General features: G+C 41.3%; 1 protein-coding gene across 1 annotated transcript; it reads left to right on the top strand.

Annotated features, from left to right (window-relative positions):
* The first annotated feature begins 49,338 nt into the window (after window positions 1-49,338).
* On the top strand, window positions 49,339-272,232 carry SUCLG2 (succinate-CoA ligase GDP-forming subunit beta). The gene is made up of 11 exons (XM_054034186.1): window positions 49,339-49,435; window positions 91,565-91,706; window positions 151,237-151,336; window positions 151,469-151,559; window positions 162,850-163,002; window positions 164,018-164,107; window positions 167,636-167,732; window positions 183,549-183,710; window positions 185,729-185,871; window positions 258,392-258,512; window positions 270,802-272,232. The coding sequence occupies exons 1-11, from the start codon at window positions 49,352-49,354 to the stop codon at window positions 270,915-270,917; spliced, it is 1,299 nt and encodes a 432-aa protein (XP_053890161.1). The 5' UTR covers window positions 49,339-49,351; the 3' UTR covers window positions 270,918-272,232.
* Window positions 272,233-288,358: the final 16,126 nt, after the last annotated feature.

The raw sequence follows: 288,358 nt of genomic DNA, 5'->3' as shown, positions 1-288,358 counted from the left end.
GCTTACAAACTTACTATGCTGGATGAAAAGCAGTATGGGATACAACAATAAGATGGCTGAGCTGTGATATTGTGCATTAGTCACATTACTTCTGTTTTGCATATTTTGTTAACACTCCCTTAAAGGAGGAGATATTAAAAGAAGCAAGTTTTAAGTAGGGACTTGATGGAGAGGGTGGAGGAGATGCAGATGGAGTCAGGAAGGAGATTGCAGGCATGTTATTATTAATATTTGTATTGTAATAGCACCAACTGAGATCAGGGCCCCATTGTGCTAGGCACTGCAGAAACCCAGTAAGACAGGGTCTCTGCTCCAAAGAGCTTACAATCTAAATAGATAAAGTATTACTACCCCCATTTTACAGCTGGGGAATTGAGGCACAGAAAAACTAAATGACTTTCCTCAAGCCTGTGACAGACCAGGAAATTAAACCCAGTTATTCCAAAGCCTGGTCTACACCTACAACTTAGGTTGACCTTGCTACATCGCTCAGGGCTGTGAAAAATTTTGCTCCTCATGCAACTTAATTAAGTTGACCTAGCCACCACCGTAGACACAGCTGGGTTGATGGCAAAATTCTCCTCTTGAACTACCTACTGCCTCTTGGAGAACTGGATTAAATACATTGATGGAAAACCCCCTTCCGTTGATTGTAGGAAGCATCTGCACCATAATGCTACAGCTGCAGTGCTGTAGTTGTGCTGCTGTAGTGTAGGCAAGTCCTAGTCCAGTGCTTTAACCACAAGACCATCCTCCTCCTTGTACGAAGGTCTGCATGGAGAGACCAGAATGAGATAAACCTGCAAAGGGAGCAATTAGCTATACAGCTTAGGCAGCAAAAAAGGCTGTGAATTGACATCTTATTGAGGGTCTCAGCATGGAGGCCAAGGAGCTAACGGACCATAGGGACTTTACCCCTAGAGGTGGTTCTTTCAGATCAGGATTGAAACATATTGCCAGGTTAGCTGTGGGAGGAAGTTGCATAGCCACTGTCCACTCTGTTCTCATGTTGTGGGTAAACAGAGGACTTGCATCTCCATGGCTGTCCTTCAGTTAGGGCCAGATGTAAAAAGGTATTTAAGAGCCTACAGATCCAGATAAGCACCTAGTGGGTCTTTCAAAGGTGCTTAAGCAGGTCATGCACCTAAGTAATGAGTGTTGGGCCCCTAACCTGTTTAGGTGCTTTGTAACTCTCATTGAGTGCCTATCTGCATATTTAGGCTCCTAACTATCTTTGTATCTAGTAGAGTATAATCTAGTTTAACTCGTCTTTAGCCATTTGGTTAGTCAAAGGTCTTTAGCCAAAGGTCAGACATGACAGCCGATATAAGTGCACATCATCCATTGCTCGCTCTCTTATCCAAATCTCCCATGTTGCTAAATGCTTCAGATATGTCCTAACTTCCTGAGATAAGTAGGATTGTTCTATATTATGAATAATGACAGATAAAGCAGCCATGTATAACATTACAAAGCTGCCCCCGCATCCATCTCCAGAATTGGGTGAACTTTTGCTGATGTCAGTAGAACCACTTAATGGAATAAGAGCCTTTTTTTCCATCCAGGTCTCTATCTATTACCTCTTTTAGCGGAGAAAAATGCATCTCTAACATCAGATGAAAGGTTTTGTGATACAAAGGTTACAAGACAGAGATAAATGAGTCGTAATTTAAAAAGTTAGTTAATAGTATTGCACGCAATTGACCAAATCACCAGGCGCTAGTGAGTGGGGCACATGATACTGTATGAAATTACACCCGCTGCTCTGGGGCACCTATGCTTGAGTCATTCTGACAACATTTACAACACTCTAATTGAACTGCCTGGACATAGGGGAATTGCTTCTTGCTGAAGGAAAATAGCTAGCAGAATTACAAAAATGGCGTATCAGAAAAATGCATTGTACTTTCTAGCTTTTGAAATGTCATACTCCTGGGCACCAATTTATCTGACTTACATTACAATGCTACAAATAGCCAGTAAGTGTTACAGGGTCGTTTTTCACAATAAAAATACTTTCCTAACTGCTATTTTAGTTCAGTAATGATTGTATAGCTCTATTTATTATGCATTTGTGTTTTTTCCCTAAGTAATATCTTGCCTTTGGCAATGTACTGCAGCAGAGGAATGTGTGTGATATTAATCAGGGTGGACCACTTGGCTTCACTATAAGAACATAATTTGACTTCAGAAAGAGAAAAAGAAAAAAGCTCAGAAGAAATCCATAAAGCAAATTAAGAAATCTTTCAGTCCTTTTTCTAATTTGATATTTTCACTCTTTGCTGCTGTTTTCAGTGTAATGGCCATTATGATGACAGTGAAAAAAATGGCATTGATTGCAGAGTACAAGGAAAGTCTATATTAAAGGTCAATAAGGAAAAGTGGTTGCGTCTTTCTGCTGGAGTTCTAATTCACCCTCTTGAGGCCACTTCTTATAAGACATTTCCATTGTTTTCTGTTGCACTCAGTGGCACACCTGGGGCTGCCCATTTTTGAACAGCTCACATAAAAACATAGGGCATCCAGCTTGTAAATTCTGTTCTGCACCTGTGACTGACATGTTATAAAACACCAGCTAAGCACCAGGCAAGGAAGTCCCAATCCTCGGAGTCAGTGCTTTCCCCCTTCCTTTGGTTGTCCCAACAGTCAATTATTCGTACTGATCTAAACATCATGCCCCTAGACAGGTTGTTGGCAGTGGGGATTGAAACTGAGACCTCTAAATCTGAATGCAAATCCTCTGCTGCTTAAGATAAGAGAGCCAACTCTGTTAGTCACAAGCTGCAGTAGGCTCATCAACCTCTATCTGTGGGCCAGCCACCACTAGAGGGGGACAAAGCACCCCACTGAGTGGGTGTGGGTTACAGTGAGCATAAACAACCACTGCGTATATTACTGTGGTAGCAGGCACTGTGATAGTTAGCTAAATCTTATTAAGATGCACATCTGTAAAAGACAGAATGCAGTTGCCGAAGTCCATTTCCCCATGAGTCTGCCTTGAGTCAGTGGGATATTATTAATAACAGTGTGTTTTATAGCACTTTGCAAACCTTAACTAATTAATCCTCACAAAAGAACTTCCTCCTTATGCTCACCTTACGAACAGGCAAGCTGCAGCTTTGAAAGTTAAGGGCTTGATGTGTAATGGGACCTCATAAGAACGGCCATACTGGGTCAGACCAATGGTCCATCCAGCCCAGTATCCTGTCTACCGCCAGTGACCAATGGCAGGTGCTTCAGAGAGAATGAACAGAACAGGTAATCATCAAGGGATCCATCCCGTCACCCATTCCCAGCATCTAGCAAATAGAGGATATGGACACTTCAGAGCATGGTTTTGCATCCCTGCCCATCCTGGCTAATAGTCACTGATAGACCTATCCTTCATGAATTTATCTAGTTCTTTTTTGAACCCTGTTATAGTCTTGGCCTTCACAACATCCTCCGGCAAATAGTTCTACAGGTTGACTCAACCTCAACCAAATCTCTATTGTTGTATAGGTGTGTGTGCCTGCTGGGTACTTTTCCAGCATTAACACCTGTGCGTGCAGTTGATAGAGTCTAAAACTTAAGCAGACAGGTGGTAGATTTCCATGTACAAATGGACTGAGTGTGAAAGTTACCATTACTTACACAAGCTGCACAAGTGTGCATGGAGGTGTGTGTGTGTGTGTGTGTGTGTGCAATGGCCCTGTTCCTGAGGAACAAAAGCATGAACTGAACCACAGTCGCTTTCAATTTACAAATATCTGACCCTTCAAAATTAGTAGGGATAACTTCTCGGCTTGGGGCTGCACAAGGAGTCAGATCTTACTGCAGTCTGAAAAAAGAGTGGGCCAGGTTGGCTTGATATGGGATTAGTCCTGGGATATGGTACCTCTTATTTCTAGGATAATAGCTCATGTTCCAATAAAGCTGGTCGCTGCTGAGAATTGCTGCTAACTGCAGGCAGTTTGGCTTCTGCAGATTTGGTTAGGGTGCTCAGCTCAATTCCCACTGGGCAGGAAAAAAGCCCACAGGTGATACTAATGGACTAGTCCGTCTCAGGAAACAGGGGAAGGAGTGAATGAGCTTGGGGGATGACCTAACCTCTCACCTGCAGAGCTCACCCCTCCAGATCAGAGTTGAGGCACATTGGCAGGGCAGTACAGGGAAGTTTGCACTGCTTCCCAGGCTGTGGGTGAACAAGCTGACTTGAGCATGCAGGGATATTAAGCCACCACCTTTCCAGAGCACTGATTGAAATCAAGGAGGCTTGATGTATTGGGGACTGGGCCGTTAGGGACTGAGCTTCTGTAATGTTCTGGGGGTTCAACCTAGACCAGTAAAGGGTTGTGTCACCGCCTGCCCTGTAATCCGATACCGCTGTGACACACAGCCCTGACCCCAACAGCCAGAAGATGGAGCATGCAGGTCCCACTCTGCCCATGTTACAATCTGCTGGACTTCCCAGAACTGTGAGTGACCCCTCTCAGCAAGTGAGAGTTTTGCCACTGCTAAGCGATGTGACAACTCCCTAATACACCAGCTCCTCTGCCCTACCAGCAAACTCTTCAGCACTCTGCCAATCCAAACCTTGCCTAGCAGGGAAGAAACAGTGGACCTCAACTCCCGAATGCCACAGAAGAGTCCCCCTGCAGTTTCCAGCCCTCTCACTGAAAACTCACAGAAGTAAAGTTCATTGCTCCTCTAATGAGACAATACACTCGTTAATTTAACTGGGGTGTGACAAACACTCTGATTTCATTCACAGCACTGAACTGGTTTATAGTAAAAGGACCACTTTATTTAACAAAAGGACTGTAACAGGTTTCACTCAGAAGCTAACAGACCTTGTGGGCAGCCCAGGGCTCAACAATCTCCCCACCCCAAAGACCTAGGAGGGGTTTGCCTGACAGTCCGTAGGCCTAGCGATCAAACAGCAGTCCATCATTCCCCAGATGACTGGGGAAGGGAAGTAGGGGACCCAGGGCCTCCCGCCCCATCTCCACCACGTCCCAGCCCAGGCGACCAAGGGAGAAAGGCGTGGAGTCACCTCTTCCTGGCACACCTGAACAACCATCCCTGGGCCACTTCCTACCTCCCCGCTCTGTCTTTGGCTTGGGGCATGGTCCTAACCCCTGCAGCAGGGAGTTCCCAATCAGTCCCAGCAGCTCAGCTGGTCAAATATGTAATTCCCCAGCTCTCCTCCCAAATGTTCAGTTAACCTCCTTCATCAGGGAGTGGGGAAGGGGAAAGACCCTCTCCAGATGGGGTCTTGCTTACCCACAGTCCAGACCTCCATTAGATCACTCTGTCTCCAGATGTGCAAACTGGCTTCCTCTTTTCAGGCTCTTCTTCACTCTCCCGCCAGCTGACTGTCAGAGTCCCCCTTTAAGAAAATCCTCCATTTGGCTCATACTCCACAGCTGTGGAGGGGCCGGGGTCTCTTGGCCCATTGCTGCTCCTTCACTCCTTTAGTTTCTATGTGGAGTTTGAAACTCTATCACAAGGACAGAGGACTAAGTGATACCCAGTATAAGGAATAAAGATAGAAATGGTTACAAACAAAAGTAAAAAAAAAGCTTCCAAGACTAACACGTCCCTTCAGCATGTTACAATTTTTGCCTCAGCAGGTTTCTCACCTATAGCCAGTTCCCAGAGACTTCAGCCACCTGGGATAAAGGATCCAACATTCTGTGATGTCAACAGCTCTGGGCCCCATCCCCCAAGTGACGGATACCTCAACTCTCTTTTTTGCCCCCTCTTATATCATCCTAATGTTCAGTGTGTCTGTTCCAAGAGGCAGGAAGGCCTCCTGCTGGTCTTCCCTTCCTCTGGGTCTCCCAGCCCCCTGCTGATTCATATGTAAATGGGGCTTCCATTGATGTGATTCCACACTGCTGAATTCACCTTGGAGACTGGTAGGTAACTGCCTTCCCACCTGTCTGGGAAAATCTCTGTTTGGTCACAGCCTTTAAAGCATAGTATCAGTGAGTGTCCATAACTCCTCATACACTGTTAATACATTTCACAATTATATTAGTCACCAGTGTGTCACAGGCTTTCATAAAAGACCTTACTCAAAATACTTTTATACTACAGTAATAGTGTGTGCAATCAGTTGACTCAATTGCTTATCATTTCAGGTTCAGACCCCCTGTCTTTATAGCCCAGTAAACAAGACTGTGTTCTTTGAAAAGTAAATCCAGCCCCAGCTTCTTTCTTCTGCTAGGGGGTAAATGACATGCCGTCTTCCCTCAGTTCACTCTCTGCTTCAACCGGCAGGAAGGCTCTTTGTTGTCTTTGTCTTTGGTCACACCTTGCCTAATTTACAGTGGAGACACATTCAGGCAGGTGGCACTGCTTGCCAAATACACTTCAAGAACACAATTCTAGCACATATTTCTAGCTTTATACACACCCCACACAAGAACATTAAGTTCAGCGAGTTGCCAGTTTTCCAGTGATATATTACACGCCACCTCTTGCTTATATATCATGACAACAGCATGTGAGGTGTAGCGATGAGGTCAGGCCTGACAAGAAGCTGTCTCAGCTTCTCAGGCAGATTCCAAGGCCAGACAGGACCACTGCGGTCATTTAGTCTGACCTCCTGCAAAACCCGGGCCAGAGATTTAAAAATTGTCAGGGATGGAGAGTCCACCCAGACAGGGCAGAGTGCTGTGAAGCTCTTGTTATGCACAGCCAGATGGAACAAGATCATAATAAAGCAGAGCTCTTGCAAACACTGAGGGATAACAAAACACCACAGGACTGAGCATGGTCTAGGGCACTACTCAACATGCATAAGGATGCTAGAATCTGGTCCTAAATTTGGTGACCGTGTTTTCCTTATTTTAGTTTTCCCTCAGGAAGGTAGGTGATAGTGTCACATCAGCTAATCTCCAGAAGCAGCAGTGGAGGATCTGTATGGATTCGCCAACAAAAGTTCATTTTCCTTCATAAGAAATTATTTCAATACCAGAACTAGCTCTTATCTAGGAAAAGAGACATCAAGAATCCATCTCAGCGTTCACCACTTTGGACCTAATCCAAAGCTCATTAAAGTCAATGGAAACTCTCCCATTTTGCAAAAAGAACAGGAGTACTTGTGGCACCTTAGAGACTAACAAATTTATTTGAGCATAAGTTTTCGTGGGCTACAGCCCACTTCTTCGGATGAATAGACTGGAACATACAGAAAAAAGATATTTATACATACAGAGATCATGAAAAGGTGGAAGTCGCCATACCAACTGTAAGAGGCCAATCAATTGAGATGAGCTATTATCAGCAGGAGAAAAAAAAAACTTTTGAAGTGATAATCGAGATGATCCATAGAAGGTGTGACGATACTTAACATGAGGAAATATATTCAATTAGTGTAATGACTAGTAGTAGGTCCTAATCACATCAGCCACGCCATCAGGGCTCGTTCACCTGCACATCTACCAATGTGATATATGCCATCATGTGCCAGCAATGCCCCTCTGCCATGTACATTGGCCAAACCGGACAGTCTCTATGCAAAAGAATAAATGGACACAAATCTGACGTCAGGAATCATAACATTCAAAAACCAGTAGGAGAGCACTTCAACCTCTCTAACCAATCAGTGACAGACTTGAAGGTGGCAATTTTGCAACAAAAATACTTCAAAAACAGACTCCAAAGAGAGACTGCTGAACTTGAATTAATATGCAAATTAGTTACAATTAACTTAGGTTCGAACAGAGACTGGGAATGGTTGGGTCATTACACTAATTGAATCTATTTCCCCATGTGCCACAAGTACTCCTGTTCTTTTTGCGGATACAGACTAACACGGCTGCTACTCTGAAATCTCCCATTTTGGTGATTATGATGGGAGTTTAGCAAAAATCCCAGCCATATCCCTATAGAATTTCTTGTTCTCAACCTTATCCAAGTTGGAAATTGGTGCCTGGCTGCTCTAGAATGCCTGGGAAGCCGTGGAGCACGTATATTCTCAACAATGGGTCAAAGTGCAGATCAGCAAAGCATTTGCTAAAATGGACTGAAATTCACCTTTGCCCCAGCCATGCACTCTTCTCCCTGCTATACCCGCAGCAGGGAAGGCAAGAGTACAAGATCTATGCCATGGATGCATCCACTCATTGGGCTGATTCTCCCCAATCCAGCTATCCTGGTTTTAGGGCCTGTTTATATCTGTGTGTGGATTGATGTGTTGATGCCACAGCACCTCCTCTGGCCAGGCAGAGCATTGCATCAGAGTGCACAGTCTGGCAGGGCAGTCAGTCCCTCTTGCCTGAGTCCCACTGGGTGCAGGGTTATTTTTTCTTATTCCTGGCAGGGTCAGCTGGTCCCGGTGCCCAAGGGGTCTGAAAACCCCTCAGTTCTTAAGTCTCTCAGAGGGTTGGTTGGAGAACCCAGGCCCACCCACTCCACTGGTTTTCCGCTCAAGGCCCTTAAGTCAGACAGGCAGAATCCGGACTCAAGGACTCTGGCTGTGCCCTGAGCCCCTTCCTACGTTCCCTGGTTTCTGTAGGCTTTTCAGCCTGTTGGTCTGGTCATCCCTTCTCAGTGTGCTGTCTCTGAGTAGCTTGCTAGCAGGTGTTCCCTTCTCCAGCCTACTTGCTCCTCTGGTTGCCACACTACCCTGCTGGTTCCCAGCTCTTTTCTTCTCCCAGCTGTTGTGAGGCTGCCAGTCAGCACTGGCTGGCAGTATTTGCATTAACCCATTGGTTGCCAGGCCCACCTGGGGTATATACACCGCATGACATGGTGGTGTGGAGCTCAGGGAGTGCATTGCATTAGAGGATCTAGCACATTGTATTTGAAATGTATGTTCAGATTGGTATTCATCCTACATCTCTATGTATAGATCTCTCTCTCTCTCTCTCTCTCTCTCTCTCTCTGTGTGTGTGTGTGTGTGTGTATTTGAATTTATTCAGCTACGTGATTCATGAACAGCTTGAAAAAGTTCAATAAGTGGTTCATGAATCACTCTCAAGCTGGTTGATTAAATATTAAGGAGTCTGTTGACTCATTATCTTGCATTTTCCAACGGCAGCTTGCCCTGCTCACCTGTAGGGTTACTTTAGAAGTGTTATTGTATTAAAATGTTTCAACATAAAAATGCTATTTATTTTGATTTACTCAACATGTGTTCTCTCTCTGTCAGGAAAATATTCCCTATCAGGCATGCTGGAGAGGAAAATTCAGTGCATAAATTGGATAGCGTAAGATAGGTGGTACTACATTAAAATTCTGGAGTGGAAAATCTGTCAATGCTTGGAACTGGAACTTCTAATGTATCGTTTATAAGATATACAAACATACTGAATGCAGGTGGAATCATATGTGCTATACATAATTATTTTCACTACTGGTTAGTCCTTAAGTATATTAGTTATGTTCACACATCTAACAGTGAAAAATATGGGGTTAAAGAGTTGTGATGATTTGGGGAATCTGTACATCTTACAAATTTGATATGTATCAGTGTCAGACTGTAGACTCCATTGTGGAAGGAGGGGTTCTTTACTTTCTCTGCTGTCTCTTTTCAGTCCTGCATAGTTGTAAATCCAACAGGGTAGTTGTACACGGCTAACTAAAAACTAGAGGGTCATTAAATTTGGATGGTCCTCCACTGAAATGTAGTTGCTCCAGAGGAGTCCGCGCTGGTTCCAGGGGCTTGGCAGCTGAAGAGAGGGTCTACACCCCTAGAGTGTGCCTTTGGATCCCAAGCTGGGACAGTACAAGGGCTCTGTTCAGATCTCAGAGGCTTAAAATACTGAGGACCCAGAGGCTGCATTCCCCTCACAGCAGTCTGGTAGGCCAGCAGCAAAGGGAGCCCAGACAGATCAGTGATTAGAACCTAGGTGTTCAGTGAAACGACACCAATAGGCCAAATTCATCCCTGGTTTAACTCTGCTGACATCAACAGGTAGGGTAACTTTGGTCTAACATGTGTATTGTGACTAGTTTGTTGCCAGGATTCCAGCACAAAACCCTCCGTCTTCAGTTTTTTAGACACATGATATTGTATCCTGGAGAAAACCACATGCCTATATTCTAGACCTATGCCTTTCCACACATGTCACTCTGCTGTGCATGTGTCTATAAAATGGGCTGTTTAAAATAAACTCTAGGAAGCTCCCACAGATGAATTAGCAAATACAAAACTACTTTTTACGAGTTTTATGTGAATAACACCCTTATTGTGGTGTTGTGTTGCATGTGCTCTTAAAAAAACAATTTAGGGATAACCAGAGGACTCAGCTGTTAGGTGGTAGCCACAAGGAAGCAGTAGGTTAAAGAGGAGTCTTGGGATCTCTGTTCCAATAGAGGCTGGAAGCAGCAGAGGAGAGATGCTGGCTACTTCTGAGAGAGGTGCGCATATGGGTCATAGCATAAAAAGAGCTCCTAGCAGCAGCACTCAGGCTGACATCTAATGCATTCTCCATCTGGGGTTATTCATCCTGCACTTGCAGAGGCAGGGACTGAATGATCCAAGACACCTTTTTCCAGCTCTAGCTCCTGTGGCTTTATGAATTGGGATATACTGCTACAGATTAGGGACCAAATGGCTAGGTAGCAGTTCTGCAGAAAAGGACCTGGGGGTTATAGTGGATGAGAAGCTGGATATGAGTCGACAGTGTGCCCTTGTTGCCAAGAAGGCTAACGGCATTTTGGGCTGTATAAGTAGGGGCATTGCCAGCAGATCGAGGGATGCAATCATTCCCCTCTATTCGACATGGGTGAGGCCTCATCTGGAGTACTGCGTCCAGTTTTGGGCCCCACACTACAAGAAGGATGTGGAAAAATTGGAAAGAGTCCAGCGGAGGGCAACAAAAATGATTAGAGGGCTGGAGCACATGACGTATGAGGAGAGGCTGAGGGAACTGAGATTGCTTAGTCTGCAGAAGAGAAGAATGAGGGGGGATTTGATAGCTGCTTTCAACTACCTGAAAGGGGGTTCCAAAGAGGATGGATCTAGACTATTCTCAGTGGTACCAGATGACAGAACAAGGATTAATGCTCTTAAGTTGCAGTGGGGGAAGTTTAGGTTGGATATTAGGAAAAACTTTTTCACTAGGAGGGTGGTGAAGCACTGGAATGGGTTACCTAGGGACGTGGTGGAATCTCCTTCCTTATGCTGGGTAAGGAGAGGCTGTGCAACACAGAGTGAGGCCCTCGAGAGAAGCAGTACCAAGTTGCACCAATACATCAGGAGTCTCAGGTGACATTGTACCTTGGCGAGGATGGTGCAGGTTGTTCAGAGGGGGTATTGTGGCTGATATATAGGTGCTGAGTACGCTTAGGATGGTGAAACATGTTCCATTCTCTGTGCCTACCCATCTCTGTTGGCAAGTGTCAGGGTTGGGGGCTAAATATGCTCCCACTTGCTCTTGGGATGCTCTGTGCCCCCATGAGTGCTAGGAGACAGAACTCCCGGCACTACTGAAATTGGGTCTGCCTTTATGCTGGGGACTGGATGTGGGGTGGAGGTTGCTAGCTCCCACTCTCCACACATCCCATGCAAAGGCCAATAACAATCTCACTCAAAAGGTGGTAGCTGAGACACGAACATAGCCATACGCCAATAGAGAGACAAGGTGGATGAGGTAATATCCTTTATTGGACCGGCTTCTGTTGGGGAGAGACAAGTTTTCCAGCTACACAGAGCTTTTCTTCAGGACTGGGAAAGGTACTTTAAATACAAGATCAAACAGATAGTTTAGCATAGGTAGTTAGCACATATTCCAAGGGACCATTCAAGGTGAATGGTCTAACTACTTATGACCAACTATCTGTTCGATCTGGTATTTAGCGGTGGCACTATTGGTACTTTTCCCAGCAAAAATTGTTCACCTATTATAGGTTGGTCTTTAGCTAGATTGAATGAAAGTGTACTGGAAAGCTAAGGGAAACCTCCAACGGATTGCTTAGCTCCTCCAGTCCTGATAGCAATTGGAGGTTTCATGTATGTCTACAGTTTGCAGAAACTTAGGGTATGTCTTCACTTCCTGCCGGATAGGCGGGCAGCGATCGATCCAGTGGGGATTGATGTATCGCTTCTAGTCTTGACACGATAAATCAACCCTCGAGCGCTCTCCCATAGACTCCTGTACTCCAGCGCCGCGAGAGGTGCAAGCAGAGTCGACGGGGGAGCGGCAGCAGACAACTCACCTCGGTGAAGACACCACGATAAGTCAATCTAAGTACGTTGACTTCAGCTAAGTTATTCATGTAGCTGAAGTTGCATAACTTAGATTGATTCCCCGCCTCCCCGCCCCCAGTGTAGACCAGGGCTTAATCACATGAGCGGGGTATTCAAAGGGACCTAGTTCCCATTGAATTTCACCCCTTTGTCATCTCAATGGAAATAAAAGGTGAGCAAGAGCCCTTAACATCACTACTACAAAAACAGAACCTAAGCACCGTGGCTCAGATCCTCAGCATAGGTCTACTGAGTTAGATGGCGCTACGCCAGTTTATACAGGTCCAGGATCTGACCCATTTTATTTTAGGGCCAAAAAGCATTTCTAACCAATCATCTGGAGTCTATAAAGGTTCTTTTCAGAATAAACATCATAGCCTGTGTAGCACTAAATTCTTTTCAATGCAAACTGCAACTTTTGCATTTTTAGGCAACTCACCAAGTTATTAAAGAGGATGATCTAATAAAGTAAGTCACAACAGAGACTGTTTGCTTTAACTATCACTTGATGGGAAAGACATCCCTATTTGTTTTGTTAAACAGTACATAATTAAAAGTCAATATGCAAGATCATAATAAAATCTGTATAAGTAGTCAAACTCTGTCTGAATGCAGGGCGGGAAATCCATTAAAACACAGCTACGTGTAAATTACAAGAAATTGGTAATAAAATGTTTGCTTTCAACATTATCTGCAAAATGATTTGTATGTTACCAAAATAAATCCATATTACTTTGTGGCTGTACACAAGCATCCATAGGCAAAGTTCACAGGGAGGTTATCTGGCTTACGCACTGACCTGAGGAGTGCTATTCAGAGGAGATAAATTGTAGTTTGCTTCTTCAGGTCTCTAGTACATTGTGCAGAAATGAGTTTAGTTCCTTTGAGAATATCTGTCATACCCAAACAGGAAAGAATACCTTAATAGGTTGTGCCCATTTCATAATGAATCCAGGCTAGATATCTCCCAGGGGGAGAGAGGAGGACGCTTGAAGTTAAAAATTCTGAGCATAGGATTTGTTGGGAAAGTAGGCACTCAATTTTAAAAGCTAATTTGTTAGATGAATTACTGTTGTTTGTTAGCAAGCACCCACTGTGTAAAATAATTTCATTAGCTAGAAAGCAGTATAAATGCCACAGAATACCCTGTTCTTTTTCACAGTCTCTAGTGATAATTACATCTAAAGTTTGAGAGCCTGACGTCTGTCACTGGGTGGCAACAGCACCAGTTCAAAGCTAAGTAAGACAAAACCCCCATTGTTAAGATTGCACTTCAAACTCTTGCATTCAACTGCTTTGGGCCATTTGTTGTAATATGTTACACAAACACATAGAGGGATAAAAAGGAAGCTGTAGATTACAAAGTGATGTTTCAGTGTTTCAGAAAGGTCTTGTCTATACTAGGAAAACTGCAACATCTTTTACAACACTGGAACAGCTGCTCGGAGTGCTAACAATAGTGACACCTCAAGTGTAGTGAGGGAACTGGTATTTTATTACCAGGCCAATCTAACCAAAGATTCCACTGATGCACAAAAACGTCTACAGAATGTGCTACTGATGGGCCTGCAAGGTAGCATTTGAATTGGAAACTGGATCTGAATATCCCTGTGTTTCAGTGAGTTTGGATCCAGATTTCCACAACTTTCATATTTCTTGCTTGCATTACACCATTTTACTCTGACTTCTGAGCAGGAATGAAGTATGGATGCATGTCACGTTCTGGGGTGCAATCCAGACTGGCGAAGAGTTTTACTGTGTAACCCTGAGTGCCTCTCAATGCCTTGCTACTGTAGCTCTCTGTCTGGGACGCCCACAGTCAGCAACAAGCATGATCTCTAAGCCTATGTATTGGGCAGCCCTGGTCCAAGGCCTTCGATCCTGGATCCTGCTTACAATTACATGGTCTCCATGACCCCGGTGAACAACTGGTAAGGTGAGGCCACACCCTTCCCAGCCCCAAATTGCCCCCCACAATGTGTGTTCTGAAATGTCCAGCCCTGTCTTGGAACAATCAGAGGAATGATAAGGATTGTTGCTCTTTTAAAGAGTCAGTATCCAACAGTTTGTTACTTTAACTGGAGTTACTGGACAGGTCAGTTCAACCACAGCACTGGATTGGTTTAGATTAAAAATAAACCAAGTGTAGTTCATTCCAAAGAAAGATTTTAAGTGAGTACAACTATATGGATTAAAGTCAGAAATGGTTACAAGAGAAAGAAAGATAAAACACTTTCTAGTAACTAAAACTAAACATGCTAGACTTCATTCAAGATCAAGTCCTCAACATGTTTCGTCAGCCATCTTGATGGAAAACTCTTGGGTCAGGATCTATCCACCAACGTCAAAGGCCTGGTACCTTTGTCTTCTTAGGTGAAAGATAACGTGGGGTTTCTTGGCCACATTCGTTTATAGTCCAATGAATCTTTGAAATGGATTCTTTTGGAGGACACCTCCAGACAAAAGTTTATTTCAAGCTGTGAGGAAGGCAACATGGAGTCGGTCTTGAAGGAAGTTTCCTGCTGCTGCTTCCCCTGCTGGAATTGTGTCCGCTAAAATGCAAATTATTTTAGTTCCTGTCCCCTCCAGTGCAACCGAATGAACATTAGACATGTGATAGTCAATCTCCTCCCCCGCCATGATAGTGTGAGGTTTGCCTCCGTCCCTTGTTAGCTGGATGGGTCGCTTCATGTGATATGCAAATACATTTTCATTGTCTTTCAAAGTACTTTGGAAGTAACTCCCAGGTGGGGAGACTACATTCAAGGGCAATTGGTCTTGAACATATGTTAGTGACATCCTAAAAGGGGAATTCATAACTTTACAAATAATGCTACACACATTTTATCATGTTTCAGAGTAGCAGCCGTGTTAGTCTGTATCCGCAAAAAGAACAGGAGTACTTGTGGCACCTTAGAGACTAACAAATTTATTAGAGCATAAGCTTTCGTGGGCTACAGCCCACTTCTTCGGATGCAAGTTATCATGAAGTTCTTGGCCAGCAAGATATTAGTTTTCAAATGATACCACTCAAGGCATACTTTGTACAAAGATTATTACGACAGAGTGCAGCATGTGAATACAGGGATGCTTAGGGTCACAATGTGAGACACAGAACGCACAGCTGTGCAGCAGAAAGCATGCGTTAGGTAAAAGGCATGCTCTTATAAGGCAGGGGCCATAATTTATCTACATTTGGGGCTATTGTAACAGTGCTGTACTAATAACCATGTATAGTGAAACTTAGTACCTGGAACACTTTCCGTCTCTATATGATTTACAAACTGCATTACGGATTCACTCCCACTGGCTCAGAGGGATATCAGTTGCACTCTTGTGCACCAATGGATTCAAGACAGGCAGTTTTTGCATCACCAGCCTGCCTGACTTGCATTACACACCTTAGTTCCACCAGGGGTCGTATTCATACCATACGTCATCAGATTTCACCCAGAGACCCTCTCCTAAATTAAGCCCAATGACTTTAGTTGGACTAAAGTCCTCAGGAGACTAAACTGTTGTGAGAGAACAGGAGGGACTGAGGTGCCACTAACACCTGAACCCTCTGCAATGGCAGGAAATTGAATGAGAGACGCCAGTTGATCTGAGGAGGCGACTCACACCCCATGCTGTAGAGGAAGGCAGTCCCTTGGCTTTAGATCCTTCTGAGTGTATTGTTCACTCTCAGTACTTCTTTCAATAGCTCAGTAAAGTTTGTATCTCAATAAAGTTTGCAGCCCCTTTGGCTAACTGTTTACAATTCCATGTGTTTCTGTGGCACCCCATAGATTTTAAAACATAGGGAATGTAGTAAATTTTTATGGAATCATCTTATCTTTGAGCATTAAACTATTTAAAAGGAAAATATAGTTTTGAGTGTGAACAGCAATTATTTGGCATCTTTATTGTAAAATGAACTAAGTTTATGGTGCTACCTTCTGGCTGCTGTTTATGACAATTTAGAGTCGGCAGTTATAGTATGTCACTAAAGGAAAAGGGCTGTGTTAACAGCCTACTTAGGATATAAAGCACCATACTGTACACAGATTTAAATTCAGGTGCAGTATAAGGTCAGCCTTGAATTGTAGGTATAATATGTTTGTCAGGCACCCCATGTGTAAAACTGACAGTTCTAACCCAATTGCCACAGGCTGTTTTATACAGTTGGGAATGTTATGTCTTTTTGACTTGGGTGATGTACACATGAAAAGAAAATGGTTTTATAATGGAGACAACTAGGGAAGGCAGAACGTAGACAGTGATGGTTGACAATACAAACTTTCTGGCTGAAAGGATTGCTGGAATTAATTAATATGGCCCTGATTATGAAAACACCCTGCATGCCACAGTCACATGCAGCACATATGGCTGATAATCATAAGGCTCACAGCTCATGCTCCTCTTTTGACATAAGTGTGTTCTGTACAGACACCAGCTCCATGTTACATACATTTTAAATGTGAGCAGGGTGACCAGACAGTAAATGTGAAAAACCAGGACAGGGGGTGGGGGATAATAGGAGCCTATATAAGACAAAGACCCAAAATCGAGACGGTCCCTGTAAAATCGGGACATCTGGTCATCCTAAATGTGAGCTGAATTCTTTGAACACTTAGGAGTTGCCTACACTGCATCCTCTTTCTAACACGAACTAGGTACCTTTCAGTTTGTGCCAGTGGTGTCCACATGTGGCAGTTAAACCACATCACTTCAGTGCACTCTGCAATTTGCACCCCTATCGTCCGCACGGCAGCACAGCGTAGGCCCAGCCTCAGGGTTTGTCTACATGGGAAGTTAGTGTGTGGCAAGCTAGGGTATGAATCGACAGCATACTAGCTTGCTGTGCACTAAATGGCCACGCAGTCCCTACTACGGCACACAAAGTTCCAGTGTGCACTTTGCCGTACCTCAAAACACGCGATGCAACTTTTCATGCACTGTAGCAGGGCCCAGGTGGCCAGTTAGCCCACAGCAGGCTAGTGCGCTATAGAATCACACCCTGGCTTGCCATACAGTGACTCAGCATAAAGGGCTAGATTGGACATTTCATGCACGGCAGCAAGTAACCACTCGAGGTGGCACAATGTCTCCTGGAGCATTCGGTTGCACTAAAGTTGGGGATAATTTGCTATTGCCAGTTTTAAGGTGTAGTCTCCCACTCTCACCTACAACCATCCAGAACTATTGTCCAGTGCACTGAGCGTGCAGCCATGGCTCTGCCCATTTTTCACCCACTAGTGTGCAGCCCCTCTACTCCCCCTGGCATCCAGAGCTAAGATCTGGCTATAAGGACATCTTACTCCTCGGGGTACAGCATCAGAGCTAGTCACGGCCTAGCCCACAAGAATGAATAATGCAATCTAAAGATCTAAAAGCACTGATTTATGAATATTAATTAATTAAGCTGCCCAAGGTTCATCTCCAGTTCAGATAGCAAACTGAGGCATGGATGAATGGAGCAAGTCATTCAGTGACACAAGGATGTCTGGAGCAGAACCAGGAATATGACCCAGATCACCGGCGTTGAACTACCCTTTTTCTCACAACACTCCTGCCTTTGATACATTACAGACCAAGGGTGGATGAAAGGAAGGGCTAGTAGGACTTACAAATGGATGATCTAGGCCAGTGGTTCTCAAACTAGGGCCGCTGCTTGTTCAGGGAAAGCCCCTGGCAGGCCGGGCCAGTTTGTTTACCTGCCATGTCCGCAGGTTTGGCCGATCGCGGCTCCCACTGGCCGCGGTTTGCCGCTCCAGGCCAATGGGGGCTGCAGGAAGGGTGGCCAATATGTTCCTCGGCCCGCGCCGCTTCCTGCAGTCCCCATTGGCCTGGAGCAGCAAACCGCGGCCAGTGGGAGCCGCAATCGGCCAAACCTGCGGACGCGGCAGGTAAACAAACCGGCCCGGCCCGCCAGGGGCTTTCCCTGCACAAGCGGCGGAACAAGTTTGAGAACCACTGATCTAGGCACAGAGAGCTGCAGTGACTTGCCCAATTAAACCCAGACCTGAGTCCGGGACCTTAAACACACAACCATCCTTCCCTAATTGTATTGTAAATGCACTAGACCAAATGGAGGAGGGAATATTGTACACTCACTTCAGCAATGGCAAAGTTGGGTGCTGACCAATGGAAACAGCAATACAGTATTATGGCCCTGTCCTCCCTCTGTGCCCTAAGGCTTTCTTCCAGAGGACAAAGCTGTCAATGAAATTTCCAATCACTTCCTCAAAGAAATTGACTAAGGGTTTATCAGTCAACTCTACATAGATAGAAACAGTCCAGCTCTTTGAAATATCAAGTTCTTTGTAAGTGCTGTTGGTGTAAACCAGTGTACCTCCAATTAAGCCATAGAGCTTTGCCAGTTTATACCAGCTGAGGAGCTGGTGGGATGTATCCTTATTTCTGTTATTAGCATTCTCCGTATCTTCCATTCACCGCCTTAAAAAAGCAGAATCTGTTCAGACTGAATACGTATCACCCTGTGTATTCCTTAACTTCACTTTAAATGGAATAGAAAATATCAAGCTGTCTTTAGAGTAATCAACTTGTACAGTAAACGTTTCTTCAGCATACAGCGCAGCACTTATCTCGGGTCTCTTTAATTACATCCATGGTATGTTTTGCCATTCATCTATGCAGAATTAATATTCCCCTCACCAACAAGAACGTTAACTACATTGATCCTTAACACACTGATTTTAGTAACAATTTTTTTTTAAAGTAAAGTAGCCTGATTTCCTGCAGGCGATCTTCTTGTTCACTAGATTACTGCAGAATATTCATCGTTATTCAACAGTAGCTCTGTGTATAGTCTGCTTCCTTGCGCCAAACCAGCAAACTTCAGCACTCATTGGTAATGATGGAGGAAATATTAATAATATGTAAGGAAGCCATCCTTATATGCCCTATTTCTCTTCTAATGGTGATAAATGCTGCAAACCTGATGTTTAACTGAATTTATGAATGTGTAAGTTTGCTGGGTACTTGAAATGTTTTAGCGAGCATTGCGGTGCAAGAAAATTTGTACCAGTGGAAAGGGTACAGCTGTGAACATGATGCTTGCAAAGACACAACTGAGAACAATACATTGCAAACGTTGACTTGAATGCATATATAGATGTGAATTATATTGGCAATATAGGTTTAGAAATTATGGGTCACATCCTCCACTGGTATAAATCAGAGCAGCTCTTTTGATTTCACTGGAGCTATGCCAATTTCCACAGCAGCGGATCTTGTCCTATTGTCTGAAGAACGAGAAGGTCTGTTGCTTTTTGGGACAGCACTCTCAAAAACAAGTTATTAAGCAGCAGCATTTCAGCCCTGCTAACAGGGAGTTGTCTTTTCCTTCAGAATAAAGGCTATTCAAACTCTGGGATGCTCAGAAGACAGACATTTAGGGAAGGAGTGCTTAATGACCTCCTTTGCCTGAAATTCCTCTGCGTTAGTCCAGTAAAGTATTAGAAGTAATGTAATACCATGATTAGTATGGAGGCCAAATCCTGCTCCCGCTGGAACCAAAGGGAAAAATCTCTGTTTCAAAAGGAGTGCAGCTGGGCAGGTGACAGATGTTTAAACAATTCATTTTTCATGTTGATATTTTTAACAGTGTAAATTGAGATATACACTACTCTTTAATTAGTATGACAATAGGGGCACATTCTGCTGCCTTCGGATATTGGGCATGTATCAGCGGCGTTAGTCCCTTAGGCACAATCCCTTTCTGAGCTCTCCTGGACCCCTTGGCTCCATAATGCCCCCCAACACAAGGCTAGGTCTTAAATAATGTAGCCCTTTAATATCAAGGACGTAACAGCACACCAGTGATGGCAAATATTGCAGATTCTTCTTTGTGCATATTGCAGACATGGGGTTTTGGGCTCATGTAACATTTACAATGCCACAGTCATTCATTCAGCAAAGTTAATGTATATCCTTGATACAAAGAAATGGCAAACCTATTCCTGTTGTCTGAAAGTTCTGAACCGAGTATCTAGGCACTGGTTTCATTTCACTGCATCACAACAACGCATCTGAACTAAGGTAGCATAACATTCAACTGACATGAACTTAACAACCGCGCTACCAATACAACCTTGCCAGTTCAATTTTTCTCACATTTTTGCCAGCACAGTCTCATCACCATGGCCCGTTAGCATCAGCTCATAGCCAGGAACAACAGGCTCAATAATATACCATATAATGAAAATGAGAGGGGAAGAATCAGAATAATCACCCTTGGAAGTTCTCCGGGGTCTTCTAATTTCTTATTCAGAAGTCAGTAAGAAAGATATATTGTGTACCCATCACGGTGAGGTCATTTAAGAACAACATCAAAAGGAGACAAATTTTAGGGTAGTGAAGGAACAATCCCCCCTACTCCATGCATGGGAATAGAGAGCCAAATTCCCTGCTGGTGTAAAAGGGCAGAGGTTCACTGGCAAGACTCTTGGCAATGAAGTTTTGGGTTTTCAATTTTTCATTTTTGACAAAACCTGAAATTTTCTATGGAAAGCAGTTACCTGTGATAAACTTACTTTAGTTGAAAGACCATTTTTCCATTGAAATACAGTTTTGATAAGAAATTTTAAATCAGCTCTAATATAAAGGGGCCTTAGAGTAAATGAGAATTAGACCCAATGCGTTCAATGGGATGCTATATGTTTAAAGTTGGCAAAGTCACATCCTATGTTGAGAGTTTCTGTGTCTAAGCTCCCCGTTAACAGGTTCCATTGTACTCTTATTAGCATCAAGCTATCAAATGTCACTGAGATAGTGTCCATGAAAAAAGATGGGTGATGGATCAGCACAAGGGGCAATACAGTGGAACCTGCTTTTACGGCATCCAGCACTAGCAAAACTCTTTTTATTGAACATCTCTCTGGCCCATCTTCTCTTTGCTCTTCCTCTACTAACTGGAGATTGAAGAAACACGAACAAGGTCAAAAGCTGTTGAGAGCCAACCAGAAATAAAGAACCTGCAGTAAGTAGTGCCACCTGTGCACATCTAATTGCAGCTCCAAACAATCTGTTACCCAATAATGGAATACTGTGGGGAATAATAATGCTCTGGCACCTGTTTTTCAAGGATCTCAAAGTGGTCTAGTAGCATAAATAATCAAGCCTCACAGCACCTATAGGAAGCAGGTAAAGATTATGGGATTTCTTTACCTGTCTTTCAACAGCAGCGACCTCGGTTTTCCAGAGCCCAACAATGTTACATAGCTGCATAGGAAAGAAAGTGGAGAAGAAAACATATGCAGAGAGAGGGAAGCTGCACTTCATCGCCTGAGTGAAAACATGACCAGCATGTCAGGTTTTCCCCCTTATTCTTACAAAAAGTGTCTCAAGATACCTATTGCACACATACTTAGGGTCTACAAAAACAACAAGGAGCCTGGTGGCACCTTAAAGACTAACAGATTTATTTGGGCATAAGCTTTCGTGGGTAAAAACCTCACTTCTTTAGATGCATAGAGTGAAAGTTACAGATGCAGGCATTATATACTGACACATGGAGAGCAGGGAGTTACTTTGCAAGTGGAGAACCAGTGTTGACAGGGCCAATTCAATCAGGGTGGATGTAGTCCACTCCCAATAATAGATGAGGAGAGTATCAGAGGGGTAGCCGTGTTAGTCTGAATCTGTAAAAAGCAACAGAGGGTCCTGTGGCACCTTTAAGACGAACAGAAGTATTGGGAGCATAAGCTTTCATGGGTAAGAACTTCTTGCATCTGAAGAAGTGAGGTTCTTACCCACAAAAGCTTATGCTCCCAATACTTCTGTTAGTCTTAAAGGTGCCACAGGACCCTCTGTTGCTTATTCCAGGAGAAGAAAAGCTGCTTCTGTAATGAGCCAGCCACTCCCAGTCCCTATTCAAGCCCAGATTAATGGTGTTGAATTTGCAAACGAATTTTAGTTCTGCTGTTTCTCTTTGAAGTCTGTTTCTGAAGTTTTTTTCTTCAATGATAGTGACTTTTAAATCTGTAAACCAGGGAGATTGAAGTGTTCACTTACTGGCTTATGTATGTTACCATTCCTGATGTCTGATTTGTGTCCATTTACTCTTTTGTGGAGGAACTGTCTGGTTTGGCCAATGTACATGGCAGAGGGGCATTGCTGGCACATGATGGCATATATAACATTAGTGGATGTGCAGGTGAATGAGCCCTTGATGGTGTGGCTGATGTGGTTGGGTCCTCTGATGGTGTCGCCAGAGTAGATATGGGGACAGAGTAGGCAACGAGGTTTGCTACAGGGATTGGTTCCTGGGTTGGTGTTTCTGTAGTGTGGTGTGTAGTTGTTGTTGAGTATTTGCTTCAGGTTGGGGGGTTGTCTGTAAGCGAGGACTGGCCTGCCTCCCAAGGTCTGTGAGAGTGAGGGATCATTTTCCAGGATAGGTCTCAGTTTTACATCCAATCTGAAAGGCAGCACTTCCAGCAGCACAGTACCATCCCCCACCCTACTGGGGCATTGTTTCAGCAGTGATTCAGTGGGGAGGGGGCCATTTGCTGGAACTCCAGCTGCTTCCTGCAGAAATTCATTGTTCTTTCAAATTTTTCCCCTCCATTTCTGAAGCTGGAGGGAGCTTGTTCCGTCAGATCACAGTTGGTGAGGTTGTGATCCAATGCTGCAACCATCCCAATCTTTTGCAGACTCAGTGGTAGCTCTTCCAGGGGGACGCCTTTGGGTTTCACTCCGTGGAGTGGGAAAAGGTTGGGTAGGGAAGGCCAAGCTCTGGAAGATTGTTCCTGATCCTATTGCTTTTACATGGAACAATGCCTTACTTCATCTGCAATCCCATCAGTTTTAATGGGATAGACTCATGGAGTAAGGTGCTGCTCAGCATAAGAGTGGCAGACTTGGAGCTTACATTGCAGCATAAGAGAGATTTAAGGGAAGCTGGTGGCCACGGAATCCCTAGATGAGAATCAGACCCAGGGAGCAAGGGGTAGGCAGCAGTGCAGAAGCCTCCTTGAAATCCATAATTTTTTAGTAGGACTCATCCAAACTTTCATCAGAAGGACACAGCAAACCCGCCTATAGAAACATTCCTATGTAGAAGAGAAAGGGGTCCCAAAGGGTTGGCTAGGACTGACACAGCTTAGCTGGTCATGCTGCAAGGTTAGCATGGCCACAGGGAGCCCAAAGAGGCAGAAATCAGGTGAGTAGTGGCTCGGGAGGCAGTGGCACTAGAGTACTTAGACTCTTTAGGAAGGATTATCATTACTAATTAAGGTAATTACTAACACAAAGCCAGTGAGTGCTCTCCATCTCACCTTCTCCTTTAAAACACCATGTGCGAACCCCTAAATACTAAATTGCCATGTGACTAGCTAGCAAATACCAGCTGAAACATACACATAGGTCAGCTTTGACAGTGTTCAGCAACCACAACTGGAGCCGTTTTCCAAAAGGGTTCATCTCCCATTAAGGCACTGAAAACAAAGGCCAGCGCTCTTCTATTGGCACCCAGTGTAAGGATAAAAACATTCTCCAAAACAGGACTCTTGGAAAGAATGCATTGTGTGTGTGCGATGCATGTGTATCACTCGATGATTGCCTGTTCTGTTCATTCCCTCTGAAGCACCTGGCATTGGCCACTGTCAGAAGACAGGATGGACCATTGGTCTGACCCAGTATGGCTGTTCTTATGTTCTTATGACTCAGTCCCTGGCCTGTTATCAAACCCTACATTTCCCCTGATTTTAACTGAATGATCTACATATACTTTTTGAAAATTGCAAGCAGCTGGCCGCTCAGGGTATGTAGGATTTTTTTCCATGGCATCTTTGTAGGTGAAGGGAAAGCCCTCACTTGATCTCCTGATCAAAACACCAGGAGTCCAGACTGCTGCATCAAGTACTCTTGGGACAGCCTTGTTATCAGAGAAGTTTGTTATTCAGTCTGAAACTCCACATGAAACAGCATCACATCATGTACAGAAGAGGCAAATAGCTTTCTCACTTCCTTATTGCTGGAAAAACAGTTAGCTGCAGTTGTTAGCAAGATCATAGTAGAAGAAGGTTTCTGAAAAATAGATTGAAAGGGATAAAAAAGAAACCTGTGGCCATTTTGTGGGCGGGGCGGGGGACTATTTTAATTTTCAAATAAAAATCTCAGATGAGCATGAAAAAATATGCAGGGAAAGTGAAACAACCTTCTTCATTGATAATCTCATTTGAATTTAGCCGGTCTTACAGCTTCCCTGACTGTATTTACTTGGAGTCGCCTTAGCTTAAACAGAAAATCTGTTTAAGAGTAAACTGGAAATAATTCTCTTTGCTACCACAAGGTGCATGAGGAAGGAGCAGTGGCCTTTAACGGAGCTTTAGCATCGCATCACTGGAAATGCTGCTGTATCGTCAGATTTGGAGCTCATTGTATGTGCCACTCCCTGCAAGTCATTGTACACCTTGGCATATGCCATCTTTGTAAACTCTTAGGGAGCAGACACCCACCTCCCCCGCACCCCTAACACAGCAAGGCAGTGAGGCCCAGAGACATTCTGATCCTTCCCCCTGGAAGTTCCATTCCTGCTCCATGCTCCTGCTGGCTATGCCTGGCTGTGCCCTCCAAACTGCCTCCACACCCCCCAACAGCCATCCCAGCATGTGGCTAGAAATGAGAAAATGCCTCTCAGCAAGGTTACCACTTTCTAATAGCCTAGGGCCTCACCTGAAAGGCACTCAAAGCTCCCAGTCCTTCTCCCCCCAGCACATCCATACAATCAATACACGCACAAGCCACACTCGCTCAAGCAGCCTGTGCCCCGACACACTGATTATTCCAGCATGTTTTTACATCAGCGTCACCCTGCAAGTTCTCTAGACGAAAGGATGGCACTTCTCTGTGGCCAAAAAAACCCCATAAAAAAATTGCCTTCTTTCACCTTCTGCATGGTCCCATTGAAAGTCAGCAGGACTTAGGCTCCTAAATCACTTAGGTGCCTTTGAAATGTTTATCCTAAGGGTCAGATACTGCACATGCAACCTTAACTTGGGCATTTCCTCCCTGTTGAGTGTTTAGCTAATGTTTCTTTGCATTAGGGTTATTTTTAATGGAATACCGATAAATGATTTAAGCTTTGTCCCTTTCTCCTGGTGCTGGGTGAGTGTCTATCTTTGGTGAGCCATGTGTTCAAATCACTGTTTCCACACTGGTTCATTGCATCTGGGGCAGAAGGTGGACGCAATATGGTGACCTCAGGGCCGGTGCAACCCATTAGGCGACCTAGGTGGTCGCCTAGGGCACTACAATTTGGGGGGCAGCGACCACGGCCGTATTTCGGTGGCGGGACCTTACAGTGCCTCTGTGGGGGGCGGCATTTCAGGGAGGGACCTTCCGCTGCCTAGGGTGGCAGAAAAGCTGGTGGCGCTCCTGAGTGACCTCAGTTTGCAGTCACCCAACTCCTTGTTGCATGAGATGATCACTCTGCCCCTTGTTCTGCTTCTGCTGCCAGATCAAGGCCTTGGTCTGATTGCCAAAGCCATCAGCAAGTCAGGACACAACCAAATAGTCATCTTTGACCTGCCATAATGCAGCTTTCCAAGGCCAGGATGGTGTGAAGGACAGCCAGAGGTAAAGCATTCTTGGTGGAGGGAATTCAGTGGTAGAAGCTTCCAGATGAAATTAGGTTAAACTAGGGTCTGGCCCCCTTCAAGACCATCCACTTTGATAAAGCTTTCTCTAATAACAGGAATGACAAAGGGAGAGGAATAAAACTGTACTTGGCAGAGACTCCTATTAGCACAGAAAGGAGAAAACTCCATGACGTCTACTGGAGTCCTCACTAGGCAGATCTAATTGACCTGGAAGTGCTTAGCTACAAAAACAATGGGTGCTATACAACACTCTTAAACAAGTAGACTGCCCTAGGGATTGTGAAACATTTTAGAGGGAGTGTGAAGGGGCTGAACAGCAACACAAGTCTTTAGGAGGCCTTGGCTCACATACTATACTTCTTGTATATAAATGACTAACGTGGACACTGTCTGGCATACACAAATTAGTATATGGTCATAGATGTTGTTATACAGGGGCATCTAAAGTTATGGAACGCAAACTGCATGATACTACAGTATATTGTATTATGTGATGAACAGTTTGTGGTTATCACTGTTTATAGACTAGTGGTAACATTTTTCAAAAGCACCTAAATGATATAGGAGTCCAAGTCCCATTGAAACTCAGTTGGAAACCCTAATGTTTCCTTCCCATAGAGTTATTTTTAATGGAATATAGTTAAGCGGTTCTCTTACGTAGTTTGTGTCTTTTACACTGAGTTGTTGATTGCTTTTTGTGCGAATGGAGGCCTGATTCTATTTATTCTCCATGTGTTTCAGCCTACAGGCTCAGCGAGTTCCCGCTCAGCTAAAAGAACTTGTACCACTGCTGGAATCTAATGTAAAGGATTCTGTGCAGGCTCATTATAAATTATTCTGTGAAGGCTAGAGGTTGTGAAACTGACTAAATCAGCAAAGCTGGCCTCGGATTCCTTTCTATCTTCCGTCAGCACCCATCACCGAATGCCCAATCCATACGTTTTCGGTCCCCTTTGGCTACAGAAGCAAAGAGGAGCTGGGGTCCTCAGTCTCTACCATTCACAAGCAGAAGAATGCCATATACTGGCTTCTACACTTCCTTCGATATATGACATGTGTTTGCCTTGAGAATGAAGACACTATCCACAAAGACACTATCCACAATGTGAAGCTTCAGACAAACTGGATACCATCAGATTAGGCCTGAATAAAGACTGGGAGTAGTTGATCATTACAAAAATCTAAACCTAATTTCCCCAATACTAATTTCTCCCTACTGTTACTCACACCTTCTTGTCAACTGTCTGTAATGGGCCACTTTCTTGCCACTTCAATAGTTATTTTTCCTCCCTTGGTATCCTGTTGTTAATTGATTTATCTCGTTAGACTGACCTCACACTTGGTAAAACACCCCCGGCCTTTCATGAATTTATACCTGTTCCTGTATTTTTCACTCCATGTATCTGATGAAGTGGGTTCTAGCCCACAAAAACTTATGCCTAAATAAATTTGTTAGTCTCTAAGGTGCCACAAGGACTCCTCGTTGTTTTTATCCACAAAGATTGTGATTTATTACCAACAGTGGCAATGTATCATTAATGAAATGGAAACTGTCACACAACCACAACATCTAGAGCTATAGCAGAGGCAGCAACAAGGAGGCCGCGGTGTTGTGGCTTTTCCCTGCAGGAATTGTGCCTTTTCATCCACCCTCCTCTCTCACTGAAGATGGGGGAATCAGAATTCACATAGACTTCAGCTGGAAGGCCATATTCTTGTATCAGTTTCTCATCACTGCTCTTTGTAGCTTGGTGCAGTGTATTATTTGCAACAGTCCTTTCCTGGGAATGGATACAAAGCATGCCCAGACTTAACTGTACTTAGTAGTTTTATTTTCATTGTGTCTATGCAGAACTATGTTCTGTAAATGTATCTCTGTGTATTCCTAAGCCTCGAATAACTCTTGAAAACTAGTGTGCCATACTCTCCCACCGTCTCTTGAAGATGGACAGCAGACTTGCTTTCTCCTCCTGGATCTTCAGAAAATATCTAGTTTGGCCTCTCATGGCTTTAAGAGGCAACCCAGTAGACCCGATCCTACTAAACTGCACTGAAGCATCTCCTGGGGGCAGGAGACCAAATGAATCTCCCTGGTCCTTCAGCATTGGGCCCGGAAATGTTTTACATGATCTCACTGCAGCTATTTCTCCCGTCCTTTTAATTTTAGAATGCTCCAGTCCACCAGCAGCCCAGCGTGTTTTAAAGGGACAGACACTGTAGGATCTGGCAGAATGTTTTGCAGTTCCAATGTTAGGTTAGGTGGTGGTACCCTAAGAAAATTCTTTGACAGGTATTTGTGAGGGGAATAGACGTACTGATCACTCAGTAAGTCTGACTTGGCTCCCAGTCCTCTGCTCTGACCACTAGACAACAGTGGCACATGTAAGTTCAGACCCATTGCAGGGACATCAACAAGCTTTCTCCCAGGCTCCTGCAGCATGAATAAGACTGGGAAAAAAGAGTATGATTTGTATAACTCTCTCCACAAACAAACTAAACTTTCTACAGCCTTTATTGCTACAAGACTACTTCTTTTTAATCTTCACTTTTAAAAATATACTTTGCAAGGTGGGTTGGTTTTTTGTTTTTGTTTTAATTTTGGGTTTTTTTGGTCAAATGCAGGGTCCTGGCAATCCGACAATCCTACCCCCTGATCCTACAGCATGAATTAACTGAGGAAACTATGAGGGATTTCTTTCAATTTATTTCATTCTTATTATTAAATGTAGCCTGTCCCCATAAACTGCTCAGAACTAAAACTGTTGTGTTTGGACGGCAAGATGGGAAGGCACAGTGAACGGCCTCAGTCCCATTCCTGTGTCTAAGTATGCAATCCACATGTTCATCATCTGACACGGTCATTGTCTCTCTAAGACAACTTATTTTCTTCTGTCACTTCCTTTTTTGTCTCATCTTCATTTTGAGCACGAGATAGAATTGTGGTCCAAAGTAAATGGTGTCCGTTTACCTGGATTGCTAAGTATGTGTATACCGTTTTCTTGGTAAAGTCCACCAAAACAGTCCGCACAAAATAGCATATACATTAAAAAAAATTAGTATTTGTGATTTATATTATAGAATCAACCAGAGGCACCAGTCAGGATTGAGGCCTCATTATGCTGGGTGCTGGGGTTTTGGACAAAAGCATGAAGAGACAAATCCTTCCCTGGATGCTTTGTTTTACTGCCACTTTCACCTCAGATAATTTATTGTCATCAGTATTTGAATGCGTAAGAATTATTTTAGGCGAACTAAGCAAAATTCAGTGGTTTCAGTAAAAAAGAAACGGAAGTGTTTAAAGTAGAACTATAGAACAATATGTCTTTAACTGACTAGATTGTTGCACAACAAAATATGCCTATTGTGTATTATTTAAAATAAGGTTGAATGGCTGAAACATTGTAATAGTCCTACTCCTGGAACAGAAATATATTTTTGCTATTGCTCCAATTATAGGAGTAGAAGACTTACTAATCATGTAGCATTCTTGATGAGCATTACCTAGGTTACATTATGCTTGATGCTGTCATTGGTGGAATATTATTTTGATTTCTACAAGGTTTCCAGCTCTGCTTTTGTAATGCTCTAGAAAGCTATCTTATGATAGCAAATTCTTCTGTAACTCATGGTATAATTGAGTTGATCATACTGTCATGATTTCCCATAGAAGCATATTCAAACTGGATTTAAATTGAGAGATCTTGAGAAAGAATGTGAAATTACATGCGGAATGCAATATCGCCAATGAAAATTGAATCCCCCAGGCATTCAACCATGAAATCCCAGATGTGGGAGTAAAGATGAAGTGAGTAAAATCAAGATCAAGCTCAACAGCAAAACACAAGCATATCTGTACAGATGGGACCGTTATTGCAAAAGTGACAGACTAGATGTGCTCAGGTCAGATGGAAACCAGATGAAAATAAATCAAGAGATGAAGTAGAATAGGCTGGTGCACATTTGGGAAGAGCAATCACTCTACTCAGTCAGAACAGAAGGTTTACAACCAGTGCATCTTTATGACAATGAGATATGACTCCAACACATGGTCGGTCCCTCACAAAGAAAATGGATCAAAAATGTGTCCCACTCACTGAGTGAAATAGGGAGTGAGAAATGATGTTGAGCTATCTATTAAACAGTCCTGGGATGGTGCTGTAAGTCACATCGTAAGTAGACAGGAAATGGAACCATGGGCTGTGACAGACTAAAGTAACTGACAATATTTGTTAGATAAATAGATGCAGGTGACAATGGGCAACAAAACAGCCTGTCTAGGCAAAGACCTTGTATTTCTGAGACTAAAGGTGGGGAAATAAATGCTATTATTATTACTTTCTTCCAGAACCACCCATAATACACTAACTACAGTAATAACACAGAAGGTACAGTCCCTGCTCCAAAGAGCTTACATTCTAAAAAATATAAATAATGTGAACAGATATTTCCATGAATATTAATTCATATTTTTAAATACAGTGTTTCTGACAAGTTTGCCCCTTTCTCAATTTCCACTAGCATTTGGGGAATCCAGTTTTCTGGCACAAATTCATAGGAAGCAGATTTTACAGAGAATGTCAGTATTAGTGCCAGAAGTACTGTAAATCTGGGACTGGAAACAGTGCCATAGGACCTATCTGACCAGTGACAACTGGGCTACACTTCTCAAATGCAGAATATTCCTGAAGAATTCATAGAATTAAAAAAAAAGTTGAAAAGTGATTCTTTGAATAACAAATACATTGAAGGAAATCATGTCTGCTTACAGATATTCCATGAGCAGAAAAATAAAACCCTCCATTCATCAAATATATTGTTCGGTGCAAATTATTTGTTCAATTCTTGTTGAAACATATACATTCTCCGCAGTTTCTCTCTACATTTAAAACACAAATAAATCTGAATAAATGTAAGGATTCAGATTGATTCTAGTGTAGTGGAATGTCCGAGTGCTTTTGAATACAACATCCTGAATGGAGCTGGGAGGCTTCTAGGTCTATTGGTCTGCTTGCAGTTTGGTTATTCAATTGGAAATTCGATAGGCATGTGCTTCCTCTAGCAGAAGACTTTGTGTGCATAGGGTTGCCAGGGCTTTTTTGATAAAACAAACTAAAGAAATCCTAGCAAAGGGGTAGAAGAACCACCACAGAAGCAGACGAGATGGACCAAGAAAGCCTCAAGATAGTTTCCATAGACTGGAAACTGACAGGGGAAAAGAGGCAAACATTCATGGAGAATAGTTGCTGTTTTGTGAGGTCAGCACACTGTGCAGCCTCAGGCATACTGTGATGTGCCCCTCTGCCCCCAATAACTCTGCTTCTCCCATGATGTGGTGGTGGTAAGGGGGGCTCCCTTGGCCTCCTGGAGAGGGTCTTACCAACTCTAGAAGCAGAGTCTCGTTCCACTTGGGAGGAGCAGGGAAATTCCCCCCAGCATACAGGGGCGAGAGAGGGGTCTGTCACTGAGCTCATGTCTCCAAGCTTTTCTTTGCAACCACAAGGGCTAGAGAACTTCAGAGTCTGATGAAGTCACATGACTCCAGGAAATTAGATTGTAGGTTCAGGCCTATAGTGCCTATGTCTTAATCCAGCCCTGTCTAGATCAGCTTGGGTACAAATGGCCTGAAAATAGATAACTCTCTCGGCAGCTCTCTGACAGCTTTTGAGAGTGCTTTAAAATATATATATTCTATAGGATGCTGAAAGCAATACTGTGTGACATATGTATAAGTTAGACCAAGAATGGGGTTGGGGGGAAGCCCAGAAGCATGAACTGTTTTGAAAAACAGTAAGCCAGAGACTTCGCAGGGGTAACTCTACAGACCTCAATGGTGCTATGCTGATTTACCACAGTGGTGGATCTGGCCCATTGCTTTTAAGAGGAAATTCCACTCTTCATCCTTCCTTCCAAAACAGAAAAGTCTCTGCAGGATCATGATTCCATTTTATGACCCCAGGTCATGATCCCAATGTGGGACTTTAGCCTATAAGGTATTGCTGATGCTGAAGTCAAGGTCCACAACTGGAAAGTCAATGGGAGTACAGAGTAAGGACTGCACACGTGGGCCCAGAATTAGTCATTTCCGTTCAGCAATGCATGATGGAAGTAATATCAACTATGCTAAAAACAGGATCTTGCAGTGTATTGATCTCAAGCTTTAGAAAGCACTCTTAAGACAGTCAGCGATCTGAACACCAAACAGTAGTAAACTGCAATATATGTTCATTGGTTCCTACTGTACACTGCTATTGAATTTTCTCCATCATAGGCAATTTTTTACTGAATTTATGTCGTTTATTGAAGGAGTAATATAACCAGTGAATAAAATAAAAGTAGTCTCTCCAACATGTCACCCCAATGGAATCAGATTTAGTCAAAGAAAAAATATAGCTCCAATCCTCACTCACAGTGTTAACATTCAGGCCTTTCTCCTAGGATTGCTTATCTGATAAAGAGCCTCTCCATCTGGTGCCTAATATTAACACATAAATCCTGAAGAGGTATCTAAAAAAGTTCATACTATTCAGTTGAAAAAAAATGAAATAGAAAACAAAGGTAGAATAAAATCCTTTCAGGATAAAATGTGAGTTCTATGCTTCATTTGGAAGAAGTGACAACAGATATTTTCAAAGGGCAATTGTCAACTCTCAAAGAAACAACAAAGCTGGAAACTTTAGATTTAAATGAGTTTGTTGAAATATATTGATTGAAAACAAGTTACTCAACATATATTAGCCTATAAAATAGTTGCAACTAATTGTTTTCACTTATTTACTTATCCAATATTTACTCAATACTGGAATTTATTTATTTAGGCCCCAATCCTGTACATGTTTTAGATATGCAAGGAATGAACTGGGGACCTCCAGACCCAAAAAGCATTAGCTTCTTTAGCTTAACCTAAAGTGCCAGCCCTGGAGCTAAAAGCTGTAAAGGGATATTGTTACCTTTTTGACTTGAGCAGTTAGTCATACTCCTAGATGGTAAATTTTGGCTAAGAGGTAGGAGTCAGGTATTTCTTTGATGCAATCCTGTTTATTTTCAAAAAATGTACTAAGTCCTGTTTCCCTGAATACAGCAGGAATCAAACAACAGGAGATGGGTTATTTGCTCACTGTTCCAAGCCTCTTTCAGCCAACACTTAGCCCCAAAAATGCTCTCTCTGGCTTGTCTTAGGGCCACGTTCCCTGCGCTTGTTCTGGGGGTGTTCTTGGATTTCTGCCGCTTTTCTCAGGTTCGCTGTTGTCTCTTCTGCTTCTCTCACTGACAGGCACACACCCCTCCATCAAACAATACCCAGTGAAACCCCTTCACCCACACGCACCTTGATTTAGGGGGGGGACACACGCCTGGGTTTTGGGTGGAGGCTATTATTATTTCAGTTGTCTGGTTCCATAAAGGAGTTTAATTGTTTCTTACATTTCTCAGTAATGAAGGGTAATTGTTACACACACAAGTTTCAATTAGATTTAACCCAACCAATAACAATATCAACTGTGGATGGGGTACAGAGGGACTATCGAAAGGCACTAACTAGTGGATAACATAAACTATCTATTTTAGGGGTTTACACAGCCATCCATCACCGTGGTATCTGAGTGGCTTCCATGTAATCAATAGCAAAGTCCCTAGCACACTTCATGGAGACTTCTGGCACTTCTCTCTTTTAGGGTCAAAACTTTGCATGTGTTTAACTTACAGCGCAAAAGTCACATGCTTGACTTTATGCTCATGAATAGTTTCATTGATTTTTTTTTTAAAGGGGCAACTCGTGTGTGTAAAGTTATGGGGGGCTTTCTACACTACTTTTATCCTGGAAGCTAGACGTTGTGATTATAAATGTATTACAGTTCTTACTTGTATATTAGTTGAATATTCTTTCCGTTATTTGGATAATTGAGAGCTGACCTATTGTCTTCAAGAGTTGGGTTCAAAAGAGTGATCACATTAAACCTTTTGTTAAGTTTTGTATATCTCCTATGTATAATACATTTGAACCTATGCACTAATGGGCTGAAGTCCCATCCCACAGAAATCAATGTTAAAGCTCCTACCGACTTCAGAGGCGGGCGGCAGAAGGGGAGGATATTGCCCTGGTATGCATAACCCATATCTATATATATGGACTCCCACATGTTATGGATCCAAACTTGCTGTTCATCCAAAGCTCCCCATAAAATAATTTCACCAGAGAGCAACATTAATGACCAAGTCTTAATTGTGTGGTCTCATCAGTAGTTTATATGTTATCCTTTAAATCTCAGCTTCAATGCCATTCTAGTCCTCATGGATCAGAGTAATAAAGAAGGAAACATTGAAATATAGCAATAAAATTTTTAACAACAACAAAAAGTTTGAGCCAGGAAATAGGGTAAACATTAGGGGATACTTGCCTTTTTAGAGGTAGTAGTAAAATTTTAAGGAGAGGGGATGAACAGTGACTAGCTGGATGCTGGATATTTTCACTAACACTAGACCAATTGTTAAAAAGAGTATAAAATTTCAGTGGATAGTCAATGAATGCCAACATTTCTTCGGTGCACATTTTCAATTGATGGTTGAGCTGATTTCCTGTTCTGTAATGTTAGTGTGTAACATTATGGCCCTTTTGTTGGCCCTATTCAATGTGTTTGTAGTGACATAGCTCCAAAAACCTTCATCTTCACAACTGGGGAAATTCTATTAAGAGCAACGAAACTGCAATGTTCCCTAATTTAAAAACAAATGTGCAAAAATATAATTTACAACTTGTGGCTCTGAGGCTCTGATGACTTCCTAATCCTCAGCGCACATGGATTTAATTGTGCTAGATCACTGATGTTAGTTTGCTTCAAATGGTCTGCACTACTTAGGTTTAATTGTTTCTGTTTCCCTTACATTCTCTCCTAGCCCTTTTCTGTTCTTCCCCAGGTCCTTGCAAAGGTATCTGTCAGAACATAAATTCCTTGCTAAGTTCCCGCTGTAAATCCAGATATTTCATCGAAGTCTCTGTCCGGGTCTCTGACTTAGCTCTCCATATACTTAACTCTATGTGTATGTGTGTGTGTGTGTGTGTGTCTCAATTTCTGCCACCCACCTTCAACATACACAACCAGCCCTATTTGAGTCTAGCCAATTTTCATTTTTCCCAATTTCATCTAAATCTCTGCAAATAAAGTCTAAAATTAAGTTTACAGACAGTGAATTAAGAGCAGAATATTCACCAGTGAGACGCGGATAGATTTCAATTATAGATAGGTTGAAGAGATGTTGTTTGGATCTGAATCTAGATTAGGTTTGGACTAGGATTTGGGGACCCAGTTTGAGAGTAAGGTTCTGAAAAGAGGCTATGAATATTGAAAATGAAGGAGAAAGAAGCTTCACATGCCTACATTTTCTCATAACGGCCTTTTATGAATAATATTTGCTGTTGTGTTATAGCTGGGTTGGTCCCAGTATATTAGAGAGACAAGGTGGGTGAGGTAATGTCTTTTTATTGGACCAACTTCAGTTGGAGAAAGAGACACGCTTTTGAGCTACACAGAGCTGTTCTAAGAAGGCCTTTCTCAGTTTCCATTCTAAGAGCTCTGTGTAGCTTGAAAGCTTGTCTCTTTCTCCAACTGAAGTTAGTACAATAAAAGATACATACCTCGTCCACCCATCTTTTATGAATAATGTGTTTTTCAAACATCCAGTTGCTTCATTTTAAATATTGTTAAATACCATGAGCCTGACTGTGATCTCACAGTGATGTAAATCAGGGGTAACTCCACTGAAGTCAATGGAATAACACAGGAGTAAAAGTGGTGTAAACAAGATCAGAATCAGGCCCAGTGGCCACAGATATTATGCAGCCAATCTTTCATTGGCATCCTATCTTTACATGATTATACATGGGAGAATTAAACGTTTGAAATAGGATGTATTCCTTTATATGGCTTTCTTTTTACAAAAAATGTCTTGAATAGGTTGTTTTTTCCTGCAATGAAATACCCAATATAAAAATAAACTAGACACCATTTCCAAGTAGTCCATGAAAGGAATACAGTATCTTGATGAAAGCATATTGCCATGAATCTTAGATTTTCATTAACCATCAAGTTAAATTGTAATGTGTTCCTGACCACTGGTGTGGAAAGTTAACATTTGGAAGAGTTCAAGCTGGAGTGTGTACTGGGTGTAGCTAAGATGTAGTAATAGCTACAATCATACACATTATCTCAAAAGCAATCCAAGAAAGCCTAAGAGCATGCACAAACTGTTCACAAATAGACATGGGCTGAAGAGTCAGTGTTCAGAACTGGATCTGGATTAGGGTTACTTTAGGATTTAGGTTCAAGAATAAGCTACGTGATCTTGGGAAACGCACTTAAATGCTCTGTACTGCAGTTTTCTTAGCTGTAAAATGGAAATGGTGATGGTGATACAGTACCCACCTTTGTAAAGTGCTTTGAACTCTAATGACAAGTGCTATTTATATGTAAATTCCAGAGACAAAGGCTTAGAGGGATAGAATTCTGTGTTTCCCCCACAGGAGAAAGCTAGCTCTGGAAGGCTTAATTTACATATGATGATTTCACTCCAGTGCATTTCTTCCCAGTGTTTTATGTTGTGTTGTTTGGAATTTGGTTCTGTTCTTCTTTTGGAAATTATATTAAATGGTGCATGTAAGTGTGTCATGTAAGGGGGAAAAGAAATTATGAGATAATTTAGATAAAGTGGATCACCCTGCGCTAAAGGTAATGAACTTTTGGTACAGAGCTCAAAATTTAAGGTGGGAAGGAGAGCTGAAGGACTGGTGAAAGACTAGGGATTCTGTTCAGGTGTCTTGCAGTGCTCTAGGTTTTACCATCTAGGGTTTTAGTCCCTGTTCAAAATAGACTGTAGCACTTGACCAGCAGTAGTAGAACAGATTCTGTAGCAGTGGCCCAGATTTAATCATCAATAAGGTGAACTTGACTCTGTGGGTCCAGACTAGTAGCAGTAGAGCACACTTGACTCTATAGGACAGACCCCTGATAGTAAAGAGGGGACCAGAGTGGCGGTGGTGAAGCAGAGGGAGGGGAGAGCCTCCTCCTAGCAACTACTTGGCCACCACTGGATCCAATGGGGTTCCTGAGTGATGTTTAGGTGAGTGGAGGCTGGCCCTTAACCAGTGGGGAAATTAACTAAGAGTGTAGGGTTGGCCATACTCCATGTAAACTATTTGGGTTTTGCCAATTTAATTTTTTATAAATATATGGAGGTACTGTTTTTCCAAATAACCTATTTTATAATTTCATATTAAAATGACCCCGGTGGTCTTGAGAGTGGGGAAAAAAGCACCAGGAAAGGTGACCAGGGAGGTTAAATTTTAATTTCTCAGAGTCAGACATGGGAGTGAGGATCTAGGTGGGGGTTTGAGAGGTATGTGTTGTTTATTTTAGAAAGGGTTCACTAAACTTTTTGAATTTAAACCTAGCTGCTGACACTGACACATGGCAGAAAGGTAACATACGTGCGATTATTTCCCATCCCTACAAGTCAGCAAGAATCTTCTTCCCAGAGAAATGGTGGTGAATTTTTGTTTACAATATCTGAAGTAGAAGGTAGGGTTAGAAAATAGTAACTATAACTACAAAAGAATGGAATTAATTTTTTTCTCAAACTTTCCAGAATAATTTACCTTTAATAGTAATTTATATGCTTGGAAATTTTCAGCTGAAACACTGAAATAAAAATGTTCTACTGAAAGTTAAATTGCACCCTTAACTATAGCATTTGCTACCATGAAGGTTATAGTTAAAATGTCTGCCTGTTTATACTGCACCATCTGCTTGGCTTGCTTACACTCACTTTATTTTTTATTGCGTGCTCTCGTTAATGAGACTTTATATGTTATTATTTTAGTGGCTGATTTTTCACTTTATAACTGGAAGAAATTGCTCCCAGGCGAAAATTTCATTTTATTTTAACAAATGAGTGAAACCTCCTCAAGACAGGTCCTCTTTATCTGGCTATCACCCTGATATCTGAGTACATGAGTTAGGAGACTTTGTGATTCAGCAGATTCATAGATTAGTCTTTCATTTTCAGAGACCTGAGACAGCAATTAGATTAGGTTAGGATGGCAACCTCACTAGACAAGGTTTTGTCCATATTATGCAACCATTGTATAGTTTAGCATATAATGGCAAGAACCAGTTAAAATAGGTTGTTACCTGACCTCACTGCCAGCTCTTATCGATTCCTACTGCTGGTACCAGAGCCTTTGCAGCACAGCTCATGGGAAATGGGCTCCTTTGCTACGATGCTACAGCAGCAGTGCCATCGCTGTGTCGCCGTGGATACTGTAGTATCAACATGGCCTCGGGAGCAAAGTGGCCTTAGTTCACTATAATTTAAGGATGACTAGGTTATAGTGAAATAAGGCCATTTTATTTCTGAATGAGCACATCCACAGGATGTGTTTGTTTAGCTGAAGCCTAATGCCTTGTCTACATTAGAAAGGGTTTGCATGTGTAGATATACCAGCAAACCCTCCTAGTGGAGACACAGCTTACAGTGTCAAGAGAGTGCTTTTACTTCTACAGCTTATACCAGATGCCGGAATAACATAAGCTACAACAGCAAAAGGACTTTTTAGCAGGTATAACTGGAGTTTTTCCCAGAATTGTTATGTTGGTTAGGGGGTGTGTGATTTTTTTTTTCACATTCCTAACCTGGACAGCTATGCCATCAAACTTTAAGTATAGACTAGGTCTAAGAGGTGGTCAGTTGAGGATACAATGACCTTGGATAGCTGCCTTTCAAATCTTAACAACTCATCTTATAAACTGTATTTCAGTGTCTATTGAGTAAAGTGGTTTCTGATAGGCCATACCCAATGTTCACTGATGAAGGTAGTTTTTTGCTGGGCTGGGTAGAGTTTTCTAAAGCTGACTCTCACCCCCTCATATCTCTCTTGGTTATTAAATATTACTTTATTTATTCAGTCGATCACATTGGTACAGCACTGACATTACAGGTCAGGAATGGGGTACACTGGTGGATCTGTTCAATCTACATAATATTATCTGCAAGTAATCTCGACATTTGCTGCTAATCTAAATCATATTACGTGAACTAAAATTTATTCACAATCTTGGAGGAATAGGAGGAAGAAATGGGAGAATTGAAGAAGGAAAAGATTACAGATATCCTAATGTCACAGAAGTCAGTACAACAAAGATCTTCCTTATCCCATATTTAATATAAATCTTGATACAAACCTAAGGCCTCCCTCTTCTGTCAATAAATATCTCTGTGTGTGTATATTGTGTGTATGTATATATAATATATAGTGTACATACATACACACTAGTTTTATACTGTGTTAAAAAGATCCTTGACATGTCACTTTCATTGGGCTGAAAAAGAATGAAAGACTTTTGTAGGATTAAATAAATTAAATTAAATTAAATTAATGGAGATATCCCATCTCCTAGAACTGGAAGGGACCTTGAAAGGTCATCGAGTCCAGCCCCCTACCTTCACTAGCAGGACCAAGTACTGATTTTGCCCCAGATCCCCAAGTGGCCCCCTCAAGGATTGAACTCACAACCCTGGGTTTAGCAGGCCAATGCTCAAACCACTGAGCTATCCCTCCCCCCCCCCCTGCTGAAAGGAGTGGTTATAAGGAGCTAGTCCAGCTGCATAGTTGTTTTTGATGTAAGGCAGCTTGCACCTAACCACTTCCTAAATCCAGAGGGGGATATTAAAGGAAGAACTCCTTGCTAGTCTCAAGTCACCTCTATAGCTGTTCCTACTGTTCAGTCACTAGGTTTACCAGTTGTAGCTCCTATGTATCTGCTGTATTTGTAGATGATACTCGGCACTAGAGCTGAGCGAATAATACACAATGAATAATGTATTCAACAAAGTTAGCATCTTTTTTTGCTTGCAGAATGTCTATGCATAGATTGTAGATTCCGCTAAGCTATTTGTTTATCCCAAAATATTAGACTAATTGTACACATTTTTAACGATAGGGTGATTATGAATGGTTCTCTATTTGCTATTTGAAATGTGATAGTTGTGATTGGTCAAATAATCATATGGTTTTGCTGCTGTTCTATGATGGATAAGCATGCATGTGATTCTGAAATTCACTTTTTATGAACGTTTGTGTTAGTAAAAGTCAACTACACAGAAGTAAATTCTAAAGCAAATTCACTTAAAAATTAAGACAGTATTTTTCTTATCACGTACTGCCATAATACCTATCATATCTGAGTACTCCACATTCATCTCTATAAGGCACTACACTAGTAAGTTTTATGTTTTGTTTGTAATCACCACCATGGACCGCAGTTATCCTAGCAAAGTCATTCATGTTAAGTACAGTAGTAGTGAAAAGTAAGGTTTCTTCAGCATTCATCCCTTCAAACTTTGTCACTTGTTGGGAAACCTACTCTGAATTCCATCATAGAAACCACATGAGTAATAAATTGATTCATTTCAGACTGTAGCTCAAAGCTCAATAAAAATAAATAGAAAGTCTACAAGAAAGAACATTTAAAATAAGCAAATAAAAGTGGATAATTTCCTTGACTTTCTGTACTTTAGATGCACTTTCTCTTAATTTATATATACAATCACAGCCTCTTAAATGACTATTGTTCTCCCTGAATTTTTAGTACATTTTGAGTCACACACAAACAATTCGCAAAACAAATCACATACCTCCCATGGCAGCTAGTTGCTTTTAATGAATTGGACTTCACTGGTTTCCCACTGCTGAAAACGAAAATCAGCCTTTCCTCAAGCACAGACTGATAATATAAAAATACACTGGGGAGGATTCTGAGCATAGACTTCCCTTTATACATTAAAAAATTACAGACTTTCCTAGGGAAAGAGAACAAATACATAAAACCTCGCTTTATAAAGGAAAAACAATTGGTCTGGCACAGACTACCACGGATAGAATGAAGATGACTTTTTAACAAGTTAAACTCTCAAAAGGTTTGAACCTTTACTAAATCAGGCAGCTAGCAGAACCATTAAATGCTTGGAGAAATTTTAACTCAAATTTGCTATTTCATGCAGAATGCTAGAATGGAATTTTCAGTGCTTGCTGCAGTCGGACTAATAGCATGAGCAGTCCCATTTTAATTTGTTTAATAACTGCACAGTGACTTAAAACTTGTTACTTCCTACCTGATTTCATATATTTAACACATTAAAAATGTAGGCCATATGAAAGTTATTACTGTTCCTTCCTAGATCTAAGTTTTAAAAGTAGGAAATAACCCTTCCATTGCTATTTCTTGGCAGAAATGTATAACTGTATGTATGCACATATGCATCACTAAGCATCTGTATATGTATGTGTGTAGATTATGTGCATGTATGAATTGTGTGTGTAGATGTATGTGAATGCATTGGAGAGGGAAGTATAACTAGATTATCAGTAGTGGGCCTGTCTTGTACTCTAATAATTGTACTAGTGAAAACATTAATTTCTCCCTACACAGTGAGCATCTAGTTATTTCCAATGTTTTGAAACACTCTAAAGGTGTGATCCCGCAGGCTTTACTCAGGCAAATCTCTCACTAATGTCAATGAGAATTTTGCCTAAGTAAGGATAGTGAAACTGGGCCTACGATGTGCAAGGACTGTGCAACTCACAGCATGGTTGAATTGTGAGGTTACATTTCCTCCCAAGGAAATTTCCCTTATAGGAGGTTAGTGCTTGCTCAGGGCCAGGCTGATGGTCTACTGATGGCTTTAAATGCTACTACTTAGGGGAATGACGTTCAAATTAAACACAGTCCCTCACTCCTTGACTGGCAGGAATAAAAAGCACTGTAGAGGAAGCCGAATTGATAATCCTCTCTCTGACACCAGAACAAATCAACTCCACTGAAGCTAGTGGAGTTACACAGAACACATAAAACCTGTGAGCAGAAATCCAAATCCAGGAAACTCAGACCAAGGGCAGTGAGGAACAACTCTTTATGCTCTTTACACTTTGGCTTTGTGTACGCTAGCTTTTTTGCAAGAGTTTCCCACTTTTGCTAACATTGGTGCAGCTCCCATAGTGGTTCCCTCAGGTGCTTGCATTTTTAACCTCATACTGTCTTACTGTGCTTAAAGCATATTGAAACAATGTGGTAATGAATATCCTGGTAGCAGCAGAAGCCTCGACTACACTAGCACTCCCAACATTGCTACCATTGGGGAATCAGAGGCAATAATAAAAAAAGTATGAGATTTTTTGCAAACCCCTAGAGTGGACAAGCCCTTGGGGCAGATCCATTGTGTGTACCTCTGCATGAACCACTATTCATAAAAGGTTCTGAGATGGTCATTAGGCTTTGCCCAGCTACTGCCTCTTAACTTGGACACACGTGCTCCCTGCCCAGCATCTCAGACCTCTCCTCATCCAAAATTGTTTTTCAGTGTTGGATCGTTAGATATTAAAATACAACATACATGACCATATCATGTATTGTCCTATCCATCACGCGGCATATCTGACAAATTACTATGTCCCTTTATACAATGTTTGGCCAAATACTAAACTGAGACTCAGTAGATATACTACAGAAACTGCCTCTTCATGCAGCACTATTTGCTGCTATTCTAATCTCCGTGCGCTTTCCCAAAGTAACTTTCTACCTTAGTTTTTCTTTATCCCATTACATATTTCTTTCCTGAATTTAGATTGTCTATACTTTTGTAATGGCTTCTTGCAAGTCTTTGAGGGGGAAGATAGTCACATCTTATCAAAGAGCTCCAGCATCTGAGAAGTCATTTTCCTCCACCAGATCCCACAACTTAGATCTTAACACCTTTTCTGTTGTCAGAGTCCTCTATTGTCTCTGACAGAAGTTCAATAAAATTGTCTCTCTACCCACAATATCGAGAGTGCTCAACATTGTTGGAACAGAGTGTTTTACACCTACAGCTTATCTCGACTGAAAATCCTGATCTCTCCTTCCTGCCTTATTATATGCTAGACCCTTTGCAAAAGAGAATAGTACATTTTTTGTAAATTGATGGACCGCTTCCACTCTTTTCAGCCAATTAATTTCTTTGATAATTACTGTACATTTCCTCTTTATATAAATGTATACAGTCGGACACCAAAAGGCTGAGGAACTATTACTACTCCCTCTGGTATATCCACTTTTGCTGTAAATCTAAAAAAAAGACTGGTTCCTTTCAATCCTTTTTCTCCTTCTTAGCCAAGTATTTTCTTACTGAAAAAGGCTTCTCATGTTGTTAAACACCTCATCACATCTCTGTTCATAATTACCAAAATCAAAGCTATTATGCAGCCTAACAATGTAAACTTCTCTGTAGCCCCAATGTGGCAAACTGGATGATGATGGCAAGGGTAACAAAGATTGTTGTTGCACTCTTCCTTTGTTGAATTGCTCCATTTCATACAGTTCTTTCAACAAATGCAGGGGAGGCTGGTGAAATCGGAAAGAGGGAAAGCAAAAAAGGGATCTAAATGCATGCTGGTGATCTATCTGCAGCAGGAAGTAAAAATTATACTGTAATTGACTCAAGACAGTGCAGGCAAGACTCCTACCTACCCAAGGCATCCTGCAGTAAAAGAACATTTCTTTCCAAGTACCACTTCTCTATTAAATCCAGATCCTTCTTTCTTCCTCCACCTTCAGTTTTCACGCTCCTTTTCCTTTCCAAAATGTTATGTCCTTACTTTAGTACTGTTTAAGCTAATATTTCCCTTCATCCACTCAGTCACCACCTGACCATATACCATACTCTTTCTTATTTAGGGCCAGCTTGTGCTTAGACTCATGCAGGAATGCTAGGGAAGGAGGGGTGAGAGGGAGAGAATGCAGGAACCAGCCACAACTCAAATCTTGAGCTACTAGCACACTAGGACCCAGGTACTCTAGTGACAATGGTACTATAAACCATTAGGACTATGGCCTTGTTCTCCTGCCCGTCTGCACCAGACACCCAAGCTGGGCCAAAGTGAAGGGAAGTACATGTTGCATCTTGCTGCTACTGTGTATTCTCCCTGAAACAGTGCCAGCTTCTGATACAAACTGTTTTCTACCTTCATCCTCTTCAACTGCCCTTATTTACCAGCTGTTTCTTACTTATGTTAACGATGTTCTCTGCTCATTTTGTCATTCTGGCTTTGATGCTATGTGCCATTAACGCTCTGTTCTTGCCTCCCCTTTTGCGTTGATATAGTGAGTAGTTTGACAGGACTTACTATAAAGTCCTACCAGAACATGGCTTATTATCTCCTTTTCATATATACCTACAATGACTATTCAGAAAATATTATGGAAATAAATTGCTTTCAATGTTTTGCTGTGGACACAGATATAATCACAGGGTAATGGGTACGCAGAAATATTTTTGCATGCTATTATCTAAAATACCTTGAAGAACGGGTTAAAATTAGTCATAGGCGACAGCCGTCATATTATCAGTGATCAAAATGAAAGCATGAGGGTCATATCCTGCTCACTTTACTCACAACAGTAGTCCCACTGAAACCAATGGGACTAATAATGTGAATAAGGAAAGCAGGATTTGGCTTAAATATGCTTCATTACAAAATAGAAAACGATGTTATCCATAAAAATATAAATGCTTTGTGCTTCATTGCGATAATACTGATTTTATTCCTGACATGTATCACCATGAGCTCAGATACGTTATTTAGGAAAATATTTTTTTTTTAACAAATTGCCATTCAGCTTTGCTGGCTACAATGAGTTTATATTTGTCAAATGGTTTTATGCTTAAATGAAAAGTTCATGATAAACAACCTTTCTGAACTGCAGGATACACCATCCATGGGCTGGCATGACATTCATCTTTAGCAAATAGTTTGGGAGGTAATCTATGTGGATATGAAAATGAGTACATTATTTCACTATTAACAAGTACTGCCAAGTTGAAGAAGAGGAAATCTGAGAACACCCAAGATTGTGTTTTTCCTAACTAGTTATGATTCAAGGAAACTTTAAAAAAAATGTTTTAGCATTAAAACTGTCCACCATTTGGACTGAATGATGAGTTGTGCAGTGATGCCTTGCAGCATGTTTCTTTAGACCTTGTTTAATTGCAAAAACATTTATTGATTGTTCCATACTAAAGAAAATACAAGTGCAAAAGCTTTGGACTAAAGTCTGGCTTTTGTTGTTTTGTTTTTTTCTGGTGGAGATACAAGAAGCCAAGAACAGTTTCCCTAAATACTGTGTACACTGGACTGTGTGACAAGGTGGGTGAGGTAATATCTTTTATTGGACTAACTTCTGTAGGTGAAAGAGACAAAGCTTTTGAGCTTAGACAGAGCTCATCTTCAGGTCTTCTTCTGTGTAAGCTCAAAAGCTTGTCTCTTTCACCTACAGAAGTTAGTCCAATAAAAGTTATTATTATGACACTCTACCTCAGAATAACACCCTGGAACCTCCATATTCAATGCTATCATATAATTATATGTTTTGTACGAAGTATGCCTTGTGAGGTATCATTGGAAAAGTCTTGATCTTTTGAACATTAATATCTTGTTGGATTGTATGTGCTCTCATTATATGTGAGGCTATGAAGTATTGCTGTATATGTTACCGAAATATGTTGTGAGAACACACACAACCAGCCTTTCAGTTACAACAGTGGAGTGGCCAGACATCAGTTAACCGCTCATCAATACCCATCAAAGAAAGAATTCATAATCCCACAGTCTATGCAATGGAGACTTTTCAAAGAGAGCACGTATGCAATGGAGACTGCTTGACCAATGGGTACCAACTGACTCACAAGTCACAGCATAGATATTTCCAGCAAGCTGGAAAAGGGGAAGTGACATCAATTGGCCTCTCTCCCTCCCCTCAACACCTGGAGGAATATCTGGAGGACAAAGACTTTGAATGGGGAGGGTGGTCCCAGGGTGGAAAACTCTCACACTGTGTATTGAGGATCTGTAACTTGCTTGTACCAGGGTGAGACACTGCTTGATTCAAATCCTGTTTAATTTGTAGAACTTAGACTGCAAATTTATTTTTATTTCTTAAGTAACCAACTTTGATCTCTACACTTGCTCCTTATAATCGCCTAAAAATCTATCGCTGTGTAGTTAATAAATCTGTTTTATATTTTAGCTAAAAGTGTGTTTTGGTTGAATGGCTTGGGGATCTCAGCTAAGTTTACAAGGCTACTGTGTGTCCACTCCATACTGAGGGAGTGGCAAACTCGATAACGAACTAACACTGGCCACGCTTCTGATCAGAGCAAGACTGTACAGTTCTGAGGTGCAAGGCCAGGGAGCTGGGGGGGATTGGGTGGAGTCTCTTTATTGATGGTTCATGAATAGCTGGGAGAGCATTCATGTAACTCAGTTGGGTTTGTCCCTGCCTGACATCAGCATCACAGTGAGAGGCAACCCAGGCTGGTGGGTTTGGGAGGGCTCAGCAGTACCCCAGCCCAGGTTGCACCCTGGGGACCCTGTCCCAATTATCTCACCCACCTTGTCTCTCTAATATCCTGGAACCAACATGGCTACAACAACACTGCAAACTACATAAGACAGATGCAGACAGAGCCTTAGATGCATTGCAGATAAGTTTGTACACAAACCTACAACTCTAACTCACATGAGTAATTCCACTGACTACTCACCGGAGTAAAGACTACAGGATCTCACTGTTTGAAAGCTGCAGCATGTGCTCCCCAGAGCAAATATGAGGCAACTGGGAGTGTAGGAGCCCAGACATGGCCCCAACCTGTGACTGTGCTCTGTTGGCACCAAGCAGGACTTCTGGGTGCATTACACGGATATAAAGCCTACTGCTTTGGAGAGAGTTAGGCCTAATCTTGCCTGGCTTTTGTATAGGTGCATGGGGTTAAGCGTGAAAAATGAAGATCTCTACATCTTCTCCTCCTTCCTTATATCCTGCACAGGGGCATCTAGAAATCAGCCCTTTGAACGAGACAGGATTTTTCCACTCCCTTTTTTGGTTTGGTAAATCTAAGCAATTTAAAATGTGCAATGCAGACACTTCTTAACTATTTATATTACTGTGTGAAAGTGTTCTTCAGACTATCAAATGTTATTGGTATATGCAACCCACACACATTGTCTGAAAGTTTATATATCTGCTATATATACACATAATGCAGAGAGCCATAATAATTTGGGCGGCTCGATAATGGTGTGTTTACTGATTCATACTCAAGAAACTAAAAATTAAATTATATTTTTTCTGTCAGAGTACTGAATACTATACACAATACTCTGCAAGAACAGGCACATGCTAGTTTCTATGTTAATTCTAAGGACTGCACATTATAATACAGTCAAAAGCAGCATCTTCAGAAGCTTTATTTAAGTATATTACAGTATTTCACTTAAATATGGGTAGTAGCTGTTGAATTCCAGACTTGCCAGCAGTTGGGTTATTATGCAATTGTAGAATTTTTGTAAAGGAAGTGCAATGTTGTTGGTGTTAATAAGAATCCACTGATACACACTTTCAACCCTAACTCTTTCTTAAAGTTTTTGTTGAAGAATATGCCTTTTTTGTCAATAAGCCTTAGGCATTCACAGCAGGGTTCTCCTTTGTCTCTTATCACATCCTAGTCTTGAGAAAAAGGGATTTCAAGTCGTTTCTTCATCCCACAATTTACAAAGATTGTAACATAAAACGGGGATAATAATATTTACTTACCTACCTCTCAGGGTAACTAATGTTTATATATCATTTTGAAATCCTCAGAAGGAAGAATCAGTTTAAGTGACATGCATCATAAAATATTAAATTGTTATGAAAGGAGCTACTGAGATCACAAATGTGTTTTTTGCTATACACAGTAAGGGCTCTAGGTTCAACACATTTCTGTATACGGCACATTCCTGTCACATGTGCAGTGGAAAGATTTGCAACTTTCAACTGTTTCCCCAACTGGGGAAAATTATTCTTAGATAAAGATGGTGGATCTGACTCTTAGCTCTGATAGTCTTCCTCTCCCTGAAGTCTAGGGGCCAAGATTTTCAGAAGTGACTAGTGCTTCCAAGTATATAAATTTTTAGGTACCCATCTGAGACACTTTAAAGGGGCCTGATTTTCAGAACTCAGGTGCTCAGGACTTGCAGACAATCGAGTTTGGGTCTCAACAATGGAGGTACCCCAAATCAGTAGTCACTTTTGAAATTTTAGCCCCCAGTTTTTACTTTGTAACAAGTATAAGGTGGGGGCTAGGCTGCACTTTGAACTTAATGGATGATCTCTCATGCAGCAGCAGAGCACATCATGAATTCTTTCTGTAAAGCCAGAGACTGCAGGGTTAGGGTGAGAAGAGCGGATTCTGACTGGGACCCCCAAACACATCGTCCTCCGCCCCACCTAGGGTGACCAGAGAGCAAGTGTGAAAAATTGGGACAGGAGGTGGAGGGTAATAGGAGCCTATATAAGAAAAAAAAAAAAAAATCGGGACTGTCCCTAATAAAAATTGGGACATCTGGTCACCCTAGTCTCACCCCAAACCACACACCCCTTCCTTGCACATGATACCCCTAAACATCCCCCTCCCCACCCAGAGTGACATCTCTAACCCCCCACCTATACTAACTCCAAACACTCTCCCCTTGCTCACCCACACTGACACCCTCAAACAACCCTCTCCCACGCACAGACATCTACCCTGTAGTGACACCCCCAAGACCCTTCCCCCCACAGTGACACCCCAATACACAACCCCTCCCAGGACACCCCAAAACCCATACAACCCCTCCCCCATAGACACCCCAAAGACCTCTCCCTGTACACAACCCCGCCCCCACAGACACCCCAAATCCCCTCCCCCACAGACGCCCCAAAGCCCCCTCCTGCTACACAACCCCTCCCCCCACAGACACCCCAATACACAATCCCTCCCATAACACCCCAAAACCCCGCACAGCCCCTCCCCCCCGATACCCCAAAACCCCTCCCTCACACAGACACCCCAAAGCTCCCTCCCACTACACAACCCCTCCCCCCCACAGACATCCCAAAGCCCTCTCTCAGTACACAAACCCCTCCCCCCACAGACACCCCAAATCCCCCTCCCGCTACACAACCCCTCCCCCACAGACACCCCAAAGCCCCCTCCCGCTACACAACCCCTCCCCCACCGACACCCCAAAGCCCCCTCCTGCTACACAACCCCTCCCCCACAGACACCCCAATACACAACCCCTCCCATAACACCCCAAAACCCCGCACAGCCCCTCCCCCCAGATACCCCAAAACCCCTTCCTCACAGACACCCCAAAGCTCCCTCCCACTACACAACCCCCCCCACAGACACCCCAAAGCTCCCTCCCACTACACAACCCCTCCCCCCCACAGACACCCCAAAGCCCCCTCCTGCTACACAACCCCTCCCCCACAGACACCCCAATACACAACCCCTCCCATAACACCCCAAAACCCCGCACAGCCCCTCCCCCCAGATACTCCCAAACCCCTCCCCCACAGACACCCCCAAACCCTACTTCCCTCCACACACCCGCCCGCGGGCGGCGGCGGCGTTGGCTCCTCCCCCGGCTCGGGGCAGCCCACGTGGCCCGGCTAAGATGGCGTCTCCCTGGGCAGCTCAGGCTGGGACCGCGCTGCGGGGGCTGGCCCGCCGCTCCGCCCTGCTGAGGGGCCGTTTCCCGGTGAGTGCGCCCGGCTCCCTCCGCCCGCCTCACTGCGGGACCCCCGCCCCCTCTCCTGGGGGGGCTGATCAACGAATGCCCCCCCCCCTCATGTCTCCTTTCTCTGGGGGGGGGGGTCGGTCAGTGGGGGCTCCCCACACTGCCCCCACTGCCCCCACTCCTGGCCCCTTGCCATGGTGGGTGTTTAACGCGTGCCCATCAGAACACCCTACCTGGGCAACGCTACAAAGTGCTGCCTATTTATACCTGCATCCGATGAAGTGGGTTTTAGCCCACGAAAGCTTATGCCCAAATAAACGTGTTAGTCTCTAAGGTGCCACAAGGACGCCTCCTTGTTTTTGCTGATACACACGAGAGGCTGCCCCTCTGAAATCTGCAAAGTTCACAACCCTCCTGTTTCAGGCCGCGCTCCTGAAGTTTTCTTCTTTTTCCACTCTCCCCTGCTGTGCTGTGGGAGGCAGCCCTTGTCCTAAAGTCGAGGACAGCCCCCTGCAGATGTGCTAGTAAGTAATGATGGCACGGAGGTTATCTGATGTTTAGGGTTACAGCTTTACAGCAAATGAGGTATGTGCAGGATTTGTCAAAAATATGCAAAAACCGGGCACCTCCAGTGAACACGGACGTGTCTTCCTGTTTAGTTTATGGAACTTGGCTTTCTTCTGACTTCAAGAGTGTCATTTATTTGGGAGTGTATTGAAATCTTTACTTAGGTGGTATTATATTTGCAGAAAGAAAACAACAAGAGGATTCTGATCCTGCATCCTTTTGCCCATGTAAACCCTTATGCTCGTGGGTAACAAGTTGCAGGATCGCATCCTAAGGCATAATCTACACTTAAAAGTTAGGTCCGAAGTAAGAACTGTGCTCGGGGTGGGAAAATTCCCACTCCTGAGTGCTGTAGTTAAGCTGACCAGGCCCCCCCGGCTAGTTTAGTGAAATAATTCTTCTGTCGACCTAGCTACTGCCTCTCATGGCACATTTCAGGAAGGAGGATTACGTTAATGGAAAAATCCCTTTGGTTGCTGTAGGAAGTGTCCACACTATCGCAGTAAAGCAGCATAACCATACTGTTGACATGGCCAAAATCCGCAAATGGAAAATGGTCTGCCTAGTTTTATTGTGTTTGACAACTGCTAAGTTTCACTTCTGCTCTATGTGCAAGGCTTATATGACCTTTTTCAAAATGTGAACCTACTGCTTGTTCGGATTTCCCATTTGGGCTAATTTATGTAGAAATCTGGTAAACTGAGGAGAGTTCCTTTTTTTGGGAGCCTGTTTAATTACAAAAGGCCATCTGAGCAATGTTGTTATCCATTTTCTTGGTGTTGCTTAATGAGACCAAAATTAACATTTGTGTAATTTTAACCAGGATGTGAATATTATGGTTTATATCAAATTAAAAACTACCTTCTGATAACTATTTCCAGATGGTTTCTAGAGTAGCCTTTTAGATTTGGTTAATTATTTCATCTGCAAGTCTTCCCTCCTAGGCACCCACTCCTAGTTTTCTTAATGCAAATGTAAAGTGTATCATGGCTGCTTATTATTATCTTGTTAATAGCTATTTGACAGTGGTGCAGAATGCAAAGAAATAATATTTTAATTAAATCTATTGTTAATTGTTTTTAACTGTGGAAAAACTCAGCATAATACATTATTTAAACAATGCAGTAGGAAAGACACTATATTTCTAGTAATGTTATCATGCCTGGGATGGTGGAATAAAAATAAAATGGGAAGACTACCAGATTTGCCCTTGGTGCTCTTTGTTCTAGGAGTACAAATCCTGTAGGCTTCTGTGGGAACTGCACTTGTATAACTAAGGGAACAGTTGGGTCTGTGATGTCCAGGGCACACTAGTTTACCCAAGAAGGTCAATAATTGATCTACATGCCATAGTTTTGTGATCTTAGTGGCATTATGAAACATTTAATGACCCACTTCCTATAGTCTTTAAATTAGGCAAAACTTCCCTGTAAGTTAATGGGAGTTTGGTGTTCACCAGGACTGCAGGCTCAGGGTGTACAGTAATAATCATAGGGATAAAATTAGACATGCATTGTAGACACGGTATCGTTGGCAGCCAACCGCTTTATTTTTCCTTTTTTATCAGGTCAGTAGCTGCACAGCTGTTTGCTTTGGTCCATGCTTCAGAGTATAAGTATTTTCCCAGCAGCAATGCCCTCTAGAGCTAACGGAGCCTGTTTCCAGTCCTGTTCTGCTCTGCAGGTGTCATTCCCGGTAGTACAGTATTCCGTGAGTTTTATTTCAGATAAAGTACGTGGTTGATCCTGAACGTCACTTAGTGGAAAACAAATAGTACTTCTATGTCTGCCTGGACCATCTGTAACCAGAGGCAGATTACATAATTGTTCACTCCTAGTTCAGTTTTAAATCTAGAACTACCTGTACCAACTATATCCACCTTCCTTTTATATAAAGTAGTTAAATGCTAAATGATCATGGGTGTAGTATTTGACAGTTAGATTGAACTGATATCCAAGGACACACTTTCATCCAAATGTAAGTACTATCAGTCTTATATGTTAGCTCCAAGAGCATTGTTGGTGCTAACGATGTGATCCTGGCTGGCACAAGATGCTTACAATGTATAATCCTGATTCTGCAATACAAATTGCACAGGCAGATGCCTGCACCTGTTTGAAGCTGTATTGACTTCAGTAGGGCTTAGTGGTGGGTGCAGAGATCTGTCCATGTGGATTGGTTTGAACAATAAGACCCAGATCCATAAACGTATTTGAACTTCTAACTTTCGTTAATTTCAATGGAAGTTGGAAGCCTAAATATCTTCTGAGGATCTGGGCCTTTATGAAGATCTGGGCCTTGTAAACACTTACCAAAGGTGATAGGCTCAGTTCTGTGAATAGTCCCACAGAAGTTAATAGAATTATTTACAGTAGTAAGCACTAGGTCCAATAATGTTGGCAAGAATGGGCCAAAATGGGGTACAGTGCCTTCAGATGTGTATGTTTGGTGTCTTGCACAATATTGATCAGGGCCTCTGCGTATTATTGTAATAGAAATAAAGAACAGTGATTATAAAGGTTTTTATTGCATTTCTTCCATGATTCCCCCCCATTTAGCTTCTAATTCATTAAAAAATGTCTGTGGGCCCCAGTCCTTCAACCAATGTGTGTAACCTTTAACTACTGGGAGTAATTTCACTCATTTTGATGACACTATACAGGTATTAAAGTTAAATGTATGCTAAAGTGTTTGCTGGATTGGGGCCTTAATTTGGACACTTTGTATATAGAAGCAAGGACTGCGTTGGCCCTTCTTGCTGTCTGAGGTAGAGCTCTTTATTGTCATAGTATCCTTTTGTGAGTATATTTGTGCTGGAATTTAGCCCACTACCCTGTAATCTTGGTGATTTATTTGCAGGAATGATTTTTGTCTAGAATGCGTGTTGTGCACTATACAAAAATCATGGATCTTTTTCTTGTTGCCAAAACTGACTGCGCTGGTCATTACTGTATTGAAACAGAGAAGTCATTTGAATGAATGTGGGTGGTACTGCCTTTGAAATCTTCAGGAACAAACACATTCCTCTATAAAACTTAATTTTAAAGGAGCAGTATATAGTACTTAGCCTTGTCTTTTGTCATAGTTCCTGGTTTCAGAAATGATACGACATTTCTTATACTTTAACTTTCTGTTGGTTGTTACATTTTTACAGTTGCTAGAGTAAATTTCATAGCCTGATTCCTAACTTCCTTTCTCTTATATTTTTAATAAATTATGCAATGGTTCCTGCTTACAGAGATTATATTTTATCAAGTCCTTCAGGAAAAATAAGACATGGATCTCAGTTGTCCGCAGTGTCCCTGTACAAGAGAATGCAGGCCCACTCTTCTTGGAGCAATATTTATAAAGAGCTCTGAAAAACACTCTAGAGACCATTCTGTGACAGAATTCAATGGAACCCACTGCACTGCCAGCCTACAAGATTGAAGTCTCCTCTTTTCTTGAGTGGGAGTTGGGTCCTATGGGAGTATAGAGTGTTTTCAAAATAGTCTCAGAAACAGTAAACTAAATTTCAGCAATGAATATAAACAAGGGTAATTGAGACTGGATTATTATTTAGTGACAGGAGTCCCCTGTAAAAACTTGCCAATTGCCTTAGCAAAATTAGCAGGTTTTTAAGGGTAACCACTGAAAATCCATAAAAAGTCTTCCATTGTTTCTGCGAATGGAGAAAACTTTCCAACCAGCATAGTAGTATCTGAAGAAAGTAGTGATCCAAATAAAATTCATACTCTGCCATACCACAAATGGATATATTGAAAATAAATTATAGTCCAAAACCAGAATTCTCACACTTTTCCTCTTGGGTCTTTAGCTTCATGTAAATAATTTAAACCTTTCTTGGAGATTCAGACTATACTTCAGTTTGATTCTTTGTGGATGACAGATTTGCCCTTGAGCTCTAGTTGTATTATGTCCAGAGGGCCTTGAACCCTGCAGGCATACAGTGCATGAAAAGCTTGCAGATTTTCATGGATTTCCTTGCAAAAAACCAAAATGTGGAGCAAACCTTTGGCCCATTCCTCCTGTGCTAATTTACAGAGCCATGACAGTTCCATTGGACATTATGATAAATCTGTTATGGTATGGGGAAGCAGTGGTTATTACTGCAAACATAATATTTTTGCTCTGGTCAGATAATGTACGTTGGAAAATCTAACCTTAGGTAGACCCTGATCTTGCAAGTAATTCCATGCAGATAGACCCTTGTGCCTTTAAGACGGTGAGACTCTGTGCTGGTGACCACAGCTTTATATAAAGGCAAAAAACCTTTGCCATGCATCTACTTTCTATTCTGCTTCTATTGAGCACTTTTCAGACTGACTTTTAGGTATCTAGTAGAGCATGTGTGAGTGAGAGACAAAGCCAGGTGGACAGAGCACTGCAGTGGGAGCTGAGAGGGACTTTTTGGATACTCATTCTGATTGTGACACTCTGAGGATAAGGACACTCATCCTCCCTGCCTTAATTTCCACCCAGTTCACCTAAACAAATGGCACCTCACATGGGTATAGTTTGGATTAATTAGCAGTTTGTAAAACCTAGTATAAGAATAACTAGTGGTACGGAATCTACTTTCTAATGCACTATTTATAGCTGTGGGTAGACACTGTCTCTGGAGAATCAGTATTCATTTGTAAGAACAACTTGGTGCTCTTTGAAAGAGTTCTTGTATTGTATAGGTATCAAAGTCACTTTCCTCCTATCACCTTGTTTTTTCCCCTTCCTCTGGCACGGTAACATGTTTGGTAATATTATGCCATATCCTTGCAAAACATTGGGTCAACAGAAAATTTTGTTTAACCTCTATTTGATTCTGTTGTCTACCAAATGACCTGCAGAACAGATGTCATGAAGAATGCTTAGGAGTTTGAGCCTGGGTCTTTAATAACCACAGTTTCCTTATATACTTATTCCTCTCCCACCCTGTGTCAGGCTGGGGTAACTATTCCCTGTATATTTTCTTTATACCCTTCTCCTTTCCTTTTTTTTTTTTTTTTTTTAAAGGGGTTGACTGTCATTGTGAACTGTTGATTTCTTTGCTTTTTAGGGATGTCATTTTGTTAAATCCAGCTCATTGTTTAGTACAGTTTTGTGGTTACTTAACCAAACTCTTGCCGAGTGTCTGACCATGCCTTCAGTTGAGTATCTGAGTGTATTGTTCCCTCAGGCAACCCAATCTCTTTTTTGTAGCTTCAAGCATATACTTCGCAGCTTTGAGCATATACCCCCAAGGAACTACTCCAGCAAATCCACTTCTTTAACATGCTCTGCTGAAGAAGCAAGCTTCTAGCCATCTGCTGAGCCAGTGTATCTGTACTGTCATCTTTTTTACACTAAGTTCTTTAATAAAATGTGGGGCTTCATGATATAAGCATGACTGGTTATGACAGTAACTTAGAAACTGGTAATTATGCACTGATCCATAATTAATATTTATTCAATTAAAAATCAGATCAATAGTTTAGAGACTTGGAGTTCTGGGATGAAATTAAGTAGAGGAAAACTTTAGACTGAATATTGAAGTATTTTCTAACAGTGGAGTTTGCTGGACTGTTGTTTGGAAGGGGTTGGTACTCCAATTGCTTGTGCCATTTAAAAAAAGAGATTGGACAAAGCTCTGAACACATACTGTAGGCAGAAATCCTTCCTTGGCGTGACAATGTACATGATGACCTGAAGCCTTCTCTATCTATTTTCTGATTTATCCTGCTGCTGCTGACATAGTCTCACATAGCAGCCAAATATTGTTGGTTGTCTAAAGGGAGAATTCAGAAAAGTTACAGATGGTAACGATAACATCTTTATACACACAAACATTTATTTGTAAGGACAGATTTATTTTACATTGTTAATCCCATTGTATGCTGATTCAGAGAACAAAAGATATTCAGTAAATATAGGCTTATGAATATCACCTTTATCCACAGGGGAATTACCAGCTTTCTATTTGGTTAATTTTCTCTCTCTCTCTCTCTCTGCTTGCCCATAGACTTCTCAAACAGCAACAGTGCTCCATCTTCCAACATATTGAATTAGCTTTTGTTTCTTTTTGTCTGTCTTTTGGTGACCTGACAACATATAAGTCACTATCTGCAGAAATCATAATATTGTAGTTAGACATGTCCTCAGTGTTGGGTGGATGCATAGTAGACTTTGTCTTAAAACAACTCTTTTAATTTATTTAAATTTCCCTTTTTAATATCTTGGGGTCCATAGATCATATGGTGTATTTAATGATTTTGTGACAAATTCTTACAGAAATATAAAGTCCCTGATAGTAAGTCAGCATTCAAAATTAGGCCTGTTCTGTGACTATGAAGTGTTAAATTGTTGCTCTGAAAGTCATAGATTCATTTGTGTATATTGCATGAAACACACTCTCTTTAGGTTTTACTTAATTCGAGTAGTACTGATTATTGATTGGCACTGGAAAACACAGTAATTTAAACATTCACTTCTACCCTCTCTATCCTGCATAATTAATGGTTCAGGTTTAGTTTTCTTCTTTTCATAATATAAAGGTATGGATTCTTGCTGTCTACCAGTGAAGGACCAAAGGTTATATACAAGTTCTTATCAGTTAAATGAGGTTGTACAAGCTGCATTGTAAATGTTGCAACTTTCCTGTGTGCTTTCTTGCTCTGCAGAATGAATGTGACTTTTTATATAGTGCCCATGCAATTTAAGTTAATAAAGCTGAGATTCATCTTAAAGATGGTGTAGTAGATGGAATGCTGACCTGCAGGATTCAGTGGACCTTAATTTATGTCCTTGTCCCAAACTGAATTAGGTTTTTAAGATTAAACTGTACATGGAAGAGTTGCATTTGTCTGAAAATGAATAAATACTTCGAAGTCTCAGTAACATCAATTTTAAAAATACCAAGTCATATGTGGTGTATTCAGAATACTTTAGGAACATAAGGAAGCTCTTAGGAATAGAAACTGGCCAAGATGAAAAATGGGAAGGTATTACAAGAACAGGTAAACTCTAGAGCATAGATAATGAGCAATAGTCTCAATTTGTGTTGCTGAAAAAAGAGAAATGTTCTTACTGTTGTTTACTTTAGCTATGGTACCTAACTCTTGTCCACTTAAATACTCTGAGATGTCAGAGACTTAGATGAATTCTGGCAGGGAAGTAGGGGTAAGGGAGATTTTTGAGCATATTTGTTAGCTCTCCCTGATTGTCAAAGATTTTTGGCTAAAAAATGAAGCAGGACACTAAACACTGGGCACAAATTACCAATGGAACACTTCATTATTCTTTTAGATCTTCCTCTAAGGAGTCCATAGACTAAAGAACAATTAAATGGCAGCCAGGAACGCAGTTACTGCTTAACAAAAAAAATAATAAAAAAGCTCCTGATACACAATATTGGCATGGAAGAGTCTGGTAAAGGAAAAATGTACACGTGCAAGGCAGAGGTAAAAGTACCGTGAGAGTGACTTTGGAATTCACATTAACAATCACTTGCTATAATTTTTAGATACCTGTAATAGCTGTAAGCAGAGCTATATATAAAAGCCATTTGCAGTGCACAACAATAAATTGTATTGGTCTCACAAAACCCAGGAACTGTGATTTATGTTCTTGAGTGCCATCTAAGTGTGGGGACCCTGTTTAATCATTTACATATATATATATATATGTAGACATCTCTTTTATAGACCACTCCTATAAAAATGAGCAAACTAAGACAGAGGTTAAGTGACTTGCTTGGTGCCACAGATGTAGTTGGGGCCAGAGCCGGGTTGAGTGTTGAGGGGTTCCTGACTCCCACTTCAGTCCTCAAATACAGAACGTGAGCTGCTTCCCCTCTCCTTCCTTACTTCCATTTTTCAAATGTCCAATATGAAACTGGTTTGAAGACGATTGGCCAGTTACTGATTGGCTCATCTCCCAACAGCTGAGTGTTCTCGCTCCTCTATTCATTCTGTACTGTCTCTTATGTGAAGTTGGTGTGGGTTGGCATTGGGCTTGCAGGTGACCTGTCACTTAGTGCCTCATTAATGTTGTCAGCTGACTGGTAGGTAGTGTTTTTAGCTACTGGAAGAACACACTTCTGATGAAGGACTGCTCTCTCTTACTCCCTCAGCTCACTGATTAGCTTTTATTGTACAATGAACTTCCCTAGGTCTAAGTGTCTGTCATTTCAAATGGCTGAGCATATGCAGTGAATGTACCTGCATTTCCAGGAAGCAAGACTGCTTTGTTTTAAAGATGACTTAAAAATAGACTTTTATTTTTCTGAGGTGTTTGATCAGTGATGTTGGAAATGTAGAAATCCACTTTAAGGTCAAAGTCTCTGATGATGAAGAGATAACACTGTTTGCCAGAAGCTGGAAATGAGCGATAGGGGATGGATCACTTGATGCTTACCTGTTCTGTTCATTCCCTCTGGGGCACCTGGCATTGGCCACTGTCGGAAGACAGGATACTACTGGGCTAGATGGACCTTTGGTTTGACCCAGTATGGCCGTTCTTATGTTCTTAACACTGCTTATAGTGTTCCAGACCCTTGCTTTGGGATTTGATGATGACAGGAGTGTAAATTTCCGTCATGTGGTTTTCCAATACCCAACATGACTAATGGAGAAATACTGGTAAAAAGTGATAGGTGGAAAATGCTTGTAACATTTGGTCCCCTATTCCAGCCACACCAGTATCTGTGTGGCACTTATTTAGGGGCTTGCCTCAATTGAATAATTTTTGACTTTTCAGTTTCACTCCAACTGAATAACCCAGGAAATCGGAAGGTTGTATTCCTTCATGGATGTACCATGGTGACTTGAGCTCATTTCAGTCTAGTCTGTGGAAACAATCTAGTCTGATACTTCACAAAAGGGAGCTATGTAAACCCACCTGGATTTAGTAAACTGACTTGCACGTCAAGGTACACTTTGGACAGTTCTGTTTATGTATTATATTTTCCTCTATTTCTCCTGTTCCCTTTCTATTACAATGGATATTTGCATCTTTATTGTTTAAAAATGTTGTGCTGCTAGCTGCTCAAAATCATAGTCTACTGTGGTGATGTGATTAGATACCATAAAGATTATTATAGTATGTGACTTCAAGTAATACAGAACAGGAGCAGAAAATTTCTTAAAACAGTGATCCCATTTTATGCTTGATTCCGTAGTAAACACAAGAGAATACAGGAAAATATTGGCCAGACTGTTTCTAAATTGAGTGTTTATCTAAGTTTTCCATAAAGTGTGAATGACTCCTGTCACCATGTCTTTGTGGGTCACAACTGAGAATATCAAATTCAGGACACACTGTTGAGAAATAGGGAAGACATACCCCAAAAGTGGTGGTTATTCTCCTTTTAAGATATACCAAACCAGCAACAAAAGTAAACTTCTGTTTGACCACACTGGCTAACAAGAAGTCAGAAAAGGAGTTTCTGTAGGCAATCCAGTCCTGGATTCAATACCCAGGCACTAGACTTAAAGATGAGTGGTTATTAAAACCAGTTTCATCAAATCAAAAGGTGGTTCTGCTCCTAAAGGACCAGCCACACACCCAGGTCAATATACAACTCAGATCTTACCCAATAATCATGCTGTTGCCAATCCTTTAGTATCTAAAATCTAAAGGTTTATTTATAGAAAGAAAGAAAGGTGAGAGTTAAAATTGGTTAACGGAATCAAATATATACAATAAATGCAAAGTTCTTGGTTCAGGCTTGTAGCAGTGATGGAATAAACTGCTGGCTTAAGTCAAGTCTCTGGTTGCTTCCAAATAATTGGAAGATCCTCAGTCCCTTGGTTAGAATGCTCCCATTAGTATCCGTTCATAGTCCAGAGACTTGAGCAGGAAAGAGGCAAAATGGAGATGTTTCCAGGGCCTTTTATAGCTTCTGCCATGTGGAGGGAAATCCATTGTTTCAAACAAAGCCCTCAGCACAGCTAGTGGAAAATTATAGGTAGCAAGATGGTGTTTGGAGTCACATGGTCAAATCACATGTTCATGCATGATTGCACTAACAGCAGAGGGCATTACCGATACTCTAGTTGTTCACATGAAAGTCCATCGGGCATGGATGGGTGTCTTCCATGGTCCATTGTGAGTTAAGCCACTTAATTTGAATAGTCCCTTTAAGATGTGCAGGCTAAATACCTTGTGGGTGTTACCCCAGGAGCAAACATATTTGAAATACAGGTATAGAGCCAATGCTCATAACTTCAAATACAAAAATGCTACATGCATATAAATAGCATAATCATATTCAGCAAATCATAACCTTTCCATAGACACCTTACTTGACAACCTTTGTACAAGATTTGTTGCAATTATATAACCTCATATTTTAATCAGATAACGTCACAACTCCTTAACAGACTTTTTAAAAAAATATATTCTCTAATGTACAGCAGTATTGAAAAGCTTTGTTGATAAAATGATTACTTGAGTTAGGAATTCAGAAGCACTTGTGACCAACTCATTGGTCGTGGCTTGGGTTTCTTAAGAATTCAGAAAGTTTAAATTAGGTTGAAGTAAGTATACTGAAAATTCATAGGAAAGCATAGTCTGAACATCATAAATGTTTTATCTTTTTGTAGGTGGTAGAACAGCCTTAGATTTTCTTTTTCTGCTGGCTGTATTAAATATGCAACGCATTTCTTCAATGTTATATTTTGCATAAAAGTGTAATTTTTACCTTGTAGAAAAATTATGAAGTTAAACATTTTATAAGATGAGAGCAAAAATATTAAATTTCCCCTTAAGATATTTAAAATAAAAGGAACATTTCTAATTTATGTGGAGAAGATATTTCATTTCACTCTTTCAGTTAGTAATGCATATCACCAACAATCATTTCTTTGTAAAGGCAGGAAACGTATTACAGTATTTTCTGCAACTGATTACACAGTTGTATATTGCAGTCTATTTTCAATAGATACTTCAAAGCCCTTATTTTTAGGTCCAGGAAAGCTGCCTTTCCTAAAGCTTTGAAGTTGAAATAAGCAAAATGGCCATAATTTGACTAAAAATAATTACTAATGGAAAACAGTGCTATTGATAGCTAGTCCATTGACAAAATAGAATTGAATCTGTGAATTTTTATTACGCTTACATTTTATCCAAAAAATAGGTTTATTTAAAAGCTATGAAAATTGGGTCCAGAAATGTGAAGGTGCTCCGAGCGCCTTTGAGTTATAAGCATATGGATGCTCAATAAACATCCCGAGTACTGATTTATTATGTTGAAGTTTTGTAAATCCTGAAGTTTGTTTAAAAACTGTCATAACTATTTATTTTGCAAATGTTTTCTGATTTAATCTGGTTATGTGACATTAAGCAACACAAGGTGGGTGTGGTAATATCTTTTACTGTACCTGCTTCTGTTGGAGAGAGAGACAGGTTTACACAGAGCACTTCTTCAGATCTGGGAAACTTGCCCATGCTTGGTCTACACTAGGAACTTATGTTGGTGTAACTATGTTGCTCAGGAGTGTGGAAAATCCATCCCCCCGAGCAACATAGTTATGCCGACCTAACCCCCGGTGTAGACAGTGCTGTGTTGAAGGGAGGGCTTCTCCCATTGACTTAGGTACCATCTCTCTGGGAGGTGGAGTATGGGAGAAGTTTTCCTGTCAGGTAGCATCTTCATTAAGTGCTATAGCAGGACAACTGCACCACTGTAAGTGTAGACAAGCCCTCAGAGCTAAATACAAGATAAATAAACAGATTGTTTAGCAAAAGTAGTTAACACACATTTCAAGGGACCATTCAAGGTGAAGTGGCCTGTTAACACCCCTCCAGTCATAGGGAGGAAAGGAAGGGGTCGGGGAGGCAGCTGGCTGAGGGGGGGTTATTAGATTGTTGCAATAAGCCATAATTCCAGTGTCTCTATTCAGTCCATTGTTTTTAGTGGCTAGCAATGTTATGCTTTTAAGCTCCCAGACTCATCTTTTGAAAGTATTGTGTAGGTTTCCTTTGAGAATGAGGACTCGTAGGTAGGGTGACCATATTTCCCAAAGTGAAAATGGGACGCCGTGCGAGGCTGGCCTGAGCCACTTGGTGTCGCCAATGGCCTGAGGTGCACCCCTCCCCCCTGTGCAGGGCTGGCATTGCTGCTGGCTCCGCTCCCCCCTGAATCTTCCTCTGCACCCAACTTTTTTGTCCAGACTGGCCATTTGTCCCGTTTTGCTCTTGCCATCTGATCATACAAACTTACATTGGTATTACTACATTGCTCAGTGGTGTGAAGAATCCACACCCTTGAGAGACACGGTTATTCTGACCAAACCCCTGGTATAGACGGTGCTATGTTGATGGGAGGGCTTTTCCTGTCGATAAAGCTACTGCCTGTCGCCGAGGTGGATTAACTATGCTGATGGGAGAAGCTCTCCTGTCAACATAGTTGCGTCTTCACTGAAGCACTGCAGGTTTTTTATTCCTGGAAGAATTCTGCGCCACTGCGCACACGCAAAATTCGTATCCGGCACAGAATTTTTTTCTGCAGAAAAGACATTATGCCCGAAAAGTGCTGCAGTTCTGCCTTTTATCCACCGAAGGCCACTGTGGTGACAGAACAGCCAGCTGCGTTCATCACCCCACCCTGCCCCCGGATCCAGGTTAGGACAGACAGAGTGGGGAACACAGGGCTGCTGTGGGGGGAGATGTCACAGAAGGTTCAGAAGGGCTAGTGGGGGAACAGACTGAGATGTGGGCTCAGGAGCTAGTGAGTGACAGCATTGAGCCAGGGCCTGAATGGGAGGGGGGCTGCAGGCCCCAGGGGGATGGGAGAGGGGGGCTGCATAGCCACATGGGGACAGGGACGGATGTGCCTGATTGAATGGGAGAGGCTTGGGGTCAGCCAGGGTCGACTTCCCAACTCCCTAACAATCCCTCCCTCCTCTCCCCCCAAAAAACCTATTTCATACTTCTCCCACCTTCACCTGTCAACCCTCCAGGTCCACTCCCAGGCTCCTTCTCTCTCCCTCAGCTCATCTATTACCCCTGACTCCCCCAAACCTTTGCACTGCTTCTGAGGGATGCGGGAAGTACATTTCTGTATTGTAGTTTAAATGAATTACTCAACGTTCTCTATTAACTTGCATGGTAAGGAATCTATTTGTCAAAAAAAAAAAAAAAAAATTACCTGGATCTTTTTTTTTTTTGGGGTCTGTATTGTTACAGTCATACATGCTGACAGGTTTTTTGAAATAAATTACCAAAATAATTGAAACTGGCGTGATTAAATTGTTATTTTGACAGATAAAATATGCAGAATTTTAAAATATTGTGCACAGAGTTTTTAATTTTTTGATGCAGAATTTTTAGGTTTTTGGCACAGAATTCCCCCAGGAGTAGTTTTTAAGTGTAGCCTTACTCAGGGCAGATCTGTGCCTACACAAGCACTTTTGTTGGTAAAACTTTTGTTGGTATGAAAAAAAAACATCCCTCTAATGGACATTTTTTGTTTCACTAACAAAAGCGCTGGTATGAACAGTGCTATGTCAGTGGGAGATGCGCTTCTGATGACATAGCTGCTGCTGCTGCTTGTTGGGGTGGTTTAAATATGCTGATGGGCAAGCTCTCTCTCATCAGCATAGAGCGGCTACAGGGAGACCTTACAGCGGTGCAGCTGCAGCGGTACACCTGTGCTGCGGTAACATCTGTAGAGTAGACATAGCCTAAGTTTCCTAGGTCTGAAGAACAGCTCTGTGTAAGATAGAAATCTTGTCTCTCTCACCAAGAGAAGTTGGTCCAATAAAAATATCTTACCTCACCCACCTCTTCTCTCTAATGTTCTGGGACTGACGTGGCTACAACAATACTGCATATGACACTTAGCAAGTCAGAGGGGTAGCCGTGTTAGTCTGGATCTGTAAAAAGCAACAGCGAGTCCTGTGGCACCTTTAAGACTAACAGATGTATTGGAGCATAAGCTTTCGTGGGTGAATACGTGCGTCTGACGAAGTGGGCATTCACCCACGAAAGCTTATGCTCCAATACATCTGTTAGGTGCCACAGGACTCTGTTGCTTTTTAGTTTTGTTGACATCCTCATTGCAGTAAAGGAGATTTGCTTACTATGTGAAAAGCACTATATGAGAGCTAAGTAGTGGTGGTAGTATATTTTATTTATTTATTTATAATGTGGTTTTAGGCAAGTCATTTAGGCCAAAATATTTCAAACAGGAGTGCATAAGATAAGGCGAGCACATTTCTATTTAGGTTAGCTTTTCAGAGTTGCTAAGTACCCACAAATTCCAATGAATTCATTGGGCATTGTGGGTGCTCATTTCTTCTCAGAATTATACTTTAAATGCTAGGTATTATTAGTGTTTCGTATGACTTGCCAGCCTTTACAGTGTGCCATCCCGAGGGATTTTTTTGCAGTTTCTCTGTTAACGTGTAAATAGAGAGTTTGATGCTCTCCTGCATCCAAAAATCTACTTGGTATGGAAGCGGGGGAGCTGTGGAGGATCCAGCTATGGCTCCTTAAGTCTGTGGGCTGATATGCACGGCCAAGCCCCAGCAGCTGCTCAAATTTATGCTAGTTGAGTATTGGCAGCGTGGAGCCTGCCTCTCGTTGCCCACGACAGGTCCCCTCTACCAGCGTGGGAGTGGGCAGATAATGCAGGAACTGGTTCTGCCAACTTTATTTCAGCTGAAAGCTCACCCCCACTCCCATGGAGGAATTGTCAACCAGCTAGTAACAAACTGGATCAGAAATGGGAACCTGACAGGGTTTCTCTCAAGGCGTGGCTCAAGTCTGAGCCTGTGAAATACCATTGGGTAGTTTTTTTTATTGACTGTAATGGAAGACTAAGGTCTAGAGGAATAATCATAAAATACCTCTGTATACACATGGGTGTGTGTGGACTTATAGTATGAGTATTCCATGAAATTTGAAGTAGTGAAGGATTTAACAACATGCATTATAGACTCATAGACTTTAAGGTCAGAAGGGACCATTACGATCATCTAGTCTGACCTCCTGCACAACACAGGCCACAGAATCTCACCCACCCACTCCTGTAACAAACCCCTAACCTATGCCTGAGTTATTGAAGGCCTCTAATCGTGGTTTAAAGACCTCGAGGTGCAGAGAATCCTCCAGCAAGTGACCCATGCCCCACACTGCAGAGGAAGGCGAAAAACCTCCAGGGCCTCTACCAATCTGCCCTGGAGGAAAATTCCTTCCCGACCCCAAATATGGGGATCAGCTAAATCCTGAGCATGTGGGCAAGACTCACCAGCCAGCACCCAGGAAAGAATTCTCTGTAGTAACTCAGATCCCACCCCATTTAACATCCAATCACAGACCATTGGGCATACAGGCGAGTCTCATCTTACGCGGGGTTAACGTGTAAAGCGAAATCTCTATACTCAATGTATAGTCAAAATTACATTGAGTGCTTTCTTACCCCACCTTCCTGACCATGTTGGGTAAATCCAAAGGCTGTTTTAAAATGTTATTTGAAGGCATCACTAGAAAAGAACAGCATGTTTTTCTTGAGGTGTAACCCAAATGATTTCTGTAATCTAGGGACATAACACCAAACTACATTATTGCCAAGAGTGAAAAGGTCAGACTAGGGAACAATCAATTTGCAATCAGACTGTTTATTAAAGACCAAGGAGCACAAGGCAAAATCAGTTCTGGGGCTTATAGCAAGACAGAAAGACAATGAAAAATAGTCCTGAAACCTTGAAGTTAAAATATTTCTTGTAGTAGGTAACTGTCAAAGGTCAGCTAAAAGTGGTAAGTGTGGTGTTTATATTTTTGTATAAGTAAGGATTGTCAGTCCTCCCCTTGCTGGCACAAGCTTAATTTCCTTTAGATATTTGCAAAGTTTAAATAATTTTCCTGCATTTCTAATGGCAGCAGCTTGGAATATTCAAGTTATAAAGGGTATTAATGTTTCTGAAACATTTTGGATAACTGGGGAGTTGCACTATGTGTGATGCTATGGCTTAGGATTTGAGAAATGCTCTCTCTAGTGGCTAATAGGAAGTTTTGCTGGGCAAGAACTGGCCCCTTCTGAAAATCCTAAATTTCCTTTATCTTTGCAACCATAAAGGATTTTTTTAAAATCTTCAAAGTGTGAACAGAGCGCAAACCAATTCAGTGCTGTCTTCCAGACCCTCCTCTGCTGCCCTGGTTGCCTCTACTTATGCCAAGATGCAGTGTGGCTCTGCTCTTTCAAATCCAGTATTACTCTGCTGCTGCTGCTGCTTGGGAAAGCTTTGAGAAATGTTAAAAGGTGGACTTCAGGGAACAAGAGAGAAAAACCCACAGAAGTCTCTACTAGTCCCCAGCGTCTCCCATCCCCTAGGAAGTAAGAGGCTCTGGGGTAGGGGGAGGGAACAGAGAGAATGCTGCTGCTTTTTCCCCTCAGCACCGGGGGGGGGGGGAGGCATGGGCATGTGTATATGAGGCCTATTCATAGAAGGCGTAGCCCTCCAGAGTAGGAATCCTAGTACCTAGCTTATTTCAGTAGGAGATGTAGGCATGCCTTCCCACCTGGGCAGATGGGATGCTTAACTTTCATATCAGTCTTTGGCTAGTAGGTTAGTGCTCTGTTTACCAGTTGTCTAGTATGTCCTGTATTTGAGAGGATGGATTATGGGACTTGTGTAAATGGGTAGAAGGCGTGCAAGCAGACACTTGGATATGTATGTTGGAGAGCGACTGGGATACATTTTTAAAAAGCATAGGTGGGGAGGAGAAATTATTGGGGAGAAGGAAGAGTGGAAAATAGTGGAATGGTAGAGAACACAATAAAGGAAGACACATCTAGTAGAGGGAGGCAAACAAGAACCAACGGCTGAAATCTGAAGCCAGACAAATTCAAGTGAGAAATAAGGCACAGATTTTTAAGAGGATTAACAAAAGAAACAGAGTAGCAAGGGAAGTGGTGGATTCTCTGTTTCTTGATGTCTTCAGATCAAGAATGAATGCCTTGCAGGAAGTTATGCTGTGGTCAAACACAAGTTATGGGGCTCAATTCAGTGGTACCTGGGTGAAATTTAATGGCCTGCAACATACAGAAGGTCAGACAAGATGATCTAATGGTTCCTTTAGGCCTTTATTTCTGTGAATCTATAAGAAGTAAAGGAATAGAGGGAAAGAGGAACAGACTGAAAACAATGCAAGAAAAAAATACACCATGTTCCACTGTAAGGAAAATGAAAGGGGGTGGGGAGGGGGACCATGGAGTGAAGCCAGGAGGGCAAAGAAGCAATCACAAAAACGAGAGAGATGTAGTAATTTCCATCATTACATGTTTGTAATTAGCATATTGATCAGCATCTGACAATTAACTACTCGTCTTAACTGTTTTATTTCTTTAAATTGCACGGAACGTGGCCTGTGGTGAGAGGAGATATGAGGTCACAGGCGTTTAACACACTGGGAAGTAGGCTTAGTCCTTTGGCTAGCGGGTGTTTGGATAAAAATGGGTCTTTAAGTGTGTTTTGGGGAAAAAAAAGTTTATACGGCAAAAACCTTATAGTGATCACAAAATTGGCATAATTAAATAGTTTTTGCCGTGCTAGTATAAGTATGGAACACTTTAGCAGCTAGGTGTTTCACAGAATCATAGGACTGGAAGGGACCTCGAGAGGTCATCTAATACAGTTCCCTGCACTCATGGCAGGACTAAGTATTATCTAGACCATCCCTGACAGGTGTTTGTCTAACCTGCTCTTAAAAATATCCAATGATGGAGATTCCAGAACCTCCCTAACCAATTTATTCTAGTGCTTAACCACCCCGGCAGTTAAGAAGTTTTTCCTAATGTCCAACCTACACCTCCCTTGCTGCAATTTAGCCCATTGCTTCTTTGTCCTATCCTCAGAGGTTAAGAAGAACAATTTTTCTCCCTCCTCCTCGTAACAACCTTTTATGTACTTGAAAACTGTTATCATGTCACCTCTCAGTCTTCTCTTTTCCAGAGTAAACAAACCCAATTTTTTCAATCTGCCTTCAAAGGTCATGTTTTCTAGACCTTTAATCATTGTTTATGTATAGATAGATATAAAATGTAGTAACTCTTTTTTAAAATGGAAATTACCACATGATCCAGTCCATTCATTTTTTTTGTTGGGGGGAGAGGAAGGATACAATGGAAAGGAAGTAACAAGATTTGGTCAGGGAAATAACAAGTGCACTTATGGGGAAGAAGGAACGATGGGAGGAGGACTGGGGAGAAGTATGTCAACAGAATGCATATAATGTGATGCAGAATGACTTTAAGGTTTCGTAACTCTTACTAAGCTTAATTTGTGTTTAAATTCTGTGTATGCTAATGGGAGGATAGATATCTTAAGTCAAAATGTTTTGGTGACCTAATACTGAAGACCTAACAAATGAAGATAGATTAAGGGCTTGTGTACCTTACGAAGTTAAATCAACATAAGGCAGCTTATGTTGACCTGACTATGGAGGTGTACATACTACAATGCTCCTCCTGCCGGTTTAATTATTCCGCTACCCTGACATCATAAAACCACCTCGACGAGCGGTGTAGAGCTTAGGGTGTGTAGTTAGAGCGACTCAGCGTCCGTATAGACACTGCATTGCTTAGGTCACCCTAAGTGGCCTCCGGGGGTATCCCACAATGCCCACTGTGACCATTCTGGTCACCGTTTTGAACTCTGCTCTCCTGCAGCCAGATACACACCCATGGGCCCCTCCTCTTTTAAGACCCCAAGAAGTTTTGAAATTGCTCTTCCTGTTTGCTTGGCATGGACAGCTCACATTGTATCTTCCCAGCTGAGTATGCCGCTCCACGCAGCAAACGCACTTCTGTGGGGGGTGAGGAGGCGGTGGGTCTGTGGCTGGATCTGTGGGGAGAAATCACTGTAGGGACGCCGGGGGAGAGAATCACAAGGACCTCACTACATTCCCTCCCCCCATTCCATGCATCTTCCAGGGTTGCCGCAGTACCTGAGGCACTCCCCCCCCGCACTCCCCCCCCCGGGAGATTAAACACGACAGCTGCACAGGCACCCAACTGTGAGAGCCTTGTTGGTGTATGTGTTTGTGAATTCCTTGTTCCATTCCCTTTAAAAATACTTTCCCCTGCATGTCTGAAGTTTACCTCAGCATTACATAGGTACGTTTGCATGGGTGTGGAATAAAAATCTACTTATGGAAACAGATTTTATCTCTATTATTCTCCAGGCTGCTGCTAACATTCAAGACAATAGCAATAGGTGCACGTGCATTTTTAGTGTCGGGCCGCACAGCAAGCATTACAAGGTTCATAGCACACTGCAAACAATGCCAGGCTCAGCACACTACAGCAACACACATTACTGTGGCTCAGTGTTAAAATGCTCCTTCAAGGCCTCCCTCAGCTGAACGATGCCCCCTCCCGTTGAGCTCCTCTTACAGTCTTATGTTCATAACGTACTGCACAGTACTGAAGAGCAGTGCAGGGATCCATGCTTTCTGACAGAGATGGCTGGCTCGTAGGTTACCAGGGCAGTTGAAAAGCATCTAGAAACCTAGAAAACTACTCTGTTCCTGTCACTGTTTCTCTTCCCCTCCTCCTCTCCACCCCCTACTCTTTACCGTTGGTAGACAGCCAGCTCAGAGGACTATTATGTTGGACTTTGCTTAAGTGATTCATTGTTTGCCTTTCTACCAAGCTGGCTTATTTTTTTCCTAATCACTTGTCTGTGAACAGCAAAGACTTCAAGTGTTGTTGCTGGTTCTTTATTTCTCTTTACTTGAACTTCTGGTTCATGAAGATGTACAGTATTGTTCTTTTACTCTACACAGTGTATTCAGCTTTATCTTTTAGAGTCTCTTCTGTTTTTTGGTGCCTTTATTATTATTATTATTATTATTTTAAACTGTCAGCCATAGGCTTTGTGAAGGTCATATGTCACATGAACTTGAAATACTGGATGTTCTCCTGCATAACTCTTGCTTCCACTAACAAGGAGGCTTTGAGTCAAAGTCACCCATCTCCATCATGGAGCCAACTTGAGTCGTGTTTTTGTTTTGGTATCCACACCTGACTCCTCATATTTATTTAGTTATGTCACTTTTCCAGCTTCATTCTGTCCATTCAGATGAGCAGTAACTGCTGTTGCCATCGTTGCTGTCCTGGTGCACCATTTTATTTTCTCTCTGCTGAATCTTACCTCTCTGCCCCTTCTTTTCTTGTTACTAGCAGAGTGCAAATGTTCAGGTTTGATGCTGTGAATGCAAATGTAGCCTTGTTGCTGTTTGTGGGATGCTAGTTTTTTTGTCTTTTGGAAGAGAAGTAGTCAGCATGGCTAATCTGGCCATATTTTTGTCCACAGTATTAATATAGATATTTATTGGGTATTAGTTTAAATACTTGTTGGTTTTATAATATTACAGAAGTCAAAACCAGTATTTGCTTTTCTAGTATGCTGAAATTAGAAGGAAAGAATAATGTTATTTCCCACTTTAAGTGCCTGTGAATACGTGATAAAAATTTAATTGAGAGAATAATGCAGATATTGCTTCTAGTCATCTTCCCTCCACATATGAAAAACCAGTTACCTCATCCTTCTGACCTTAGGAGCTGTTTAAGTCAGTCAGATTCTGAAGAGATTAATACAGAGAAACCACACTCACAATCCAAGAGGAATTGTGAGTTGAAAGTTTAATACCTGCTTTTGTTTTTAGGGCCATGTAACACTGCAGTACATTTATAGGTCACCTGTTTATTACACTTTTTTAAATTTTTTAATTAACATTCCACTAGGTAGGTTAGAATTTAATAGTAGCATGCACCAAAACTGAAAATATTCAGACACAATAGATGGTTGAGTGGGAAACAAGTTGGTCATATTCTTTAGTGTGTGACTGCAACTCTTTTAGGACCAATTCCCATTGACTTCAGTGGTACAGGTCAGGTCGGTGGGTCTTGATTTTCAGAATCTAGCCTCCAGCTGTGGATATAAATACTTGTGGGCACTAAGATTTGCATGCTAAAGTGATGCATTCTAACACCTGTGTTCACAGGTAATAGAATGTTCACACTCACACACCATCCTATGTGTGCGCCCAGGTGTTCTTCTCTTTTGGCTTCATGTGCAGGTTTTCATGCTGATGTATGCATGTGCAAAACCGGGCATGCACAATTGGAGACTGGGTGCCGGTTCCACTGAATATCCTTTAATATCATTTAAAAAAATAACTGGTCATATTTTAACTTTATTTGTGTAACTGAACTGTTTAAAACCAGTATAGTAATATTTTATAACCTTTATGATCAACACAGCTGCCTTTCCATTGTTCATATGTAGGAGGTGATGAATTAGTGATGCAGGAACCTTGCTATAATAATCCTCTAAAAGTGTGGTTCTGTTGATAATGTGTGGCTGCCTACTTCTCATGAGGCTGCTAAAGTCAACTGGCAACAAATTAGCTATTTAAACTTTTTGAATTTAATGATGACTTGGGGTTTTCAGTCCTTGGCTTATGTCCTTGCTTTCTTAGATTGTGCTGGAATGATCATTTCTCCCATTGTCCCTTTTTAAAGCAGACTGGGAAAAAGAGCAGCTTCTTTTAACTAATGGGAAAACGGAAAAGAGTAAAAAATGTCTTTCCTTTTCGAACTCTTTTCAGCTAAAATAATTTCACTTTGTGGAACTGAAATATCACTATTTCAGGTAAGCACTTCCCTTGATTTCTGTTAGATTGTCACTTTCTTGATGTTTCATACTGGAATGTGCTGTTTCTTGACTTTCTATCTGTAGTCTGCTGAGGCTTCTGTTAAACTACTTCAAAACAGCTTGCTTTGTAATGACAAGAGGAAATTGGCTTTCCATTGAGTCTCAAAGTCTGTGAAAGGCTTTAGGCCAAGATCTGTAAAGTCCGATAGAAGACTAAGCTCTAGTTTGAGTGCATGAGATAATACTAAATTAGTGACATAAGCCACCATTGATGTATGTGAAAATCTCTTTGAATCATATTAAATGTAGCCCTTCTGAAGTCTTGCTGCTCCAAAGGATGAACTCCCCAGTGAGTTTGGGTGATTGTTCCAGAGAGGAAGGACTGTTGTCCATTAATTAGGACACTAGACAGACTTGGGTTCAAGTCTCTTCTCCGCTACATACTTTTGTGTCTTGAGGCATGTCCCTTAGCCTCTCTGTGCCTTAGTTCCCCATATGTAAAATGGGGATGTTAATACTTCCCTACCTCATAGAAGTGTTATGAAGGTAAATATATTAATGAATGTGAAGAGCTCACACACTGAAATAATGGGGGCCATATAACTACATCTCTACCCCGATATAACGTGACCTGATATAACACGAATTCGGATATAACGCGGTAAAGCAGCGCTCTGGGGGGTGGGGCTGTGCACTCTGGCGGATCAAAGCAAGTCTGATATAACGCGATTTCACCTATAACGCGGTAAGATTCTTTGGCTCTCGAGGACAGCGTTATATTGGGGTAGCGGTGTACCTAAGATACATAGATCATTAAGGTCCGCCAGTTCCTCACAAGAAAGTTTCAAGACTGCAAATATGGTCAGCTTTGACTATTTCCAGTGTGTACTTGATATAAATCTGGGGTAAAGCCACATTTAAACACACAAATGGAGATTTTCAGCAGCCCTGAGTGCACAGCAGATCCCACTGAGGTTAGCGGGCATTTGCAAGCACTCGGTACTTGTGAAAATCCAGCCACTTGTTTAGGTGCTTAAGTCTTGGCATCTAGCTTTGAAAATCTTGGTTCTGCTCTCAAATGTTTGATTGAGTATAATTTTTTAAAACCAGTTTTTAGCTATTTAAAATTGGAAACATTCATTAAAACGTAGCTACAAACCGAACCCTCAGTTTTTCTGCTTTTTCTGTGTGGTGAGATTAACTTAGTTATTTGACTTTAACATCTTGTTTCTAGAAGGTACATATCTATTAGGAATGCTAATAATTATCCAAATGAATAGGCTGTCTAGCTTTCAGAATGCAGTCTGTTTAGGGGGCATATTTCACAATCTTATTACTTGTGTAATTTGAAGTTGAGATGGTTACATAAACCTTAACAATTGTAGTGACAGGTCTCACTCATTCCGAAGAGTGAGTATATGGTTCAGCAGTATAAAACAGTAAATTGTCCTTGCAGTTTATTGATCAAAATGTTCTAGCCCTTGAAGAACTTGCAAGTGTGACTTTTTTTTTCCCCCTTTATGAGGCAGACTATATTTACTGTGCAACAATGTTCATGGTGTACTTTAAAAGGGAAAGTGGAACCAAAAGGCTTATAATTATTAATTGGAGTCTGCTGTCTGTATCTGTCATCTTCAGTTCATTTCAAAATAAGTCCTATTCAAAAGTCCTTTTAAAAAATGTCACAACATCGGGACTTTAATATGAAAAGTTTCCCCTGCTGAACCTATAGGAGACTGAATGAAAAGATGACTTCATGTAAAATAGGATTGTTCACAAAGTAATGGATTTTTTTAAGTTAACCATAACTCTTGTCATATTTTCATACTATTTTAGATCAGAGGAGGGCAACCTCCATTTCCACCAGGAGGAGATTTAGGTGTGGTTTTTACAGGCTAAGACTGTGCCCTCTTTCTTCTCTGTGCAGTAGTACAGGGCTGTGTCCTGGTCAAGGCCATACTAATGAAGGCAGTATGGTTTAAACTGGTAATTCCAAATGCAGTTGTTTAACATTGTTTTACCTCTGGGAGGGGTAAGAAGTCTCATCAATGTGGTGCACATGGTGTACCCATGTTACGTTTTGAAATATGGAGATTTATTAGATTTGCTGCAGAATCATCCTAGTTAGTTCTCCTACGAAAGAGACAATGCAGGCCAGAATTTCATCCAGTGATTTCTGCATCAAGCCAAATAATTTGGGGCTAAACTGAAGGACATCTTTCAGAAAGACATCCCATGTTGATTTAAAGATTTCAAATGAGTGGTGCCCTGCCACATTCCTTGGTTCCATTGGCTAGTTACCCTTACTGTTAAAAATTTGCAACTTATTTCTAGTTTGAAATGTTTGTGTGTTGGCTACTACCATACCAGGAAGCAAACAAGAAAGTACATTTAACTAAAAAATATATGTATACATAAACACACATTTATTTAATTAAATGTCTGATAGCTTAACTACTGTAGATAAACTTTTTTCTTAAATGAACATTGTCTGATACAAACATCTTCTGTTTATTTTCAAAGTTTTCATTCGGTATCAATCCAGCTCTTGTTAGTTTTCTGACAGCAGAGCGTAAGTGTCAAAAAATCAATCAATCAGAGAGTGTTTTTTAAATGGATTCTTCGGCCACACATTTGTATAAGTATACAAAATAAAGCCTCCATATTTTAACACTGGTTCATTTGAAAGCTTCCCCAGTTATCTTTCCTGCTGTTCCTTTTGATATGAACTTCTACTACAATATTGTAATTACATGTATTGAACAGCTCACAGTGTAATAGAAATCTTTTCTTCTATTATTGATGACTTTTTCATTATCCTCTTTGTATGTTTGTTTCCTTCCACATACACTTGGAACTGTAAAGATTTCTTTGTATTACCCACCATAGCACATAAACTAGTGAAATAAGTTGTGAAACAGTAGAGAATCTGATGGATAAGCACATACGTTTTTGGTTAGATACTTTTGCTTTAGATAACATATACTAAAGATAGATGCTGTTGTCTATTAAGACACATTTCCTAAGGATTTTTCCCCTCATATTTTTCTTCCCAGATGACTTGTATCCAATATAACCCATTACAAGATGTTCCATATTTATAAACCTGGACACTATATATATATGGCAGATCATTTGCATTGGGAGAGCTGCTTCACACAGAATCTATGAGCACAGGTTATAGCTATATTTGGTTCAAGGAAGCAGAATTGCGCGGGTAGGTGTTAGATATTAGTCTGTATTTCATTTGACCAGCCTTAAAATCAGATCTTTCTAACATGGCCATCTTCACTTCATGATATGAATACTGGTTTTCTATCTTGAATAAAGAAGGGATACTGCAAGTCATGAAATTGAGTGTTGTTTTTCCTTTTACATTTGTCCAAATAAAGTGGCACAAACAAGCTTTGTTTACTATAACTCATAAAATAATCCCCATAAATGCATTTTCTTCTTTTACGGATTGTGAGAGTACAGACTATGGATTTGCCCTGAAAAACTCTTGCTAGGGGAAAATAAGTCCTTCAAGTTACCTTACTTTTCTGGTGGAGCTATCAAAAATCTCATCACTAACCCAGGCAAGGCAAAATCCTGCATAATATTTATATTTAAATATCATTTTGTCTTACAAGAACTGTACAAACATTAATTGAGTAGTCAGTTAAACTTGTCTAATGTAATTCTTAACTGGGACAAATACTGTTTTTGTCTTACGTTGTTTGTACGTATGAATTCTGTTTGGGTATTTTATATAGTTGAAAAGCAGCGTGGAAGCGTATTTCTTCATTGTCCATTACTACTTAGACTCAGGCTTGGGACACTGGCTGTCCAACATTCTGATTGACTTTTCTGATGACTTCAGAGTCCCAGCAAAGCATGGTTGAGATCTCCTATTTGAAATCATCAAAAAATATCTTGTGCATCTGCTAAGTTAAATGTGGAGAGGGGAGTTAGTTTGTGGGGAGTGAGTAGGTTGAACAGGCACCTGGAATGGGAGAAGGTGGGTCTGAATTGCTAAAGATGACTATTTTAAATTGTTCCTTCCCCTCAAAGCTGCCTTTTCATTAGCAGATTGTGGCCCTCCAGTCACTTTCAAGCCACTTTGTAGCGTAAAGCTGAATTGGAAACTCTTCGGTCTCCTGAAACTGGCAGACTAATGGCAGAGTAAGCTACCACAGTAAGAGAATTTTGAAAGCTTTAAAACGGACAATTTGGGATTTTGGAGAACTATGAAATTTTATTTTCCCTTCCTGTCTTCTCAGTGTTAGCTATGTGTAGGGCCCTACCAAATTCATGGCCGTGAAAAACGAGTCACGGACTGTGAAATCTGGTCTCCCCCCGGGAAATCTGGTCTTTTGTGTATTTTTACCCTATACTATACAGATTTCACAGGGGAGACCAGCGTTTCTCAAACTGGGGCAACCCTCAAGAGGATTGTGGGGGGAGTTGCAAGGTTACTGTAGGGGGGTTGCGGTATTGCCACCCTTACTTCAGCCACTCACCTCTGAAGGCAGCGCAGGAGAGGGGTCAGGTGCCCAGCTCTGAAGGCAGAGCCCTACCAGCAGCAGCGCAGAAGTAAGGATTGCAGTACCCTACCATGCCACCCTTACTTCTGCACTGCTGCCTTCAGAGTTGGGTCAGGACCCCTACAGTTACACCACCGTGAAATTTCAGATTTAAGTATCTGAAATCATGAAATTTATGATTTTTAAAAATCCTACGACTGTGAAATTTACCAATATGGACCGTTAATTTGGTAGGGCCCTAGCTATGTAGAAGCATGAACAACCAGAATAGACCGGTTTGGCAGTCTTTTGTTGGATCTTTATTTTGAAATGCCTGTTGATTGTCAGTAAAATACTCTGAAAGTGAGGAAATGCATGTTGTGAAAGAGCTTAAAATAAATCTCTTTTCATTAAGAATTCCATGTTGTAAGCCAATGGCTCTCAAACTTTTTTACTGATGACCCCTTTCACATATCAAACCTCTGAGTGTGACCCCTCTTTATAAATTAAAAACATTTAAAAATATATTTAACATCGTTATAAATGCTGGAGGCAAAGCGGGGTTTGGGGTGGAGGTTGACAGCTCGTAGCCCCTCATGTAATAACCTCATGACCCTCAGGGGTCTCAACCCCCAGTTTGAGAACCCCTTTTGTAAGCAGTCATTATTTGAAATTAGTAATATTAATGGATGCATTTTTTTAATTACTTCTGCATCACCTCTTGGCGAATGCAGTTTTATTGATGGATTCCTTTTGTCTGTCTGTGTATGCATTACTCCAAAAAAAAAAAATTGTCTGTTAATCTGGTTACATGCCATTTGTAAGATTTGAACATTTATGGATGCCATAGAACTTGGTGTATCTTCCTTAATTTGTGTTTGTTCTCAAACTTCACATTATTATTATTATTTATTACACAGATGAAACAATTATTTCAACCCCATTTGGCTCTATGCTGTAGGAAGTACATAGTAAGAGACAGTCCTTGCTTTAAAGAGTTTGTCTGGTTATTTTATAAAATTATGTTTTAGTAACCTTGTACACGTAGATTAACCATTCATATTTTGGTAAGTGCACTTTGTTTTAAACCGAACACTAGTAAATTGCAGGTTGAAGTCCAGAAGCAGAGCCTCTTTAATAGATTATCCAAAAAAGTGCCTGATTTCCAGAAGTGCTTATGCAAACTGGCAATTTATGCATGCAAATGGATACTGGGACGTATAACTTGCCATTTATATCCACCGGTATTCAGTGTGTATGCTCAGTTGATGTAACTGTATGTTCAGTTACGCAGGAAATGACACAATAATTTTTGAAATTCTTATTCTTAAACAAAATTCCAAAGTAGAGTTGAAAATCTGAATCTTTGAATGTTTATCTGAATCCATCCTATTAAGATTTCCCCGTCACTATTTATACAATGCTTTAATATTCAAGAAAAAACACACCAGCCCATTAATATTTAGAGAGAATATGTGGTGTTTAAAGATTACAGATCTATGGCATTTAAAGCAGGATGGTAACTGGCTGAAAGTCTTACGTGATCCTCTCCAGTTCTTGCTACGATTTTCACAAACGATGACACTTTTCAGCAAGATATTGCCTGCCAGCAGCCACCAGCTGATTGAGCGAAAGGCTATACAGTTGCGTATTTGGCTGATGTTTATCTGTCATGGACAGGCAGGGATCTGGAAACTGGTTTATCAGCCCAGGACAATCAATTGCTTTACCAATCCAAAACTTGTTCAACATTTGCGGGTCGAAAACTGCCATTTCTGAACATCAAAGCACATTTGAATAGGTTGTATGAAGTCAGCTTTTAGTTTCACACAAAAACATTTATTCTTTGGGGTAAGATAAGGCCATGTAGAAATTAACCTACTGAAAGTAAGTGAAAAACAATGCAACGTGACTGGCACAATGGATTGGATAATGAATTACATACCCTCTTTTCTAAGTCATAAGTTCAGATCCTATCCAGGTTACTGCTAGCTGGATATCTAATAGTTGTGTCTCTACGGTATGTGAGATGAATTGGGGTACTCTTTAGTCTGTTTCATGGTGAGTTAGCATCTGAAATTTGAGCATGTTATGCCAGCTTACTTGGAGTCATTGCTAGTAGTTTCAGCAGAGAGGCCAAAGATTGAATGAACATGAAACTGAACTAGCTTCTCAGGGATAGTGGTGGGGCAGCGTGGTGGAGCTTGCACTACCTGTGTATCCGTTTTGTGGCTAAATGGAAGATTTCATTCTGTGGAGAACTAAGGTAGTATCTTTTCCCAAGCAGCCAATTACCCTACAATTTGAAAACTTTTTTTTTGTTTTGACTATATTAAGGCAGTTTTTCCTGTTCAAATGCACAAAAAATAAGGGGTTTTATTTTTTGGTTTGCTTTTTTAAGCAGACACTTGGAAGAAACCTTGTGGGTCAGATGAAAGATCCTGAGAGTCTGACGGTAATTAATGCTGCATACGTATAAGAACTAAAATATCTTCGTTAACTGCTATTTCCAAATGTCTTTTTATATATGAAAACTGTTTCCTTCTGTAAGATATAGATTCATAGATTCATAGATTATAGGACTGGAAGGGACCTCGAGAGGTCATCGAGTCCAGTCCCCTGCCCGCATGGCAGGACCAAATACTGTCTAGACCATCCCTGATAGACATTTATCTAACCTACTCTTAAATATCTCCAGAGACGGAGATTCCACAACCTCCCTAGGCAATTTGTTCCAGTGTTTAACCACCCTGACAGTTAGGAACTTTTTCCTAATGTCCTACCTAGACCTCCCTTGCTGCAGTTTAAACCCATTGTTTCTGGTTCTATCCTTAGAGGCTAAGGTGAACAAGTTCTCTCCCTCCTCCTTATGACACCCTATTAGATACCTGAAAACTTCTATCATGTCCCCTCTCAGTCTTCTCTTTTCCAAACTAAACAAACCCAGTTCTTTCAGCCTTCCTTCATAGGTCATGTTCTCAAGACCTTTAATCATTCTTGTTGCTCTTCTTTGGACCCTTTCCAATTTCTCCACATCTTTTTTAAAATGCGGCGCCCAGAACTGGACACAATACTCCAGCTGAGCCCTAACCAGAGCAGAGTAGAGCGGAAGAATGACTTCTCGTGTCTTGCTCACAACACACCTGTTAATGCATCCCAGAATCATGTTTGCTTTTTTTGCAACAGCATCACACTGTTGACTCATATTTAGCTTGTGGTCCACTATAACCCCTAGATCCCTTTCTGCCGTACTCCTTCCTAGACAGTCTTTTCCCATTCTGTATGTGTGAAATTGATTTTTCCTTCCTAAGTGGAGCACTTTGCATTTGTCTTTGTTAAACTTCATCCTGTTTACCTCAGCCCATTTCTCCAATTTGTCCAGATCATTTTGAATTATGACCCTGTCCTCCAAAGTAGTTGCAATCCCTCCCAGTTTGGTATCATCCGCAAACTTAATAAGCGTACTTTCTATGCCAATATCTAAGTTGTTGATGAAGATATTGAACAGAGCCGGTCCCAAAACAGACCCCTGCGGAACCCCACTCGTTACGCCTTTCCAGCAGGATTGGGAACCATTAATAACAACTCTCTGAGTACAGTTATCCAGCCAGTTATGCACCCACCTTATAGTAGCCCCATCTAATTTGTATTTGCCTAGTTTATCGATAAGAATATCATGCGAGACCGTATCAAATGCCTTACTAAAGTCTAGGTATACCACATCCACCGCTTCACCCTTATCCACAAGGCTCGTTATCCTATCAAAGAAAGCTATCAGATTGGTTTGACATGATTTGTTCTTCACAAATCCATGCTGGCTGTTCCCTATCACCTTACCACCTTCCAAGTGTTTGCAGATGATTTCCTTAATTACTTGCTCCATTATCTTCCCTGGCACAGAAGTTAAACTAACTGGTCTGTAGTTACCTGGGTTGTTTTTATTTCCCTTTTTATAGATGGGCACTATATTTGCCCTTTTCCAGTCTTCTGGAATCTCTCCCGTCTCCCATGACTTTCCAAAGATAATAGCTAGAGGCTCAGATACCTCCTCTATTAGCTCCTTGAGTATTCTAGGATGCATTTCATCAGGCCCGGGTGACTTGCAGGCATCTAACTTTTCTAAGTGATTTTTAACTTGTTCTTTTTTTATTTTATCCGCTAAACCTACCCCCTTCCCATTAGCATTCACTATGTTAGGCATTCCTTCAGACTTCTCGGTGAAGACCGAAACAAAGAAGTCATTAAGCATCTCTGCCATTTCCAAGTTTCCTGTTACTGTTTCTCCCTCTTCACTAAGCAGTGGGCCTACCCTGTCTTTGGTCTTCCTCTTGCTTCTAATGTATTGATAAAAAGTCTTCTTGTTTCCTTTTATTCCCGTAGCTAGTTTGAGCTCATTTTGTGCCTTTGCCTTTCTAATCTTGCCCCTGCATTCCTGTGTTGTTTGCCTATATTCATCCTTTGTAATCTGTCCTAGTTTCCATTTTTTATATGACTCCTTTTTATTTTTTAGATCGTGCAAGATCTCGTGGTTAAGCCAAGGTGGTCTTTTGCCACATTTTCTATCTTTCCTAACCAGCGGAATAGCTTGCTTTTGGGCCCTTAATAGCGTCCCTTTGAAAAACTGCCAACTCTCCTCAGTTGTTTTTCCCCTCAGTCTTGATTCCCATGGGACCTTACCCATCAGCTCTCTGAGCTTCCCAAAATCTGCCTTCCTGAAATCCATTGTCTCTATTTTGCTGTTCTCCCTTCTACCCTTCCTTAGAATTGCAAACTCTATGATTTCATGATCACTTTCACCCAGGCTGCCTTCTACTTTCACATTCTCAACGAGTTCCTCCCTATTTGTTAAAATCAAGTCTAGAACAGCTTCCCCCCTAGTAGCTTTTTCAACCTTCTGAAATAAAAAGTTGTCTCCAATGCAGTCCAAGAATTTGTTGGATAGTCTGTGCCCGGTTGTGTTATTTTCCCAACATATATCCGGATAGTTGAAGTCCCCCATCACCACCAAATCTTGGGCTTTGGATGATTTTGTTAGTTGCTTGAAAAAAGCCTCATCCACCTCTTCCACCTGGTTAGGTGGCCTGTAGTAGACTCCTAGCATGACATCTCCCTTGTTTTTTGCCCCTTTAAGCCTAACCCAGAGACTCTCAACACTTCCGTCTCCTATGTCCATCTCTACCTCAGTCCAAGTGTGTACATTTTTAATATATAAGGCAACACCTCCTCCCTTTTTCCCCTGTCTATCCTTCCTGAGCAAGCTGTACCCATCCACACCAACATTCCAATCATGTGTATTATCCCACCAAGTTTCAGTGATGCCAACAATGTCATAGTTGTATTTATTTATTAGCACTTCCAGTTCTTCCTGCTTATTCCCCATACTTCTCGCATTTGTATATAGGCATCTAAGATACTGGTTTGATCTTTCCTCCCAGTTTTGTCCTGACTCTCCTTTCTCTCTGCCAATATAGCCCACACTCCCTCTCGTTTCCGACCCATCTCCCCGGTCTCCATGTTCCCCACTTACCTGTGGGCTTTGCTCACCTGTCCCCGTCGAACCTAGTTTAAAGCCCTCCTCACTAGGTTAGCCAGTCTGTGTCCGAATAGGGTCTTTCCTCTCCTCGAAAGGTGAACGCCATCTCTGCCTAGCAGTCCTTCCTCGAATAGCATCCCGTGGTCTAGGAAGCCAAAGCCCTCCTGGCGACACCATCTTCGCAGCCAGGCATTCACCTCCATGATGCATCTGTCTCTGCCTGGGCCCCTACCTTTGACAGGAAGAATTGAAGAGAATACCATCTGTGCTCCAAACTCCTTCACCCGTACTCCCAGAGCCCTGTAGTCACTCTTGATCCGCTCAATGTCACACCGCGCAGTATCATTTGTGCCCACATGGATGAGTAGCATGGGGTAGTAGTCAGAGGGCTGGATAATCCTCGACAATGCCTCCGTAACGTCTCGGATACGGGCCCCCGGCTGGCAGCATACCTCCCGAGATGAGATGTCAGGGCGACAGATGGGCGCCTCCGTCCCCCTCAGCAGAGAGTCTCCGACCACCACTACCCTACGTTTCCTATTCGCAGTGGTGGCAGCAGACTTTCCAGCCTTAGGGGTACGAGGCTTCTCCTCCTTTACTGTAGGGAGTGATTCCTTCTTTCCTGTGTCAAGAACAGCATAACGGTTACCTATAACCACGGCAGGAGGGTTCGGAGCAAGGGTGGAGCACTGCCTGCTGCCAGAAGTAACCAGCTGCCAGTGTCCACCCTGAGCCATCTCCTCCTCCACCAGTGGTGTATCAGCAGTCCTGCGTACTGGGACAGCTACCTCAGCTGTCTCCACATGGACACTGTCGAGGAATTGCTCATGGATACGGATGCTCCTCAACCTAGCCACCTCCTCCTGTAGCTCTCCCACCTGCTGCCTGAGAGATTCCACCAGCAGGCACCTCTCACATTGGATGGTCCCCCCAGCCTGGATATCAGTAAGTGGAAATTGCAAGTTACAGTCTTTGCAAAACCACACCAGGATCTGGGTAGAGGCATCCATGCTTAGGCACTCTGTCTGGCTACAGGCACAGGTGGAGGAGACAGTAGCAGTGCTGGCACAGGTGTTGCGGGTCTTCCTAACCATCGTAAGGATCCCTCTGTCAAACTCCCGTCTGCAGCCCCCTGTCAGCTGAAAGGGTTGTTTAAGCGAAAAGTTATGAATGTAGTTGCTTTATAGGTATTAAGGGGAATCAAGGGAAAACAGATGGAACCAGCAAGGGACCCTCGCCCCCTTCCTGCTCCCCTTCCAAACTCCCTTGCGAAACTCCCTGTTAGCAGCCCCTGTTCGCAAAGCATGCTGTTTGTTACACTCCTGTTTAATTATTGTGGTGTTCTTATTCATTTTCTAATTGTTTTTTAATTTTTATCACCTTGTGACATCTCAAGCAACAGGAAACTGGGTAGGGAACGAACTTAATTTGACATCCCTGAGATAACATGCTACTATTACAGAGAGATGAGGGAGCAACCTTTAGCCCTGAGCATTTTATACAAACAAAACAGCAGGAAATAGAGATGATTGTGGCAGTGTAAAGAGTCAACTTTACTCTCTAGAAATAGCCAATAAATGTCTGGTATATTTAGGTTTTGTGGGGGGGGGGTCAAGAAAAGATACCTGGCTTTTCCTTTTATTGTACCTTTGTAACTCATCTGAATGACAAACGTGGGTGAGGTAATAATATCTTTTATTGGACCTACTTCTGTTGGTGAGATAAGCTTTCAGAAGAAGAGCTTTGTGTAGCTCGAAAGTTTCTCTTTCACTAACAGAAGTTGGCCCAACAAAAGATATTACCTCACTCGCCTTGTGTCTCTAATATCTTGGGACCAACACAGCTATTACCACCTGCAAACAACAATGGAAGATCTCTCATTTGAATGGTAGTTTTTGTACAGTGTACATGCCCACAAGCAAAATATACAGAACTTGTATATGTATAGGCATAACTCACAGCAGGTTTGTTAAGAAGGGGAAATTCAGTTACCTCTAATAGTGTTTCTATGAAAACCTGGCTTGGCCCCACAATTTAAAAAAAAATCTCTGAACTCTTTGAATACCTATGGATTAACACTAAGGAATACTAACCCAAGAGTGAGAATCGTGAGTCTATGGTGCCTTTAGAGGAAGTGTTTCCTCTTTATCTCTATTTTTTCCTTACTTTTGCAGGTGCATATCAGTCTTAATCTTTGATTCTATTTGTTTAATTTTTCTCTTTTTATATTAGCTTCTAAGACCAGGGAAAGAAAAGAGAGGCAGGAAATCACCCTGGAACACTTTTTACAGTGGAGATACATTAAGTTTTCAATCACAACTTTCAAATGTGTCACAAACTGAGTATACTAATGCTCGTAGTGGTTACCTATGACGCTTTGACCAACCCCTTTTAAAAAATCCTGTCTATGCAGTTTGATTTAAATGACCCCCTGCCTTGCCCTAAAAAACACTGCTCTACTTTTAACAGTATCTGGGTTCTAAATAATGGCTCTTGTAAAAATTTGTTAGTAGTAACATTGATTCCATTAGAAGCCTGCAGTAAAGATGTGAATGACAGTTATCTTACATGCTAGTAAAAATGTCCTTTGCTGGGATTAATTCTTGTAGCTTGAGTTTCACTTTATCCAACTATCTGGGTTTTTAGTTTCTGTGGGTTAGAAACACAGATAAGTCCCAGAACAAATTGCCTAGGGAGGTTGTAGAATCTCCATCATTGTAGGTTTTTAAGAACAGGTTAGACAAACACCTGTCAGGAATGGTCAAGTTATTGCATAGTCCTGCCTTGAGTAAGGGGTTCTGGACTAGATGACCTACACTTCTATGATTCTGTAAAGGGAGCCTTGTGCTTATTTCCCCTTGGATAAATGAACTTGAATTTAAATATACAAAAAAGGGGTTGGGTGCAGAAAAAGGAAAGAAAATTAGAAATAATTCTTTGTTTTCTTTAACCATGAAGCCTTCTTTGGACTGTTGGGAAAACAACAGAAAAAGTGAAGTTCTAAGATTAAAATACTTTTACAGTGATGAGGATTTTGAATTTGAGGGTTTAAAAAAGAAAAAGTGTGCTTTAAGAAATTGCCATTTTCCAAAAGAAAACAATCTTCTGAAGCAATATCAGCCAGCAGAAAATGTTTCACACCAACAGATACTGAGGCTCAAGTTCTCCCAGTTCTTGACTGTCAGACTACAAATGCAAAATTCAAGATGTCACACACAATCTCAGGGGCTTTTACAGCAAGGTCCACTTATTGACTTTTTCCAGTGCTTCCTTGATAGGTTGGAGTGACAGAAATACCTATGAAACGGATTACACTTCTCATGTTGCGATACAACCCAGCAGTGAAGAAATAGATTGCTAAGAAGTAAATGGCATAAAACCCAAATCTATCTTCAGCTATTAAAACATGTTGCTTTCCACCCAAATGCAGCCCTGTGTGAAAGAGTGTGAAATATATATGGCATACTCCCAGGGATTTTCCTTTGATTTTTTTCTGACAGAAATGTGGGGGGGGGGGGGGGAGAGAGGAAGGGCTATGGGGGAAAGGGGAGTTAAGAGGGAGAACAGAAATAAGAAAATAGTCCGTGCTTTTCCTTGTTTTACTCTTCCCCTTTTCAGCCTTTTAGATTTTCTTTAAAGAGACTTTCAAATGACTTCCACTGATCCTTGCTCACAGCCTGGTTCCCCTATGGTTTGTTTTTTATGGATGGACAAGTGTGCATTGGTGCCTCTGGGAGTGCAACTTAATACTGCTGTGGGCAACTAGATTGTCCACAGCAGTAGAGCTGTGGCATAAAGGGGAGCGGGAGAATAAATAATAGAACTGGCAGGTTGGAGATGCTAGTTGCATTTCATGCCACATTAAAACATCCTGCTAATAAGTCTCAAGGGGAAGAATTGGCCTGGAAAATGTAAGGTTTCTTTAAAAACCTGTTACCATAAAGCCCTTTGTGGTGTTTGTCTTAAGGCTGTACAGTTGTGCAATAGCACTGGTAATGTCAGTCAGTGCTGTATCTTATTTTTACCTATAAGATGCATCATGGTATGGAGTGTATGATCCCTAGGATGTTTTTCCTGTCTACAATATGTTGATGAGGTTTTGAGAATACTTGGAGGAAGTGCAAGTGAGGGGACTTGTATCATAGTGTCTTCTGAGCCCTGGGTAAAAGTGAGGAGTAAAGACTTGGAGGCTTTCATTCATTCTATTCACCGTAGTCCCACCCATCCAAAGGTCTTTGTTTCCATTCTGATTAAGATGACTTTTTCTGTGTTATCTTCAAGCATGTATTTAGTATAACTGAGAACTACTTAGAGCTGGGTGTTAATTCTAAGATTAGTGTCTTTTCTGCTGTTGGTTCATCACAGTGTTTTTTTCTTTAGCCTATAATCCATCACAAATGAATCCAAGTCATCACTTTTAAGATGTTCTTGAAAGAGAAAAGATCTTTTAGAGAGGGGCATGTCTTTTTCCTTCACTCAATCTCTTGTAATTACGGTCTTTTGCCTGCCCTTATCAAGGCAAAAGATCTGTTTTTCAAGAGCTTTAATGTAACTTTTTCATGTCCCTTTGCTCTGCAGAGTTTTTAATATGGAGTCAATTTCCACTGATTTCTAAAGTGTATAGATAAGCAACAAATGTATATAATAGTAGGCTGTTTTCATTCATCATCTTCACTAGTTCATTCATCACATGGAGTTTGTTGTGAAAAATCCTGACTGAAAGCCCATCTTGGTTGAAATTCAGGGTTAAAGTAAGATGGTTGCGCAGTACTTTATGTATCGGGGGTAGCCGTGTTAGTCTGTATCTACAAAAACAACAAGGAGTCTGGTGGCACCTTAAAGACTAACAGATTTATTTGGGCATAAGCTTTCGTGAGTAAAAACCTCACTTCTTCGGATGCATAGAGTGAAAGTTACAGATGCAGGCATTATATACTGACACATAGAGAGCAGGGAGTTACTTCGCAAGTGGAGAACCAGTGTTGACAGGGCCAATTCAATCAGGGTGGATGTAGTCCACTCCCAATAACAGATGAGGAGGTGTCAATTCCAGGAGAGGAAAAGCTGCTTCTGTAATGAGCCAGCCACTCCCAGTCCCTATTCAAGCCCAGATTAATGGTGTTGAATTTGCAAATGAATTTTAGTTCTGCTGTTTCTCTTTGAAGTCTAGTATCAGGGGGTAGCCGTGTTAGTCTGTATCTACAAAAACAACAAAGAGTCTGGTGGCACCTTAAAGACTAACAGATTTATTTGGGCATAAGCTTTCGTGAGAAGAAGTGAGGTTTTTACTCACGAAAGCTTATGCCCAAATAAATCTGTTAGTCTTTAAGGTGCCACCAGACTCTTTGTTGTCTTTGAAGTCTGTTTCTGAAGTTTTTTTCTTCAATGATAGTGACTTTTAAATCTGTAATAGAATGACCAGGGAGATTGAAGTGTTCACTTACTGGCTTATGTATGTTACCATTCCTGATGTCCGATTTGTGTCCATTTATTCTTTTGCGGAGGGACTGTCCGGTTTGGCCAATGTACATGGCAGAGGGGCATTGCTGGCACATGATGGCATATAGAACATTAGTGGATGTGCAGGTGAATGAGCCCTTGATGGTGTGGCTGATGTGGTTGGGTCCTCTGATGCTGTTGCCAGAGTAGATATGGGGACAGAGTAGGCAACGAGGTTTGCTACAGGGATAGGTTCCTGGGTTGGTGTTTCTGTGGTGTGGTGTGTAGTTGCTGGTGAGTATTTGCTTCAGGTTGGGGGGTTGTCTGTAAGCGAGGACTGGCCTGCCTCCCAAGGTCTGTGAGAGTGAGGGATCATTTTCCAGGATAGGTTGTAGATCGTGGATAATGCGCTGGAGAGGTTTTAGCTGACATCTAGTGGACAGTAGTTCCCGCAACTTGTGACGTATAGTACTGTAGACCCCTGTTTCATCGCTTTTAAATTCCTGGGGATATACATTTCACTCTGTAATCCTTCACTCCAATCTACATGTGTGTATGTATATATATGATATGTATATTTACCCGTCATAAAAAATTGAGCTGTATACTGGTGGCAGTTCATTTGTAGCAGATTGCATTAACCTTTTGTTGAATGAATTCAGCATAGGAATATTTTGAAGACCAAAGAATCCAAATGAAGAGTGTAAAGTTAAGCTCCCAGGATTTTAATGTTATAACTGTGCTTGAACACACACACAGAGGAAAAGAGGCGGGGCGGCTTTTTAATGTCCTGGATATATCTAAGGGTATGTCTATACCACCCACCAGATTGGCAGGCAGCGATCAATCTAGCAGGGGTCGATTTATCGTGTCTAGTCTAGACGTGATAAATTGACCCCCCCCCCCGAGCGCTCTCTCGTTGACTCCAGTACTGCACGAGGGCGAGAGGCGCAGGCGGAGTCGATGGGAGAGCATCAGCAGTCGACTCACTGCAGTGAAGACACCGCGGTGCGTAGATCTAAGTATGTCGATTTCAGCTATGTTATTCAAGTAGCTGAAGTTGCGTAACTTAGATTGATCCTCCCCCCAGTGTAGACCTGGCCTAAGAAACCTTCTCCACCCTTGCTAAAATATATGCTATAATTCAAATAGAAATTAGGGGCTTGATGCAGGAATTATTGGGTATGGTGTATAAATCAAAAAGTAAATGTATTGACTCTGAAGATCATAGAGAAATAGAAAACAAGTTGAGACACTTGCATGGTGGAATTATTACCTAAAACTAGTATCAGAGGGGTAGCCGTGTTAGTCTGAATCTGTAAAAAGCAGCAGAGGGTCCTGTGACACCCTTAAGACTAACAGAAGTATTGGAGCATAAGCTTTCGTGGGTGAATGCCCACTTCATCAGACCCATCAGTCTTGCGTCTGATGAAGTGGGCATTCACCCACGAAAGCTTATGCTCCAATACTTCTGTTAGTCTTAAAGGTGCCACAGGACCCACTGTTGCTTTTTACCTAAAACCAGGTTATTGTAGGTATTCACTGTAAGCATTTTATTCTTCTAAAATACTTCTCACATTATTTAAAATGTGAGTTCTGAGCCATTTGTAATTATTTATGTTCTGCAGGAATCACTTTGTAATATGCAAAACCTCACATTTCCTGTATAAAAGTACATGGCTTTTACGTGTCTTTAATATCAGTCTTTTGTGTCCTGTGTTCAAACAGATGGATGTTTCTGTTTGATTTAATGTAATATCTAAAACTCCAGTATTGCATAAAAGCCATATATTGTTGAAAGGTGGACATATTAACACTTTTTGTTATTAGTATAAAACTATATAAGGATAATCAATGTTTTATGTCCTGATTTTAGAGATCCAAATATTAATATAATAAATAATCCTTTCTGTTATGTCCAGCTGGGAGGTGCCAGCATGCCTTCAGTGCATTTTATTTTATCAGCAGCTGAGAAATTATGGTGGTTTATCTGCCACCAGGGCAGCAGTTCATCTCTCCATAAGGAGAAGAGTGTCTTCTTCATGACACAGATTGTAATTAAACCACTTCCAGGTAGCACTGCTGTCATTCAGGCTGATGTCCCTTTTCAGTTAACTCTTCCCGTTTTCTATTTGACCATTTTAATATGGATCCCAAGAAGAAATGTTAGCCAGCCTGCAGATATTTCTAAAAATATGGCAGTGCTTGGTTAAATGTGAGAGGGGAGCATGAGTTGGTTTGTCATGGAACATGTAAAATCTCTTCCCCCCCCCCCCCCCCATCTTCCCCTTGTAAATGTTAACTAAAGTTAATTTTTTAAAGAAATTGTGTTGACAATGAAGGTTGTTCCATATTCACTGTAAATTGTAACACTCTGATCTGGGAACATATAAAACCTCAATTCTGTAAAGATTTACCCATATGTTTAATATCAGTGGGATTACTGATGTGTTTGAAGTTAAACATGTACAAATGTTTTGCAGAATCAGGGCCTAAATGACATTACATTTATTTTTTACTTTAGATCATGGAATATATAAAGAAAAAAATATAGTAATAATGGAAGTGTAACATGTACAAAAGCAAGGAAATTTGGATCTAGAGTAACTTATCCAGATAAGTGGTATGGCTTATGGGATAGAGGAAAAATGTCCAGAGGGTTGCACAGCTTTGATGGCAAAGCTATCTAGTCATGTGGTTTTCCCGAAGCAGGTTTTATTACTAAATTGTTGTAATTATTTGTTTCTTCTACAACCCAATGGGTGCTAGGTGCTTTCAGACACTAAATGGCTGATATTGTTAGCAGTGGACATGGAGACTTTATTCTCTCCTGGTAGTGGTGCCTCTAAGGGCTTGTCTATGCTACCTGCCGTATCGGCAGGCAGCGATCGATCCAGTGGGGGTCGATTTATCGTGTCTAGTCTAGGCGCGATAAATGGACCGCCGAGTGCTCTCCTGTCGACTCCGGTACTCCACCGGAGCGAGAGGCGCAGGCGGAGTCGAGGGGAGAGCGTCAGCAGTCGACTCACCGCAGTGAAGACACCGCAGTGAGTAGATGGAAGTACATTGACTTCAGCTGTGTTATTCATGTAGCTGAAGTTGCATAACTTAGATTGATTTCCCCCCACCCCCCAGTGTAGACCAGGCCTAAGTCAGTGTTGAGGCTCCTTAGGGGGGAGAGGTGTGGGGGGGAAGGGGATGGTGCATGCTTACATTTTGTCTGTGCAGTATCCGTTATGTGGATAAATAGGACTTCAGTCTCCAGGAGGCTGTCACTCTGGCACCTTTCACCACCACTAAATTCGCTTAGCCTAAAAACAAAATCCAATTATATTTGGAGAGTGTAAAGTGGAGCCAGGCAGGCAGCCACCTGATGTGACTGACATCAGAATACTTCACCACGTTTCTAACTTTGTTCATCAAAGCTGTTCATGTTGGACGAGGAAGCTAGAGAAGATTGTTCACAATGCTCAGCAATAGTCCGGCAAGGTCTTTAATAGTATTTGAAGCTTTAAAGAAAGAGCTGAGGCATCCCAGCTAAAAAGTGTGAAGCTGGAACAGCTGACCATGTAACAGTACAGTATAGAAAGGAGTAGACTTCAGGCCCGCTCCTTTGAGCTCACAACTCTGAAATGCCCTTTTCTGCACTTTTCAGTGGTGGACCTGTGGCACTTTTCAGATCTTTTGTTTTGTTGGCCTTTGGTTTTATGTGCATAAGTCTCTATCTCTCTCCCAGCCCCCTGCCCACCGATGGTGTATATATAATGCATACACATATGTATAATTTGTAAACCTTGTATGGTGAGGTTGGGAAGTTGTTTCTTCTGCTGCTATTCCTGGACTCCTATGGCCACACTGGTCATTTGCTAGTTCCTTTAACAAAAGGTCATTAAACCAGAGCCAATCGGGAATAGATACCAAACCTTTTAAAATGTGTTGGGATTTATTATTACTTTGAAAATTTAACCCTTAATTAAAATAATTTTTTTTCCTACTCAGATATACAGTGTGTGTATATAGTGTCTGAGAAACTTATTGTATGTAAGACAACTATTTAATATTTAGTATGTTGTGGAATTTAAAATAAAGCAAAGAATATTTTTATTAATGTAACAATTTTATAATAGTATTTTTAGGTAGCACAGAAATGCATAAAACCATAAATATACTGTAGAAATCAAACCCAGTAAATTTGCAAACCTGTGTTGATTTAAATAAGACATACACATCAAGCCAAGATCACCCTGTGAGCCTTGTGCAGCATTTTAGTATCTTTGATAGGTTTCAGAATGTTTTAGCCACACATTTGAAATGGCATTTCCCTAAAATGATGCCTAAATAATTTCCATTTCTCCTAAATAATTTTGTTTATTGTTAGTTTGAGGTGACCATGAGGCTTAATAGTGCAGTTGACTGTTGCATGAACTGTTCATAATGAGCATTTTGTTATTTCTCTTTCTTTCTGTAGGCTGTTCAATTAACCTCGAGACGATGGCTGAACCTGCAGGAATACCAGAGTAAAAAACTGATGGCAGACCATGGGGTTACAGTTCAGAGATTCTTCGTGGCTGACTCTGTGAATGATGCCTTGGCGGCTGCTAAGAGACTAAGTAAGTTGACTAGTAATGGGTGATATCTCCTTTGCTAGATACCACCCTGGAAAATAAATTGCCTTGTAATAAGTTATATTAGTTGCACACGATCTTAAATTTGATGTTTATTGTAGAAGTTTGAAATATCATCCAGTCAATAAGTGCTTGTTTCATTGCACATGTGAAGCAAGCTTTATAACAGCAATATTTTTCAGAGCGTGGTTTTATTTCCACCATAATGTTATTTTGTAAACAGCATATAACATGGAGTCTTTAACATTGCTTATGTCAGTTTTAATACATTCAGAATCAAGACTGCAACATTATGAGGGTCTGCTATAGAAATCATTGTGATGTCATGAGCAGGGTCATGACTTCGGGAGCAAGGGACAGAAACAGATGAACGTCTTTTAAAAAACAACAACCTTGTTTTCAAACAAAACTCTGTTCTAACAAAGGAAGAAAACAAGTATAAATAAAATTACTTTTAAACAGATTTATATTTGTGTATAGTGGGTTTATTCATATGAAGAATTTGAGCCACATAAAGGTGAGTGACAAAAAGTGTGTGACAAAAGCCAGGAAAGGAACCCAGATGTGCTAAATCCAAATTCTATGCTTTGTTCATGTTCCGTATCAACATTGTGGTGTACCTGCAGGAAGAATTTGGCACAGAGTATTGAAATACACAGTGTTCCTGTGTCACGGGGACTTTGGTTCAAACATGACAGAGTAGCTGTGCTATTCAAAGAGAATGTGGTTTGGTAAATCACCCTGCTTTTAAGCATTTAAAAAAAAATCTGATTAGTAGATATTTCTATTTGATAGCAGCTTGCCCTTTTTTCCCCACTCACCGTTCTTAATCAGAACAGGTTGGCACTACAGCCATCATATTACTCGTGGATAGTCTATCTTCCAGCAATTGTCTGTTTAACAATAAAAAAGCTGTTTTTTGTCTGATGTTTCTTATCTTTATAAGCTATTTAAATATACCGTTTAGTTAAATATTCTCAAATCTTGCACACAAGAAAGTAAATTAACATGGTTATATCAGAGACCTGAACTGACCTCCAGGAGCTAAAGGGTATTAATATAATGGTGTGGTGAATCACTTAACATCATTAGAATTGTGGACTTTTCAGTAATTGAAACTAATTTAAACCTTTTGATGTTGACAGAAGTATTAAACCCTATTTTTCAAAATCATTTCAAACGAACATTAAATGTTTCCATTTTGGTCATTATGTAACTTAAAATGACAATGATGTGACCTATTAGGTGTCTGATATATATATATGATTTGTAAAAAATTGTCTGAATAAGAAGCCCTTTTGTAATACCCGTATATGTTTGTTGTTGAAACCAGTTTAAAACATGGCTTGTCTCAAAGTGCAGATATTATCGTGATTTGTTGTGCAGTATTTTAGCTTGCTGATTATGTGCTTGAGATTCTTACTGTCAGCAATCTCTGTACAAAAAGTGCACCTTAATATTAGAAAAGCATGGAACATGACAATGCAAATGTTAAGGCAGAATACTTCTGTATGCATTCATTTTAAGAATTTTTCAGTGTATTTCAATACAGTAGTCTCATATTAACATGTTAGGGAAAGAAATGCCAGTGGGAAGTACCTAAAATATTAATCTGCCCAATGAAATACTGGAATAATCGAAATAACTTTTTTCAAGATTTGTTCATTGAAATGACCATGCATCCTTTTAGTTTGAATGGACCTCTGGATAGTAAAAATAACTTTGTATATTAAAAGAAAAACTTAAACTATCGTGAGACCAGATTCTGCCTTGAGTTATTTGTATACAGCTTCACTGGGTGCATTGGAATTGGGTCTCAAGTTTGTAATCCAAGTCAATGTCAGTAAATGTGAAGTTTACCTTCCTTGAATTTGTGGAATTCTGATCATAGATTCTTCTCTGGAGTCTCTTACTATTGACTATTCTGAGTCAGAATTAGACTGACCGCAGTGGAGTGAGAAGTATTCCTTTTTGGACACTTTCTCAGATCATTGTCTCCATGACATATGGGAATGAGGATATGGAGGTAGCTATTACCACATCCGAGGTAGAAGCCAAACTCGAACAGCTTAATGGGACTAAATCGGGGGGCCTAGATAATCTTCATCCAAGAATATTAAAGGAACTGGCACATGAAATTGCAAGCCCATTAGCAAGAATTTTTAATGAATCTGTAAACTCGGGTTGTACCTTATGACTGGTGAATTGCTAACATAGTTCCTATTTTTAAGAAAGGAAAAAAAGGTGATCCGGGTAACTACAGGCTTGTTAGTTTGACATCTGTAGTATGCAAGGTCTTGGGAAAATTTTTGAAGGAGAAAGTAGTTATTACTATTGACCTCAATGTCCTTTGGGACAAAATACAACATGGTTTTACAAAAGGTAGATTGTGCCAAACCAACCTGATCTCCTCCTCTGAGAAGGTAACCGATTTTTTTAGACAAAGGAAATGCTGCGGAGCTAATTTATCTCGATTTCAGTAAGGCATTTGATATGGTTCCACATGGAAAAGATGGGGATCAATATGAAAATTGAAAGGTGCATAAAGAACTGGTTACAGGGGAGACTACAACAGGTCGTACTGAAAGGTGAACTGTCAGGCTGGAGGAAGATTACTAGTGGAGTTCCTCAGGGATCGGTTTTGGGACCAATCTTATTTAATCTTTTTATTACTGACCTTGGCACAAAAAGTGGGAATGTGCTAATAAAGTTTGTGGATGACACAAAGCTGGGAGGTATTGCCAATACAGAGAAGGACTGGGGTATCATACAGGAAGATCTGGATGACCTTGTAAACTGGAGTAATAGTTATAGGATGAAATTTAATAGTGAAAAGTGCAAGGTCATGCATTTAGGGATTAATAACAAACATTTTTGTTCTAAGCTGGGGACGCATCAGTTGGAAGTAACAAAGGAGAAGGACCTCAGAGTATTGGTTGATCACAGGATGACTATGAGCCATCAATGTGATATGGCCATGAGAAAAGCTAATGCAGTCTTGGGATGCATCAGGCAAGGTATTTCGGGTAGAGATAAGGAGGTGTTAATAGCATTATACAAGGCATGGGTGAGACCTCATCTGGAATCTGTGTGCAGTTCTGGTCTCCCATGTTTAAGAAGGATTAATTCAAACTGGAACAGGTACAGAGAAGGGCTACTAGGATGATCCGAGGAATGGAAAACCTGTCTTATGAAAGGAGACTCAAAGAGCTTGGCATGTTTAGCCTAACCAAAAGAAGGCTGAGGGGGGAGATATGATTGCTCTCTCTAAATATATCAGAGGAATAAATACCGCCCTCCCCGGCCGGGAGACAGCGGCGAGCCCAGCTGCGGCCCCGCTCTCCCCGGGTGAGCGCCGCCCCCCTCCAGGTGCCGCTCCAAGCATATGCTTGGAGGGCTGGTGCCTGGAGCCGGCCCCAGGAACAGCCTTCCTGAGTGTTTGGCTGGTGAGTCTTGCCCACATGCTCAGGATTTAGCTGATCCCCATATTTGGGGTCGGGAAGGAATTTTCCTCCAGGGCAGATTGGCAGAGGCCCTGGGGGTTTTTCGTCTTCCTCTGCAGCGTGGGGCACGGGTCACCTGCTGGAGGATTCTCTGCACCTTGAAGTCTTTAAACCACGATTTGAGGACTTCAGTAACTCAGATATAGGTTAGGGGTTTGATACAGGAGTGGGTGGGTGAGATTCTGTGGCCTGTGTTGTGCAGGAGGTCAGACTAGACGATCATAATGGTTCCTTCTGACCTTAGTCTATGATTCTATGATTTCCCCAATTAATCCTTCTGAAGGCTGCTTTATATTTCATGCTTATTTTGAAAAACACGACTGAAGCTTTATAAATGGATAGTCAAGGCCAGCAAGTTGTTTGGTATCCTAATTGCAGTCATTTTCATAGAGATTACCCATACTCCTTTTGTTTAATAAGGTAGCAGTGCAAATGCATACAAACATTCTATCCCATACTGCTTCTGCCCTTCTTGTTCTAGGCAGCTGGATAGAGATATTTAACCCCTAATGGAAATTTTAATTTTTTTTTGCTCTGGAGTTCTAGGGATTTTTGTTCTAAATGCAAATCTAGGATACTGTTTTGTAATCCCAAATCCATCCATCCTTTTTACCTCTCCTCAACTAACAGTCATGATAGTGACAGGTTCCCCAGGTAACACAGGCAAAAATCTGTGCTGTGGTAGTTTTATCAGATAAGACAGAAATTCAGCATCCCTGAGACACTCTGTCTGCTATTTCTTAAACTCTTTCTCTCTCACAAGTTCACTTTCTATAGTATTGGTTCCAGTGGAGCTATTATAATATAGCCACCTTCCTGCATTTAACTTGAGAAGAGGTGCTATGTGGGTGAAAATCAGGAAAGAGAAAATGGGGGAAAAGAAAAGGATTTATAATAGAGACAAAAATAAAAGCTTGTCTAAGTAAGACAACTCCCACCTGTTCATGCTCTCTGTATGTGTGTATATATATCTCCTCATTATATGTTCCATTCTATATGCATCCGAAGAAGTGGGCTGTAGTCCACGAAAGCTTATGCTCTAATAAATTTGTTAGTCTCTAAGGTGCCACAAGTACTCCTGTTCTTCTTTTTGTCTAAGCTTACTTGCTTATAAAAATAGATAGGAGTTCATTTGAATAACAGTCTTATTTTTTGGCATATTCACAATATATTAATGATGTCATTGACGGTGGCATGTAAATCACAGGAATATTGATCTAGGGAGAAAACTGTATTGAAAATATTTTTTATCATGGAAAGAAAAATAAAATATAAAAGCAGAAACTAATTCTCTGCCACCTGCAGAATGTGAACTGTATGCAGTGCTTTTACTGAACTTGGCTAGCTTGTCAACACTTTCAGCTACCTAAATGTTTCCATCAGTCAGTGATAATTTACTCTTTTGTCATTTTGCATCAGAAGAATAGACAGTTACTGTGCAGTAAGGGAATTGTGCTTTATAATATGAAGAACAGTTGCATGTTGAAATGATTGACATACTCATCGATCCATTAAGTAATTAACAATATCCTCCTCATCATTCTGCATGTTGTGCTGTCATTTTGTCATAAGGTGTGGTTTGAAAATCCAGCAGCAAGAACATAAGTTCTGATGATGGTATATTGATCATTACATTACAGTTGCAGATCAGTTTCACATTTATCTGTTTTATGTTTAGTCACTTCACTAGCATCACTTGGGGTCATTCCACAAAGGGCACAATAAAAAAGATTTACCTAACTGAAAAAGAATGGGCCAAATGGTCCGCCAAAAACTGCCTGCAAATCAAAAAGGAAGAATCTACAAGAGACACCAAAAAGTTCAAAAATGAAGTGACCTGATTAGAAAGGTATCACATTGAAAGCTTGAATGCAGCTTTGGAAGGTCTTTGATAGAGATATACAGGGAGGTATTCCATAGATGGAATTTCTGAACTGAGTAGCTCCTAACCCCAAACCTGGTCCTTGTTCAGACTTCTGGCTAGAGAACAAAGGCATTGTACTCTGATAACCAACTTTTTATGATTACTACACAGGTATATGAAGAGTAATGATAAGTATTATATCATAATGTGACATATGGTAACTACCCTCAACTTAATGTGCTGGGTCTTTTATCAAAAATTGGATTATTTTCAGTTTTTCAAACAAAATACACAGTCAACACTTACTCACACATTTCCAGGTGAAAAATAAAAGCTAATTGCCATAGCACAAAATATCCATTTACAGACTCTTTAACCTCTGTTGAAGTGGAAGGACGACAGATCAATAGCATGAACCCAGGAGAAGCATGTTCTCTTAGATGCTCTGACAGGATTAATAGTATATGAGTAAGGAAGGGTTCGAATCTGATCCTGTATTAACAATTAGTAGGAGACTATTGCACTTTATTCAAAGAAAAATGACATGACTTGACCAAATACTGTGTGCTGGAAAGACTGCAATTCCCCCATGCCATACTGCTGCAGCTACTGCCAACAAGCAAACTCCAGCTGGATTCCTCTGTTTATTATAGGGGGCTGGCAACAGAGCCCCTTGTGGAACAGGCTTTCACCCTTGTTTCAAAAATAGTCAGGGACTGTTGACCTTCAGAGATTGTGGCCATGCTCACCTTTTCTCTTGGGCAGCTGAAGAGAGTGGGTCCTGATGAGGGTGATGTTTAAGGGAGATGGAGGCTTGATGGGGGTTTTCATAATATGGCTTTATTTTTGTCACAATGTTTAAAAAAAAAAGTCAATGTAGCAATTGGGCCACGGATGTATGTATTACAAAATTGTAGGAAATAAATGAAAAACTGAAATCGTGTAATATTACACCACTGGCTTACAAGTCCCACAAAAGAATGGCATAAGAAATACCTTTGTCAGGTAACATCTCTAGATCCTATGTCATGTTTTTTTTTTTTTTTTTTTCATGTGTTTTGAACTGGACAGTAAAGACAGTTATTTCAATCGAATATCCATGTTAATACTTAGTGAATGTGTAAGAACTATAGTAATTACTGGAGCTGTTTTTTTCCTCCTTTACTGGCCATGAGGACACTTAGGTTTGTTCGTAGATGTCTGTTATTGCTGACATGTTGCATCTCCTTTTCATTTAACCTAGAAACTGCTTTAGTTTAATAAGAAAAACTGACAAGGTAATGTGACGTCTTCTTTTTTAATGATATATCTTATGAAACAAGAGAAGATAGGTGAAGTAACTTAAAATTTAGTTCACTCCAAGTCCTAGTCTACACTTAAAGTTTTACTTGTACAGCAGTGTCGGTTAGGAGTGTGACTTTTTTGGGGGGTGGGGGGGCGCAAAATTTCTGTAGTGGCGAAAGATCTAGTGACAAATAATTATACTGGCAAAAAAAGTCATTCTTTCACTCAGAGAACGGTTTGTAAGCTATACTGACAAGTGGACTTCTTTGCTGGTATAAGCTTGTCTACACTGGATTTTGCTGGCCTACCTGCATGGCAAACTCTTAAGTGTAGACAAGGCCTCAGTTCTCAATGAAATTGAAGTAGTGTGACCAAATTCCTCTGATATACAGGATAATTCTGTAAGGCACTGAGCCATGAAACTTTAATCTTTCAGCTTCCTCTTTTGTTTTATGGCTGTATTTCAAACCCTAATAAAGCACTTAGACAAAGGCATTATACACACATACGTAAAAAGATAAGTCTTTATACAATAATTGGGTATCAGCAGTTCTATTGTAAAATGTTTAGTACCTCTGTTATGGTAAACACTCTCTAACATGAACAGTGAATAGTAATTTCCTTGGAAAGATTTTGAAAACATATTAATAATACAGAAGGCAATCTAGAAGGGATTTTTAAATAAGTTAAAAGATCGGTAGTTTTTTCCAGCAAGATAAGTGTGACAGATGTCAAGAAAATTTAAGTGACTTCCATTAAGTGACTATCATTCATATTGACTTCCAAGGGAGTTTTGCATGGTAAGGAACACAGAACTGGGCTCAAAAGATTTCGTTGCTTTTTCATACTATACAATTCTCAGGTGTAACTGTTGTAGAGGCACTATTTGCAGAATGCCAGAAAGTTCAGCATTATGTAATTTTATGTTTCAAGTCAAGATTTCTAAGTTTCCAAAGGAAACAGATTGTAGTATTTTCACATATACCACAGTCTTGCTTGGTCTGCCTTGTAAAGAAACTCAATGGATAAACAAACTATCTCAATTAAGCACCTCTCTTCAACACAGAACAAGCTGAGGGATTTCAGAGTCTGTTGTTTGTCTGAAATACTATATATGATCCAAATATTAAAATACAGACTTTGTGTTTTCATGCTTTTCTATATATTGGGGACAAGTCTCTGCTTCTGAAAAGGAAGGAGGAGATGGATGTGCTGTGGATGATAAGCTAAAAATAGCATTATTAAAAATATTTGATATGTAAAAATCAAACCGTTTCCAAGGATCTTCAGGAATTAGATGCTGCAGTCATAATAAGAAACTTGTAAGAAACATAATAAGATCCATTGTAAGAAACTTTACTTAATGGTAGATTCTGCATTTGATTTTACTGGGTGTAAGCTGTCATTGCTTCATGAACACCAACTTGCCACTTGCAGAACAAGATAAAAGTCCTCTGTACTGGTTCAGCATGCTCAATCTAAGTGTCCCAGGAGTGGACTGTCTTTATTATTCCTTTGAGCGATAGTAACGTATTGATGTCATGTAATGCTTGCTGACCAATAGTATTCAATACTGCAAATTCAGAATGGTGCACCATCTATGCTATGTATGGATTAGAGCAGTGATACTCAGACTTCAGTGGTTCAGGAGCCAAATTAGCTATCAACATTACCCTAAAGAGCAACACTACTGTGAATTCATTTTTTCATTTATTCTCTTTATATATACACACACTATAATATATAATATATATAATATTATTCTCACAGCAAAATGACTGATCAAGTATTATTTTCTCAACTACAGTTGGTTAATAGCATGGTAAAAGCATCCTTACCGGTGGTTAATTAAATCACAGTATTTTGAAATCATGTGCAGCAAAGAGCCGCAGGAGACGGATTAAAAGAACCAATTCCGGCTTATGAGTCTGTCTGAGCATTGCTGGATTAGACTATCTAAAATATAAATATATAGAAGCATCATTTTAAATCACTAAAAATCTATTGCTTTTGTGCCATGTGTTAGGTAGAGTGTATGTCTGAGATGTTTGTGCAGAAGATATGTTATAGGGTACAGGAGGAAATTTCACAGGAGTTGTGCCACCCAGTATTTGTAGTGCATATAGAGTGAAAAACATAGGTAATACTTATCGGAGAAAATGCTGTGCTGAAGTGACTCTGAATACCACATGATAACTGGCTGATCCGAAGGTGTCCCATTCTTAGTATTAAAAGGATGGAGTTGTTAAGGCACAAGATTGTGAAGCTTGGAAACTGGATTCCGTTCTGTACTGAACCATAGACTTTCCTCTGACGATGATGACAATATTAAGTTGTCCTAAGGCATAAAATTCATCTTTGTGCAAAAGGCATCACTTAAATCCTTCAAACGGGGCTCAGGTGGGCTGTATGTGGTGCATAGGCCAGCGTGGAGTTGATTTAAATCATCACTGATTTTAATCATGGTTTAAATCAGCGAGCAGGGAAACTTCGTTTTGCATATGTATATTTTAGCTATATTCCTGTAGAAAGGTTGATTCTCCTTAGTTGGTAAACATTAAAAAGATTGATTTGCAACTAAATGCAGTCTTTATACTAGAGTAAATTTGGGTTTTCGATTTTGCTAATAAGGCTATACTATATTTCTACGTATTTTAAGTTATTACCTAAATTACTATACATTTATTCAGATTCTTAATTTTTGTATTTTTTGATGTTGGAAAATGGTGAAAAAGGCATTTCTTCTTTACTTATGATTTGTGTCAAACAGCATTTGGATGGAGATTCGACTTCTGTTAAAAATGCACAAAATATTTTATTAGTTAAACAATACCGAACAGTTGGTGGATAAATAAGGGGGGGGGAAGTAAGTTAATCAAAATGTGTTTTGCATTTAAACCTTTCTGATTTATTAAATAAAGGAAGTACCTGTAGTTAGTGAATTGAACTGATTGCTTCTGTTATCATGTCCTTCAAGATTTTAGAACTAGTAGAGCTCATCCTTTCACATCTCATTTTTGTTTATATATTGGGAGACAGAAACAAGCTTTCCTGCTTTTTTCAACTCCCAGTCATTGTCTTAGCTATTGAACTAAGCTAGTTGTGGAAACTGAAATGAAGAAAATATTCTCTCTGCATCTACTGCTGTCAGAAACTGCTTTAGCATTTCAGAGAGGTGAATTTTGCCCATCGTGAGCTATTCCTACATTCTCTCAAGTCTTTTTGTCTGGATCTCAGTTTAGTATAACAATACTTCTGGTACTTCTATACCAAGAGAAGATATTCTTTATCTCCATTTCATTATACATGTTCTTCCATGTATTTATGATTCAAGATAACAAAACAAAACAAAAAACCCCCCCAAACAAACCCCATCTCTGTTTATATAACTCTCTCTCTCTTTCTCTCTCTCTCTCACATGCATATATGCACACATGTTCTTTGTAGCTTCTGTAGGCCAGCCATATTGCAGGCACCAGAGGCTCCTTACATTCCTCCATTGCGGCCTTCCCCCCAGCTCCCCGTAGTCTGCTACCATCTCATCCCATTTTATTTCAGGGATGCCTGCAATCCTCCGCATCCTTCCTCATACTAGGGTTATGTTCTATGCCCCCATTTCGTCCTTTCCCCCATGCCCGGGTCTCTTTGTGCCCCCTTATTCACACCTTCAGTATATGCCAGGGATTCTGTGCGACCTTCATATCCTGTTCCCTCTGCATTCTAGGATCCCCAATTTCCGCCCCTCTCCCCCCCACAACCACCACCACCAGGAGTTCTGTGTGCTCTTCATTCTCCCCTTTCCCTCATCCCTCCTTCTGCACCATGGCAGGGTCTTTGTGGCCCCCCTTCCCCCACACACACTTTCCCTCTCTGCTATATGACAGGGTCTGAGAGTCCCTGCATCTGAAGATTTATCCTCTTGGAGACCAAGGAACCACTAGCCAATATCTTAAACAAAATTTCTCTCTTCAAGGAGTGTTTCAGAAATCCATATTTTAGGTCAAATATTGAGAGGAACTCTATGAAAGATTGTTTTCCCCTCAACTGGGATTGGTCCTTTTCTGATAGGGCCATAGAAAATTATTTTAAGTATTTATTATCTGTATTTCCTGACACCTCCAGAGCAACGCAACCGTGAAACCCCAGCGGCTTTTACTATATATAAATAATAGTAATTTTTACTGTAGAGTACATAACTTACTTTTCTTTGGGGACTGTTCACTATACAAGGAAAGAAGAAAGTTCTGTTTAAAGTTTATTGAATCATGAAGGAAGTGGAAGGTAATTTCTATCAAGAAGCAGGGGGGGGGGGGAAGGGGAAGCACAGTCTCCTGCCATATTTTAATTCTTCTCCAACACTTCCTTTCCTTCTTTAGCACGATATTGGCAGACCTGACACAGTAGTTCAGGTTAAAAAGAGAAAAGAAAAAGGAATGAAGTTGTACAGGGAAGGCAGACTACAACATGTAAAACAGATCAAACTGTACAGCCAGCTGAGTAGATGACAGAACAGTGGAAGAGAACAAGCTGTTTAAAGAGAACTTTAATGACATATGGATAGTCTCTATTGTAGGATACTCACAAAGGAGCTCTTCATAATATAACACAGCTTTCACCTGAAATTAATCTGAAACCAAATGATCACATTCTTTCAGATAGCTGAATAGAAACAACGCTCTTGATTGCCTCAGAAATTTCAAATTACATTATCTGTTTCCTTTGCATTAATAGATTAGAAGAAATGTTTGGAGTAAATGCAGATACTTTATTTACCATATTTCTTCAGAAGTCACCCAAGATGACACATGACCAAACTGAAGGCCAACTTCTGACTTCATATGCACACACAGCACCCACTGACTTCAAATGGATTTGCCCACTTGTATCAGAGAGATGCATTTTGTCTTTAGGGCACTAGGGATCTAAAAGATCATTTAAAGAATTTTCAGCCCTCTAGCTACATTTTTGTAACCCCAAATTCAGATATTAAAGAAAACAGTGCAGGATCATTGAGATTAGTCATCTGATACTAGACTAACTTTAAATATTGTTTCACATAGAATGTGGTTCAAACATCATCTTCAAAAATGTGGACTGAATACTCTTGTGGAAAGAAAAAGTTATACTAAGAGCCTCAGTTCTGTTCTTTGAGAGGTATATCCTTTTATCTTGACATGAGTACAGAAAGCATGCCTTGGGTCTACAGCTGAAAGATTTGCTGAGTTCTAACTCATGCAAAAGCTTCAGAGATGGAATACAGCGGAGACTGTATTTTCTAATAGATTTGTGGCCAAACAAAATGAGGCCTTATGCTCAACTCAATGGCATTTCTTAGTCTGTCTGTCTAATGCAATTACCCAAGGTGGATAAAAATTGATGATTAAAAAAATTGTTTTTTATTTAAATCGGTTGTTTTGATTTTAATCAGATTTTTATTTGAATTAGTTTAAAGAAAACAAACATTAGTACTTATTTGCTGCCACCTTTAAAAAAGTCAGACCACTAAACTGCTGGAAGTCACTGGCTAAGGACCGGGAATGAGGGTGTGTGGAAGTGCTAAATAATTTTCTGACAGCAAAAGCCTCTTCTGCAGGTGCAGAGAGAATATTTTCTTCATTTCCGTTTATTCAAGTAATTCATTTTAATGACCAGTTCATTCAAAGTTAAGAAACCAGTTGGAAGCTGAAAATGTAGGAAAACTTATTTTCCTTTTAAAAAGCAACAAAAAGTCCTGTGGCACCTTATAGACTAACAGACGTATTGGACCATAAGCTTTCGTGGGTGACTATCCACTTCCCACAGAGGCATGTGTCTGATGTATTCACCCACGAAAGCTTATGCTCCAATACGTCTGTTAGTCTATAAGGTGCCACAGGACTCTTAGTCTGGATCTGTAAAAAGCAAACAAACACGGCTACCCCTCTGATACTTGTTTTCCTTTTGTAATCTATGAATGAAAACAAGATCATGAGAGGATGAGATCTACTAATTCTAACATCTTGAAGGGCATGGTATAACCAGAAACAATCAGTTCCATTTGCTAGCAGAGAATACTTCCTTTGTTTAATAAATCAGTTTTAAATGCAAAACATGTTTAGATAAACTTTTTATAAATGTATCAAGCACATTTAAGGTAGTTTTATTTATTAAAAAATTAAAATGCTATTTTTGCGTATTTTAATTGAATTCAAATGTCAGCCAAACAGAGTTTGACACAAATTTACTCCTGAGGGAATTCTGCACCAAAAAAATTAAAATTATGTGCACAATATTTTAAAATTCTGCAAATTTTGTCAAATAAATGTGGCTCCAGTATGGCACACTCTCCTGGCTGCATTGAGGTGGGAGATCACCCCGAAGCTTTCCCCCCAACCCCCAGTACAGGGACTCAGCAGTGAGACTGCACCTGGCTGTGACACAGTGCAAGGGGTTGGGCCTGCCCCAGAAACACCCCGGGGCCCTGCCCCCCTGTGCCAGACCCTCAAGGTGTGGGTGGGCAAGCTCAGCCCAGCAGGGTCCAAGTGTGGAGGGGCTTAGTGTGTGGGGGATCCCAAGTGTGGGGTGAGAGGTTTCTGTGTGGGGCAGTCTGGGCTGCAGGTGGCTCAGTGGGAGATCTGGATGCACAAGGGCTCGTTGGGGGGTTCCGGGTGCAGGGACAATGGGACTCTGCAGGGGGTGCAGGTGGTTGGCGTTCGTCACGGTGAGGGGATGCTGCATGCTGGGCTCCCGCTTCTCCCCACGATTCCCCTATCCCCTTTTCTTCCCCATCTCATTCCCCTCCCCCCCCACCTTAAAAACATGGAAATCAGAAATGAAAGGGGAAGTCTTCAATATTCATTGCTATTTTCACATTGCCATTAATGCAGTTGGGTAACACTCCATAAAGCATTCATTTTAATTTCCAACGAATACTGAAAAGCAATACACCCTTCAGTTTCAAATACAAAAGAATCAGATTATATATATATAAAAAAAAAACATTGCAGTACATTTTAATGTACACAGGCCTTCCAATCTGGGTTTTTACTTCCATGGGCCAAATTGGGGGGGGGGAGGAGGGAGGAGTTGTACTCTTTCAAACATGATCAACTAATTGTATCAAAATGAGATGCTACTCTTTTTTTAAATACATCCCTTGATATTCGTGGAATAGTTAAATGTTGAAAATTAACTTATTGCCATTGGACATCTGAGTTGCCTACCATCAGGCATTGATAGGAGTGGGTCATTTTTAACCTCTCAGATCTGTTGTTTCAGGCTCACTACATACTGAGACAGAAATTACTTGCATTGATTTTGTTTCATGGTTGTATGGTTTTCTTCCAAACTAGCGTTTGAGGCGTGGGCTACACTTAAAACTTAGATCAACATAGCTAGTGTGCTCAGGGGTGTGAAAAATCCACACACCTGAGTGCCATAGCTATGTTGATCTAACTCCTGGAGTAGACTCAGCTAGGTTGATGGAAGAATGCTTCCATCATCGACTTAGTCTAGGTCCACACTACCCGCCTGATTCGGCAGGTAGAGATCGATTTTCTGGGATCTATTTATCGCGTCTCATCTGGACGTGATAAATCGATCCCAGAAGCGCTCCCCCATCGACTGCGGAACTCCTGCTCGCCAAGGGGAGCTTGCCTGCACCGTGTAGACCCGCAGTAAGTAAACTTAATTCGATCTAGGAAACGTCGACTTCAGCTACGCTATTCTCGTAGCTGAAGTTGCGTTTCCTAGAGCGATCCCCCGCCCAAGTGTGGACCAAGCCCTAGTTACCAACACTTGGGGCAGTGGAGTATCAGAAACCCTTTCTGTCATTGTAGTCTGCGTCTATGCATAATGGGGTCACAAGTGTGGCTACAGTGCCGTAGCTATGCTGCTGTAGCACCTCTAGTGTAGATATGACCTTTTTCTTCAAATGAAAGCTGAGTTTCTGCAGAAAAAGATGGGACCCAGGAAAAAAGAAGTGCTGGGTCATTGACCTTCTGTGGTCTGGTCCATTTTGAGCCCTGTATCTAATCCTTCCATTACCGTGCTGCTTTGCCATTTAATTTAAACATGGATGAAAGCAGCTTCCAGAAGCTTCATTGAACGATTGAGTGATTTAATTAAGAGAAAGTAGGTAGCTGAAGAGTTCAAAGCAGGTAAGTCCAATACTAATTCAAAGCATGTCTGCTCAGTCAGTGGTCATCTTATCCCTAATAGAATACACTATTCTGACCAATCTTGAATATTGTTGAATTAGTTTTGTTTGGAAAAGACACTGGTATGTGTGTAGGTATTCCTAATGCTTTGAATTCTCATTAACCTTTTGGTTAACAGTATTGATAATATCCAATAGCTACACTTCGTACAAGAAGAGAAGCGTTTCCACAAATGTGGGGCCTACTTCTCAATAAAGAACATTGCTGTTATGATTCATTGCTTCTTAACTGCAGTCTTTAATATAAGATCCCTTTTAAACTCAAAATACTGTGAAGTTCCCAAAGAATCTGGATAGCTAGAATTTTCCGCATGGCTGAGAACATCTCCCTGTAACGAATTATATAGAATGATTGCTCCACTGTTGCTATTTAACCCGTGTAACAAACTGCATACAACTCACATAAGGTTGGACAATTCTTGTTTGATTCAATGTTCAAATTCTTGCAGTTTGGTGTGAAACAGTTAGGCATGAAATAACCTGGGACTGTTCTTCCTGTGAAATGTGATCAGTTTTGATAATATTGAGAGTACTGCTGGAGCATCTGGTTTTCCAGTTAAAATATTCACCACCACACATTTAGCAGGTATTTTGGGCATTTCTGTGTAGTAACCTTTTTCATGGGCAAAACTTTTTGAATAAATAGTTTATTTGGCAAAAAATGAAGTTTTGGCCAACCTAAAACTCTTCCCGAATTTGACATGAGAAATTTCAGCCATTCACAAAACAGCCAGGTGCCCAGAAGGGGATGATGGTGCTGTTGCTGCCACATTATAACCTTTAGCCATTCATCTGGGATGTGAGAGATCCAGATTCAAATCCTTGTGCTGGAACAAACCCCAAATGGACTTTCCAGTTCATGAAGAATTCCAAAAGTGTTTTAGATTTGGTTTGATCTGAACCAATTTTTTTGCTGATTCTTCCCCCATGCCCTCCAGAACTGCCACGGAACTGGAAAAATCGGCTATTTTCCCCAGCTATAATTCCATTAAATAAAAAAACAAAATATTAAATATATGGAGATATACCTATGTCATAGAACTGGAAAGGACCCTGAAAGGTCATTGAGTTCAGCCCCCTGCCTTCACTAGCAGGACCAAATACTGATTTTTGCCCCAGATCCCTAAGTGGCCCCCTCAAGTATTGAACTCAGAACCCTGGGTTTAGTAGGCCAATGCTCAAACCACTGAGCTATCCTTCCCCCCCCTCCAATTTATTTTATAGTTCATTTTTAAAACCAAGTATTTGTTTTCCCCACAACTCTGGATTTCATGTTCTGTGGGTGGTGAAACCAGGGAGCAACTCAAGTGGTTCTATAGTTCTCCTGCCCCTCCTCAGTAATCTAATCCTCTTCCTTTGCAGTCACTCTGTTACCTCAACTCTTCCTTTGAATACTAGCTCTCCCTGCATCTCGTTCAGGTGATTCATCCTCTGTTTCTGGGCTCCACAGTTTGCCTCTGCCTGTATCTCTGTTCTCATTTCCTCTTGCTCCCTTCCGCATTCCCTTTGCTTGGTCCAAGCCCGCTCCATTACACCCCTTTTGTAGTCTTCTCACCTCTGGTGTTTGTTGCTTTCTTCATCACCCCTATACTTGGGAAAGTCTCGTCCCTTTTTAGTGCTAAACGACTTACCCCTGCCCCTTCATATCCTTCTTCTTACTGATCCTGCAATAATTCTACACCATCTCCAGATCATGCTGCCACCAAACAGTCTGTCTGTCTGACTGAGCTGCTTCCTACACGTTTGAGCTACACTACACGTTGCTCGAGGCAGAGGTGTAAAGTTTCATGCCCGCTGCTGGCACTTGATTACCAGTAGTTGTTGTTACTAAGGAAAATAGTCTTCTCTTTACATGTTCTCCTTACAATAGCTTGCTGTTGGGCAGCTTTTCCAGAATAAGAAAGTGTTTTGCTACCCGTGATACATGGAGCAGAAAAAGGATTAACATGTCCCCTGTCTCCCTACTACTTTCATCATTTAGTGCCACTTTTAAACTGGAATAAGAGTAATGAAAGTAACAACCTGCATGATACTGTTATTTACTCTAATGTAATTTTTCGAGGGCGGCTGAGTAATCAATATGTCTGTGATCCAATTTATTTACCCCATCTACTGGGAAAACCTCAATCATGGAGATTCAAAGGAATTACGAAAGGTGTTTAAAGGTTGTTTTTACTGAAGTCTGCTTTACTGAAATGTTGCCACTCCCCCCTTCCCTTTTACAGACTGTGACGGGGTTTTCTGTGTTGGTGTCGCTTCTGTCAACTTTTTGGAATGTTGCGTTTCTGCTGCCCCTATTTTCCCCCTTTTTTCCTCCACGTCCTCCTTTTGCCTCCTTCAGCTGACCATTTTATGCTGTTGGGCATTGTTTCACAGAGGTAGAGCTGATTAATACGGGACATTGGTCACGAGCGAATTAAGGCATTGTGGTGTCCTTGGCGCATGCTGCACAGAGCCTCCCTTTGCTTTTCTTTATGCAGTGGCTCCACTCCTGCTGCTGCTTGAGGTGGCTAGATAGATCTTCGGATATCTGAGCATGAAAAAATGCTTGTACGTGTGTGTGCAAAATTTCTGTGGGCTCGGGCCGTTGCTCTAACTGCACATGAAAATGACCAATTGAAAGTTGAAATGGCCACTTCTGAGCACAAAAGTGGATGCATTTGCACAGCTAAATTCTGAAAATCTGCCCCTGAACTTTGTTACTTAATTGCAATGTGTTTATTTTAAAAGGAGTACAAAAAAACCCACAAGTGTTTAGAAGGATTCAGTCTACATTTTGTTGCCAGGCTTTACATCTGTCTTTCTTTTAACTTTAAAGTTAAATATTTTAGCATTTAATATTTTAAATATAAGATTCTTCAAAGGCTGATAGAAATGGAGTTAATTTTTAAATGCTTGATTAAAAGTAAAACAGAACAACCATTTGTACTTTTTGTTAGAAAATGACATGCGAGGCAACAGTAAGCAAAGTTCAAGTATGCTTTTGGTGTTTGGTGTTTTATAACTATTTTTAGTCATCAAATGTCTTCATATTCAATAGATTTATAGTAATATGAGTTATAGGTAGGGGGCTAACAAATCAAAATCTCATTTCAGATGTTTGACACTAATGTTGTGCTGACTTATTGTTTTCTGTGTTGGATTTCTGATCAAATTATCAAAACTGCTTGGAAGTAACAAAACAAAGAAAAAAAATCAGTTAGAAATGGGATACTCAATTTCATATTTTATGTGTCATAGAAAGGATTCTTAGCTGTTAAACACAACTCCTTTAAATATATTTATTAAAAAAACAAAAAACAAAGTTACCGAAAGCATAGTTCTCAACATAAAAGTTTAAAAAGGCATGTAAGAAATGCAACATGTTACTAAAAGAAGTCAGGTACAAAATGATTTTATTCCTAACTTGTCCTGCCATATTTTACTGTTCAGGATAGTCCTGCAGCTGCAACAATAACCAGATGCAGAATTGAGAAGCAGCTGCATAAAATTTTCATTTTTTTATGCATAAAATTAGAAGCATTAAACAAGCTTTATGTATAATATGGAAAACTAAAACCATTGTTTTCTGTGCACTCTTAGCAGCTGTTTAGGAGAGAGAAATTGCACCTTCTACATTTCTCAGTAGCCATCTGTTTTAAATTAATAATAATCAGCCCCCAAATCAAAGTAAGAAAATGCCTATTTTTGGCAGGGAGGGGTTTTATTTTGGCTTAATTTGGAAAATGTACAGGTATTAGTTTTGTTTTCTTTGTAGTTTGTAAAGTCTTATTGTAATACCTGTTTGTCACATTGGGGAAAATTTCTGAACCCTCTCCCAGCTTCCCACCCACCCAGACTCATAGGGTACGTCTATACTTACCCGCTAGTTCGGCGGCAAGCAATCGATCTTCTGGGATCGATTTATCACGTCTTGTCTAGACGCGATAAATTGATCCCGGAAGTGCTCGCCGTCGACGCTGGTAATCCTGCTCCGTGAGAGGAGTAGGCGGAGTCGATGGTGGAGCCTGCCTGCTGCGTGTGGACCCACGGTAAGTACCTTTAAGTTCGAACTAAGATACTTCGACTTCAGCTACATTATTCACGTAGCTGAAGTTGCGTATCTTAGTTTGAACTGGGGGCTTAGTGTGGTCCAGCCCATAGTGACCACATTTTAGCAGTGTACTTTAAGCAGAGTACTCTCTCTCAAGCTGTGTGGTTCCTCAAAGTTGTGACATAAATGAGTCTTGGTCTGTTTTTTTAAAACTCGGTGTTCTTTATCTCCTAGCTGACTGTGTACGTTCCCAGGTGTACATGGATAAGAAGTTTCCTAATGGCATGAACTACAACAGTACTGAGAGAGATGTCAGATTGTTTTGACATTCATTTCATTGACACTTTTATTTTACTGAATGATATAGACAAGATGTAAAGTAACGGTTATTGTCCAGAAGCCAGCCTTTAACTTTTGAGTGCTCTCTCCTTTAAGACAGCTCTATTTATTTCATGTTAAGCCTGATCTTTGTATTTGTACCTTTTTTCCCCCAAATAAAAATATTTTTGGCAGCATGCCTCAGTTTTTTTAAAGCAGTTCACTACTGAACAGTGTCAGAAAAATGCATCTCCAACCCCCAATCACATCAGTCAAATGGTAAAGGTTAGATCCGTCAAAACGTTACTCATGGGCCTGATTCTGTGCCAATGTAACTCCTATGATGGCAAGGGAGTTGCACTGCTATAAAATCAGAGAATAGTTGCATTGAATGTATTGGGACTGCTTGTAGAAGGTAGGCCTCTAGGGTCGATGAGTCTTACACCACCCCATGAAGGTCACCAGAGTTCTTTTGAACTCAGGTACTGTGATGTAAAAACGGATTAATTGAAATGAGAATCTGGAGTGAAAATTTTGATTAATTGAAGTCAATGACGGATATCTCAGTGACTTCGCTGGGGCAAGGATTTCACTCTTAGCCCTCAAGGGGTGTTGAACCAGTGGGGTTAATTCCAGAGGCACGGGTCCTCCAATAACAACTCCCTGCCACCAGGGTGTGTGTGTGTGAGAGAGAGAGTGAGTAACTTTGCTAGTTTGATACCGCTTGGCCTCCTTTTGTTATTTCTAGCACAAGTACAGTAGACTGGTTGCTTTGGAGGGGCTGGTGTTAGAGTATTATCTTGAGCGCTGGACTAGGAATGAAGAGATCTCAAAGTTTTTCCAGCTCTGCCATATGTTCACTTTGTGACCTTGAGCAAATCACTTAGGCCAAAACTTTGATCTCATGGGGTTTAACACAGCCATTATTTTACAGATAATGAAATTTCAGCACAAAGAGGCTGAAGGCCAGATTATCAGAAGCGTCAGCTAACTTTGAGTACCTCAATGTTTGGATCCCCAACTTGAAACACGTATGACCTGATTTTTCAGTGGTTACTAAGCACCCACAGCTCCCAGTGACTACAATTGAGTGTCTGAAATTAGTGGACACTTCTGAAAATTTGGCTTTTGGTCTCTTTGTGCTTCAGCTTCTTCCTCTGCAAAATATCTGTGTTTAAACCCCATCTGAACAAAACTTTAACACTCAGTGCTTCATTACTAAGAACAGTCTTGTGGTGAGGATGGATGCATTCTGTTGTTCAGTATCTAGTCACTAACCTACTGCATTTTAGTGGTTTCCTGTGGTCTTAATTTATACACCATGTAAGCTCTGGAATTCCATATCCTTGAACTTTGAAAAACCCCCAGCAAACTCTGGACCTAATTTCTCCCTTCCCGGGGAAAATATCCATTGCAGGGCTCCTAAGGCCAGAAACTGAGCTGGGGCCCTCTTTTTAAAGCCCTGATTCAGAAAAGAACTTAAGCACATACTTGCGTCTATCCCTATTCAGGACATCATTTAAGCACATGCTTAACTTTCATTAAAATTGGACTTAAGCATGTTCTTTAGATAAAGTCCATGCTTAAGTGCTGTCTTGAATAGGGATGTTTTCCTGAGTTGGGGCCTAAAGTAGTAGATCCCAGTTGGAGAGATAAATAGGAAATACAGTACCTGCTGAAACTGTATTATCTTCCTGCCCTGGTCATCAAGACCAGTGGAAAATGAGACGCATCCCCTTATCCTTGGCACAAACCCTCTTTGCCACACCGATCTGGGACCCACAGAGTGCTGTCTGTGGGAATGCTGCTATAGAAACAGCTGATTCTCCTGCTGTGACATGTAGAGATGCTCACGCTAAAGTGTCCCTTCTCTGTACACCTAAGGCAATGGTCTCCAAAGTGGGGTGCGCGGCAGGAAGAGCACCTTTTTTTTTTTTTTTTTTTTGCTTCAGCAAAAATGGTAGAGCCCGCGTGGCAGGGGGTGCATGCTCAAAATTTTTTTACTGATAGGGGTGTGCGATCAAAAAAGTTTGGAGACCGCTGATCTAGGGGATGCATTCAGAAAATTCGGCAGAAAGGTAACATACTTAGCATTGGCTCTGAATGATGAAGTGCGGACGGTGCATGCAAAAAATTGGCTTCTACGTGTTTTCCCCATTTGCAGTAAAGGTATCAATTTTTTTGATGAAACAGTGTATAATAGTTAATTCTGTGTCCTGACAGATACAGGCTGTCCTTTTCAAAAGCTTGCAAATAATTTCGGAGCCCAGTCTCCCTGAAAAGCAATTGGACTTGAGCAGTTTTGGAAATGTTACTTATATTTAATTAAAGATGTAGGAAGGTATTCGGCCAACATGCACAACTCCTCGACGGTCACACACCTTTCTTTAAAAAAGGAAAAAATAAAACTTCAGCTCTCTTTTAAACAATTTTGGATGGCTAAGAGTTTGGAGAAAGTAATTGATCAGTGACAGATACTCTATTCTTTTTGACAAGCAAGTGTTGCAGAAGACACTACTCAACACTGAATATAGGTCAGGGTGAGCTGTATCTGGTGGCTGTTATTTGTTTGTCATGAGGCAGATAGAATCTGTCTTTGCTGCCCTTGAAGCTGTATTTTGTGCCCTTTTACTCTCATGATTTATCTGAATGTGGCTTCTTTTGGAGTTCTTGGGTGGGGGGACCCTGGAAAAGAACAAACTTTTGTGATTAATATGTGGGGAAAGTTCTCCCAGCTTAAGGGTCTGTTTCAGCACCCATTGAAATCAGTTGGAGGCTTTCCATTGACTTCGGTGGACTTTGGAACAGACTCCTAATGCATTCTGTCATGACTGCTTGTATTCAGATTCTATGTCTTAGAACTTCTGTTTAGGGAAGAAAAGTGGTTATTACTGCCACATATTTACTGCATTATGGAGTAAATATCCAGTCGAGAGGAGCCTGTGATTCTGTTTCCGAAGGTAAATTGGTCCTGGATAGGTGGCAGTTGTGTTCTGGTACTGGTAAAGAATTTCAGGTAAAAATCAAAGTGCCTGTAAGTACCTGATTTTTATTTGTATTCAGGTAGTTAGAGATGCAATGAACGAGGTTTGTGCCTGCAGTTCCGTCTATCCTTATGTATATTTAAATTTTCCATTGCTTGAGCAAAGTGCACTGTGGAATAAAAATGTAGTGCACAACTAAACATTTTATATAATTGTAGAACAAACACTGGCATTACTGCTTTTTAGTTAGCAGCCTTAAACATGTGGTGGGAAGACCTGACACCCCAGGAAGCAGAATTCTCTTTGTAGTTCTCTACAGGAGCGTCGTTACTATGGTTGTGTTGATTCAGTCGCTGAGCTGACTTGGCATCACAGTAATCAGAAAATCTATCTACTTACAAGTGCCATAATATAGTCCCTCAATAGAAGATGTATATCTGATATTGAACTTCGAATACACTTTATCGAGCAGATTTCTGAGTAACATAAGTAAAACTTGCAATAAGCTGAATAAACCAAGTTATTCAGGTAGCTAGGTCCACAATGATAATTGAATATGGCATCTCCCAGTTGTCCTTTCTCTATATGTCATCTGCACATTTGACCTTGTATTAGGTGGCCTGTAAAAGATGCTGTATATGAGAATGCCAGTAGTAAGAATTATGTTGAGTTGGCTCGGTAGAAACACACAGAGATTTTTTTCAAGTGTGGCTTGGTGGAAGTGAGGAAAGTTTCTGTTCTGCACTGTAGCAGTGTCTACGAAGTCTCTTCCAGCAGAACTCTTCCAGATGGTTAACAGCTTGGTGAATCCAGGCTGCCTCTCTTGGAAACTGTTTTCTTTTTCTTGTGAAATTTTCTATTTTTGTGGATAAGACTGCCTGTCTTCATAGTAATATAACCTACTGGTGTTGTATTACAGGTCCCCTCTGTGCTGATCTACTTACGGTATGAGTTGCTGTAGCTTCCAGATGCAGAACTTTGTCTCTTTAGCTCAAGCGGTAGCAGCTCATGCTTTTAGCTCTGGAGGTCTCCTATTCAATCCCCGGCATGTTGGCCAGAATGGTGGCCAATGCAGTAGTAAGTTCATCTGTGGAGAAGACAAATGCAACCTCCACATCCACTCTGATTTTGATGCCGTTTTTCTCATTGGGGCTCTAGGGGAGTTTTGAGTTGGAGCCTCGTATGGCTAGCACGAGGTGGGGAGAGCTTGAATACCTACAAACAGCATGGTATGACTACTAGATTCCTTCATCAAATAGTTAAAACCCATGGTGCAGAAACCACCATATGACTGGAGGCTAGCTAACATTGGATCTATATTTAAGAAAGGCAAAAAAGTGATTTGGGCAATTATAGATCAGTTTAGTCTAACCTCTGTGGCATGCAAGATTTTAGCACAAATTGTGAAGGAAAGAATAATTCAATTCATGAAAGTAAATGGTAAAGAGGATGCAATGCAACTTGGGTTTACCAAAGTAGATCATGTCAGACTAACCTGATTTCCTTCACTGAAAAAATAATGGATCTTTGGTAGATAAGGGAAGTGCAGTAGATTTATACACTTAAACTTCAGTAAAGCATTTAACATGGAAAGTTCTTAGTTAAATCAGGGAGGATGGGGGATCAGTACAAGAATTGTAAGGTGATTAAGGAATTGGCTAAAGGCAAGATGGTGACTGGTTGGGCTGAAAGGTGGATTTTAGGACTGCAGAGAGTTTACTAGTGGAGTTCCTCAAGGGTCAGTTTTGGGATCACCCTTAGTCAATATTTTTATTCATGACCTTGGCATAAAAAGTAGGAGTGTGCTAATAAATACGAAGTTTGGAGGCATTGTCAATACAGAGAAGGACCGTAATATTATACAGGAAGATCTGGGTGGCCTTGAAGACGGGAGTGATAGAAATAGGATGAAATTCAGTAGTACAAAGGTCAAGATCATGTACTTCAGGTCTAATAATAATTTCTGCTACTACATGGGGTCTCATCCGTTGAAAGTGACAGAGTGGGGAGAGATCTAATATGTGGGTTAATCACAGAATGACTATAAGCCACTAATGCGGTGATGCTCTGAAAAAGGCAAATGTGATCCTAGGGCCAGACTGTTTTAGGCAAGGTATTGCCATAGAGAGAGAGAAGTATTAATGCCATTATACAAGGCACCTCATTTGGAATACTGTGTATAATTCTGGTCACACCTGTTCAAGAAAAATGAATTTAAACTGGAATAGGTTCAGAGAAGTACAACTAGGATGATCAGAGGACAGGAGGACCTGTTTATCAGAGGAGACTGGAAGAGCTTGGCATGTGTGCCCAGCTCTGTCTGTCTCCCCCCCCATCCAGTGCCTCCTCACCTGGTCCTGCAAGCAAGATGCTGTGAGGAAGACAGCCTCTTCTCTTCCCTCTCCTTGGCTGGCTGCCCTGTCCTCTGGTGCCACAGCTGTCCCTGGTGGGTGAAAGGTGTAATTACAGTGCTTTCACATTGAAATGTATTTTCTGCGGGGGGAGAGGAGGGAGGAAATCTGCGGAGGAAATGAATTCTGTGCGTGTGCACTGGTGCAGAATTCCCCCCTTTGAGTAACTGGTGCACCTTGGTCCTGCTTATTCTCTGCATGTGGTACATATCTAGTCTACCCCTGAGCTGTAATATTTTGGTCTAATTTTGGTTGTTGGGTTTAGTGTGTGGGTGCTGGGCAGTTTCAGACTAGATGAACCTGGTGGTCTCTTCTAACCTTAGATTTTGTGACTCTGACTCTGTCACTTGATTTTTGGCAATTTCAGTCTATTATCACCCTTTCTGTAGTCTTCCTTTTCTTTTGGTGATTGTTAATGGTGACAACTTTGGTGTTATCTGGAGTTCTCCGGTTTTCTTGGTCTTGATCTGTCTGCCATTTGGACTGATTGTGTCAGGAAGACAGCACTGGTGTCATTGGTTGATGACCACCTCCTAGGAGTAGATAAAGTTCAACTGTCTAAGTTGAGTTTTTCAGATTTGTCAGCAGCTTTTGGTAAGGTTGATCTGGCCTGCAGACTCCATCTGGGATAGATGATGTTGGGTGGTTCTGTTTGTTGTTCTCTAAGACGTTTAAGAGGGTAGCGTTGGCCAATTTCTCGTCTGCGTTGCCACTAGGTGGGTGGAGATTCTGCAGAATTTGGTTCTGTTGCCCTTTTTGCTCAACACGTGGATGAATTTTCTGTAGAAGATACTGAGAGGTTTTGAGTCGTGACACCATCAGTATGCAAATGGCATGCAGATCTATTTCTCTTTTCTTTTTATTGAACACAGATGTGTGTTTTGTCTGCATTCCCAGTGCCTGGATTGAGAGCAAGTCGTCAGAAACCCAGTGAAGACAATAAGAAAGAAGTGATAGAAGGTTGGGAAGGTGGTGCCTACCATCTCTCTGAAGAATATTCAATCACCCTTTGTTCGAAGGCTTTGGAATTTGAGAGTGATTTTGGGCAAGTCCCAACACCACTTGAAAAACACTTCTTATAGTATATCATCTTTGCATTTGATTAGTAAGATAATGGTGAGATCAATATTTTACAGAAAAGCTGCGGTCAGTCTTTCTTCCCCCACAACCAAGTATAGAACAGACTCTGTCCCTGATCTTGCAATCGGATCCATGCCATGGACCCTTTTTTCTTGTGTGGACCCCCATTAACTTCAGTGGGGCTTTGCATGGATACAAGGGTCCACCCACATGGTTCCGATTGTATGATTGGGGCCTTGAACAGCAGCCTAAGCATTGCGCTTGATACTGTAAATTGCTAGTATTTTTGCTACTCTCTGTGACAGCGCATGCAGAAAGAGTGTTGTTACTATTTTTTTTACCTTTGTGTCCATTTTTATGAAACTTGGGCACTATCAATGGAAGAATAAAATGTAAATAAGAACCAATGCTAGGGCTGTCCGGAAGGTTGGTGAGTTCATGTGCAGAATGTTATCTGCAATTCTGGATGCCACGTAACTGTTGGAAACCGTACAGGATGGGTCAGCTGGAATGAAGGTATTTTAGTTCTGTGAGGAGGTTAGGAAAATTAGGTTAATTATTCATCAGACAAGAGGAGATCAAGAAGAGCCATGATTGACATGCAAGACTCTTGGCTGTTGTGTTTGGGATTGTCATTTACTTGCTGTAAAAACCTATGGTTTCAAACCAGGCAAGATGTGCCTTTCTGAGTGCTGACCTTCTGGTTCTTATGCAGCTGAGAAAACTTCCGTGCTTCGTGTGGGATCACTACCTCCTTGTCACCCACACTGTAAAGTAATCTTAACTGGTATTTTACAAAGGTTGGTATGACTTAGGAAGGCTGCTTTAGCTCTAAAGATAGGAGCAATTGGAGTTGATATTCTGAAAACATCAGCAGTTGAGAAATGTGATCAGCCATAAGAAGCTGTGATTTTATTTTATTTATTTTTTTTAGCTAAACTCTACCTAAAATGCTAAAGCAGTTTTTAAAGTTAAGGATGTTCTGACATTTCCTTAATCTGCTGCTTCATATTTGAGAAGGCGCTGTGAATTTAAAATGTTTATCTATATTACTTCAAATATTTACAGTTGAAAAAAAGTAAAACATTTCAACACTTTGAATATAAAATGTCTCTTCATAACCCCGGTGGATTCAATTGGGAGGTTCTTGGCTCTCTGTGAGCTGAGGGGTGAAAACATTATCTAACTGCCTCCATTACAGTGTATTTTAAATGAGACTATAACCCTCAAGAATATCTTCATGCAATGTCCAGCAAAATATTTTTTGAAAAATATATCCAGAATAGTTTACAAAATTTGATTTTTTTTTAAATAAATGTAAATAGATTTTGTATTGTTACAACAAATATGGTGGTGAAAATGTTACATAGCTTTGTTCTGTATCCTGTACATTCTGCTACAGCTTAGGTCAACCATTGTTTCTGGTGTCATTGTTAAGGGGTGAAAACTTTTTCATAATTTCTGAACGTAGTCAGAATTTTTTTTCCTTGTGGAAAATTTTGATTTTTTTTTGCCAAAAATTCAAAATCACAAAAAAAAAGTGATGCGGAAATGCTGCTTGTGCTTCATGGGAGTTGTACTTTGGGTCCCTCGTGCCCTATTCTCCTCTATAGGTAAGCCTCCCTGGTTGGACTACATCTCCCACCATGGTCTCCCCTCATGGCAGTGCACCATGGGAGATTGTGGGTGTGGTGCATCATGGAGGATGTAATATGGTCAGGGAGCCTGACCCATAAAGAGGAATGGGGACATGAGAAGACTGAACTACTGCATCCCTGAGGCACTGTAGCATAATCCAAATAAAAATATTTTGGTTTTAGGAGTTTTGGATTTTCAATTAAAAATTCAGACTTTCTATGGAAAGCGGACACATTTTGAGAAAAACTTCGTTAATTTGAAAACCTAACCGAAATTTTTTGATAAGCCTTAATGGTTACTCATAATAGGCATGTGCACTTCATGGTGGGACCTTTAAAGTTTTTGACATATGTTATAAAATGAGGGGAAGAGTGAGTGATTTGATTCATTTAGAGCAGGGGTTCTCTCAACAAATGTTTTGGTGGCCTCAAAGTGCAGGCAGTACCTCTTGCTCATGGTCGCTCTGACAATTTTTTCTAAAATACTTAATTATTAACGTTAGGAAAAACAAACAAATATGCACATACACATGTCCAAGACGTAATTTATTTATATAGATGTTTGGTTTTTTGGCAGACTCAGTAATAAAAATAACGTACAATTGTCTTTATTCTTTACTGGACCTAAACAGAATAGAAACACAAATAAGGTGCTTTGCCCATTGTAGTTTTTGTTTCTTTTGCTTTTTTTTTGGTTGCGTTTTTTTTTTTTTAAAAGGACTTGCTAGCTGGTAAGTCTGCTGCTATGAAAAGTGATACTTGTATGTTAATATCACTTTTCACAGCCATCCAGCTAGCTACTAAGTCTGCTGTGAAAAGTGATATTAACAAACATACAACTATCACTTTTCACAGCAAGACCAGGGACAAATTAAGCCCTGAACGGGGAGATGGGTAGGAAGGCCAGAAGTGATGGAGGGGATGAGCCCCAGGGCTGGAGCCTGAAGCCCTGTGTCTCGGGGCGGGAGCTTGCCACCGTGCATCTGGAGCCCAAAGTCTGGTGGCCTGAGCCTGATGCCCACCACCCCAGGGTTGAAGTTTGACCCCACCGTCTCCGGGAACTCTGCCTGCTCCTCCAGTGTTTGTGTCTCGAGAAGGTGCTGGTGGCCCCGGGGCTAGAGGCCACTGGTTTGCCCTCCCGCCCTCCCCCAATCACCACCCAGGAGGCTATGGCTGCAAGAAAAGCCTCTGGCGGCTGCATGAGAAACGCTGATTTTGAGAGCTTAACTCTTATCCATTGAAGTCACTGGAAAGATTCCCATTGACTTTAATGGGCTTTGGGTCAGACCCATAGTGACCATTTTCCCCCTCCATCCCTCTTTATCTACTTTATTTTCCTAGTAATTGTTTTCCTACATTTCATGTGTATTAGGTTTGTGTGATATGCTACACTAGAGATTAATGGACAGACAAGCAGAAATATCATCTAAATTAGGATTGTTGTGACAACATCCAGCATCTTGTTACCATAGATAAAGATTTTCCAAAGGCTTTTATTTTGGGTCACTTTAAGATGAAATACAGTCAGTTTTCTTTTGATTGGTTGCATTTCCACTATTTGTCTCTAGTACATTGTTGCATTTGTTTTGTATTTGTTGGAGTAAAATAGCCAGAGGAATATGAGATTGACTAGTACAAATGTAACTGTCTTAGAAAATGTTATTCCTCCTTGTCAAATTCTGTTTGTTTTTTCTTCTATGCTGTCAGGTTCATCACTGCTTCCAGTTTCATTTGTCTTTCTTTCAAAGTATCACCTGGTTTCAATATTTATAAATATGTAAAAAAAAAAAAATCTGATTTTTGTCTTTTTATTTTTTCTGATGACTTTTCCCATTTGAGGCCCAAGTTCTGGTAGTTAGGTACATATCTAACTTTAAGCATATAAATAGTCCCATTGCCAGCAAAGGGACTACTCATGTACTTAGACATGCTTAAGTTACTTGCTGAGTTGTAGCCTAACTCTATATATACCATAGTACTTTTCAGTATGTTTCCTTGTGTCTGTCTCTGTAATGTGAATTTTTTGAACATCTTAGAGAGGAAATAAAGTTTAACTTACACTTACTGTATGTCTCTCACTCCTGTATCCTTCCAGTTTTAGTTTTGTGCAGCTTTTTCATCTGGTTGGAAGTTTTAGACACTTCCAGAAAGATATGAATAAAGATTTATCACTAGCCTATCTCTTTTCAGTCTGTGTTCTTGCAGTTTACTATCCAGCATATAATCTTAAGTACATAGCATCATACAGAACTTTAAATGGTCCTTTAAAATACCATAGTCGAATGAAAAAAGAAAAGCTAAAATCAGCAATGTTGAATATAAAGGTAGAAACTTTCAGGACTAAGTTCTTAGATAATGTGTAAGCAGGGAGTGAGTGCTGCACTTTAGAAGTACACCTCTACCTCGATATAACGCTGTCCTCGGGAGCCAAAAATCTTACCGCGTTATAGGTGAAACCGCATTATATCGAACTTGCTTTGATCCGCCGGAGTGTGCAGCCCCGCCTCCCAGGAGAGCTGCTTTACCGTGTTATATCCAATTTTGTGTTCTATCGGGTCGCGTTATATCGGGGTAGAGGTATACTGTAAGATGCCATTCCGGCTCCTCCAAAAAAGTTCTGGCAGGATTTGAGCACTGTGTGTAAGGTGCAGTATGTTATGTATCATTGTAAATTGCTGTGACACACGAGTTAATGGTCTAGAAAAGGATTTAATCAGATGTAGGTTAAAGAATGTATGGTGCAGTGTTAATTTACATGATTTGTCTTCCTGTGAGTTGTTTTACTTATAATCGTCTCTTGGGACATCTCATTAGCTAGATACCACCACCACTTTAATTCCTTTACGGTCACTTGCAGCCACTTACCAAGAAGTAATGAATTCCACCTCTCACACAACTTTTGAACTTGACCTCAAAAATGGGAAAGTTAGAGTGGAAGAGAAGGCAGCAAAATGAACAAAACATCGTGCAAAAATGTTGCCTGTTAGAGAAAAATGGGCCTATGCTATACCTGACACTTCAACAAAATCTGAAACTGTTTCTTGCTCAAGAGAAAAGTAATAATAAACTAACTGTAGCATTCTTTTCAGCAGTTACCCCTTCCAATTTATAAACCCCAGGCAGACACAGTTAAACGACTCAGGACAGGACTTGAGAAGTGGTTGTTTTTTTTTTCCCTAGTGTGCTAAAATAACTTGCTGACCTATAGCTAATAAAATATTAACTACTTTTGTAATTTTTGTTGGAATGTCAGGGAGGGCATAAGCTTTTGAGGATTAATAACAGCTGACTTTAGGGTTACATTCAGTTCACATGTCACTTAAGCAGTAGCATATCTGAACCTAGAAATGTGTTACTGGACCACAGTCATAAAACTGGTGTATAGCTCTCTGCTGCTGACAAATGTAACATCCATTTGATTGGGTCTTGCTTTCTTTCAGCTGATTGGTATTCTAACCACTCTACACATAATAAAAATGGACATTTGGGACATAACAGATGGGTGAATGCAAGACCTGTAATGTGCCTAAGCACCCTTCCACTTTACTGATCCAGAAACATCTGAATTGACTCTCTGCTCTTTCTGTATCCACAGTTGTTGTTTATTCCCTGTTTTCAAATTTCTCTTGAGCAAGGAAGTGAAATTTCCTTCACATATCGTCCCTTGCAGAAAGCTGGAAGTTCTATGCTTACATTGTGGATGGATGGTCAGTAAATGACTCTCTATCTCTGCAGTTTGGAGTGGGTATTTTAAAAACCCTCAGGGATATTGATTCCCAGTGTAGTGGCTAGTACTGCAAAGATAAGCAAAAACAGAGCTGTATTTCCTGAGCTAGACCTGAATAAAACTGACCTTTGCTGATCTTCACTTTATTTCCAGCCATCATAGCTGCTCATGCTATCTCAGCTGCCAAGTTGAAGGGTAGTGGGGCACATATTTAATGCTGGCTTTTCATTTCTTTGACTTTCACCATCACTGTTATTTAGAAACGGTTGGACCTGTCTATCCTCCTTCCAGTAGCAAAATAGCATCTACAGCTTCTGCCACCAACAGCAAAGGAGCTGTTTGAATTTTATTGCTGCCTAGGATTCACCAGAGCATTGCCAGCAATATTAAAGGAACCACTTCATCAGTGAGAAAAGCACAAGTCTTCCTTCTCTAATACCAGGATGAATGGCCCCAGTATCTCCTACTTGATTCAGTGTCGAAAGGTCAGCTACTGTCACTATGATGCCAAGAGCAGCTCTGTTGTATTAACTTAGATGAATAAATGTGCCCAAAGAGTTAAAGATGTTAACATAGCCCAGTCAGTGTCCAACATTAAACAATTTTAAACAAGGTTTAGTGTTTGATATCCAGAGACTTCAGCCTGCATAGCATGATGGTGCAAACACCTATACAAAAAAGAAGGAAAAAAGCTTTTGAAATATTAAGAATTAAGTAAGGCTTTAATTTTAACAACATTCCTCATTCACGTTCCTTTTCTGAAGGGAAAAAAACCCTTTTATGGCAGTCTCTTAGATGGGGTTAAAGATGCTAATAAGTGTTCTTTTGGGGAAAAGAGAAGTGAGCTGAGAAGGGCTGAACTTGTCATTTTTGTTCAAGTCAATCCCATTTCACAGAAGACAAAACAAGACACACACACACAAAGGGGAAAGAAAAGAACAGCAAAGATAGATAGCTACTCTCTCACTCCTAGAAAAAAAAAACCAGGCACAGCACAGTCATCAGCCACTCTGGGATTTGGCAAACTTATACCGACATTGGGCTGTTTAGGGCATTGCTTTTATGTCCTTCTCTCTGTTCACAGGTTTACAGCAGTGTTCCAAAACATACAGTGCTGGCTGGCTGACCCAGACTCTTACTAGACTGAAGGCAAAGGAAGAGAGATAGGAAAGGAAAAGAACATGCGGGGTGGGGGAAGAGATAACAATCTGACCTCCTAGGTGGCAGGGATTCAGCCAGTGAAGTCCCTGTCTCATCTGGGTCCCTTTCTCTGGCCCAGTCTGACCAGAACATTTCTCAAGATGACATAGGCCTGTGTCCCAGTAGATGTTGGGGGTGTTAGCCATGATGGTGAAGCTCAATCCAGTAGCCAATTTTTCTCCCATATTCTCTTTCTTTGAGGACTCCAAAAGGGAGTGATGATGGAATAGCCGATTCCCTCATTTATTTTGTCTACCAATAGATGTAATTTCCAGCACACCTATTTTGGTTCATTGATTTCCAGTGCTGTACTCCTCTTGTTTACCAATCATAATCTTAACACAGTCCTCTAATTGTATCAGTAGGTCTTTTGGTTTGAACTAATTCAATCTTGATCTTTTTTTAGCACCTTTTCTCATTTACATTTGTTACAGGTTATTGTGACATCTTATGAACTTACACTTACTTTGTACAATTGAGCACACAATTAGGATAAATTTGTAGGTCCAATTAATACAATAACTCAGTAGGTTAGAAACTAAAATATCTTCCGGTGCTAAAAGAACATGATAGAAGAGACTCCTGGGAGAGTCTGCAGTTCACTGATATCTTCAGTAATGTTTGAGATAAAGGATGAAATTGTTTCTTATAAGGATTTCGCCCTTCCCCAAAATATCCAACACTTTATTCTGAATGTGATTTTTTTAACCTGTATTAAGGCATATCTGCATGTGCCTGGCTAGCTCGGCTGTAAATCTACAGCACACTAGCATGCTGTGCACTAAATCACCATGTGTACCTTTGTACAATGCACTAAGAGTTCTAAAGTTTCACACTGTAATAGATCAAAGTATACTATGGAACTTCTGAAGCACGGTAGTAACAGGATCCACACATCCAGTTAGTGCGTGACAGAGCTCAAGTGTGCAGACTTGCATCCCGGCTTGGAGCTCACTATCTCTGTGTAGATATACTCTGAGAGTAATTGTGTTCTGGCGTGATGCTAGTGCTTGTCTAGTATTTGGAAATCCATGTAATGATGTAATTAGCCTATAATTTATACAATGTTTCTTGCCTTACGAATAAGCATTACTTTCATACATGGTGGTAGATGGCTTGTTTTATGGAATACTGTAAGATATCTAAGAGCCCACTGATATCAGTGAAAGGAGTTAATAACATTTGTTTAGGGTCAAAGCCTCCTCCTTTGGTACTTCATTATTTGGAAAGAATTGAATGGAGTCCATGAGCCCTGATGGAAATAGTGGCTCTGAAGACCTTGCTCTGAAAAGATATTTTTATGCAAATGTTCTCTCACTGAATATCTTCCTATTACTGTAAATTAGGCATGGGGAAATTTTGTGGCATTTGAGGTTTTGTGAGCCCTACAAATTGTTACACCAAGCCTGCAGAACTAGTTAATTAGTTAATCCTTTTCACTAGGACTGTAAACCCATATTATCTTTAGAGTGTGATTTTAAAATCATGGGATAAAATGCTGACCCCACTGAAATCAAAGGGAGTTTTGCCATTGACTGCAACAGAGCCAGGATTTCATTCATGTTTTCATCGCTAAAGGAATCAGTGCTACAATTATATCCTAAGGATAAGAGAATCCCCTCGAAGTCTTTATGAAGTCTACAATACACCTCTACCCCGATATGACGCTGTCCTCGGGAGCCAAAAAATCTTACCGTGTTATAGATGAAACCGTGTTATATCGAACTTGCTTTGATCCACCGGAGTGCGCAGCCCTCCCCCCCCCCCCCCCCCCCCCCGGAGCACTGCTTTATCGCGTTCTATCCAAATTCGTATTATATCGGGTCGCGTTATATCAGCGTTGAGGTGTATTTGGAATGATCATCTTTTCTCCTTTCCTGTTTTTAAATTACACACAGTATATTGAATTAACATGTCAGAGCACTCCTTTCTTGAAAACATTTTTTCACATGAACAAAAAGACAGAATTTCTTTCTATATAAATAAAGAAATAGTCTTATGCGGGGAAACGAAGAATCTTTAATAAAACATTGTTCCTTTTCTACTTTAGCTCAACTGGGAAAATCAATTTTTGGTTCTTCAAGTGCAAAGGAAGATCAAAAGGAAAAACTGACAATCTAAACAAAGGGCAAGGTGTGATGCTCTGCTTGCACTCCTATTCCCTGGTGTGCTTTATACAGGCACTTTTCCAAGTAGAATACATTTACAGAAGAGTAAAGTTTTTTCCCTCTGAATCAACTGTGTTGGGAGTAAGTGACTTGAATGTAAAAACTGTAAAATAGCGCTTTAGATGAATTTTGTGCATTTTTTAGGTGCCTAGGTATAAGCAAACATTATTCAGATATGTCTGGTTCCTTAGTGCAGTATACTCATGTTTCAAAGAATCGTCATTGATTTTACCTGTGTAGAACTGGTCTAAGTTATCAGCTTGTAAGCACCTTATGTGATACAAGGGGAAAATATTCAGTAGCATGTACAGTTAAGAGACTATTATTCTTTCTCAAATGCATGGCAAGATACACATTTTGAATCTTCATCTAAAAACTAATTTAAGTCACTGAGGGAAACCTTCTAGAGATTGGGTTTTCTGCTTTTTAGTGAATCATATTTTTCCTTTAATAAATAAAATGTGATTTGCTTTTATGGGAGCATATTTATAAGAGGAGATTAAAGTGTCAGCAGAAAAAATGAGGAAGGAAAGGGACTGTGCAAACTTTCTGAAGAGCAACAAAATTTGTGTGTTCATTGTCTTATTCATACGTAAACTTTTTTAAAATATTAACCTTGGAGAGTTGATCTTGTTTAACATACGAGTTCTGAAGGCAGATTTTATATCTCACCCATACTGTGGACACAATTTATCCCATTACATTTAAATCAAGGTTGAATTATTTTTTTTAAATGCCCTAGTTCAAAAGGAATTGTATTTTGGGAGTTCTATGGCCTGTTATGCAAGAGGTCGGACTTGATGATCACAGTAGTCCCTTCTGGCCTTGGAATCTATGAATCTCTCAGATAGGCATGGGACGCAGGAGTGCCTGAGAACAGAACTGAAGAAGTGAGGTTTTTACCCACGAAAGCTTATGCCCAGATAAATCTGTTAGTCTTTAAGGTGCCACCAGACTCCTTGTTGTTTTTGAGGACAGAACTGGGCTCTGTAGCCCCGATACAGCAAACCACCTAAGCATGTTGAATTTTAATCGTATAAGTACTTTGTTGAACAGCGATGGCCTTAAACACGTGCTTAAGGGCTGATCCAAAGCCTAGTGAAGTCAATGAAAGGATTCCCTTTCATTTCAGTGGGGTTTGAATCATGACTTCAGTGCTTTGTTGAATCAGGGCCTGTATTAACGACGTTATGATTGAGAATTTAAATGTAAAAAGCACAAACTGAAATTTATGACTGAATAAACCTTCTTTAACTTTGTTTTAACATTAAATTGCCATGGTTTAAAAAAGCTATAATTTAAATAACATTCATAAATGTACAGTATATTAATTCGAAGTTTAAATGTGAGCTTCAAATAGACCAATAACTAATCTGAGTGTGCTCACATGTGCAGTACTCTATAGGACCATACATTTGAAATAAACAGGCCACTTTCTGCATTAAGGGAATGTTCATTTCAGTATGTTTGTTTGGAGCTGTAAATATCATATGTTGCATGGATATATCTGGAGGTCAGTACTTTGGTATGTCTTAAGGAAGTGGGGAGAAAGAAAAAGGAAAAATTACATGTATGTACAGAATGTTATTTTCAAATAAGAGAGCCTACATTTTCAAAAATAATTAATAATTGTAAGGTGTCAAGCTTTGAGACCCTTTAAAAGGGTCTAATTTTTTTCAAAGGGTGGATGCTAGTCCCTTTTGAAAATTAGGCATCTAAAAGATGTTTCAAGATAGACACGGACGTAACTTATCAGTTATGAAAATTTAGGTCTTACCACTGTGATTTTTAAACAAGAGCTTTTCATGTTTGAAGAAGTTTGTCATAGTTGAGGGCTAATATGGTAATGAAAATATAAAATTAAACAAAAACAAAACTAATTATAAGAATGAAAAGTATATGAGCATTTTCACAGATATTGTAGAAATGCTTTTTATATCATACTTGACTGAGTCAAAAGTATCTAAACAGAATTTTTGAAGTTAAGGGTACTACTTCCACGTTTAAAAGCTAAGCATGTGCTTAAGTGCTTTGCTGATCAAGGTCAATACTACATAATATGAATTTGGCTTTGTGTCTTGTGATGTGCATGGAATTTAAGCCACTGGCATCAAACTACCATTTTTGTTCTAGAACATTCTCATTTACTTTTAATCTTTAAGTCTTAGTAACAAGGTCTTGTTCCTGCTAATGAAAATTACACTGGTTTGCTATACTTGGTAAATCTTAATTCCTGACACCAAACCATATTTTAATTTATGCAAATGGTCAAATTGCTTAGAAAAATGATTGCATTGGTAATGGACAACCCAGAGCTTAATTTCAGTGTCTGCAAAGATAGTTGAGTAAATAATCAATCAGTTTGTAAGCACCTAGAAAATCATTGGGTGATAAATAATAACCAACCTGGATTTGTCAAAAACAGATCGTGTGAAATCAACCAAATATCCTTCTTTGACAGGGTGACAAGCCTTGTGGTTAGGGGGCAGCAGTAGCTGTGATATATCTCGACTTCAGTAAGACTTTTGATACAGTTTCACATGACCTTCTCATAAGCACAGTAAGGAAATGTACCCTAGGCAAACCTACTAGAAAGCACAACTGGCTGGAAAACTGTACTTGGAGTAGTTATGAATGGTTCACAATGAAGCAGGAAGGACATATAGAGTTGGGTCCCACAGGGATCTGTCCTGCTTCTGGTTCTATTCAATATCTTCATAAATGATTTGAATAATGACATAGAGTATACACTTAAAGTTTGTGGACCAAGCGGAGAGGGGATGCAAGCTCTTTGGAGGACAGGATTAGCATTCAAAATGATCTTGACAAACTGGAGAAATGGTCTGAAATAAATGGGATGAAATTCAATAAGGACAAATGCAAAGAGCCATACTTAGGAAGGAATAATCAGTTGCACGAATACAAAATGGGAAATGTCTGCCTAAGGAAGGAGTACTGCAAAAAAGGATCTGGGTGTTATAATGATCACAAAGTAAATATGAGTCAACAATATAATACTGTTGCGACAGAGAGAACATCATACTGGAACATATTAGTGGGATTATTGTAAGCAAGACTCATGAACTAATTCTTCCATTCTACTCCGTGCTGACAAAGCCTCAGCTGGAGTAATGTGTCCATTTTGGGACACAAGAATGAGGTGGACAAATTAGAGAGAGCCTAGAGGAGAACAACAAAAATGATTAAAGGTCTCAAAAACATGACCTATGGGAAAAGATTGAAAAAACTGAGTTTGTTTAAAGTTGAGAAGAGAAGACTGAGTGAGGACATAATGGTCATCAAGTATGTAAAAAGTTGTTAAAAAGAGGAGGGTGATAAATTGTTCTCCTTAACCACTAAGGACAGCACAAGAAGAAATAGGCTTAAATTGCAGCAAGAGTGATTTAGCTTAGGAAGTTTTTCCTAATGTCTATCTTTTGTTTCTCTATCCATTCAATTAATTTATAGCATAATGGGATAGATCCTTGGAGATGTCAACAGAAAATTGCCTACTTTGCCTTCTTAGTTTATGTTGTCAAGGAAATGACCTTGCAAACTAAGTTCCCTCTAAGCTGGGTGGCCGCAAAACAGGCTATTAAGTGCTACGCAGGCAGTAAGAGGTGCTTCTCGTCCGGCCCCAGCTTCAGAGCTGCAGCAGCCAGGGAGAGGCACCTTTCGCCTGACCCCACCCTAAATCCCGCACCTCCCCCACCCCAACCCTCTGCCTTAGCCCTCAGCCCCCTACCAAACCCCAAACCCCTCATCTGCAGCCCCACGCCAGAGCCTTCACCCCCTCACACTCCAACCATCTGTCCCAGCCCTGAGCCCCCTCTCACACTCCGAACCCCTCAGCCCCAGCCCCACCACACATAACAAAATTCATTCCACACATGGATGTAAAAAATTAGAGAGAACATTGCTTGCAAAGCTTAATCACTTTGTCTTTTGGGCAGGATAACAATGTGTGCTACAGCTCTTTTTGAAAGTAATCCACTCTTCATTTTCTTTTTACCTGTTCCCTTGTCTCTTTGTTCATTATCCCAGGGTAGTGGAAGGCTTTGTGAAATGCTTACTGAATGGAGCAGACTTTACTAATTTGGATGCCCAAGGTCAGAGCCTCACATGTCTTTTTCTCTCCATCAACACCTTTTCTGTACAGGTGGCTAAAGCTTTTCTCTAGAGCTCCACTATCCAGGGCTAGGAAACATCTCTTGCTCCTGAGAGAAATTACTTTACTTCACAAGGTGGTTCAGGGTCATCACCTTTCGACTTGTTTCTCTTTCCCACCATCCCTCTCTTGCCTTTCTTCCCTGTTTTCCGGGTTACAAATATATAGAAAACGTTCTGTCTCTCTGGACAATGGATCTTATTCTTTGTTGTGTTCTTGCCCTGCTTTGACCTTTTTAGGATACCAAATGGCCTTCTCTGGAGGGTGGAGCTTTTTACTTTACAGAGGCCATTAATCCTTGACACCCCCTGGTTTTGTTTTTACCGGAGTAGTCATCCATTTTCCTTTGACTACAACTCCCTATGTTCAAAACCAGAAAAATCTGTTGATACTTCAACTTTGCTTCAGGCTGCAGCTAAGAAGCTAACCTCACTTTAATTCATGCTGCTTAAAAGTTCCATAGGCAGATGCAAACCAGGCTTTGCAAGTGTCCACTGAGCTAATATTAGAAAAACAGGTTAGCGTTAAAATCATCGGCTCAAGAAAATGACTTGATTGTAGATGTTCAGTTTCAGATGAGTGGCAATGAAGTAGAAGAAAATTATTGTGCACATTATCTGATTTCATTTCTTATTTATCCAATACAATTGGCTTTAAAAGTGAAGTCCTAGAGCATGCTTTGAAGAAAAATCTGTCAATACCTAACCAAGACTCTTAATGTTGTCACAATCTATGGAATAGACTTTCATTATATGTGTATAACCGTAGCAATTTCAGTTTTATAAAAATGAGGTGAAGCAGCTTAGCTCTAAAAATATTATGTTCTCGAGTTAGTCCTTAATAGGAAATAGACTCTTGTGATACTTTGGAAAATGTTTTCAAATGACACTTATATTTGAAAAATACCTGACGAGCATGTTCAGTAGTTCAGTAGATCTTTTATTTAATATAGCTAGCATTCACGTGGAAGGGAAATTTGTTTAAAAAATGCCAGTTTGGGGGGAAATATGAATTATTTTATGTCACAAAATAATCCGAGTACAGTTGAGAAATGCATATAATTTTACTGCACAAATGATAGTTGAAATACCACGGTTTCCATTATATTTACGTAAAGAAATACTCCTATTGACCTTGTGGTTCCTGTTGGTAAACATTGGTAAAAAATTTGACTTTTTAAAAACCGAATACTTTTTATTTCTATTATGATGTTGCCAAAAGGCGTGAATCAGGATGAGCACTGTTTTTTGCCCTGTGCTGTACAAGCACTTAGGAAGAGGGGGTTTCTGTTTGAGTTTACAATCTAAGGAACCAGTCCTGCAATCTGATCTCTGTGGGCAGACCTCTCAGTTGTACTTCCGTGTGACTCATACAGGTGTGCAAGTTTGCCATGGGACCTTGAATGACACCATATGCAGAGGAGGGGAGGGGAATACTATGAAAATATGGGTAGATTTTATATACATTTTTAAAACGTATGTGGATCAACACCACCTGCCTCTCTGTATAGCCTTCATTAATCACCTAATTAGTTATAGGCATCATGGAAAGATTTCAAGATCTCTCCCTTTAATTACTGAAAACAAGACCTTCTGTATGTGACTATTTAGAAAATTGTCTTCGCTGAGCCCTCAGTTTTTAGTAGAGATTGGATGATGATTAATTTAAGCATTTGTCATTCCTGTTTGATTTTTCAGATTTGCTTTTAAAAGCAAAATGGGCAAACTTGAAGTGCTGGGGTGTGTGTCTGTGAAATCATGTTTTACAACAAGGTGTTGGAGATGCTTTTGGCCTCTTCTTATGACGATGATGATTCTATGTAATGTCATTCTGAATTTTGGTTCCTGTCATATTTCAGCAACGTAACATGTCATGTCAGCACTTTCCTTACACTGCATCATGTAGTCCACCTTGCAAGTTGTTGAAAATCTAAAACAAATGCTGGTATGAAATAAACATTCAACAGAATACCAGAGAGAGAAAAGGCAGGCAGTGAACCATATAAATTGACTCTGCCAAATATGTGCTCCTGCATCAAGCATGTCAAATACTGTATAGCCTTCCAGGGAAAAAAAAAAATTCCAGATACAGGACTTACTTTCCTACGTCTCCAACAAAGTGGTCTACAAGATGCAGTGTCAGAAATGTGTTGACTTATGTTACAATGATTCAACTGAACTGCCACAAAAATGCAGGATGACTGTTCAGGGGTTCACAATAACAGTGGAAAAGAAACACACATCAGTATAATAAGGTAATTTTTCACAGAAGGAACACTCCCTCTCTGATATTGTAATTTATTGGCTCTCTGTGTGTATGGAGATGATTGTTGTGCTCTAGAACGGAACCAAAGGGAGAATAAAGCACCTACCAGGAGCAGTAGCTGCCAGAATCCTCCTTTAGTTCAGGAGCCAAAGACCTTTAGTTGGGAACTGATTGACAATAGTTCTAGGCTCATCTCCCCTATTGTGTGTGATTTATAAAACAGTCTCTGACCATTCTTTGTCCAGCACAGGGAGGTCCGTTATAATACAAATAATAATAATTTCCACTTAAAGTAGACTTCTAAGGAAATATTTGTTTAGATTTTCTACACTGGCAGATTGTACCTGACCTGTAGATGTTTGAGCGGGGATGAGAGATTTACAGAGACTGGGTAAGGCTGGGTGGCTGTAGTGGCATTCGCCTGCCCAGAGGGCACAGTCTGCAGAGCTATTATACCTGGATCAAATGAAATTATAAAAGTGAGAATAGAATAAATTTACATTCAAATACAGATTCCATATTCTCTTAAATTCCAGTGGGTGACATTTCAAGGTGCCGCCTTCTTCACTCCCAAAGCGGCAGAGCCAACCGATTCCTTATCTTCCCTCCATCTCTGTCTCTGCTGAGTGCAGAGGTTGAGAAGCAGGGTCAGAACATATGAGAGAGTGTCAGCTGATCTAGCAGCTTAGAAAGAGATTTGGCCCTAGCTACACGAATGTGTAGACGCTTTAAAACTGAGTCCGTCTCCTCCCCTCCCCCTGCCCTGTCTTCCCCTTCCTACCGGTCTAGGAGGAAACCTGAACCCTGCGTTTGGTTGTTTCTTGAGCCAGTGTCAGGAAATGAGTAAATTTTGGTGGTACTTAAATATTTCCCTGTGCCTAATCAGTGCCAGGCTTGTGCATACCTGAGGCATCATAGGAAAAGCCTCATGACACCAGAATGGTATGGTATTTGCAGTCCTTTGTTGATATCCATGGTTTGCACAAAACCACAGCTGGCCTCACTTACAGTCAGGAGACATGCTTATGGCATACAGAGACTATAAATACTAAAGGGCTGTTTCATATCTCCTTTACAGAGAGAGTGTGTTTTGGAAGAACTTTTATGTTTGCCTTCAAAACATAATTATTTTCAACATCTGTTGTGCTGGAAAAGAGAGTGCTCAGGATTGACAGAAGTGTACAACTGTGTCAATATTTCCCCACAGTTGGACTTGTTTTGTCCTATAGGAGCTGCCTTCTTCAACAAATGTCTGTTGTATATCTGTTCGTGTAGGCTGTCCCTTTTTGTCCCAATAGAGCCATTATACCCCTTTGCTGTGTGTGGAAAATACACAGGAGGGTTAAAATCTAGCCTCAACAGAAATTGTTTACAGTACATCATTTCTAGTGTTTGTCTTCTTTCAGAGCTCTTTTAAATCTATCTGGCTGACTGCGGCATGTTCTCACCAACCTGCTCCAAATATTAGAATTTGTAAAGTAGTCACTAAACACTATTCTTGGTATTTGAACCACATCAGAACTTTTTCTTCTTCTATCTTTTAACATCTCTATTGATATGAATAAGATCATGTACAATAATAGAGTTCTGTGCATGTGCTCCTCTTGCTGTATATTTAGATTGCATTAGTATTAACCGGAATTAAAAGATGGAAATAATGGACTATTCCTCTATTTTTAAACAAACCACAACAAAAACAAACAAAAAACTAAGTTGATGAAGAAGCTTGTAATAAAATAAAACAGACAATACAAGGAAAATAAAATTGTTCACTGCACATTTTATACACAGTGAAAAACTATTCTTGAAATTTTGAATTGATTCTACATGTTTTATAGATTAGTGAATTCCTTGCATTGATATTTTTAAGTTGAGAGTTTAACTTGGGTGGGAGTAGGAAAAATAGCTGGTGGTTAAGGGGAAAAAAATGGAGCCACATGAGTGTGAATTTTGAAAGGGTATTATAGATTTTTCTTCTCGTTGGCTTATCTTGCATACTTGCCTTGAAATGTCTTCTCATGAAAGATAAATTTGACAAAATTGCACCTTTGAGAATTGACAAAATTATAGTTTACAATATTTTTGAATGCAAGAAATTCTATGTGACAAACTTACAAATGGGCCTGCTTTGGAAAGGAGCACAGTTCCCTATACCTTAAAAATAACCTCGTTTGCTGGTTGATATTTTTTTCTGTCTCTTTTTGTTTAGAAACATCTCATGTCTCTATTGTCCCCATGACACGATAAGGTGATAAATGCCCTTTTGTGTGACCCCCTGATGATGGTGAAGCACCTCATAATCTTTTGATATATTTAATAATTTTCCCAACATTCCTGTGAGGTAGGGAAATACTATTTTCCCCACTTTACAGATGGGATGTAGGGTACAGAGAGAGTGCCTAAGGTCACACAGGAAGTCTGTGGTAGAGCAAAGCATTGAACCCGAGTTTCCCAAGTCCCAGCCTAGCATCTGAACCTCTGGACCATCCTTTCTTTTTGGACAGCGTGTGCTCTATGCGTACCTGTTACAGGGTCAAGACAGGGATGTTACCAAATCCAGAACAGTATTGAGCTCAAGAGTATAACAGTATTGACTGACCTTCAAGTTGTTTGGCATAGGTGGATCCCCCTACACCATTGTGGGGTACCATGTGCAGGACAGGGGCATTAAGACTGGTCTGGATGATCAGTTTGTGTGGGAGCAAGTTGGGGTGCAAATCTACAGTGCTCCAACATGCAGCACGCCGTCTGTGTGGACCCTACTGCTCTTCACAAAAAGTTTTGTGGGGTGTTTTGCGTAACAGCTGGAGGTCTTAGTGCTCAGCAACAGGGTCCACATGGACAGTTAATATGTGGCATGGATGCACTACAGATTTGTGCCCCAATTTGCCGCACACTAACTCATCATACAGACATTCTGTTTGATAGTTGTGATTCTAGATTTTGGCTAGCATTACGGTTGACTGTTTGACCCTTAGGCTAACATGGAGAGGAAGTGGCTATATTACTAGATATCAATAGACACTGCTTAAGTTTTTAATTTCCTCCATGGCATTGTAACCATATGTATTTTTTATAATTCTTATTATATTTTTTTTAGTGCACGCAAATTAGAAAATGACTTTTAATTGTTAGTTATTTTGCACCATATGGCTACTCTGTAATTTTGGCTTCCCATGGATCTTCATATGCATATTGAAAATGAAATTAATTGGAAATCACACCCTGAAATCTATTATTAAGTTAATAAAGCTAACAGCTTGTGGGGTGTCCTCATACACAGCATGATGTAATTGTGTATAATAACAAGCAACTATTTATAAATCCATAAAGAAAACTTAAAGGGGTACAGAAATGTCAGGAAAGGACAGGGAAGAGGGTAAAAGTTGGTACAATTTTAATCAAGCCACAGTTTGAAATTAAACACACAAGACATGTTGTTCTGAAAATGGCTTCTGTACATTTAAATTAATTGAATATGTACTGTGATATTTCACAAATAAAAGGCTTTATTTATTCTTGCCATTGTAAACTACCTGAACCCTCCTTGTCCAGCATTCCAGAATGATTGAAGGATTATAGCATGGTTTTTATATCGGGGCCTATGTTTCTGTGTGATGTGCAGTAACTGAATTTAAACCTCTCATTGTTTTATCCTAAACATCTCTAAATATTTGAAAAATCTTTGCAACTGAGTCCATAAGGTGTTGAGTATTTTTATTCATTATTTTGCATTCTGTAGCTTCAAGTCTTCCTTTAAAATAAATTCAAGATATTAAATGATGTCTCTATTTTGTAAAATCAAGTCAGCTGTGAGTGCGATTTTCAGTGATGTTAAATAGTTCTTAAACATGAAAAACTCCAAAATTATTATACCTTAAAAGTGCAGTGGGACTGATTTTTTTCATCGGAGTGCCATTTTTTGCATGTAGCTATTGGGCCTACATTTTTTGCACCTTTAGTTTAATGTGGGTGAACATATTAATTGTCACATGATAAATAAAGTGATTTGTACCTGTCGGCATGTAACTACGGGGGGAGGGATAGCTCAGTGGTTTGAGCATTGGCCTGCTAAACCCAGGGTTATGAGTTCAATCCTTGAGGGGGCCACTTAGGGGGATCTGGGGCAAAATCAGTACTAGTGAAGGCAGGGGGCTGGACTCGATGACCTTTCAGGGTCCCTTCCAGTTCTATGAGATAGGCATATCTCCATATAATTAAATAAAAAAATACTACTAATAATTGTGCCGGTGATGAAAAAACTGCCAGCACATTGTATGGTTGCAGAAAGGGAGGTTGCCCTTTAAAATTATAGCCTACTTTGGATAACTGTATATTTTTAATTCCTTCTGTAACTTTTTAAAAGTCATTTAAAAATCTCATTCTGAGTGTTAGTGCTTGTGAGAAGGGTCAGACTTAATGCCCTGGAGAGTGAAGTCCTGGGCTTATTCACAGAACAGGTACAGCAATGGCAGCAGTAGTGCAAACTAATTCATACTCTCACACCACTGTACCTGAACCTTTGTTAAAGTGCAAAGGAAAATACTGAAGTTTGCCTGGTATCTAATATTGAGCTCCCACTACTGTTTCCCAGTATTGACTGCAGTGTTGGAAGTGATATTCGTGCTTCTGTATGTTGTCATGTCAAGCTCCGCAGTATCTCTTGTAGATCAGGAAGGAGAAACCTAGTTACAGGGAGCATTGTAGGACTTCATGTAAAGAAATATGAATAATACTGTATACTGTGCAGACAGAACTGGGGAAAAACAGAGAAGAATGCCAGTCATATCTGTCAAAGGTGTGAGTGCTGTTACTTATAAAATGCAGTATTTTAAATTCAAGTGTACATTTTAAATTTGAATTTTGATTTTTTACTACATTTTACGTACAGCACTTACACCGTCCATCGGACTTAACGCGTTTAAGAGTTTTCTTCTATTTGTTAATACTGCTTACATTTAAGCATCAGTCTTAAATGACATTATGTGTGTACAGCATGTGAAAACATATCTTAAGCTATTGAAGATGCTGTGTTTTATGGAGAGCTGAAAATGATTTTCAATTTATACTTGAACCAGGGATGTATTCCAAATAATTATGTTCTGAACGGCTGGCATAATCTCCACAAAGAGTGAAGGGGTTGTATAAATTGGTAGCTCTAAAAAAAAAAAAAAAAAACCCACCAAAAACAACCCTTTCGGGCCATGCACATTCAGCAATTAGGATAATCTAAAAGCAGGTTATAAGATTTGAATTTATTTTCACCAGTGTATCATCATAATGAGTGAGATGTCCCTTTTTCTTGAACATTAAAGTTTTAAATGACATAGCATACACACGGACTTAAATATTGACTAATAAACATCAGCTAATTCCTGCTCCAAGTGTCTTTTATGAGCTATTCTCTATTATTATTTAGGCCATTGCTTTTACTTCACATCTGTAACAAGAGTAAACAAAACCAGGATGATAAATCATCTAAAACAGTGGTGCATACTGCATATGAAACTTCATCTCCTTACAGTAGTTAAAATATACCATTTCCTTGAGGGGCAAAACATTTCTTTTTGAACTGCTTAACGCAGTAGTTGTGAGTTAAATGAAAAGCTAGGTGCCATGAAAACTTAACATCAGTAATCCTTGGAAGGATTTCTTTCGCCGGCAAACCATGCAATACGCTATATTCCAAAATAAATCTACCTTCAGTATTCAGGTTTCAGTATTTCTGCCTTTAATTAAATAGTCTACATTTAATTCTCTGTTTCACATACACAATCTCTCATTTAAATCTAGAAAACTGCCTTTATGCAATGGGTTTTCTCTGTCCACTTCAAACTTGGATGCACCTTGCTATCTAGATTTTTGGTGGCATTAGACATGAATATGAGCTGTTCACCAGAAATCTCAAATTACTCAGCCTCTGCTAGACAAGAAAGAAACATCATAACCAATTGACATCAGATGTTTCTTCTCTTTTATTCCCTTTTTTATTTTCACTCTCTTTGGATGAAATTCACCCACTGAGCAGCGGGCCAGTATAATGCCCATGCATCACTTGTATCCTCAAAATAGGACTTAAGTGCTGCATAGGTCTTTTGCTAGCCCTCTGCACAGGAATGAATTTCATTCTTTGCTTCTCCTTTTCCACTCAGGATTTATGCTCAGCCTCAGATGTCTAATAGGTACAATAGGCCCTACTAAAAAATCGACGTTTATTACAATGTAGTATTTATTTTCATTATGGTATCTGTGATATTTGCAGCTCTCCAAATGGGAAATACAGCAGTAAATTTCACTATTGCAAGTGGTAAATGTCCAGGTCTTAACACCCATTATATTTTCTTTTTTATTTCTTCCTGCTTGAGACTTTCTAGCACTTTCCATATTGTGGCTGCTTTGCTGTCTCCATATGGTCACAGGTTGGCAAGTTTTGCTAGCATGCAGCACCCAAGTTTAGAGAGATCTAAAATGCAGCGTTTGTACTAGCTCTGTGGTGTTTGATTTTTAAGGGACATTTATTCTGTTATGTCAGGATCCGGGCCAAGAAGCAAGGACCACAAGTGCTATATGTGGAGATGAGTAGCATCTGTAATGTAAATCCATTGCCATCTCCATACTTTCTTTCTTGGTTTCTGCCCTTGGGTCTGTTAAGCCACCATAGTTTAACATGGAGATAATTTTAGCACCCACATGTTCCCAGGAGAATGACCCAGCTCAGTAGTACACAATACTGAACCAGAGACACTCAAAAGAAACGGTGAAGAAAGATCTCCATTCTGTGACATACTGAGCCGCCTCAGTTTGCCCTCTGAAGGTGATGGAATTGAGTCTACTAAGCACCATGCAAGGTGGAGCAAGCCAGATGTGCTATGAAAATGGTGTGGCAGGGTTAAATTAGGAATCTCTGTTTGTATTTGGCTGTCATGCTATGTGTATCAATTTGTTAAAACGTCTTGATTTGGCAGTAATCTTGTAGACTCTCTTTGCGTATTGATTTGACATAGGACTTCTCTGAGTAGCTGCACAGATTTCTTACACTTTCTGTATGCTGCACGTAAGGATTTCTTGCTATTTTTTAAAATAATGTTTATGCCTAAAAGTGAAGTATGCACAAAGCAATGTTAATTCCCTGGTTTTTGAATTTGCTTCACTAGGCACAAGTTCCCCAACATCAGCTCTGCAGTTCAGTAATGCATAAAGAAGTCAGAATCAAAACTCCAGAAAGAGAGATTTTTTTTTAGCTCCAGAGCTCTGCACATAATCACAAAGGATGAAATTTTGAAAACATTCCAGGAAAACAGGTGTACATATTGCAGCTAGGGGCAAGAGTGGTATTTGTTCTTAATGACTGCTTGACTTCAGCACTACAGATTGCATAAAATCTGTTCTCTCAACTGCATATAATGAAGGCTGCTGTGATATTCAGTCAGGATTTTAGGATGCAGTTGAGCTGCCTGACTCTACTAACCACTTTTGCATTAAAACAAAATCATGTGTAACAAAAAAAAAAAGTTTTCAGATATTTGGGTAATGGCAATCTTATAAGTTTTGAGAACTTTAAAAGACACCGCTACAAAGAGAAAACTGGCAATTCACACATCCTAATATATCCCCCGTATTCCCCTTCCTTCCTCAAAAATAGAAAAAGTCATGTTCAGCACAAATACCTGCTGAAAATCTACTAACCTCCCCTCACCTTTAAATCAACACTACATCAAATCTTCAGGTTTATTAAATCACATCAGGCTTCAAATAGTTATATTTTTCTTTTTGAATATTCAGCTAATGTGCCTATATATTATATATTCACATGGGAAATAGACAAGTTTCAAATGTACATTTGAAGAATAGAAGATCAAGAGATGCAGGAAGAGTTTTATAACCAGCGGAGATGCCAGTTTTAAAACATCTGCAGTTTAGAATATGTCCTAAATCTCAATGGTTCTCTGTGCATATGCACCAATTAAGTCTGAGATGGGTCAGCTTCTCAGTTTGTGATGGAGATGCTGAAACGTGTCCTGGGATTGCCCCCCCAAAAGCGGTATTAAGGTGGTTTTCTTTTACTCGTCAATGAGATCACAAAAGGAAAAATTTCAACATTAGTTGTGTATACGTTATCAGAGTTTTCAGTCTTAAAGGTGTTCTAATGGCTGAAAATAAAAGATATAATAAAGTAAGAAAATCGTAGGGCATGAGTCAACTGAACAACAGAAATAAAATTAGTGGGGGAATTTATGTATCTCTTCATTCTCATAGTGTATCGCTTAATTTATCAGTATATTTGGTTAAACAAACTGATTTTAATTTATCCAGTTGCATACACACAACCACAAAATGAGGAAATTTTGGCTAGACAAGGTAGGTGATATATCTTCTATTGGAACAATTCCTATTGGTGAGAGACGCAGGCTTTTGAGCTTACACAGAGCTCTTTTTCAGATCTGGGAAAGATACTCGGAGTGTGATAACTAAATACAAGGTGGAACAGGTTGTTTAGCTACACAGCACATTTCAAGGGACCATTCCAGGTGAAATGGCCTGTTAACCTCTCTCCAATCATAGTGTGTGTGTGTGTGTGTGTGTGGGGGGGAAATAGAGGGCGATGGCTAGTGGGTTATAGATTTTTTTTTAATAAGCCATAAATCCAGTGTCTTTATTCAATCTGTGACTTTTAATTTCTAGCAACGTTATGAATTTAAGCTCCCAGGCTCATCGTCAGGTGTTTGTGCAGGTTTCCTTTGAGGATGAGAACTGAGAGGTCAGATATAGAGTGATCACTTTGTGAAAAGTGTACATCCCACAGGTGATGTGGTATTTTTGTCTTTGTCATTTTCCTGTGCGTGTTCATTCAGGAATGTAGTGATTGTCTGATTTTACCCACATAGTTGTAGTGGCATTTAATGCACTGTATAAGGTACACTAAATATTGTGATAGGCATGTATAGGACCCATGGATCTTGAAAGGTGTGTTATGGGGGATGTCGATCATTGTAGTAGTGGAGAGAAGTCTATAGGTTTTGCATTTGTTGGTCTGGCAGGGTCTGAAGCCACTTTGAGTTGGTGTATCCTGGTCTGTGGGGAGCTTGCTTCTGATGATGAGGTCGTTTGAAGGCCAGAAGAGGAAGTGCAGGAAAGATTTCTTTCGAGATATGGTCCCCATTGAGTATGGGTTGTAATTGTTTGATTAGATTCCATATGGGTTGCCGTGTGGGGTGGCAGGTGACATCTAGGGGTGTGTGTGTACAGAGGGGTTTTATTTCTGTATTGTATTATATGTCCTGTTGTATTTTGGCTACACATGGTCACAAAGGTATCGTTATATTTGAGTACAGTTTAACACAGAACAAAAGGAATGTTTTAAAAGGTAGCAGTGGGTAGTTTGTGTTAAGATGATCCCTGACAGGATACAGTGGGAAGTGGCCAGTATAATCAGCGTTTGCATAACCTTTCAAACAAATTTAGATTAAATGCTTGGTCCTGCAAGGTGCCAGGTTGACAACACTAGACACTGAACTTTATTTATTACAGAACAGATGCGGCATGAGAGCTGGCAGGGCAAGCTTTCCTGCACTGCATCATCAATGTACTTCAGCCCTGTTTCACAGGGACCTCATTTAGGCGTAAAAGGAGATTTCCTTTTTCATGCCCTTCCAATCCATGTCACTTCAACTGAGTTTGTCAGTAGGGGTGACAATTAGTTGCTTTGTTTGTTTAATCCAAGTATATTACTACCAAAAGGTACATTGAAACAAGTTAATGTTGCAAAGTCAAGCACTCAAAAGTTAGAGAATGCCCAAATCAATACAGCCTGTGCAGCCTTTACTCCTGAGGGAATTCTGTGCCCAAACAAAGAAATAAAAATAAATTCTGCACACAATATTTTAAAATTCTGCACATTTTATTTGTCAGTAAATAAATGTAGAAGCTCCAGCATGGCAGTGGGAAGCACAGGCCACTGGCAGCAGAGAAGTGAGAGATCATCCTACAGTACCCCTCCCACCCCCCTCGCCCCCCCAGACCTCCAGCAGTGAGGCTGCACCTCATCCTGACAGTGCAAGGGCTGGGCCTGCCCCAGAAACACCCTGGGGCCCTGCTCCTCTGCACCAGGTGCACCAAGGTAAGTAAGTGAGAGGGACAGAGTCTCACACGCACAACCAGACCTCGCCTCCATTCCAGGTTTGGGGCAAGCAGGCAGGATCCAAGTGTGGAGGGGCTTAGCGTGTGAGGATCCTGCCGTGCTTAGCCTGCTTGCTCAGAGGGTTCTGTGTGGGGCAGTCTGGGTGCGGGCGGTTCATTGGGGGTTTGGATGCATAGCGGCTTGTTGGGGGGTTCTGGCTCCAGGGGGAATGGCACTCTATGGGGAGTCCAGGTGAAGGTTGTTGGGGATCAGCCATTGGTGTGGGGGCTGGGTGTGTGCTGATGGGGCTCGGGGGTGTCTGGGTTTGGGGGGCTTGGCAGGATGGTCCAGGTGCAGGGGGATAGGGCTCATCATGGTGGGGGTCTAAGTGTGTGGGGCTCAATAGGGGGTGGTGTAAGTGCAGGGGGGAGTTGCTCAGCAGCAATCTGGATGCAGGAAGGGTGGGACTCGGGAGAGAGGAGGGGTGTGTGCGGGTGCAGAGTGAAGGTCTGGGTGCCAGGGGCTCAGGGGGAGTGATCTATGTGCAGGGGTGTGGCTCTGGATGCAGGGGGGAGTGGTTCAGCGGGAGTCTGGATGTAGAAGGGATGGGGTTGGGGGGGGGCTCTGGATGCAGGGGGTGAAGCTTGGCAGGGTGGGAGTTTAGGTATGGGTGGCTCCATGGGGGTTTTCTGGGTGTGGGAGGATCTGTGTATGGGGGGAGCTGGGTGCATGGTGTCCCCACTGCCTGCTCCCCCGCAAAGCCCCCCGTCTGCTATTCGCTGCAGGTGGCGGGGGGGCTTGGCGGGGGGGGAGGGATGTGTGGAGGAAAGGAGGGACTAGCAGATGAGCCTGGCGCAGGGTAGGAACCACTAGCTGAGGCATCCCCAGACTAGTCTCCCCCCACACATGGTGATTTACCTCACCAGCGGCTGCTCCCGGCGCCTGAAACCACGTGCCCTCGCTTCTGGGGAGGTGCATGTGACCGCTCCTGCAGCTTCCCTTTGCTTCTCCATCATTCTCTATGGGGAAGTAAAGAAATCTGCGGGGGACATGAATTCTGTGTGCACGCAGTGACGCAGAATTCCCCTAGGAGTGAACCTTAATTCTGCACCCAGGTGTGTGTATATACATTGTGATAGTCATTAATTACATGATCACATGTAACTTTTTCCTCAGAACCCATGCCTCTAGGTGTGTAAATATATGAAATTGGTGCTTCTAGATCAAATGAAGACCCATTTATTATAGAAATATTTTATTAGGATTCTCTTAAAATGCAGAAAATCTGGATACTTGATTACTTATTTTAAGAAGATTTAAGAGTCTGGTATTAAGGGTGAGCCTTAGCTTAGTTGATTTTATCTAGCTTTAAAATTTTTATCACTGATGAAGTGTGTAGTAAGGGTTATGAAAGCAATTAATAACATCAGTGACAGGATCAAGGGACTGGCTAATTTATCATTATAGGTTTTAATGAGGCTTATAATTTAGTAATAAATATACAATATATTCAAGAGTACGGAGTTATAAAAAGGATGATTTATCTGACTTATTTCGGAAGCTAGTCTGAAAATCAAAGGTAGTGGAAAACACTCGTGTAGAAAGATGGTTGTGCGAGAGGTAGGGATGGGGATAGTGTGGGAAGGACAGAGAAGGGAGTTTAAGTTTAAAAAAGAAAAAACTTGTTTAACATTCTCTGTAGACCTTTTAACACACCTGAACACATTGCTGTGTTTTTTTTGGAGCGGGGGAGGGGAAGATATGTCTTAATATGGGCATCTACTATTTCACATCTCACTTTGCTTAGCTGGCAATTTGTGGGAGTGCTGTCTAAACCACTGCATCCCTCTTACAGCTTAGAAGAAGAAGGGCAAGTAAGAAGGCTGTAGCCATATTAGCCTCTTGGGAAACAGATTAGCTCGATCTTGAAAATAGCTAGGTAGAAAGTCCCGAGTTTGAACATTTACTCTTTCAAGGTTGAGAGTTTGGTCTGGGATGTGACTGCCACAGCCAATGCTGAGGGGCATGCGCTGCAGGAGTCCTCATTACATACTGGCTTTTGGAGGGTGGCAGCGGTAGGTGTGTGTAGTGTCTGTGCTTCCCAACCACCTTTTGACTAGCCTCTTCTCATGGATACAAGAGAGGAAAGCTGCTTATCTCCTCTGCCACCTATGTGAAGCCAGCCACATTGTAGCCCTTAGATTTTTCTGGCCATGCTGATTACATTCATTTCCATCCAGACCTCTTTGTATGAAGTTTATGTAGTGCTCATCAGGGTCAATAGGTCCATAGTGTGATTGGAGACACTACTCTGTAGGAGTATCAGAGGGGTAGCCGTGTTAGTCTGAATCTGTAAAAAGCAACAGAGGGTCCTGTGGCACCTTTGAGACTAACAGAAGTACTGGGAGCATAAGCTTTCGTGGGTAAGAACCTCACTTCTTCAGATGTCTTGCATCTGAAGAAGTGAGGTTCTTACCCACGAAAGCTTATGCTCCCAGTACTTCTGTTAGTCTCAAAGGTGCCACAGGACCCTCTGTTGCTTTTTACTCTGTAGGAGGCTCAATTGTCCTGCCCTTGATTCTCCTTCATTACACTGCAAGGTTCTGTTCCCATGCCATTGGGTTACTTGCATCTATTTTGCTATGTACACTGAACTCATAACAATAGATATTACTGCAGCAAATTTTACAGCAAAATTTCATCCTCCGTTGAACTTACACAGCCCTGCGTGGATTTTGATTCACCACCTTCTCTTGCTTTCCGCAGTGTATTCAGGTGCCTTACATGGGGGTAAAAATAGAATAAGGCAATAGTGAATAATCCCTATGTTTTTAAAACTGGTGCAAACATTAATTAATTTTCACAAAACCCCTGTGAGATAAGTAAGTAGTGTTATTCCTGGTTTACAGAGAAAGTGAGAGACCGATTACGAGGTTTGCTGAAAGTCATATAATGAGTCAGGGGTACAATCAGGATTTGATATCAGGAGGTCCTGGCTCCCAGTCCCATGCTCCAACCACATGTCATATGGTTCCTTATTAACATAGCCTTGAAGTTCTTTGGTTTAAAATTGTTCTTTGATCTTGTATCTGACCAGGCACATGATTCCTATTGTTATGTGAGAACAACCACACATCCTGCCATATGTTGTTCTTTCTGTACAGTGGTTTATTTTTCAATAAGCTATAGCAAATTTTAATGTATTTGTTAACATTCTTAATTTAATGTCATATATTCCTATCAACAGGAATGGAAAGTTATCAAGCTCTGTAACAGGTGAAACCACAGTCCTCAATGCATTGTTTTGTGATCAAGAATCCAGTAGCTAAATATACACAGCAGTGGGCTGAAAACAAGCTGTTCATTTTTGCTGCAGGCAGTTCCAAGGGACTGGAATAATCATAGTTCCCAAAAAGCAAGACCAATTTTATTAATTCAAAATAGGCTTTCATTATAGCACTGAGCCTATTTCAATTTCAAGGTGTAGCACTGCAATTTGTATTCACAATACTAATAGAAAAGAGGGAGATGTATTGTAGAATGCAATATAAAGGATTTTTGTCCCTTAGAGCATTGTTCCATTTTGAAATGTTAACATGTTAAATTTTCTCTTTGAAAAAATAGATAGGTTTTATCTATGTCTACATCTAGATACAATATTAATTTGCTAGGAATGTTCTTAGGACTTTGCTATAATTGTAGGTCCTTAAAGTCGGTGGGGAATTTTGCCTAAGGGTTTCTCTCTACTTAAAAATTAGCTCAATTTAACTACAGTGTGAAAAAAAACCACCCTTGACTTATATTGCTATGCCACCCTAATCCCCAGTGTAGATGCAGCAATGTTAATGGAAAAAAGTTCTATCAACAGTCAGGGAGGTGGTGTTGCTATGACGATGGAAAACCCTCTTCCATTGGTGTGTGCTGCATCTGACATAGGGTTCTGCCAGCATAGCTATACCAGTATAGGCTTCATAGTGTAGACACAGCCTCAGTAAGGACTGGAGACTTTTATCCTCAACTCTGAGAAATGCACTAGAAACCAGGTGGATTTTGTTGAAACAAATGTATGTGAATATTTTGACTGCACCTCTCTCCAAAACCAAGAAAGGCAAATTGACATGAAAATTACCAGAAATAACATTGTCCAATAATGTTAACTGAGAAACAAAATAAAAGTAAAATCTAGTGAAAACATTTTCAAGACTTTGATACTAAATTTATTCAGATTGTAATTAGTTAAGAACAGAGGCTATCACCAGAAGGATTTCTTTATTCTGCATGGAACAGTTTGGAGATATTTACTGCTGAATTAGTGACAAAACCTATGCACTTTTAATGAGCAGTCTGACTTTTTTTTGTAACTGTAAAGAAAACACTTACATTAATTTCACACAAAGACTTATCAGCCAATAGACAGAAATAGAAATTGATTGAGAGACCTTAGTTGCAAAGCAAAGTGCTGTTGAAAATGCTGCATTATACAGTGGCATAGAACGTGCTTTTAACTATTGACATGTTACTTTATTAATTGTGTTAGGCCCTTTTCAAGTCTTACATGTTTATAACTGTGCAAATTTGTGCAGTTACAATTGCTTTTAGCTTTGATAAAACCGTTTGAATAGATGATAACTGAATAGATCCATTATAACGTTATTGTCTGAATATACGTGTAATATATTTCCATACAAAATCTATTAGAAGCTGTGCTTCTTTTACCAGTTATCCTGTGAGTACAGTTAAATCACTTTATATATTCTGACTAAAATTACATTTCTTGTATGGGATAGTCTTTCCTAATGCAATCTGGGAATTCAGGTAACAAAAAACAAATAGAAATTTGTGTGAGCTTTTCTAGAAATCAGATCTTTAAATAAAATAGAAATGGTGGCAATAAGTAGTGAATCAACTTGGTAAATACTGAATGATCAAGCCTAGTTACTGTAAAATAAGATTTGGCTGGTTTACTTCATTTTCCAGAGCTAGGGCAAATAACTATTAAATTAAATTACTTCATGTTGGTTTCCCCTAGGGCAAGAAGAACCTGCTGCACTGTGTTTTGCTGAGCTGGTGTATTGATTAGTACTTCAGGTCTAACCTTTACATAGTTATTCTTACTGTTTAGTGCACTTATTTCTGACGTTGATAGTTGTCTTTGTGCAGTTATTTTATTGCCTAGATATTCTTTTGGCAGACTATAATAACATATGCATTTAATTCAGCTCTCTTACTTTGTTATAGCCAAAGGACCATAATTAGTTCATTATATAGCATGCAAGCTATGAGTGAAATTGACTTGGTGGCCTTAAGACCTGTGGTACAAAGGGTAATGATTACATGCATAATTGACAGCACTTACCATTGGAAATACAAAGCTTTCATTGTCAGGATGGTTAGTGACTAAAACTAATCTAATTAAATGCTTGTAGTGTCCATTAACAATGCCAACTTAGATGTTTTGTCATAGCAGCCATGGGATTTTAGGTTTTGCTACTGTGGGTTGGGAAACGATTTATAGTTTAATTCATCTTAATAATTTGTATGCTTAGAAAACACTGATATAAAACTTTGTTGCATTTAAATTTCCTTGTTATCTGCCTTGCAGTGGCATGAATAATAGGAGAGCTGGGAACACGAATATGTTGAAATGCATGAAGTATTTTCAAGGAGAATATTTTTAAGGGTCAGGATGATATATGCCAAACGTTAGTGGATGGCTAAGCATGGGGATTTTTGTCTTGAGAAGCCTGAAAATCAGATATTCTTTGGAGTGCTACTTTTACTAGTTGTGTGAAAAAACTTGTGTTTTATTCTTAATAGTAAAATGTTGTTTTTTTATTTTTCTATCCTGATGATTGTCCCAACCTCAATCTAGAATGTAAACCTAAATCTGGAATTTATCACATTAGAAATATGAAATGTGTGTGTGTGTGTGTGTGTGTGTGTGTGTGTGTGGTCGTTGCCAGAAATCACTTCGCTAGCAACACTATGTTTAGCCGTCTCTGAAAAATATTTATTTGTAGCAGAAACCTAAAATTTGAGTTTTTACTTTGTATTTATACTTGTGGTTAAATGTTCAGGTAAATAGTTATATTGTCAACTATAGTAACTGAGCAAATACTACATACACAAAATATGTACATTAGTTAATGACTTCATCCAACTCCTGTTGAAGTCAAAGCCTTCCATAAACTTCAACAGGAATTGCATCAGATCCCATAAGAACAAAACATGAAACGGTTTTAAACATGAGCATTTTCCAGACAATGCTTTATAATGCATTAATATCTAGACCTCATCTCTTGAAAACACATGTGGGGGCATCCTGTTAGCTGTGAAAAACAGAGACTAATAATCATTAATACAACATTTTTTGGGGACACTGTTTCTTCATAGGTTAACACACATTTCTTATGCTTCATGGTAGCAGCACTGTTAAGAGTGCTTTCTTTTTCTTTTCCATCTGTGCTTGGCTAGAAGGTTAGATAGTAAGTACCTTTTTTCTTTTGGATATAGACCTCAGTAGCTATTAGCCAGGATGGGCAGGGATGGTGTCCCTAGTTTCTGTTTCCCAGAAGCTGGGAATGGGCGACAGGGGCTGGATCACTTGATGATTACCTGTTCTGTTCATTCCCTTTGAAGAACCTGGCATTGGCCACTGTCGGAAGACAGGATACTGAGCTAGATGGACCTTTGATCTGACCCAGCATGTCCATTCTTATAATGATCTTCTGACCTCACTGCAGTTATCCATGTCTTTGTCATTACCAGATCAGATTACTCTTGACTTTAAATTGGGTGTACCTTAAGACCATTTGAAAACTTTAGCTAGTGCAGAGCTCGGTATCTTTGGGTTCATGTGAGTTCAATATTAGATGCTGGTTTTGACTTCCAGAGCTGTAAATGGTATGGATGCTGGCTACAAGTGAATTCACCTTTCTCCTTATGTGCTCCCAGGGTAGTTGAGATCAGCTGAAATGTTTGAGCTAACATGGTTGAAAAAGGAGGGTTCTAGGGGCAGGACATTCTTTGAGGGGGATCAGGGATGTTGTGGGGTGTCTCAAATCTGAAACTTTCTTCCTTCTTTGGTGTGACGTAGTTAATCTGTGAGCTTTCGGCTTCCCCATGCTGATGAGAGGGGAGTAGTTTAGGAGAATGGGTGTATAAGGTTTCAGTGGAGGTGCAGTGCAAAGTCCTGTTGGGTTCATTTGGGTAAATTCCTCCCCCATAATTATTATTATTTAACATTTACATTGCATTAGTCACTAAAGATTCCAACCATGCTGGACCCGATTTTAATATGCACTGTGCAAACCTAGTAAACAAGAGTTCCTGCCTCAGAAGTTTACAGCCTAAAAAAGAAGACATAACAAGTGGATGAGACAAACATGCTCCCAGTTTGGAGGCCTCAGACCTCCTTCCCCCCCCCCCCCCCCCCTTGAGGTTCAATCGATTTAGATGTCTTACCCCCCACTCCCCACAGTGTTCAGCCTGGCTTGTGGGAGGAGAGTGTCACACCTTCCCTGCCTGCTAAGCATCCCATCCCAGCCCAGCCACTCCCTTACAACTCCCTGGCCAATCGCATAGCACCTTCTAGGGGAGCGGCTGTTACACTCTGGGCATGATGCTGCGTGGGCTGGATGGTTTCCCTGTGCACAGGCTTTGTAGGGGAAGGAGGCAGAGTAAGATGAGAGCAGCTGCTTCTCTGTATAAGGCCACACAGAGAGTGGAGGGGCAGAGTGAGGCTGGAGTAGCCATTTACCTCTGCCCAGGGTGCAGGTGAACGTCACCCAGGGCTGAAGAGGGTGTGCAAGGCCCCAGAACTGTGCTGTTTTTGTTGCACAGGGGTCAGGGAAACACATACAAATTAGTACTTAGGGCATTCTGTATCCCTTGTACACAGCAAAGCTGGACCTTCCCTACTCCACTGTAAAGTGGGGAGCTTGAAACCAGGGAAAAGGGCATTGGCTTGGGCACTGGATCAAGTGGACCAAAACCCCCATGTAGGGTTAGCAGCTGCTACTCTAGCCTAGGGATTGATGTACCAGCTGCTCCCTACCCCGCCTGCACTTGGAGATTGGATTCTTCCTTGCATCCCCATATCCACATCCCTGCTGTTTGGGCTTCAATCACAGGCTGAAATTTACTCTCTCGCCATAAACATTTGCCTGCTACAATGTGAATATGTGACCACTCAAAGGACATATGCTCTGGTCCAGGTATTGAAAACAGTTCTAAAAACTAGGCGGCAGTCAAACCATGCAAGTTACAGGGATTATTAAGCAGGTTATACATTATTAATGACAATGTTTTGTCTAAATATCGACATAGTTAGCCAGCTAATGGGTAACTCATGGATGTTTAACACTTTTTTGGGGTGTTGCATTATGAACAAAACTGACTTCTCTGTAAGACTATCTAGCAGTTGTGAATTTTAGTTCGTTTGTTTTTAAATATGTTCTACCAGTTCTGTACTACTTGCTTTTTGAAATAGGTTAATAGTTGCTATGGCTCAATAAATAACGTTTAATAGCACAACAGTGTATTTTTTTTCTCTTACAGAGGCAACAGAAATTGTTCTAAAGGCTCAAATCCTAGCTGGAGGGAGAGGAAAAGGTGTTTTCAATAGTGGATTGAAAGGAGGGGTCCATCTAACTAAAGAGTAAGTCTCTAAAATTCGAAAGACATGAATAATATGCTACTGATAGTATTGAGGCTTTTGCAACGGCTGTTTTAACTGATCAAAATATCTTTAATACATGTTAGTAAATTGACCTTTTCCCTTCTTTTGTAGCCCTAAGGTTGTTGGGCAGCTTGCTGAACAGATGATTGGGTACAATCTCGCAACAAAGCAAACTCCAAAGGATGGCGTTAAAGTTAAGAAAGTAAGATATTTTTTCCTCTTCCTTAAAAATTGAAGGTTGTTCACTTGCAACTGTAAACTAACGTGCTGTAGTATGTGCCATTGTGTTTTCCTGATTGATTGCATCCTATTAATGTGACAAAGGAAAATGTGTTATCTTTGCTTCCTTTTAAATGTTTGTTCAACACTGAATATTTTGAAATTAGCCAGGGCATACACTTCATTTTGCTGTGTATGATGAAGTGAATGCCTAGCAAATTCTAACCTGATCTCTGTAGCAGAAATACGCCTTTTGGTACACCTCTACCCTGATTTAACGCGACCCGATATAACACAAATTTGGATATAACGCGGTAAAGCAGTGCTCCGGGGGGGGCGGGGCTGCACACTCTGGCGGATCAAAGCAAGTTCGATACAACGCGGTTTCACCTATAACGCGGTAAGATTATTTTGGCTCCCGAGGACAGCGTTATATCGGGGTAGAGGTGTAGGAGAAATATTACATTTTCTCATTTTGGGTAATTGCTTTTTCTAGGATGCCAAAAGTGCCTTTTTTTGTGGGGTGGTCATGTCCTTAATTATTGGCTTAAGTAAGAGAAACTTAGGTAGCCCTTCAGGCCAGGCTTTCTTAGACTTTCACCCTTCAATTAAATCCTGTAAGTAAGGCTGCTACTGGAAATTTTCTGATTTTTTGTCTCTAACTTTGCTTTGTTGAGAGAGGGCATATAATGAAGAGCTCTGCTGTCTGTTTGATGCCAGGAGACAGTGTGTTATGCAAACTTCTTTGGCATGAGTTGAAGAAAAAATAAGTAGTTGCTAATGTACTGCCAGTGTCTTGGCATTGGCAGAGAAAGAGGACATGTAGCTGAAGAGATGCTTTTTGTTGAGTATTTGAGGAATGTTCTGTTGTGTCTCTTCAGCAATATCTCTGGGAAGAAGAAAGGCAGGCTATTATAGTTTCTGATAGAAGTTTAATTTTAAATAGTAAAAAGAAGAAACAAAAATTACTACTACCTTTCAGAAACTCTGATAATAAACACAAAAGAGACATTTCTCAGCTTACAGCTGTTCTCAGAATATTGTGTGGTGAAAGCGCTCTTCCTCTGTAATCGCCGTAGTCTTATTCCTTTTTGTACTAGCTGAACTGCTTGAAATACTCCAGCAGAGGAAGACTTGTTGTCCCTCCGCCCCATCTGATTAGAAGATTGTGCATTTGTTTAAATGGTCAAATCTACAAAGCAGACTTCTAATTTTCATCGGAAATCAATAGAAAATGAAAGGTCTGCATTTTCAGAATGGATTATTTAAATGAAAGCACACTAACTTAATTTAGTAGAGAGAGTAGGAAGATGCTCTTACATAGTGGATTTCCAAAAACCTCTATACAGTATGTAGTGTAAAGATAAGACGTATTACTTGTAGCTTCTTTTCCCCTTCAACACATTGCTTCTGTAAATATATGGTGTCAGGAGCAAGAGGACAGAGTATGTCATGGAAACATAGTGACTAGATTTGATGAATAGCGCAAAAAATTCCCATGAATATATGATTGGCTTTTTAAAGAAAATTGTCATTTCCTTAAATAGTGTTCCTTCTGTGTTTTGCTTTCCATGAAAATTCATACCAGATAAAATAATCATAAGCTATTCTCATCCAACCAGAGAAGACAGAGAATACTGTGTAGCTTATATAACCCTCACCTAAGCGATGTTGTTTAGGTATCAAGCCAGAGGGATTTTAATAAAGAAAAAACATCCAGCAATGAATAAATCCGAGAAAATCAATCCGTTCAATTGTTCTGTGAAGAGAGAAAAAGCTAAATTCAGTGTAATGATTATTAGAAATTATTGTACTTGACTGGAGAGTGTATCCATATGAGAGATGGGTTTTTTCGCCTTTCTCTGCGGCATGGGGCACAGGTCACGTGCAGGTTTAAACTAGTGTAAATGGTGAATTCTCTGTAACTTGAAGTCTTTAAATCATGATTTGAGAACTTCAGTAACTCAATCAGAGGTTAGGGGAATATTCTAGGACTGGGTCGGTGAGGTTTTTTAGGTGGTCAGACTAGGTGATCATGGTCTCTTCTGACTTTAAAGTCTCTGAGGAAGAACATCAGGTGCTCAGATACTACAATGATTAGCACAGTGATAGCATGTATATAGAATAGAATGTGTATTTTTGCTGTCCAGCAAGGATATGTGGAAACATATTACAGTACACATAAAAGCATTTTAATGTGGAACTAGGATTTCTCTTCAATATGCATGTGCATTTTGTTGTCTGGCGGGTTGCGCATCAGCAGTAAGGGATTGATAGCCACATATTTTGTGTTTCTCGTAGTAGGTAGCCATTTTGTTCTAAATGTAAAATGTTTACTGTTGCAGAGTTGTTGGGCATTTCAGCAAATTGGCATATTCTCCATCTGCATCACATGCACAAATTTTCTTGAATTGTACTGCAATAACCAGTTTACAGTACATTTTGTAAAAGCATTTTATAATAGTAATGATTTATCTAGGCTTTATGAGATTGCCAAGCAAACACACTAGCCCTACTTTATACACCTCTACCCCAAAATAACGCTGTCCTCGGGAGCCAAAAAATCTGACCACGTTATAGGTGAAACCGCGTTAAATCAAACTTGCTTTGATCCACCGGAGTGCACAGCCCCGCCCCCTCGGAGCGCTGCTTTACCGCGTTATATCCGAATATAATGATGCATATCTCTCTAATTCAACAGAAGTGTTTTTGTGAAAAGCTATTGACTCCTCTTAAAAGATACGTATGGGGGGAGGTGGGACAACCTTTACTTTCTAGGCAGACTCTGCTCTTGTTAGCATCTTGGAACTAGTTGCAATTTACACAGATTACAAGTCATTCAGAGTATTAGTATCACACTGTAGTACCAGGCTCCACAATCTTAGTTGTAGGATAGAATTTCATCATTGTATGTGATAGCTAAATGGATTTTGTATCTCCAGGATAACATTTAACATATAGAAATTTTTGTGCACACAAAATGTCTGGTAGATCTTAGAGACAAAAATAAAAGGTAGCTGTTTGAGCAGAGGGGAGAGTGCCTTCAGTAACCTCTGCATTTAATTATGGCAATGGAGATTCAGGAGATTGTAGGCATTTTTGTTTTATTGCAACAGGAATATAAGAAGTCTTGTCTTATAATTTTGTTAAAGTAAATTACAAGTTAGTAAGGAAAGACATTCTTACTTTTTTCACTTTTCTGCTGTTTTAGAAATTATTTACCACTTTAGAAAATTAAATAATCATACTACTTTCAACTAGGTATCTTATAATTATTTTACAGATGAAGAGATACATAGATTAAATTACATGTCCAAGACCACACAACAGGTTGGTTGTAGGTTTGGGATTAGAAGTCAGGATTTCCTGCCTCCAGTCCCCTGCTCAAACCATTTCCCCATGCTCCTTCTCTTAGGGTTTGTTCACACAGAAAAGTTATGCAAGCTAAGGAGTGAATTTAAACTAGTATACTTATGCCAGTAGTACTCAGTGTGTGGACAGTCTTATTTTGGAACAAGAGTGGCTTTTTTCAGTTTAGTTTATCTCATTGAAAGGCATTTGGGCTAACCTAAAAAACCCACTCTTGTTCCTGAGTAAGTGTCCACGTAGAGAGTTATATTGATATAATTATATTGGTGTATTTATATGACTATAACTGGTAAAACTCTACCATGTAAACAGGACCTTATATTCTCATTTCGAAAACCTGCACACAGGTGATGGAACTTAAAGTTGCACAGTGCATCTGGACAACAGGTGTAATTTCTATCGTCAGAATCAGCAGGTGTTAGTGATGAAAGGCATGAGCAGGTGTTGAGTTCTAGGAGATATCAATATTGTACTTCATTTTTAAGGATAAATGTTAAAGGTCAAAAACTTTCTACAGTTAGAATAGTCATGTAGAAAGTGCAGTTTGTTATCCAAAATTGAGTTCTCAAATGTAGAACGGTCTCTTTCTGCTTATGTGCCTACAGAAGTATTTAAAAGGTGGCTGTGCTTCTTAAAATTGATACTTCTTAAATAAACAGAAGTCCCCTTGGCTCCTTTAGAACTTGGCAGCTATTTTGTGAGTTTACATAAAATCCTCTTATGGCACCCTGGAATTTGGAGAGTCTGATTATCTGAGCAGGCAGTCTTCTGCTTATCATGACAACTTAGATAACCTGATATCTGTGCCTTTTCTCCAAGCAATAAGAGAATTAACATTTCTAATATATGATTCAGTATCAAAGGGCCATTTTAGATTTCCATGTGAAATTAGACCTTTAACTTACAGGCAGATTGTTAGAAGGCTAAATGTTAAAGCAAGAAAATATGAAGTTATCAGGGTGGCTTTATAATAACGGCTTTCCCAGGACATTTTTTCAGTAAAACTGCTGTGGAAAATAGGATAATGAATCTTCATACTTTTCATCATAAGCAAAGCAGAACAATACAAGGAAAAAAACCCCAAATTCTATGTTTCCTGATGCACTGGCCTGGAACGATGGAGTCAGTTGCTTACATCACGTGAACACCAGGTAAAAGCCCAAGTTGAATTACATGTGAAGGACTGGCACTTCTTGTCCCACCTTATCTTTCAAATTCTCTGATCTCTTGCCTGTCTGACTTAGATGGCATTGCAGATACGAACTACTGCCCCTTTCTCACTGGAGGTGGGTGGGAAATGTTACACAGTGGGAGTCTAAATGTAGCAATGAACTCTACCGAAGGCCAAGTCACCCACTTCAAAGCAGATAGACTCTGATGACGATGATTTCTTTAGGGAAGACTGAAAGAGTTGCTGGCCATTAGAGACAGTAGCCACTAGTCCACTCTTTCCTCTCATCCACTGATGTGTCAAAGCCCCCTGTGATGTGGCTGGTCAATAGGTGATGACAGTCTTCCAAGCCTTAGGTGGCACTGGATGAGGAGCCTGAAATATCAGTGATTTTGCTGGGAGAGCTTCCTCATCAATTCAGGAATATTACTAAGGTATTCGGAGTTAGGCATCTCGTAACATAAGAACAGCCATCTAGCCCAGAATCCTGTCTTCCGACAGTGGCCAATGTCAGGTGCCCCGGAGGGAATGAATAGAACAGGCAATCATCAAATGATCCATCCTCTGTCGCCCATTCCCAGCTTCTGGTAAACAGAGGTTAGGGACACCATCCCTGCCCATCCTGGCTAATAGCCATTGATGGACCTATCCTCTATGAACTTATCTAGTTCTTTTTTGAACCCTATTATGGTCTTGGCCTTCATAACATCCTCTGGCAGAGAGTTCCACACATTGACTGTTCATTGTATGAAGAAATACTTCCTTTTGTTTCTTTTAAACCTACTGCTTATTAATTTCATTTGGTGATCCCTAGTTCTTGTGTAGTGAGAAGGAGTAAAAAACACTTCCTTATTTACTTTCTCCATTCTTCCTTCTCCTTCTTCTTATCCCTTCTTCCATTATGTTACTTCTTCTGTCTTTTTATTGTCAAGAAAGGAAGGAAAGCCTAATGAGGGGACTCCCGATTAACCATTGCCATATGCCTCTCATTAATAACAAATGGGCAGTCTCTGACACTGCAGACTTCTGTTTGCATTCTTATACCAGGCATTACATGACTGACACTTGTTTCTTACCAAGATGGGACTTTTAAAGATAAGGTAACTTTTTTCCCCTTACATACTTCTTCCCTTTGACCTAATCCTATTCTACTTGCAAGAAACTGCTAGGCATTCTACACTGATCAGTGGAGGAAATTAAAATTTTTACCTGGGAAAAAAAAATAATTCTGTACCATGGATGCCCGTCAGTTATCATCTTGAACAACTCAAGGTTCTTCTTCGAGTGCTTGCTCAAGTCGATTCCATTCTAGGTGTGCGCGCGCCCATGTGCACAGTTGTTGGAGATTTTAACCTTAGCGGTATCCATAGGGTTGGCTGTGGTGCCCTCTGGAGTGCCGCGCTCATGCATCGGTATATTAGGTGCCACCAGCCCTATGCCCTCTCAGTTCCTTCTTACCACCCCTGGCAGTTTGTCGGAGCATCTTTCCTTTGTCTAGCAAGTGGTTAGCAGGTTCTCCTTTGGTTTCTGATTTAGTGCTTTGTAAATAGTTTTGTTGATAGTAATTAGCTAGTGAAGTAGTTGTTAAGCAGTGTAGTTATAAGCTAGGGTCCCGGCGGGGACTTTGCCCAAGGCGGAGCATGCGCCAGTCTCCAGGTTTTAAGTCCTACCCTTACTGTAACAGGCCTATGCCTGTTAGTGACCCCCATAGCAGCTGCCTGAAGTGCTTAAGGGAATCATGTGTCAAAGAAAAGTGTCGCATCTGTAAGAGCTTTAGTCCCAGATCACAGAAGGAGCGCGACATCCGTTTGAGGGCCCTCCTCATGGAGGCTGCTCTCTGCCCAGCCTTGGGACTGTCCCAGACAGACTCAACTCCCAGTACTTCGGCCTCTGTGCGTAGTACACCCCTGACACCAGGTTCTACCTGGCACTGCTCCCCTTTGCTGGTGCCCAAGAAGAAATCTAAGAAGTTTGACCCGGCACCGAGCAAGAAAGACCAAGGGGCATCAGGTGAAAGACCAAGGGGCATCAGGTAAAGGACCCTGTTCAGGCTGCCCGCCCTGAAACCACAGATTGAGACACCAGTCACCATATGGCTGGCACCGGTCATCCTCCCGCCAATTGTCTCCATGGCGTAGGCCACTGGCACTGAGACTGTGGAAACATTTGCCAATGCGGTACTGATCCCCCCGCTCCCAGCACCGATCCGCTTACTTAAGGCACCGTTCATCCATGGTGACAGTTAGCCACCAGACTCAGGCGTGGAAGGCCCCACTGTGGTCACCAGAAGGGGATTCCTTCAGCACAGAAAGGGAGTTCAGCCCCTCACGGAGGTAGCACTGGCGTGACTGGGCACCTGAGACTACATCCACCTCCACAATGCTGCCCTGGCAGCAGGGCCAGTGGCCAGCGCAGTGGCGCTACTGGAATGCCTGGGGCATGCCGGTTATGCTGATGCCTCCTTCGCCCCAATCTTTGGTAGCTGCTTCAGAAAAGCAACAGACAGCATGGGTGGCATGACAGGATTGGTGCGTGAAGCACAATCGGACGCTGGGGTGGAGGAACGAGTGCCCACCCCCCAAAACCTCCTTTCCCCATGGGGGATGAAGCCCTGGGCCCTCCCCCGGTGATCCAGTTGTCCTCATCTCTCCAGATGAGGCTGTTGCGGGGCCCTCTCATGCTAGCCCACCGGACAGTTTTAAGGAGCACCAAATCCTGCTCCGAAGGGTGGCCACAAACTTAGGCCTAGAGGTGGAGAGACGTGTCTCACTTCTGGTGCATGATTGGGTCCTAAAGATTGCCAAAGCCCTTTGGAAAACCCCATTCTCAATCCCGCCCACCTCCAGGAGAACTGAAAAGAAGTATTTTGCCCCAGCCAAGGGGTTTGAATACTTGCATACCCACACTCCCCGGGGTCGTTGGTCATTTCTGCGGCCAATGAGAGATGCAGAAGGGCAATCCAGTTCTATCCCCAAAAATAGAGACCAAGAGGCTGGACCTTTTTGGAAGGAAAATTTATTCCACGGCCAGCCTTCAGTTCCAGGTCGCAAACTACCATGCTCTTTTGGGGAGATATAACTTTAACCTATGGGACTCCCTCCATAAGTTCAAGGACTCCCTGACCCAGGACTCGGCCCAAGAATTTGGGGCCCTTGTTGAGGTGGGCACTACAGCGACACGGTGCTCCCTCCAAATGGTCTTGGGACGCAGCTGATTCGGCGGCCAGGGTGGTCGCTTCAGCAGTGGTCTTGAGGCACAGTTCTGTAGGGCTGCTATCTGGTCATCTGTTCACATCTCACTACACGCTTACCCAGCAAGTCCAAGATGACGCTGACTTTGGTAGAGCAGTGTTGCAAGCTGCACAACCATGAACTCCTAGCCCATCTACAGGAATACTGCTTGTGAGTCACCTAGAATGGAATCGACATGAGCAAGCACTCGAAGAAAAAATGGTTAGCTACCTTTCATAACTGTTGTTCTTCAAGATGTGTTGCTCATGTCCATTCCATTACCCGCCCTCCTGCCCCTCTGTCGGAGTTGTCGGAACTGAGAGGGTCTAAGGACAGCGGCGCCTAATATACCAACGCATGAGCGCAGCACTCCAGAGGGTGCTACAGCTGACCCTACAGATACCTCTAAGGCAAAAATCTCCAACAACTGTGCACGTGGGTGTGCACACACCTAGAATGGAATGGACATGAGCAATACATCAAAGAATCATAGAATATCAGGGTTGGAAGGGACCTCATCTAGTTCTACCCCCTGTTTGAAACAGGACCAATCCCCAGACAGAGTTTTGCCACAGATCCCTAAATAGGCCCCCTCAAGGATTGAACTCACAACCCTGGGTTTAGCAGGCCAATGCTCAAACCACTGAGCTATACATCAAAGAACAACAGTTACGTAAGGTAGGTTACTGTTATGGAGGTTAACATTTTTAGGTTAGGGTTTTTGATTGTTTTGATTTAAAGAATCCATGTTATTTGTATGGTCTTCTCACCACCATTGACTTAGGCTGGGAGCCAAAGGGAATTGGACACTGAACTCTAATTTAAATTCAATCGGATCTGGTCTCCTAACTCCCTGAGTGCCTGTTGAAAATCCCACCCTTAGCTCTTAAACGTATCACTTAGCAGTATTTTAGTGACACTTCCATTAACATTTTTCCCTTTTCCTTTGTGCTATGGGAACTTTGTCTGAAGAATACAGCTAAGAGTTTCTGGTGCCAAAATTTCAGGTGCCTTTTGACGGGTGGTTTTGCTTGACCTATCAATAGAGCAACTGACTCAACCATTTCAGATCTACTAGTGCAGGTAAAAGTTCTAACTGCAACAAACCAAGCCCATTTTCTATATCCATGCTTGTTACGTTAACGATAGTGACAGGTAGATGACCTACGCTTGGGATACTGGCTTTTCATTTCCCTTTAGAGCAGCCTTGAATAAAAAACCTTTACAAAATAAAGTAGTTTTCTGTATTATTTGTTATTGGCTTCCTTTAACTCTAGTTTTCCTTAGTTTGCTTTTGAATAGTTGCTTGTTTGAACTATTCCTGTAGCTCTTTAGATGTTCGGTGAAGAAAGCAAGGGAGAGGGGAAAGGAAGCAAAATTATTGTAAGGGTGAAAATGTCTTCCCAGTCAAAAGTCCATAAACAAATACATCTTCCCTCCCCTCTGCCCAGCTGATAGAGAGGAACTTTATTTAATTTCTTGTTTCTTATTTTTTCCTATTCTGTTAAGAAGTACGGACAGGCATAAGGTAAGTGCATTCTTCCTCCTATACTCATTTAGTAGAATATCAAATAAATTGATAAAAGTTTCTCATTTATAGCCATGGAACCTTGAAATCCAAGGAAGCATTATTCAATGGAATACACCCTACAGTTAGACACCAGGAGCCTTACGTTTAAAACAAATGTGGGCCATGATTTGATTTCAACAAAGTTACACCAGCAGTAAATCTGACCTTGTGTATTTCATTCATTAAATATTGGCTACTTCATGAATCATGGTATACACAAAGACTTAATCTAAGATGACGATTTAAAGCCATTGATTTATAAGCAGCCCAGATCAGTAAGTCATTCTCATCTGATACTTGTTTCTTAGCCCACTTAGTGAACTGAGTTGCTGGTCTCTATAGTTTCCATTGAAAGGGTGTCCATGTTAGTCATCACCGCCAATCTGATGAGGCTCATTGCCACCCTGGGTGGTTGTCTCAGTAGAGAATCTAGAGAGGATGGAATTGGAGAGTGAATCACTCTGCCCCAGGGATGTTCCCTGGACTTCGGGGTTGAGGTAGAGAAGCACACATTGCTACCATGCTTGCCTTGCTTGAGAGAGAGAGAGCTCCAGTCCTGGGCTTGTCAGTCTGGCACCTATCATGATAACTAACAGCACCTACTAATAGTAATACAGTGAAGTTATTTAACATGAATATTTAAAGTAATTTGATATCCTTATGCCAAAAAGAGTTATTCTGGGGAGTAACGTGGTAAGTGTAAAAGTGTGCTTCGTCTCTTAAATGGCTGACAGGAAGTCCATCCATAACCACTTCCTTTTGATTACTGTTGCCTTACATCAGTCATTGCTATTAGGTAATAGGTCTGATGACCAACAATCCAGATGGAAAAGTGAGTATAGTTATTACTGTGCTGTAACAAAATGGGCACTCAGCATGTCTCTGGCATTTTTTTCATTCATGAAGACAATGGTTATAATTAATTTACAGTAGCAGTGTTTTATTTTTGGTCCTACTTCAGGTCAGATTCCAAACACACAGGTGTAATGTAAAGTCCGTACTTCCTTGGAAGCTAAACTATAGATCATAGATAGGCATGAGTGTATTCCCCCATTTATGCTGGTGGAGCGGAGCAAAAGTATGGGGATCTGTTGTGAGGGGCGTAGAAGGGGAGGAGTTGCAGCTCCAGGATATGGAGGCATACTTTACAGTTTCGTTCCATGTGAGTTTGGGATCCTTTATATTAGAAGAGGAGAGAGCTTTAGAGCTATCATCTCCTTGGGACATGGTGGGTTGCTAGGTGTAAATCTGTACTGGAGTTAATGCCATAGCAAACAACCTTAACTCCTCCTCTTGGACCTTCTATCCTCCTTGGAGATGTTGCCTGGGCCATTAATAGTAGACCATCTTCTTAGGAAGAAGTACTTCCAATGGGTAGCACAGAGCGGCTAAGGCTTGTTCTGCAGGGCTGCTGTCTTATTTCTCTCAGGATCTCTAATCTCCACAGGGTTAGCAAGCTATACGTACTCACCCATCCCCTGCTTAAGTGCTAGAATCATGAAAGAATGGAAAGGAAATGCTGAGATTCTCCCTAGAAGTTGTCATACTCTGCTTTGGGGTTTTTGTTTAGAAGGGATGATTGGGACCCTAGTTTACAATTATTATTATATATTCTAATGTAAATGGCTATAGGGTATAGGAATTGAGAGATTCAAGAAGAAAAAGGCTAATGGAGTATCTGGTACCTGTAACGTAAAACAGTAGCTGCTTTAAGACTGTGTTGAAGTATGAGCCACTATATTCTCTGCTAGCAGTTCACAATGGTGTAAAATTTTATCTGTTTCATCTGATTCATAATTGCTCTTTGGATTTTATGACATTTCGTACTCCCAGATACCACAACAAATTAAAAAATATTATGGTTAAATCTCACTAGCCAAGATATACCAGTTAAAAAGAATGTTTGGTTTTTTTCCCCCGTGTTAATTTTTAGGTGATGGTTGCAGAAGCATTGAATATTTCGAGGGAAACCTACTTTGCAATTTTGATGGACAGAGCTTCCAATGGACCTGTGATGGTTGGCAGCCCACAGGGAGGTGTTGACATAGAAGAAGTGGCGGCTACTAGCCCGGAACTTATCTTTAAGGTATCAAAATGACATTTCAGATTCAAATTGTAATAAGATTTCCAAATGAAAAAAAAATTCCTCTGCAGAAAGATGTTACAAAAAATAAATTAATTAAAAATTTCATGTAACAAAATAGGGACCTGATCCTGGGAGATGAGGAAGGTTCAGCACCTCCTTGTGTTAACCCTAGACCTCTTCTCCTAATCTAGGCAAAGTCTTAGTGAGACAATTGCTCTAAATTTCACATGTTAAACATCACCTGTATATGAAGCATTTTCCTAAATGTTTCTTAGTATCTTTCATGTTTCACTTTAACTAATTGAAAAGTGTGGTTAGGCTAGTTCTTTTGCAGGCAGGTTTAGGGTGAATACCATGATTGCCAATTAAAAAAACCCTACACTTAATTTCAAAGGTGGACGTTCTCAATTATTTCCTCCTCTTAGTATAGGTTTAAGTCTTGCATCTCAGATACTACTGTGTTGTCACTGTTGGCACGTACTCACTGCTGAATGATGAGTAATGCATTCTAGTATTTATAATGTTTCTGTGACTTGATAATGAGTAGATAAGCTATTCATTTGGGAAAATAATTGGTACAGACATATAATTATGTGGGGGGAAAAGCAAAAATATTTAATGCACATTTTGAAATTATATAAACTTAGTAATATTACTGGGCAGCAATACCACTGTCTTGGAGACTTTCCAGAAGATGTCATAAAAATTAACAGCCTAAATATTCATCAACGCCATCTGTACAGTAATTAAAAATGAAAACTGGTGTCAGATTGTCTTGTCAGCATGCCACCCTGAAGAATTATATAGTTTTTTGGAAGGACTGTTTTATAGATGGTGTGATAATTATAACATACCCTATAGGCAGCTGCTATAGCCTGAATCTCCGAGAACTTTGGCAAACTGCCATACTTTAATTACTAATTTGCAAATATATACTAAGCATTTTTCTTTTCAAGTTATAAATCTCTACTCAGATTGAATACCTTAATTCTCTTTATGTACTTTATTGTAACAGGAGGAAATAGATATTTTTGAAGGTGTAAAGGACAACCAAGCACTGCAGATGGCAGAAAATTTAGGATTCAAAGGACCTTTGCAACAGCAGGTAACTTGACAGGGAAGGGTTCAATTGTCTTCAGACAAAAGGTGTGGAGGTGCCAGTTCTGCTAAGTGATTGGTTCTGAGAGGTTTTACGCCTTTTAGGGTAATGCTTAAAACGTTTGTATCTTAATAAATTGAACCTCTCTCAGAACAGGTCTTGCCTATTTTAGATGCAGGTATGGGTGCTAACAGAAAATTTATTGTTCCTGAAATTAAACCGAGTCAGTCCTTGATCTTGTGAGTTCCATTCATTTCAGTGGGTGTAATGGATTGCCCACATGGATCCCTTTGCTGGATCAGGTCTTTAATATCTCAAATGCAATATGACAGAAATCAATAAATAGGTGTTTTGTATAGCAGAAGAATGTTTTACTTTTTTAAAGTCTGAGACACAATCAAACAAAGGCTGCCAGCTTGCTGAGGGGATTCTGAGAGTATAATTTTCAATGCATCAGCGCTTATCTCTGTTTTATGCTAGGAATTCTATATAGTCCATAATATCACAAGAAACAGTGCTGGAGTGAATCACTTTGTAGATAGGAAACAGCTGTATTTGGGTTAATGTTAATAGGTGTTAAAGACAGCTATCATAAGCTCTTTCTTCATACTTTTCCCCATAATATCAAAATGCCTTTTCTGTAGAATCTTTCCATTTTTAATACAGCACTTGTAATTATTTTCCATCCCAACTGTGCAATTAACAAATGCATAATCATTAAGTTGATTAACGCACATTTGAAGATTTAGCAGTATCTTCAGTGATAACGAATGATTATCTCAAACCTTTCAACCCTTGCAAAGTTCTGGTACTTAATTATTGACAACAATACTGGGACTGTTAATGTACACAATAGTTCAGTTTTCTTTCCATGTACCATAACCTCTTCACTGGGATTTACTGAAGTATGTAAATGGAATAAATAGGTCATTAAATAAAAAGGTCCATCTGAATAGCAACTACTTCTAGGGTATGATCCTCTAAAGGTACGTCTACACCTCAGAAAGACCGACTGCAGCCAGTCTCAGAGCCCGGGGCTAAAACTGACTCAGAATCGCGCTATGGGGCTAAAAATAGCAGTATAGATGTTTTGGGTTTAGGCTGGAGCCCGGACTGTGAAACCCAGCGATGGGGGTGGGTCTTGGAGCCCAGGCTCCTGCTCCAGCCTGAACATCTACCCTGCAAGTTTACAGCCCACAGCCTGAGCCCTGCAAGTCCGAGTCAGCTGACCCAGGCCAGCCACACGTATTTAATGGTTGTGTAGACCATACCCTTAGGGTCTCAGCACAGAACTTGCAGCCTAGGGGCCAGGGAGCTATGGTGGCTTTAAGCACCTTTGTGCCCTCCTGATTCTGGGCTGCTGTATAACTTACAGCTGCCTTATGGCCCACAGTGCTGCCCGGACTCTCCTTCGTGCTGCAGGTAGTGGCCTCATCCCCAGGATGTTCTGCCTGCCCTGGCATGCCCCCTACGCCAAGGCTTGCAGGAAATAGCCGTAGGGCTGTTGTCTACACTCAGTGCCTGTGCTGGGAACTTCTGCCCTGATACTAGGCTTTTAGAGCCCCTTATACCGTTCCTGACCTTTTTTCCTTGTTATAAAGGGCTTGGCGTGGGCGTGAGACTGTCATCCCAATTTTATAGACCTGCTCAATGCTACCTTAAAAACAAGAGCATGGCTAAATTCTGATGCAGTAAGGAATTTCTAGTAGTTAATGTCACACGAGCTCCTTTTTTAGTTGATTTTAATCATGTGTTAGTTTGGTGCAAATTGTATTTTTTTTTATTTATATGGATTTAATGTCTACTACTATTAATGCCTCAGTCACAGGGGCGCAATCCCTTGGGAGAGTCACCCATAGAACTGAGAGCAGGATTTGGCCCATTTGGTGTAGTCCCGAAGAAAGTGCAAATATATGTGCATACAGAACACAAACACACACAATTAGAGCTTGGCAAATGTCTCAGAATGGAATTTGCATTGGCTGTGTTCATGAACCTTTTGAATTCATTTTCTGCAGATTTTCGACTGAGCAAGTTTATTGGCGGAAACGTTTGTAGAAACTGAATATTATGCACATATTTGTGAGAAATGAATGTTTAATTCAAAGATGAGTATTCACACCAGAAATCTCATTCTAATAATTATGCCATCATCCAGTTAGGAAACAGGTTAAATATTTCTGTGTCCAATTAAAACTGAGACAGATAATAGCTCAAATATTAAACACAAGTAATAAACTGCTTGGGAATGGCCCACAGAACAAGAATTTGCGGAGGAGGGCTAGCTCAGTGGTTTGGCCTGCTAAACCCAGGGTTGTGAATTCAATTCTTGAGGGGGCCATTTAGGGATCTGGGGCAAAAATATGATGGTATTTGGTCCTGCTGTGAAGGAAGGGGACTGGACTGGACTCCGTGATCTTTCAGGTCCCTTCCAGTTCTATGAGATAGGTATATCTCCATATTAAAAAATTATGTTTAGAGATTATTTGGCACATATTTAATAACAAATAAGCTTAGAAACCTGGAAGTTGGTACTGATACAATATATGTAAAGCACAACCATTCCCTCGATGTTACACAATTGTAGTATTTTGAGATAACGGTCCAACAGTAGTAGTGGGGTTTTTCATAAAGGCAGAAGCAACATAAAAGCAAGTTTTGGTTTTTAATTTGGTTCCCTTCCTTACTTTCCAAAAGATCCCAAATGTTTTGGTTTGAGTTTTTGATTAACTGAACCACTGACCAAGATAAAAAGCTTTGGAGTGTGTGGTTTTTGGGGTCCCAATCTTTCTGCTACCTCATTGCAACCACTAGGGTTGCAATATGAAAATTCGTTGCAGGTGGAAAGGTTGGTTTACTTAGCTAACCTGTTAATAGGGGAACGGCAGAGGAACAGTGGTTGGGGACTTAATATTATGTCACGATTAGCCCCACCCACCCACAGCCACAGAGAGAGAGGAGGGGGCAAAGAACAGCAGTGGGGAGCAGGAGAGGCCGACTTTTAAATAAACAAATCCAATCTTTCAATTGTTGTTTCTACAGGGAACGTTGCATTTTGATGTAGGAGGGAGATTTATATTTTTTCTAAACAGATTCAGCAATTAATCTGCACTCATCAAATCCACATTGCTTCTCAGTTTCTGAATTTAGACTCATTAACGTAACTACTTAACTTGAATATCAGCATACCGGAGAAAATCTATTCATTATGAACTCAAAAACTTCTTTGACTGTGCTTAAATTAACTTTGTTTATATTAACGATGCTGTTCATTTTACTGAAAATCCCCAGTTTGTATACTATGAAGATAGCATTTACAAAATCTTTATCAAAACTTTTAGGCTTTATTCTTAATATTTTTGGTAAGGTAAAACTCCATTTGAATTAAATACTCCTGTAATTCGGTAACTGAGAGCTGCTGTAATCTTCTACCAGACTTGAGATTTCATGTAATTTGAGATACTAAAAATAGATGTAAAGGTTTACTGTTGCCTTTTTGTGCGTGCTACTTACAAATCACTTGATCAAATTTAGGCAGCAGATCAAATTAAGAAGCTGTACAACCTTTTCCTGAAAATTGATGCTACTCAGGTTGAAGTGAATCCATTTGGTGAAACTCCAGAAGGACAAGGTAAGGAATGAAAGAAAACAAATGAATATATTATAATTCTTTCTTTATGCAAACTATACATTAAATTGCATGGATGTCGATAGCAGCAGCTTTGCATTAATTTCATTGTGTAATTTAATTTAAGCAATATTCATAAATGTTCCCATGATAGATTTTAACATGGCAATAGCATTTATGTCATCTCAATACTGAAAGTTCTTCTTCGAGTGATTGTTCACGTCCATTACACATTAGGTGTACGCGCGCCGCGTGCACGGACGTCGGAAACTTTTTCCCTTAGCGGCTCCCGGCGGGCCCCCCCTTCCCGCCAGAGCGGCGCCCCGCTCCAGGGTATATATATCCCTGCCGACCCGACCACTCCAGTTCCTTCTTACCGTCCGTGGCGGCGTTGGAACAACTCTGTCTCTCGTCTGAGAGTGTCCCTTAGCAATAGTCAATTAGAGTTCTAACAGTTATCAGTTAGTTGTTGTAGTGTTTAGTCAGTAGTTAACAGCTCATTAGAGTACTTAAAGTTCCTGCCGGGGTTGTTTGTTCAGCCCCGGCACCGGCCCCGGGCGGTGGGGTATGCCACACGCCCAAGGCTTCAAGGCTTGTGCCACGTGCCGTAGGCCCATGCCATTGAGCGACCCCCACGCTTCGTGTCTTCGTTGCCTGGGGGAGGCTCACCAGAAAGAGCGCTGCAAGATCTGTAAGGCTTTTAAGCCCAGAACTAAAAAAGAGAGGGACTTTCACCTTAAGCAGCTGCTCATGGAGACGGCGTTACAGCCCTCCACTTCGACGGCACCGTCTGCCTCCGTGCGGAGTGCCCCTGCCTCGGTGCGAGAACCGGCGCCGGTGGGTCATCCGAAGACCGCGGCACCGGCCCAGCGGGGAAATACACGACGCCGATCGTCTTCGCCGGCGAAAGTGAAGGGCCAACCTAAGGCCCGAGGTCGCTCCCCGCACAAGAGGGCGGCACCGGTAAAGACCTCGAGTGCCCCTAAGGCCGATACGGCCCCAACACGGACCCCGGTAGTGGCTCCGGCGCCGAAGGGCCCGTCGAGCCCCGGGATGGGCGCGTCGAGCGGGGAGGAAGGGCTGGAGGAGCTCGTGGAACAGCCCTCCACTCCGGACACGTTTGAGGCAGCTAAGGACCTCATTGCCTTGTCCGTCGAGGCCCCGGCACGCGCTGAAGGCACGCGCTGAACCTGAAGGCCCCGGCACGCGCTGCCGCGCAGAGGCAAGCCGGCGATGGTGCGCCCATCACGTTCGCCGTCCCGGCACCGTTCCAGGGACCGGTCCCGGTCGAGCTCCGTCTCGGTGGACTCCCGGTTGCCCTCGGCGCAGGAAGCACCGCAGCAGTCGGGCTTCAGCAAACGGTCGGCACCGACTCAGCAACCAAGCACGAGTCGGCACTGCGAAGCATCGGCGGTTCGTTACCCGAGGCCGACCAGCCGTAGCCGTTCCCGGTCCCGAGATCACCGGTACCGTTCCAGGTCCAGGTCGGCAAGGCACCGTTCCAGATCCTGGTCGCGGAGGCGCTACTCCCCAAGACCAGACCGGCACCATCCGACGGCGCCACCGTGGCCTTCCAGATCACCGTCAGTGGTCTCGGGGACTGACTCAGACCGATACGGCGGGTATGCCCATAGGTCACAGGACAACAGGGACTACGGTCAGTCCCAATGGGGCCAGCCGAGCCAATGGCCATTCTGGACACCCTGGGCCTACCACCAACAAGGGCCCCCATCGAGAGCCTCGAGATCCGGGCCATCCCGGTACCGATCCCGCTCCCCGCGGCACCGCCCGCAATCGTATAGGGAGGCAACGGTCTCTAGACCACCTGAGCGGGAAGGAGTGGACTCGGCACCGAGTACGGTACCGTCCCAATCCCACGCTGCGGGTCAGGCCGCAGAGGAACAATTGGCTGACGCAGGTTTACAGGACAATGAGGATGGGCAGAAGGCCCCGACCTCTTCCTCCTCGCCAGATGAGGCGGTAGCGGGCACACTGGTGTCCGGCCCTCCCCCGATTGACCACCAGGCACACCAAGACCTGCTTCGCCGGGTAGCCCTCAATCTGGGCTTGCAAGCGGAGGGGACTGTAGAGCAGGATGACCCCATGGTCGATATCCTGAGCCCAGAGGGCCCCTCCAGAGTCGCACTCCCCATTATACGGACAGTACAGTCCAACTATAAGACGGTGTGGCAAACACCGGCCTCTAGTGCTCCAACTGCAAAGGGAGTGGAGAGGAAATACTTCGCCCCATCTAGAGGGTTTGACTTCCTCTTTCTGCATCCATCCCCCTGTTCTTTGGTGGTCTCGGCAGTCAATGAAAAGGAGCGGCATGGCCAGCAAGCTCCTGCCCCCAAGGGCAAGGAAGCCAAGAGATTGGACTTGTTCGGGAGAAAAGTCTATTCTTCGGGGGGCCTTCAACTGAGGATCGCCAATCAGCAGGCGATTCTAAACAGGCACAATTTTAACTCTTGGGCATCAGTCGCCAAGTTTAAGGACTCCCTCCCATCTGACGCGCATCAGGAGTTCACGGCCCTGGTGGATGAGGGAATGGCAGTGGCCAAGACCTCTTTACAGGCCGCACTGGACTCAGCCGACGCTGCGGCTAGAACAATCGCGTCGGGAGTCGTGATGAGGCGTTCGGCGTGGTTGCAGGCTTCAGGTTTCCCGCCCGAGGTGCAGACCACGCTGCAGGACCTCCCGTTTGAAGGTTCGGGCTTGTTCTCCGACCAAACGGATGCCAGGCTACATAGCCTTAAGGACTCCCGAGCGACCCTTAAGTCGTTGGGTATGCACACGCCGGTAACGCAGCGTAAGCCCTTCAAACCCCAGCCGCCGCAAAGGCATTACCACCCTCGGCCCCGACACGAGCCTTACCGCCGTCGAGGCAGGGATAACAGGCGGAGACGTAACAATACGCCTAACCAGGGCCAGAGTCACGGCCAGGGCAAGCCACAGCCAGGCAATAAGCCAGGCTTTTGAAGTTACGCCCGAGGACAGCGTACCATATCCCATTCCGGATCCTCCTCTGTCTTTCAAAGACCGCCTGTCCCATTTCTACCCGGCATGGTCGCGCATAACATCGGACCAATGGGTCCTGCGCACAGTGAAGGCGGGCTATACCCTCCAGTTTTCCTCGCCCCCTCCCTGCCATCCCCCTTCCCCGTCCCTCTTCAGGGACCCTTCTCATGAGCAACTTCTCAAGCAGGAGGTTCAGTCCCTTCTCGCTGCTGGAGCAGTAGAAGAGGTTCCAATAGACCTGAGGGGAAAAGGATTCTACTCCAGATACTTCCTGATCCCCAAGGCAAAAGGAGGCCTCCGTCCTATTTTGGACCTGCGCGATCTAAACAAGTTTCTGATCAAAGCTCGCTTCCGTATGGTCTCCCTGGGAACTATTATTCCATCCCTGGATCCGGGGGATTGGTATGCTGCCCTCGATATGAAAGACGCCTACTTTCACATCTCAATCAATCCGGCCCACAGACGTTTTCTGCGCTTCGTCGTCGACCAGCGCCACTTCCAGTTTACGGTCCTGCCCTTCGGCCTGGCGTCAGCACCACGAGTGTTCACAAAGTGCATGTCCGTGGTAGCAGCCTTCCTTTGAAAGAGAAGGATGCGTGTATTTCCGTACCTGGACGATTGGCTACTCGCGGGCAGGTCGGAGGCCGAGGTCCGGTCTCACGTGACGCTGGCCCTGCAGACGTTCGACAAGCTCGGCCTCCGGGTCAATGTGCCCAAGTCCACATTAGTCCCCACACAGAGGCTGGACTTCATAGGTGCAACCCTGGACTTGGTAACCGCACAAGAGAGCCTACCAGAGGCACGGTTCAGGTCAATTCACAGAGCTGTAAGCACAGTCCTAATGTTCCCCACGACAACGGCAAGGTGTTGCATGCAGATTCTGGGGCATATGGCAGCTTGCACACACGTGGTCAGACATGCCCGCCTGAGGCTTCGGCCCCTACAGTTGTGGTTCGCCCATACGCACCGCCCCAACAGAGACCCATTGGATCAGGTAGTCACGATCCCAAACCAGGTGCTCGGCTCGCTACGCTGGTGGCTAGATCACCAACAGGTATGCAAAGGGATCCCCTTCGATGCCCCACAGCCCACTCTGACGTTGGTAACAGACGCATCGGACTTGGGTTGGGGGGCACACCTGGGAGAACTGCGGACCCAAGGACTGTGGTCCAGAGAAGACAAGCTGCTTCACATCAATCTGAAGGAGCTAAGAGCGGTTCGCCTCGCCTGTCAGACCTTCCGCGCCACCTTAAAAGGTCACAGCGTGGCAGTCCTGACGGACAACACTACCGCCATGTTCTATATAAACAAGCAGGGCGGGTCACGGTCTTCTCCCCTCTGTCGCGAGGCACTCCAATTATGGAACTTCTGTATAGCCCATGCGATACACCTCATCGCGACGTATCTTCCGGGGATTCAAAACGGCTTAGCAGACCGCCTCAGCCGATCCTACCGAATGCACGAATGGACGTTGAGGCAAGACGTCCTGCATTCGATCTTCCGGAGGTGGGGCTTTCCCCGGGTGGATCTATTCGCCACCAGAGACAACAGCCAATGCCCTCAGTTCTGCTCGTTCCAGAACCTCAGCCGGGGGTCATTAGCACACGCTTTCATGATTCCATGGGGAGGGAGCCTGGGATATGCTTTCCCTCCATTCCCACTCATACACAAGGTTCTCCTCAAAATCCGCAGGGACAGGGCGACGATCATACTTATCGCCCTGGCCTGGCCACGCCAGCATTGGTTCACGTCCCTGCTGGAGCTGTCAATAGCCGATCCAATCACCCTCCCCCTCCATCGCGACCTAGTCACGCAAGACAAAGGTCGCCTACTCCACCCGAACCTGTCTTCGCTACATCTCACGGCATGGCATCTCTCTGGCTGAATGATGCAGAGCACAGGTGCTCTCACCAAGTCCAGCAAATCCTCCTTAATAGTCGGAAGCCCTCGACAAGAGCGACCTACCTGGCAAAGTGGAAAAGGTTCTCCCACTGGTGAGAGCCTCAACGCATACAGCCTTTACAAGCCTCGGTTCCGTCGATCCTGGACTACCTTCTGCACCTAAAGAATCAAGGGCTTGCGCCCGCCTCTATTAGGGTTCACTTAGCTGCAATCTCGGCCTTCCATCCGGGAGAGGTGGGAGTGTCAGTGTTCTCCAACCCCACAATGGCCCGATTTCTCAAGGGGCTGGAAAGGGTGTTTCCCTACTCGCGCCCGCCTGTCCCGACGTGGAGTCTGAACCTAGTCTTAACAAGACTCATGAGTTCCCCCTTTGAGCCCCTAGCCACTTGCTCCCTTACGCACCTCTCGTGGAAGGTGGCATTTCTCGTGGCCATCACTTCGGCCAGAAGGGTATCGGAATTGAGAGCCCTCTCTTCGGAACCACCCTATACAGTGTTCCATAAGGATAAGGTGCAACTGAGGCCGCACCCCAAATTCCTCCCAAAGGTGGTAACACAGTTTCACATGGGGCAGGACATTTGCCTACCGGTGTTTTTTCCTAAACCCCATACGGACCCTCACCACCGCAGCCTACATACCCTGGATGTCCGCAGGGCGTTGGCTTTTTACCTGGAACGGATCAGGCCATTCCGCAGATCGCCCCAGCTGTTTGTTGCTATTGCGGAGCGTATGAAAGGCTTGCCTATCTCGTCACAGCGCTTATCGGCATGGATTGTGCATTGTATACGCACTTGTTACGAGCTCGCCAATGTTCCGGCCCCGGAGATCCGGGCCCACTCGACTAGAGCCCAAGCGTCCTCAACGGCCTTCTTGGCGCAAGTCCCTATCCAGGAGATCTGTAAGGCAGCCACCTGGTCGTCGGTGCACACGTTCACAGCCCACTACGCGATCCATCATCAGACCAGAGAGGACGCGATGGTCGGTCGGGCCGTGCTACAGTCAGTTGTATCTTGACTCCTACCCACCTCCAATGGTAAGTTTGGGAATCACCTAATGTGTAATGGACGTGAACAATCACTCGAAGAAGAAAGAACGGTTACTTACCTTCTGTAACTGTTGTTCTTCGAGATGTGTTGTTCACGTCCATTACACTTCCCACCCTCCTTCCCCTCTGTCGGAGTCTCCGGCAAGAAGGAACCGGAGTGGTCGGGTCGGCAGGGATATATATACCCTGGAGCGGGGCGCCGCTCTGGCGGGAAGGGGGGGCCCGCTGGCCCGACGGGAGCCGCTAAGGGAAAAAGTTTCCGACGTCCGTGCACGCGGCGCGCGTACACCTAATGTGTAATGGACGTGAACAACACATCTCGAAGAACAACAGTTACAGAAGGTAAGTAACCGTTCTTATCAGCGTCTGCATGTTGCTTGGTGACAAACAGCAACTTTTTCTTACTTTTTATGCAAAGTATTTTTGCTCATGCTATTGTAATTAGTGGGCTAGAGAGGGAAAAATCATTATTTTAGGATTTCATCTTGAATGTACAGGTAAGTTGAGTTATAGATGCGTGAACATGAAAGATATCAGAGCATAGGAGAGAGGAAGACCTATTGGACTAATGGAGTTCACACCTGATTGTATCCTTTGGGAAGGTGAAGGATTTGCTTCCCCAATGGAAGTAGGTATAATAATAAGACTCTGCAAGATAAAGATAGGAAGCTGCTTTATCTTGCACATTTTCTGTTGGTGGCTTTTTCTGATATAACCCTGCCTTTCTGCACTCTTGGTATATTAATTACACCAGCTTGTCTTCACAGCAATTTACTGGACATGTACAATACACCATTTATGTTTCCTCTGGGTTTGCCCCTGTCTCTTTACAATGTTGTAAATGCATTGAAAAATTATAGTCTTGAAAAAATAATAGTAAGTTAGGTTTGGTGCAGTAGAAGGATGTGTTTGAATTTAAGAGACATGGTGGAGAACAAAAATATCGCCCTAATCCTTTACATCAAGCCATTAATAATGGGACAAACTGCAAAAGTCTTAGATATTCAGGTAAACCTTCAGGACAGAATTGAATGGAGCAACAGCATCTAACCTGGCAGGAAGAGCTGTAAAGAAAGGCATTGATTCTTGGGAGATGTGATACATGGAAGAGCAGTGAGAAGAGGATTTATTTCAGGAGTGGCGTAACGGAGTGGTGGAGAGGAAGCTGAGGAGGCTATGGCATCAAGGAAAAAGGTTGTGGTTTGGGTGTGGTCAAGTAGAGTGCTGGTAAAGGAGCCGGTATGAAGTGCAAAGGATGGCATAACTCAAAGCTGAATCTGTGTTTCAACGGAGTGTAAGAGAGGCAGACTTCTCATTCATTTCAATAGGCAGCAACCACATTTGGCAATCAGCCATTGTGTTATACAACCAGGATGGAATTTTTCAAGGACAAGGAAGTAGAGATTGTTGGGCTGGCTAACACTATGTATTACAATAAATAAGATGTATTATCAAAGTAGAATATGACATCCATGCCGCTCTTTGTGATAGTATTATAGCAATTAGTGGGTGGCAAATTATTCACCATATACTTATTTAGATTTAAATGAAACCTACAATCTTATATTATACACTGCTATTAAAATAATGAATGCTAAATGCATGTACACACAAGGGCTTAGAACACATTCCCATTATCAGGCCCAGATCGCTTTTGGGTTTATCTACACAGGAACATAAGAATGGGCATGGTGGGTCAGACCAATGGTCCATCTAGCCCAGTATCCGGTCTCTGAGAGCAGCCAGTGCCAGATGTTTCAGAGGGAATGAACAGAACTGGGCAGTTTATCAAGTGATCCAATCTCTGTCATCCAGTCCCAGCTTCTGGCAATCAGAGATTAAGGGACACCTAGAATGTGGGGTTGCATCTGTGACCATCTTGGCTAATAGCCACCGTGGACCTATCCTCCATGAACTTATCTAATTCTTTTTTGAACCCAGTTCTTCTTTTGGCCTTCACATCTCCCTCTGGCAATGAGTTCCACAGGTTGACTGTGCGTTGTGTGAAGAAGTACTTCCTTATGTTTGTTTTAAACCTGATGCGCCCCCTCCTGTAAGTAACCAATACTCACTTTGCTACTTCCTATGGTCCCCCACTCCATTAATCCTCTCACTCCTTCCAACAGGATATCCGTTTTTAAAGAGCCTGTAATATGACCTAGCAGCTCTTGCAAGTCTGTTTGCCAGGGCCTGTCAAAGAGGCTATCAGAAAGGTTGGACCCTGCAACCATCATGATGGAATAGTCAAAGGACTTGTTGGAATATGTCAGTCAATACTCAATATCTGGAAGATCTGTTAATTCTGACTATTAGGTTCTCAAACAGCACCCATCACCCTAGCATCAGAGAACTTACCAAAATTATGACATGTAACTGTAAGGATATGTTTCTTCTCTGGCTATTCCCTCCATTTATTAGGGATTACATATGTATTTTGTATTTATTTATTGTGGTGCTGTGGGAAGGCTAGACCAAAGAGGTGGTCTTGTGCATTTTACTCTGAAGCTCATAAGGTTCATATTCACCCTGATCTCTTCTGACATTTAATTCCAGATTCATGGGCCCCTTGCTGAGAAAGCTCTGCTGTTGACCACATGAGTTTCATTTTTTTTTCTGTGAAGTGAGGAGTGCTGGATAGCAGTGTCTAAGGCTGACACATTTGGGATTATAGGAATCTCAAAAATGGCATTTTTGTGTGTGTGGTTGTATTTATTTAGGTATCCAGATTGAGTAGGTATTCATGTGGATGCTGAGGATGTGAACAGACTTAATTATCAGATGCCTTTGGTGGAAGGTAACGTAACGTAAGGGGCAGGTTCCTCCATCTCCCCATCAGTACCACCTAAGTCGTCTTCTGAGATACTCTTCGTCCAGTTGCTGACATCAGCCATGTCACTGGTTCGCTGAAAGATGATGCTGTTAGTGTCAGCTGTGAAGGTAATACGGGGCTAGATGTCATTGGCTTATTGCTAGCATTTTTGGTCTGTAACGTTTCACAGTCTGCTCTAATGGGCTCACTGAGATGAACAAGACGAGAGAGTGGACGGATCCCTATGGGATCCACACCTAGGGCTTTGAAGGTGGAGGAGGCAGTATCTCTTACGTGCCTCTCTCTAGGTTTGGCCTGCGAAGGATCTTTGAAGCTATTTCCACATGATCCACTAACCCCTTCAATTTCTTTGAGTCAGGGCAGCAGGGTTCCATAGTTGGCCATACCACACGCTGTGGAGAAGTAAGACAATAAGATTGTAGATGCATGGCCTATAAATATGGTTCATAAACAGCAAAAGATCATCCTTCAGTATCATCAGCCCCATCTCTATTTGCTGTCCTGGCTAGAAGCCTGACAGGGAGGGATCCAAGAAACTGGCTACATTTAGGTGAAGATGCTCAAAGCAGGACCAACACCAGCTAAATCATCTCAGCCTGGGCGTTGTCAAGCCGGGCCTTAAAAACCTCTAAGGAGGAGATTCCACCACCTCCCTAGGTAACCCATTCCAGTGCTTCACCACCCTCCTAGTGAATTAGTGTTTCCTAATATCCAACCTAGACCTCCCCCACTGCAACTTGAGACCATTACTTCTTGTTCTGTCATCTGCCACCACTGAGAACAGCCGAGCTCCATCTTCTTTGGAACCCCCCTTCAGGTAGTTGAAGGCTGCTATCAAATCCCCCCTCACTCTTCTCTTCTGCAGACTAAATAACCCCAGTTCCCCCAGCCTCTCCTCATAAGTCATGTGCCCCAGCCCCTAATCATTTTCGTTGCCCTCTGCTGGACTCTCTCCAATTTGTCCACATCCCTTCTGTAGTGGGGGGACCAAAACTGGACACACTACTCCAGGTGTGGCCTCACCAGTGCCTAATAGAGGGGAATAATCACTTCCCTCAATCTGCTGGCAATGCTCCTATTAATACAGCCCAATATGCCGTTGGCCTTCTTGGCAACAAGGGCACACTGCTGACTCATATTTAGCTTCTCATCTACTGTAATCCCAGGTCCTTTTCTGCAGAACTGCTGCTTAACCTTGTCCTTGTTGAACCTCATCAGATTTCTTTTGGCCCAATCCTCCAATTTATCTAGGTCACTCTGGACCCTCTCCCTACCCTCCAGCGTATCTACTTCTCCCCCCAGCTTAGTGTCATCCACGAACTTGCTGAGGGTGCAATTCATTCCATCATCCCGATCATTAATAAAGATGTTGAACAAAACCGGCCCCAGGACCTACCTCTGGGGCACTCCACTTGATACCAGCTGCCAATTAGACATCGAGCCATTGATCACTACCCGTTGAGCCCGACAATGTAGCCAGCTTTCTATCCACCTTATAGTCCATTCATCCAATCCATACTTCTTTAACTTGCTGGCAAGAATACTGTGGGAGACAGTATCAAAAGCTTCGCTAAATTCAAGATATATCACATCCTCTGCTTTCCCCATATCCAAAGATCCAGTTTTCTCATCATAGAAGGCAATCAGGTTGGCTTGCTAGTGGGGTAGATTTATCTGTAAGGATATTTTGGAATTTAAGCTTTGTGGGCAGACCGTTCTGGTTTGTGTTTACTTCTCTTGCAACTGGGAGAGATTTGATTTGTGCCTTTAGGAAGTGGTGGTCTGTCCAGGGGTGTTTCTTGTCTATCTAGAGCCTTAAAATCGCATCCAGGATATGACTGATTGTCCATATAGGCCCAGAGATTAGAAACTGAAGGTAGAAAATGTGGAGGGGAGATTTTGGGTTATTACAGCAACAGGAATTGTCATCATGGCTGTTGAAATCTTCCATTCCAATAGGAAAAGATAGTCACCATATCAGACAGCATCTTCATCAGCTCCTTTGGGAGGAGTGGTGATAAATACAAGCTTTTTAATTGTCCATAGTTACTTTGTACATAAACTTATTTTCATTAAAAACTAAATAGAATAGTTTTAATATAGTTTGGTTCCCTTTGCTCAGAAATTCAAGAACTCGGTTGTGAGTAGAGACTGTAACAATCTTTTGTCCAACTGGCCAACAATCTTTTATTCATTAAATCAAACACAGAAGAATTGGCAGAGTAGTAGACAACAGACTTTTCCTGTGCTTTAGATTGAAATTCTGTTGGTATTAGTGACTACTAGAAACTTAAACAAAAACCCCACTTGATAAGTGTTGTTGCAGCTAAGTTGTTTTTTGTTCAGGTTTTTGGACATTAACATGCAGTATCACAAAGTGACATTTTTAAAACAAACATCAGTAGAAATAATTTTCTTGCAGTTCCATGTGACAGTAATTCAGAGATTGAATTATAATCATGATCAAGTGTATGTGTGTGTTTTGAGTATAATGAGCAGTAGTCAAATAAAACTGAATTAGGAAAAAATGATTAATTACCAAAATTTATAAATGCTGCCTTGATACAAGAGCATATTTTTGGTGGTTGTTGGTGGGGTTGTTTTGTTTTTATTTTCTGTTGTTTTCAAAAACCCTAAAGTATTTTGTATAGATTTTGCATTTGGAAAACGAACAACAATATTTCAGAGTGGAAAATACAATTTGAGAATTTTAGTACAGTATTGGATGCTTGGTTTCTAGTTCATCTAAGATGCACTAATGACATAGAAATGGATTAATGACCTTTATTTCATAAATCTTATTCAGTTTAATAAATTTAAGTAAAATTCCTATCAATCAATCATAGCTTTATTACGTTTTCACCCAGTTTGTGAAACTTTTTTTCCGTGGTACAAAGCCAGGACTGTTGTCCAATGTATTTCCACCAGAAGCCAAGTTTTAAACATAAAGGGGAATTCTGCCCTCAGGAACCCCAGTAGACCAAATCTTGCTTGCCTCGTTTATGTGAAAAATCCTATTGACTTCACTAGAACAAATTGGAGTAAGGTGAGCAGCGTTTTTGTTTAGTGTGTGGGTGCTGGGCGGTGCTGGTGGTCTGTGATATACAGAAGGTCATACTAGATGATCTGGTGGTTCCTTCTGGCCTTAAAAATCTGACTCTATGGTTTTTCCATTCACTAAAACGGGGATGCATAGTCAAATAATTTGAGTAAAAGCAAGGTATTGAAATATACACTGATAATGGTTATCTTGTTTGGATCACTTCAAAAAGTGGGGTCCAAATTCTCTTGATACGTATAATGGGGTAAACTGGCTCTTTAAGAGTCGAGGGAGGTCACAAGACCCCATTCCAGGGAGTTGGAATGATCAAAGGCCCAGGAAATGGCCTGGTGTAACAGAAGAGAGACTGCAGTCCCAGGAAATTTTGTGTTGGATGGGGGGAAAACCCCAGGACATTGTTCTTTTAAGGCCCCGGATCAGGAGCCTTGTAGTGTAGTGTGAGGCAGGGTTCCCCTCTCTTCCAGCAATTCGGAGGAGCCCTCTGGATGAGGGCAGTATATCAACTGCTTTCTCCCTCAAATGGGGAGACACAGGCAAGAGAAGGAAGCCAGAGCCAAAAGGCCAGACTCCAGGGAGAGAGAGCTCTGAGAAGTGACCCTGTGAAGAGCTCCATGTGAACGGCGGAAGAGCCAGTAGGAACCTTTGGATGGCAATGATGGACTGTTTGGAATTGTTTGTGGGCATTAAACCTGCCCCAAGCAGAGGGTGTAAGACTTATGAGAGAGGCTGTAAAGGGCCCTGAAGAGGAGAACAGAGGGAGGCTGCTGCAAAGGGAACTCCAGCCACAAGAGACTACTCAGGAAGTGGCAGCCTTGTTACAATAGGATTGTGATGAACAGAGCGATATGAGACCTTTTAAAGAGGCACGATATCTTCAAACAAGTAAATAAATACTGGGGAACAATCCTGGGCTGGTAACAGGCTGGACTCAATTACCAAATAATATGCCGTTTGCATACTAACGATTTTTTTTTAATGTATTAGAAACTTTTCACTTAAATTAGAAGACGTTAAGGGCTGAATTCTCTGGTTCAGGATTTGCATGCGAAACAGGCCCACAGCTGTGGATTGCTGAACAGGGAGAGGTTGCTGCATGTTTCATCTTTCGGCTGTGTGGACCTTCTGCTGCTAGAGAACTGTTGAGAAATCGCCCTGTTGAGAACTCCAGCAAAAAAGGCTAAGGCTGTGCCCGAATCTGATGGCTGTGTGGGAGCAGGGAGGCCAGTGTCTGATGCTTGGGGGACGCATCTGACCTGGAGCTGGGGCAAAGAGTGAAGGTAGCATGTAGGTTCTGCAATGAGGTAGAAGGAGCATCGGGAAGCTGAGTAATGAGTAAGTGCAGGTATTGGTGCTCTTGAACAAGATCGTGCTCTGTAGCTGAGAGATTGATGCGGGGAGCCAGGTTAGTACCTTCTACTGATGAGGTTCAGGGCAGAGGAGAGGTGAGCTGATGTAGCTGGGACAGCCTCTGAGCTTTTCAGGAATGGCTGAGGGTGCAGAAGGTTGCCAAGCAGGGCATCCTCAGAAGGACTGCCGCAGTGGCCGCACCACTTTTTTCCACTCTTCTATACCAGGTGAGTGTAGGAGGGGAGCAGGAGCAGAGTGCCTGGAGGAACTGCATGAGTGGCAGAGATGCATGGAATTCTCCCTCTGCCCATTTGCTGCTTTGTTCACAGCAGAGGATGCCAGCAGCATTTCATCCTTTAAAAACTTAACAAAAAAAAAAAAAAAAACCCAACAACACACCCTTCTGTATCTAGGCACATTTGAATAGCTTATTGCAATTATTTATCCTGAAAAAATACAGCACAGCACATGAAGAGAGTTTGTTCTTGTCAAAATAACAATTCAGATGGGCTTATTTTTTGCTGCTTTCATTTTTCACTTATGTCTGCATTTCTGTTATGAAATGTATTGTCCTGTGTGTTTCCTTTTGTCTCATTTTGTAACACATTCCTTTGTTAATATTCTTGGGTCAAAGGCCTATAACTGTCAATATTTATTTATTATTTTTTTGTTCTCGGTGTAAGCTGTTGAATTAGCAACTCCCCAAATCTTTTACTACTAAGAAAAACAACAAAAACTCTCCATGAATATAAGTATTGAAGCTTTCTTTGATATTTATTCAGAAGGAAAATTCATTTGTATAATCTATCACGCGTGTAACAATGTGCTTTTGATGGTGAAAATTGTTTGATAAATATTAATAGGTGTTGTTTTTTTCTTGCTACTTTGTACGTAGTGTGGCCTTTTGTTAAAGATGAATGTTCCACAGAAATAAGATTCCGTTAATGTGACACTGAAAATGTTTGTCTAAGTTAAACTTAGAATGGAAAACCAAATGCCCCCCAAACTGCATTTTATTCTAGCTCTGGGCGTTTCATTAAATAAGCCAGGGAGCATTCGAAAAGGGAAGTTGGTTGCATGGTTCTGATGTTGGTATAGGCCCTAATTCATTGTTAACAAAAATTAATGCATTACTAATACATTGGAAAGCATATTATTGACTTCACATATTTCTTGTTCTAGCAGATTCCCACATGACTTACTCGCATAATTTGTATTTATTATAGGGTAAGATCTAGAATCTTCCATGGGATATTTATCACATATGTACACTAGTAAGCAGCTCTCCAAAATTGCAGTAGCTGTGACTGGTCTTGATCTATTGTGATTTATTCCAGTACTGATTGTGAGTCGAGGGCAGAAAATTCTTTTATTTAAAAGAATTCAAATAAAACTATTCCATCAGAAAGTAAGAGTAATACTTTCCTATATGGTATTCTCTTTTGTTTGCTCTCTGTGTATGTCTGTGTATATGTGCACACAACAGTGGCAAGACACAGCTGAAGACACAATAGATACAGACAAACATTGCTATCAGTTTTATATTATAATAATAGCATTAATGGTTTCCAGGCATTTAGTCTGGCTGGCTTGCCGCAAAACATCAATTGCTTCAGCCAGTCATTAATTTCTAGTAAACGTCCAAACCAGAGGTCATTAGTGCTTAAATAATAATTTGTATATATTCTTATTTTTACTATTACATTTTTAATCTATTAAGATGTTTGCCTTTGCAAAACCCATAAAAGTAGTCAGTCAGTGTTCATCATATCCGTTCATAGTAAACTCATTTTTCACCCTTAGAATTAAAATAGCCCATAACTATTATTAAAGATAGTCCTATTTAGTTGCTGCTTAGTGCTTTCTTACAACCACAACAGATGTTCAAGTTGAAGAAAAGCCTTGGATGTACTTTCCCATTTTCTTTATTTATAAAAAGTTGTGTTGATCATGCTTAATGTATACTTAAAGCTATTGTTCATTTCTTTAAAGGAAGAGTTTGCAAGGAACCAAATAGACTGTAAAATAAAGAATATAACTGAAGAAAAAGTTTATCTACTATGGAGCTATTTAATGTGTTTTGTGTGTGTGTGTGTGTGTGTATATATATATAATATATATATGACTGTGCATTTGACTTTAAATCCATTGTGATCTTTTCAAAAAGTTGTAACACTTTGAGGTTGGGGGATCTACAAGTTTGCTAATGGTTGAAATGATTTGTTGGGGTCACTACAACATACATCATGAAAACCACCCTCGTAACTGACATCTTTATGGATGGGGCAGTTAAAATGAGCATGGAACACAAACTGTTCTCCTACTCTAGAAGTGGTTTCCACAACCCATAACTTAAGACACCTTGACATTATTGCGTGGAGAAGCTTGCACTGCCATCACCCATGCCTGGACTTTGGAAAAATGTGTTTTAGGGCCCTAGTCCTGCTTTCCAAAACTTCTGTTGATTACTATGGAAGCAGAATCAGGGCCTTAGTACATAATTATGAAAGAATATTGCACTTTTTTGTGACATTACATATGCGGTGGTGAATTTCTGAATTAAAAACGACCATTCAGTATCCGTAATTTGATGATTTTTTTCCCCCCTTCATTTAGTTGTTTGCTTTGATGCCAAGATAAACTTTGACGACAATGCCGAGTTTAGGCAAAAAGAGATATTTGCCATGGATGACAAGTCTGAGAATGAGCCTATGGAAAATGAAGCTGCCAAATATGACTTAAAGTACATAGGACTGGATGGGAACATTGCTTGCTTTGGTAAGAAAAGTAATCTGTCTTCGTCTGTTACCTTGGAGTAACCAATTAACAATTCAGAGTTTTCAATATCAATTGACTAATCTGTTTCTGTTTACAGTCATTTACAGAGAGTATTATCAGAAATATTTACAATTAAGTAATAATCTAAATACATAAAATTACTCACATGCTTAAGTGTTTTCAGCATCCGGTCCTATTTTATTACCAGTGAACTCTTTAAAGTGACACCACCAATTTAAAAATCACATTTCCATCTGATGACCCAGTATCTACTGTTACAAGTGACCCCTAAGATTGTTAGCTCATTGGTTGATTGTTAGTCATATAGTGAGTATTACTATGACAGAAAGATATTAAAGACAAATATATGGTTTCTCAATTTGTAAAATTTGCTTGATTTATGTATTTTGATTTTCATTCTATTTTTTGACAGCACTTTGAGTGAATAGTCCTTTTTATTGTTTTGCTGATGTCGCCTGTACTTCCCCAAATTCTGTAAGAAGGTAATAGTAGTAATAGGTAATACCAGTACTACCAACAGCAAACATGAAGCTGAAATTGAAAGGGCAGCAGGCAGGAGTGTGCACATAGTTTAAAAAGGGGGTGAAGTTGATCTGTAAGTCTGCGCGTGTTTGGCGCTGCTATTTTCAGGTTAGCCCGGATGACCCTTCTAAATATCAACAATGGGTGCAGGGGGAAAAGAAGAATTATTTAAAAAAATCAGAAAATGCTATTTAAAAGGCTTTAAAAAACAAAAACAAACTGGATTTAAACTTTGGTTTCTCACAATGTAAATTTGGCTCCCTTGACATCTCAATATTTCTCATGTCAAACAGTAATTGATAAATCTTGCATTATGTTGAAACCTTTGTTTTAACTGAAATTCCTTTTTTCCTAGAAGTAAAATAGGTAAAAATTTAAATAATTATGTAAAACGTCTTCAGTTTCATGTAAATTGTTTAAGCCAGAACATTTTATTCTGAAAAGAATTGACTTCATCATTTTGATCCGAATTAGCTAAAATGGTTTATCCTCCAGAGATGGAGGAGTGGTATATGGATGTAATATAACTTTTGTTACTGCCCACAGACTATAGTGCTTAGATTTATGCTCTACCCACTTATTTGAAAGATCCTCAGGTTGCAGTAGAACTAATTCATTGCATTGAAACTGCATTGGTCTTAATCTTTTAAAGGAACTAACATTAAAAAAAACGTGCAGCTCATTAAACCATCACTATCATCGAATTCAGTGCCCGAGACCTCATCCTTATGGTTCTATTCTGTACAGTAGAAACCTGCATACAATTACATGTGATATAAAAGGACTTACTTTGTACAGAAGCAATAACTTTAATGTACCAAACCATTCTGATTCATCTCACCCGGATGAGTTAATGTCCTTGCAACACTAGCAGCATGTAAAGTAGCAAAGGATATGGGATGCCAGTGTGTCTAAACACATTTTAATAGAAGAAAGCATTACCCTGTTTGAACATCGCGTAAGAATTTTCATGATTTGAACACATTTGTTAAAATGAATATTCAGTTTTAAAATATTTTGTAATGCAGTATTAGTCTTACCAAGGTTAATGAAATTAGACATGGTTTGTAAGTGTGGCAGGGGAATTACAGGATCAGTAATAAGTGAAGGATACTTTACTTTGGGTTTCTGCTGGGCTAAGAATAATTTTTGTCCTTTACTCTGAGGGGGATATTTATGTGCAGTTACATGTGTGGTGCGTAATCTTCTTTAATTATTATGAAATCCCTTTTCTCAGAAGTTTTGGGTTTTTTTTTACAGAACAGTCTTCATATGATTTTGTCCATTTATGTCAATTAAGTCACTCCTGAAAAATTCAGGTGTTGGCCTAATTTGAAACAAATCAAGTGGAGCCGGAAAGAAGTGAAGTTTTAGGACTAGTCCTTGCCTTGAACTGATGTGCCATAGTTAAATCACATTTCACAAGTCTGAATTCCCTTTTGTAAAATATCAGCCTCTGACTCTTACAATTACAGTGAATGGAGCTGGTCTTGCTATGGCAACCTGTGATATCATTTCCCTTAATGGTGGAAAGCCAGCCAACTTCCTGGATCTTGGTGGAGGTGTGAAGGAAGCACAAGTCTATCAGGCATTCAAATTGCTCACTGCTGATCCTAAGGTAAAAGAATTGTTTTTGTACAGGATGTTTCCTAATGCACTAAAATAAGGACATTTGTCTATCAAAATGAGTAATATGCTGAATAAATATAAATGATGATCTTGTGAACACTTGAGGATAACTTACTAGAAGGATGGTCTAAAACAGTGGTTTTCAGTCTGTGGTCTGCAGACCCTTGTGGTCCACAGACTGTCTAAGCTTTCCAAAGCAGTTTGCACCTCCATTTGAAATTTTTTAGGGTTCTGCAAATGAAAAAAGGTTGGAAACCACTGGTCTATGAGACGGGATGGTCATATAGTTAAGGCACTGGACTGGGATTCGTAAGACCTGGGTTCAGTTCCTAACTCAGTCACCAACCTTCTGTGTGACCCTGGACAAGTCGTTTAATCTCTCTGTGCCTCAGGTCCCCATCTATAAAATGGGAGGTATAAAATTCCACTCGTCTGATTTATCTAAGGGCAGGTGCTCCATTATCATGTGTTTGTACAGCGCCTAGCACAGTTGGGGATCTCTAGGCACTGCTATAATACAAACAATTGGCCGAGCTTGTGAAGGCCTTACACTCTCCTCAAGGGCATTTCCCTGTTGATCTCTCTCTATATAAAATTATTGCTTTTGGATGCCACATCTGAAGTTTGGAATTGATCAGGGAATGTTCTAGGCATCTTTAGCCAGAACCTTATTTCTTTGGGGGGGGGGGGTAAACCAGAAGGGGCATAATGGGGAACCCACAAAGCCCCTGCCAGCACATGAGCACCGCCATAGCCTCTAGAGTCTCCGCAGTTGTCTGTAGATCAAACAACTGATCAATGGCACTTAGTAATGCCTTCTAGCAAAACAATTCCCCATCTCACCCCTGCTCATCCTTCCAATGGAATTTAACATATTGGCACCCAGAAGGACCTATATCCCAGAAATGAAGAAGAATAGTTGGGGCAGGGTAGAATGGAGGGAGGGGGGTCATGGAAGTATGCAAACAGTCCCTGACATGGTGGGGGCCCAGATTGGGAGACCCTAGTGTGGGGGAATGAGGCATACAGAAGCCCTAGTATGGTGGGAATATGGGAGGCAGACAGAGCTTCTGGCATGGGGGAATTAGGGTTCACACAGAGACCCTGCCGTGGGAGAATGGGGCACCCTGCTATGAGTGAAGAATGGAATGAGAAGGCACACAGAACCTGTGGTGTCACTGTGACAGTCAAGGTCCACCCCATGGAGGGAATGGGGGTCTGAACCCCAAAGAATGAGCAATTGATACAACTGGTAGTGTACAGTCGTATTGTGTATAAACTCTGTCAAGTGAGGTCTTTTATGAAAGCTTGTCATGTTTTGAACTTGATTGTCATGATGAGTTTATGTATTTGTGTGCGCATAGAGCTGTGCTTGGGACCGGAAGGGCTGTGGGGGCCACCCTGCAAGGAGTAAGTAGGCTGTTGGAAGCCGGGTGAGACCTTTGTGCTTGTGGGCTGGCTACTGGTATCAGGGCTTAGAGCCACAGCAGCACAGCATTAAGGCCTCCAAGAGCAGGCAGTGACAGAACCCTTTACTGGCCTGGGTGAAGCCCAAAACGTCTCAGTGGGGTGGGGAAAGATTGGGGACCTTGTTATGGGAGGAAAGAGGAGAGTGGGAACAGGAGTATACACACAGCTGATGGTGTGGGGAGCGATCGTAGGAAGAAAGGAGATAGTGGGGTACACAGAACCCCTGGCAGAGGGGAGATTGGGAGGAGTTGTAGGGAGTCGTGAAAAAGAGGGGATGGGAGGGTGACCCATAGGGAGCTTGTGGGGCAAGGGAATGGATGAATGCAAGGAGCCCCTGGTGTGTGCAAAAAGTTACCCCTACATCGGGGTAGGCAACCTATGGCACGCGTGCCGAAGGCGGCACGCGAGCTGATTTTCAGTGGCACTCACACTGCCCGGGTCCTGGCCACCGGTCCGGGGGGGCTCTGCATTTTAATTTAATTTTAAATGAAGCTTCTTCAACATTTTAAAAACCTTATTTACTTTACATACAATAATAGTTTATTTATATATTATAGACTTATAGAAAGAGACCTTCTAAAAATGGGAAAATGTATTACTGGCATGCGAAACCTTAAATTAGAGTGAATAAATGAAGACTCGGCACACCACTTCTGAAAGGTTGCCGACCCCTGGCCTACATAAATTACGGAGCGTGTGACTCTCCCTCCCTTCCCCAGTAATATTAATAACAAAAATTAGAAGGATAAAGAAATTGTTTATATTCTCATGGCAGAGCTAGATGGGCACCGACGTTTCGCCAGTAGAGGCCTAAATTCAGGTTATGCCCAAGGTTACAAATGAAGGAAGTGGATTGTCCCTTTTGACCTAGTCCGGGTTGGGGATTTTTACAATCCATGGCACACATCAGCTTGATAGATAGGTCTGTACTTGAAAGAACACACAAGTAGAAAAGCAAGGGTGCTGCAAGTCAGGGTGGGGAGAAGTGGGGAGCAGGTGCTGGCAGAATTATCTGGTGGGAGATTTGAACAGTTACCTGCACTATGCCTGAGACTGGTCAGCACTATTAGATCCTCCCTCACTTTTATGAGTACTAGAGTCACAGATTTAAAAAAAAAAAAAAAAGGAAAAGGGTTTGACAGTTGTCTGTATTATTCAGAGATGGGTGTTTAATATGGTACTCAAGGGCTGAATAGAAGTAGAGATTTGGGGACTAAATTGCATTGCAACATAGAGACTCACAGATAAGTATGGTGTGGTCTTACCTCAACAACGTACCGCAGCGATGATTATGGAATAAACTAGGATGTGCTCTCACGCTATGATTGTGACTGCAGATTTCCTAGGTGCTCTGCATGTACTGATTTTGATGAAACATGTATCCAGTTTAATTAATTAATATTATTCATAGGCATTTCTGTACCTCTCGTTAATATCTGACTATCACCATCCTACTCCAGATCTTCACTCTGTTTTCAGTGGGGATAACTGGCATAACTCAATGGATCTATGCCATTTTACCATGTGAGCATCTAGCCCAAGATGTACAAGTCACCAGCCTGAATGCTCCATAGCTCATGTCTCTATTTTTTTATTTCATTTTTTCCTTTCTTCATTTCATTTGCTTAGCCTTCTCCTCTTTGTCCCTTTATCTCTTTCTTTTTTTATATTTTTACATACAGATTTTGTGTATTGTCTCTCTGCCGCTCTTTTCACTGAATTAATTTTCTTACTTTGTAGGCCTTTTTCTGTTTTGTTTTATTTCTCTCTCCCTTTGTTCTCTCATTCACTTTCTGACTATTTCCCTTTGCTTCCCACTCCTTTCTAGCATGTCTGCTTAGTATCCCAGTGGGCAAGTACTTTTTCTAAAATAGTTTTCAGCAGGACACTTATCTGCCATAAGGCATTTAACTAATAGGAATGTCAGACGCTCTAACGCATAAGTACAAGGGGTGGTTTTGGCTTTGTCCACTTTTAGATTTTTGAATCTTATAGAAATTATTGTGTCAAGTATCAGGGGGTAGCCGTGTTAGTCTGTATCTACAAAAACAACAAGGAGTCTGGTGGCACCTTAAAGACTAACAGATTTATTTGGGCATAAGCTTTCGTGAGTAAAAACCTCACTTCTTCGGTGCATCCGAAGAAGTGAGGTTTTTACTCACGAAAGCTTATGCCCAAATAAATCTGTTAGTCTTTAAGGTGCCACCAGACTCCTTGTTGTTTTTATAGAAATTATTGCTCATCATCCATTTTTAAGTTATTAACTTCAGTTCCTTTGACTCTGTCCCGGCACACCAGTCAACGTTCCCCAGCTTTTATGTTTTAGTCACCTAGAGGGGCTTTGTCTGGTTTCAGTGAAGCACTTCTGAACTACCTCTTGTCAGCCCTGTGATTTCACTGATTTCGCTTTATCCTTTTGGCTCCATGGCCATCAGTGACACTGTTTCAAGTCAGCATGATATCAGCTGAAATTCAGCTTTCATTTTCAGCAGTAATTTATGAAGAAAATGTGTGGGATTCAATTAGGATTTCGGAGGACATATAACGGTGTATCAGTCTCCTATTAAACACAGGGTACACAGCAAAGAAAAACACATGGCTGGCCCGTGCCAGCCGAATTGGGTTCGCGGGACTTGGGCTGTGGGGCTGTTTCATTGCTGGGTAGACTTCCTCGCACAATCCTAGAGCCCGGGCTCCAGCCCTGAAGCCTACACAGCAATGAAAGACCCCCGCACCCTGAGCCCTGTGATCCCAAGTTGGCTGGCAAGGGCCGGCTGCAGGTGTCTGGTTGCTGTGTAGACGTATCTACAGGCACAAACCAACTGTGCCAGGTTTGGACAAACTAGAGGCTAAACTCACGATGTACGTGTGACCATCCTTATTGCTGTGCATCTTATGGTCACAGAGAAGCTTATTGCCAATTTAAAAATAAACATTTTATATTTTTTTCTTTTCAGTAAACAAATGGCAGTTTGATATCGGGTCCTTCCTCAATCTGAATACTATTTTCTGCATTGACAGGGAGATGGAAAAGATAATCTAATGAGCCTTTTCCATTTCTTAACTAATATTGAGCTTTGATCCCCATGGGTTATGATGTTTAGTGTAGTATTTGGAGTCAGTAGTCAGTTATTAATTACCCTACAACCTTTAACCTGTTTCCTACCGTATCCAAGAAAAGAAAAATTTGCTCTTGGGAGTTTCCAGGCCTATTAAAGATGGCAAATATCTCCAAAACAGGTAGAGCCTCTAAGAATTATACAAAAGTGAGGTTCTTACCCACGAAAGCTTATGCTCTCAGTACTTCTGTTAGTCTTAAAGGTGCCACAGGACCCTCTGTTGCTTTTTACAGATTCAGACTAACACGGCTACCCCTCTGATACACTACAAACCACAAGGTCCCCTGAGGGCAGCTGACTACAATATATAGTTCTGAACTTTTAGCTGAGGACTCTACAAGAAATTAAATCTTCCAGAAAATGATCAAATATACTTTAAAACAGGACTCTCTTTTTAAATGTCTTTAAAGTGTATATTTGTGGAAGTGGGTAGTGCAAAGCTGAGGACATTCTGTTTGAGGAGAAGTTCATGATGTTCTTGTAGTTTGACAGTTTTCCTAAGTCTGACTGTTAATGGCAGCATTTAAGAAAATAAATTAGTAATGTTTCTTGGAAAACACCAACCGTGGTTTTTAAAATGGAAATACCACCTTTAAAATTTGAGTCTTATTTGAGCTTTTCATCCTATTCTGACTTTGTTTGCTGTCTTCCAGCTAGTCAGTGCTGCATATATCAGATTGGCTGTCGAAGTGGTTCTGAATGTTTTTTTTTTTTTTTCCCCTAGCAGCCCAAAATCTGGCCACGTTTTTCTTCCTGTGATCCCACTTGCCTGTCTCCTTTGCACAAATTCCATGGGTGCCTCTGCCTTGGCAGGAGTTGAGCTCTCTTCCCTTTCCTGTGGCTACCTGCATGAAGAAGGGAGAGTTCTGGTCTCTGTCCTCGTTTTCCAAGCTGCTGGGAGGCATCAGTGGGATTTCATTGCTCTTCTTTCTCACACAATAAGGTGGAAAAGAAGTTGCAGTCTTCAGTGCCACAGCAGTGCTAAGGGGCTTGTTCGACACCCTCAGATGAGCGGAGTGCAGTGCTGATCAGCAAACCCCGGTAGAGTGCTGAGAAGTGAGCAGTTACTTGTTCTCACCAAATTCTTCTTTTGTCCTCACCGGTGTTGAAAAACACTGACCTATTATTATTGATTATTTGTATTACTGGACTTTCTTGGAGCCCTGGTGATGGACCCAATGTACTTGAAAGTCTAAAAGCTATTGACAGGGTAGGAACAGTGGTCGACTGGATAGGGCACTGGACTGGAACTCAGGAAAGCTGGATTCAGTTCTCAGCCCAGACACGGACTTGATGTGCGACTTTGGGAAAGTCACTTTAATCTACCTTGTGCCTCAGTTCCCAGCCTGTAAAATGGAGAAATTCCCCTCTCACACAGGAAGGATAAAATACAATCAGATATTAAAGTGAAGAAGCTTGTATAAGTAGACAGATGCAAAGTCACTTTAAAGAAATTATAAGCAATTCTGTTTTACCATTGACTGACCTCCAGCACTGACCTGAACAGTGGAATCTAATGAAAAGTAGTAACTTCACTGAAAAGAGGGACTAAAATTAATCTCTTTCAACAACTGAAGCTCCAATTGTTTTAAATGGTGTCATTGACAATGGCAAAATTTAATCAAATCAGCAAGTGTTTACTTGTCATATATGCAAATCATTATATTGCCTAACAAATAATTTTTAAGCAAAATATTATATATTGACATCTGTTAACTCGTATAAAGGGAATAATTAATGCCAAACCCAAGAGAAGCTTAATTTGTTTTTCCTTCAGCAATTCCTTAGTCCAAACAGATTATTGTTTTATGAATATGAAATAAGCATTCTTATTCCTATCACTGCTGTTTGCTTATGTCAGATGCATCTCTCTGTCCACTCAGTGAAGGAAAATAATGGCATTGATGTGCCTTGACATTCAGTTGTGTGTGAAGCAGAGGTCTTGTGGTTTTTCATTTCCTCAACATCTGAGGCACTGAACAGAATTCAGAAGAAGAGTATCATTAAATATTTTGCAATTCACTTATTTTCCAGCTGTGCTTTGTGTTCAAATAATACAGGTTATCCTTGCTTATTATAGAAGACATATTTGCCATCAGTTTATCATTTGGGCGTGAGGGATTCTGAATATTAGTTTTCTTAAAGTTGCAGCCCATTATGTAGTAGCAGAAGGGAGTTGTTGTTTTGTACTACCGTAGCAGAGGTTTGAGTTTATTAAGAGATTTTGGGCTCAGGGGGAGAGAAAGTAAAGTGAAACTTCACACTTCAACCAGGAAATTGTTTAATTTACTTGGTCTTTATCTTGTGGGAGTGTATGAGTTCAGTTCATAAAACTCAGAGTTCCCATGCTGAGTAACTGCAGTAAGTCGGGAGGGGCACAGTTGTTTCCTGGACTAGTATGTGAGAGTAGAGCAGCCTGGTCAATCAAACACATACAGACACTTGCTCAAGGGTGTTGTTTCTGAAGTCATAGTTCCTCCCATCAGCCCGGTTGCTAACTATATTTTACCATAAAGGTGTGGCTTTACTATATGGCTGACTATGTGAAAATGTCGCTTTCATACTCAGGAGTTTTGTGCCTTGTGTGTATTCAAAATTCTAGATTAATGATAAACATAAAGTTTTTACAGTTGTGTTAACTCTCACTTCTGCAGAGCCCAAAGAGTTTTGGGAGAGTGAGTTGGGTTGTTTTCCTCCTTATGCCTCTTCAAAAGATCTTTCTACTAAGTTTGACTCAGTTGTGGCTGTCAGGTCCACTGAGGGCACAGGGATCACACAAGTTCTTTGTGGGGCAGAGACTGTCTTTTTGTTCTGTTTTTGTACCTCACCGAGCACAATGGGGTCCTGGTCTGACTGGGCTCCTAGGTGCTACAGTAATACAATAACATTATCGAAGGGCAGTGGGTTTGTACAAGTGTCACTAAAAGTTGAATTTAACCTGCAGTACATTGTAATCCTGGTTGTGAGGTGTGCGGAGAAAGGAACCCAGCTGGACAGTGAGTAAGATTTGCAGTGCAGTGAATGTCCAGGACCAGATCAGTGTGTTATATCATGGACCAAAGAGGGAACACTGTACACAAAACTAAGTGATTGGGCAACAAAATGGCAAATGAAATTTAATGTTGATAAATGTAAAGTAATGCTCATTGGAAAAAATAACCCCAACTATACATACAATATGATGGGGGCTAATTTAGCTACAACTAATCAGGAAAAAGATCTTGGAATCATCGTGGATAGTTCTCTGAAGGCGTCTACGCAGTGTGCAGCGGCAGTCAAAAAAGCAAACAGGATGTTAGGAATCATTAAAAAGAGGATAGAGAATAAGACGGAGAATATCTTATTGCCCTTATAGAAATCTATGGTACGCCCACATCTTGAACTCTGCGTACAGATGTGGTCTCCTCATCTCAAAAAAGATATACTGGCATTAGAAAAGGTTCAGAGAAGGGTAACTAAAATGATTAGGGGTTTGGAACGGGTCCCTTATGAGAAGAGATTAGAGGCTAGGACTTTTCAGCTTGGAAAAGAGGAGAGTAAGGGGGGATATGTTAGAGGTATATAAAATAATGAGTGATGTGGAGAAAGTGAATAAGGAAAAGTTATTTACTTGTTCCCATAATATAAGAACTAGGGGTCACCAAATGAAATTAATGGGCAGCAGGTTTAAAACAAATAAAAGGAAATTCTTCTTCACACAGCACACAGTCAACTTGTGGAGCTCCTTGCCTGAGGAGGTTGTGAAGGCTAGGACTATAACAGCATTTAAAGGAGAACTGGATAAATTCATGGAGGTTAAGTCCATTCATGGCTATTAGCCACGATGGGTAAGGAATGATGTCCCTAGCCTCTGTTTGTCAGAGGGTGGAGCTGGATGGCAGGAGAGAGATCACTTGATCATTACCTGTTAGGTTCACTCCCTCTGGGGCACCTGGTATTGGCCACTGTCGGTAGACAGGATACTGGGCTGGATGGACCTTTGGTCTGACCCAGTACGGCCGTTCTTATGTACATTGACTCATCCCATGACACCCGATGAAGCTCTGAAACATGGCTATTTATATTGCTTCCACTGTTCTTCCCCACTGCTAAGAGTGAGGGAGTCATGGCCAAGCTGCTATTCCTCCCAGAGTTCTGCAGCGGCCATAGGAATAAAGGGGAATCAGCAAACTGTTGGGGACTGGAGCTTTTGAACAGCTCTCTCTTTGCTCTTCAGCAGCATCTCTTCGGAATAAATCATCTTTAAAATCTGCAGGTGGAAGATAGTATGTCAAGTTTGAAACAAAGAAGGCTACATTAACTAGGGGCCCATTATAGGAATAGAGCAGGGTGGTAGAGGACTAGCCTGTTGGTCAATTTCTGTATTTCAGTAACTGACTGATTACTGGTAGTTGAGTTTTCTAAAGTTGTAAGGATGTCAGACTTGTGAGCATTAGGATCAGATGACCTTCCTGGCTCCCTCAGCTGCCAGTGTCAATGTGTATACAGTGAAGTTGAAATGAAATGTAAATAGCACTCAGGTACAGACGTATTACAGCATGCTAGCCTCGGATTTGTTTGAATTGTCAGATTGCATGTCATTTCGGATAATGTAGAGAGAACCATATTCTTATATAGTCATTAGAAACCCTTTTGCTTTCTCATTCAAATATCATACATCCTTTACACACCTCATTACCCCGCTCTTCTTTGCCCAGCAGGCAAAGTGTTTTCTTTATGCCTTGCGTGTTTTCCCGCAAGTGAGTGAAGCATGGGACGAATTTTTAAGTCCTTGAAAAGCTATTGTTGGAGAACTGTTGTAGTGAAAAATGTCCACGATGTACTGTCTGTCTGCTAAAAACGGTGGATTTCTTTGAGAGGAAGCAATGCCTAGTCACTGAACTCGACTGGGAGCCAGGGCGTTCTGATGTGCACTCTGACTCTGACTTTGTCCTGTGGCAAATACTTAGGCTTGAATTTTTAAAAATGTCCCCTAATGTTGGGTATCTGTAAAATGTGGGTTATAATACTCATCTACCTCATGGGGAAGCTGGGCATTAATTAAAGGTTTATGCAGTACATAACAGACGTAAAGTGCTATAGAAGTGTCATTCTCTCAGTATGGCCTCCTTTCTTTTTGCAAAGCCACATCCTAACAGGGACTGTACACTTAGCGTTGCTTTTGTATGAGCCAAATGACTGACAAATAAATAAATAAATTGCAATTCAAAATTGAGGGGTGCCCTGATTGTGTTTTTGACATCAAAGTCAGGCAGTTTCAAGCTAGTAAATTATGTAAATATCATATGCTTCAGCAACTAGATCTAATTATGTCAACCTACTATTATTATTTGTCTCTTATGGTAATGCCTGAAGCCTCAGTTGAACTCAGGGACCCATTCTACTAGGCACTGTGCAAACACCTAGTGAGAGACCATCCCTCCCCTGAAGAGATTACGGTCAAAGTAGACAACAGAGACAGAGGGTGGGATGGGAAACAGAGATGAAAACAACTTGCCCAAGGTCAAGGGTAAATGGCTGAGCTGAGGATAGAACCCAGGTCTCTTGACTCTTCAGACCCTTAAACCACACCCCCTCAGATGAATGTACGACCCCTAAATGTTACAATATTTCTGTTTGAAGACAGGGCTATGATTGTTGTCTACGATGAAGCAACGAACTTTAAACAGTTTTGTTTGGGGCAACAATAGAATATTAGGAAGAGAGTCAAATTGTTAAATACTACTTCAGATTTTGTATAATCAGGAATGCTTTCTCTCTTCAGGCTTTTGATAGCGTCGGATTCCTATCATAGGGTCATAGTAGTTAGAGATGAAGAGGACACATTAGATCATAGAGGCCCCTTTTAAGACTGGAATAAAGTTGAATAGTGCAGGTCATATTTTCTGCATCAGATTTATGCAAATACCTTATCTTTAATTGAACGCAGTGAGGGTTTGCAAGGGTGAAGATGTCCAGATGCCTTCGTGGGCATTAACTTGAGACATACCCATACTTTCATCAGTACTGTATCTGTGAGAAGATGTTTGCAATATAAACTAATAAAACTTTATCAGAGTTTTTTTTAAAAAAAAACATACATCCTTGTGCTTATGCAGGCATTATTCTGAAATGACTAGTTATCTTTCACACTACTTAATGTATGTGAAGCGCTAGAGAAACAAACTTTCATTTCAAAAAGGATTTTTCTTTTTTAAGAGATTGCTGGCATATTGCCAGTATTTGTGGAAATCTGCAATCTCATTTATGATTTACAAAGATAATTGTGTTGAATAGATACATTTATAATCAAAAGTAACTGCATTTTAAAAAAAGGGATATTAGGTAATCCAAATAATTATATATTAATGGCAAAAAGCTACATTAATGGAGAGTTAAGGTTGCTTGGTGATATGTTGGCCCCTTGCAAAACATTGAGTTAGGCGGAACTTAAAGGTCTGAAAACCAGGAAATGCACAGTTAATGTTGCCCGTGCCCTCTTTCAGCAATGCCCCGATATGCCCCATTCACATGTACCTTTTCAGACGTTTGAGTTTTACTTAACTTAGTGTTCTGCAAGGGGATGACGTACCACCAAGCAACCTTAACTCTGGGTTAATGTAGGGTTTTTTGCCATTGAATTTCTCTTCTGGTTCAAAAAACTAGGATATGTTGTTGGTAGGAATTAGTAGTCATTTAGACAGTTGTACACATCATGTCCTGCAATTTACATACCTACATGGCCAACCAGCGCCTCCAGTCCCCAACATACACACATCAGCTAGGCCCCACCAGCCTGTTTCAATACTTCTCCCCAGCTGTTGTACCAAGCCCCCTCTTCCACCATCTCTCTGAAGTCCTCACTCCCTGGTATGCAAAAGTTTCTATTGTTGTTACTTCTCCCCCCTCCTATAACCTGATTCACATGTGGTTCCCAGAACGAAGGACAACTGTGTTATAGTGGAATGGTGTTCCTGAATGCGTTTCAGAATGGTTGAAGGGTGGAGTTTGTGGCAGGGCCAGTGAGAGAAATTACAGAGAGGGTTTCTGTCCCAACATACTGACAGTTCTATGTTTGAGAGAAAGATCCTCTGACCCCTGTCCGATCGATATACCCCATCTCCAAGAAATAGTGAAGTGTCATGTTTCTGTGCCATACAGTACACATTTTCTAGTCAGCCATGAACCCTCCAATTTCCCAATTAATGTTTTTCCAACACTTATTAATAGCTTTCATATTGTCGCTGTAGCAATCATGCCATTCGTCAGCCAAATCAGAGAAGACTATCACAGCTCCTGGATGCAAATCTCGGAGTTGGTCCAATCTGCTCTCATACATCATTTAAGGAGTATACCAGGAAAAAGGCCAAGATCATTTCCACCTGAGTGAATCCCCACAATGCCCAGGACTAGATCAGAGTGCATTAACGAATCAGCAAGGTCCATGTGGAGAGTTTGTCTGCGGCAGGCTAGTTCATAGTAAATTCACATCTCCGCTTGTCATGAACTAAATGTTCGTGTAGACACATTCTGTGTGTGTCAGAATAGGTGTTCTGTTGGTGCTGTGTTGTTCAAGCTGCGGGCAGAATTTGGGTAGCTGTTGCAGCTTCTCAGGAATCCTCTTGGTAACATGTCAAAGCATGGCCAATGCTTACCTCCTACGTGAATACAGGGTCAAGAGTGAGTGGGCAGCAGGATACAACAAATAAATGGATATGGCAAGTGCATTATATATCAAGTACAGATTAGAAGCACCACATGTTCCTGCCCAGTTCTTTGTCTGAGGACAGGGCTGGTCGGGGATGTTGGTCTCAAGCTATATCTCATTAAGCGCCCATTGTGGTCTTTGTCTATTATTCATGCCTGTGACGGGGACATAGGACTAACATGACTGCTGGGTTTCAGGTATTGAGATTTTTCTTGTTTAAATAATTGAAGTTAAGACCAATCTTGTCAAACGTTTGCTAATGATGGATTCTTTATTTGCTGAACATCTGATAGCAGAACCAATGTATATATACATGTGTATGTCCTCAGTGCTTAGTTAAAGGATATAACATAATGGGCTAATAAATCTCAGAAGTATTTGACTCTTTACTTTATTATACTTTACAAACTGCTTTAGATTTTAAAAGTGTATTTGTCTCGCTTCACAGTGAATAAATATAAGAAGTTAAGAGATTTTTGGGTATCTTAGTTAAATTGGTAATTCATTCCAGTGGGATGAATAATTGATTATGAATCTTATTACAGATAATCCATCTTGCACATTTAGAGGAGGAATGAAACTCTAATCAAATTAAAAGGTCATATTGGTAGGAAATAAAATATAATTAGAACTCGTACTTTACCTGGTTAGTAAAGTTAGTCTGTAGAGAAAACTGCATCTTAATAGCCATTAATTTTAAATGTTTGGCTTGTTCAGGCTGTCAAAAAAAAGTGATTACATTCTTTCCATCAAAATTAAGAGTTCTGATCACCTCACTTCCATCTGTCCATCATTGAGATAAACCTAGATGTGGAACTGTCTCTCTCAAATAGTTATTTTCTCATTCGGTCTCGGTAACACAATGCTCTTTGGGCATCAGTGTAGAAATCAGCTGTTTGGTTTTTTGTCATTGTAGGTGCTGTTTCGATAATGCATAAAGGATTGAAAAATAACCATAGATCTTGTCATCTACTATCTAGGTAGCTTTGTTTGAAAATGTTGGTCATATTCAAATAGCTAATATTTTTATTCTTTCAAAATACCGTATGTACTCGCTCATAAGCCGGTTCGTTTATAAGCCGACCCCCCCCCCCCCCCCCCAAGATGGATAATTAAAAATAGAATTTTTTTATAACCCATTCATAAGCCGACCCTATAATTCAGGGGTCAGCAAACTTTGGCTCCCGGGTCATCAGGATAAGCCGCTGGTGGGCCGAGATGGTTTGCTTACCTCAAGTGTCCACGGGCACGGAGGTAAACCTAAGTAAACAAAGTGTCACGGCACACCAGCTGCTTACCCTGATGGGCCGGGACAGCAACTGGTGGGGAAATTTTTTTGGGAGGAGAACCTGGGAGTCAGGGGAGTGACCACCCCCCACATGACCCAACCCCTAGCCTGGGATCCCCACACTCTCCCCATCCCATCCCTTCCCACCTTATCTGGGGAGGGCCAGGGGAGAATGTCTCTGGCCTGGCTGGAGCTGCTCCGGCAGGCTGGGCAGCTCCGGCGGCCAGACCGGGCGGCGGGGCCGCAGCACGTTCCAGCGGGCTGGGCCGGGCGGCACAGCCGCAGCATGCTCCGGCACCTGGGCGGCTCGGCCACAGCCTGCTCTGGGGGGCGGGACCGAGCGGCATGGCTGCAGCCTGCCAGCCCCAGAGCTGCAGCTGCTTTGGAGGCTAGGGGGAGAGCAGCGTGGCCAGAAGCGGAGAGACTCTGGCCCCACCTCTTCCCTTCTGGCTCTGCTGGCTGTGTTGCCTCTCCTTGCTCCCTCTGTTAGGGGGAAGGGCTGTGTCCCATCTCTCCCTCTCTATACCCATTCATGAGCCGACCCCCTTCTCTGGTGCTTTCCTTTTTTTTACTAAAAAAAAAAAATTCGGCTTATGAACGAGTATATACGGTAATTTAGTTGATCATTTTTCATAGACCATAGAATTAAGGGCCCAATCCTGCAAAGATTGCTTAGAGTAAGGCCTATCCATGTGAATTAGATTTACAGGACTGATCCTAATGGGGACAATATATACTTTCAAGTCAGCGACACTGCTATGGGTACCCGCCTGGCCCCACAGTATGCCAACATTTTTATGGCTGACTTAGAACAACGCTTCCTTAGCTCTCATCCCCTAATGCCCCTACTCTACTTGCGCTACATTGATGACATCTTCATCATCTGGACCCATGGAAAAGAAGCCCTTGAGGAATTCCACCATGATTTCAATAATTTCCATCCCACCATCAACCTCAGCCTAGATCAATCCATACAAGCAGTCCATTTCCTGGACACTACTGTGCTAATAAACGATGGTCACATAAATACCACCCTATACCGGAAGCCTACTGACCGCTACACTTACCTACATGCCTCCAGTTTCCATCCAGGGCACACCACATGATCCATTGTCTACAGCCAAGCTCTAAGATATAACCACATTTGCTCCAATCCCTCAGACAGAGACAAGCACCTACAAGATCTCTATCAAGCATTCTTAAAACTACAATACCCACCTGCTGAAGTGAAAAAACAGATTGACAGAGCCAAACGAGTACCCAGAAGTCACCTCCTACAAGACAGGCCCAACAAAGAAAATAACAGAACACCACTAGCTGTCACCTTCAGCCTCCAACTAAAACCTCTCCAGCGCATCATCAAAGATCTACAACCTATCCTGAAAGATGATCCCTCACTCTCACAGATCTTGGGAGACAGACCTGTCCTCGCTTACAGACAACCCCCCAACCTAAAGCAAATACTCACCAGCAATCAAACATCACTGAACAAAAACACTGACCCAGGAACCTATCCTTGTAACAAAGCCCAATGCCAACTCTGTCCACATATCTATTCAAGTGACATCATCATAGGACCTAATCACATTAGCCATACCATCAGGGGGTCGTTCACCTGCACATCTACCAATGTGATATATGCCATCATGTGCCAGCAATGCCCCTCTGCCATGTACATTGGCCAAACGGGACAGTCTCTACGCAAAAGAATTAATGGACACAAATCTGACATCAGGAATCATAATACTCAAAAACCAGTGGGAGAACACTTTAACCTGTCTGGTCATTCAATGACAGACCTGCGGGTGGCTATCTTACAACAGAAAAACTTCAAAAACAGACTCCAATGAGAGACTGCTGAGCTGGAATTGATATGCAAACTAGATACAATCAATTTAGGATTGAATAAGGACTGGGAATGGCTGAGCCATTACAAACATTGAATCTATCTCCCCTTGTAAGTATTCTCACACTTCTTATCAAACTGTCTGTACTGGGCTATCTTGATTATCACTTCAAAAGTTTTTTTTCACTTACTTAATTGGCCTCTCAGAGTTGGTAAGACAACTCCCACCTGTTCATGCTCTCTGTATGTGAGTATATATATCTCCTCAATATATGTTCCATTCTATGCATCCAAAGAAGTGCGCTGTAGCCCACGAAAGCTTATGCTCTAATAAATTTGTTAGTCTCTAAGATGCCACAAGTACTCCTGTTCTTTTTGCGGATACAGACTAACACGGCTGCTACTCTGAAAGAAATAACCGTGTCAATCAAAAACAACAAGGAGTCTGGTGGCACCTTAAAGACTAACAGATTTATTTGGGCATAAGCTTTCGTGGGTAAAAACCTCACTTCTTCAGATGCATAGAGTGAAAGTTACAGATGCAGGCAAAAGACTGGTATCAATGCAAAATACATTATATGATTATTTTAATGTATATAGATTTGTAAATGTCGTTTGTAGATGTCTTACATTATAATAAGAGCCACTGTAAAGATCCTAGAATAAGAACAGGTTATTTGTTTACAGTTGATATCGTGTGCAGTTTATGCTTCTCATTCATTTGATCTTTCTACAAGTGTCTCCTGCATGTATTATCTTTATTACATGGAGCTGAATTAACTTCTTGATGTGGTTAATCTCTTTGAAAGATGAGAATATCTTTGTTTTGTTTTTTTCTTCTACTCTTCACATCTGAGAGGCTATGCCTTTCTCCTCTCACACTTCTATGTTCTTTCCTTCACTCTCTAGAGTTTCCATGGTAGATTCAGGTTTACCTTGTTTCAGAAAGAAAGTGGGAGAACCTTTTATTTCTTTTTTTTAAGAACTTGTACATTTAGCAAATTAGATCATATTTTTTACTCTAATTTGAATGGCATCTTTCTCACAATTGAAGCTTCTTTTTCAGACACAATAGGCATTTATCTGCATTCCTGTGACAAGCAATGGGGAATTGTCTTTCTCCACAACTGGAGGAGTGTTCTGTAAGTGGAGTACTGTGCCCATGCATATCAGTTAGCATTCCCATGGGGCAACTGGCACATATCAGAGTTAATTATTTTTCATTCAGTTTATCTATGGGTTTCTTCATTAATCATGTGTTAACATTCTGAGCACATCTCTTTTTCTCAGCTAGAATTCTGATAGAATAGCTTTTGAGCAAACATCTTGGATTTCTGGTTCTAGTTCTTGGAAGTTAGAAAAAAAAAACAAATAATCCATCCAAAATCTTAACCCTGAGCATTCTGGATAGCATTTTATCATTCATTGATCTACCGTAGTTTGTCTCACTCATTTGTGTGCCAGGTAAATTACTAGCAACTATGTGTTTCCACAAGAGGTTTCTTTTCTGTTATTGCTCCCAGTACATTAAATTTCTTTCTTTAAAATGATTTTTTCCCTCTTCCTTTTTGAGAGTGAACATTTTGCTATGATTTAGTACACTGTCCTTCCTTGTTACAAAATACAACCTTCATTTGCTGCATGAGCATTTTCAAACATGTTAGACGGAAAAGTGATTTAATACCTTTATTTGATAAATGGAGAGGTAATAGTGTTTCTCAAATGATGATATTGAATTAAACTTGAAATTTGATCAAGAAATCCAGCACACACCAAAATATATGATGAGAGCGTATATATCAACATGAATTGATGCACTCTTAAGAGATTTAGTGACAAAAAGCTGATATTCAACCTAAAATGCTTCTTTTGTATTAGATAAAATATTTAGCAATTTATTGGTAGAGAATAAGTGACCCATTCTGTTTCCAGTAACTCCCATTGGCTTCAAAGACAGCAGGATCTGGTGTTAAACTACGCAAATTCATACTGGAAATAAGGTGCAATTTTTTAAACAGTGAATTACCTACTGGTACAATTTACCAAGGGTGATGGTGGATTCACCATCAATGGACATTTTTTAATCACAGTTGAATGTTTTTCTAGAAGATATGCTCTAGTTCAAATAGGAATTAATTTAGGGAAGTCCTATGGCCTGTATTAAAGCTGATCAGACTAGCTGATCACAATGGTTCCTTTTAGCTTTATAATCTATGAATAATGTAAATTATGAACTCCCGGAGGCAGAGTCTGTCGTTTTTACTATGTCTGTGTGTTCAGGGCAATGACACCCTGATCCGCAGTTGGTGTTTCCCGAAGTACTGTTGCAGAGCAAAATATAAATAATATATAACCTATATCTCTTCATTGACATCACTTAAACGATGGTTAAAATCCTTCCTTATTAAAAAGTTAAAGGTTCAACCTAAGTGTAAAAATGTTTAAAATCACTCAGCATTCACCTAACTCTGCTCCCACTGAAGCTGGTAGAAATTTTATATGAAACAGAGTGTAGGGTGGGCTGAAAAATGAGTATTTTTGTAGGAAAACTTTTGACTTTTCATCAAAAACACACAAACCAAAAACTTGTAGGCCTAAACGTTTTTTATTTTGTCAACAAAAAGTAAAAATCTTCTGTGGAAAGGAGACCTATTTTGTGGGGGGAAAATGCATTTAGTTGAAAACAGTTTTGATGGAAAACTTTTCAATCAGCCCAACACGAGTGCTTTTGAAAATCCCACCCTATTAAAAGAAAGTGTGTGTGTGTGTACGCGCGCATGTAAATATCTATATATACACACACTCATGTATATAGTGGTTACCCAAAGGGAGAGAGTAGTGAATGGTAGATAATGTATGATTGAATGGATTTTGCTGAAATGTTCCAACAAGATCCAAAAATGTTATTGGAACAGTTTTTTTTTTGTTTGAAAAAAGTAATGAGCAACTTAATTGGAATAAGTGAGTACAAAAAAAGGCCTTCTCAACCTTAACTGCAATGCTTGCTGTAATGCTGTAATATACATCTACTTCTGTAGAGTAGGACAGGTTGTGTACTATTTACATTCCAGCATGATGTATTTCTAATGAGTGCCAAAATATTTTTTTCATTTTTCTCATAATATTAATGTTGCAGTGAAAATAAAATATTAAACTAGCATGTTTAGATGGTATGTCTAATGTATTTACAATTATAATACATTTATATTTGAAAAGATACATTTTTGGGGAAGGAAGCTTAACTATATAAGAATATAAATAGTGTATGAAGAGTAATATAAAGAATAGCTTCATATTTTTCATTTATTTGAATGCAAATGAAATATATGTAAATAATTCAAAGATGGCTAATGTTTCAAAGATGGCTTGGAATGTTTGTATTTCAGAATTGTGAAGGAGACAAAGATAAATATCTGGTAAACTAGATTAATTTTAAGTTGCACTTTTAAACTTTATTTGAAATTATGATATAATTTTGAACCTTAAATTTTTAAAGATCTAACTTCTACCACAACTGAAGCTAAGCACTTTACAATGAATAATACACAAAAAGTGCTTAGAGCCACCATACGTAGTCTCAAGCCATCGGTGCCTCAACTCTCATGAAGAGATCACTTATTATAAACCTTTAACATCACCCTCCTCGCCCCCTCGTCCCCCGAAAGATTGAGAATCTTTTTTTCAAAATTTGGCATGTGAAGTTAGCCTCGGTTGAACATAACTGGCTATTTGCATGTAGAGCTACCTGAATATGAATGTGTAGTTGTGATAATTACACATGGAAATGAGGTGTCCATTTTCATGCCCCTTTTTGCACATGCAATTGTGTGAACTCTATTTTAAAAATCAGGCCCTAATTGTTTAATGAAAGTCTGAGCAAACACAATTGCCATACAGTGTGCACCAAAACTTGCCAAATTTAAGCTCTGAAAGACTGCTGGGGGACAAAGAACATTCTGTTGCTGGCTGTAGACAGACAAACTCCAGGACCTGTCAGTAATAGTGGAGCATCCAATCCCAGTTGTCATAATAGAACAGAAAGTCTCTACATATGGAGACAGGCTTCAGAGGGGTAGCTGTGCTAGTCTGTATCAGTATCTCTAAGGTGCCACAAGGACTCCTCGTTGTTTTTACATATGGAGAAAGGCTTACTGACTAGAACATAGGCCTCACAGCAGTCTGGTCATCAGAAATGCAGAGTCACTTTTCTGATTGCATGGAGTTGTGGATTTACTGGATGATACCAATATTCGGTTGACCAAAAGGCAACTTTCAAGGAAGGGGGCGTGAAATCCTTAATTTGGCTTACTAACACATGCCAGAGCTATATTCACAAATGAACTCCAACTGAGAATATTAGTCATGAGTTAGTACAAAGCTTTGTTGTTGTTGACAAGGTAAACTCAATCTTATTAAAGCAGAAGCCTTAAAGTAAAATATAAATAACTCCTATTGGTGGTAGATTTTGGATTAATCATGACGAGGAAAAAGTAAAAGGATGCCATAGACAGATGAATGTATTTTTTCACAGTAAAGTAAAGCTCAACATTTTTTGCAGAGTTTACTTTTATTTAACTAAATCCTGATTGTGACCCTTCCAGAATACTATTAAGTGTGTAACTAGCTAGCCTTTCAAAAAAAAAATCAATTATTGGGGGGAAATGAATGAAAGTGCAGAGTCAATATTTTATAATAGGTGATGGGACTTGAATGCCTAATGTCCAGCAAATCATTTGATTTAAAGGTTTGGGACTACAATGCATGACTTTTCATTGAAGAAATATAAAAGAGCAAATTACTGTTTGCTGAAAAGTCACAGAAACCTTATCGGAATTGTTTAGTTCCTGCTCTCCCTGGAGGTTTTCCTCTTCGACCACTGATTGAGTATGTGCTCTCTGAATTGTGAAGGATTTGCCTTTTAATCAGAACTTTCACGGGACCCTGTACAGTTGTTGTTGGAGGGGAGGGGCTGTTACTTAGAAGAGAAACACAAATACATTTTTTGTTTTTACTTTGTCTTGCAAATTACAGAAGTAATTGAACTAAAGAGAAAAAATGAAAACAATTTCAACCAAAATCAAGCCTGCAATACGTAGCAGCAGAGTAAACCAATCTCCCATAATGATGATGATGATTAAATATCTGTGCTACTTTAGTTTTGCTAGCATCAGAAGGGCAGCCTTATTTTTACTTAGTATCACAGAACAACATGTGATTATCAGCTGGACAAGTTTTCCTCCATTGATTGTTACTATTTTTTTGGCCCTCTGTCAAAGACCCTTCTTGATCCACTTATTGTATCTGTGGTCAAATTTGTAAGCTCCATGCCATCAAGTGATATTTGTGAACAAGCAGGACCTATACATGTGGGGCCTGATTCTGGTACTTTCCCTTACACTGCATAGCGCCTTCCTCCATGAGTAGTTCCCCCTGAAGTCAATGAGCTCACTTGCAAAATAATACACTATTGAGGGTGCATAAGGATATCTGAATCTGGCCCATAATGCAACACTAACCATGTCACCATAGTGATGACTTATATAACACCCAGGTTGTAGACATGCCTAATGACAACTGCAAAATAATGTGGATTCATAGAAGGTGTATGACTTTAGAATCTGAGGTTTCCACTTCATAAATCACAGGCAATCCATTTACTCAAAGTTTTGATTCACAGGTAGGTCCAAGAACCTGATGCCAATTAAATTATATAATATAATTTTTTCCAGTAAAATAAAATTAAGGATTGATTCTATTGGGAATATCTTGTGCGGCTCCTTGTCGTTAATGATAACACCTGTTGCGCCTTCTAGTGCAGATTTGCTGGCATTTCATTTCTTCATTAACCACACATTTCTCAATTTCGATCCACCTGTTTTCCAATACAGTAGTGTTGATGACGAGTGGCTCTTCGCCAAACTTATCTTATTTTGCATCTTAGCTTTAGATCTAAGGCAGTTGGGGGGGAGGGGAGGAGACTTTGAATAGGACTCAAGTTTCGACACCATAGAAATCAATATTGACAAACATTCTGCTATTTCATATTGCCAGATGCCCATGTGACACTTTTGTGAATAAACCTAAACAATAGCAAAACATTAGATGTTGGTACTTTTAGGAGAGTTGAGAATAAATTGAGAAGTGTATCTTTCCTACCAACATCCCACAAGTGCAACAAAATCTGTACAGCACAGAAATGGATATTGTTTCAATTTCTCATTGAGTTGGGGCTTCACCATTTGAAAGCGGAGCCTTTATTGAAAGGGTAATCTAAACTGTATGTTTATAAAATTCCTTTAGAAAAACTAGAACTATAAAAACTCTCTGAGCACACGCATAAACTTAGTGTCCGAGGGAGATGTAGGACACCATGGTTAGTCCATGACCACTCCCATCCTCCAGATTCAACCACTGGAGAAGAATAGGTATGACCAACTGGATGTTTTGAGCTAGTAACTCTTTGGGATAGTTCCCTGATGACTGAAATCCTGAGCTAATGCTGAAGAGAGTCACCTGCATGATAACCAAAAATAATCAATATTAGCTACTCCAGTGATCCACATCAAGGAACTCAACTGTGAGATTACAGAGTGCAAAATGACTGCCTATACTCCAAACTCAGTCCAATGCTAGCTGTATCCTGAGGCTCTCAGACGTAGTGGTCAAACTCAGATTCAGTTTTGGGTTTAATAGTGAATTTGATAAAACGCATAGAACCTTCTTATACATATGTTATTTTACATTTCATGTCTTTAGTAAGAGCATCAGGACCAGATAAATAGTATCCATTATCCCCTAAACTAGGTAAGGTCCTTAATAGTCACAAGAAGTACTTGATTTCACTGTTCTTTCTCTTACTGAGTAATACCTTCCTCCACAAATTCTTCGTCCCATTGATTTCAATGGGACTGTTGTTTGTGTTTGGTAATCTTCATCACAAATACAGGGGCAGAATCAGGCCCAAAGTAGTATGAAGAAACTTGTCCTAAAAGAGAAAAATACAAGCTAATTGGAATGCTCTGGAAACTGCTTTGTAAAAAAACAAACAAACAAACAAAATTCCACATCTCCATTTACGCCTGTGTTTCTGAAGCTGATTTTTCACCAGCTGCAGTTGCTCCAAAGAAAAATCCCTTGCACGAACTGTTAGAATCTGGGAAAGCAGCATATGCTGTGGTGGTTTTTTTTTTTTGTTCCCAATTTCACTATATGCACTGGAGGTGAAACTGCAATTTTTGGTGAGTACCTGCACATTTTTGGTACCGCATATGCACAAACTGGAGAGTGGTGATGATAGTCAAATTTAGCATTCCTTTTTAAAACTGCTTTTGTTAGCATTTGGCAGGTCAGAGCTGTTTGGAGGAGCTGATACGTAGGCTTTAAGTAAAGCACTGATTGCCCTGTCAGTCAGGGCTCTGAGGAACTTGGAACTTCACAGATTGATGCTTGACAGAATAATTAGAAAACTGTCACTTGAAGTAACCGCTCTAGTGTTCCCTAAAGAAATGTGCCTATGCCAAATGTGTGCTGTCCAAATCTAGAGGTTAAATGTTCAGTAAGACAAAACATAGCATGTCACTAGAGAAAATTACTTCAGAAATGCTGTGGAAGTGATGCTCCTCAAGCCTCTTAACAATGACTACAGTTTATTGAACCTACCTGCTTTGATGTTGCCCATGTACTCAACAGCTCTTTAGCCCTATGCTGTTGGTTTTAACGTAGTAGTTCATTGAGGCATTAACATTTTACATGAAATAGAGGTTTTTGGGGGCGGGGTTGTAGTTGCTGTTGTTGAGGTGAAAACATTTAAAGTTTTATAATAATGCTTTTAACTTGTATTCTGAATAGGTTCTTATACCACCCTGAACATGGCAGTATTTGAGAGTCCTTCAGTAGTATATTTAGTGACTTGACTAATATCTGTCGTGTGTGGTTCATCTTTTCATCCTCTCCCCAGAGGGAGAATTGTGTGTGTGGTGTAGTGGCGTGTTCTGGTGGGGTTTATTTCTGCAACGTGCATGCTGTTCTGCATTGGTTAGAAAAGGCAGGTTGAGGAAGGGCACCTTGGGCTTGGAGTAGGAGATGGTGAGTTTGGGGATGATCATTAGAACCTGTGGGAGTGCGTTCCACAGTCTGGAACCCAACCTCAAGGAAGCTCTGTCTCCTGCACAGATTAGCTTTATCCTTATGGTACAAAGTTCTGTGGTCCTCATCTCAGAGCTTTTAGCTGTCCTGATCCCAGGCCTGGATACATGCCGAAGCACTTTACAAACAATTGAGCCTCTCAATATCCACTTTACAAAGAGCAAAGGTTGAGACTGTGGCCAGATGCTCCATGGATGCAAAACTTTTCTGGAAGGCACCGGCTGTTGGGTGTAATTGCAGCCCTTGGACTCCCTGGAGCACAGGTGTGCCTCCTCTGTGTGTCTGAAGGGCATTCCCCATCTGCTAGCCACCCCTGTGCTGGCTGGACATGAGAGGGAGAGTATGCCGAACCCGGATGGGGCATATAGCAAGAGATGCACTCTCCCTGCATACAGAGCTATGCTTAAATGGTGCAATCAATGCCACAGCCAGAGTCTGACCCCTGATTTGACCACCAACCTGGACTTTCTTCTTACTTTAGGAAATGTGATACATAAAAGAAAAATTTGTACTTTTTAGGAATATTGACACCTGAGCAGAAAAGAGAGCATGTGTGGGTCAAGATTGTTACAGCCTGGCCCAGTACCCCAATATACAGTCACCCATATGTTGCAAGTTGTCTCAATTACTGGGTCTCACATCTCTCCAACCCACCTGTGTCTGGGTAGAGTCTAGTCACTGTTTCTAGATCTGGGGGTCTAGGGCACACTCCTGGCCTCAGATATCTTGTCTGAGCCTTTCACTGGGACTTGGGGAGCACTGTCCAGCTGACGTAGGACCCCCAAACCAGAATCTGGCACCTCCCAAGCCCCTAGTCACTTATACAAGCTCCCTCACAGTTCTCCTTAGGCTTTAGGCATCCTGGACTCTAGTTTAAGGCCTTTGGGAACAACGTGAAAGGAAGGAAAGGAACACAGGCTTAGCAAAGGAATTTCTTAACCACAGTGACTTTACTCTTAAAGCACTTGACAGTTACAGAACTTCGAAAACAACATACATTCTGAGATGCACCCTTCCTCATCCCTTCTATGAGTCTGAAGTTTGTCAACGTTTCTGGCTGGGCGGGGTCTGTTCTGCCCTGTCTCTCAAGTCCTCCTTACATGTAGTGATGGTAGAGCTAAGCAGGGCCGCTCCTTTATGCTATGTGCTCATCCAAAAAGCTTTATCCTTCCTTTTGTCCTGTTTGCCCATCTAGGAGACCCTGTGTAAAAATAACTCCATTGTTAAATGGTTTTTAAACTCAGAGCTGGGGGAAAACCAACAGCATGTGGTTCAGACAGAGACATTCCTTAGGGGAGGGTCTATTCATGGAGATTTCTCTATATCCTAATAAGGAGAAGAGTTTAGTGATAAAGGTGATAAAATCTGTGTAGAATTTGATGAGAGAGTCAAATGAAAGAGTCCCATTCAATTACATTACATAATGGCAGACAGCTAAAAAGTGACGATTTTTAAGTGCTTTTATACAAATGGTAGAAGTCCAAATTCTAAGATGGGTGAACTTGAGTGCCTCATATTAAATGAGGATATTGATATAATAGGCATCACAGAAACTTGGTGGAATGAGGATAATCAGTGGGACACAATAATACCAGGGTACAAAATATATCAGAAGGACAAAATAGGCTGTACTGATCGGGGAGTGGCACTATATGTGAAAGAAAGCGTAGAGTCAAATGAAGTTTAAAAAAAAAAAAGGAACCAAACTGTACCATAGAACCTCTATGGATAGTAATTCCATGCTTGAATAATAAGAATATAGCAGTAGGAATACAGTAACTCCTTGCATAACGTTGTAGTTATGTTCCTGAAAAATGCGACTTTAAGCGAAACAATGTTAAGCGAATCCAATTTTTCCATAAGAATTAATGTAAATGGGGACGGGGTTAGGTTCCAGGGAAATTTTTTTCACCAGACAAAAAACTATATTCTATACACACACTGTATAAGTTTTAAACAAACAATTTAATACTGTATACAGCAATGATGATTATGAAGCTTAGTTGAGATGATGAAGTTAGAAGGTGGAAGAGGGTGGGATATTTCCCAGGGAATGCCTTCCTGCTAAATGATGAACTAGCACTCGGCTGAGCCCTCAAGGGTTAACAAGTTGTTAATGTAGCCTCACACTCTACAAGGCAGCACGAATGGAGGGAGGGGAGACAGCATGGCAGACAGAGACACACACCCTGTGTGTGTGAGAGAGAGAGAGAGAGATGCACATTGCCCCTCTAAGTATATTGCCTTTTTAAGTAGATCAGGAAGTTGAGACAGCAGCTGCAGCCCTCTCATGTCCCGCCCCTCCCCTCCCCCGCTCTATGGAGAAGGGGTAAGCGGAATGCAGGATCAGGGGACGGGGACACCCTGACATTAGCCTCCCACTCCCCGCCCCCTCCCACACAGCAAGCAGGAGGCTCCCGGGAGCAGCTCCAAGGCACAGGGCAGGAGCAGCACACAGCAGTGGGGGGGGAGGGACAGCTGAACTGCCAGCAATTGGGCGGCTGCTGCACAGGGAACTTAGGAGAGCCGGGAGCTGATAAGGGGGCTGCTGGTCCACCCTGGTTCCAAGCCTCCACCAGCTAGCTGCAATGGGCTTCTCTTTCTGCAAGCAGTGGACAAAGCAGGTGGCTGCCAAACAACATTATAAGGGAGCATTGCGCAACTTTAACCGACAATGTTCTCTAATTGATCAGCAGCGTAACAATGAAACAACGTTAACCGGGACGACTTTAAGTGAGGAGTTACTGTATATTACCGACCACCTGACCAGGACGGTGATCGTGACTGTGAAATGCTCAGAGAGATTAGCGAGGCTATAAAAATAAAAAACTCATTAATAATGAGGGATTTCAACTATCCCCATATTGACTAGGAACATGTCACCTCAGGATGGGATGCAGAAATAAAGTTTCTTGACCCTTAAATGATGGCTTCTTGGAGAAGCTAGTCCTGGAACCCACAAGAAGAGAGGCAATTTTTTATTTAGTTCTAAGTAGAGCACAGGATCTTGTCCAAAAGGTGAATGTAGCTGAACTACTTGGTAATAGTGACCATAACATAATAAAATTTAATATCCCTGTAAATTTGGAGGGCGTGGGACACCAAAGCAGCCCACCACGGTAGGATTTAATTTGAGAAAGGGGAACTACACAAAAATGATGAAGTTAGTTAACCAGAAATGAAAAGGTACAGTGCCAAAAATTAAATCCCTGCAAGCTGCATGGAAACTTTTTAAAGACACCATAATAGAGGCTCAATTTAAATGTATATCCCAAATTAAAAAACAGAGAGGACAAAAAAGTGGCACCATAACTAAACAACAAAGTAAAAGAAACAGCGAGAGGCAAAAAGGCATTCTTTTTAAAAGTGAAAGTTAAATCCTATTGAGGAAAATAGAAAGGAGCATAAACACTGGCAAGTGAAGTGTAAAAATATAATTAGGAAGGCCAGAAAAGAATTTGAAGAACAGCTCGCCAAAGACTCAAAAAGTAACAGCAAAAATAATTTTAATTACATCAGACGCGTGAAGCCTGCTGAACAACCACTTGAGCCACTAGATGATTGAGATTCTAAAGGAGCACTCAAGGAAGATAAGGCCATTGTGGAGAAACTAAATGAATTTTTTGCATTGGTCTTTGCAGCTGAGGATGTGAGGGAGATCCCCTAACCTGAGCCAGTCTTTTTAGGTGACAAATCTGAGGAACTGTCCCAGATTGAGGTGTCATAAGAGGAGGTTTTGGAACAAACCGATAAATTAAACAGTAATAAGTCACCAGGACCAGATGGTATTCACCCAAGAGTTCTGAAGGAACTCAAATGTGAAATTGCAGAACTACTAACTGTGATATGTCATTTAAATCAGCTTCTGTACCATATGACTGGAGGATAGCTAATTTTTAAAAAGGCTCTAGAGGCAATCCCAGCAATTATAGGCTGGTAAACCTAACTTCAGTACCAGGCAAATTGGTTGAAACTATAGTAAAAAAACAGAATTATCAGACACATAGATGAAAGTAATTAGTTGGGAAAGAGTCAACATGATTTTTGTAAAGGGAAATCATGCCTCACCAATCTACTAGAATTCTTTGAGGGGGTCAACAAGCATGTGGAGAGGGGTGATCCAATGGATATAGTGTATTTAGACTTTCAGAAAGCCTTTGACAAGGTCCCTCACCAAAGGCTCTTAAGCAAAGTAAGCTGTCATGGGATAAGAGGAAAGGTCCTCTCGTGGATCAGTAACTGGTTAAAAGAAAGAAAGTAGAGGGTAGGAATAAATGGTCAGTTTTCAGAATGGAGAGAAGTAAATAGTGGTGTCTCCCAGGGGTCTGTACTGGGACCAGTCCTATTCAACATGTTCATAAATGATCTGTAAAAGGGGGTAAACAGTGAGGTGGAAAAATTTTCAGATGATACAAAACTATTCAAGATAGTTAAGTCCAAAGCAGGCTGCAAAGAGTTGCAAAAGGATCTCACAAAACTGAGTGACTGGGCAACAAAATGAAAGATGAAATTCAATGTTGATAAATGCAAAGTAATGAACACTGGAAAACATAATTCCAATATGCATATAAAATAAGGGGGTCTAAATTAGCTGTCACTACTCTAGAAAGAGTAGAGTTATTGTGGATAGTTCTCTGAAAACATCCACTCAATATGCAATGTTAGTCAAAAAAGCTAACAGAATGTTGGGAATCATTAGGAAAGGGATAGATAATAAGACGGAAAATATCATATTGCCTCTATATAATCCATGGTACGCCCACATCTTGAATACTGGTTGCAGGTCTGGTCACCCCTCTCAAAAAAGATGTATTGGAATTGGAAAAGGTACATAAAAGGGCAACAAAAATGTTTAGGGATATGGAACAGCTTCTGTATGAGGAGAGATTAATAAGACTGGGACTTTTCAGCTTGGAAAAGAGACGACTAAGGGGAGATATGATAGTGGTCTATAAAATCATGACTGGTGTGTAGAAAGAAAATAAGGAGGTGTTATTATTCCTTCCTGTAGCACAAGAACTTGGGGTTACCCAATGAAATTAATATGCAGCAGGTTTAAAACAAACAAAAAGGTATTTCTTCACACAATGCACAGTCAGTCTGTGGAACTCCTTGCCAGATGATACTGTGAAGGCCAAGACAATAATGGGGCTCAAAAAAGAACTAGATAAATTCATGGAGGTCCATCAATGGCTATTAGCCAGGATGGGCAGGGATGGTGTCCCAAGCCTCCGTTTGCTGGAAGCTGGAAATGGGCCATGGGGAATGGATCACTTGATGATTACCTGTTCTGTTCATTCCTTCTGAAGCACCTGTCATTAGCCACTGTCGGAAGACCGGATACTGGGCTGGATGGACCATTGGTCTGACCCTATATGGCCGTTCTTATGTTCCATTGGGATGAATCAGCAGTTGAGAGAGAACCAAAGTCAATGGTCCCAGATTACAGGGTTGGTAGCTTCTCAGTGATAGTCCTTCAATGAGGTGTCAAGCGCTTTTCTTGGGTAGGGCAGCTGTTCAGAATGCAAGACAGGCTTGTTCAGTCACTGTGCTATTAGTTAACTCATAGTACAACATAGCATTCATAATTTGACACAGAAATATCCCACTCTGTCACAAAGGAGACCCAAATTACTTTAATTGTAATCATTTTCCTCTTCCCCCAATCCTGCTGTTTCATAGTGCTTTTATTCTGCTACAATCTACCACCTACTTTACCATTGGTTTGAGACTTTTTGAGTTAATATTTGCCAGTTCTGCTCATGAATTTTCTAATATAGTATGTGGCAAAGACAAAAGGTTGATATGGGGTTTGAAATGGCATACCCTTTCCAAGTCATTCACAGTGTTACAGAAACACTTTCTCTGGCTTTTGACCTGCATGCTCAATAATTGATGATCATTTCCTTAGTGTCTGTAAATCCTGGGCCCAATCCTATGGTCCTTACTCATGCAACTACTTTCCTGGATGTCAGAGGAACTAGGTGAATGAGTAAGTGTCCATGCAATGGTGAATTGGGCCCAATTCCCCACTCTTCTTTTGAAGCAGATGAGATTTATTCACAGTGGAAATGCCAGTCAGCAGGGAAAAGTGCCTTTTATTTTGAGCACTACAAATATGATTATTCTGTGGCTGGAATTGACAATAATTCTGAAGTTTTTCTTTTACAAGAACTAGCTGTGAAATTTCAAAACTGTAATAGGAAGAAAAGAGATTTGTTTCAGCACACACACAGTTAGGGACAGTTTCTCCTGTCACTGAAATCCGTTCTATACTAGTGACACTCCACTGACATTGCTGCAGTTACTCGTGATTTGCACTGTGACACTCCACTGACATTGCTGCAGTTACTCGTGGTTTGCACTGGTCTCAATAAGATCAGATAAGGCCAAGATCACATAGTTCTTTTCAATGCAAAGGGAACAAAAATGGTTTTTACAACCTTGTCGGTATAGCAATGTGTCCTCCGTTTAAAATATATAACCAGCATTCAGTGCTTGGTATTTGTTTTACGCATCCCAGAAATCAAGCTGTTAGCTACGTGTATGTAATATATATTTTAAACCACACAACACACATGGTCATTGTGACAGTTTGGGGAGTATCTCTATATAAGCTTATGACTTTTTCTTGGTTTTATGAATAGCATTTATGATTGTAACATTTTGTGTGGATTAGAACTTCCATTTTGTAGCAGAAAACAAGCCATGTCTGAGCAACTGAAATAGGGCCATGGAAAAGAGCCATCAACATTGGATAGCTCTGTCCTGTAGAACAATGGGGTTGTTACAAATACAGCCATTGACTGTTAACGATTCTGTGCCAGGGATCCCCTATGGGGTTGCAGCCTGGAAAATCCCAACAGGACAGCAAAAGGTGTCAGACTGCTTTTAAAAGTGGTATATTCCCTAAGTAAGGGGAGCCATTTTATCCCCAAAGCCAGATGACTCAGCAAAAAGAGTGGCGGGACCAGAGACTCACAACAGAGTGCGAGATCGGACTAAGGGAGATTATGTGCTGGAGGGTTTTTTTTGCCTAGATCTGTCTCTCTCTTCTGCCATCTATGAGTAGAGTTTGTGTGTTTAAGAAGTTACTTTGCAAACCCTGGTTTCCTTGTTTTAACTGTCATGTTAGAGTTAAGCTATAACCCAGAGTGCCCCCAGGGGTGGGCATTGAGGGAGCACTCATAAGCTACTGGGGAGGCTTGGGAGATTCAGCACCGCTCTCAGTGCTGAGGACAGTTGGACTGTGGTATCTCTCATCCCAAGGAGAGGTGCCAATGGGAGTCTACCCCGAGAGTGTGCCTGGGAGGCCAGACTTAGGCCTGGTCTACACTGGGGGGGATCGATCTAAGATACGCAACTTCAGCTACGAGAATAGAGTAGCTGAAGTCGACATATCTTAGATCAAGTTAGAATCCCTTACTTCGCGTCCTCGCGGCGCGGGATCGACGGCCACCGCTCCCCCGTCGACTTTGCTTCCGCCTCTCGCCGAGCAGGAGTTCAGCAGTCGACGGGAGAGCGATCAGGGATCGATTTATTGTGTCTACACTACACGCGATAAATCTGGGTGCTGTCCCAGCTGGAAGCTCATGGGATCCAAAGGTTTGGTCCAGTACAGTAGACTGGTGACCCTCCACTAGAGGAGACTTGGCCAGGGCTGTAGCAGTCGTCATAACCCTCGCAGAATTCTCCGATTTCTTAAACTGCTATATACATTTCGAAACACTAAGTAAACTGACTATATACTGAGTGTGTGGATGCCATATCAATGGCAACATTGTTTCCGTAGAAACCAGTTTCCTTCAACAGGGGGAAAATCTGAAGGAGGCAGAAAGAACAGCAACAAAAATGCTAAACAAACTAAATGACATAAAATAATATATTTCCTGATGTGGGATCCTATAGCTTTATTGCTATTGTAACTTCTTTGGGGGAAACTTGTATAATTCATACCTATTTCTTGTACCCATGAGAGATGCTCTCAGTCTAAATTCTCAGCATACGATCCCACACCATCCCATGTTAATTTATATTCTTCATTTTTTCTCAGTCTCTCTCTCACTCACACACACACCAATTTTCCATGTTCCATAAACAGTTTTATCATAACAAGTGCAAGTACTCTCTTCCCTCCCGCCCCCCGATATATTGCTGCTATTCTCTAGTCCAGAGATTCTCAAGCACTATCAGAACTTTTTGACCCTAAAGTATAGTAAAAATATTCAGGTTTTTTCCTCTTGTAAATATTTTTAAAGGCCATGGTGAACTTTGGTAGTTGTCTGTAAACATGTGGATGGGGAAAGCTTTATTTTTCCTTTCTTTTCAAATCATTTCCACTTAGGATTCAATAAACTGGGCCAGAGACATAGATGGCTGGTTTACTCCATTCATAAAACTTCTATGTCTCTATAAATTGAAGGAGTGTGGCGAAGAGCAGCAAAAATAATTGATGTTGGGAGGTGACTGACTTACGAGGAAAGACTAAAATAATTAAAAACTTGCTCTAAGTGGGAGGAGAGACATGATCAGCATCTTCAAATATTTGAAGGGTGTGAATATCGGGGAGGGAGCAAAATTATTTAGCCAGGCAAAACTGCGTATACTGAGATTAAACTGGAGTTGCAAAAAACAGACCACTTTTATGGTCTAATAATTTATTATGGTGACTAATTTTTTTAAATAAAACTTTAAGTAGCAGAAGAAACGAGGAGGTAAATGTGAGAATGCAGGTCATCTAGTCCAAATCTATTATACCATAAACCATATGCTATGTTAGGTATTTATTTTGCGGGGGAGGGGAGAATGCATGCGTGAAGGATGAGGATGGGGGGCTTGAAAGGTTGCAATAAATGACAGTACTTCAAAGGAGCATTCGCCAAATTAGCGGGGGGTCTAGAAGCAATGAGTTCTACCTTCATCGGGGCAATTATTTCATGATATTTATTCTGACTGTCTTAATTATCTAAAAAACTGGCTCAAAAAGCCCATGCCCAACATTGTACTCCCAGTGCTGCTGACTTCTTTGGACTCCACTGTGCTACACAATTATGGGGAAGAAAGGATCTGAGAGAACAGATTAAGGGAGACAGTGGCTCAGCAACCACTCGAGCCTCTAGTGGAGTGCACTCCATGATACATCGGTCAGGACTGGTGAAGAGGGACTCTGGAGTAAACTCTCCAGCCTTGTATTGAGGTGCCTGAGTGCGTCTCGGGTTACAACATCCCTGTGAGGTAGGCAGGTATTATATTACCCCAACATACAGATGGAGAAAGTGAAGCAGACAGGGGTTAAGGCCCAGATTTCAAAGGTAACCACTGGTTTTTGGTGCCCAAATTGGGGGACACTCTAGGGTTTTTTTCTTTTTCTCCCATACATTGAGCACCCCACAATTTTAATTGAAATCAGTGGGTTCTGCAGGTGCTCGATATTTGAGAAAATCAGACTCAGGTCAAATGCACCCAAAATCAGTGACTAAGTTTGAGATTGCAGGCCTAAGGGTTATGTCTAAGTCACACAGCTAGTCGGGTAGGTACAAAACTCCTATATTCTACTCTTGTGCTATAAGCACTGGACAACAGTGCTTCTCTTTACCTCTTTCTGAATATTGACTTTTCTCACAGGAAGTATTTTATTGTTGTTAATCACTCTATTTGCAGCCTTTATAACTGAAAGTAAGAGAAATTATTTTGTATGTTAATTTTCGGTCTTGTTTTTTTCCCCCCCAGTCGACAGACACAACATTTCTGCCTTCTCTTAAAAGCAAGCCATTTTGGTGCTGTAGTAAATTTTCTAATTGAATACATCCAGTTGGCATTCTAATAGCTTGCCAATTTGTGCATGTTGCTGTCTGACAGGTAGCCCTGTTTTCTTCACAGCTAATGCTAGTTGAGTGCCAATATAAATGCATATGATAATAGTCTGATATTTTGTATGGTCTTTTGCTAAATGTAATGTCAACATTTTCCAGAATCTGTTGTGGTATTTTCCTCAAAGTAAACGGTTGTGAAATAATGAAACTCTGCTGTGTTTGTCATATTCATGGACTCTGTGAACCCCACAGAGAATTTTCTTTGCTTTTGGACTTCAGAGAATAGGGTTTTTTTTTTTTTCCCAACTTGAATGTGCTTTGTAAAGCAAGTCTTATTAGTCTGAATAGTATAAAAAGGAAAGAATGTGAAATTTGATAACCATTGCAAAAATAAATATATAAAATAAAGAACAGATGCCCTTTTAATGGTTCATTGGCTGCCAAGATCTGGTGCAGCCTGAATTAGAAGCATTTGGATAATTGACCTTCTGAGTGAATATATTAGAATAGATTAAAATTGATTGACCACGTAACAAAGTGAATAAAGAAAATTCTTTTTTTCTTTTTCTTTTTCTTTTTTGCTCTTTCATTGGACTGCATCTGAGATGATTCAGCAAGCTTTCCCACATACCATGACTCTCCTAAATACTAATAAAAGGAATTGGGGGGTGGGGAAAAGGTAATTTTTACATGTTGTACAATTTTGGTTTCAGAAAAATTAAGTGGTAGTATAAGTAGCTGTTAAAATAAATAAAAGATTATGGCCAGCTGAATTGGGCATTGATAGTTGAAAAGTACAGGGCTGGGTCCATGCATGTGGACCCCTACAGCCATGTAGGAGCCCCACTGATTTGCTGGGGCTCTGGACAGGTGCAGTGGTCTACCATGGCAGATCCATAATTGTTGCTTGTATTACAGTAGCACCTAGAGATGCCAGCCGATACCAGGATCTCACTGTGCGAGGTGCTAGGCAAACATGTAGTTGAGAGACAGTCCCTTCCCTAAGAAGCTCACAGTCACAATAGACAGGACAGACAAAGAGTGGGAGGAGAAAGAAAAACAGGGCTGTGAGGTGACTTGCCCAAAGTTAGATGGCAGGTCAAGTTTAAAACAGCTCTCAGCTCTCCTGAGTCTCAGGCCAGTGTCACAGCCATTGCACCACACTGCACCTGGCTGCGATATGTCACTCTTAATCAATTTTTAAATTCCATTTTTTTCTTCTGTTGGACCTGTAAGAAACGGTGTTGTGCTCTAGTGCTTCCTCTGATTGTTCTGCATCAGGAAGTAACTAATAAACATGTTTCCCAGAGGGTGCCCTTTTCCCTCCTGACAGGCTTGATAAATTTTCTTTTTGAGGAGGGTTTTGGGTCACTGTTTTATCAGATGGGAAATTTACAGAATTGAAAGGGAAAGAGGTTTTATTTATAAGCTTCCCAAACGAATAAGCATAAATAAATACAACTCTGTTTTGTAAAGCTGTAGAGAGTCCCTATAAAAGAAAGTCACTTTCATTTCATCTGACCCCTCTGCTCTAGCGAAATACTGGCATATGAAGGGAAAAAAAAGTTACTTTTTGAGATTTAGTGCTCGGAAAATTTACACACTTGATGCTTAAGCACTAACAATTGAAGCATAAGGCATTTCTTGGGGATTGATGGCTGGCTGGGAGGAGTTGATGGCCCAAGGCATAGCTGAGGGCCATTAACCTCAACTGGTCATTAATCTTTAGGGAGTGCCTTGTGCTCAGCTCATTATTTCTGTTACCAGATAAATATTTGAGGGGGGTATTTGGGGAGATGATTTAACAAGGGTTGCCGGCTTTGAGGTGATACCTTTGTGATGTCCATGTTATGCAGGTTGTGTATTCACTACATGGTCCTAAAGAGTTAATACCTTCAGATTAGTCACCACATTTTGCCAGTCTTTCTCAGGGCTGGTCCACACTAAGCCCCCAGTTCGAACTAAGATATGCAACTTCAGCTACGTTATTCACGTAGCTGAAGTCGAAGTATCTTAGTTCGAACTTAAAGGTACTTACCACAGGTCCACACGCGGCAGGCAGGCTCCCCCGTCGACTCCGCCTACTCCTCTCGTGGAGCAGGATTACCGGCATCGACGGCGAGCACTTCCGGGATCGATTGCTTGCCGCCGAACCAGCAGGTAAGTATAGACGTACCCTCAGACTACATTTACCCTATACTTGATTTTTATTAACCAATTTAAGCTATAAAGGCCATTAACATCAGGTACATAATTGTTAGAAAAGTGAACCTTTGGTGCATTAATGATTGCGCTTATAGCCAAGAACAGGCAGAGTAACATAGCACTAGCACGGTGCATGAATGTTTTATCATTTAGACATAATAGGAGCTGGCTAATAGCTAATGTCCTTTATCCTTTATACATTCTCAACTCTAATTCTATATTTAGGAGTGTTGTAAACATTTGTTCAAGCTGCTTCCCCTCCTTACGTAGGTCCAAGGTCGTATCTTTTGAATGCGCATTCACTGTCTTCAAATGTCCACTCTGCGAGCTACAGTATTTCTACCACTCTTCTGAGCTGCAGGGATGGGGGATGCATCTATTGGAACGCCAGGTTTCTAGATGCTGAACTTATCTTGTACAGTGAAAAGCTTTAAAGAGTTGATTTTAGCTCATTTTCTCTGAAATAGTAGTGAAAATCAGACCAGCGCTGCTGCAATTTACCTTCAGTTCCTGTTCTTTACTTGAAAGAAGCATAGAATAATATCAGCTGGAATAGTAGCTGCACAATGGTAATTAGAAACAGATGTTTCTCTTCGCTTCCAAAAAGGGCTGCTTTTACACACCATTTGTACAGTAACACGGAGCATTTCACATCTTCACGGCTCTTTGCGCATAATAAAGGGATGATAATAACCGAAAAATCCCATTCTTGTCTGAATTATTTTACCTACCTGTGTTATAAATAACACCTAGGGTCACTAAATGAAGATTGTAGAGGAATACAGTACTTTCACCTCATCTCAGATTGTCTACTTTATTCTTTTGAATAGCATTTTGTGTTTAGTCAATTTAGCTTCTGAGCTTGACAGTTTCTCACCCTCGCCTCCTGTCCTGCCATGATGACAATGCATTTGAGCACTGCTGTGAGAGAAGCCAATGGGTATCTCTTTCCCCAAGAGTGTGTTAGTGTTGAATAGGATGTTGCTGTGTAGCTATTTCTGTCATAGGAAATGAAATTATTTTATGAATTTGTAAATCTTAAAACTTGCATCATTAGCAGCTGGGAGGATCCTAATGGGGGAAGAGAGGGAAGAAATTTTGAACGGTGGTGTTGACACCCTGTACTGATGTACCTGCATGATGTGTAGCAGAGGGAAGATCAAGAGGCTGACTGCTCTGCCTACGTCCCGTCATCGAACTGAGCAAGATCTTTGTCTTCCCCTTTGTCCTGCTTAGAGTGCAACACCCATTGAAATCACTAGGAGACTGTGGATTTCGCTGGGCATTGGATCAGGTCCTATGAAAGGAAGTTGGTGAACGGCATTGTCCAGTAGGGTTACTTCTCTCCCCTCCTCAGCCAAAGACACAGGTGGGTGGGGTACACTGCAGCCAGTAAGCTTCCACTCTGAGTCCTTCACATGTGAAGGGGGAAGTAGCAGGCACAGTGAATGAAGAGATTGTCATTGGGCCATGAGTTTTAAGTTGTCCTTCTCAGTATTTTGTGGGATTGTATGCCGATCGTAGTGTCCCTTTAACGATTATGTTTCTAATTTCCAGATGTTAAAAGCATAAATATTTGGGGGATTCTTTTTTCCTTTGCATTATTCATAATACCTGCTTAGAAGCTTGAAATTAAAATTTCTTTCCCTACTGATTTTGTCCTTTTCTATTTCATTTCCTCCCCACCCACTGTGTGTCTAATGGACCTTGAAATTACCATCGCCTCTTTAGTTTCCTTCTCGATGCACCATCATCATCGGTGTTCCAGTAACTCTCCTAATTGTCTGTATTTTGGCATCTAGTACTCTGGAATGCGTATCCAGTTTAGTGAAAGCTTCAGTTTACTATACCTGTTTTCAAAGAATCCCCATCCACTTTGACTGCTCACATGTTTCTGAATAGACCCTCTTTGTCTACCTACGGCATAAACTGAATTCAGGGGCAAAGTTTTTATATTGCATAGAAAAAGGGTACTTGAACAAGAACACAGCCATAGATAAAGCTATGGGTCAGCCCCTCTGCTGGTGTCACTGGTGTTAATTCTCCACTGAGAAATCAGTGGAGTTACTTTGATTTACATCTGCTGAGGATCTAGTTCTGTAGCCAAGTTAAACTGTAGAAAAACCAAGCAGAACTGTAAATATAGTTTTGTTGTATGGTGTTTCTAAGATGTATAGAAATGGCAAAAGAAAAACCAATCTGTTTTCAACTTGGGACATACATTCATAAGTTGAAGATCAGAAGGGACCATTATGATCATCTAGTCTGAATAACACATCACCCAGTAATTCCTGCATTGAGCCCAACGCCTTATCATTCAACTAGCACATATCTTTTAGAACAGCATTCACCTTTGATTTAAAGACTTCACTTGATGGGGAATCTATCGCATCCCTTTATAAGCTGTTCCAGAGTTTAATTACTCTCACTCTTAAAGGTGACAGCGCACAATCAACTTGTGGAACTCCTTACCTGAGGAGGTTGTGAAGGCTAGGACTATAACAGCATTTAAAAGAGAACTGGATAAATTCATGGAGGTTAAGTCTATTAATGGCTATTAATTGCCTAGGGAGGTTGTGGAATCTCCATCTCTGGAGATATTTAAGAGTAGGTTAGATAAATGTCTATCAGGGATGGTCTAGACAGAATTTGGTCCTGCCATGCGGGCAGGGGACTGGACTCGATGACCTCTCGAGGTCCCTTCCAGTCCTGGAATCTATGAATCTATGAATTAGCCATGATGGGTAAGGAATGGTGTCCCTAGACTCTGTCAGAGGGTGGAGATGGATGGCAGGAGAGAGATCACTTGATCATTATCTGTTAGGTTCTCTCCCTCTGGGGCACCTGGCATTGGCCCCTGTCGGTAGACAAGATACTGGGCTAGATGGACCTTTGGTCTGACCCAGTACGGCCGTTCTTATGTTTGCACCTTATATACAATTTGAATTTTTCTGGCTTCTGCTTCCGGTCCTTGTATTCTGTTGATGCCCAGAAGCACCAGATATCTTCTCCCTCTCTAGGTAGAAGCTGCCTCTTAACCTTCTCATCAATAATTTAATAGATTGAGCTCTTTATGTCTCTCACTGCGAAGAATTGAATAATTCTTGTGGCTTTTTTCTGAAACTTCTCCAATTTGCAATCCTTTGTAAAGTGAGAACACCAGAGCTAAACCCAGCATTCCAGTAGTCCTCTCATCACTGCTCTATTCACAGGTAGATGATAAATGTGGAGAGGTAAAAGGACTGAAACATTGTATTGTAGTATTAGCACAGTCTCCATATTGAATATTGAGAAGAATATAAGCGAAACTGAACTTGTGCACACACAAACATAGCCAAATTTAAGTCCTAGACGATTTCAGATTGCATGACTCTGGATTCTACCATATTCTTTCATTTTAAGTGTAAAAAGAGTCCAGATATCTTCCTTTTTCTGGTCCAGTTCATGAAGGCTGCCTCTTCTTACTAAAGCATTTAAAATGCAAGACTTTATCACAAGTGAAAGATGAACTAATCAGTTTAAACCTAAGGCAAGCAAAGTTTCTGGTGAAAAGTTTTCTGGTGCTGTGGTTGATGTGTCCAAGTTGCACAAGAAGCTACGCAATGAAATTGAAAGGTAAGGAATCTGTATGTGTCCAGTGTTGAACGCTGCCGAAATGTGCCTGTACTGCTTGTGGAAATGAAAAATGAATGAGAAACAAGTGACTATTTTAGTATCTTATTGCACTAAAGGCAACTACTAGTTGTTGCTTTTAATAAATGGAAAACTAAAAGTGCTGTCCAAAAATCTGTAAAATGTCATTCAGTTTCTCTGAGGGCCTGTCTGCACTAGGAGCCTAACTGCCAACTCCCAAATGTCTGGCATGGTTAAGGGCTTTCATGTTCTAAAAACAATTTTTGTTTGAAGTATGGATGGGACAGCATGGTTATAGAACTGTGTTCGTTAACGTATGTCATGACCTAAGCTGACACCCGATTCCCTAACAGTTTTAGCACAGTCTGGTCTGCCCATACTACAATGAAAAGATGTTTTTGGAACATGGCTATGTTCTTAACTATGCCAGACAACTGTGCTGTCACAGTTAGAGTTGAAGATAGGCTCTTTATTTCAGCTGAAAATGTTTGGAGAAACCTGAACACTTCCTTCACTTTTACCATTGTTAATTGAGAACATTCATGGCCATCTCCACTAGAATGGTTTCTGGAATTCATTTTCTGCTATCATTTTGATTAAGATTTTCAATACTACAGTGATGGGCACATTACAAGAACCTGGATAGATAGATAGGACTCCCACAAACACTTTTAAGAACTTGTCATCTCTAACTTCAGAACCTGAGAGGTAGAAATGACTTCAAAAATAGCTTTATTACCTGTGCATGAGATGCACATTGAAGGAAAAGGAGAGACATTTCTCAAAGTGTAGCATTATTTCAACATTTTCAATCAGATTCAGTATTTCTAGAAGCCATCATCAGAGCTGCAACTATAAGAGAAAATCAGTGATGCTGAATTTGCTGATGTCCTGATTAATCAAAACCAATGATATAGGATTGTAGACAGAATATAATGATGATTAACTAGGACACAGTTGTTTTGCAGGAAGGGAAATTTCATGTGAGCTTGAGTTCCAGAGAGGGAGAAAGTCAGGAAATGAAAGCAAGAAAAAAATCATGTAATAAGCACTAAAGCAGAGAACATTTTTGAGACATGTCTGTTCTGGCTTGGAACTCAGACCCTTTGGTGACAACAATAACAAACATAGTAATGTATTTGTATTACCATAGTATCTAGTGTTACCTAGTTATTTAACAGGACCCATTTGTGCTGGACACTGTGTAAACAGAACAGATACACGACCTACTTCGAGAACTTGTTAAAAGGAAAATTGCTAATAAACCACATTTGCAAAACACTAATATAATGTATTTACTGTAGTTATAGTAGTCTCTCCTTTAATTTTATCCTATGTTTATTCCATAATGTAGGAACATAGGAAATGATACATTGGACCCATCTATGGGTGTGTGTCCAACACTGGCCATTACCAGTTGGTTCAGAGAAAGATGCAAGAAATCCTGTAGTAGGCAGACATGGACTAACAGACAAAATAACTGCTCAGCATTTGGCACATCTTAACGTTTGATATTTGTTTTCTTATATTGTTTTAATTAACTTTTAATTCAACACGTCAATTATTCATGCACTTGACACGGTTAAATATATTATAAATCATCAGGGCAATGAGAGAATAATATTCTTTCGTGGAGTTACAGCATTTAAAGTTAATTAGGTTTACATATATTTGGTACTTTTGATGAAGGTAACCGGAAATGAACATTCTGTGTATGTGAGCAAGTAAATGTTTTAGATTGTGTAATGTGCTAACTTGATAAGAGTATAAATGTATCGGTGTTGATTATCCTGCGAAGTAGCCCACCTGTTTTCTGCTTTAATTCACGGAGCAGTAGTAGTTCAGTGTCTCTCTTCTCCTTTTAGAGTATATAAAGTTGTACGGCTCTTCAGTAGCTTAAGAGATTGTACACGCATTAGGATTGTCCCTTTGTTATCTAGGACCAGGACCAGATGAATGTCCAATCACTTTTTGAATCTTGTGAAGTTCTTGGCCATAACAACTTCCTGTGACAATAAGTTCCACAGTCTAATTACATGTATTTCCTTTTATCAGTTTTGAATTCGTCACTTGTAGTTAAATTGAATGGCTACATGCTCTTGTTTTATGAGACCGGGAAGGAAAAAAAACCCTCCATCTACCTTCTCTAGACTGTTCATTTTATATATTTTTATCATGTCCCCTTTTACTCATCTACTTTGTAAGGTAAAGAATCCCAATTTTTTCAGTCTCTTTAAGTACTCTAGGATGAATTTCATCTGGCCTTGCAAACTTGGATGCATCTAATTTATCTGAATATTCTTTAACCTGTTCTTTCCCTATTCTGGCTTGTGTTCCTTCCCCCTTGTGAATATTGTTTTGTGTTGAGTATCTTTTAGCTTAAGCAACATTGGACCTATTACAGAACCTTGAGGCACCTCACTGTTAACATTTTGGCATGATGAAAATTGACCATTTAATCTTACTCTTTGCTTCCTATATCCTAACCAGTTTTTTGATCCATCATCATGCTTTGCCCCGTGACTATTTCATCAATAGGCTCTTGTGCGGGACCTGTATAAAAGCATGTATCTATTGCTTAACATTTCTGTGCAACCATGATTTGTTGACATTCATGTATCTATTTCCTCAGTTCTGAGTGGTAAAAGCCCCTTGGTGTATCAAACATTGTTTTGTTTTTTGCATCTGGATATTGGAAAAACCAATAAATGGTGGCAGATATGACTCTAAAGCATTTGGGTATTTATTAAAGTAATTTTCTAATAGCCCTGGCTAGGGCCCATCACACACATTTTCTAGTGCTCTTCAGTCCTGTTTGCATCACCCTTCTGATTGCAGTAGTGTTCTTTCAGGTATTCAGATTGACAGCTATTCCACACTGAGAGAGATTTGGTCATGGATGCATGGGGGATTTGATAGAACATCAAACTAATTTCACAGAAGCTTTAAAAAAAAAAAAAAAGTCCCAAAGCAAAGGAGTAATATACTAACCTGCTGCACCTCTTATCATAGCTGCCAGAACAGAATATTTGAATATAACTTTTGTTGCATTTTCAGGTAAAATACATTGAGAGCCTTTCAGTAAAGGGTTTCCATGGGACTGCATTCTCTGGGTGGGAACAATGGGAGCCTGAGAACCTTTGAGAGGAGGAAAATAATCATGAATGTGAACAAAAAGTCTGTTTTAATTCACTGTGAGTTCAAGTCTTGTCTACTCCAAGCCAATGGCAATTTCTTGGAGTCTGCTTGTTAAAAATTCCCTATGGAGTTAGAGATGCACAGTATCATGTACGGCAGTTTGGACCAGAATCTTAAGTTCCCTGAAGTTTGAGAGGGTGGAAAAGTGTGTTAAGATTTGGAATTTTTTACATAATAAATTTAATTGTATTTATTTATTTATTTATTTACTGTGCATCCAGATTTTCCTTAAAACTCAAAAGAATCAACATTCCAACGAACACTGGGGAAAAGCCCATAGAGTCTCTCTGCTAGCCAAGATATAGGACTTGTTACTTTCACTAAGCAAAGTTTTGAAACGCTGCCCAGTCATTTGTGGAAAGAATTGAATTGGTCAGTTCAAGTTTGGGGACTAATTCAAAAGAGTTTGCCAGTTTTAGGCTGGCAAAGGATTATAAATGAGTCTATCTGTCAGCAGCAGACGCTGAAGACAAACGACAATGTAAGACTTCCATAATAAACGTATTATCATCTGCTGTTACTCTAGAATTATTCCTTGCACTTCAAGGAATGTAGGAGAATTTTAAAATTAAATTGTTCCTACCCTTTTGTTACCCCATCACTCTGCCAAAAATATACTTTCTGTAGTATATTTATAATATTGAAATTTAAACAAAGTGTTTGCCTTTTAAGCTGGAGAGACCTTGCACAGTTTCCGCATGGAATATGTTGTTTTGTTAACTCCAGAGTCAACCTGAATCAAAAGGAGCATTCAGAAAGTAGTGGTGTAATCATGCTATTCTGTGCTAGGCCTCTGGCATGAAGTAAGGGCTTTTGTCTCATTATTTTAAGTTTTTTGCTGCAGAAGATCTTGTCTTGTCAAAGTTGTCACTTATGTAATATGCCTGCACCTTTTTACAGATCAGATTATTCTTTTTGTGTACAATAACTTTTTAAATGTAGTTGTATTTTTCTCCATTTCAAAAATATATTCATTGATTCCAAGGCCAGAAGGGACCATTGTGATCATCCAGTCTGACCTCCTGTATAACGCAGGCCACAGAACTTCCCCAAAATAATATAGGTACACTGCCTTTATATGCAAAAACACACTCAAGCAGGAGTTTAAATTTCCTTTTCTTTTGATTGATATTACATTTTTCACAAGGAGTTTCATCTTTTTTGCATAAACACGTTAGTTTGCTGTGTTTTCATGTTGACTCCTAATGGCTACATTTGAGAACCAGGAAGAAAGTTATAGCGTGAAAGGTTATATTGTGCAACCTTTGAGGTCTACAAATGTTTACATATAAAAGTCAAACCACTCTTACAATTTCAAACTATTTAGACTTGTAAAACTAAATACGTACTAATGAATATTTTTATATTAACTCCGTTCTTTTAGTTTTCAAAGCTAGGCACTGTCTTAGGAGCTAATTCCAGGGATGACTTTCCACAGCTTTAAAGTGTTACCTTATTTTCAAAGAATTAATCTTAACCCATGGCCTTTAACATTTTCCCCCCACTCAAGCAGACACTTCACAAATAATACAGAGTTGGCATCTTAGCAATGAATATAAATAGGGAAGCCTGCAATAAATAGATAACTTGAAACAATAGTTTTAATAGTTCATGATTGTGAGCGTATTTAATATATAAGGAGATTTTCTTAGTTAAAACAAAGAGTAAGTGAATGTGTATGAGATTACCAACACGCATCAAGGGTCTGGCATTGTTTGGACTGAAAAGAGCTGCACATGTGTAGATAGTTGATAATTCAGATAATTATTCATTTGGGTGTAGCTGACTATTTCATAATGGGAGAGGGGTACAAGTTCTGTTTTTGTTTTTTTATTTTGTCTAAATTAGATAGGGAAATGATTAATTACACAGCAATATTTCTTGTCAAGCCATGAATAAATATGTTTAGCATTAGTATAGTTGTTTACAAACAAGAAATCCACACTGCTTGCCAAGGGTTTGATTAAAAAAAATAAATTCAATTCATCACACAGTCTCTGTAGGAAAGATCTTTACATTTGTATTGTTTGGCATATTGTAATTAAATGCTTTTTAAACATTTTAATTAGGCTGAAGCAAACCAAAAGCCTTTGCTCTGCTCTTTGTAAGCGCTTTCCGATGTCACCAAGCTAAGAGCTATTTATAATGCTGCAGGGTAGTCTGGTGCTGTTCTTTTTCAACACCTTTTCAAAACTACTCAACTGCTTTTACCAACATCAAGATTTAAATGTGATTGATTTGACAAAGGCCATCTGTATCTATATTTCAAGGGACTCATTGATAATCTCCAAAATAAATGAGTACTTTGGTGTGTGCCCTCAAAGGGCCAAAATGTGGGGTAGGGTCCTATTCATTGATGACCCCCAAGGAAATGTGGGTCAGACATTTTCTCCCCAGGGCCTTTCTGGACAGGAACTTGACGCTAGATCTACAAAAGGATTTAAGCACCTAATTGCCACTTCAGATGCCTAAATCCAAAATGTAGGTCCTGAGAATACCTACATAGTTACCACCTAACCCTGTAGGCTCCTAAAGTCCCCATAGCACTTAAATTCTGCCTCTGTACCTGCACATGGCTGTCTACCTCCTGATGCCGCCAGACTGCTCAGTACCTAAACCCAGGCAGATTAACAAACTAGGAGTTCCCCTGTACATGTTGTCAGAGGCCATCTAAGAGCATGTCTTCCAGATTGGGCACCGCACAGAATGCAGCTGAGGATGACGTGGTGGCTCTGCCCTGACACCCTAATACGCAGCAGGTAAAGCACTTACCCAGGATGTGGGAGGCACTGCCTCAAATTCTTACTCTATCTGATTCAGAGCAGGGACCAAGATCCCCTGTCTCGTAGGTGAGTGCCCTAACCACTGAGCTATGGGGTATTCTGGAATGGGGCTCTCTCTCACTCCTGTTGAAGCGGTTTCACTTTGTATGAAATACTTAAATATTAATTGGTGCAGGGTCTGGAATCTGGATCCACAGGTGAGTGCAATAGACTGTTCTGGTCCTTCTCTTTCTCTCTCTGAATAGTTAATTATTTTATATAAAGTGGAACAGCTTCAATAGGAGACACTGTGAGAGATTCATCCCAGGGCTTAAGGCGCTTACCTGAGATGTGGAACACCTGGGTTCAAGTCCTTGCTCTAGAACAGGCAGAGGGCAGATTTGAACTTGGGTCTTCCACATCCTGGGTGAGTGCTCTAACCACTGGGCCATTGGCTAGAAGACCACCTCCACTACTATCATTTTTTGCAAGAAAGAAGTGACCTGTTTAGGTGCCTAACTCCAGGAAGGCACCTCCCTCCAGGCTAGAGTTAGGCACCGAATGCCCTTTTGAGGGCGGGGGCTTAGGGCCCGCCCATCTCCTCTGCAATTCCTACTGGCTAGTTTAGGCAGCTCAGTTTTCTGCCTTCTGTGAATCCCTTTTTTAGGCCCCTGTCTCTCCCCATGCATTACATGTGGAGCCTAGACACCTAACTCGCGACTGAGAATTCCATTGGGCAGCAGCGCATAAATTTAGGTATTGCAATGGTGAGCCTAAGTCCCCTTTGTTGATGTAGCCCTTGGTATAAAGGGGCTTGGTTTGTACATTTTTCCTTGAATATCCCATCAATCAGCAATGGCCCACCATTGCCCCAGTCCAACACTGACTAATGTCTATTTATCAGTTGCAGTAGGCATTGCACTGGGTTCTTTGGGTACACCTCCATTATCCTTTAACACAGTAGTTCTCAAACGTTTGTAGTGGTGACCCCTTTCACACAGCAAGCCTCTGAGTGAGACCCCCCCTTGTAAATTAAAAAAAACTTTTTTATATTTAACACTATTATAAATGCTGGCGGTAAAGCAGGGTTTGGGGTTGAGGCTGACAGCTCGCGACCCCCAAGTAATAACCTCATGACACCCTGAGGGGTCACAACCCCCAGTTTGAGAACCCCTGCTTTAGCATGAATAATCCATTTTTAACTAGTAGTTTACAAGGCCATTACTGGCAAGAATACAGGCACACATTACCATGTTTTTTATGGTAAGTATATACATTAGTTTTCCCAAGCAGACCAAATTTTAGCACTAAAATGGCAACTGAAATAAAATGGAAGTTCATAGCTGGAAGAAACTCCATTGAATGCTGGCTAAGAGAAGGTGAACAGCAGTTCTCAGTGCCGCCAGTGAGGTTTGTGCTGTGCTTATATTGAGCTCATTTTCAGTTCCTTTATTGTGCATTTGGTTTGTGGCCTTATAAAGGGTAATATATCAGTTTTGAATGAACAGCTGTGATTCTCAGCTGATGGTTTAGGTAAATCCTGTTCTACTGTACACAAACTTTTTTTGTTAATAAACCGTGTTGTTACACACTGCCCCCTATATATGAAACAACCTCTCTGACATGATCTGTGATTCTCTCCTTTAAATCCGTCCCCGGGATCTGTTTAATTGGGTATAGCTGATTTTTAAAAAAAAAAAAAGTTTTCAAGTATATAAAATATTTACAATGCAAATATAAAACTGTGTGTTAGATTGTATTCATCTCCCCACTACCTGTATGTCCCTTATCTGTTTCTATTGTAGGCTTTTGGATTTAGGGACTATGATTTTTTGTGTAGCTGTACAGACCCTAGAGTAACAATGCCCAGATCCTGATTCGTTCCTTTCTGCACTAACACAATACAAATAATAACGTGTGTGTGAGAAAAGAGCATCGTGGTAAGATTGTGAAATAAATCCCCCAAAGCTGGGACATGTGAGTACTCTCTTCTGATCTCATCCAGCTGTGGAAAATCAAAAGTGGCCCCAAGAAGATAGTAAACTTTGCATTTTGCTTTTGCACTTTTACAGGGAAAAACCCATTCATCTGCTTTTGCTTGTTTGTTTGTCTGATTTACTTAGAGGTTGAGAAATTGACTAAGATTTTCATTATTAATGTAGATCAAGCTCATGTTGGATTTGCTTCTCAGATGTGTTTCGGAATTAATTTAATACGATGTTTGCTTTTTACAGAATGTTATTTCCTAATCAGTTTTCTCTTAAGAGTCCCGAAACAAGAAATTACTGTAATCTTGTGTTTATATTCTTATATCACCAATATATTGCAATAATCATTGCAGAAAATCTTAATGTAGAGGTGGTATGTCTTTTTAAAAACACCGTAGCAAATTATGGCTTTTGGCGACAGTTGATAGTCAGTTTTGTAACTGAATATTGACTAGTACTCTCCTCATTTCCCCCCACTTTATAGAGAAGATTGATCACACTTAGTTTCAAGCAGTAGTGTGTGCAGCGTAGTAGTTTGAGTACTTTTTTTACTGGGATTTTCAAAGCCACATGAGATTTGGAGGCCCAATTTCCATTAAAAGTAATGTACCTCTAAATCCCAGAGGTGGCTTTGGAATCTCAACCATATGCCTCAAAGCCAATCCATGCGACTAATAATTTTCACCATTACCAAGCTATGCTTATTAGTCCTGTGGAAAGAACAGTAATTTTAAATGCTTTCCAAGAAGATGCTTGTAAACAGTATTTCACAGCCTATCAGAGGACAAGGACAAGCCCTAAATCACAGTGATTAATACAGATCTCCATGAGACAGAGAATCTGCAGGTTAAATTTCTGTTGCCCTCACTGCAAAATCATTTTGTAACCCAGTTCCCTTGTCAGCTAGGGTAATATTGGTCACCTATGGCTAATAGAGAGACCCTTATCCAATGTTGTATTACATAGAGCTCTGGGTTGAGATTTGCAAAGCAGCCTGTGATTTAGGCCAAGTCTATACATGTAGTGGTGCAGCTGTAGCGCATGTGGTGAAGAAGCTTTATGTCGATGGGAGCTCTCCTGTCAGCATAAAAAACCCACCTCCACGAGTGGCAGAAGCTATGTTAGCTGGAGAAGCTCTCCCCCCACATAGCACTATGCACATGAGCGTTTGTCGGTGTCATTTATGTTGCCTAAGGGGTGGAATATTCACACTCCTGAGCGACGTAAGTTTTGCTGACGTAGGTTTGCAGCCCAATCAGCACACAGCTGTGACCCATGTGACATCCTCGGGGCCATACAGGTAGTATATATATTGTGTGGCTGCAACACACATAACACAGAGAGAGTTGCATATGCGGCCCACATGTGGTAAATAGGTTGAAAACCACTGGTGTAGACATAACAGAAGACGCATCTAAGGCCAAGTTTAATGTGTCTGAATCCCCTAGTTTGCCTTGAACATCACAACCTTGGTTACTGTTCCTTCACGCTAGCTTTTCTGTGATTGTTTTATGCTCACTCCATCTGTTTCTTAATGTAGCACTGTGACATCTTTCACAGTTCAGATTTGGTGTTCAGATCACTTCAGGGCTGTGGGTTGGACACTCCCCTCTTGTTTTATTGTACATTGCTTTAAGCTAGAGGGAGGCAGCTGATAAATTGTATTGTACATTTGTTTCTTTGCAAGGAGAATGAATCTTTCCGAGACACTGAAATGCAGAAACTTTGAGGTCAAATAAAACATGTAATAGTGTGGTGGTGGTGGTGCTTTTTAAAGTCCCAAACTTCATGTTATGATGATGAACAAAATTCAAAAAGCTCTAGAACCTACTGTCAAGCCTGTGAGCCATCCAGTCACCCAATAATGTGATCCTTAACTTTGCACTCTAGCTGTGTGAAAATGTAATTTACTGATCATTAATTTTTAAACTGTCAGTTATTCCATTTAAAAAAAAACACTTCAAATTACTTTTATATAACCTCACAGAAGATAAAAATGATCATTCATCTTCCAGAAACTCTGCTCCCAGTGCACGGTATTAATATACATAGCAAGGGAGGCTGGGGGTCCCAACAGAGGAAAATCAGGACAAAAGTCCTGTTAAGGACTGAATTGAGGCTTTGATTCCAGCCCTGAACAACATGCTGCCTCTGGAGCAGACTGGGAAGGAGATTGTGGCTCAGCCAGTCATAATCTGCCTCCCAGTCTCCCCCTGCTCTGAGTGGAACATCCCTTGTCTGCCTATACCTGCCTATGGCTGATGGTGCATTGGAAGGGCAGTGCGAAAGCTCCACCTACTTGCCAAGAATCATAGTGACAAATCTGGCGTGAGTCACAGTTGCATTTATCTGATGAAGTCCAGTTCCTGTTGGTGGAATAGCAAGGAATTCTTCACATTAAAAAAATAAGGGCTTTAGTTCCAAGTCTCTGGTTACAATCACTAGACAAACACTGCGTCCTGATTAAACAGTATGCTTAAATTGAAAAGATTGTAATGCTTTCACAATATTATCATTGTAATTGATAACAAGGACACCCGACTCAAACATTACCACTCTCTATTTTTATGCAGTCTTGTATAAATTTTATAGTAAAGAGTTGATGGGCATGCATTTTGAGTTGCTGATGTTGATGTAGTAATAATTCAAAACCTCATATGCACAATAATTCAGGTTTTTGATTACTAGTGTTATTGTAAAAGAACACTTTTTAATTATTTGCAGGTTTTATATGTTAGACAAAGCATATGTCATTCAGTATCCTTGACAATACATTTTATGCTTTAATTAAAGTTCCTCCAGTTTAGAATTCTTTCAGAAGTTTCCATCTATCAAAACAATAGTCTGACCTAGATATGAGTTTCTGTGATACTGCATTCCCCTCTGCATGGGGAATACATGTCAGACATATGTCTCAGGTGACAAAGTATTAAGCTCTCCCGAGTCTCTGTAGCTGATAAATAACTGCTCCTTATCTGATTTTTTGTGGACGAGAGCAAAATATAGTATTTTGATATTGTAGGTAAATACACTATACTTTTCTCTAGGGTATATATTCAGTTATGGGATGAAAATCATTTGGGCTCTGGTTTAGATTCAGTAATTATTCCCTTGACATCAATTTTTAAAACATGATGCTTGGGCCAATCTTTTACCGAAAGGAAAATGTGGAGTCCAGCAGATAGAGGTAGAAAGTAGATGTCCACACATTTCATCACAAGTCTCAGAATATTTGGTGTCACTGTTAAAGCCCAAGTTCCAGGAGTCCTGTGATTATGTGAGACTTTCAGCTTTAATTAAAATAAAGCAAGTGTCTAGCCCAACTGGTGCCGAGAAAAGATGAAATCATGGCTTGAGGGTGTCCTGAAAAAAGCCAGAAGGCAAATAATTTTCAAGGATTATGGGGTGGGAGTTTGTGAGGGAGGGTATTTTGCATCCTAGGTTGCATTTTAAACTAAAAAAACATGTTTCTAGGGCTAAACATGCAAAAAAGACTTCTAACTTTACACTTGCAATTTTGGGGATACAGTTCCATGATATCCAGATGGTTAACTGTCTAAGGAACATGGAAATTGCCTGACTAGACCTATATCCAACTTGTTATATCTCTGACAGTGGCCAGTCCCAGATGTTTCAGAGAACCTGTCTACAGGGGAAATTGATTTCTAACTCCATCACTTAGTGGTTGGCTGATGCCCTGAATCATGAGGGCTCATTTTCTTTTCTTCCTCCCCGGCCTCCCTTCTCTGTTTAATGTAGCTGTGGCTGTTCTCATTATCCATATAAATGTCTCACTCCTGAAAGTTGCTCTATACAAGGATAGCTAGCTCCTGCTCCTCCCAAAAAACGGGGTATGTCCCAGGGTCCCAGAGCTGGGGCTGCAACCCAAGCCCAAACATCTAAAGCACAATGAAACAGCTTCTTAGGCCTTGGCTACACTGGCGCTGCACAGCGCTGCAACTTGCTGCGCTCAGGGGTGTGAAAACGCACCCCCCCCCCGCCCCGCGCGCAACGAATGCAGGGTTGTAAAGCGCCAGTGTAATCAGCGCCTGCAGCGCTGCACGCTACTCCCTTCGGAGAGGTGGAGTTAGGGTTACCATACGTCCGGATTTTCCCGGACATGTCCGGCTTTTGGGGGCTCAAATCCCCGTCCGGGGGGAAATCCCCCAAAGCCGGGCATGTCCGGGAAAATCGGGAGGCTCGGCCGGGGCCTCTTTGTGCGGGGCCGGGGGCATGGTGCCCGGCCGGGAGCCGGGCCGGGGGCCAGGCCGGGCCAGGGTCGCAGTGCCGGGCCGGTCCGGGCCCACGGGGCCGGGCCCGCGGGGCTGGGAGCCGGGAGCCGGGTCGGGGGGTCGGGGAGCCGGGCCGCGGGGCTGGGAGCCGGGAGCCGGGCCGGGGTCGGGGAGCCGGGCCGGGGTCGGGGAGCCGGGCCGGCGGGGCTGGGAGCCGGGCCGGGGTCGGGGAGCCGGGAGCCGGGAGCCGGGCCGGGAGCCAGGCCGGGGTCGGGGAGCCGGGCCCGCGGGGCTGGGAGCCGGGAGTGGGGTCGGGGAGCCGGGCCGGGGTCGGGGAGCCGGGAGCCGGGCCGCGGGGCTGGGAGCCGGGAGCCGGGCCGCGGGGCTGGGAGCCGGGAGCCGGGGTCGGGGAGCTGGGAGCCGGGTCGGGGAGCCGGGAGGCGGGGCTGGGAGCCGGGAGCCGGGTCGGGGAGCCGGGAGCCGGGCCGGGGAGCCGGGAGCCGGGCCGGGGAGCCGGGCCGGGGTCGGGGAGCCGGGAGCCGGGCCGCGGGGCTGGGAGCCGGGGGGTGTGCCGGGGGTGGTCGGCCAGGGCCCGAGCCAACCCAGGCTGGAGCTGCCGGGGGCCAGCCTGGGCCGCGCCGCGCCTCCTTCTCCCTCCCCCGCACCTTACCTTACCTTACCTTACCTTACCTTACCTTACCTGCTTCAGGCTTCAAGCAGGGGAGGGGGCGGAGACTTTGGGAGGGGGCAGAGTTGGGGCGGGGGCGTGGGCGGGGCTGGGGGCGGGGCCGGCCCCCCCGGGAGTGTCCTCCATTAGGAGGCACAAAATATGGTAACCCTAGGTGGAGTACTTACAGCGCTGCGAGAGAGCTCTCGCAGTGCTGGCGGCGCGACTACACTCGCGCGGCAGCGCTGCGAATCCCCAAGTGTAGCCAAGGCCTTAGCCTGAGCCCCGCAAGCCCAAGTTAGCTGGCATAGGCCAGCCGTGGGTGTCTAATTGCAGTGTAGACATATCCTTTGTTCACTAATCTCTGCATTGTGGAGAGGCTTGACAATAGAGTGAGAAACAGATAGTGTTACTACAGCTCAGTAAATGGCATAGTTAGGAGTATTATGCTAATATTGGGAGCTAGTTTTCTGTTTCTGCTTTGCTTCTAGTGACTTCCAAAACTCCCTGAATTTTTGCGGGGCGGGAGGAGGGAATTAAAATAATTTGGGTATTCAGTTTTGTAGCATTCACCCAATTTCTTGCCCAGTTCTTCCCCAAAGACCATTTCTAATAAGGATTTAAAATGTCATTGAAGAGGTTTTATTCTCTTTATGAATGATGAAGTCGCTTTCGAATTGTGGTTAGCAAAGGAGATTTGCCTGTCAGTGATGTCAAATTGATATCAATGTTCATTAAATACAAGGGTGGTGAACCTCCCTATTTTATTTGTAATACATATTTGTAAGTGGTTCTTTGGAATGGGCTATCAGATTTGAATTCTTCCACCATTATCAGAAATCATATGTGATGTCTTGTAGATTTTCAGTAAAGCTGCAGTCTGGGTGTCTGATGTCCATGTCATGGATACTTATGATCTTCATAAAAACAAAGGACTGTACCTTTTTGGTAAATTTCCTAGAGCGTTGTTAATGTACAAGGATTAACTCAATTAGTAAAACTCTTAACTTCTAAAATTCAACAATAATTTACATTGACTATATCCATGCTGTATATTGGAGTGTACACTCCACTAGTTCCATTTTATCACAGCATTAAGATACTCCAGGCACTGGCTTTTTAGAAGATTATTGCACTATTCAAGTGGTTAGAGTCACTCAGCCCTTAACCTTGTAACACCACATAAAGCATGATGCAATTGTACAGAAATGCATTCCCTGTCATAGCAGATTGCTTAAATAGTTGAAAAATATACTGCCTGTTTTGTCATATTGCTTAAATAATGAATCCTTTACTTATTTTATTTTTATTTTTCACATAACTGAATATTGTTTAGCGATCAGAAATCTAATTTGAATGTCAGGTTCATTAAAAATGTCAAATGCTTCAAAGTACAATTTCATTAAGAAATTAAACCTAAGGTGCATGAAGCAAAATGCAGGATGATATTGGATTAAATGTAATATGAAACTTTTATTCAGTTGTGAAGGATCTATTCACAGCCAAAATATTGTGTAATCTTTCTCAGGTAAGGGGATTTTGGGGTATACACAACTAGCATGTACAGTCTCCTACATTCATTTTGCACAGCCAGATGACGATATGTATTCATAGATGCCAAGGCCAGAAGAGACCATTGTTATCACTTAGGCCAGGAGTGGGCAAACGTTTTGACCCGAAGGCCACATCAGGGAATAGAAATTGTATGGAGGGCCCTGAATGCTCACAAAATCGGGGTTGGGGTGTTGGACAGGGTGTGGGCTCTGGGGTGGGGCTGGGAATGAGGAGTTTGGGGTGTAGGAGGGTGCTCTGGGCTGGGATTGAGGGGTTTGGAGGGCGGGAGGGAGATCAGGGCTGGGGCAGGGGTGCAGAAAGGGGTTCAGGTTCCGGCTGTGGGCTCAGGGGTGGAGTTGGGGATGAGGGGTTTGGGGTGCAGGAGGGAGATCAGGGCTGGAGCAGAGGGTTGGAGCATGGGGAGATGCTCGCGCGTGGCCCCCGACCCAGCACCCCAGCCGGAGCGGGGCCGAGCCGCTTGGTGCTGCTCAGGGACTGGCTTAAAACGGCTCGCGGGACAGATCCAGCCCACAGGCCATAGTTTGCGTAGTTACCCCTGACTTATGCTGACCTCCTGCATAACAAACAGGCCATAGAACCTCCCCAATAGAATTCCTAGAGCAGAGCTTTTAGATCATCCAATCTTTATTTAAAAATGGTCACCATGACTCTTCGTAAGTTGTTCCAACAGTTAATTACTCTCACTGTTACAAATTTACACCATATTTCCAGTGTGAATTAGTGTAGCTTCAACTTCCAGCCATTGGATTGTCTTTATACCTTTCTCTGCACAATTGAAGAAATCATTATTCAATCTTTTTTCAGCATGTAGGTATTTATAGACTGTAATCAAATCACCCCTTAACTTTCTCCTTGAGTCTATTACTATAAAAGGCATGTTTTATAATCCATTAGTCATTCTTGTGACTCTTCTTTTAACCCTCTCCAATTTATCAACATCCTTCTTGAATTGTGGCCATCAGATTTGGACATATTCAGTAGCAGTCATACCAGTGCCAAAAATAGAGGTAATATAACCTCAGGACTCCCCTGTTTATTCACCCAAGGATTGTACTTGCCCTTTTGGCCATAGTGTTGCACTGGGAGCTCATGTTCCGCTGATTATCCATCACGGCCCCCAAATGTTCCCGGAGTACTGAACAGTCCTCCAGGTGCTTACTACTGTGAGTACTTCCTACTGCTATGAATAGTCCGGTATTAAGTTTGTGCAAGATTAGGCCCTAAACTCCTAACTACTATGTTGACTGATTTTGCTCTTTAGATAGGTGGGCAATTTTGGTGTAATTTTTTCACCATCAGTTGTAGAACTTGGTTTCCAGATTAAGTAGTATGGTTGGTGCTTAGCTACCAAAATAATAGGCACTTGATAAATGGTATGAATGGGACAAATGAGATTAAATAATATTTTATTTCCTCTAGTTATGTTGTAGAGGCCCATTCTGACTTGAAAACGTCTCTCACCACATGTGGATTCTAAATGTGCAGTCAGACGGTGAAATGCTAGTGTAATGCCCTCAGTTGAAAATATTAATAAAGCAATATCCCACATCTGATACTTTTCCAAAAAGCTACCTAAAAGTCTCTATTTTTTTTTGTTTTTTCTCCCATTCTGCATTCTAATCCCTTGTATAAGTAAGGGGTCAAACTAGGGGATTAGTTAGCTTCCTATTAATATAATTGTCATCAGGTACGAAGGGTGCATGAAAACGATGGCATCATTGCTAGATCCCATCTGCTTATTCATAAATGATCTGGAGAAAGGGGTAAACAGTGGGGTGGCAAAGTTTGCAGACGATATTAAACTGCTCAAGATAGTTAAGACCAAAGCAGACTGTGAAGAACTTCAAAAAGATCTCACAAAACTAAGTGATTGGGCAACAAAATGGCAAATGAAATTTAAAGTAATGCACATTGGAAAAAATAACCCCAACTATACATACAATATGATGGGGCTAATTTAGCTACAACTAATCAGGAAAGAGATCTTGGAGTCATCATAGATAGTTCTCTGAAGACGTCCACGCAGTGTGCAGCGGCAGTCAAAAAAGCAAACAGGATGTTAGGAATCATTTAAAAAAAAGGGATAGAGAATAAGCGGAGAATATTTTATTGCCCTTATATAGATCCATGGTATGCCCACATCTTGAATACTGCGTACACATGTGGTCTCCTCATCTCAAAAAAGATATACTGGCATTAGAAAACGTTCAGAGAAGGGCAACTAAAATGACTACAGGTTTGGAACGGGTCCCATATGAGGAGAGATTAAAGAGGCTAGGACTTTTCAGCTTGGAAAAGAGGAGACTAAGGGGGGATATGATAGAGGTATATAAAATTGAGTGATGTGGAGAAAGTGAATAAGGAAAAGTTATTTACTTGTTACCATAATATAAGAACAAGGGGCCACCAAATGAAATTAATGGGCAGCAGGTTTAAAACAAATAGAAGGAAGTTCTTCTTCACACAGCGCACAGTCAACCTGTGGAACTCCTTGCCTGAGGAGGTTGTGAAGGCTAGGACTATAATGGGGTTTAAAAGAGAACTAGATAAATTCATGGAGGTTAAGTCCATTAATGGCTATTAGCCAGGATGGGTAAGGGATGGTGTCCCTAGCCTCTGTTTGTCAGAGGGTGGAGCTGGATGGCAGGAGAGAGAGATCACTTCATCATTACCTGTTAGGTTCACTCCCTCTGGGGCACCTGGCATTGGCCACTGTCGGCAGACAGGATGCTGGGCTGGATGGACCTTTGGTCTGACCCAATATGGCCATTCTTATGTTCTTATGCTTCCTTGTGCTAGGACTCAAAGCGTGTCATCCTGTAAACAAAACAAAGCATTCGGAATATTGTCAGTGTAAGGCGTGCCGAGCTAAAAATAGATACCGTTATAGCCATGGCAGCCTGGAAGTTCATGGTTTTCTCTTTGCTGCCCACCATACCCATTTAGAATTTCATAGTGACGGTGGGGATACAACTCATTTCTTCCTGCTCCACAACCACAGACCACGGTCACTTGGGAAAAAGGCTCTTATCAAGTATGGGGCCTGTGACGAACTGTCCAGCATTCCTTGTTCCATTGAGCTAGTGAACTGAACCAGTTAATTCTTCAATCTCTTCCCATATTGTGACCAAAAGGGAATAAGGGAGAATTCCAGGAAGACAATCTCACAAACAAGTCTGCCTGAGAGCTAGGCCTGGTTCCCGTGCTTAGCACATCCCAGCCTGCTACAGAACATCCCGGATCTGAACTCTTCTCTCACTCCTGTCAAAGGTCCACAACAGTAATTCCTTCAGAGAGACAGAAGGGACAGAATTCTTTCGGCAGTCTTTCCCAGTCCAACAAATAACCTTTATTTCTCTTGAAAGCCAAATCAAATGGTGGAGCATTCTGGTTCTGAGTTTGAGGCAGGCATGGAGAGGAGGGTCTGGAGCACTGGCTCAGCGCATGGAATTCAAATGATTCATTGGAGTTGCAGAATAATTTTGCAGACACATGGCAGTTGGAATCTTGAAACCTTTTTTTTCCTAGAGATGTGAATTAACCAGAACAAAGTATCCAACAGAGTCCCAAATTAGTTATAGGGTTTTCAGTCTTTTCCTTAGCAAACAGGATCCCTGAACTAATATGTTAATTACTAATATGCTAATCTGGACTGCTAATATGCAGTCCAGATATTATAATGAGCATCCATTCACAATTTTTTTTCTATTCTATAAAGGTTTTTATACTGTGCCCTTCACCATAGTATCTGACCACCTTCAGCAGTATGTTAAGCCACATGCCTAACATCTGTCCCATGTGCTTTCTCTCCCCAGGTGGAGAATCGTACACACTGCGTGCACACGCACACTTCTTGCTATGTTTCATATTAGAGAAGGCAAGGTCAAATAAATGCACCTTGCACTTGGAGCAGAAAGGAGTGAGGTTTTGAGCTTTGTGACGATTCTTAGCGCTATATATCTCAAAAAGTGCACACAGCACAAGCATAGCAGCCATTGGGAGCCTAAATAGTTTGCAGCTGTGGTTGATTTGTCTCCTGGCTTAGTGGGAATGGTGGCCAGGCATCCAGTCCCAGCAGTTAAGAAAATCTATTTTCCTGCTTCTCCCCATCAGCCAGTTAACACCTGGCTGGGGAATCTGAATTCTTTCCTATGTTTCCACCAGAGTTTTTCTCCTGATGAGGTAACAATTATACATTTGTTTATACTAATTTAAAATCTTGACCCATTTCACAGTGGTAAAAGACATTTAAGATGGCATTATATTCATATTTCTTCACAGTGCCACAAGCGTTCCTGTTTTCCTTTTTAGATAACTTGCCCTCTTTAAATTTGTGACTTTCAGACTTTGGAAGTTCCTTCCCAAAGAAGCAAAATAAAATTCTACACTATTTTTATAAAGTAAAATTAGATGGTTTGGCTCTAAGTAGAAGAAATAACCCAGGTCTTCTCTCCAAGGGGATATTTATATTCCTTTTCCATATTGAATTGCACTGTCCTCTAGTGGATGTGTTGAGCAATTGATTTCACATTGATTGTTTAAATCTTTCACACCAATATGATACATATGCTGAATCTTTGTTTGTAAATAGACTAGATGGGATCTAATAAGAAAAGTTAGTGGATTTGAGTAAGATTTCAACATTGAATAAGGCAAGTTGCATTTAACCTGCAGTTAAAATAGCATTTTCAAGGCATTGATAAATGTTCATATCCCAACCATCAGCGGGAACAGATACATATTGAGCAAAGATATGCCTGTATGATTTCAACCTTTTATTACATCGTTTTGAGTATTGTAGCTAGCAAAGTGCTTATCTCTCTTCTGGACTAAATCTCATGAATAAGTCAGGGTGTAATCACACTGCAGCTCTGAGTTCAGTAGAATGTCCAGCCTGTATTTTTGTAAATCTATATAATTTATGAGGCAATTGAGTAGTTTTGAATTTAATGCTAAAAAAAAACCATTAAAATATATTTCAAACTTAATTTTAGTGCTCTCAGAATCTGTTCAAATTTTTTTTCATTGACGTTATTTTAACCCTCAAAATGCTGACCTTTTCCAGAGTGCTAAAAAAAAAAATGCTTTTTAGTAGGGGTGCATCCAAAATCCATAGGGGAAAACGTTTCTAGTTTTGAAAATAAAACTGACTATTTAAAAAATACTTTTTCACTGGGTAACATATAATATATAAAGTTGCATCTTGTTTGGGGGTTTTTTTTAAGTTTTTATCTTAGTAAAATGTTGGCCAGTGTGTTCCTTTCCCTTGTTTTGCATATATTTTGTAGTGCAGATAATGTATGTGTAGTCTGTGCCAGTATATGTTATAAAGAAATATATCATATGCTGATCCATAGCAAAACATTGAGAGCCAGGCACGCCCATTGATTTTTGTGCAAAGGTTCCATTTACTTCTCTATTCACATAGGATTGATGTGGGTCTTGAGCCATACGTCGTGGTTCTTAAGCAGTAGAAAAGGATGTTATAGAATTGAATTTCTGTTAAAAAGAAATTTGCAAGAGTCTTGTGGCTGAGGCATTTGGACTGGGATTCAGGAGATTTGGATTCAGTTCCCGCTCTGCTGCAGACACCTTTGTGGCTTATGGCAAGTCCCTTGATCTTCCTATGCCGCAGTTCCCCGCTCCTAGAACGTCTTTGTAAGCTCTTTGGTGCAGAGACTTTTCCTTTGCTGTGTGTAGTGCAGCATCTAGCGCAATGGGTCCAGATCTCCATTGCAGTCTAGGTGCTGCAGTGGGAAAATAAGATATAACAAAAGTGTTAAGGGTAAGAATGGTCTTGTTTGGGGTTTTTTTTGCATATTTTTTAAATCGTTTTGAAATCGGTGCAATAGTTTTGAATAGCTTAACTACATCAAATCCATCCGAGAAGTCTAGAATGAGTTCATTCGCTAAACTTTCACCATTAGAGAACGGCATTCAAAATTGATTAGAAGACAAGTAGAGTGGATGTCGTGATTTCAATGTAATCCATCATAGATGTGGTGTTCAGATGCTTTGGCAAAATGGTACAGCCCAGTCTGGAATAGTCAAAAACGAAGGCTTAATAGTAAGGAATACATGGGCTTGGTGGACTGAATTGGAGAGCCATTCTACCTGGCTCAGTCATTGCATCAGTCTCTGCTTTTCATGATCGCTATATTCATGCCAGACTATAAGAAAATATAAACATTCAAATGAAAACCAGTTTGCAAATCTCCAGGGTGAGGGGAGGCCAATTTACCACTAAAAGGCAATGTGGTCTAAAGGAGTGAGATTGGTGTTGGGAGACAGGAGCACCTTAGTTATAATCCAAGCTCAACCACTAACTTGTTGTGTGGCCTTGGAAAATCATTTCACCTCTCTGCCTTGCCTGAGTTTCCTGTCTGCAGATTAGAGATAATGATACTTACCTCCCTCAGATGGGTGTGAGGATTCATTCCTTACCTGCTGTAAACACTGTACAGACATTAACGTGCTGAAGTAGTGCCAAGTAATACTAACTTAAGTAAAGTTAAATGTGTTCCCCAAAAACGGCTTGTCAAATCCCAGCACAGAACTGAACACTACAATCTTAATTTGTCATTTTTCTCTAAATTATAGCAGTTCTCTCAATGCTTTGCCAGCCATAAAGTCTCCCCCAATTCCCCAACACTATGGCAAAGGTGCAATACAACTAATATGAGTTCATACTCAGATATGTATTTTTTTAAAAGTGGGTTCTAAATTTGTAAGGCCACATTGAACCCTAAATATCTGATTTTCAGAAGTGCTAAGCACCTGCACTTTTAGTGCAAGTTGCGGGTGCATAAGGCCTCTGAAAATCAGGCCCAAACAGTCTGCACCCTCAGAAGCACAGATTGATATATACAAATAACACTGTTACATACAAATCAGACCAATAAGCAAATCAGGAGTTTTACTTCTTCCAGCCTAATTAGAACAGAAGTATCAGAGGGATAGCCGTGTTAGTCTGAATCTGTAAAAAGCAACAGAGGGTCCAGTGGCACCTTTAAGACTAACAGAAGTATTGAGAGATAAGCTTTTGTGGGTAAGAACCTCACTTCTTCACTTGCATCTGAAGAAGTGAGGTTCTTACCCATGAAAGCTTACGCTCCCAATACTTCTGTTAGTCTTAAAGGTGCCACAGGACCCTCTGCTTAGAACAGAAGTGTTCTTTGCATACCCAAAACTGAGTGTTGTGGGTGCACAGTTTTGGAGACGCAAAATTAAAGGCCAGTGTATGGCACTGAACATTTATGTCCCATGGAACTCAGTTTTGTCCCATGGGTGCATGTTTTTTCTTGTTTGCTTTTTAATAAAAAGAAAAGAGCAGATAACATTAAAATAGGGAATAACTTTTGTGCACTCTCCAAGGGCAGCACAACCTTTAAATGATAATAGGCTTAATCTGCAGCAAGGGAGATTTAGGTTAGATGTGAGGAAAAACTTTCTAATTCTAAGGGTAGGTAAGCTCTGGAACAGGCTTCCAAGGGAGGTTGTGGAATCCCCGTTATAGGAGGTTTTTAAGAGCAGGTAGGACAATCCCATGTCAGGGCTGGTCTAGGTTGACTTGGTTCTACCTCAGTGCAGGGGGCTGGACTTGATGACCTCTCGAGGTCGCTCCCAACCCCACCTTTCTATGCTTCTAGGATACAGTGGTCTTTGTATTTTGGCAAAAACGTGGGTCTGGACCTGGCTGTAGATGAGACTTCGATATCTGCTCTGCTCCTGGGAACAATGGTGTGTGTCTCCATTTACTTGTCTCTTTATTTTGGCTGTCCTGACCTGGTTCAGGTCTCCTGAGCATAGCTTTATATTTCCTTGGATTACTTATTCAATGAAGATTATCCGTACTATATCTGTCAGATTAAAAAAAAAAAAGGGACATGGATGAACGTCGTCCGTTCTTTGGCTTACGGATTCAAAATTCTTCAGAGAGTGTTGCAAATCCAGATGACATCCTTGAATGTTGGAGTTTGCTTTTGCATCTCTCCGTTTGCTGAAAAGTATGTAAAATCACATGCAGCCAGGCCGCAGCCAGGTTTATATGGGTGGTTTATTGCAGCAGATACGATATGCAGGGAATCCATTCCTGATGGTATGGCTAACAGCACCCACATTGAGTTTTGTAATAGTCACGCCCAGGCACATCAGGCACATGGGAAAGGCCTGCGGCAGGGCTATGGCTGGCTGGGGTCAGCTGACTCGGGCTTGTGGGAATTGGGCTGCAGGGCTACAAAATTGTAACATAGAAGCTCAGGTTGGAGCCTGGGGTCTGAGACTCTCTGGGGTCCAGTTCGAGAATGTACACTGCCGTTTTATAGCCCGGCAGCCAATGTCAGCTGACCAGGCTCTGCGACTTGGTGCCGCGGGTTGTTTATTGCAGTGTAGACGTACCCTGGCAGAGCAGGTGATTAAAACAGAGGGCTGAGAGGTGGGAGATCTAGGTTCTGATCCTGGCTCTGCCACAGGCTTCCTATGTCACTGTGGGCCACTCCTTAACCTCTCTGTGCCTCAGTTTCCCCACAAGTAAAATCAGGAACATAATGCAGCGCACATTTACCTGATAAGAGAGTTGTAGGGCTTGAGTCGTTAGGGTTTGTGAAGCTCTTGGAGAGCCTCATCTTATAGAAATGCCTGTTTGTTTTGGAGGATGGCTGTGTGCTGCTGGAGCTACATTAAACGCATAGAGTATTCGGCTCTTTGGAAAAATGTGCATCTCTGACATCAGAATGGAGCGGACAAAAATGAGCACAGAGATTGCAAGATTGTCCCCTGTACCCATCCTCAGGTGACTATATTCACAAAGGGGATTTAGGTTCAGCATTGCATCGCCTAATGCAGTGCTTCCCAAATTTGGGACGCCGCTTGTTTAGGGAAAGCCCCTGGCGGGCTGGGCCGGTTTGTTTACCTGCCGCGTCCGCAGGTCCGGCCGATCGCAGCTCCCACTGGCTGCGGTTCGCTGCTCCAGGCCAATGGGAGCTGCTGGAAGTGGCGCGGGCCGAGGGACGTACTGGACGCCACTTCCCGCAGCTCCCATTGGCCTGGAGCAGCGAACCGCGGCCAGTGGGAGCCGCCATCGGCCGAACCTGCGGATGCGGCAGGTAAACAAACCGGCCTGGCCTGCCAGGGGCTTTACCTGAACAAGCGGCGTCTCAAGTTTGGGAAACACTGGCCTAATGAATAGGTGCACTGCTGCCTAATGGAATCCACAGCCCAAGTTAGGCATCAAGGCTCCCTGAACAATGTATAGGGAGAGTCGGGCACCTAAGAGAGGGAGGCACTAAAGGCAGCAAGCTAAGCGCAGAGGTGCCTAAGCTAGCCAATAGGAAATGCTGAGGAGGGAGGTGGGACTTAGGTGCCTACGGTTTGGTTGGTGGGAGACGCATATTTCCGCTCAGGATTTACAGCTGTGAACTCTCTCCTGGAGTTAGGTGCCTAAGTCCTTTCTTGCAAAAAATGAGGTGGGCTAGAGAGAGAGAGAGGGGGACTGATTCTATAGCCCAGTAGTTAGGTCACTCACCTTGGATGTGGGCCAAGTTCAAGTCCCTGCTCCCATGACTACTTAATTGTTTTTTAAAACTGGAACAGTTTCACCAGGGAGCTCTCTGGAGAGGTGGGAGCCCTTGGTTCAAAAATCCCTGCTCCACAGCAGACAGAGTGGGGATTTGAACCTAGGTCACCCACAGCCTGGGTGAGTGCTGTAACCACCGGGCTACAGGCGCAGCACCACCATCTCCTCCTCCAGCAGCATTTTGTGCAGTGCTCGATCTGTTCGGTGATCTCTGAGAATGCCTGATGGGTCAGGCCCTGCAGGCAAGATAGGCAGAGGAACATCTAGTTTGAGGATCTCGCTGGGATTAGGTGCTGGTCGTCAGGTCTGAGGCAGCTATGTGTATGATTACTGGCAGAAACTCAGGCATCATGAGAATTCAGGTACCTACAAAGTAAGCTTGGAGCTGAGCATGGGTTTTGTGTGGCAGTTAGGTGCCTAAATCCCTTTGTGGGTCCATCCCAAAGAGTTTTATTGAGTCTATGTACACCTTACCTCCAGCTTAGGGCGGTATAAATTATGATGCTGTCCACACCCTGAGCGATGTAAGCTACACTGACCTAAGGGCCAGTGTGGACAGTGCTATGTTGGCGGGAGAGCTTCTCCCACGGGCACAGCTACCGCCACTCGCAGGGGCTGGAGTATTTAAACCGACAGGAGAGCTCTCTCCCGTCGGCGTAGAGCATCTGCACTAGCAGCACTACAGCAGCTGCACGACTGTAAATTCTGTAGCGCAGCCGTAACCTCAGTCTGCTCTTACAAACCATTACTGCTGCGGCCCCGGTGTCTTCCCATGGCATAGTCTTTTACATCCTCGCTTTGAAGGTTTCTGATTTCAGTCATTTTCCCTTAGTTGACTCATTGCCTTGAAGGTAGAAATGCAGGGGGCGCTCTTTGAAAAGCAATACCTACCAGTATGCTGCTCACCTGCCCTTCTTGTTCGTTTGTTTTTCTGACACCTGAATGGATCAGTTAGATAAAATTATATATGCACAGACCTGAAACTAGGACCTTTAACAAGGGGTCGTTGTCAAACTTGTAACATACTTAGACCTATCAACTGTGATATAGGGCCCCTTTAGCCTGAAAACACGTTCCAGCTATCATGCAAACTCACTGTATAGCATTCAAATATATGGAAAATATTTCTGACATTAGATGACACCTTAGAGTTAACATTCCCAGTGTTTTGCCACCATCACCCACAAAAAAGAAGATAAAATGCATCAAGTATTACCTGCTTCATAGTCGCTGGATATGTCATTAGCTGGTGAAGGGGTTACATAAAGCTTATTTATCTTTGAAGAGGGAGTGGTCAATCAATAGGTTTAGGTGCCTGGAGGTGTAAAGAGGTTTTGTCAGGTTTCAATCACAGCAAGCTATAAGGACGTTCTTTGCCAATGTAGCTTTTAATTCACTGCAGATATGGTTTTACTGACATTCTCTGAGCAGCTTGTTTCAGCTAAAATAAATGGATCAAGCTTCAGAGGAACAGATTACCGCAAGGTCAGACAGCAATATCAGTAATTTTAGAATATTGTTTATTGTGTGTGTATATATATATATATAGAGAGAGAGAGAGATCTCACATTGGTAGTAGATGGAGAACTAATCCAGAAGATTAGTTTTTCCTACTGTCACAAGATTAGATAACATTAATTTGTCTTCGGTAAAAGTATTTCACAAAGAGAACATTAGCAGCGGTTTTGATTTTGGGGACCTGAGTATTGCAGTCATCATCATTTTGAATTACTTGTCTAGATATATAGTCTTCTGATTTCACGTCACTTCCCTAGTCAGGATCAGCGGTCATGAAAATTGTTCTCTCTCAGGTCTGCAGCTATCCAGTCCAGATACCAAGTCTTTGGCCTTCCCCTTCGTTGCCTTCTATCCAGGATTGTTGTGTTTATATGAAGATATTCTTAAAATTATTTTTCCACTTATAATGATAAGATTAATTAAAAATTATGATATTAATATAGTATTTTTATTTTATTTTAATTTAATTAATTTTTTCAAGCTATCAGAGATACTCGATACTAAATAGATGTCATTGCTGTGGAGTGCTAACATGCATCATTGTTCTAAGTCTGCTCTAATTGTTCTACAGTAAAATGGGAGGGGGGAAGAGAGAGAAAAATAGAGACATGCAAATATCTAGTTTTTCACCAAAACCAAGTGCTCTCTCCAGTCTTTCCATCATATACAATATTCATTTTGGCACTGTAGAATACAGAGGATACTTGGCAGACTAGAACTCGGCAGCTACAGACAGCTAGACGTCCTGTTTATAGATTTATAAATGGATTTTTTGGGTTAGGGGAATGCTTCATGGATGCCCCCTCATATTAATTCTTAAATTTATGATAACTGAATGTTGTAATATGTTTTTTTAGGACTTCAGAACATTTTAGAGACAAAGAAATATATAGGAAGTTCCATAATAGGCAGTTACATATTATATAACTGTACAAACTGAACTTGAAGTACTGATAGACCAAAGCTGTCCGCTTGCCATACTGTGAATGTTCTTACTTGCCTGCAACATAATAACTGACTGGATTTTTGTCAAGGAGCCATACAGCTTTAACAGTAATCCATTAGCACAATTACTGTGTTAAAAATTGTAGAACTGCATGTAGGTTTTTTTTCTTTTTGAAGTTTTAAACTTTTAACATTTTTTGAAGGGTTTGTTTGGTATCGTGATAACAGGTTAACCAAAAAGTAATTAACTGTAGTTCACAGCTACATTATTTAAAATGATTCGGCAATGCAGAATGTGTGCATAATTATATGTATATAATTTTATATATAGTTAGAGAAATATGTATGTGCATATTTTTGTGTGTATACGTGTGCATGTATGTACACACAATACTGATGGATATATTGTTTTTGCATATTAATGGTATTCTGACATTTACAAAAGGCTCATTACTGTCATCTAGCACTAACAGTCCTCATGTTAACACCTGTTCAGTTTCCACTACTAACTCTGAAACTTGGAATTGATGACATGTATATTGATATCTAGCAGTAACGATGCCTTCACATTATTGCCCATTGTTTTTTCTTCACTGGAAGACTACAAAACTGGTTGTAGCTAGCCTCAATGGAGATTTCAAGTCTGCTCTGTGTGTGTCTGAAGAAGTGCTCTGTGTAGCTTGAAAGCTTGTCTTTTTCACCAGCAGAAGTTGGTCCAATAAAAGATATTACCTCACCCACCTTGTCTTAGTAAAAGGAAACACTTGCCCTGTGGAGATGCCTGTATCTAGATTACGCTACTAAAGGTTACTGAAGTGTAGACTTGTCTTATAGAACATGAAGTTGGATAGAAATGTTAATTATGTTATTCAAGGTGATCTTTCTTGTATGCGGGCAGAGTGCATTACTCTAAATGTGCATTTATGTTCCAGGTGCATCAGATGCTGTATATGTTAATATGTACTTGTCCCCGTATTCAGTGGGTGGGTTCTTAATCCCCACTGCACAATCTGCACACTTACAAGTTTTCTCCGTGCACATAAAATACTAAAAATCTTTTCATCCTAGCACAGCATCTGAATGCTGTTACAGTTACTTCAGAAGACTATCATTTAGAACTGCAAGATCTACTCAGGGTAGGGAAGCAAATATAAACAATGTTCACAGATTTCAGCAGAGTTTATAAGTGAATCTCTTTGCACCATTTGAACTGATCTGTGGTTTATTTATAAGATTACAATAAAACCCAAGATTGAATTCTCCACCTGATTCAGTTTCTTATTGATTGAGTCTTTTTAGACTCCTCTCTGATTTAAAAGAGTATTTTTATTAAAGCCAGGCATACAAACATCAATTATCCAAGCTGCATCTAATTTCCTTCAGCATTTCCCCCCCCCCTCCTTTAGCTGCCAATGGATTAGGAGAACTGATTAGAATTCAACTTGAAAACTGAAAAGCAGATACTTAAATGAGAATTTCTGCATTAGGAATTAAAATGTCTGTATTGGGCATAAAATCTTCTTCCTTATCTTTAATAATGTCAACACGCTTGCTTAAGTTGATTTGTCACATGCCTGGTACAACGGTCCCCAAATTAGGAACATATTTTAGAAAAGACAGAGAAGCGTCTTTTGCATGTGCCACAATTGTAGTACAAAGTTACAGTATACTTTTATGGTAAGGATCTTTGAAGTAGACGTGGCAGCAAATGAAGACCAACGTAAGGATGGATTTTCAGCAGCTGGCCTCAACTTTATTAAACTTAACATGGGGGAAGAGGGCTGTCACTCTGTCATCCGTAGTCTCACCTTTTATTTTAAGAGGTTCCAGTGCAGGGCTCCTACCATATCGGGATAGACCCTCTTCAGCCTACCCCTAGGACTCAGCTCACTCTTTTCAGTTCTACCACCCACCCCACAGCAAGGGGGACAGATGGTACTAAAAAGGAGAACCTGAGCCCACGAAGGCCATGAAGTCTTCCCCTATCCCATAAGCACAAGGTCCAGTCAGTAAAATTCCAGGTCTTTTATTTCTGGGAACCATTCTTTTTATCCTTTTAACAACATTGGAAACTGGCCATAAATTGCAACGAACTAAGACCCTTACCAAATACTGTCACTAATGATTAAATCCTATTCCTGTTTAACTTAACTGTGCCTCCAGCATGAGTGAGGAAGACAAAAAAACTCCGAGGCCTCTGCCAATTTGGCCCCTATAGGAAGAAAAAATCCCTGCTCCCAAAACAGGTGATCGGTCAGACCTGTAGTACCCGCAGAACACAGCTCTAAGCCTACCAGTATTGGGTGAGGAAGATGGGGCTGCTGGAATCATCAAAAAGAGGCTCCACATGGCCAAAGCTAGGGTTTTAGGTCAATGAAGGGGGAGGGCGAGGGACCAATCAGCTCCCTTTCTCCCTGAGCCCCCCAATGAGAGACTACGAAGGGGAGGAGGCACCCTGCATCCCCTCAGCATGTGTTCTCCATATTCAGCTGGGGCTGTCCCAGTCACCACCCTTTGTGGCAGGTGGATGGCATTTTATCTATTTGCATAAGCATCTCTCTGCCAAAAAGATGAGTATGCTTATAGTTTGAAAGGCTGTTTCTTTGCATTTTTCACCTGCAAACACCAATCAAGCGTGTGTGTGAATGCACACACATGCGCACATCTGCGTGCATACATACACACAGCTAGGTGAGAGAGAGATTTTTCAGGCTTTCGCCTTTGTATGTTTCTACAATAGAAAGAATTTGAGAACAACGTGACCCAAGCTGAAGTAAATAAAACACATTGACACAATCACCATAATACCTGGAAAAATCTGTAATGAAAACAAGAGAAGTGATTAGAAATGAATTAGGAGTATATATTGGTATAACAAGGAGATTATTCCTTTCCTTGTGTCATCTAGTGTATAATGCAGATGATGAAGTGCCATACATAACACTACGTACATAGCTAGTTATTGCTAGTGTAGGTATAGTACTTAAGTGTAACAGCTGTTGTCTTGTACATTGAATTACGGTACCGAACTTCTGTTTTATTAATTTAGGTGGAATACATGGGTCAGAGGTGTTCACATGACCTATTCACTGTCCCATATTAAAGAGTGTTAAACAAAGTGCAGGATTTGGTATTAAGAGAGCTAAGCCTACTTAGTAGCATGGCGCAAAAACACCATAAGAATCACCTTTAACCTTTTATGAAAGAAACAGAAATGAAGGGTTTCTGTTAAAGCATTTGAAATGTAAAGTATTAAGTAAGGCTTTCATTTTAACAACATCCCTTGTTCCCTTTCCCTTTAGCTGGGAAGAGTTTTAGAAAGAAAAAAACCCTTGTTTGACAGTCACTTAGATGATATCAAAGGGGAAAGGGATAGCTCAGTGGTTTGAGCATTGGCCTGCTAAACTCAGGGTTGTGAGTTCAATCCTTGAGGGGGCCACTTAGGGATCTGGGGCAAAATCAGTACTTGGTCCTGCTAGTAAAGGCAGGGGGCTGGACTCAATGACCTTTCAGGGTCTCTTCCAGTTCTATGAGATAGGTATATCTCCATATGTTATAATTGTCCTTTTGGATAAAAGAGAAGAAATTTGTTGAGATGTGCTAGAGCTGCTGCTGCTGTTAAAGTCCAATCCTGTTTCATCTCAGGTGGTGGTTGGGATTCACCTGCAGCTGGGAGGGGTGGCAATGTCATTGGATCTTCTCTTTGGCCTGGTTAGGTCAGGACATCTCTTAGGATCAGGATGATGAAGGCCAGGAGTCCCAGGAAACAGTGGGGATGGCAGCCATGATGGTGAAGCTCACTCCAGTAACCTCCGTCTGTTCTTCTGTCCTTTCTCCCCACAATGTCTCTTTCACTTAAGCACCCAGAAAGGGAATGATGGGTGGAATAGCCCATCCCTTCCTAATTTTGTCAGGCCTTATATCTGACATATCAATTCTGATTCATTTATTTCCAGTTCCACATCTCCTATTTTTTCCAAGCATGATTTTGACTCAGTCCTTGAATCATATTGGCGTGGCCTTTTGTTGTTTTGACTTATTTAGTCTCTCTGTCTGGTTCTCTTGCATCTGTTTATAACATTCATTTTTGAAAGCCACTTGACCTACTTTCCATCAATATTTGTTGTTATAGATTATTGTAACCTCTTACGAACTTTCATATACTTTTTATAATTGAGCTCACAGTTAGGATAAATTTGTCTGCCCAATTATCACAACACTTCTCCGGAAGAAATTCAGATATTGGAGTTTAGACATTATTAATTGTCACAGATGTGCAGAGTGCTTTAGAAAACACATAGATGAGCCAGGATGCTACCCAGAGAAGCTAGCAAATCTAAACTGCATGACTCCAGTGCAAACACTGAGAGGATAAGGAAAGAGGTAGGGACTGATAGTATCCTAGTAGATCAATAATGGAAGGCTAGGTGAAAGAAGTGGTTTTTACTAGGAAATTTGAGAGGAGAGAGGGAAGATGATTAGTGTATGGACAGATGGAGACTGTTCCAGGCATACAGGGCTGCATGAAGAAACGCTTGGAGATGAGAACAGGAGAAGTGACGAGAAACATTAATGAGATGATACCATTGCCTTCTTAATCATATTAAAATTCTGCTTAGGTTAGAGTTCCTTTGTGTACTATGAATACTGCATGTGCTTGTAATAACCAGTGTTTTTGCAATCTGAGATCCACCGAAGGATACTAATGCAACAATTCCTGGTAGTAAGGGAAGTGTTAGTTGTTGTTTCTAAAAACGGATGTCTCAAGGATGGAAATAATGCTAACAGTGGCAAGCCTTCAGTCTCGGTATATGAAATTGCAATCACAGGAGCTAATTACAACATTTTGCCTGCAATGACATGTTAAACCCAGTTGCTCAGAGACATGAACGTGCATGACTGCAGGAAATTTATTTGGTGACAGCATAAACTTGACCGTGTCGAGCTGGGCAAAATGTTCATTTGGGTTACATCTATGCAGCAAATTAAGGTGTGATTGTAGCATGTATAGGCATACCTATGCTAGCTTTATTCTAGCTAGCATGGGTAACAATAGCAATGTAGACGTAGTGGCACAAAGTTCAGCCAGGGCTAGTAATCCAAATATGTAGCTAGGGTCCCTGATGGGCTTGTGCTGGGTTGGCACAAGATAGATGCCACTTGGGATAGAACCACAATGAAAGCTGTTATCTGCAGTAGCTAGATTAAAGGGATCTGTACTATGGCTTTTTTTGCCCCTTCCAGTCCTTGGTGAAATGTTCCCACTGGGTGCAAGACTACAGCTCTGGAACCACCTTGCTCTTTACCCCCTCTTCATCCCACCATTGACACCTGCACAAGATCAGGACTCAAATTAGCCATGTATGCCAGCTACACTTGGAAGGGGAGAAAATCTTCTCTGGGTGGCCTCTTGTGACTGATACAAATTGCAGTGCGTTGGCTAGAAGGCACCCCTACTTAATGATCAAATACATAGGTATTATTTTTAGTACCTTACTAAGATGGTCAAATGTTTTACAGAATTATGCCACATGGAACGATGATCTTGTTGCATTAATATATTATAAACCTCAAGTTAAATGGGTCTTATTTTAAAGATATTTTTCCCAGGGCCCGTTACTATGTTTAGTTTTAAAATGCATATTGCACCTTTTGTTTCTTGCTATCTTTGAATGGCATGATTATAAAAGGGGGCACAAAGAGCATCCATGAATGTCTTGCATGTAATGTAGGATAATTTAATTGAGAATTGGGTGCAGGAATTTCAATTCCTCTAAGTTGATGAATAGCCATTTTCTGTGGGTGTTATCAATTAATCTGTTGTAATGAATTCTCTTCATTACCTGTGTCTCCTTGTTAATTATAAAGGATTTTCTTACTCCTATTTATCAAGTCAAGACGAGTATATTACCTTTTTATCTGTGCTACTTTTAATATAGAATACGTGCAAACTGTTCATTAAGTATCCACATGCTAAATTTCATTACTAAGAAAATTAGAAGAGCCTGCTACAGAATATAAGAATTGCCATCGTTTTTTCACACAAATACAAACATGCATGCGCTCTCTGCCTCTCTCACTCACACACAGTGTATTAGTAGCCTTTTGCTTTTTATGGTATGCAGGAAAGATAATGCATTCTCTTAAAAAATATATCCCATTCTGATGTTTCTTAACTGTCTGCACAATATCTAACGCACAGAGGACATTTATCTTTGGTTTGTTTACAAGTCAAGCTTAAAACTTTCATTTACTTTTAGTTTTACTTCTTTTAGGTTTAAAATAAATACTTAAAAGGATCTTCTATTGGCACCATCTCGCTGCTTCTTGCAGGGGCATGAAATTCACCCCTTGTGCAGAGGGCCAGCACAAGGTCTATTGCATCACTTGCATGCACCACTATGGGACTGGATTTCTCCCATTAGGGCTGTTGGGCCATAAACCTGTATAATTGTGCCCACTTATTCCAGGAATTAATTGGATTGCACTAGAAACTGAATCTGTCTATGCACAATAAAGGTTACAGCATAGGCAAAGATAAGAACACTGTCTGGCTGCTAAGCCTAAACTTTTTCCAGTGGCCACCTCCAGTAGTCCAGTCTCCAAACTAATGGTTTTTGCAATGTGAATGCCTACCCACTGACAATTTAAGCCGAGACCACCAATAGACAGTACACGCTTTTTGGGGGGGCCCAGCAGCAAGTTCTCCTCATGAGCTACACAGGTGCCATTTCTTGATTTCAGTAGTTGTTGGCACATGTGTAAAAGGGCTGTGCTTTATACCCCTGTTTAGAAAGTAGTGCCTAAAAACAGTGACTGTATCACTTTCCCTTTTTTTTTTTTAGGTTGAAGCAATACTGGTCAACATTTTTGGTGGTATTGTGAACTGCGCCATTATAGCAAATGGCATTACCAAAGCCTGTCGAGAGCTTGAACTGAAGGTGCCTCTGGTTGTCAGACTTGAAGGTGAGTGATAACGGTTTGGGGCTAAAGTCGGCTCTCAGCTGCACTCAATTACACCCTGATCCACTTCAGCTTACTCTGTTCTCCAGGCCCAGGTAAAGGGGATGCACAAACTAATTCAGATGCAATAAGAATTGACCCAACTCTCTGCCTGTGTAACTTTACCTGAAACCAGACTTTGGGTCATACCCTCCAGTCTTTATTCATTCCTTACTCAGGCAAAACTTGAGTAGGAGATTTGCCTGAATAAAGACTGCAGCATTTGCCTCTTCGCTAAAGCAGAGACACACAAGCTAGAAAACCCCCTTGGTTTAGAAGAGTGGGAGTTTCTGGCAGGTAATTCTCTGGGAGGAACCCTGAACTTTGGGATTCATTCATGCCGTCGCTCCAAAATCACCCAAATCCGTTGTTCTTCAGAGAACGTGGCAAAAGCCCATCTCTATTCCCAGGTACTGGGATAGGGATCTGTCATTCAAGTGTTGCCTTTTTTTCCCTTCCTGGTTTTGTTTATTTTCATCCGTTAGTCTGGTTGTACTTTTAATATCTGGAAAAGTACCTACAGCCCTAACTAGAGGTTTTATGGTCTTTTGTATAAATCTATAATACAATAAATGAATTCTTCCCACATATTTCCTGGCCCCGGATGCAAATAGAAGGGCTGAAATACAATGAGAAAAGCTTTACTCATAGTATTTCCAACCCAAACAGAAAATGTTTTCATGGAAGGGTATATTTGCTGGATGGTTTGGGGGTTTTTTTCCTTTGCAAATAATTTTTACTGAGCACAGTTACAATATATACGTATCCAAACACAGACCAATTATAATACCATAAACCAACATAAAATGAAGAACAATATAAAAGAGCTACAACATTATTCTACTGGGCTGACCTATTCTTGCCCAGATCTCCAGCTCAATTTTTAAAACACAGCAGCTTTGGGGATGGCAGCTTGAATAAGTTCCAGACCAGCTTCTTAACTTCTGAGTTCTCAATCTCTGCCCTCGCTCAACCAAAAATTACAAGTTTGATGCAGGTATCACTTGGGGAAGTTCTATTGCCTGCGCTATGCAGGAGCTCAGACTAGCTGATCATAATGGTCCCTTCTGGCCTTAAAGTCAATGAAGCTTTAAAAAGTCTGGAGGCTCGGCAGTTGCTCGTTTTAATATATTTTTGTTATTTTGCTATCTTAAAAAAAAGAGTTCCACAACTCCTTCCATCAGTTTCTGAAAAGTCTCCTGAAAGAATTGAAGAAGGAAGATTGGGGGGTTTTTTGACAGTAAGAGGAATAGTGTTTTGGTTTCCTGCAATCTGTTGAAACCAGCATAACGGTCATGACCGGGACGTGGGCAGTCTGACCTAGTGGTTGGAGCAGGAATCAGGCATCAGGCCAGAGGGCAAACTGAGGTCAGGTGTCTGGAGTCAGGCAGGGTCAGGGTACCAGGAGGTCAGCAGTAGAAGTAGGAAGCAGTGGAAGCTGTCCAAAGCAGGGAGAATCCAGTTGAATGGACCATTTCCTGTCCCTGTGCTGGTTTATATAGAAGCTGTGAACCAGTTAGGATGCCGAACATTCTGCCTATTGGATTCCAGGACTGGGGTCCCCTGTCAGAGTTCAGCTCCTATTCTGACAACAGTTAGCAGGTCACTAGGTGGCAGGTTGGAAGTTAGTAGCTCCGAAGAGCCATGCAGACCAAGGTTCAAAACCCGAGGTCCCTGACATCAAAATTCATATATTCAACATCATTCATTTTCGATAAGCGCATTCGGAAAGACTTCATAACAGGTGTGTTTAAAGGCGTTTTCCTCAGTAAAATCAATATTCATGCTATAGTGGGTTATTTTGTCAGCAAGTACATTAATTTACCTTAACATAAAAACATGAAAGGCAAGATTACTCCTTTCAGCTTCCTACTACGTTTTTTCTCTGCATAGGTCTCCTTTTGATAGATCAAAGAATGTGAATAGTTTGCTTGACAGAATATTAATGAACTTGGTAATTCACAAATTTAGTGTGCAAACTGATTCATATTGTATACCAAACTTATAGAGTTACAAGGACATAGTCAGACCCAATCATTTAACTGTGCTACAAATACACTTTTTTACAGAATTATAGCAGTCGTTAACGACTTTTGCAATGAAGTCTATTTTATTCTATTTGTGTTTGGTTGTCTTTTTTTCTGTTTTAATGCCTCATACAGGTTGTGAGGCCTCCTCTCTCCCTGTTTGCCACTGTGGTGTCTGGAATCAACTGGGGTGTTTTTTTGCTGACTGCCCAGGTTTGAAGGGCTGGTGGCAGAATGTTCTCAGTGAAGGACTCTTGGTTCTGGAATTGATTTGTCAGAGTCTGAGTCTTTGGCCTTGCGGGTTTGATATAAGGCCCATCTCTTTCCTCTGGACTGTGCCTGGGGAGGGGTGGTTAATAGGGGTCACCATTTAAAAGTCAGCACTTGCCCACATTGTACCTATATCATTGTATCTCAGGTACTTTTCCCTATATTTACACTAGACAGCCCAGGGCTTAGAGCCATCCAGGTTAGAAAATGGAACTTGCGCTCTGACCCATTGGCGTTACTCCTTGCAGAATAGCAGGAAATAGAACATGTATATAAATAAATAAATAAAATGACATTTAAAAGAGGGGGGGAGGGGGATATTTTATATATTTTTTTCAAATGTTTTCCCCCAAAATTTGAAATTCCGTCAAATTTTTGAAAATATCTCAACCCGCTGTAGTAGAAACTGCCCCTGCCTCGGAACTGCAGAGCGGCTGGTGCTGTTGCTCGGTGTCTTTGCAGTGAAGGATTCCAGACTCCTTACAACCCCTCTGGCTTTTCAGCCTCACTCAAATAAGAGTGTGGAAGGTCACTGGCAGGATGCACCATGTTTCCTGTTAAAGGGGTGGGTGGTTGCTACCCAAAATGTGAGTGTTACATGGAGAACCTCAGAGGCATGGCTCCTGAAGTGGCAGGTTGGCCCTGTGAAACTCCAAATCTGAAAAGCTTCTTCTCTTCACCTTGGCGAAGAAGCCAAGTTTGCACATCCCTCAGTGTCATTCTGCTGACATCAGGGGATGCCAAAGCTTGTAGCATGCACTCCTTCTATTCTGTAGACGTTCTTGTACCAGTCATCTCTGTAATATCTGAGCGCCTTCCAGTAGTTCATTAAGCAACATGACCATCAGTGGAGGCCCAGTGCTCTGCCAAATTGGGAGAATCTCTGAATTGAAGCATAGAAATAGGTTGACAGGGATTTCATTGGATGATGAAACACTCCCTAGTTCCTAAAGAAAGGCAAACTAACAAAGTAATTCAATGTGGGTGACTCAGAGAACAAAGGAGGTAGCCAAGAGACAGGAATTCATTTTGTATGTAAAGCCTTAACATTTGATTATTTTTCATGCAACTTTTGTTGTTTGTTTAGTTTTTTGCTAAGAGCAGCCGTAGTTTTCTTGATTTAATAGCTGTTAGTGCATTGGTGTAGGAATTGAAAAGCTATCATGTTTGGAAGCAGGTAATTCACAGTTGTAGTTGTAGACTGGTTATTACTATTTTCTTTTAAACCATCTAGGGGACACATGGAAAACCAAGCTGCAGTGTTTACGGCCCATCTTAAACTACCACCTGTCTAATACATCACATGGGAATTCTTGATGTTTTCGTCTACTTGTAATTTGCACAGTCCGTGATCCTGTATCCCTGGACCTTGTGCCATGTTATTTTCACCACCTTTGCACTACTCCGGTTCTGGAACACTGCAAAAACTAAAGCAACCCATCGTGTAACTTAGAGCAAACCTAATTACTGCTCTAACCTGCAGCTGCCTATGGCCTGCGCTGCAGCCCAGAATCTCCATAGCACTGAATGCTGCAACTCATGATTATGCAGGGGCTTGCAAGCAGGGGCAGTGCAGGGCTGCCTTGATTGACCCTACGCTGCTCCTGCATGGACAGATTTCTAGCCAAAACCCCTTGAGTCTCCTGTATGTCCTCTATACCACCACCTGAGCATGGTTTATGATAACCAGTGCAAGGGCCCGAATTGGCCCCATTGTGTCTAGGACCTTTATCTCAGAAGAGTCATGTGTGTTGCTTAGTCTGTTGGGGTGAATACTGGAACTTCATGGTTAGAGATGGAAAAAATCAGTAAATCCATCATTCTCTTCCATTGTAGTATTGGTTCCTGGGATATGCTTAATTCTTTATCGAGGCTGGTTTAAATGTCTTGCAAGATGGAACTACCTCTGTTCCCTGTGGAGACTGCCCCACCATAATACTGTAGCTATTGCTGATAGTCCTACTGTTGCTTTTAATTCATCTTATTAGTCGTAGTTTTACGTCTTGCATCCCCCTAAGCAAGGACTTCTGTGGTGTTTACTGCCTTCAGGTATTTTACTTATAGACGCTTCTCATGTGACTGCCCCCTCTCCTGCCTCCTTAATCATTCAGCCAACCTATTCAAAAGCAGTTCTTTTCATCTGTCTTCCAAAAGTCAATCCTTCCAACCCCACAATCATCTATGAAGTGAGGTTCTTACCCACGAAAGCTTATGCTCCCAATACTTCTGTTAGTCTTAAAGGTGCCACAGGACCCTCTGTTACTTTTTACAGATTCAGACTAACACGGCTACCCCTCTGATACTTGACAATCATCTATGTTGCTCTTCTTTGAACACCCACCACTTTGTCTGAAGATAAAATGATTCTGAATTAATCATCAATACAGTGAAAGCAATAAGGGCGCCCCAAAACATTTTTAAACAAAACTGATACTATTTTACGTTTTGTTGGATGAAAGAGAGACCAACACACATTTTTGTATTTCCATTTTGTGTGTTTTCCCAACAGAAGGTTCATGATTATTCCCATAAATCTAACAGATTTGTGGCCTGCACTTTAAAGACTCTTTGCCCACATGCAATGTATTACAAATGTCTTGATGAGTAAAGTTTTAATCAGTCAAATCTGTCTTGATTTAGCAGGATTTTGTGGACAAATCTTTGTTCTCGGCTGTGTAATAATTACAAGCTGTTTTACCAGTGGATAAAGAAAGGATTACTCTCCTCTTTGAAAATGGTAACTTTATAATTACATGTATTTACTTGCCTTATCAGAAAAGAACTCACCAGCTGAGACGCAGGATTATTTTTGTTTAAAAGGCTCGTGGGTGACTGGAAAAACCACATATTCTGGGTTTGAACTTTTATAGACATAAGAGACATTGTTTCTGCTGGGAACTTGCAGCAGTTTTACAGGATTTTTTTTTCTCTCTTTTAATATAACATTCCGTTTCAACTGGTTTCTATATAGACTAACCGGCAATGTTGGGCTAAAGCCAAAATGCAGCTCATTGTTGTGGTCAAAAATAAAAAACTGAGGGTAGGGAAGAATAAAGAGATTAACTTTGTCACAATAAAATGAAATATCCTCCTGCTTTTTGGTTGAGAATCTGTAACATTCTCTCTCTCTCTTCCCTCCAAAAAGTGAACTTCTTTCAAATGTGTCCATAAGGACAGGAGCACAGGGGAGTGGACTCTGTTTTTGTATATGGTCCATGCTAGAAGGCAGACAGGACCACATTTTCAAAACTGGCTTCTAAATTTCCATTTCCAAAATCGTCCATCCAAGTTTTTGGCTATGCCTTTGCAGACCTAAAATTTTGCATGCTCAGAATTTCAGAGTTGCACATGTAAACTGTTTTCATTCACAAGTACAGCAGTTATGTATCTGTCCAATTTGCATATTTGAATGCTATTTGTTGTCCAATATGTGAGCACAAATGCTATTCACGTATGTAAATCTACCAAAAATGTGAGTGCCCAAAATTGTTGTGATTAATAAGAGAAGAGAACATATGATATTATGTACACACATTTGAAAGTATGAGAAAATATTTGTTTGCCTAATGTTAACCCCACTCTGACATCCTGAGTTTGAAAATTCAACGTGAAAAATGGTATGATGAAAATATAGGGTAGAAAATGGAGAAAGGAATGTCAGAATAAAAGTTTTGAAGGATTTTTGCAGTAAAGTCATGGAATATAATCTCTTCTTGATAATGTAGCAAAGGCTCCCAAATTCATAAACCACCAAACAGTGTTCAGTTGGCAATAACTTTCAGCTTAATCCCAAAATTAACTGGTGACCAAGTGAAAGGCTCTATATTCCACTCCAAACACTTGACTCTTCCAGGCCCTCAAGATTGTACATCTGTAACTCGAAACTGCGTGTATACTAATGGGGATGAAATGCCCTTGATTTATACAACCACATAGCATCATGAGGTTGAAACATTGCTATGCAATGACACCTGGTCACAATGTGGTATCACTGATGAGGCCTTACTAATCAAAATGTGAGTGATGAAATATCTCACCATGATGCCCTAACAAAATGTCCTCTAGGAACAATGTTCTGATTTAGTTGGGAATTGGTCCTGCTTTGAGCAGGGAGTTGGACTAGATGACCTCCTGAGATCCCTTCCAACCCTGATATTCTATGATTCTATTACTCATTTTTGAAAGTTATTTCTTTATTTCTCTTGCTTTCCTGCATAACCCAGATGCAAACACTTTCTCTCCCCTATTTCCTGGTAAGGGCTGGATGTCACTGCAGAAATCTTGAACCTACTCCTGAACCTCAACTTTCAAAATGGCAGCGCATTTGGTTTCTAGTTCACGTGTATGGCCAAACACCACATTCACGAGCGCTATAAAAACATGGATTTTTTTTTCATTCAAACTTTTAATGTTCCTGAGTATCAATAGTTTCTAGAGGGTGTGTCTGCACTGCAATAGAAGACCTGCAGCTGTCTGGGGTCAGCTGACGCAGGCTCAGGCTGATGGGCTAATCAAATTGCAGTGTGGAGGTTCAGGTTTGATGTGGAGCCCAGGCTTTGGGACCCAGGAAGGAGGAGAGTCCCAGAACCTGGACCCCAGCCCGAGCCCCGCAAGCCCAAGTCAGCTGACCCGGGCTCTGAGAGTTGGTGCTGCAGGTTTTTTATCTCAGTGTAGACATACCAAGAGATACATTTGTAACAATATAAACTGATTTCATATAGTGTTAAAACTGTAGCAATAAAACATATCTAAAAAGAGTAATTATAAGTAGGCTTTTAAGGTAGCATTACTTACAATAAATATTTATATAATAAATTGCTGGGTTAGTGGTAACAAGTACTGCAAGGCAACAGAAATGTGAATTTGAGACATGACACACAGCAAACACTATAACCCTTCTGGGCCTAGGATTCAAAAGTATGTATTTGAAATAAAGTGGAGTGCAAAGATGTGCTGGTAAAAATCCATAGAGTGACATTGATATTAACTTGAGAGAGAGAAAATAAGAGAGGTTCACTTTCCCCGTCTACAACGGCATTCTTATAATAGGAATCAAGTAAAAAGCAGCCTGTAATACTGTGCATTTTCACTGTTATACAGCCGATTATAGCGTAAATGAAGGGGAGCTTATTTTGATAGCCTACGTATAGAATTCTGTTTACAGTTCTCTGACACCATCCAGTGGCAGGAGGTTAATGTTAGACTAGTTTCGTGGGGATTTTTTTTTGTTGTTGTTTTTTTTTTTGGCTTTAATTTCCACTGCCATAAAAGGCATTTTACTTTAGTTTTTAAGCCTGTTTCTAATGCTGTCAGATTATTTAGTTTTTAAATCCATTTCCAGTGCTTTCAGACTGTTTTAGAGACATAATTCAAGTTCTCCCTTTTATTCATCTTCCTAAAATGTCTATCGCATAACAAAAGCAAACTGAATGTCCAGAAGCAGAAAATATCAGTCATTTACAGCATACTTGTTGAAAATATTTTTATTTGTATGTCCTGCTTAAAAGGCTGTTTTGTATTTCATATGTACCAAAATCACAGTCTTTTGATTGTGAAAAAGATTGGTTCACTTTTCCAACTTCCTATTTCCATCCTTTTGCCTAAAACCTTTTTTTTAGCTTGTGTCTTGTATTGATTTTGTTAATACATTAGTCAACTAGAGTCTAGAGCAATCAACGTGGTGCAGCATACATCTAATGTACTGCTCCCATTCTGACCTGTCGGTAGATTAACCTCAGCAACTTCATGAAGAGAAAATGTTGGTTTTAAATACTCGGATACTACAAATAGCATAATGTTTTTGCTTTGTAGGAAAATAGCCAGCAAAATGTCTTTCGCTCTATCTCACCTCCCCCTACACTCCTTTTATGGAAAAGTCCTATAGAAGCCTATCTATCAATCCATCTGTCTAATCTTAGTTATATTTTGCTATCACTGTTGTATCTGTGTGCCAGATTAATCCTGCGTGGTTCATTAGAAATTAAAAGGGATTCCATACGAGTTATTCTAACAACCTAAAGAATTTTATAGTGAAGGATACCTATTCTGTAGACTTTTTAATACCACCCTGAAGAGTTCTTCTGCATGTGGATATGTATTTCTGCCTTAAAAACTAGAGGATGGTTGGGAAAAAAAACTATGTCAAGGTTATAATCTTCTATGAAATTCTACCGGACTTTTCTAAACATTACAGAGCAGGCAGGGCGCCTTTCTGTCATAGATTTCAGATGCTGCTTAGTGGTCATTGACCTTTGTAGACAAGCTGTGACTGTCCGTGCAGTGCATGGGGATGGAAAGCATAATCTCTTCTCCCAGTGCTGCTAGGACAGTAACAGACAGTTAGTTATTCCTCCTCCAGCCATCTGCCTCCTCGATCACAAAAGTAACCAGACCTGCTGCTACAGGGATGTCTTTGGCCTCTATCAATTGAAGGAGTGGGAACCTTGACTTGAGCCCACTGCAGAAACAGGCTCTTGCTTGTGGCAGAATAGAGGTATTATCTGTCTCGATATATTGTATACTTATAAAAAACCAAACAAAAAAACCCGCTCCATGTTTCTATTCAGCAAAATCACACTTTAAAATCATGAGCATCCCGAAGAGAAAGTTGCATGCTACTGAGCATGTTTACTGCATGATTAATAATTAAGGGGGTAATTAAAGTATAACTGCAGGTATAATTACAATTCATTTTGGTAAGTCTAGGAATTATGAAGTAATTAAACATTTTGACAAGGCAAATGAACAAGGAATTTGGTGTGGGGGAGGGAGAGTTCTAGAATCTGCCCTTTAAGAGGATCAGTTCAGGTCGTTATGCTGACAACTTATGATGCAGTCCCTAGTGTGAATTCCACCAATGCAGCCAAAACACCTGACGAGTTGTTGATGCCTGAAATCATGGACGAATTTGTCCCATTATGTCCGGCTCACTTTGTATGTTGCTTAGGGCATCGATTTTCAGAATTGTCACTTAGCTTTGTTGAAGAAAAGGGTCTGCAAAGTCCAGATTTTTCTTCACTGCTCTGTTTTCCTAAATGAAGAGGTTATAACCAGGGAGGAATTTGAACAACTAGTCTTGCTGTTTTGGAAGAGTCAGAAACCTTCACCATTCACCTTGTGACTCTGTTCCTGAAAAAGGATGGGGGAGCTGGGATGAAAAAGAATGAAATCAAGAAAGGAAAAAGATGATCAGAAAAAGGACTTGAAATCCTACAGAGTTAGTGCAATCAAAATTATGTCAGGGTAATTTAATTTGGAAATAAAAAAATCAGCATGTTTCTTGAGAAATTACCTCTTTCCTGACACAAACTGATTATAGTTTATCTTCGTGTTCTACAGCAGTGTCCTGGCACATTCATGTGCAGTGGTCTTTAAAATGGCTAGCATCCTTGTGCTCTCATTTAGGTGATCTTATCTCACCACTGAAGCTTTTGGTGCTCACATGATTGCCAGATGTGCAGCAGCATTCCTTGGTAAACATGCTTCATAATTCGTTGGTCTTCCATCCTAACAATAGGACTGTACCAAAGCCACTGAAACTGAACCAGTGCCAATGGAGACAGTTGTTGGGGTTGGCTACGAATACCCTTGTTTCTGATCTTGTCCTGCTACTGCAGCTGACAAAGACTGAGAGAATCAAAAATGTCAGTGCACCACTCTCCAGCCTTCCCCAGTGCCCACATTTCATCACCATACAATAAAGTTGGTATAACCATGCTTCGATGGATGTGCACCATTTTGGCAACACGTCGTCTCAGTGATGCTAAAGAAATAGGTCCAGCACATCCGTGTTCTACACAAATGTGTCCCTGGATTTTCTTTGGACTCCAAACGGAAAGTGATTGTTGATTTAACTGAACAGGGTTGTAGAATGTATACATTTAAGTCGGGCGTAAATTATGGGGAATAGTGAAACATTTCCACAGTTCAGAGTGAGAGATTTTACTGGCTGTTGGAACTGTGGAAAATATTGAATCTTTAAGGTTAAAATCAATATTGTCACTCCTAAGCACAGGTCAGTGAAATTATTACATTAGGACTTTATATCTGGCAAAATTAACATGGTTCTTTTACCTCGGTGCTTAGCAGCGTTAGTTCCCATGACTATTTGACAAGTGTTCCCCAACAACTAAAGGGTTAGGAGTGTTTTAAGAGAGAGCTCCTCAGTCCCCAGAGGAGAACGAACACCCCATATTGTGCTCTAGTGGACATGTGCCGTGGTTACAGAAGCATGAGGATTTTGAGGGTGAAGGTGTAGACTTTGGAACTCATAGCAACAACAGAGGACATCGAGAACTCAGGAAATTTAGTGATAGGCTCATATTCTGATGAGGTGCAGGGTTTATTTAATCTACATATCTAGGGAACTCTTTGGCCCCCATCTCTGTCATATCTGAGCATCTATGATGCCTGAAATCATGGATGAATTTGTCCCATTATGTCCGGCACACTTTTAACATACTGGGCAAAGTGATTTCATAGTCAGATCGTGATTTTGAATCTGAATATCATTTTCAGTCAATTCCCGGTTCTTTCACATATTTCTATAATGCCCTGTTTTGACCCAGTGTTGTTTTACATACAGAGAACCTCTGAGTAAAAAGTAGAGCCTGTTTGCAAGCAATGAATGAACAGGAGAATAAACTTAACATTACTGAACACACTGATGGTTGTGAACAGTTTGCCTAGTTCTTAACAATCCTCCATTTTGGGGTCTGTTGCCTGGCAGCCTACCTGGTAAGTGTCCTGTCCGTCTCCCTTGGGAAGTTTTAGATGTTCAGTATGTGCTTAGTAAATCCTCAGAAAGGGTTAAGAGAAAGTAAGTCTGCCAGTAATATTCTAAATCCTTTGTCTCGCCCATCATGCAATGCAAGTAAAAACTGCCCATCATTTTCAGTTTGGTGTTTCCAGGAGGTGCCAAATGTATTGCATCAAACCAGGTAGGAGACTTCTGGGGAGACACTAAATATATGTGATCACTGTGCCAGAACGTTTCGAAGGACCTGTCCCTGTGCGGCTTTAATAAACGAAGAGCTTCAATGACCATCAGTCATCTCTTTTCATTAATCTGTTCTCATTTAACTCTGCATTTGCCTTCATGAGAGTCTGACAGTGTGAAACGTGCATTTCCCTGAAATGTCTCTCTTAATTTATAGCCTTTTTTCATGACTATGAGAGTGCTCTGTTGAGTGTATTTGAAGTGTTTGTCTAAAAACAGAGTGCATAGGGTCAATAGCTGTACAGTCTTACAAATGATATTCTAGTATTTGGTATCTTTCAAGGAACAAAGGATAATGTCATGCTCATTTTCTGAATAATTTACAAATTATTCAGATGCTCTTCCATCTCCACTACCCTCCTGGACTTTAAGCAGAGGTGCAGAAGTACTTTATGGGCAGAGGGTCAGACTATTCCTTGGCTACCTGCATCAGATATTCCCAAACAGTCACATTCTTAGTATTGCTCAGAAACCTAAAGCTTCTTACAAAATAAAAATAATAATTTTACTCCTTTGAGGCCATCACAGGTGGATTTTAGAGTTATAATTTGTAACTGTGGTGGGTTTTTTTTAATAATAATACCACTAACTTGAGTCCAGTACTTTAGTCTTCAAAATGTTTTACAAATCTTAATGGAATGAAGCATGATCCATTATCCAGGGGATAATTATCCATTGACTTCAGTGGACATTGGATTGGCCCCTGAGTCCTCATAACTCTCCTGTGATATAGGTAAGTACTGTTATCAGAGAGTAGCTTATCTGAGGCCACAGAAGTAGACACTGTCAGAGTTGGAATTAGATTTTAGGAGTTCCTGGGCTCAGACCCCTAGGTGACTCCTCTCTCTTTAAAGCAAAATGAAATCTGGTTTAATGCTTTAAACCAGGTTGATGAAGCGTTAATAGAAAGCATTTGCAACATGTATTCATTAGTTAACCTTTTCAATTTCCTTTCTAGGAACGAATGTTCATGAGGCCCAGCGCATTCTGAATGAAAGCGGGTTACCAATCACCTCTGCAAGGGACCTTGAGGATGCAGCAAAGAAAGCAGTGGCTAGTGTGGAAAGCAAATGACTCCTTGAAGATATTTGCCTGCAGAGGGTCTGTGATTCACAAAAGTGACATTCACATTCTTGTTGCAGAGAGAATTATTAGAGTTCCTTAAAGCAGTCATCAGTATTGCTGAACTTACCTATCTGACATATCCAGAGGGTACCAAAATTAGTGAATCCTCAATCTGCATATTTCTGGATTGAGAAATATGTTAATTAACATTTAATTCCACAAAGTTCCTGGGTTTTTTTGCGTGTGTGTTTTTCCAAAATAATGCAGTTGATGGGTTTGTGAATAAGGTATAGTCAGTAACTTACTGACTCCTGTCAATCAGGTTGTTCCCTAATCCAACAAATACTGTTTGCACATTTTTTTGGAAAAACATTTAAGTTAATTTTTCATATCCTAAAGAGTCAGCAGGCAAAAGTAAATCCTAATAATTGATTGATGTATTTTTATGAATTTTTTACAATAACAAAAAAAATCTGCTTGCAATAAATATATTTTTCCAGATGTATAGGATTTGTTTTCTTCCTTAGATAGTTTGTGGTGTATCACACTCCATGCCTTAACATATCATCTTTGTATTCAAATACAAAAAGTATACCTCACATTAGGAAGAAAAATTGAATATATTATTTGTGGTAGTGAAAGGACCTTCCATTCTTATACTGTACCAGTAAACAGATGAAATGTGATTCAGTTGATTGTGCTGGGCATTGGAGGTGAAATTAAGTATAGTCCTTCCAAATGTAACAGTGACCTACAGTATCTATGGGTATATGTATGCAGTTAATCTAATGGCTGCCAACTTTTCAAAATAAACTCTTTAAGAAATAGGAGGTATTTGAATTCTGAATATTCAGCATAACGTATAAATCAATAGCAGCACTATGTGAGTAATAAAAAAAAATTCTCAAAATAGTCATTTTATTTCCAAAAAAGAATTTTGATTTGCTGTTAAAAAAAAAACAATTTTTCTTGTTCAATTTTCACAAACATTTGAATGTTCAAGCTTTAGTAACACAAATACTTTAGACAAGCAAATTCTAAGTTGCAGTACTTGAATATCCACTAAAAATCCTATTTTGATTGTGTAGTCATTTGTACTGTTATAATAATTCAAGCTGTTGATTATTCTATCAGGGAACAGAAGATACTATCATGTGGCTTGAGTAACTAACCAATGCAGTACACATTGCAGAGCACAAACTGCTGAAATTTGTGAATAATTTTGAGTAATGTACCAATGAGAGCATGTCATAATCTGTTTCTGACCAATTTGTAAATGGGGAAAAAGGTAAAATTTGTCTAATAAATTATTCATTGTGAATTATTTGCTCCACTCTAATCAACACTCTGCTTTATTTGGAAAAAAAATACTTTGTCATTTAAATTTGTGTTGACATTTCCATGGCAACATTTATATTCAGAAATGATTTTTTTTTATTAATCTATGTAGCTATACAAGTATAGCTAGATTCTGCAATTACCTAATTCCTCTTCCTTCAGCCTGTTGCCCAAGAGAAAAAATATATCATCATTAGAATAGTGATACTAGTGTGAGTTACTGTCCATATAAGAAAATTTCTAATTCAATTAAAGGTAATAAGTATTTGATTAATTTAATGAGGCTCTGGTAAATGATTGTACGGTGGGCTACTTTAAAAACAAACAAACAAACAAAAAAACCACTTACCATTAACATCTCAGTATGAAATTATATTCTAAGTACAGGAAAATAAAAACATTTTTGTGTCAGTCAGTAAAGTGGCAAGGTAAATATTTCCTTGTTAAGGTACCATACAGTATCTAGCTTTCTTATGGAATCCAACATATACAACAGATATGTTCACTCAGGTTAATCTGCATATAGATCTGAGAGAAGTCGGTATTTGTTTGGACCTGTGCTAATTAATCCAAATTTTCATATCACTCGTAGCTTTTTAAAATAATATTAAATAGTGATTTTGAAAGTTTTGTGGTAATTGGAATTAAATGTTTTTTGCTACCAGTGTTGTTTGAAGCAGTGCTGATTTCCCTAGGAGTTTGTGTTTAAACTTTCTACTAAATTTTTTAAAATATACAGAGCTGGTAATTAAATTTAGCAACCCATGAAAAGGAGTTTAGATTTTTGAGGGAAGGAATTTAACTTAATATGGCTGACTCAACTTCCAGTGGTAAATATGATTATAAATGGATCCAGTTTTTCATTTTAAAATTCATCTTAATGTCCACGGAGCTGCCTACTTTGCCAGAACATGTGAATAAATGCTCCTCTCTGTTCTTTATGGCCTCACTAAAGTCTGTGGCAAAACTCCTATTGACTTCAACAGGATAAAATCTTCATCCTGTATTTCTCACCCATGCCTTAAACAGTGAATTTCAGTTTCTTGCATTTAAGTGGGGAAAATAGTACTTGAAATTTAAAACAATTTTTTTATACTGGTCACAGAAGTCTTTTCTTGCCTTACCATGAGCATCTTCTCTACTTTGATCCAGTAATTTGCAACAGTCACTGGAACGTGTCTATAAAAAATGAGTGAAAGATGCACACTAACTTATCTTTTTTGGTTCTAAATTCATAAAGAATATAACATTTGGCACATTGGTATGAAATTTTTTTAAATGTTTTCATGTGCATCAAATATTTAGCCAAATAAATGCAAAAGTCAACCCGATTAATGACTTTGCTTATTCTTTTTAGAATAAGAAGACTGATTTGTTTGCCTGCTGACTTGTCTGCTCTTCCATTCTGCACCTTCTTATAGACCAGTGAACTGAAGCCCATGTGGATTTATTTCCATATGGGCAATTCTTGTGTGATCTTAGGCTTTTAAGCATTTTGGTTGGCTTGTTTTAAGCTGTATGCCTCCATTTATAAGGTATTTCCAGTCCTGTCCAAGCATCATACCCAATATCCACATACAGAATGGGGCAGTGCACTGCACACTTACAAAAACCTTATTTTTATTTTGAGGACAATATGCAGAAACTATATAAACTCTGGAGAATTCTTGCACTTCAGAGGTGCCGTGGTTTGACAACACTGGTGCAGTTTGAAGATTAGAAATGCCAAATTCAGCAGCAATCCAATAATTAGAACATGTGCTGGGTTCAAAAATACTTTTCACTCTTTAGTTGTTCCATGTCCTTGGCGTGACGTTCTTTGCACGGAATAAATGTGCCAAAACAGCTGGTGCCAAGGAATTGGAACCAAAACCTTTACTTGTAATTTGTCTTTGCATTTGTTCCCCACCCCCCTTTGGATGCAAGGCCTCAGTCCTGCAAGGCACTGACTGTGGAGCCATATGGAGAAGGTGACCGTTGAGGTTTGGCATTCAGCATAAACTCAGCAACTGGCTTCAGTAGGCGCACAAGGGTGAGCTTCTAGCTGCTTTGTCAGTCACGGTGCTTTGTCAGTCTTTTGTACAAACAATCCACGGGGATGCTGAATGGCCAAACTGTCACCAGACAGAATTGGAGTGGGTGTCGAAGCCTAGTGTTTAAGACGGAACCCAGGCATGACATTAGCCACGCAGCAGTCATTTTACTTCATAAGAATCCCGACAAGTACTGGAAGGCAGATTGCAAAACACAGGCCATCTGGAAAACGCCAGCCGAAGGCACACATGGTGTCAAACACCATTGTACGTAACTTGCTTCAGAACGTAGATTCATGTGACATTTTGATAGTGTATTTCCATCTTTTAACGTTTCCCTTGTTTTCCCTCACAAATTCCTTGATAACCACAATAGAAATGCCTAAACACGCAGTGTGCTCAAAAGACCTCTTATGGTGGAACGTGGAGGCATGAGGAACAGCATTTCTGGCTCATCGGATGCTGCATGAGTATCTGGGGCTCAGGGTGTACCTTAACAAAGGAACCCCGGAGTCCGATTTCCTGTCACATGAACTGTGCTGCCATAAATCGGTACTCTGCACAGTGTCGGAGCAAGACCGATTATCTTTACTGCAGCGTGTTGGGTCACAGACTGGTAAGAACCGCATTCACCAGCCTTGGCAGCTGCTTCACTTGCAGCACCTCGGCAGGATTGAGCCCTAAAAGGCTAACCTGGCGTGTGTACTCATGAAAGTAGTCTCAGCACACTCAGCAGGAATACGCCTGTGGGTGAGAACAAGCTGTGAATAAAATTTCACCCTTGTTCAGAGAGCCAGCACAAGATCTAAGCACAGTTAAGTCCCACTTAATGTCTGTTTTGAGGGTTTAAATGGGATTTAAAGTGGTCCACAGGCCTTGAAAATTCATTATATGTTAATAAAGGTTCTAGGACAGGGCCCTATTAGAACAAGAATAAAAGGATGAAAATCCTTGCACACTGACATTGTATTAGGGTTTGACCAGATCTCTTTAAAGTTCTTCCAAAGAAAAAGTAACAGCTGGGTGTTACGGACTTTTGTTGTGGTGATGGATATTTCTAGTGCTGTTGTACTGGGAATGGATTCCATCTAAGGGCATCACAAGAACTCGTAAAACAAATTTGTTCCTGGACAATATTCAGCTATCCATTTTGGATGTAGGTAAGAGGAAGTGTGGACCCTGGCAGGCAACTCTTGGAACCTTAGAGGAGCCTTGGCCATGCCTACAGAGTGACAGAGATGAATAGCTCGGAATAAAGTTATGATGAAGCTAGGACATCATGCAATAATACCCCTGTGGGTAAAGGACTGCGGCAGGGAAACTTAGGAGAGTTTGAAGCTATGAATATCCAGTTGGGATTGCTGTTTAGCGGAACTCTGTTTTGAGCAGGACCAAAGGGGGAGATCTGGGTAAGAGCAATTAATGTGACTGACCAGGAAGTGCAGCTAGTGAAAAATCAGACAGTGGGGACAGTGTCTAGCGTAGCTGGCATCTCAGAGCCTCTCAAGGGGCAGAGATCATCAGCTGTGAAGCTTAAATTCTTGAGCCCATTCCATCTATTCCTAGTAAATTTTAATGCTTCAAAGATCGCTGTCAGATTTGCAGTTGAACAAATTGAGGTCAGGGCAGTGAGAACAGACTCAGACTGGCCTTATGATGACATCTGGCAAAAACAGTCTAAGGACCCTGAGTTATGTTTGGTGTGCCAATAGATCTACCGAAGGAGACCCAGACTGGGTAGGTTCAGCGCAGTTCAGGAATGATTATCCATTGATCTAGCTACCAATTTGCTGGTATATGAAGATAACAGGATTGTCTTGCCAGCCAGCTTACAGGGAACAGTACTGGAGGTCTTCATGATAACGAAGTGCAGGCCACCTGGGTATGAAAAGACACTGATCTGCATATTCAACAGATTTTTTTTGGTTAGACATGGCCGCACATGTTAAGGACTGTCATAAATATAGAGAAAAAGGATAGCATAAAATCTCTCCTTGGCAGCTATACTAAATCGCTTTACCTGCAAGGAGTTAAGAAGCTCAAATAACCTAGTTGGCACCTGACCAGAAGGACCAATGAGAAAAGAAGATACTTTCAAATCTGGGGGGAGAGGGATTTGTTTATGTCTCTTTGTTGTTCCCGCTCCGGGTGGATGGAGAGAGAAGCCAAGCAGGTACACATCTCCTGAAAATAAACTTTGAATAATCCATCTAAAATCACATCAATTGTAAGTAAGACAAGGAAAGGAAAGGTTATCTGTTGTTTTAGCTTGTACATTTTCCTATGCTACAAAGGTAGTTTTATTCCTGTTTTAGTAACTGTGAAGCTGAGTCCAGAGGGGAGTCCTCTGTGTTTTAAATCTTTTTATTACCGTGTAAAGTTACCTCCCATCCTGATTTTGCAGGTGTGATTCTTTTACTTTTTTCTTTATAATAAAGTTCTTCTTTTTAAGAACCTGATTGATTTTAATGTCCTGAAGATAGTCTGGTCTGTACTCACATTGCTAAGGCAATTAGTTGGTATATTATTCTCAAGCCTCCCCAGGAAAGGGGGTGAAGGGGTTTCGGGGGATATTTTGGGGGGATAGAGATTCCAAGTGACCCTTCCCTGAATTTTGTATAAAACACTTGGTGGTGGCAGCAATACCGTCCAAGGACAAGGAAAGGAATTTGTGCCTTGGGGAAGTTTTTAACCTAAGCTGGCAGAATATAAGCTTAGGGGGTCTTTCACGCGGGTCCCCACATCTGTACCCCAGAGTTCGGGGGGGGAGGACCCTGATAAGGACTGAATACTTTTTATCTGTCAAGACAGGAAAGCACCAGCAAGAAGAGACAAAATTCCTTTAGGGGAAGTGCCCCAACATAGTAAGTCCTGGGAGTTCATACGGATTGACTTGAAAGGCCCATTACCAGAAACACCAGCTGGACATCGGTATTCGCTGGTAGCGTCTGACACCCCCTCAAAGCCAACGGTGGCGCAGCCACTGAAGGATAAAAGGACTGGGACAGTTAAGGCAGCATTTGTGAAACATGCCATGTTGCAGTTCAGCCCACCAACCTTCATCTGCGGTGATTGGGGGAAGGAATTTGAATCACGGTTCTTACACGAGGTCTGCAGACCCCTCCAGGTGAGGATCGTGTCACCCGCCCATTCCTGCAGCTCCATGTAGACACGCCCTGACTTTTTCTCCCTGCCCTAAGTCACATAGGTTTGAGGAGTACCAGGAACAAAGATCCTGCTCTCCCCACTCCACTCGAGCTGTGAAATGGGGCAGCAGCAATGTACCTGGGAATGGGGTGCAGTAGTCTTCAACTGTGTTGGAGCCAGTCATTATCTATGCCTATATATTGGTTCTATGGCTGGAAGGGTTCTTTGTAGCGAGAGAGAGACTTTATTCTTGAGAAAAGCAGCTTTTCATTTCGTTCCCAGAGAATGATGTCCAGCTGTCAGGAAATGAAAATCAGATTATGCAAACGCCAGATTTATCTTAACAAAAAGAACACTGTTATTGCACTGCATAACAGGCAGGGCGAAGAACGAGGAGTATCTATCAACTTTAATATGTTTAATTTAAAAGGGAACAGGTTGCACCAACAATTTTTTTTCTGCTTAATGAGGCCCTTTCATAAGTAAAGTAGCAGGCTTTGCCTGTCACCCAGAGGAAATCAGTATATGTATATTCATACTGTGGTGCAAAATTTGTGCCGATCCCATTTATTTCAAACTTTTTTTCTAGCCCAGCTGTAGTTGGTTTGATGTCAGGTTCCTTTCATCAGGAAAATAGATGCACTGTTGGCTCAATCCTGAAACTTTTCAGTGGCTTTGTTCAGCCTCGTAAGGCACGATCTTCAGATTTCAAACAATTAGTCGTACACCTGGGTTGTCTCGTGGTGCGCTACTTGTCAAACAGAGAAAAATGCTTAGATATAAGGAGAAAGGTTTCATTTGAGGCCTGCTAGCCCCCTCCACTCCAGGCAGGGAAAGAGGGAAGGTCCATCTGATTATAATTCCATACGGTGACTGTCTCTGACTTTTGTGTAGAGATAGGGGTGTGCTAACTGGCCTGTAATGACAGCTACTTCACACGCAAGTTCTCTGAGGAGCTCCTCCTCCAAAGGGATTTGAAGGTATGGAAGGGTGAGGAGGCTGTCTGCACTGATCAGGCCCTAAATCCGTAGTCAGCAGTTGTCTGTGCATAAATTCAGGCTGCTTGGAGGGGTGGTTAATTGGGTCTCTGCTGCATCCCACCTAGAGCAGGAGGTGTGCAACGGTGCGGGGTGCTACAGGGCAGCCATGCCATTAGAGGGGTGCCAGAGGAGCAATGTGGAAGGGCCAACTATCAACAGGATTGGGAGGGGTGAAGGAGGAAGGGCCCTTCCTCACAGACTCCCAGGAGCTGCAGCGCGGGGCAGGCCCCACGCCTACTCTACAGCTCCCTCCCTGTTTACAGGGAAGATTTGGTGAAGTCCCCATGAGAGGAACATCCCTTCCCTGCCCAACCTCTACTTCCGCACTGCCCCTCCTGTGGGTATTTCCATGGAGAGGTACAACGCGGCCATCAATGAGTAAGAGCCGGTTCATCCCACACAGGGGACAGGGAGCCTCACAAATAATTCTAGTGTTTCCTCCCCCTCAGAACAGGCAGAGGGGCTTTCACCCCCTTAAATCCGCAGGCTCCCCGTGCTTTCACACCCTCTGCTTGGCAGCGTGGCTCCTGACAGACTCTTGGTTGGTGGTAATAGTGGGGTGTAGTGGTCATTTAGCAGAGGGGGCTTCTCATCATTTGAGTCAACAATACCTTACATTGGGATTCCCCATGAGGTTAAGAGGAGGATGCTATGGACCCCATAGCCCCTGCTAACAAGCCCTGAAGCTAAATCCGCCCAGGGAAAAATGGAACCAGTATTCCTTTCCTTATGCGTCCTCTAAGACCGGATGTGCTGGATCTGGGTCTCCTCCTCTTGTGAGAGCAGACGGGGCACGATTGGGCACTAAATTCTGAATTAAATCAAGGCTAGTTTGTGCTGAAATCTACCAGGGCAGGAAGGTAAGGGAGCTCGCGACAGAAGGTGGTTACTCTGGGAACTGAACGCTGTTGGGAAGTACCACGTGATGGGATTTAGAGACTGAATTCCTTACCTTGCCCGGAGTGACTCTTCTGGGCCCGCAAGCAATCAGCTATCGTCAGAAAGGGGACAGTGACATAGTATCTGTACATGACTTTGGGGAAGGAGGGCTCGGGGGGGATCAAGGGTAAGAGGCTTCGTGTCGTGCTAGACACAGCAATGGGAAAATGAGAAATTTGATCTTTCTATTCTAATGGACGTAAGGAGTTGCTGGGCAGCAAAAGGTGATGCAGCCCAACCGAGCTGTTCCCTTTAAGTTTATTTCCAATGTGGTGGTGGTAAATCTCCTGCCGTTGTAATTTCCTGGACTGTGGGGGAGCGTGGCCAGCAAAAACAGACAACCTGAAGCACAGGCGGGCTCCGTGCTGCGTCTCAGCATAAGAATAACAGGGACATTATTGAACATCAAAAGCCTTGTTTTCCCTCTCCCCACTGCTGCTGAATGAGGAGTGAGTGGCGGACTGCACAGCAACCAAAGGAACTGGGTTATGTCCTTTAAAAGGCCCCTTTCTATGGATGCCATCGAGGGGAGGAGGGTGTAGAAATCCTGATTCTTCTGTAGGTATTAGAAATATGGGCCAAAAGCATCACTCCTGTCTAGCCGCTTCCAAAGTTCCTCCTGCCTATGCCAAAAACAACAGGGAGCTGATATTTCTCCCACTTTATGGGAGGGTCCTTGTGAGGTCTTCGGGAGACCTGAATAGTGCAATCACCCAGGTCCCCCTTCCCCAAAGCAGGGGCGGGAAGAGAGGTGGTTGGACTTTCTATCTGCGGGAACAAGCAACGCTACAACTCATGCTGCAGCCCTGCATGATTGTGTTATTCGGGCCCTGTCAACATCTCTGCCCCTCGCTGTCTTTTTCTCCTTCCACAGCAGGGTTGGGGAGGGGTGGGGGTTACTAGTGAAAAATAACTGCATGTTAATAGGTTTTTTGCAGAGCTGTGACTATTGGCAGTGTAGTCAGAGATGCATAAGGAGCAACTCTAGCAGCAGCCCATGGATTCTGCCTCCCTGTGCTCATCTCTCCAAGCCCTGCTCCTGCTCGGCTCCTCCACAGCGTCAGCCCAAACCCTGTCCTGCACCCGGCCTTGTTCCCACCCTATTCCAGCCTCACTCCTGCCTCAGAACCAGCTCTGCTCCTGCCTTCCTTGGCTCCTGGTCATCCAGTTCCGACCTTTGGCTCTGATTTTTTACTCTAATTCCGCCTGGCTCCAGCATTCGGACTCTGATTCGGTCCCGACCCTCGGCTCTGATTCATGACTTCGACTCTCTGTCTCAACCCTTGACTCTGGCATTTGGCCTCTGACCAGTAGGTCTGACTCCTGACTCCACTAGGCCTGACCGCCTATGACCCAGTTCACTGAGAGAGTCACTCTGTTAGAACGCAGATGTTCCTGTAGGCTACAGTCACCTCTTATGCATGTCATGCTAATGAGAATTATGTGGGACAGATTCTCAGCTGGTGGAAATTAGTGTCACTTCATTGGCCTCAGTGAATGATGACAGTTTACATCCGCTGAGAATCTGGCTATGAAGATGTTGCTACGGGGAAGACGAGACCTCCATCTTTCTGGTACTTAAAGAAGACAAGACAAATGTGTAATGCAATACTGTTCGACACCCACAACCTGACCTTTCCTCATTGTCTGTCTCACAACTTGGCTGCCCACTGAGTTATTCTCTTTGTATTTTATCATATTTCAGTCAAAGCTGGTGAATTTGTGAACTCTGTGGTAAATTGCAACCCCTGTAGTACCGGTGGCTCCATCAACCACACTCCCAAATGCTTTCTCCTTACTGGATTGCATTAAGAGTTGAACTCCAGCTGTTGAGGTTAATCCCTCATCATCTGTAATCTGAACAGGCATATGCAAAACACAGCACAAAAGATGCAATCAGTTGTATTTCATTTTACATAACTATTGTCTGTAGCCCCATTGGGATGTTTGACAACGCACTCCTCCAAAATTTGTGCAATGAACATCTGGCCGTCAGTTCTTAAATCTGTTTAGGAGAATATGCACCATAGAAAAGAAAAGTTCCAAGACCCAATATGTCACCTGCAACAGAATGTAGCTTGTCTTTATTACTTTGATGAATACAAGAGACTGCCACTTTCATGCCTATGTCCAGAGGGCCAAATGCTCATCCGTCAAGAAGAAACCTTCTAGGACAATAACAGCCTGTAATTCAGTCCATTTCAATTCTGTGTGTGCACTGTTCAGCCTTAGGACTTCAGTTTTATTGATTTCCTAAACATTTTCCCTGGATTAATTTTTCCACTATCCTCTGGATTATAGCCATCGTGGAAAGCTCTGTCCACAAACCTGCTGAGCGCTTCCATGATTGTTGTAACCATTTTTCTACTTGGGAAGTTCCCTAATTCACCCTCCCGGGGCTGGCCTTTGAAAAACAACTTGCTTTCAAAGGACACTTAGTGGTTTGCCAGGACCGTGTCTCATAGTAATGACTGATTTCAGTTTTTCATCATTAAATTTGAGCTCTTCAAATGGTTTGTAAGATCACACACACAAAAAAGAGGAGGAGGAGCAGGATGGAAACTGGAGCTGCCCCCCCCCCCCCCCAGCCACTTCCAGATCCTGCTAAGATCTGAAAACAAGACAGCGTGAGAAGTGAAGTCCTTGTTTGCAGCCTGTACAGTGAAACTTTCATGTGCACTACCTTTTGTTCAGCTATCTGTTGCATGTGTAACAGAAGTACCCCCATGCTGTGCATGAGTCTCTTGTAAAGTTGGGCATAAAAAGCGGGTAGTTCAGACCTTCTGTCTATATCACTTTCATAGCCTTCACTACCAGCAGTGTGGTCACTAATCTTTTTTCCCCTCTAGTCTCTAACTCCATACTGGTGGTTCATAATAAAATTGTAACTCAGCAGCTCAAAAGCAGTAACTATTTTTAGGTAAACCCTAACCCCTTTTCCCTTGCCAGTCACGGCCAGGCCCTATTCACTGTCACATTGATGAGAGCCAAACTCATTCTTCTTAACCTGATCTATTTGAAAATGTCTTATTTCAATTAAGCTGTTTCTTTCTGTGAAGTGGAAGCAAGCTCATTGTTTCTTCCTTAAGGTTCCGCTTCCAGCTACTCCTTCCAAACCGTGACTTCATGAGAAGTAGGAACTATATCTTCTTCTTTACTAATAGCCAGCAATAAACGCAAGTCCAAGAATTCCAAAACTGATAGTGATTTTAGGTACCTAACTTGAGACACCCAAGAGGGGGCCTGGTTTTCAGAGGGTGGCTGCTAACCGTGATCTGAAAGGTGCCTCTTTAAGGTAGCTCAGGTTGGGTACCCCAAATCATTAGTCACTTTTGAAAATCTTAGCCATAGTGTGCCAAATCCTCTGCTGCTGTGAACTGCCATAACTCCAGAGAAGTCAATAGAAGAAGGATACCTATTTACACCAGCCGAGGATCTAGCCCAATGCATTTTACTTTTGCAGATATTGCTAATGACATCAAAGCCATTTTCTGAAGACAAGATTCTAAAAGCAACCGGTCACTGGCACCAACCATTGAGACCCACTGATGCAGGTACCTGGGAGAATTATGAAAGCAGCACAACCAAGTGAAATGATGAGAATAAACTGGGCAAATGTCTTGAAGCTTTTTCATTTAATCGAACTAGACATAACCTTCACCAGAAAGTCAGGGCAGATATTCAGCCTGGTCTTAGCAGGTGTCCATTGATGCTCTTCCAAAATGTGGACATAAAACCAAAGGCCAATATTTAAAAATCTGGCCTTTAAAAGCTAAGCTAAAGAGCCCGTGCTGGAGCATGGCACAATAAACAATCTACTTCATTACTACTTGGTGCAATACGAGGGAAATTCAGCCTGCTATTATGACTGTGTAAAGTATTGATCTAAGATGAGAGAAAATACTAGCCAGTTACTAGGCTAAATGTGATTAGGTGTGTAAAGCTTCCGTTCTTCTTTTAATTCAACCTACTAATGGATTCCCCGGCGATCCTGTTTTTTGGTACTAAATTATCCAATTATAGATCTATCTCCTATTAAGTCTGGCAAACAAAATGTCAATTCACAGTTCCCTGAGGATTGCAATTCCAAGAAGTAGCTGTTGTACAGGGCTACTACTGGGCTGACAGCACCAGAGAACTAATTTATAGAACAATCTTCCTTCTCTCCCCCTCCACCCTATGGATCATTCTTCATCTCTTCTTTCTGTGCGGGTGTTTGTAGTCAAGGGCTGGTTAAAAAATGTAATCTGAAACTATTTTTCAGTGGACATTTGGGTTTTTGAGTAAACAACACTTCTTGTGGAAAATACCCACTTTCCTAAAATATTTTTGATTTTTAGTCAGGAAACCAAAAGCTGAAAACATTTAGCCAAATATTTTCAACTTTTTGCTTGAAACTGCAGAAAAACTAAATACCTTTGAACCATTGCAACCCTAAAAGGTTTTTTCTTTTTGATGAACAAGCCAAATGTTCTTATTAAAATTTCACCAGAAACATTTTTATTGAAATTTTCTGCCCCCTTCCCCCAAATCTCTCAATTCCCAGGAAACTCTGTTGTTTTCCCTGAAAAATATAAAATAAATCAAACAGGCAAAAAAAAAAAAAACCCCAAAGAAACCCCACCTTTCCCAGGAGAACTAAATTTACTAGCTACATGCAATAGAGGCATTTCTATTACGCAATGGCATTGGCCATGGGGCACTGTCGGAAGACAGGATACTGAGCTAGATGCACCTTTGGTCTGACCCAGTATGGCCGTTCTTACGTTCTATGTCACAAGTGTGTGTGGGTTTAGGTCTGCATATAAATATACAGATATAATAGTGCTAAGTATTAATAAATTATGTTTTCTGTGACAAACTTGCTCTCTGTCATCTGCACCAGTGATAGGAATATAGTACTGGACTGGACTTCTTGGGTTGTCAAGTCCAGTGCTCTGATATCACAGACACCCTTATTGTATGATTTCCTTCATAAACATATCAAGCTCCATCTTCAAACTAGGTAGGTGGTTTGCCCCCACTGCTCCTGTTGCGAAACTCACACTTCTCTGATGGTTAGAACCCTTCCGCTAAATTCCAGCCTCCATCTATTCCTGGCCAGTAATAAATCCAGACTCTGATATCAGCTCACTGTATAAGAATTCAGACCTGGATTGAGCTGTGAGCCACAGCCCTGCACCACTCCAGGATCACCCCTGGGTCTCAGCTTCTTCTGCTCACCCGAGCTGAGGGGCACGATCTTCAGCTGTAGCGGCTGGCATGTTCTTCTATCCCTACATTATAAGTCATTGCCTCTCAAAATTGGCCGGATGCCAGTGATTATAAACTAATTGAAAAGCTTTAAAAATGCATCACTTTAATATTACCTCAGCTCTGCTAAATCTCTCCTGTAATAACTCCCTTTAGAGTTCTTCACTCGGGTTTCATTCTACTTTACTATTTATTAGATTATTACAGTTAAACTAGGAGTCATATCACACTGCTCTGGCCCAGCGGTCGTAGCTGACCCAGAGGGAGTCCATTTAACTTCCTCGGTATGCCACCACCCTCCTGTGGAGGGCATGGACAGTTTCACAGTAGTTCACAAGAGTCCAAGACCAACAAAAGTATGGTCAGGAGTGAGGTTACAGGGTTTGAGCAATGGTTGTGTATTGGCATGCCGTCTGGGCTGTTTGTGGATGGGATAGCAGGTCTGTGTGCCTGGAGTACTTGGGCATGGGGAATACCAGTCAGTTCTTCTGTGGTTTTCCCTGATCTCCTCTTCAGTTTTTAAAAAAAGTCCATCCCCTATTGATTTTTTTAAGATACTACAGGAATTTCCCAGAAACGGGAAGAAAACAGCCCCATCATCTCAGCTCTTGACCATTTCTGGATCCATTACAAAATGGACTATTATTGTTTATATTATGATAACACCTAAGAACCCCCACCCCTCGTGGATTAGGGCCCCATTGTACTAGGTTACAGACAAGTAACACGGAAGACACGATATGCCCAGAGACCTTACAGTATAGGTGAATTCACCTCTTAGCTTATAAATTCTCTACACACTTGTAAATCATCCTCCCACCCCAGTACACTGATCTGATCCTGTTCTGCAGACTTCACCCCCGAAGTGCTTTCTGTACTGCCTAACTTCCCATCCGTGTTCACTGCCACAGCTGAAACTAGGACCTCATTTTGCTAGACACAAGCAAGAGGCAGTCCTTGCCCCGAAGAGCGTTCAATCTAAATGAGCATGGCAGACAGAAATAGGAGGGGAAATAGGCACCGAGAGGTGAAGTAATTTGCTCAAGGTTGTCCAGTGAGGCAGAGCTGGGAATACAATTCACATCTCCTGAGTCTCAGTCCGGCGGCCTGTCCACAGGAGCCTGCTGCCTCTTCACCCCAATGCTCTTGCAATGAACAGTTTCTATCTGTGCTCTCTCTTGTATCCTGCGCTTGCAATTTCCTTTCATTCTCTGGGAAGACAGCTACAGAAGGCACCCTGCACATAGATGTCCGGGCAGCTTAATTCCCCAATCCTGTGACTTGCCTTAACCACAGCAGCCCTTGTTGGGAAATGTGCTCAGAGGCTCTTCCATGAATGATGCTATCGTAATGGATTGTGTTATATCAACGTTTCAAACAAGACTGATCAGGAAAGAGGCTATTGCCCATACTTTCATCCTCTGGTACTTGCTCCTGAGTTCCCAAAGAACATGGCTTGTCAGGGTGATTTTCATTGTGCCACACTCAGAACAATCACTCTCAGCACGGGTGTTCTTTATGTTTACTTAGGATGGCCTCTCCAAAGCCACCTAGGTGAGATAGATGCCCAATTCCCATTAATATCTAACAGGAACTGGGCAGCCTAAACCTTTAGGTGGTTTTGAATAGCTCAGCCTTAATGTCATAAATACTACAAAGACAACTCTGTTAAGAAAAGTCTCAGCATAGGGCTAAGTCTCCCTCGGGTGCCAGCATCTGCCTGCAGACTGGGTAAGGATTTGCCTAATAAAGGAGGGTCCAGGTGAGAACCTGCTCTGATACAACCCCTCCTTTGCTAGGAAAAGGGACAGTAAGGCAATGCAAATTAATTTAATACATATGAATAACCAGGAGGGTGGTAAGTATAGCTATAAAATATCCAAAATATCATAGAATCATAAAAATGTGGGACTGGAAGGGACTTTAAGAGGTCATCTAGTCCAGTCCCTGTGCTGATGCAGGACCAAAGAAACCTAGACCATTCCTGACAGGGGTTTGTCCAACCTGTTCTTAAAAACCAATCCAGTGATGGGGATTCCACAACCTCCCTTGGAAGCTTATTTAAACTACTCTTCCAATTAAAACATTTTTCCTAATGTCTAACCTAAATCTCCCTTGCTGCAGATTAAGACCATTATTTCTTGTCCTACCTTCAGTGGCTATGGAGAACAATTGATCACCGTCCTCTTTATACCAGCCCTGAACAGATCTGAAGACTGTATCCAGTCTCCCCTCAGTCTTTTCTCAAGATTAAACAGGCCAATTTTTAACTTTATCTCATAGATCAGGTTGTCTAAACTTTGCATCATTTTTGTTGCTCTCCTCCGGACTCTCTCCAATTTGTCCACATCTTTCCTAAAGTGTGGTGCCCAGAACTGGACAAAAAACTCCAGGTAAGTACAGTGGGACAATTGCCTCCCAGGTCTTACGTATAGCACCGCTGTTAATGTACCTCAGAATGATAGTAGCCACGTCATTGATTGATATTTAATCGTGGTCCATTACAACTACCAGATCCTTTCCAGTGGTACTACCACAGTTATTCCCCACTCTGTAGCTGTGCATTTTTGCCTTCCAAGTGACATGCCTTGCATTTATGTTTATGGAATTTAATCTTGTTGAATTCAGACCATTTCTCCAATTAGTTTTGAATTGCAATCCTGTCCTCCAAAATGCTTGCAACCCCTCCCATGCACATGATATCCTTGGAATCATTGCCATGAAGGATAACACAATGGTGCAGGACTAGGGTGACCAGATGTCCCGATTTTGGGGTCTTTTTCTTATATAGGCTCCTATTATTCCCACCCCCGTCCCAATTTTTCACACTTGCTGTCTGGTCACCCTATGCAGCACTGTCCTGGGGTAGCATTTAACAAAGTGCCTATCGCCCAGATAGTCAGCGGCATTTAGATGCCAGACTCCCACTGATTTCAATTAAATCAATGGGAGTTAAGCATCTGAGTATCTTTGAGGATCCGGGGCTAAGTGATTTAAGAGCCAAAGCCTGAAAGGCAGTGGGGCGTAGCCTCCTAATAAGACACACAGGCACTTTGGAAAGTTTAACCCCTGGAACCTTAAAATGCCACACAAGAAATTCGGTGTGCTACAGTGGATTTAACCTCCTGGGAGGACTCTCCTGCAGGTAAGGTAGGATTTTCACAATGCATACATAGGCATGTTAGTTGCTTTAAAAACAGGGGTGGTTTGATACAGTTTTGCATAGCGACTGTGAGCAGGTCACTCGTATCATGCAACTCCCTTGATCAGAGCAGCTTTATGATTTGTGGTTGGCCTGAGGTCCCTTTACCCCGGCTATCCTAATACAAAAAGGACATAAATCTGGTGCTAGGTGCAGAGGGAGCCACCAGCTGGCCTAGAGCCAGTTCTACATCACGACCACCTTCTACAAAGCCTTCTGGTGCAGGTGTTGTGCTGGCAGCATTCCCAGAGAGTGAAATCTTTCCTGGGTGCCAGTTAGTGCAGCCCAGGCTGCTGGGTGATCTGACCATTCCAAGGCACAAAAGCAATATAAAGCATCTTTTACATCCCTGCACCATGTCCAGCTTCAGGGCCGGTGCAACCATTTAGGGTGCTAGGATTTGGGGGGGCGCCATTTTCTTCGGCAGCAACTGCGGCGGCCGGATCTTCAGCAAACCCGGTCGCCGCCGGCATTTAGGCGGAGGGAGCTGGGGCAGTG

Source organism: Malaclemys terrapin, chromosome 7, assembly GCF_027887155.1.
Source record: "Malaclemys terrapin pileata isolate rMalTer1 chromosome 7, rMalTer1.hap1, whole genome shotgun sequence".
Taxonomy (NCBI): domain Eukaryota; kingdom Metazoa; phylum Chordata; order Testudines; family Emydidae; genus Malaclemys; species Malaclemys terrapin.
This window is presented reverse-complemented; position numbering and strand designations above follow the sequence as displayed.

Coding starts and splice junctions, on each gene's coding strand:
- SUCLG2 (XM_054034186.1), top strand. CDS start 49,352: ATGGCGTCTCCCTGGGCAGCTCAGGCTGGGACCGCGCTGCGGGGGCTG. Junction 183,711..185,728: donor TGGGAACATTGCTTGCTTTG/GTAAGAAAAGTA, acceptor TTACAATTACAG/TGAATGGAGCTGGTCTTGCT. Junction 258,513..270,801: donor TCTGGTTGTCAGACTTGAAG/GTGAGTGATAAC, acceptor TTTCCTTTCTAG/GAACGAATGTTCATGAGGCC.